Source organism: Sebastes fasciatus, chromosome 15, assembly GCF_043250625.1.
Source record: "Sebastes fasciatus isolate fSebFas1 chromosome 15, fSebFas1.pri, whole genome shotgun sequence".
NCBI lineage: Eukaryota > Metazoa > Chordata > Actinopteri > Perciformes > Sebastidae > Sebastes > Sebastes fasciatus.
In genome coordinates, this window is record NC_133809.1 from 12,554,922 (window position 1) to 12,799,679 (window position 244,758).

Sequence of the window (244,758 nt, forward strand, 5' to 3'; positions counted from 1 at the left end):
TTTCCTAAACCTAAAGAAGTTGTAGTTTTATTGCCTAAACCTAAATAAGTTGTAGTTTTGTTGCCTAATCCTAAAGAAGTTGTAGTTTTATTGCCTAAACCCAAAGAAGTTGTAGTTTTATTGTCCAACCCTATAAAAGTTGTAGTTTTGTTGCCTAAACCTAAATAAATTGTAGTTTTGTCTAAACCTAACTGTTTTTTCTTTGCCTAAACCTAAAGAAGTTGTAGTTTTATTGCCTAAACCTAAAGAAGCCTTTTTGTTTGTATTCAAAACATGACGTTTCTTTCAGTTAAACACCATATTAGAACGTGTTGCTTTTAAATTTCACTTTTACCATGTAGTAGGCATAGTAGGCCCCTAATGACCCACATCTATGGTGCTTATAGTGACTTATAACGCCTATTTAATGGCCTGATAACAGTCGAATCGGGTGGTTTCAGGACCCATCCACCTCCCCTCCCTTCCATCATAAGAAGGCTTTCTATCTTTTTATTCTACGTCACTAGTTCCGAGCGTAGCATGAATGTGTTTACATTGGACTCAGTACAGACCACATGGTGTACAGCATAAAAGGCGTTCTTATTTCATGCTAAATGCCTTGCGCATTATCGTGGCATTCATACGCCTTTTTGTGCGAATGGGGCTGATGCATTAATGCTCCCGTCATCTTCCAAACTGGGGAAATGTCTAGTTCTTTCTGGAGATTCACTGAGGATAAAAACAGATTTTTGATGTAGCGCACACATACTGTACTATAAATACTGGCAGTGTTATTAAGCTGTGAAAATAAGCCCACGCCTTTGAAACCTAAATGTTTGTGAGGCTTCAACGGTTGTCAAAAAGAGTGAGAATAAGACGGACGGAGAGTGAAAAGAAAATGTGATGTAATACGATCTTCAGAAGTTCCTTATTAAAAGGTGTCTTTTACCTACTTTGAATTCTAACATGGCAAATGTGCCATTACACATCACCGGCACCTGCCACGGTCTCATTTCAAGGTGATTAAGATACTTATCAAATTTATTTTGCTGGAAAAACATCAGTAAGAGGAATATGATTTTTTTTTTCTTCGAGGTCCCTGCAGAGACCAAATTTTGACACATTTCCACACTCAGTTTGAAAGCAGGACTGTAAATCACACTACGCCACAGGGGCCATGAAGCAAACTGCACTTCGGTCCAATTTTTAAGCCTGGCTACAACCTCCCCTCCCAAACCCCCCTCCTCCCTCCCTTTGCACCTCAATCCACTAGCCCAATAGAGGGAGGCAGCCTAAATGCACCATCAGCATTGAGGTTTGGCTGAGCTGCTACAAGGGTATTATGTTCCAAATTCTCTCCAGCTGGAGCGAGGAGAGGCTCGCCCATCTCCTTCTTTTAACCCATTCCTGAATCACAAAAAAAATAACCGCTGCTTCTTTTTACACCCTCCATCTTGCCTTCCTTTTCTCTGTCTCCTCACAATTCAATGTTTAAACAATCAGGCACCCGAGAAGTAGCGTCTCAAATTTGGGGGGACATCAGGGAAGGCTTTCTTCCAGTGGTCTGGGGAGTGAAGGAAAGAAAAAGGAGGGTGATAAAAGGGAGGGTGTTGAGAGGAAGAGAGAGAGAGAGAGCTGCTGGGGCAGGTGAAAGCCGTCCGCATACAAGGTGGCGATTAGGGGAAAGTGGCCCTGTGTGAGGCAAGAGGAACATCTGTGCCTATTACCGCAGCACACAAAAGACCAGGAGGGGGGGTGGGGGAGGCAGGGGAAAAGACCACGGTCTCCAACATGAGCAGGGCCTCACCAAACACCACAGGCTGAATTGCATGGCCCAATTTGGGGCTTTCAGCGCTGCTCATCATTAGCATTTGAAAAAAGCGAGGCAGGAGCTAGCTCAGTGAGTAACTCATGGGTCGGAGCAGGAGTGTGACTTAAGAGCTTGGAGGAGGAGGAGGAGGAGGAGGAGGAGGAGGAGGAGGAAGCCCCCACCCACCCAGCCCCTAGCCTTAAGCATCTTTCAGATAGAGGTCTGTTGAATGGAACATGTTGTGGCGTCATATCTATAGTGTCGCTGCTTAAGATTATGGATGATTATGCAAAAGTCAGAGGAGAAAAAAAAGACTAAAAAATTAACTAGAGCTGGCCAATATGGCCAAAATCTTGTATCATGATATAGGTCATTTTTAGGGCTGTCAATCAAATATTTAATCACAATTAATCTCATGATGGTACATGGTTAATCGCAAATTAAATCGCGCTTTTTTTATCTGTTCAAAATGTACCTTAAAAGGAGATTTGTCAAGTATTTAATACTCTTATCAACATGGGAGTGGGCAAATATGCTTGCTTTACGCAAATGTATGTATATGTTTATTATTGGAAATCAATTAACAACACAAAACAATGACAAATATTGTCCAGAAACCCTCACAGGTACTGCATTTAGCATAAAAAAATATACTCAAATCATAACATGACAAACTGAAGCCCAACAGGCAACAACAGCTGTCAGTGTGTCAGTGTGCTGACTTGACTATGACTTGCCTCAAACTGCATGTGATTATCATAAAGTGGGCGTGTCTGTAAAGGGGAGACTCGTGAGTACCCGAACCCATTTTCATTCACATATCTTGAGGTCAGAGGTTATGGGACCCCTTTGAAAATGGCCATGACAGTTTTTCCATGGTTTTTCCAGTTTATCCAATGGATTCCTTAGGTTTTTCTAGTTTCATATGATGCCATATGATGTCATATATCTTCAATTTAGATTAAAACTGAGCCCGCTACAACCTAAAAGTCGCAAGTTGCGTTAAAGAAATGAGTGGCATTAAAATGAATTTGCGTTATTATCGTGTTAACTTTGACAGCCCTAATCATTATATATCTTGATAACAATATGTATCAGGATATAGTATGGTTTTTGGTTATTCAGTAAATAGCCTATATTAAATAACCACATGGTTTTGTATACTCTTGTGTGGATTAAATACTAGACAAATTAAAAGTACTGTATTTTCTCATTTAATTAAGAACTTTAGTGCAAAATGATCAGATTTTCTGAGAAATTTTAGTTAGTATGTGCTTGTTATCAATTTAAGAGATGTGTATTGTGATATCTTGATATGATTCCATTGAAAGATGATAAATTATCATATTGAATTATCGCCCAGCCCTAAATTGAACACAATATGGTAGAGAAATGGAGACCATTTGTGTTGATATAACTGGTTCAGAAGTGGCAGATTTCTCAGAAAAAGTACGACATTCCCTGAGGCTTTTTTTAGACTTGCATGATGCTATCATATGCTTTTCCAAGTAGTTGTCACAACTGCACACTTCCAGCATCGAACCATGAACCAACGCGCTCCGCGGAGAGAAACGCAAAGCCTGTGATGCGCGGCTGCATCCATATGCATCATTGCGCTCCATATCTCAGCATGGCAAATGAATGTTCAATTTGACTCCCACATTTTTGAATTACTGTATTTCAAAGTGTGTCAACCTGCTTCAAAAACACAGCTAATGGATGGCAAAAGCATGAAAAATAAAACACTCATTCGGGTGAGCGGTGCATCAAACTTGTATACTGGATTTTTTTCAGAATTGAGAACACTTGGGAGGGAGATGTATTACTTATTTAAATGCCACAAGGCATATATCTGTTTGCTTAAATATTCCAATTTATTCCAAGACAGTAAGTGCCTTGCTGGAGTGAATTATGGATGGTAAATCAAGACGCTGAGTTATTAGTTATGACACCATAAGGTTCTGTCTATATGTCTAATGTCAATGTGTCTCTCTTTGAGATTGGTATTATTTAAATGTTGAACTGGTAAGCTGATGAGCCATCTTGATATGAGGAACACATCTTTACTTCTACAGGCAACATGACCCACAGCGCAATATTATAAAACAGGAGTCACAAACGTGGCATCAGCATATTAAAAACTAAGTGGAACCAACTTCTGTTGTCAGCTTGTATTGATATAACAGACTGATTTCACAGCAAAGCAAAAAAAAAAAAAGTATTATGATAGGATTTACTGTTAAAGGTCAGGTCCATCTGTGTTCCTTTCTGGGGGGGGTTTTCAAATAGAAACGTCCACTCAGTCGTTAGCAAAAAGCAGTGACGTAGGTTACCCAAGTAAGCTGATCATTAAGCTAATCAATAAGGTTATGAATAATGTGAATGCTAGCACTAGCTGAGTCAAATTCAGCTGTGCAAAGTTTGCAAATAACTGAAAGGGTTAGTTCGGATTTTTTTTAAGTGGGGTTGTATGTATTCTCCCGCGTTCTGCGTGGTAAAATTACTGCTTTTGTGAATGTAGTCTGGTGGCTTTGAAGAGAGCGATATAACGGCTTCAGTTCTCGGTCTGAAAGGGCTGTCTGACGGCGAGGTAAAGTGGCTGTGTATCCTGTGTTTAGAATATTTCCACAGCTTTACCTTGCCATCGGACAGACGTTTCCGCTGGGAAAGTTGTTATATCGCTGTCTTCAAAGCCACCGGACCAGACTCCATTCACAAAAACGGTAATTTTACCATCCAGAACACAGGAGGTGCTCGTCTACTGCTGCATCGATCGGTTAGTTTGTTTGTGTTATTGTGTGACTTTCTGATCCGAACTCACGTTGCTCCTGTCTACTTCTCCAAACAGAGAGTGCCAACCACCATCTGAGTTCCTGTATGTGACGTTAGCACGCGGACTATAAGGATGTATATACAGTATACTGTATATGTAGCAGAAAACTACGTCAGGTCACGTGGGAAAAAGTTTTAGAAGGGCTTGGAAAAATAGTTTTTTGACGCAAAAAAATACAAAATATAAATCCCAAATTTGAATGTTCTGACGTGAATACATAAAGAACAGCACTGTGAAGCTACAGAATGATGTAAAAAACGAAAAATATATATATATTTACCTTTAATTAAGACCACTGCGATTCCATTTGCCACGAGGAAGGTCATCAGAAGCAGTTCAAGCAGACACATACAGGTGGACTTCAGGCTTCCTCACACCTTCTGCTTCTTTTTGAAAAATTACCTTCGTTTTTTGCCACAAGGCCGGTGCCCAATAACTCTCTGTGGGACTCGTCTGTGAGAACAAACATGGTGCCTCTAACAGCCCAGGGCGAAGCAGTCTCTGTTTCAAACGAGAAAAAAAAGTGTTCAATATTTTGAACTATGAAAAAAAAAAGTGTTAAATTAATTTAGCCTTAGGTTTCAATTTAAGCACCTAAACATTAATTTGTGTTCTAGTTCATTGTGCACAAACTATAAGCTTTAATTGACTATTTATAACACTATATTTGTTTAATTTTCAAAGCTGTGATTGTATGCTTGAAGGCCTGATTAACTAAAATCATCTATAATATTTTGTTATTCTGGATGACAACGCAAGCCTTGGAGTCCTTTTCACTTATAGTTGCAGTGCTGGAGTACAGTAGCAAGTTAAAATTCAAAAACACTGCGTGATTACACCCAATTGTAACATTTTAAGTCCTTAAATCACTTCACTATCACAAACAGCTCTGCCTTACGGATGGGAACACAATAGGTTAGAGTCAGCGGGAAATCAGCAGGAAGGCCTGACCCTTTTTCTTTTATACAAGTACATTTCTCTTGATCTTGAGCTAGATGTGTAAAGACATAACAATACATTATGCATGTTAGAGAAGTAATTTGGTCCTATCTGATGAAACTCTGCATTAGCGAACATTAAAGCCGGCAGGTTCAAAGGCAGGTCTTCACGCAACTATGACCACGCATGCTGAAACAGAAAAAAGATCAACAAGGAAGGCATTCCCGTTACTTCGGATTGGCATTACAGCGTTCTTCTAATCATTAGACTGTTTGTGTTATAAGGCCACGAGGTGACAATGGTGAAACATTAAAGCAGAACTGAATATTAAAATCCTTCATCATTTCAGTAACCGCTTTCAAAGGGTTTCAGGATTTCAGGGCATATAAATGTTTGATATGCTGCAGCTGGAGTGATGCATGTGGGCTACATTGTGCTTGAGAAGCACGCAGTCTGAAGGTCATCAGATCTAATTGTCAGATGCGCCGAGTCTTGATTGCTGCAACAAATCCCCACAAGGTTCATAGGAAGCCCGGTATAAGGAAAACTGCAGTGTGGTGTCAGCACATTTTCCTGTTTACTGAAAATAAAGCAAAAAGAAGGGTGTTTAGGTCAAGTATTCTTAAGGAAAGCCAATAGACTCCAACGTGTATATTGACAGAACAGTCACTTTGTCTCTTAAACAACTGTGAAGATGTGTATGCTTTGCTACACAATGCATCCACTGGATCTGTCCACACTTTGTAGAAGGATAATAGTTATTTGCATCCTTGCAAATAGTGATCAATGCATACTAGCAGTCCTCTAACCTCTCCATCAGTGCAGCAAAGCAGACGGCGGCTCAATTCTCTTCCCTACACATGATGTAAATGCTCTGTGGTGCACATTTAATGTGATGTCATTGTACTATTGACATCCAGGGATGGACCGGCGGCCGAGGCTGATTTGTTTAATATCCAGTTGAGAGAATTCTATTGACTTTCCCCTTTTTCCTCATCTGCTTGCAAGATGAAAACATATCTTCCTACTCAGAAGCTCTGACCTAATATGCCTTTCTAATGTTTTTCAGAAGGACATGCTATATTGCATATGTGTGTGTTTGTGTGCACTGTATGTGTGTGTGTGTTTAGCTCCATTCAGGACTTATATCGATATAAGCCAGGCTTAATCCTTTCACTCTGATGGCTTCAATGACAGCGGCACACCATCAGATAAGAGGTCATTGAACTGCAGCAGCCACCTCTTCATTCAGAATAAATGGGGTGCACCAAGAGTGCACCTTACTATGTGCCGCATTGCTCCGGTCATAATGAAAATGTAATGCATTTTGGGTTCCAGCTGCCATCGCTGTACCGCACTAGGCGGAGCCGATACTGTTGATATTACTCGTGTAACTTGCCCAATTTGTCCCTCGAAATGATGCACATACAAAACAGAAATTTCAACATTTGCTATGTATGAACTTACTCTCCAGGTGTCTTAAAAAAAAAAATTCAATTCAACTTATTTGTGGGCTTCTTGGCTCAATCTTAGCTGCATCATGAGTGCACATTTTTATGGCCTGTACATCTTGGTTGTTCAGCCTGAAATTGAAAAAAACAAAACCACCTTCTAGGGCAATACACCTATCTTCCGATTCGATACTATCACGATACTGAGGTGCCAATTTTTACGTATTGCGATTCAATATTACGATTTATTGTGATTTTTGTTAAGTTTTTTAACACTAGACCACAGGGAAAAGGTTGAATCACACACTTCTAGGGACTTTTACTTTGGAAAATATCTAAATTAATACAGTTAGAATGTTTGATTTTCAGCATGTATGTAGTCGGAGATGTCCTGAAGTCAAATATTGTCAGGCAGTATTTATTAAATATTTTCCAGCGACCCAAAAAAATCTAAGAATAAAAGACATTTCCCTCACAAACTAGTGGTATTTTCTATTTAATTTATACGGGACATGTAATGTTTTAAACTACTGGTGAATATAATCCATCAATCTTATTTCCATATATGTATTTTGTTTATACAGTTCCTTTTGTTCACACCTTATTTTGAAAACCAGACATAGTCACACGTGTATACTTCCGCTAACTTCGCCAAGTCCATCACTAGCTCTCCCATCAGCTCCATTCTCTTTATACATCCATGATCCGCTCCATCGGGGCTGTTTGAATGCATCTAACATAAATGTCAGTATATGGGTGCTTTAGCCATCATGTCCAGCTCTGCTCTTCCTGCAATGTGTGAAACCCAAAGTGTTTCCATACTTAACTGTATGTGTAGTGTTTACCACTTTGGATTTAACATGTGAGAGTTCATCTCGCATCCATGCAGACCCTCCGCCGTTTTCTGCTTTCTCGTTTCAGCTCGCTGCGGCCGGCTGCTGTTTGTTTGGGTGACGGATACGGAACAGATATGACGTCACGTTACTCAGACTACAACAATAAAAGCGATAACTTCCTTCTACCTCCGCATAGACTCAAATAAAGCAAATATATAGATTCTGACATTAAAGTTCAAAATCGTACATCGCGATACATAGGTGAATTGTTATTTTTCCCACCCCTACTACCTTCTAACTTCAAAATGTCCACCAACCTTGAGGCCAATATGAGGCATGCATCGATCAAAGCCCATGTCACACTAATGCTCTTTCCTGTATCTTGGCACAGCATGACCATATGGAACTGTAGATGCTTCCTTTTGCTTGGCTAACCAGTCAGGTTGAAAGGAGCACGTAGCACGGGGATAGACTTCTCTCTGAAAACATTTTAATATCCACACAGGCGTTGCTTTTTTTGCTCTGTGTCTGTCTGCAATCCCACTGAGGGACATGAAAACCAGAGACCACAGACAACCTTGATTGAGGCACAGCTGAAACATGCTAATGCCCTGATTTTGTTTTCATTGGGAGGGCTCCCTGGCTGTGGCATATCATTTGATTTTTGCATGCATCGAATCGCTCCGTGTGAGCTGTCACAACATGTGTTTCTGTCTGCTGACGCCTCAACGAGCACCTCTCTTTGAGCAATCATCGGGGGGGGGGGAACGACGACGCTGGAGGTTTATTTTGGCAGAAAGCCTATCATGCATTCATGCCCATTTCCTTTGGTCCGAGTGGTGGCCCTGCATGTCACCGTAAACTAGACTGAAAATAGAAAATGCACACACGAAGGCCTGCACAAACAGGACGATTTGAAGATTCCCCACGAGCTATAAAGTGCTGCAGAACCTGAGCAATTTGCAGTAAACTAATTATAATCCAATTTTCTAATCTCTCTCTCGTTGTCGCTGCTATTTTCCACCTCTCTCCCCGGTTCTCTCCAGTCTTGATAGTTTAAGACCCGGCCCATTAAAACAACCAGCGCTTTTAATGACAGCATGTTAACGCGGCACAAAAAGAACATTCTCCTTTGCCTTTTCTTCATTTAAATTCAATTATCAGCGAGAACAGTTAGACAGCAAGGGAATAATAATAATAATGAGGGGTATGCGCAGGGATGAAGGTGTGCAGTGGCCGCGCTGTGACATCTTTTGTTCTGTTTTTCGGATTGGCAAGATAATGGCGAAGGGCTGCTGCGAGGGGGGCCGGGGAAAAGTGGAGCTCACCGCGCAGGTTATCTTTCATGGTGTACAGGATAATCACGGAGTGGTGAAAGCTGGGGAGCAGCAGAGACGTATCTTCTTGGAGATCAAGGTCAAAACAACTCAAAGGAAGGTGGAAATTCAGTTTCAAAAACACTCACAGCTGCCTGAAACATATTGATCTAGCTCCTCTTCCCTCTACCTCCAAAGTCATTTCTCTGATAGACTCGGGTAGAAATACATTATTTTCTTGTCATAGGCACCACAATGGATCACTGTTAAGAATATACTGCACTTATATAGAGAGAGAGAGAGGAGAGGGAGGAACGCTAAGAGCATGGCGTGCCATATTTGAAATAACAATTCACAGAGTGACCTCTGCTTCCCATCAGTCCTGTAACACTTTCCCATTCCGCAAGCTGAAATTACCATCAATCACAAACACATGACTACAAATTAAGAGCGTCAAGACAACGGCGCTAAGCTAGGTGAGCTCAGAGAACGACAATTTGTCAAGTGTGGAATTGCTATAATTAGGGTATAGACAAATGTTACGTGGACTCCAGCGCGCCTTTAAAAATGCATAGCTGCTTTATACACGAAAATCACTCTGCAGAAACTTTACACAGACAGATCAATAACAACGCCGAGCACTGAGTCCTCCGAGGCATTGCAGTAAGCTCAGCCACTGATGTATCTGAGCCAAGTGGCCTTTGCAACAAAGGAATAGCAACTCCCTCTTATTCCTTTGATTTATGCCCTTGGAAGTTGGCACATATTCCCACCAAAGAGTGTCTAACTATCTGATTGAAGTGCTTGATGTTAAGCAAAATTGTTATCCTTAATTCACAAAGAGATACAGATCAAAGTTTATGAGACAGGCTTTAGTGAATAGATCATTTTGCATTTGATTTTAATTCCTTTAAAACTGATAAAAATAATTTCCGATGCTTAGCAGCGGTGATGGGTGGTGACCATGCTTATGAGGCCCCAAATTGTGCTGCCGGATGTAGCATCAAAAGCAAGGATTTAACTCTATAAGATCATATATCTTCACATATTTAGTTGTCTCAGGCTGACTGACTGCTGCATGTTGTTCAGACGTCGTCACTTCCAAGTCCTCCACCTCTCCTCCTTTGTTCCGAGCACAAATCCTTCTTTTATTATCCAGGCAGCAGCGTAAGGTCCTGACCCCACTTCCCTGTTGCAGTTTCCTCCATGTTTGATGCCCGCCTCCTCCCCCCTCTCTTGGATTATTGTAATACTCTATGCACTGCGCTTTGATGTAATGACTATGTGCAACTTGTAGTCAGTCGGTGTGGAATTTGATGGAGCAATGACCTGACAGATGAGAAACAGACAGCATGTGTCAAATGTATCCGTGTTTTGGATTTGTCATACGAGCATCCGTTCAGGGATTTGTGGACTTTTTGTTTTTCTTCTTTTTATTTCTTGTCAAATTTATGGGGTACAAAAATACTTTCATTGTTGTATTTTTGGCAGGGCTGTCAATCGATTAAAATATTTAATCACGATTAATCGCATGATTTTTCATAGTTAATCGCACATTTTTTTATCTGTTCAAAATGTACCTTTAAAGGGAGATTTGTCAAGTATTTAATATAAATATGATTGCTTTATGCAAATGTATGTATATATTTATTATTGAAAATCAATTAACGACACAGACAATGACAGATATTGTCCAGAAACCCTCACAGGTACTGCATTTAGCATAAAAAATATGCTCAAATCATAACATGGCAAACTCAAGCCCAACAGGCAACAACAGCTGTCAGTGTGCTGACTTGACTATGACTTGCCCCAAACTGCATGTGATTATCATAAAGTTTTTTCATTCACATATCTTGAGGTCAGAGGTCAAGGTACCCCTTCCAAAATGGCCATGCCAGTTTTATCTCGCCAAAATTTAGCGTAAGTTTGGAGCGTTATTTAACTTCCTTCGTGACAAGCTACTATGACATGGTTGGTACCAATGGATTCCTTAGATTTTTCTAGTTTCACTTTAGCTTTAAAACTGAGCCTGCTACCTAAAAACTGCAAGTTGCATTAATTTGCGTGAACACGTTATTATCGTTAACTTTGACAGCCCTCAGTTTTGGACAAAGTCACTTCTTCTTACAGCATGCCAAGTAACTGCTTTCACAGTAATCACATTGAGCTGGGAGTTGTAAATACCACAAATGATCCATTGCTGCTGCTAATAACCTTGAATATATTGAATGAGGAGCAACTTAGAAACAAACAACACAAATAAACCTCACAGCCTTGTATGCCGTCATCTGTTTAAATGTATGGATTTAATCATTCAATCAATTTGTCAAAGTCAAATTCAAGAGTAGGTGGTGCCACTACTGTATATCCAGTACCTCTTATTATCTTCTGCCAGTTTAATTTATTGACTGAGGACTTAATTGATTTACTGACACTATTCTCAAAGTCACCTCATCTGAAATGCTCCAGAAGAACAACATCGGTGCCGCAGATGAGCAGCTTATCCTGCTAATTGACTGTTGTTAATCAGATGAAGATGAATCTATTAATGAGATAATCCGAAAAAATACAATGTAAATGGCTGATATCAAGCAAAGCACAACAAAACATACATTCTGGTGACTCAGCTAGGTCAGTGGGCAACCTCCGGGTCTGAAAAGTGAAGCCAATGCTGAAGTGACTTAATCTTTCATTCTTTCTAACAGCCAGCAGGGTGCTACTCCTCTGGTGGCAAAAAGAAGTCTGATTGTATAGAGGTCTATGAGAAAATGAGCCTACTTCTCACTTGATTTATTACTTCAGTAAACATTGTAAACATGAGTTTATGGTCTCAATCGCTAGTTTCAGGTCTTCTTCAATACAGCATGATCATTTAGTAAACTTATGGTCTCATTTAGAGTCAAATAGACCATAAAGCAGGGGATGCTTTATGGCGTGGCTACCTCGTGATTGACAGGTCGCTACCACGGCGTTGTCCGGTCTGGGTACGTGCACATGTTTTCGTCTTACAAATTTAACTCTTTCATGGTGTGTTTTCATTTCATGAGAATAACTAATAAATAAACTTTTTTCATGGGTTATTTTGGGATTTATAAATTATTATTACATACTTGTAAAAAAAAAAATTAAAAAGGAAGCATTTGAATAGTGATTTGGAGGTTGAATACCATGGCAACGGTCGAAGCGTCGAAGCATTCGGGTCAGCCCTAATAGTGATACTGTCATGTGACATCATGGAATAACCGTTCACACTAAATCTGAGCATCGACGTGGATACAGTGAGCCCATCATTCTCTTCAAGGTTGGGGCTTTTTTCAATAGTGTGGAGGAAGAAAAAAAGTAAATTGCTTATGACCAAAAGCCTGACTTCAAACAGCACAGCTGACAATGAAGTCAATAAATGGGTCACATCAGGCAATCCAGAGAGCAGACACGGCCAGGCTATTCTGAGATCAGAACTGCTACCCGAACGCAAGGCATTCTAGGTGACTGAGTTCATGTTGATGAAACTCACCTGTGTTGGGATCTGACAGGGCAGTTCTGCCGAGATTTGGACACATCAATCATTAATAAGAACAATGCAGCTCCGTTGACTACATGGGGACCCGGGAGGAGACGGTGACACGACTGTGCACTCTTTGAGTCTTTCTCCCTGGCTTCACAAACACACATACCTCACTTACACACACGCGCCAACAAGCAGTTTTCTCCGGTAGAATAATTGCGTGCCACCCTTGGCTGTCAAGCTATGTCACCGTCTCGTTAGCGCTGGTATTGGCTCCGTCGTACCTGGTAGCATCAGGAAAGGTCAGAGTGGCAGTGTCTGCTCTGTCACACTGAGCGCAGGCTGGACGGACACAGCGGGCTCTGCCCTGTCTGTCTCAGCAGGCCTGATCCATGGAGGTTTCTACACAAACACCTCAGAGAGGTTACAACTTGTCATCTGTAGACATATTATAATGTAAGAAAAATAAAATAAAAGACCTTTTTTAACCTTTTGCAACAGAAATGGCAAGAGAAATAGTCTGCCAGTGCCTACATTGGTATTTTTGCTTATTGTGATGTCATTTTTTGGAGTATCTTCAAATGCTTCATATCTCTAAAACCTGTACAACCTAAGCTACAAGGTTGTCAACAAACTATAATAATTGATAAAAGTATTGAAATTGTGTCATAAATTAAAAAATATATAAAAAATTCGTACATGTTTTTTCATAATATGTTACTAAATAAACACAACATATTGATCCAAAAGATTTCTAAATGTAGAAATAACAAAATAATTCTTAACACTCCAGATGTTATTTGAACTCTGCACATTTTTTAGCTTTTGAGATATGGTTAATTTTTATGAGCAGATCAAGTGCAAAGAAGTTTTTGTTACATTACACATGCAACGTAATGACGTCATCACAAGTGTAAATTGTGATAACACGAAAGACATAAGCCTTAGCTTTCTGCTGCAAAAAGAATTACTGCTTTAACTATTATGTTTTTTATTTTAGACCAATTTAAACTGGATCATGCAAACAACGATCTCCTGTGGCCATTACAAGGTAATACTCTGGCGCCACCGCCTGTTGTCACAGGTATTGTACCGCACATAACGTAACGTAATGACATCATCACAATCGTACAACGTGATGATGTGAAAGACAGAAGCCTTAGCTTTACGCTGCAAAAAGAATGAATGCTGTAGCTATTATGGTGTTTATTTTAGATAGGTTTAAAACAGGATCATGCTAACAACTATCTCCATTTTTAAAGGGTTAACATGGCAAATGTATGGGATTTTGACTATTGACATAATTTGTGTGTATATATATATTCACAAATCTTTTCTACATTTCACAAACTTGAATTTCTCATGCAGATTTTTTTTCACAGGTTTACAAATGAGTAATATACAACCTTTGAAATTATATCAGAACATCATTTCACAAGCTCAGAATCCTACTAACCCTTATTTGAGCAAGCCCATAAAATTTAAAATGTAAACTGTGACATGCATGTTAATTAAGCCGGCGTTTAAAAGGAGTGTCGCTCACGTACATTACATACAGTACAGTGTTGCCATATTGTCAACAGCCGCTGCATGTTTCACACCGCTGTGCTCCCACTGTCTTGTTTCCCTCCTTCACAGATCTGAGTTGGACTCGCATAAGCAGCCCCCGAATGTGTTTGGAGTTTTTTGAAACAGCAATAATAACAGTATTCAGATTGGGGAGTGGATGAAGGCTGACAGGTGGAGAGACACAAACAGGAAACCTTGCTGATGCCCTGTCTGCCAAACCCCCTCTGATACACGTCCAAACTCTGACGGGGAGTGAGACAAAAAAAAAAAAGCTAGACCCAATTTATTTCACTCTGTAACGAGCCTTTCATTTTTGTGACTGGCGCCGGTGTGCTTATCAACTGCAGAACTATTAGCCGCATCAAATCAATGTGTTCATTGCTCTCTCCTGCCTCCATTGCTCTCCCTCTTTTTTTCCTCTCTCCTCTCTCACTCCCTCTCTCTTTCTGCCAGACAGGTCAGATATTAGAAACCTGTATTATCAGGTCTTCCCAGGATGCTGGTGGAAAAGTTGATTTGCAACGCCCGATTGAATCTACTTATCCTTCATCCCTTTCCAACCCCCAGCCAGCTGCCCCAGCAGACAGGAGCCCAATGGCCTATCTACACTGAGGTGCCAAGGAATAAAAATATCTATCTAGAGAGAGAGAGAGAGGGGGGAGGGAAGGAGACAGAGGGAAGGAGACAGAGGGAGGGAGACGATGAGAGGGACAGAGTGTCGGCCCACATGTCACAGCTTTGGACAGCTTGGGGGAAGCAGGGAGGGGGCGATGTACTCCTCGCCTCTTCCCATCCCAACCCCAGCCCCGTCCCCTTTTGCAAACCTTTATCTACTTGCATTATACATCCATTTATCAGTCAGCAAACAAAACATGTCACGCCCCCCATCCTGAATCCCACCAGCTCACGCCACACACACACACACACACACACATCCACAGTGCAAAGTTAAATTAGTCAAATCCCTGAAAAGGAGGCGAGCGGAGCAAAGGTCGCAGAGGGAAATTCATTAAATGACTGTAACTTGTGCTAATTGAAGCTAGCTCGCGGGTAAAGGAAAAAACGGGAGAGAAGAAATATTTATCTGTTGACTGGGGCTGCCACAGCTGAGTGGCCGTCAGTGGCACAAAGAGAGCCATTATGGCTTTATCTTCGTAAATAGGGGGGTGGGGGGGGGGGGGAGTGAGGCCTGGCTGCAGACGGGAGGGGATGAAGGGATGACGAAGGAAGGAGGAGGAAGTGGGTGAGGTGACTGATGAGGAGTGTGCGGAGCTGTGGCTGGTGGAGAAAAAAAGGGGAAGAATACACAGAGTGGCAGCGGAGGGGGAATAGCTCCAGAAAATGCCGCCTTCGTCAGGAGGCGATGGCAGGGCGTGAGGGAGGGGGGGCTCAATTTGTGAGCGCAATTACTGCAGACCTCCCAAGTCTGACTAGTGAATCGAATCAACACTGTGGTGGCAACTCGAGTGCCTAATTTCATTCTGTGTGCCCTTCATTCACGAGACAAAACGGACAATTAGAGTAATGACTATGGCAGGTGTCCTCGCATAAAGAGGTGTCACCAGAAAAAAACTTGTCTGCAAGTGCGTCGGCGATGACAAGTAAAACACGGAGTCGCAGAGAGCCCGAGTGGCTCGGAGCTTTGTGCTCTGCTGCGGCGACACGGCCACAGATCTAAGAGGACAGCTGTCAATGGTGACGCAGATGTCACCAGGCCAGAAATCTGCGGTTTGGACAGGGCTTAGTGAAGTTCAGTCCTTTGACTTTAGTCTCAGACACAGTTGCTCCCTTTAACAAATCCTCCTCTGTGCAGAACACTTTGAGTTATTGGCACACCTGCAATTAAAGCCCCCCAAAACAAACTCCATTACCGCCGGCGTGTCTTTTTGTTTTCCCGCAGACGCTTTCTGACGTCTGAGCCAAATGATGTTTGACTTTCGGGCCTTGGAAACTTTTAATGGAGTTCATTCTGCAATCAACCTGGCCGGGGGAGCCGGGTGAACTCTGACTTTGTCGTATTGATCTCCTCCAATGTGTTTACTGGCTGAGGTCACCAGAATCCCTTCTGCTGTCGAGGGGTCAATAATGTCAATACAGTAAATTAGGTAATTCTGCTGTAAAACATCCCTGGATGGTCAATTTCCATTTTAGTAAACTTTATATGCATGACACGCAATTACGTCCGCGCGTCAACATGTCAAGTTGTCGCGTACTTTCAGCGGACAGAGAGAGATTGAATGTGGAGCAGGCGGCAGGATGTATATCTAAAGGGGCGGATCTATGAGTAAACAAATCACCTTTTGTCAAGTCCAATGATAAATCACTCCTCTATAGAAGATGGAGGATTAGTGGCGTTTAACCCTTTACTGGCTTTCCTCAAAAGACACACGGGTCAATAGGACACTATATTTGGTGTAGCTTGGCAGACACAGTGAATTTCTGCTCTTTGGTCAAATGAACTTAGTCTAGGCAGAGTAACACTGAAATTAGGGGCTTATGATTGATATAAATTTTGTTCTTTGGTTGTTTAAAACAATTTGATTTAATCAAACAGTTTTTAACCCATGTTTTGTTTTTTTTTGGTTCCACAGATATTTGTTTTAAATGAACAGGGCCTATGCATGAACACATACTACTGTATATGTATTCTTTTTGTTTGTCAAAAAATAATTTTTCATTCATGAAAAAAAAAAGTGTGGTAAAGTGATATTCCTGTAATTTAGTAGCGGGGGACTTGTGAAAGACAGATTAAAAGAAGAGAAGTCAAAATTGGAGCAGCAGAGGCCTACATGTCCTGACATTTAGTCTGTCAAGCTCCAAAAACACTGGATCTTTCAAATTCCATACTGCAACTCAATAGTGTCTTTTATCAGCCTTCAAAGTGCCCACTTTTTTCTAACTCCACATCTCCAGTTTCTATTGCATCCTTTTTGTTTAATAGTTTGAGTCTCAAGCCCAAGCCGAGCTGATAACATGGGTTATTTTTTTCTAAGATTTTAGACCAGTGTTTCCTAAACTTTTTTCTGGGGACTTGCTTCTTAAAAATGACAAACCATCGTGACCCAATTCACAATAGGCCTTATCTTATTTTCTTGAATAGAGAAACCAGCTATTTCAAAGAGATATACGATAGATAGCTTTTATAGATAAATCGATTTTATGCCAACCAATTGAACCGGCATTTGTCATTATGACATGTTCTGGAAAATTAAAAAAGTAGCCGACACCGGTAACAGGTGCCGACGGCGTCACAGCGCTACATACAGCTTGTATTGCATCAGTAATAAGCAATATGACAACGTGATTAACATAATATTGTGTTTGTTTATAAAACGGACTAATAGAGCCACTAGTGTCTGACAGGCCGTGCGCATTGGCTGAGCCAAAGTCGGTGACTTTGACATAACACCGGCAACGTGAAGGTTAGCATTTCATATTAGATTCAATGTTATAAGTAGACTAAAATTATCAGAACAATACGAACATTCAGGCTCCCTCATGTGGCACAAAGGTGTACTGCAGACATAAATGTTAAATAAAAGACGATGGAAGAAATTCTGCAGATTTATTTAGCGACCCTAATAAAATCTCCTGCGACCAACCTGTGGGTCCCGACCCAGACTTTGGGAATCAATGCTTTAGAAAGCTCCCTCCAGAGACGTTTTCACAGTACTGTAGTAGCACTTAGTAGTCCTCCTCAACTGACAAGTTTAGTCTTTTGTGTGTAAAATCGGTGGAGTGCCTCTTTCACAACTAGGCCACTGGACACTCCTAATCAAACAAATATAGTTTAGTTGGTGTAACTGATAGTGCTGAGAACTTACAATATATTCCATGCTGTACTGTAACTACCACATACAGGTAACCAAACACTGCAATCAGCAATCAGTTATTTCTTTTTCAAGCACTCAAAAAGTCTCCCTTTTTTTACTTGTAGAGAAAGAAGGTTGATTGAACCATCAATCCTGCACTCTGGGGTCAATTTATAGAGTCAGGAATAAAGAGAAGCATCAATGGCAAATAGCCTGCACGCTCCTGGGAACGCATAATGTCGGTGCCAGAGGAATAACAAAGAGGTACAGTAAGTGTCGTAAATATGAAAGAGCACCAAAAGAGAAATATTACTTGAAGTGCTATAAACTTGCTGAATGTAATAATGGTAATACAGATCCAAGACACAACTTCTGTTCCACTTTTTTTGAAAAATAAGGCTATTTATCAGGAGACTTTTTTTGTAGGTGAATGAATCATGGCACCATTCCTGTGATAGAGACTAGATATTTGTGCAATTCCTCTCTGCAAGATAGCTCTACAATTCAGATCTGTAAGATAAACAAAACCAAAAAAAGTGCCACAATTTTCTGAAAGCACTGCCCATTTCGTTCTGCCCAGGGTGGACACAAAAGGTTGAGCCAGCGGTGAAAATTGGAAAAGCTAACGGTGGGGCTTGTATAATCATTGGGAATGGTCGGGGGGCGGACAGAAGCATCAAGCTCCTGTAAAGCGCTCCAGACAGACACACATCACGCCGGGCCTTCTGAGAAGGCGAGTCCTGTGTCGGGCCTATTGCTTGATACCACAGGGGAAATAAACTGCCTAAAATAGGCACGAGGGCAGGAAATGGATTTTATTGGAGAACTAATCAAGGGGGCCGTTTTAGTGGGGCACAATTTAGATTTTGATTGGATTCCTACTGACATCGGGGTTATCAATGTGTCTCATACTGGGAGGTGTAATTTGATCTTTGATGTCCACACTGTGGTCTTGATGTATGTCCTGCTGCATGGGCAATGACTGCTGTGTACGTGTTTGTTGGAGCAGCATGTGTGCACGCGTGTGTGTGGGTGGATGCCAGTGTGTACGGGGTGTGTGAACGGGTAGATGTCAGGCAGATAATGGCTGTGATCGTGGCTAAAGCTGCCCTCTTTGACTCGAGTGCCCCTCTAGTCCAGAATGAGTAAATAGTAATAATATTACTAATTATTATTAATAGTAGGTTGAGCTCAGCAAGTAAAATAGAAAGTTTTTTTCTCTTTTAAAAAAAGAGAAAAGACATTTTACTCGAGTAGTCTACAAGTAAAAATGTGAAAAATGCACTTGTAGGCCTACTAAAATGTAGGTCAGTTAAAATGTAGACTGCTCTGAGTAAACTAAAGAAAACATATATGTGTTTATGATGTTATATAGAAGTATTAAAGGTCCCATATTGTAAAAAGTGACATTTTCATGTCTTTTATATTATAAAACAGGTTTAAGTGATATATAAATACTGTGAAAGTATCAAATCACTCAATCCATGGAGAAATGCACAAAGCCCGTATTCAGAAACTGTGCGTTTGAAACAAGCCGTCAGGATTTCTGTCCATTTGTGATGTCACAAATCTACAATATTCAGACCATTTCACAGTTTTTAAACGTAAACATACTAAATGTGTCCCAGTTTATTTCCTGTTGCAGTGTATGTGAATGACATCAGCTGACAGGAAGTAAACATGGACCCAAGCTGTTTCCTAGCAACGCAATTCCTTTGCCATTCCATTGAAACGCGCTAAAACAGAGCGTTTCAGACAGAGCATGAATACAGGTATATTCAGAGAGACAGTATGAGAAAAATAATGTGTTTTTTGAACATTAAAACATGTAAACATGTTCTATTAGAAACACAAAATACAAGTATGAACCTGAAAATGAGCACGATATGTCCCCTTTAAATTAAAGAACAGATTTAGGCTACAAAATGAAGTGCATTAACAAGTCAACAGATACACATCACCCCAGAGAGGCCAATATGTCCAAACAAAGATATATTCCTTTTCAATAGACACTAGCACTTTGCAGCCTACACATGCAAATGCTTATCAATTACACAACCGTCTTCCTCAGTACTCGAATGAACCAGAAAACAGACAAAACTCAGATAATTAAACAAACATGACCAACAATAAATAAAACCAGCTGACACCACGGCGGGTGTAACAAGCAGTATTAGGGTGCATAAATCAAATAGCTTGACACAGCAGAATAAAACATCAGCACAGCAGACAACAGGCACATGTATAAACAAACTCTTATGTGTAAAAATGGAGTTGTAGGCCTTCAAATAACAGTTAAAATGAAGGCTATTCTGAGTCACATTTTACAAGTGAAAAAGGGAGTATAGGGAGGGTAAAGAAAAACATGTATGTGTTTATGATGTCATATAGAAGTATTAAATTAAAGAACATATTTTAGGCTACAAAATGAAGTGCATTAACATGTCAACAGCTACACATCACACCGCAGAGGCCAATATGTCCAAACCAAGATCCTTTTCAATAGACACTAGCACTTTGCAGCCTACGCATACAACTGCTTATCAATTACACAACTAGAAAGAACAAGAAAACAGGACAAAACTCAGACAATTGCAGAAATCAAACAGCTTGACACATCTGAAAAAAGCATTGCCAAAGCAGACAACAGGCATGTATAATACACATTAAACTCCACAGCTGCTGAAGCCACAGTCACACACAGAGAGTACCTGTAGTGCATATATGCACACTGCATGACATTACAATCATCAGTTTGTTGCTTCACTCACCTGTATGAAGGTATTCTGGGAATCTTGTGCACAACCTGTCTTCCTCAGGCTGCTCCAGGTTCAAGTTCTCAGCTCGTCCATCCTCAGTGTATATAATATATATATAATATTAATAGAACCAGTCCAACTCAGACTCTCTGGTCCCACTGGGCTATAGCTCCTCAAAGTTTTCAAACCTTTTGAGCATTTTAGCATTTAGCACCTCCATCCTTTTATTCCAGTGAGAGCTAATTTGACAAGATGAAAGTGGCTGAGAGCTCCTCATAGCACCGAGTTGCACATCACCAATAGCAGACATAATTTCTGTCTTACTGTTATGGTCCTTTTAATAACGTTTCAGTCTCTGTTTTTTTGGTTTCATCAGGATGTGCACCATTAAATGAAGCCTCTGTTTGTGCGTTGGTCTTCTTCCTCAGTTTAGTAAACAGCGACAGGTTTTTTTCAGCTCTTTTAACTTCTCTGTTCGTAGACTGCTGTCAATCTGAAGTCCCATGAAATGTTGCTGATGACTTTGACGCAAATGAGACACACATGTGTCATTCGCATTCCTCAATAAACAACTCTGTCACCCAGTCTTCATGAAAAAAGTATATTTTTGCCTTAATTGGCCTTGTTAATCAAACTTTTTTTTACATTTATCATTTCATATTGCAACATATTATTAATTTTTTTTTTTATCTGTTTGTTTGTTTTACTGACACAACAAACATGAATTATTTCTGTTTTGTTTTCTTCCATTTACATGCATGTTCTTTGTAAATATCTATATATTGTAATCTGCTTAATGAATTGTATATATATATATATATAAATGTTTTTGTTTTTATTTTGTTCTTTTTTTTATTTATTATTGAATTGACTCTTTGGAAATATTGCATATAAGCATATTGAATTGAATTGAAACAGGTTTACAAAGGGTTTGTGTCATCAAGCCCACTTGTGTTGGAGACCCTTGATTTAGCATGGTAACCAGGCACAGTGCTGCACCTGTTGATCACGTGACATCCTGAGTGCGTTTGATTTGCGTTAGCGTGCTGGCCAGATAGTGGCTAGAAGGGAGCCCGCAAACTGGGGAAACTCTCGCGAGATTGTTAAGGTGACCTCGAATAGATTAGTTAGGGTAGGTTGTTGGGCAGCAAGTCTGGCGAGAGTTTCCCTTCTATACAGGCTCCCTTCTTCCCTTCACACTGCCAGGTCGTATATTAATAATATTAATATTAGTATTAATGATATTAATACTAATATTAAATAAATAAATAAGCCAATGAAATAAATCCTGAAATATACAAATGATGCAATAAATGTATAAATACATGTAAATGTTAACATATAAATGAATCACTATAGTTCAATAAATAAATAGATTTACTTCATAATACCACATTATTTCACAGCTATGTTTATTTCCATCTGTTATGTTTCCCCTTTCCTATGGGATGAGAAGCCTGACATGAACAAAAGCACTGCATTTATAATAAAATGTTAAGTATTCATGCGCTCAGAATGACATGTTTACAGATCAGTAAACACTTTGCTTTCCCTGATAATTATATCAGAAAGATCAGATTTATCCACTCTGGCTTAAAAACAGAACTTCTCAAACACAGCAGGAAGCTAGTTGATCTTAGTTATCAATAATGAAGCACATTAATTGTTGCATACATAAACTAGGGGTTGCATATTAATTGCGATGAAATCGTTTCAACACTGATTGGCCTATTTGCACTCTTATTCCATTACTGCAGCTCAGAGAAAGACTCAATGACGCTTGTAAAAACACACACAAACAGGAGCCTCTTATTTATTAAAAAAACACAAACAAATGCACACTGAAAATGTTTTCTTTATAAATTATAAAAGAGGCATTCTTTTCTTGAAGCCTTTTTAATTGTGCAGTTAGAGGATCTGTCATTTTTATCTCTAGCTTGTGCTGCAGAAGCATCATTACTGTTAACAGATCTGTATTTCTTTTATGTATTCATTAATATGTCAAGCATAACAATACAGTTACTAATAACAATGGTATTATCATAGAGCAAAAACATATATATATAAAAAAAAATAACAAGTGAATAAAAATAAAGTGATTTTGGACATTTGTTATAATAATAATAATAATAATCTTTATTTATATAGCATTTTTCTTAACAATGTTACAAAGTGATATACAAAAGAAATAAAACCAAACAAGACAGATAAAAAGAGATCAAGGTAGAGACAATAAAATTAATACGATCAGATAAATAGAAATAAAAACTGTACAAATAAAACAAACATTTCCAAAAGCTTTCACAAATAGAAAAGTTCGAAGACGAAATTGTTAGGAGACTAGAAATGCCTCTCCAATAGGATGCTCAGGTTGCTCTCTGTCTCTTGGATGTGTGGCGCTCATGTTGCATCATTTGTGCTGTCCCAGCCTTATCGCGGATCAATACGAAGCCACGAGTTGATGAGCCAATGTTACATGAAGCTGCGTTTCTGAGAGTTTCCTTTGTGGTCTTGCTATGTAGTGATCTAGTGGATAGAAATGACCAAATACAGCTTTAAAACATGTGTTTTAGTCATGGAGGTAGCCACCGTTATAGTAAAGTTCATGCTGCCTCTGTTTCAGCCTCACCATGGATCAATATTACAGCCTAAAGTATCCCAGCTTGGCAGTAATTAAGAACAGAATAAGCCGTGAACTGGCTGTTAGCAAACAATGTGAATGCACATCTGTGAACAGTGTGTACTGAATTCACTTGCATTTGAACACTGGCTTCTCCCCTTCACTTGTCTGCAAGTTCTGCCCATCAGGGGTCATGAAAAGTGTTTTTTTATTGAATTTATTTGACATCTGGTTTGCTGACTAGCAATATCTGAACCAAATTTAGCTTGTGATAATGCAGCACAGTCTCACGGCAGTCTGTGAAATTATCACAAAATGTAATCTAATTTATTTGATTCATGTACATAGACACGAATTTCCCTTTTTTTCGTGACGCTCAGCACGACTTTCAACAACGTATTTTTGGGGCTTTTTTTTACGAATGTCCAGCAACACATGACGCATGTGTCAATTTCTGCTCCAGTCTTTTCAAAATAAAATTGCTTAGGTTTAGGGATAAATCGACTTGGTTGGGTTTAGGCAACAAACTAATTAGTTAGGTTTAGGAAAAGATCGACTTGGTTAGGTTTAGGCAACAAACTAATTAGTTAGGTTTAGGAAAATATTAACTTGGTTAGGTTTAGGCAACAAAACGAGTTAGTTAGGCTTTAGAAAAGATCAACTTGGTTAGGTTTAGGCAATAAACTACATAGTTAGGTTTAGGAAAATATTAACTTGGTTAGGTTTAGGCAACAAAACGAGTTAGTTAGGCTTCAGAAAAGATCAACTTGGTTAGGTTTAGGCAATAAACTACTTAGTTAGGTTTAGGAAAAGATCGACTTGGTTAGGTTTAGGCAACAAACTAATTAGTTAGGTTTAGGAAAATATTAACTTGGTTAGGATTAGGCAACAAAACGAGTTAGTTAGGCTTTAGAAAAGATCAACTTGGTTAGGTTAGGCAACAAACTACTTAGTTAGGCTTTTAGAAAAGATCGACTTGGTTAGGTTTAGGCAACAAACTACTTAGTTAGGCTTTTAGAAAAGATCGACTTGGTTAGGTTTAGGCAACAAACTACTAAGTTAAGCTTAGGAAAAGATCGACTTGGTAAGGTTTAGGTAACAAAACTACTTAGTTAGGTTTAGGAAAAGATCACGGTTTGGGTCAAAATAACACTGGAAGTGCCGTAACTTAAATACAGAAGTTACGTGACACATGAATCAACTTTGACTTCTGGTTTCACACGGGACACAAACACTGGTTTCCTGGGCGAAAGTCTTGTGGTTTTTTTGGACCCACCTATCCACCCCGACCTCCTCTCTACACGGCATTGACCGCTGTTTATACTTCCCGGTTCACAATTACCTGGATTACATACAAATTGATTTTGTCCTGATCATCACAAAAAAAGTGAAATTAGTGTCTATGTACACGAATCAATACATTACATTTTATAACTATTTCACAAACTGCTGTGCCACTGGGCTGGATAATGTTGGCATGTTCAAAGAGTGTGCACTTGGACACTGGACACTTACTGGACTTAAAGGGTGTGTGCTAAATCCAGTCTGGTACATCTGTCTGTAATATTGCTGCAGTAGAATAGCTGAGGATGAAGGAATTGATGATGATACACTGTGACCTTTTCTGTTTCGCAGTTTCCTTCAATTTGTGAGAATTTTTCCGATAAGTTTTGACATTGAAAAGTACTTATAATATCCTGTTCTGCTGAGATGAAGAGCAGCGGCCTTTTTTTTTTGTAACATGCAACACTCTAATCCCATTTAAGTTGCAGCCAACACGGAGCAGTGCCAAAATATCATCAAAACCAGGCGGCTTTGATGCCCGGGCCAAGACTTTAAAGACAGAGGAATGTGGTAGTGAGGGCCAGTGCCAGGTGTATACCGCACTGTAATTAGGCCTGAATCGCATTATAAAGCAGCGTATAAAACACAATGTCACTTATTAGCAACATATTTTAAGTGTGTTACTGTTATAAAATTTCAGACTCTAAAGGACTGATACAGAGAGAAAGCTAACAATGAAGCACAAAGGTTCAAACAGCTCCTCTGCACATAAAAAAGCATGGCGACCCATGTGAGCGAGGAAAAACCAAAGAAGGCGTCAACGATTCAGACCAAGTGAGACGGGCGGAGAAGGTATCAAGCCTTCAAAAAGCACAGACTGACCCAAACTGCTTTTCATGGCTTGACAGCTCATTCAGCGTCCACACACTCCCGTGCAACCGTTTTCATGCGTGGGGTGTTTGCGAGATTAAAAGCACTTCAACGCAACATGCGCTGTTTGCATGTGAATGGAAGCCATACAGGGAATGTCACATCACTTATCTTTTGTATAAAAACTGCGGTGCTCCTCTTGTCAGCCGCAAATAAGCCCATTGTATCCTGCTGATAAAAGGCAATCAAACAAAGTATATAATTGTGAAGTCAAGCATTAATTGCCTGTATAACTACCGCCTAATGCTGAAATAATTAAGAATGTCTCTTACTGGGGACTGGCAATGCAATTATCACCTTGATGATTGCGCTGTACAAAGACATTCAGAGGAGGGAGACAGAAAGCGAGGGAGAAGCAAATAACTAAAATGACGGGGATAATACAATTAGAACATGGCTGAGAGGGGAAGGGAACAAAGAGGAGACAGCCTCAAGGCTTTTTCCAACAGGGTTGCCATGTCTACACACTTCATTTGCATCCTTATAATGTCACACAATTATACTAGATAAGCATCCAAAGCTGCGCGGGGAGCTGTGAAGCCCTTAGATAACTATTTTAGTGTATTTATGCCTTATATCTGCAAAGAATCTGCTTTTCAACGGCCACCCAGCTAATTCAAAGTAATTCAAAGTGAGCAGGTGTCAAAAGCAATGCGTCACTTTAGACATTTACTTAAACCTTCATCATTCTGATTCACTATATTTCAATGACAGCCAAAAATGCCCTAAGCTGTGGCGTAATATCCATTGCAGAAGGTGCCGTTTTTAACTATTAAAGACACTATAATATGTGATATATACAATATTGGACAAAGTCATCGTCTATAGGAAAAAAAGGGGCGAATGTTCTACTCCCCATTTTGCGTTATTAAAGGTGGAGATCAAATGAAATATTCAACAGATGATATGCTGCTTTAATATTCATAGAAATGAACTTTATATTAGAGAACACATTTTTATGGGAAGAGGACTGGAGGCCACTGATTAAATTTCATTGTTTGATCACTATGCAGGGACATTATGGGGTATTACGAAGGGCCAGCCGGTGCCCCCCCCCCTTTAGCAAACATTTAGGGGCGGTCTCCGAGGCCACGCCACCTTGGCAGGGCACATGACGAGTTTACGATACTTAGATGTGTTTCAAAAATGGAAATGCGGCGCCTGAAACGTTTTTTTTTTTGCATGAATATGAAAGGGTGGCATGCGGGGAAAATGTGTAAGTCATAGCATGTCTCAAAAAGCAGCAATACATATTCATGTATTTACTGGCAAAGATATCACCTGAGGCGATCATGATTCTGTAAATATGAATAAATCAGATTGGTCCCCGTAGTGCACTTTCTGTACTTTTATATGCCGGAGTTGTTTTGTTTTATTTTTGTTTTGTTGTGTTTACATAAGAGTATTAAAGAGTTAATTAAGTTTAAACTAAAAGCAAACAGAAGCGGCATTAACACAACTATCAGGAGAGCCCCTTCAGATACTGATTTATTTCAGACTTGGCTGAGATGTAGACTAGCTGCTCTATGAGCCCCATTCATCGCTCTGTTTCTCAAACACACACACACACAAAACACACACCCTCTGGTCAGAGAGATCAAGAGCCGGGGATCGGGGTCCCCGCTGCGACTCTTAACAAGATGGCATTCTCCGAGGTCGCAGAGGTCGCCGGAGTTCGTGTCTACTTTTAAGGGACGTTAAACTCTACTCACGGTTTCCTAACAGTTATCTAATTGGATTAGGTCTCAAAGAGAGGCCCCTTTTTCATCCCTGGCTTTTGTCCATTCGCCTCAGCGCCGAACGGAGCTTAGAGGGCTCCAGACACCGAGGAGGACAGGCGATGGATTAGGTGAGGTATCCTGACCAATTAAGATGAGGCCAGGTGTCGTGCTGATTGCGGGAAAATTGAGACCTCGGCCCCGACATGTGTCTAATTCCCCGCTCACTGCTCCGCAACCACTCATTTGCCTGCCTGCCACACACTGCTTTCCTCTTCTCCCTCCCACCTCTCTCTCCTCTCTTTCTCTCCGACTCGGCGAAGGTAACCCGAGCTGCCTTCCCTTGACCCTTTCTCTTCCGTGGAGAGCTAATCAGACCCACCTGGAGCTCCCCAGGGCTCTGTTAGCCGCTGGCTCAGCTAGCAACAGCTGATCCAGGAAGGAATCCCTGGGGCCAACGCTGCAGGCCTGGCACCCAAACACACACTGACTCAGGATCAGCCGGGGAGATTTTCCAACTGATGGTTCATTGAACCTCAGGCGGAATCACCACCATGATGTGGAAGTGTGGAGCCTGTGTGTGTGTGTGTGTGTGTGTGTGTGTGTGTGTGTGTGTGTGTGTGTGTGTGTGTGTGTGTGTGTGTGTGTGTGCGGCATATGCACCTGGAGTCTCTACAAAATTTAGTTAGTTTGGTCCAACACACATGGGATTACAAGACCCCGTTGCATGTCAAACAGCAATAATATAACATCTGGACCTCTTTTGGTAACATATATACATGTATACATCTACACAATGTTGGGTGATTCATTTTTATGTACAACAATTTAAGTAAATTACCCACCAAATAGGCGACGAAGAAAGAAAGAACTCGCTTTTAATACAACCTTAATTTGTATCCTAATAAAAATATTTTTTCCACATCTCCCAGGCTTTCCCCAATTGATTAGCTAACTTAAAGCTATGTTCAACATTCACCAGGTCGCCAGAAACATGATTCTAAATAAATGTTGCTCCACATCTGGATGTGTAAAAACGCAACTGTTTGACATATCAACTTAAAAGGTGATGTCAGTGTTGTGTTCACAGCTTGTTTCCACTGCCACCAAGTGACCAAGAAATCAGTTATTGCAGATTTTAATCTCGCATACTGTTTTTGTGTGAATGTTTCACATAGAATCAGAGGGCTACCTCCGGGTCTGAAAAGTGAAGCCATTGCAGAAGTGCCTTAAACTTGCATTCTCTCTAACAGCCAGCAGGGGGCGACTCCTCTGTTTGCAAAAATAAGTCTGATTGTATAGAAGTCTATGAGAAAATGAGCCTACTTCTCACTTGATTTATTACCTCAGTAAACATTGTAAACATGAGTTTATGGTCTCAATCGCTAGTTTCAAGTCTTCTTCAATACAGCATGATGTTCATTTAGTAAATTATGGTCCAATTTAGAGTCAAATAGACCATAAAGCAGGGTATGCTTTAGGGCGTGGCTACCTTGTGATTGACATGTCGCTACCACGGTCTGGGTGTTGTCCGTGTTTTCGTCTTACAACTTTCACAGTGTGTTTTTCAGTTCATGAAAGTTAATTATAACATTTTTGGATGCCTGAAAATGTCTTATTCAGCGGTTGTTCTTAACTCCAGCATCTCGTGTCACTGCCGGTTGCAAAAAAACAAGATGGGGATGGCTAAAATGCCAAACTCAAGGCTTCAAAACGGTAGTCCACAAACTAATTGGTGATGTCACAGTGACTACGTCCACCTCTCATATACAGTCTATGTGTAAAATATTAACATTAAAAACGCTAATTCGGTGCAGAAAGCCCAGAATATGACATTACTGAAAAACACAGCCGTATGGTCTCCCAACCTGATCTTTTTAATGTGTCATTTTCACGCCACAGGGTTAACACTGTAAAGCAGCTTTTCACGTGTTATTTAACTCCACATTGTTACCGTAAAACCGCCACGATTATGTTTAGGCAACAAAACTACTTGGGTTTAGGAAAAACATTATGGTTGAGCTTAAAATACGTACATAAACAACATACATGCAAGTGCGGAAAAGACGTCACTAACGTCACTCCAAATAACTCAATATCTCGCATATTCACACGGATGTGTTTACATTGCAATCAGTACAGACTACATGGCGCACACATGACACACCAAAAGCAACAAAGGCGTTGTTATTGACTTACAAATCACTGTGTCATTCATACGCCATTTGGTGAGACCAGGCTGTGTCTCCATAGGAGAAACAGTAAACCTCTGACACCTTATTGTTCCATTTTAAATATGCAGCACCATACACAGTTATATATAAATCAAAGAGAATGATTCATATATAGTTTATATATGTGCTTTTCCTTTACACAGCTTTTGTTACTATGCTGTCTCTACAAAGGCACAGGCTCCCTAACATCACAGTCAAACAACTGTCACATGCAAACAAGCTCATATTCTATAATACATGTTACACTGATTCCTTTAACTATTTATCAAAAAAAGCAATAATAACAACAGCTTTTTTTTCATATTATTTGGAGCATTAAATTATTCTAATATAGCCGAAGGCCAACTGAAATGGAAACGGAAACATGCAGATCCAGTCCATTATGCATTGTTAAACGCTGATCTATGGTTTAATATTTGCTTCCCAACAGCACTGACAATGTGTTATTACCTTGACGGAGGGCCATAATGTGCGCTGACACGCCGGTGATTATTTAAATAAGCTGCGACAATAAATACGGCTCCACATGATCTGGAATATGAGCCTTGCCGAGAAATATGTGCAGACAGAGGAGTAAATCCTAAGTTTGGAGCGGAGGTTATCAAATGTTGAGAGTGAAAAATATCAATGAGGTGTATCAGGAAACTAGAGATTTAACTCCAGAACAAAGTATAATGTAACAGGAAATGCTATGAATGATTTAGGAACCTGCATCCTAACATGTTACACCTGCAAGACGGACATGTTACAGCAAGCTAAAAAGTTGATTATCTTTGTTATCAACATGGAAATAACTAACCCTATATGCTTAAGGCCTAAAGAGTTAGTGAAACCAGTCGGGCTGCTCATACACTGTTTAATCCCCACAGCTGTGCTGCAGTGCCTCCGTCTCTTTCTCCATGTGCAGAAGTTTTCTTGTAAATAATTACAGAAAGACACTAAATCAACATCAGATTGTTGCTAGAAGTTTCAAAAATGTGGCCGCGTTACTGTAATGTGTCTCGGAGGCAGTTGGCATCCCCGTTCCACGAGGGACGCGCGCGTTTTTCAATTCAACTAAGGATGCAGAAGAATCCCTTTGACAGAGATACACAATAAGTAGCAAAGCATCAGCTAAAACAAACATAAAAAGCCTCTTGCCAAACACCAACTGTTATGAAAGGCAGCGGAGAGCGAGAGCATACTGGCATCCACAGCAATTAGAGGAGAAGGGTTAGCGAGGACTCCGCCTGTCCCAGACTCGCACGCCCGCTCCCACACCTGTTTCTGCTCCCGGTCCAAACCAAAGAGAGAGAGAGAGAGAGAGAGAGAGAGAGAGAGAGAGAGAGAGAGAGAGAGAGAGAGAGAGAGAGAGAGAGAGAGAGAGAGAGAGAGAGAGAGAGGCTGGTTACTGTCGCCGTGCCACCTTAGCCCAGCATCGTCTAATGAGATTAGATGGTCCACTAATGAGCTCTTCAGTGAGGAGAGTCAACTGTGAAGTGAAGGTCAGAAATTTCATCATCCAAATGCGCTGTTGGACTTCAGGAGTCATTAACTAATAACAAACAAATGATTTAAAGGAACCAGCTCTGGTGCTTTTGTTGGCCCCCTGATACGTTCTCTCGCTCCTCTCTCTCGGTTTTAATGAGCATCTAAAGTAGGAAAGTCAAAGCAAAACACTGAGGTGCTCCACTTTATGAATGGGACTGATTTTGGGCGGTCTAATTTTACATTTTCAAATGCTTTCATATAGAAATATTACCTTGCACAGCAGCTGGATTCTCGCGATGTCACGAGATCGGGCGAGAATCGCGGGATCAGATGTCATGCGAAAATCTATCTTGAGATCAAGACCAATCAGCGTCTTGTTAGGAGGTACTGGCAACTACGGGCGTGGTTTATGTGTGTGAGACCGGGTGAGACGACACGGAGAGGAAACTGTTGATTCTAAGCAACGATGGCGGCTCCTGAAGAGGTTAGCGTAGATGCTGCAATAGCATCAGTTATATCAATACTGGAGGGTATTTCTTCTTTGAAAGAAAAGCAAAGTTACGGCACTGATGGCGATGATTTCGCCTTCAGTTAGTTTTGCTTCCATTAGTGTGATTGACAAATGGTTCATCCAATCACCTGCCAAGTATTTTTTGAAAGTTCCTGCCCTTTTTCAAACAGTTTCCAATGACGGCTTCTCAGATGGTTCTGTGAAATAAACCCTTTGACAGGGTCAGGTTAATAGGAAGCCACACATGTACTAACAATTTCTGTAGATATTACGACTGTAAAGGCGATTAATTATCACGTCAATGTATATTTCTGAACTGTTGTTTTTGTCACGAGTAGCTTACTTTCACACAGAATGTGAATATTACATGGCAAAAAAGCAACATACTTTTGTTTTAGAACGAGGTTGATTTTTCTGAGCTTTCGCACAGCGAATAAAAGCATCAACCAATCACGTTGTGTGGAACCGGTTGAGTTGCCCCTATATTTATGAAACAAACAACACGGAGGCTCTGTAGCCCAAACCAAGATGGCAAATTGTATTATTTACATATGTAAAAGTAGCATAATGTAGCATTTTATCATTCTTAAGTGTATATAATTATTGTTATATTATATTAACTTTTTAACTTGACCTTTTTTACTTTAGTGTTTTTTACTGCACTGCATCACCAAGTCAAATTCCTGTGTACATTGTACATTTCACAGATAAAGCGATTCTGATTCTAAATACTCTTTCAACCTTGATAAAGGCAGCGCAGACCAGAGCCACTCCTTCTCTTACCTTTCACAATAAAAGCCCTAGACATATAATATTCGCAGGCGAGTATTTTGCATTTTCTCGCGTTTATTTGTCACACCTGGAAATTAACAATGCACAAGTCATTTATATATTTTCTGCAGATCCAATCACAAATGTAAGCAGATTGCATTCATTATGGCCCTTTTAGAGAGTCTACAATCACCTGAGAAAGACTGCAAGCTTTTCCAATAACTTGTTTTTTTTTTCTAGCTGTGATCTTTGCTGGACGGCCCAGTGGTGAGGTAAGCATCAGGGCAGCCTTTTTCGCTGGCACCTTTAATAATGTGCTGACATAAAGTCATACATGTTTAACCAGGTAATAGAAGGCTGTAAAATAATGATCCATATTGGCTCTCAAGACAAGGTATTAATCTCCGGCATCCTTTTGCCCCTTTTCTCTGCCACTTCATTCAGCTGAGGTTAAACCAGATTGACCTTCCCTTCAAATAAAATTAATTGTTTTTGGTATTCATTTTATTTGCCACAGAGAAAAGCTGCAATGCTGGTGAAATGTTTACCCATATGTCAGCGTTTCACGTTATTGGCACACATCTAAAATGTTTGCTTTTTTTTTTTTTCTTTATCCCGGAAGGATTTGTTATCACGTGTAATACCCTGTTAACCGATGATAAAATACATTTTGTTTTAGCAGTATCAGGAAGATGTAATCAACGTGCAATTTGCTTAAGTGCACAAAACTATCATTTTTGTTAGCACTGCATATTTGCCGAAGAAATATTGCATGCCAGAGTGTATTAACACAAGGAGGGTGCCATGCATCTTCGCATCAGACCTGAGAGATCTTGTCACCACTATCTCCTGTAATCTGGTTAATACTGTTTATGTCTGTCCAAATTGAACATGTGGTATGGAATGACTAATGTCAGTCTCATAATTTAGTCATAATACTCTATAGGGGCCATCTATGGATGCTCCAGTCCATGAGTGCACTGCATGAATAGTGATCCATTCACCCCTCACCTTTAAAAGCCCTGATGGCAAGCCCCATTCTGCTGCAACCGCTCTGTCAAGCCCGAACCATCCTTCAGATGAAACAATAAAGATCCAATGTGTGTGTGCGTGTGTTTAGAGCTAGTTCCTGTGCGAGGATGATCTCACTGACCCACGTGCTGAAGGAGAAAGAAAAAGAGAGCGCTCGAGGTGATGACTTCGCCACTCACTTAGGGAACTTTGACTTATGAGGTGCACTGCATTTAGCCAAGCTAATGCAAGTGAGGGCTGTGCCATTAACCTCGGGAAGAGAGGCAGGCCTCGGCAGTATGATGCATTCAGATTGGCAGAGGACAATATTTCACCATGACAGGCATTACCAATGAATAATTAAGTGTTTAATATAATGATCTTGAGAGAGAGAGAGAAAGGAAAGAAAGAGGGAGACAGAGACAGAGAGAGGAGAAAATGGTAATTCCACAATTCATTGCCCTTAAAACCTATCTGGCATTATTACCCAGCAGCATTGCATGGGGGAGAGGGCTTTTGTTGAAACAAATAGGTTTTTGATGGCTCCGCCAGAGTAGTAACGGTTATTAGGTTTGAGAACTCTTTCATGATGGAAGTGGTATCCTGCAGAGCGGAGATCATGAAATTTTAAGTGGGGAATTTACAGCAGAGAGACTGCGGGACAGTGAGGCCGTCTGGGCCATGCCTGGGGACACATGTGTTATGGTGAGGCATAATGCTGCTCTAATGTCACCTCGAATAAATAGTTAACAAGCTGGAGATAGTTGTGCTTGTTGGAACTGCAGCCTAGCTCACAGAGAAATATCTTCTATCTTTATTTATTTCTTTTTTACTAGAAGAATTTGGGTTTAGAAATAAAGTGACAAGCCAGCTGGGAGAGATGAGAAGCATCTACAATAGGGCCAAATCTCACTCCAACAAAAGCATGTCAAGTAGCAGAGCCTGGGAAGGAAGTTGTTCAATCAAATGGCAATAACAGAAAACCAAAAAAGATGCTGAGATAAAGCAAAACTGCTCAGGCTCCTTCAGTGTGACTGGCATCGTGTCGATACAGTGTTTGTGCACATTTGTTTTAAAAGAAAAGTTGTAAAAGTTGTGCATTTTTACATTTATCAGGTATCTCAGAAGAGTGACTGAGATCAGTGACCTTCAATCATCCTTTTCATAAAGCATTACTTTACAGTGGAGTACGACCAATACTGGATTTTTTAGTGTGTTGCCGATACTTCAACATGTTCTCATCCCAACTCGTCACATACTGATGCCTTGTCAGGACCCCTTTGCGTCACTTTCTAACGCCCAGCACGTCAAACTATGAAGCTCCACTACAGTCGCAGTAAACTGGTGGTTAACATTGTGATTTCAAACAAAAACACTTGCTTAGGTTTAGGCAACAAAACCACTTAGTTAGGTTTAGGTAAAACATAAAGTTTGCCTTAAAATGACCACGTTTGTAAAGTGAAAGTGGAACTTAACATTGTGGACACAAAGACAAACAACATGCTTCACATAGGACGTGAACAGCGGATGAAAGCCCTGTTTATTTTTTGTTAAAAGGTTTTAACCCAGAATGTTTAAGCAGAGGGAATTTAGGTGAGTCAAACTGACTAAAAAAAGATGCTAAATGCATCATTGTGTTTATTAAAACAGTATTCAACTAAGATTAAAAAATGTATATTGTCTTCACATTTAAATTCCTAGCTTTGCAAATCAGATGGGAATTGTAAATGTCTGGCTCATTGGCACAACGCTGTTTTTCAAATCTGGTCCGTCTAAAAAAGTAATTGAATAGGCCGGCGCTCAAGGGTGCCTTGTGTATTTGACGCCCTGGGAATGAGAACGGGCTGGATACTTAGGAGAAGAAAAAAAAAAGCAGATAATGATAAATGGAGCAGTAATATAGTTTTTTAATATGAACACAAATGTAAAATAAACATTTCTGATAAGGATCCCTCATATTTGGACATCTTGGCAGGCCTTGATACCGTGTTACAAGCAAATAGACGGTCACCTTAACAGATCTACCTGTGACCTTGGGAACTCTGGTGTAGTTCACCCTAAAATTACAAATAGCTTACGTTCATGTGTGGTTTTCATGCAACAGATACTTTTCCAGTTTAAGCTCCTGTTTTAATTCAACATAAATATTCTACGTACAGCATCACCTTGGCTTTTAAAAATGCTAATAAGGCTGCACCAACAATTGTGCCAGGAAGACAAAAACACGTGGCCTTGGTGTGTTTTGCAACATGCACCAATGGACTTCCACATTTTCCCTCTACCTTTTTAATAAAAACGGATAACACTAAGTGGCCAAACTTCTCAATCAATGTTGTCCTCTAAAAGTGAGCCAAGGACTGCATTCACACATTAGCATGATTCACAGTCCGCCCACGGCTTCCAAACACAGTCTTACATGTCTCCAAATGCCCAGCAGAGAGCTAATTTCACTTCTCACACTGGCGACCTTTGGCATCATATATATGTAGTGCTTGTTGCCTGTATGACAGATTCCCATGCATATTCATACCTACATATGGCCCGCCAGAATGAAGCCTGTCTACTTCCTGCAGACTCTGTAGAACGCATGAAGCAGATCATTACTGAGCGTTCTCAATCGGGTCCAGTCGAACCCTGAGGATTTGATTGTGAGGGGGTGACGGCGGAGGGCTCATTTTTGACTGTGTGTGCATGAGTGTGTGTGTGGGAGGGGGGATGCATCCATGTGTGTTTTGTTGTGGGTTACAGGGGAGAGTGGGATTGTGTTGAAAAAGGGGGGATGAGTGTGTGTGTTCTGTGTGTGGTGGACGTGATGGAGGCGGTGGGAAGTGTGCATGTAAATGGTGGGGGTGGTACATGTCTGCGTTAGTGCATGTGCTCGTGTCTTTGAGCGCTTGTGTGGGAGTGTGTTTGTGTGTGTTGTGGCACACGCTCACAGGCTTCTCTTGTTTGTGAGGTGAGAAGAGAGAAAAGTGGAGTCCCTCAGCATGCCTCCACCTCCTCTTGCTCCATCTGCCCATTTCGCTCAGTTCTCCATAAATTAAAAACGCTCTACATCTGCTTTGGGGTACATTGTTAGTTGTGTGCATTCGGTGGTTCCTCTGTTTATGAAAAATTAAACAGTTTTTTCTGCATTCGATTATTCCCCCACTCCCGAAAGCCCCTCTGCTGCAAACATGACAAGAGGCCCATGTTTCACCCCACCATGCTGAGAAGAAGACCCCACCTACGGGAGTGAGGAACATCTCAAGTAAAGTGGGTGAAAAAAGAAGAAGAAGTAATTAACATCTGTTCATGGTAATAGTGAAAACACATGTGTGAAGGCTGGAAATGCCGCTCAGCATTGGCATGATGATCTGCTTTCACAGCAGTTATCTACCACAGCAAAAAACTGTTTGATAAACACTGACGACAAAATCAAGTGCGCTACATGTGTTGGTATATCTCTCCGAGCTGCGGTTTCACATGCATGTTTGAAAGCAAGATGGCAAAAGAGCAAACAAATGTTCGTATTAACTCAATATAGAAAGGAACGGGGGGGTCTGCAAAACAGCAAATGAAAGAACTGCCGCCACTATTTCACTTCAACTGTCAATTATACAGTCCTCATGTGCTGCCAAATTCCCAAATGTGCACTTGTTTCCTTCCCTAACTGGATTCACTGACGAAAGGACTGGCCTGGTGAAATATGCTTTTTTGTAGAAAGTCAGCGCATCTGCATGCAAGAAGACGTGTAGCAGCAGATGAATGGACGTTTTAAGGGACAGTGTAGATAATTGGGACAAAAGGGACCGTGGGATGGGCCCTTAGAGCAGCCAGCTCTGAGTGAAATAATGAGCGTAATCAGAGGTTGTGGTCACAATGTTGCCCTATACAGAACACCCAGGCCACTGGGGAGGACCTGTGTTTGTCTTTGACATCAACACGCGTGGCTCCGGGGCACTCATATTTGGCCATGGTTTGGTAACTGTGAGCCTCGTGGCGGAACAGGTGTAGCAGGCCGACGAGGCCATCAATCTCTCACCGGCCTGTCTCTGTAGGATTCAGGGTTAATTATCGTCAAATAAGCCATTAAGGAGAAGGATGGACGCGTACAGGATGAGGGGATGCTAACCTTGGCAAGAGGGGAACAGCTGGGTGGCTGAGTTAGGTTAAGTTGATTGTGTTGCTAAGGTGATTCTAACTTGGTCATGTGTAAAACGCTAATGACTGGAAAGACTACCTTTTGTGACAAAAAAACATAATTGTACCACTTTTACGAGACCGAACAGGATAATAACAGTTATAATTCACATGTTTACATTATCTTGCAATATATTCTTATACTACATTGTACACCCGACTTATTCTTTACTGCACCTTTAAAACTTGATAACATTTTTATGTAGACGAATATTTAAAAATAAATAATGCATCCACAGAGCTTTTAGAAAGGTGCCAAATAAAAGTATGGCTTTTCCAGAAAAAAATATTATGATTGTGAATTCATTATTTTGATAATTTTGGAGGGTCCAACATTAATGTTTTGTTTATCTCTGTGGAAGATATCTGACATTTGGTTACCATTTCTAATAAGGCTTGTGCCAATAGTAAAATGACATTGGTATAATGTGGTATCTCTGGAATCTCAGAAAGAGATCAACACAAAACTAATAAATGGCTGAGATTGACAGTAAAAGCCCGGCAACGACTTGTTGTAAAGTAAATGCAATGGGTGGAACGGGGGAGTGAGAACGCGACATCTAGTGGCTGAATGTTATCAATGTTAGCAATACCACCTTTAAAGGAACAGTATGTAACATTTTGGGGGGGATCTATTAGCAGAAATGGAATATAATATTCATAACTATGTTCATTCGTGTATAATCACCTGAAATTAAGAATTGTTGTGTTTTTGTTAGCTTAGAATGAGCCCTTCATATCTACATAGGGAGCGGGTCCTCTTCACGGAGTCTGCCATGTTTCCACAGTAGCCCAGAACGGACAAACCATCACTGGCTCTAGTGAGAGCCTTTCTTCTGAGACTCGCTTCTGAAACTGCGGTAACGTGAGCCGCAGAGTGCAAAACCGTGGTACCGCCAGCCACCGTCTGACTTCCGTTGCTTCTAAAGTAGTGTTATTATGGTAGAGATGGCCTCTGAGCAAGGTGAACGGCGTTACCACGGGTTTGCACTCGGCAGTTCACATTACCACAGTCTTGGAAAGGGAGGAGTGAGCAGAGTGGTAATCAGTTGGTTGCAATCTGCAACCACACCACTAAATGTTGCCAAATCCCACACACTGTACCCTTTAAGACATGTCTTAGTGACTTTAGTAAATTGGTGGCAAGGAAACATTTGTCGTGACTATCAATCAGAAGCAATCAACTACGTAAAAAGAAAATGCATAATCACAAGCAGTAACATAACTGCCAGAAATGACCGCTTGTAAATGTAGGTATAACTTTGTTGTATTAATACATACATGGAAAAATAGGTGCGTTTCAGAGTTAGTAGTATTCATGCAGTTTGGAATGAGTAGGGAATATCTGGTTATGCTAACCTAAGTCGTCAATAGCATAATGTTTTGTAATTTGAGGTATATCTTCTTATTTTTGTGAAATGTAATTTAAAATATTCCCAGTTTACGTCATTATTTAATAGCACTTTGATCTAGTGTTGGTCCAATATGTCGACTATATTCTATATAACGGGTCAAATATTTAGATTATAACTATTATAAGCCAATGTTTTGTTTGCTACATAACGGTTACACTTGGCAGTTGCTGGTGTACCACACATATTCTCTGTGGCGCAACTGGTTATAATTTAGTGATTGGACTAACTGGACTAAGTTTGAACTTACAAAGAGCTGGAGCAACTGGCTCCTGGTGAGCCTGCAGTACAGCTTTGATCACTTTTGTCCAAGAGTACAATGATAAACTGTAAAATAATTTGACCACTGGGCTCGGGTTATCAAGAGGGAACACATGCTCAGGTAAAAAGTAATGACTGAAAGAATCAAAGGTTTGAGTCTATGTTAGAATTATATAGATTCATACCTATATAAAACACTCTCATAAAGCACTCCTTTTTATTGCGCTGCACCTTTAGTCTTAACGGTATCCATCTCATTGTGGATTACTTCATAATGCATAAATGGAAAATGCCATTAGGGTTTCTTTTCATGCTCTTAACATATTAATTGGCATTGCGGCGAATGTCGGATCATACAGTAAATTGTATCCGGTGAAGTCAGTGACACCTGACCTATTGAAAATTTTACAGTGTGCTTATACCTTCATTTATCTACTCAATGTGCCCATGAATATTTAAGGTTGACAATTAAACCCCAGCTGACCTGCAGGATGGAGCCAGACCAGCGCTGTCAAAGTGAGGCAGCATAAACGCGCCCACACAATCACACTCATCAAAAACACAAAAATGCAAAACCCCCCCATACTCCCACCTCACCTACACAAAATAGACACATAGGCCTACAATACGAGCTCCGTCACAATGTCACACGGTCACAGTGACATGGCCCGTGTGTGACAGGCACATCACATATGTGTCATGTTTATGGGGACATCAACAGACGCGGTTTGTGTTTTGTGTATGTAAATGTTTGGGCAGGGTCAAAGTTAATGCATGTCAGTATCCTGCTTCACCTTGGTTTGGTGATGCAGAGCAGAATGTATATGGGGGGTAGTAACACTAAAACTGAATATAGAACACTGTAATAGCATGTTGCATAAAGAAAACACCATAAACGCTAAATTGGTTTGCAGTAACAACTTACTCTTTTGCAAAAAAAATACATATATGCATGTTAAGGTATAACGATAGGAATGTGGGTATAAATGCCTTAAAGCAGCTATAATCAATATTTCTTGATTAAAGCTGCAGTCTGTAACTTTGAGCAAATATGACAAAGTCATGTGATCATGACTACTTAAAGGATCAGTGGGCAACTCAGGGGTCTGAGAAGTGAAGCCAATGCGGAAGTGCCTTAAACTTGCATTCTTTCTAATAGCCAGCAGGGGGCGACTCCTCTGGTTGCAAAAAGAAGTCTGATTGTATAGAAGTCTATGAGAAAATGAGCCTACTTCTCACTTGATGTATTACCTCAGTAAACATTGTAAACATGAGTTTATGGTCTCAATCGCTAGTTTCAAGTCTTCTTCCATACAGCATGATGTTCATTTAGTAAATTACGGTCCCATTTAGAGTCAAATAAACCATAAAGCAGGGGATGCTTTAGGGCGTGGCTACCTTGTGATTGACAGGTCGCTACCACGGTGTTGTCCCGTCTGGGAGTTGTCCGCGTTTTCGTCTTAGAACTTTAACCCTTTCACAGTGTGTTTTCAGTTCATGAAAGTTAATTATAAACTTTTTGGTCGCCTAAAAGTGTCTTGTCTCACAATATGGCAACAGCCAGAAACCAAGATGTCGACAACCAAAAATGCCGAACTCAAGGCTTCAAAACGGCAGTTCACAAACCAATGGGTGACGTCACGGTGACTACGTCCACTTCTTATATCCAGTATATGGAAAGGGTCGCTTCAAGTGACAAACCCACACAGAATTATCTCCAGACTTTCTTTCAGCTTTACGGAGCATTTAAGCATCTTTCAGCTAATTTTTGGGGTTTTCCAGCCCACAACTTTACAGTTGTGGTTTACTCTCGCGGCTCTCATCATCAATTTTAGAAAAAAAGCTCAAAAACCCAATGTGTACAACATATCCAAACGGCAGACAAACAAAGCTAGCAACTAGCTGATGAACACAGTGGAGCATTTAGCCACTAAAAGGCCAGATATTTCCCTCAGGTGGTGGAGACCAAAAACAGAGCAAAAAGGTGATAATATGTCATTGTTCATATTTACAGCTTGTTTCCCCCCAGTGGCCAAAAGTCAGTTAATGAAGGGTGACGACATGATAATTGTTGGGTGAAGATACTGACTCTTTCATAATTGAAAGGAAAAAAAGTGTTGGCAAAACATCTAATTATAAACCACAAGGGCAATGCAGTGCAAATTGAAACTGACACATCCCAACACTATTAATGTACGGAGTTCAACCAGCGTCTCTCTGATGTCAAACTCTCAAGCTATATGTGATGTGATCTCACACTAACAGCATGCCATATTCCCTGACAGATATCCATATATGCAGCCTCAATGTAATAACCATCACATTATGCTAGACTGATCAGGCTGATTTCAGATATCTCTTCCCCCTCAAAGTGCCCATGCTGTCACCTTATTTTCATCTCCAACCTGCATTTGTCCTCTGAATATGGGTTCTACAGTAGTCTTGGTTTTTAATGACGTAAATAATGCAGTAATTCCACTGAAATTAAGCAGTCTTATACAGATGTCGGCGTCCTTACTTCCATATCCAGTATGAGCCACAGCGTCTATAGGTCAGATTACTTTTTAAAATGGTATGAAATATAAATGAACCAAAGCTTTTTCTTCCTCCCTAATCACTTCCTTATATTTATATCACAGTGGCCATGAGGATGGAGGGGGAATGACTTCCCATTCTAATCATACTGTCATACCCTCAGGTTAGACCTTCCATTTTACATACTGGAAGAAAATGGCATTGAAGGAGAGCCTTGATATAACCACTAAATATATGTAGAAGAGGTCCATTTATTCACGCTTCAGTGGTGCATTATGTCAAATGTAAACCCATCAATCAAAAAGATCATTTAAGACAAGCCAGATGAAAAAACTTGCTCAAACTTCTTCTAGTCTGTCAACAAGAGTCGTTTCAAACTTTCATGGATCGACTGATTCTACCCAGACGTGAACTCTATTACCTTAAAGCATCCCGAGCATCCACGATGCAGCAATTTAGTGCGAAAACATTTTCTCCAAATTGTCTCACACTTTGACATACCCATTCTTGATTCTTTTCAGGCCCAAACCCTAGTTTCCATTTATGAAAAATGTCTGGTTAGGGATCTATCATTACGGCAATCGCTCCCTCACTGTTGTATCATTTCTTCTCAAACGCACATCTCGTCTGAATGCCTGCAGACTGTCCCTGGACCAGTATTTCCAGATACACTATTATTTTTGCACAAACGGTGATCTCCACAGGCAATCTGCATCTAGCTGCGGCGTGCGTTTGCCGTGGGAATAGAAATCAGACACCTGTCGGTGCGGTGAGAGCTACCAAGCAGCCAGGCATATCAAAGCGGCGTAGTGAAAATGTCTCCTTGTGGAGTAAGAGAAAGTTAGGTTGTAAAATAGGAGAGGTATTAATGGTTGTCAGGCATTGGGGACTAATATAACGCTCCTCCTTGTTGCCTCCATCATCACTGACATCTGGGACAGTAATCATACCCTAAATGGAACCACCACCATGATGATGACAGCTTTTTAGGATTCATCATTTTCTCTAAATACCCCTATAGTATATTACTTTGTCAGATTTCTGTCAGGTACAGAGGATCTGTGTAATAGTGAAAAAACAATAAAAACACACTTAGGACCTTTGTGATGACCTTAAGGTCTTGGATATACATACACATCATTGTGACGTATCTAAATTGTATTATTCTTGTTCCTATTTTTACATGTTTTTGTGAAACAAATACAATCCCAGATTGTGGCAGCTGATATGGTCTACACATCTATTGACGTATTTCTCTTTTTACGGTTTTAAAGTGTGTTAAAAGGCAGCGGTGTGACAGCGAGATTTGAGTTACCAGCAGTTCGGATCGGTCTGTTGTCTAAATATCTCCCCGGAGGATTGTTTCAAATGTGTGATTCCACGTCCTGGGGGAAATAACAGCGGTTGTGAATGCCATATTGACGATGTTCTTTGCCCCGGTGTTTTCACCGTGAGATCCGGATCCACTGTAAAGCACAAGGAAAAAAATGAAGTCGTAGGGTCACAGAATTGAATCCATGGAAACTGAGCACATGGATCATGTGAAGACCATGTGGAGGAAAACAGCTTTGTGGCTTAAACAGCATGAACGCTCCGAAAAACACAAGACAGTGAAATGAAAAATACATTTTTACAAGTTTGAATCCTGTGTTCAATTATTCATTCATCTCTTTTTTACGTGCTGAATAAAAATTGTTCCTTCGCTTTTCTCTTCCTGTAAAACCGATTTTTGATGACTCATCTTGAACAGCACTTGACCGCTCGTTTTGCAGTTTGCAGACCAAAAATATCATTATATGTTGTTTACATTTCCAAAGAATGTGGTCGAGGTCTCATCTATTCATTTAACCCTCACCCTCCTCCTCCACAGGTGAGGGAGGTGTGGGTGGAGTTGAACAATCCTACCGCTCCATTTTTCTCTCCACAGCTCGCCTTTTTTTCCACAATCCAATCAAATTTCAAGGATTTCATTTATCAAATCCCTCTGGTAACTAAACCCCGCCCACAGGGTGAGGCTCATGAAGATAAATATGTCTTAACTGTTGTTTCACCGTGACCTTAATTTGACAACTACTGTATATATTAAATAAAAAGAAAAATTCAATGTATTTTTGTTCATTAAGTTCATACGGTTACAATTGAGGGTTGCAGTCAGTGGGGGAATGTAACAAAGTACATTTACTCAAGTACTGGACTACAATTTTGTCATACTGTACTTGTACTTTACTTGAGTATTTTCCATTTTATGCTACATTATACTTATTTTTCACATTTCAGAGGCAAATAAAGTACTTCATTACATTTATTTGACACTTAATGTAGTTACTTTTTACATTAAAACATGTGAAAAGATGCAGTACTATACTACTAGTAGTATACAAAGTATTTAATATTGGCTCCACATTGACGAACCAAAATAACATACATGTCTTCGATAAAAACAGAATAATATAATATTCCATAATAATACTTTTACTACTTTTATACTTTACAATCTGCTGATAACATTTATGTACTTTACTTAAGTAACATTTTGAATACAGGACTTTTACTTGGAATAGAATGTGAATAGACTGGTATTTCTACTTTTACTTTACTTGAAGGTCCAGTGTGTAACATCTGGAGGCATCTAGCGGTGAGCTTACAGTTTGCAACCTCTCCCGTGTGCCAAGTGTGTAGGACTACGGTGGCCGATGTGAGAACGCATATTGCCGTTTCTAGAGCCAGTTGTTGTAAGAGTAGTGTAGGTCATTTAGAGAATAGCAGAGTCAGTGCGTAGAGTGTGTGTGTACTGTACATAGGAAGTGAGTGTTGAAGCGAGAGAGAGAGAGAGCGGCGAATGTGTCTAATGGAGCAGAAGACGAGGTGGTTTATCTTTGTGAATATCAAGTGAACGTACAGTGGAAGGTACAATTTGTGAAGGAATAAATGCTGCAGCTCCTCAAGACCAACAGAGGTTTCCCGTGTTTTGTTTCCCGGCGGCTGAGTGGCGTAACGGGGGGGTTAACTCCGGAGCGAGTAACGTTATCGACTCTGGCCCAAGCAGGAAAAGTTAACACAGTGTTTGGTTTGTCCGTTCTGGGCTACTGTAGAAACATGGCGGCCGGCTCCGTGAAGAGGACCCGCGCCGTACGTAGACATAAACTGCTCATTCTAAGGTAACGAAAACACAACAATTCTAGGTGATTATACATTAAAGAAAACATACAACACTTATCAATATCATATTCCATTTCTGCCAATTGATCCCCCAACTTGTTACACACTGGTCGTTTAAGTAAAGGATCTAGTGGAGTACTTCTTCCACCACCGGTTGCAGTATTGCATCTCGCTGTATACACTCTACAGGTAAGACCTCCATTTATTCTGCAGCATTTACACTGCCTATATTACATACATAATGCTATTAATTCTTGTTGAGCGTCTTATGCAAATTCAAACCCGCTCTTATCTCCGCGACTTCATTAATCTGCGGCTGCATCCATCCTGGCCTACTTCTTGATCAGGCTGCGGCTCAATACTCTTCATTAACTGAACCTTTTTTTTCCAGGGAATATTCCATCTTAACGTGAGTCAGGTCAAGAAGGACCACACAGACGCAGATCCCGATTCTAATCATGTAGAGGAGGACAACATACACCCCGACTTGTTTAATTGGCTCATATACCCATGTTGAGCAGGTGCTGATAACATCCCACATGTGCTGTTTTTCATAAGTGCGTGGCTCCTCCACCGCCGCCTTACCCCCCCCCCACCCCGCCGTGCCCAAGAGAAGCGAAGAGGGCAAGTAAATGGATAGTCTGCTTGAGATATCCTCGGAGCAATTTCACCCTGTGCGTTTGAGGCTTTTTAGTTGCTTCATTTGGAGGACCCCCCCCCCCTCCCCTCCCCACTCCACACATACACTATTATATAAAAAACATTATTAATATTCACCAGAAATTACTAAGGAGAGCGGGAGAGGGTTGCCATATCCAGATGGATGACCCTTAAATCTGTCTTCAATTAGTCTCCACTAACTTACATCTTCCAGTTGAATTCTGATTAGCTGATCTGGCAATTTACTCAGCCTGGCTGGAGAGCACTTGGTCCCCCCCTCCTGAGTGCAACCTAGCTGCTTTTGAGTATTGTGAACCTTTGATCAGTGCCCCCTTATTACGTATAAAAGCCAATACCATTAAATCCTGCATCTCCTTGTCCATAGTACTTCCCTCTCTCTTCTGTATCAAAGATCATAGGCTCATGTAATGAAGAAAAAAAAAAGAAAAGCCAGTGATCTGTAAAAGTAAAGCAGATGATAATACCTTTTAGTTAATATATCTCACATCTCTCCAGTGCCATTATGAACCTGTGGCCTGTGTCTGTAGCTAGCTACTTCCCTCTTGTGGCCAACCAGGACACAGAGACGCCTGAGACACTTACTGAGGTCAACATGTTCGCTTTCCTCCTTCTTGCATTTTTTAAAGCAGGAAGAAGAAGATTAGAAATGTGTATAACACAACAACTACTGACATTCATCTTCAGTACCGGCTACATCCTTTACCCCCCCCACACTCCCACCCTGTCTGTGTAGAAAGTGGATCACCAGGGGAGGCTAAACCATGCCCATTAACATATAGAGTCTTTATTTAAATCCCATTCACTTTTCCATCCATTTAGAAGAGTGATGCCAGCGGGTTACAGCGATGGCACCGCGTGAGGCCCTGATTGAGCTTCAATTTGATCATTTTATCTGATTGTGAGGTAAACAGTATCATGATGGATACCAACTCATTACAATGGGAAAGTGAGAGTTTAATTTCCTGTACATGTTCCATCTTTATTAATGTCAGAGGCAGCAGGTCGTCAATTGCATTACGGGCCTTGATACTCTGGTCCTGCCTGACACAAACGAGGCCAGCGAGCCGGTTTAGAGGGATTACATTTGGCACGATCCTGCAGCCAATTTTAGATTGATTGGCGTTAATGCTGCATCTCACGGCGTAAAGTTCTTTACAACTTCGGGTGTAAAAATAGACGGCGAAGACATTAAACCTGCTGTAGGCAGAATGTTTTTGGCATCATTGGACATTGACCTTTCAGCATATTGTAATTCAAGTGTTCTGAGAGATAACTAGACTTCTGCATCACCTCATGGCTCTGTTTTCAGGCTTTAAAATATCTAGCCTGTGACAGGAGTCTCACAGGTCATTTCAGAGAGAGCGTTCCTATTGGCTGTGCTCCGGCTGGTGGGCGGTGCTTGGTATATCCTCAACTGATCTCAACATGACTGCCGAGTCAAAAACGTTCTCATTTTACAGCTAAACAGTAAACTACAAGATGTTTCTGAAAACATTTGAGGCGAGAAATAGGCATAACAGTAACAGAATATTGATTCATATTTGATCAGAGGTGCCTAGTTTGACCGTTTGATCGGAGTTTGCGAGTGATTGACAGCTGCTCAGAGACAGCAAGACTCTGATTGGTTGATTTCCTCCGGTCTGTGAAATCTTGCTGATGCGATTAGGAGCACCGGATGACACAGAGGCACATGATGTTTTTCAGAATACCTGTCTCGTGCACTACTGTCAGGATATAGTGACCGTTTTATAAAAATAACTTTTAAAAAAAAAATCATATTTGCTCCAACTCTACCCACTGCAGCTTTAACGCTACATCTCACGGCGTAAACTTCTTTACAACTTTGAGTGTAAAAATAGACGGCGAAGACATTAAGCGTTTAATTAATCGACACTATTGTTGTCTTGAGATGGCTGCCAGAGTGGCGAGAGACCAACTGGTGTGGAAACAGCCCACTTGTTGTCTGTCAAGAAGGAAACTACAGAAGAAGACAGCGACTATCACGCCCTGACACCACCCATCCAGTGATAGAAAGAAAAAAAAAACTTCAATAATAAACCTGTCAACACTCCAATCTGAATACCCAGGAGCCACAACTGTCTCGACTCTCCTCCCCTGGCGATAGTCATCATCGTGGACACTCTCCTGAGAGACACACACACACACACACACACACACACACACACACACACACACACACAGGCCCCTCATCACATCATCTCTATTTGTCCCATTATGTCCTTAACACAGTGTAAAATACCTCTGCTGCTCCAGGAAGGGGACTGTGGAGGGTTGAGGGCTGTTGAGCTGTGTGTGTGTGTGTGTGTGTGTGTGTGTGTGTGTGTGTGTGTGTGTGTGTGTGTGTGTGTGTGTGTGTGTGTGTGTGTGTGTGTGTGTGTGTGTGTGTGCCATCAGTGGCTTCATTACTAGCGCCGGCTATTGCCTGCGCCTGTCGCTAAGACTCTCAGACAGCCTTGTTTGTTTGTTTCCCCCCGCTGTAATCCGCAGTTGAGGCTTGACGTGCCGCGCGGAGCCTTAGCCGCGTTACCCACAGGCCTCTGGGAGCCGGAGCGCCGTGGCGTGTGTACCAGGAAAAGAGAGAGAGAGAGAGAGAGAGAGGGAGGCACGGGAGACTTACACCCTCCCCTGCACCTGATCATTACCATGCTAAATTTATATTGATTGCTGTAGCTTAAGAGCTAAATGTGAGTTATTCCCCCGACGCGGCCCCTGTGTAGGATCTGTGGTGGTGGGCTGCTGGTAATCCGGAGAAACCACAACATGTGCGCGCTGTGTTTCGCCGTAGATATGGCAGCACACATTATACAGTGCCAGGGAGCGTTTATGTAAACCCTGACCAGCCCCCTTCCAGCTTTTTAAATGACGGGTTGGATTTCACATTACATCCAACCCTGAGACTTCTACGGGGGAAGGGGGCTGTCCTGAAGGGGCGAGCAGCGGGAGGGTTTCTTCAAGACGTTCCCGGCTCTTCTGCCTGCCCTTGCTCTGCTGGGTAAAGTTGTATGTTTGTGGCGTCTCTCCTCCTGCAGGCAGCTTTCATCACACATATGCATATGTGCTTGCCCTTGACATTATCATCAGCAGATTTGCGCTAGGGGCCCCGAGGTAAGGTTGAAATACTGCTGAGGCTTCTGAGAGAGTGGCCTGCTTTAGAGAGAGTGTCCAAGGGCTAAATACGCACCCGGAGACAGAGGCAGAGGAAAGGGAAAAAAGCTCAGTAACTGAACCTAACAGAGCGCCCCTCAGGGGACAGCAGTAATTAAACAGTGATTAAATTAAGGGGCAATGCGGGCAAAAACGCAGACTGATTGACACTCCGCTGGCTCCTCTCTCTCTCTCCCCGTCTCCCTATCTCGCTCGCTCTCTCTCTCTGTGGGTTCAGCTCTGTCGTGGAGCATTGCTTTCTATTGACCTCCAATTACTCACCCACTCTGAATTCTTCAAGGTCCAATTTTCAAAAACTATTTTCTTAACTGTGTTAAGAGCACGGATCACTGCACATTTGTTTCTGAAAAAGGGCTGAGCTGCAGCACTGGAACAGAGAAGTTGAGTAAAAGGGGGTGTCGGGGGGGGGGGGTGAGAAAAGGCACTTAAATGCATAGTGTCTTCCAATACTATCAATGTTTACTTCAGATAAACTCACAATCACTCTAGCGTCGCGCCCAGATCAGTCTTTACTACAGATGGACTCACAAAAAGTACAATCACAAGCTGCCAGTGATTTAGAAAGCATGCGGAATCCAAAGCGTGTCTCCCCTTTTGCGAGCCGCAGCTTTAGAAGTGCCTTATCAAATACTCTCCTAGGGGGGGGAAATACTATAAATTACCTTTGGCGACTCCTTAAACCCAAAGCAAATAGACAGACAGAAGAGCTGAGCAACAGCAATAAAACCAGCTTTAACAAAACAATCAGAAAAACCAAGACACTGAAATTGCCTTCCTCCGGATCTGAAATTCTCCACACGTTCCTGGCTTACCCTGCTTGCCACGGTGCCCCCGGTCCTCAGGCCCTTGTATAGATTTTTATAAACCGGGTCTTGCGCTTATGAAAATACGTACTGAGGGCCCTTAAACAATCTGTTAAGTCTTCTGATAGCGAAGACGCTCCTCTTAGAGTGTAATACAAATTCAAATAGCTGTATGGAGATGGATTACGGGGCAAGGCAAAAGAACAGGGGCCTGCTTTAGAGGATGAGTTCAAGATGACAGGTATTGATTAAGTGCTCAATGAGAGCACGCCTATGAAAGGCCAGCCACCACGCAGCTCATGAAAGAATCATATAGCTCACACGCAAGGCGCCTCGGCAAACATGCAGGCGTGGCGTGTAGGCGTGAGCACATTCGAGCTTGTCATAGCGTGCGCCAAATAGTTGACAACCTGCTTGCTTTTCTGCGGTCCAAAGTCATAAAAAAATGATATCAAACTTTTTCTGATGTCTTTTGAAAGCCTATATATCTGGTTAACTATTGAAGGAAGCAGACATCAACAGCGAGCGTCGGTGGATGTGGCTTTCGCCCAGAAAGACAGAAATGATTCCTTATGCCAGAATCCATTATTCTTCGCGCAGTTTGACACCGCACATTCCTTTACTCCTGACACTGGTATTGGAGGGAAAAAAGGAGGAAGGATGTTCTCAAAGATAACATGTGAATTTAATTTCTCGGCGAAACAGCGGAACTGGAAGACTTAGCCCTCCCGAGCATAAATTGTGCAGTCGATGCGCGGTTGTCAAGGTTTGTGATGATGCCGCGCGAAGACAGCCGTAATCGCAGCAGCACTGCCAGCCTGACCCACCTCATCATCCCTGACATTTAGCACAGCGCTGCTTCTCTCTCTCTCTCTTCCTTTCCTCACAGTAAACAAATGTTTTAACCCTGATTTGTATCGGTGTTACCAGAGGACATGTAGCGACACAGAGTGTGGAAAACTTCTGAGGGATGGGTGGGAGAAAGAGGCAGGGAAATACGACGAAAGAGGGGGGGGAGAGATAAAGACAGGGGGAAAGAAAAACAGAGAAAGCGAAGTGGAGATCTGGCCAGACTGCCACCTAACAGGGGGTATCTGAGACTAATCTCTAAGGAAAGCTGTCAGGTCTCTGCAGACAACGTTCTGATGAAAACGAGGCAATAAAAGCGTCTTAAAGCCGTCATAAATATGCAGCTTCCTGCCTAACAGCCACTGCTCAGACCCGGGTCCGAGCTCATTATCCTGCGTCTGTACTGGCAGGTGTGCATGCCAAGTTACAGGCAGGATCACTAAAAGCCCCTTAGCATTAGCCTCAGTGGGATATGTGGCTCACTTGTGGGACTAGAAAGCAGGCTCATCAAATCTCTTTTTTCAAAAACGTAAGCGGTGTTGGTTAAATTTCGAAATGCACTCAAACAAACCATAATTGTTCAACGAGCAGTAAGACTTTCAGAGTGAAAAAAGCCAAACATTAAGTATGTATGGTTTCTATTTTTTCCATTACTCTATGGTACTGTATGTGGTTTTAAAGGTGGATCATATGAATAATCAAACAGTATGGAAACATCTCCAGTTAAATCAAATATGTCAGAAAGACGCATTTTTACAGAGCCATCACCTAAATATTTTCATTTGAGATCCATGAATAGCATTGACAAAAAAGGCACATTTGACTTGATTACCTCTTGACATTTCCCTCAGTGGATGAAGGCAGCAGTAGATAAGGCAATCACCGCGCTGACATAGTGTAAATAAATAAATATGCTCATTTATCCTGGCCTCCAGATAAAGACATAAGGGCACATAAACGCATGAATGGACAACGTTTCTCAGCAGCCGGCAGGTCCCTTGCCTGCCTGTCTGTCTGTACGGGCTGACAGTACAGCGGCGTGCCCTTCATTATCACCGGGTAATGCTCATCACAACGGCCGTGGCTTTTCTCCATAAAAACCCCAAGTCTCACTCACAATGAGAAATAGGGGAGATAAGGTGCAGGAGACCATTTCTCTTGACATTCACGACGGCAAACTCATCAGTCATGCTGTCAAAGGCACTGGTCTTGGCTAGTTTGGGATTTATGAGAAATAATGATGGGTCGAAAATAGCGGGTGAGGGCTTTGCTTCTACCTTTGGTTCGGGGAGTGTTGTGTATTGAGGCACGCTCTGCATAAAACCCAATTTCTTTTGTCAGTGACCCTTGCACTGATATCACATCCAATCTCGCCATGTTCGGGAGCTTTGGCAGGGCGTGTTTGAGTCGGCGCTGACATTTCCGCCTCGCATGATAAAAGAGTGTGGCGGCAATAAGTTTATTTAAAAGAGAGTGCATCGGCGTGAGCATTAAAGAACGGGCGACACTCCCTTTGATTCGCTAGAAGTGAGGGGTCGAGGCTTCTGTGCTGTTAATCACACTTTAATTCATCTTAAGAAAAACCACTGGCTAAAGAGCGTCAACATTGGAGCTGTCCTCTCTCTGGATGTGAAAACAGGGCGACAACAATAATAGCATGTGTCAAACACTCCCATTTTCTCTTCAAGCTAGTGACAGGCTGTGACAGACGCTCCCTGTGCAATTCTCTTGTAAACATTTCGGGGACACACTACCATCAACGTCGGAGCAGCTATTGTGATGTACCACAAGGTCTATAAATTTAACGTAAATTATTAATTCCAAAGTCATTTGAAAGTGGATTTCAATATTGTTGCAAGGGCAACACGGCTGAACCATATAGCACAACTGCACAGCTATAGATTATAGTCAGTGCTTTTAATGGGATCCCTATGGGACCACACTGCGGGGATGTCCTCAAGCACCAAATTATTAGTCAATTTCAGATTATCAAGTTTATTAATTACTATTCTTAATATATCTTATGAGAGTGCCAGGAGATATTATAGCCTAACTACCTAAAAAGCTGCGAACGAAATGCTCGACATACATTTACATTAACTAAATTAATGAAATACCAGATCGGCTGGGTGTGAAGCTCGCCTTTTTACGTGAAAGTTCACGAACCAAAGTGAAGGCTCACCTGCTAAAATTCAAAGTGCAACATTGCTTATAACCAAAGTGTTGAGAAATTACTGGACGAGAGAGTTTGGGGGGCAATTTTGATTCAAGTATGTGAATGAGACCTCTTGAAGCTCAAGGGTACTCGGAACTGTGTGGAAATTAAGCCGTGAGATTGTAGCTGAGGGGACGGCGGATTGACAGCGACATTAGCCCCTCAGCACCTCGGCTGTATCGCACTATGGCTCTGTAAGATAGATGGACAGGAGTAGCAAATTAAATCTTCTTAATAGTAGCAAGGGATGTACAGTCAGGTTGGCTTGAACCTGCAGGACTGTACAAGTGCAGGACGTGAAGGGTGGTGTTTTTAGTGGAATCAAATGAAGTGGCTGTGAAGTGTTTTGGTTAATGGGTCTACTCCAACCAACTTCATACAAAAGGCACGGACATATTTATATCAATTTGAAACAAGCTCCTTCACAATGCCCTCTGGCCTATTCTTGAAACAAGGTCATAGGTCATGTTCCATTCTTTGCTGTTAATAAGGATTTATTAAAGTCCGGGTAAAACAAAAATAAATGTATTTGTCACACCGTAGACAAATGTTTATATTAAAATTAAAAATTAAATAATTCTCTAGACTTTCCAAATGTTATCGGACCGAATTGATCAAATTTTAAGAGGGAAACGAGTCATTTTGCGGGGGTTGTGACACTGAAAACAATTCATCCACCATTTTCCAGCCTCAACAGTAGCAACGGAGTAGGCTACAGCTGAGCCTATGACGTAAGCACAAGTTTAAATAACTTGGTTGTGATCAGTGCGCTACCTCCGGCTCTGAAAAGTGAAGCCAATGCTGAAGTGCCTAAAACTTGCATTCTTTCTAATAGCCAGCAGGGGGCGACTCCTCTGGTTGCAAAAATAAGTCTGATTGTATAGAAGTCTATGAGAAAATGAGCCTACTTCTCACTTGATTTATTACCTCAGTAAACATTGTAAATCGCTAGTTTCAAGTCTTCTTCAATACAGCATGATGTTCATTTAGTAAATCATGTTCTCATTTAGAGTCAAATAGACCATAAAGCAGGGGATGCTTTAGGGCGTGGCTAACTTGTGATTGACAGGTCGCTACCACGGCGTTGTCCGTGTTTTCATCTTACAACTTGAACCCTTTCACAGTGTGTTTTTAGTTCATGGAAGTTAGTTATAACATTTTGGTCACTTAAAAATGTCTTATTCAGCTTTCGGTTGTATTTAGCTCAACCCTCTCGTGTCACTTCTGGTTGCAAAAAAACAAGATGGTGACAGACAAAAACCAAGACGGCGACGGCCAAAATGCCGAACTCGAGGCTTCAAAACCAATGGATGACGTCAAAGTGAATACGTCCACTTCTTATATACAGTCTATGATTGTGATTGGCCCGTGAGCCCAGTCCTGCAACACGCACACAGCATGCTCTCATGCGCTCCCCGACTGACAGGCACCCAGAGAGGGCCGAAGAGACAGACGGGGCTGGACGGCCGGTAAAAACGACCACTGATGCGACGACCCACCGGTATTTGTCCCAATATGTCAGATGTCCACTCCACCACTGTAAGTAAGTGTTGTAACTCGTGATTGAGCTAGAGCACTCTAGTTTTTATATGTTGTGTTGAGGGAGGGGTTATGTTAATGATGGCTCCAGTGGACATCGAGCCATGATTTCAGGCCTGCCCCAAAAAAAAAACTTAAAAACAAAAATGGTGAAAAACCTTTTAAAAACCATAATGTGGTCTTTAAATGCATTACATTACAGACTGACTCAGTACAGAAAACACTGTGGCTCTGAGAAGCACTCGGAGCAGCTGGCTTCTGTTGTGGCTTTGTTGATGGTTTTCTCTCTGGCTGTTTTCTTCTCTCCAGGTTCAGCGACACCACACTGCTTTGCCACAAAGACTAACCTTAATGTAGACAAAGCCAAGTCGGCAAATCTTTGCACAAGCAACATGCATGCACGCACACAGTTTTAAAGGAAGGAGGTACACAGAGGGAGCAAGGCGTTTTTCAATGCATTTAGATGAGACCTTTAACAAAGGTCCCTAATGCAGATATCAATGAACCAAGGGACTGGGCTATCGGAGCGAAATTGGCTGACGGAGGGATGTCACCCCTGTGCATGAAAAATGATGGATCCCATTTGTAAACTTCTCCCCACCTCTCCTCCTCTACCCCCGCACACGGACACATGCATCCCCCCCTCCATCACCTTCTCCTCCACTGGTTATTAAACAAGTAAGCGAACCTATGACTTTGCTGACAAATAACAAGTGGTCTGGTAAAATTGGCACTTTACTGGCCATTTCATCCGACTGTCAGCGAACCCACAGAGGACCTGCGAGATCTCAGTGATGACAGAATAGATTAACATCACGGACTTTGTTTTTCATCTTCCTTTCATTTTTCATACTATTCTCCGAGGACATCAACAAAATGAAACCAATATCTATGAACCCGCAAACAAACAACTGGAGCTTTCAAAATATTAGATTTTGTGTGTTGGATTGGACAATCTACTGGTTTTTTTTCCACTCGCTCCGTGGTTGTGAGGCAACACCTAAATCCATCTAATTCAGATGAACAGACTGCTGCATTACAACATGCAATTTTTATACCCCCTGAAATAAAAACAGATTTATGTTTCATATATAAAACCTTTCACTTTTTGAAAGTGCGGGGGCCAAGGTCTGAATGCAAACATCAACACAGGCCATGCATAATACAACAATTTACAGAGCTTGCAGAAATCGCGGTAAGCATATAAAGTGTGATAAGCAACATAATATGCATACCGAGCATTTCTAAGGAAACAATGATATATTGCTAATCATCCTGGAATGAATTGCTGCCGCTTTAAAAGTGGTGTGTTGAGTCAAAGGTGCTGAGGTTAATATAGGCAAACAGGCATCTCTGCCGGAAAATGAAAACTTCCCAGCGGAACGCGATGGCCGGCCTAAACGCTGACATCGTGCTTTCGGTGATGGAGTGACTTTGGGAGGGTTTGTGGTCTGCCAGTGTTCAAAGCTGTGCCTTGAGGGTAAGGGGTAAATTTGCTAAGTTAATCACATAATGAGGCCAATTAAACACGGGAGAGCCCAGGTGAAATGGGAGCTGCCACAGAGCCTCCGACAAACGAGGCCCTGCTGATTCCCTCTCTGGACGGAGGCTGGACAGCCCATATTCAGCTCCTATAATCCTCTACTAAGTATTCACTTCAACACTTATACAGTGTAACTTATTAATGTATGTTCAGTATACTGGATTATGTGTCTGTATTGGTGAATTCATTTAGCAGGAATGTGTGCATTAACATCCAGGGCAGCCAGGATTAGGGCTGCAGCTAACGATTATTTTCATTATCCATTAATGTGTAGATTACTTTTTGTTAATTGAGCACACGTTTACTCTATAAAAAATGTCAGAAATTAAGAAAAATCCCCGCTGCCATCCTGAGTCCACGGTGAATTGTTTTGTCCGACCAACAGTCCAAACAAAACACAAAGATTTTCAATGATATAAAACATAGAAAAGTAGGAGATCCATCATTTGAAGAGGTTAAAAATGTGCTTGATAAATAACTAAATAAACGTATTTACTCAATCAGCTTCTTACTATGAGTAATGGGGTCCTATAAATAAACACAAAATAATCTGCCAAAGTCAGAGCAGTTGTTATTTGAAAGAGATTTCTGTATTTGTGTTTTTGTTTTTGGTGCTTCTATGAAGTGGGCATTATCTGGTAGGGAATAATAATGTCACATACTTCTGTACACCAATCAGAATTTCAATTGAATTCTGATGAAGTAGATTAGCATCATCTGGACTGAGTTTTTGAGTGTTAAACTCTAACAAATAATACCAAAACATTTTACTTTGAGTGTTGCCTATTAGTCATGAATATTTAAAGGTGCAGCGTGTAGGATTTGGCGGCATCTTGCGGTGAGGTTGCACATTGCAACCAACTGTAACTTCTCCCGTGTGCCATGTGGGTAGAAGAACTATGGTGGCCGACGCAAAAATGCGTATGGCCCTCTCTAGAGCCGGTATTTGGTTTGTCCGTTCTGGGCTACCGTAGTAACATGGCAACCAGCTCTGTGAAGAAGAAGTTTACACTAAAGACAGCATACTTATTAATAATATATTCCATTTCTGCCAATATATCCCTCTAAAATGCTACACACTGTTCCTTTAATGTTATTGAAAACAAACATTTTCAGGACTAGTCTGGATTTATCCCGACAATGTTCAGGAGTAGAGTTACGCAGTCTAACTCTCAAACCTTGAACGACCCATTTCACCTGAACTTCTGTTAAAATGTATCAAATATTTCCTGACATTGAACCTCTCCATCACATGATGGCTAGCCTGCCCTCAGTTCCCTTGATTACAACTGCTGGGAAGTGTTGTTGACGAGAGTATCGGAGCATTCGAGTGCTCCTGGAGGGTCTACGGGAGGATAAATCACTCCGGCAGCAATTAGACTTCCCTGAGTGCTTCCTACATACCTGTAACTTCACAGGCACAGCAGGCCCGATGTCAAAGATCGTGAGGGTTATGCACCGAACAAGATGAATGGTAGTGCAACAGTATATTCATGTGCCATCCTCTTACACATAAGAGCTCTATAATCTTGAAGTGTTGCACCCTTCTAAACCAGTTCTACTTCATGTACAGATCTAAAGGTTGGGGCATTATCACTCCTTGCTTAATGATACAGAAATGTCTGCTTTACCTGTTCATCGACTGAGAGCTAAGGCCTGCGGGTGTTAAATGCAGAACAGAACTAGCCAAGGATAGAATATCTTAGGGCTGTGTACTGGCAAGAATACGATACGTATCATAATACAGGGGTAACGAATCAATATATTGCGATTAGGGCTGTCAAAGTTAACGCGATAATAACGCGTTAACGCAAATTTGTTTTAACGCCACTAATTTCTCTAACGCATTAACGCAAATTGGGATTTTTAGGTTTTAGTGGGCTCAGTTTTAAAGCTAGAGTGAAGGTTGGTGAAAGGTGAGGGTTTCTGGACAATATTTGTCATTGATTTGTATTGTGAATTGACTTCCAGTGATAAATATATATATTTATATATACAGTATATATACTTGCATAAAGCAAGCATATGTGCCCACTCCCATGTTGAGAAGAGTATAAAATACTTGACAAATCTCGCTTTAAGGTACATTTTAAACAGATAAAAAATGATAAACTATGGAGAATCATGCGATTAATCGCGATTAAATGGTTTAATTGATTGACAGCCCTAACTGCAATATATTGCGATACTGTAAGCAAGGTGATATATTACGATTTTTTTTAATCTAATCTCAGGAAAACTGTCATAGTAGAAATAACACAACAGCAATACACCATTTTTAGAAAAGTCAACAACAACACATTTATACTGCATGCAAATAACTGCATGTGATTATCATAAAGTAGGCATGTCTGTAAAGGGGAGACTCGTTGGTACCCATAGAACCCATTTTCATTCAAATATCTAGAGGTCAGAGGTCAAGGGACCCCTTTGAAAATGGCCTTGCCAGTTTTTCCTCGACAAAATTTAGCGTAACTTTGGAGCGTAATTTAGTCTCCTTCACGACGAGCTAGTATAACATGGTTGGTACCAATGGATTCCTTAAGATTTTTAGTTTAATATGATGCCAGTATCTTCACTTCAAATCTCATTAGCTTTAAAACTGAGCCCGCTACAACCTCTGAAAGATCGAATAGCGGCGAGGCCAAATGGCGGGCCGTCGGATTTTTAAGAGGTTAATCAAAAATCGGTAGTGCTTTGGAGAATGGATTCAGCATCACAAAACATAATATCGCGATACTCATGTGTATCGATATGTTTCTTTCACCCCTAGAATATCTGGCTCGCCAGCTGTAGGGCTGCCATAAATGAAAAGCTGTATCACTGTCACGGACACAACACAAAGCAATAAGAAACTGCCGACAGAGCAGTGCATTGAAACATGAATACATGGGGAGATATATGGACACTAATGAAAGAATATTTCATCGCCATCAAGGGTTTATAAAAAGGCCCACCACTCTGCCCACCACGATCCACTAATCTGGATGTAGAGGATTTGCCCAGAGTAAGATGGACAAGGGAAATTAAGGCAGGCACATTTTCACCAGATCATATTGCGATGATTTGTTAATAAAATGCAAAGCGACAGGCTAGATGTGAGACAGCGACTAAAGCGCGCCCGTGATTTAGACTTAATCCGTCATTATCCCGCCTTTGAAGTGACCTCGCTGTGCATGTTCCCACTGTGACCCAGAAGCACACTCACACAGCGTCTTCATTAGCCGGGATGAAACAGAGACACAGCACACCCGACTTTGATGCCCCGTCCTGTCCGCGCACACATACAGGACACCTCCTCACACATCACAGATATCCTTATCACTGACTACAGCGAGGCATGGAAAAACATTATGGTTTTTAATCAATTATGGCTCTCACCTTTGGGGCAGCACATTCATTACATATGATAGGAGCAGCTAAGGGACAATATTCCAATTGCGTGCTGAGATTGAAATGAAAGAAATTGTATGGTTAGAGGGGAGACAAAGACTGCAATTTCGCACAGCCGAACATCCCCGGCTGGATTTACATATGTCCACAGAAAAGGGCCTACATCGCATGTGATTTCACTGATATAATTTATGTGTAACCAGTGATTTATCATCCTTAGATCACTGTGTAGAAATCAAGCGCACATCTCCTAAAGAGGTCCGTGCATGCTGCCAGTAAATGATAGCTGTTATAAAAGTTTATCATGGCAATGAAATGGAACAAATCCATCAAAGAGGCACAGGTCGCCGTCATGCAAAACGGTGCCCAATCAGAGGTAGTTATTTGGTAGGAGGTTGAAAAACATGCAGCACCTGCACGCAACAACACCGGCCTTTGTTAAAAAAACAATCACAATACCTTCAGTGTATACTGTAATTGAAAAAGGCATGTTTCATTCAGATAATCTGACTGTTCAAAGAAGCAATCCCAGATGTGCTGATAATTAATTATAATGTACTGGCATCAAAAGATGTCCGTACACAGCTCTCCAGTCAGCTATACAGCAGACTAAACAACAATAGAGATCAGTCGATGTTGCTGCAGCTGCAACCCAATATCACGCCAAAGCGTGTAATAGACCCGTCTCATGTCCACCAGAGGATAGCGTGACGGTGTCAAGTTTTGCCTCGCCGACTATGAATATTAGTTAAACCAACAGCCATAGTCCTTACAACCTTAACTAATGTGTTGACAGTTGTGTCCAGTTATCTAACACACCTAATGTAGGCCTATAGCTACATGTTGCAAAATCACTTCATTACTCTACCACAAAGTCTCACTGCATTTGACCATAATATATGCAGGTTGTGCAACAAACTGGCAACCACTTGTTGTGAAGTGAATGCAATGGAACGGAGGAGGGAGAATGTGACATTTAGTGGCTGAATATTATCAATATTGTCAATTGCACCTTTAAGATACGGTTGTCTGGGCTGAAGTTCTTCTTTTCTAGCAGGAAATTACATTAAAAAAAAAGCATCCACTTTGGAAAAAAATACATTGAAAATTTCCCAACGTACTCATAAATAAATGTCCACAAAATAAATGACTCACTATGTAAATTAATGTATGTATATTGAAGCGTTCCTACGACAAAATGTGTGAACCTTAAAGAAAGAACCCATCTGTGTATTTGGCACACAGTGTACTCCCTTACACAAAAAGGTGTGAGCACCCATGCGGTTAGCTGCACAACACACATGTTTGCTGCTACGGTGTAGGAGTAGATGCCTTTCCCCAGGCAATGGCCCGTCAGGCCAGACAAGCAGGCCGAGTGTTAAAGTGTGAGCCGGGTACACGGAGGAACAACAGGGCCATCTGCCCTGGGAATGCACACATCCATCTTACTAAGGACAAGCCAGTCTGGGAGCAGATAAAGGAAAACAAGGGGGTGCAGAGAGAAACAGGGGGAACAAGAGGAAGCAGTAGTGAGGAAACAGAGAAAAAAAAAAATGTGTACACGTGTGTGTGTGTGTGTGCACAGTGTTTGTGGTGGACGGGAGCTGCAAAGGAGCAAAGACAAGGTGACAGAAGGCAGAAGCGAGTGGTTGGTAAGTTATCTAGACTTGTGGCACCATCTGCAGACAGAGAAGGCTGAACAAATTACATAAGTACAACATGAACGTTTTTTTCTCTCATGATACTGTGATTATTAGCAGGTGTACAAAAGCCTTAAAGGTCCCATATTATGCTCATTTTCAGGTTCAAATTTGTATTATATGTTTCTATTTGAACATGTTTACATGCTGTAATGCTCAAAAGAACTCTTTATTTTCCTCATGCTATCTGCATGAATATGCCTGTATTTACCCTCTTACTGAAATGCTCTGTTTTAGCACATTTCAACAGAATTGCAATGGAATTGTGTTGCTAGGCAACAGCTTGGGTCTATGTTTTCTTCCTGTCTGCTGATGTCATTCACATGGGCTGCTTCTGAAATCACATACTATGCACTAAATACTCAATATGTGTACTATCGTTTTTAACATACTTTTGCGTTAAGAAACAGTAGTATGGATCTTTTCGGACGCGCAAGCCGTAATTTACGTTATCACTTCCTGAGAGCCTCTTTGCCGGTTGGAGACGTGTAACCATGGTAACCTGTGCCAACCTCATGTGACCAAAACGATGAATTGTGAGAATCAAAGTCTGAAATAATTTAAACCTATATTACGCCTAACAAAGTGAAATCTTACACTTAAATTGAAGCATTGTTGATGTTACAGAGCTGTCCATCAACATCTGTTATGAACGTGTCGTTACTACCGCATTGAATTGTGGGATATTTATGTCGCCGTATTGTCCAGCGTTGCATACTGAAATATTTCAGTACGTAGAATTACGGACGCAACCATACACTGCAACAGGAAATAAACTGGGACACATTTGGAATATTACGTTTAAAACTGTGAAACGGTCTATATATTGTATGTTTGTGACATCACAAAATTACAGAAATCCTGACGGCTTGTTTAAAGGCACAGTTTCTGAATACGAGCTGTGTGTATTTCTCCATGGATTGAGCATTTCAATACTTTCACAGTATTTATATAGCACTTAAACCTGCTTTATAATAAAAAAAGACATGAAAGTCTCACTTTTTATAATGTGGGACCTTTAACACCTACAATATAAAAGAATAGTAAGCTGAAACATTACTGAATAAAAGAGCCAAATTTCCTTTAAAACGTATTTTTGCAAAGTAGTACAGATAAAAGGACCCTTATGAGAATCCTGTTTTCAATTTAATATTCACACTTCTGTTCATAATTCATTATGTATTTTCAAAAGCAGACTGCAACCCTCTGTTATTTTATCAAGCATGACATCAGGAAGGTCAGACGAGAGGACAGCAGTAAGTCCCTGCTCCCACCGTCATCCCCGCTTCATAACCATCTGGATACGACTGCAAACACTGCAGTCAGCAATCTGGGTGCACTGATATCATGTAGCATTCTCCATTTGTTTTTATTTTTAGACCATTTCCTCATCACTGTATAATCAGTATATATGGTCTCACTGATATAGCACTCGTATTCACTCACTCTCTCTCTCTCTGACTCCACATTACCTTATCACACTGAGAGCTTTTAGCTGAGCTTCCAGCCATTAGCTTCAGACAGTGGGCAGCTACCAGGCTGGAACAGAAAGAGAGAGAGAGAGAGAGAGACAGAGAGAGAGAGAGAGACAGACAGAGAGAGAGAGAGAGAGAGAGAGAGAGAGAGAGGGAGGGAGAGAAAAGTGGCCTCCTGGTGGCTCTGGATGATGTCAGTGGCGCAAAAGTCTTTTTATAACACCACCTGTCCATCTTGCCTGCGAGGAGGCTCAATGCAGGTCTCAAGGCATGCAGAGACCTCTGTATAAAATGACCTTCCACAATTTTCATTTCACTTACACAGCATACAAAAGTTCATAGGCACTTTTGTCCAATTCAGGCTGTGACTGTGAGTGCCCTATAAAGGTTCCATAACAGCCACTATGTGCCATTGAGCAAGGCACCGAACCGGAAACCGCTCAACTTTACAAAAGCTGCCCAATAAAGGTTGAGGGAAAAAAATTCAATTCACCTATGTATCGAGTTTTTATGATTTTGAAATAGATTTTTTAATGCCAGAATCGATTTGCTTCATTTGAGTCTATGTGGAGGTCGAAGGAAGTTCTCGCTTTAATTGTTGTAGTCTGAGTAACGTGACGTCATATCCGTTCCATATCCGTCAAAAAACAAAACAAGAAGCCGAAACAAGAACATAGAAAACGGCGGAGGGTCCGCGTGGATACAAGCTGTACCCTCACATTTTAAATCCAAAGTGGTAAACACTACACATACAGTAAAGTATGGAAACACTTTGGGGTTTCACACATTACCAGAAAAAGCATCATGGCTAAAGCTGCATGCTAACTCTGTCATCGACAGGAAACGTTATCGTATAGCAGTAACGTGTGGTGACGTCCGACGCTACAACTGTAGAACACCCATACACTGAACATTCATGTTCAATGCATTCAAACGGCCCCGATGGAGCTGACCATGGATGTTAAAAGAGAAAAGGAGCTAGTGGATTTGGTGAAGTTAGCGGAAGTACACACGTGTGACTACGTCCAGTTTTCAAAATAAGGTGTTAAAAAAGGGTATATACAAAATACATACATGGAACTAAGATTGATTGGATTATATTAACCAGAAGTATAAAATATTACACGTCCCTTATAAATTAAAAGGAAAATAACACTAATTTGTGAGGATTTTTTCTTTGATTTTTGGGTTGCTGGAAAAAAAATTAATAAATAATTCCTGACAATGACTGAAATATTTGACTTCAGGACATATCTGACTACATACATGCTGAAAATCAAACATTTTTACTGTATCAATTTCGATATTTTCCAAAGTAAAAGTCCCTAGAAGTGTATGATTCAACTTTTTCCCATGGTCTAGTGTTAAAAAAGTTACCAAAAATTGCAATAAATCGTAATATTGAATCGCAATACATATTGAATCGGCACCCAAATATCGTGATAGTAGCGAATTGGGAGATAGGTGTATCGTCCCAGCCCTACTGCCCAATAGCTTCCATATATAAAGAGGTGTTTGTGGTTAATTTACCTGGATAAAGACTAAAAAGGAAATGTGTTCTGTACTATACATCAACTGTTATATTGAGTGCTATAAAGTAAAGCTGCCCACTATAATCCATCATTTATAATCACTGCAATCATATCACAGCAAGAGCGCAGAATTAGTATGTGCCCATTATTTCCAGACAGGTTTGTGGACCCCCTGACTGAAACGGACCTGAAACACTTTAGCTTCAAGCCTCCTCTCGGAGCAGAATAGCTGATTTGACATCACGTTGAGAACAATTGCTCGGCTGCTTACTGAAGCGTTTGAGCCGGTCAGAGTGCCCGCCGCCGCCGTGTGAGACGACTGACGTGTTATTGACAGATGGCCGGGCTCCTGCCCTCCACAGGAGACCTCGAAACCAAACAACTACTGGTGATCCTCCTCACATCGATCCCAATCAATTATTCACATATTTTGTGCCGGCTTGCGGAAAAGCAGCCTCGACGCAGCGCTAGACCGTCATGCATTTTGTAGGAGGGAGCCCAGCTATTACCCTGCGTTTGATCCTACAGTTGCGGTGAACTAACTTTCGCACTGTCACAGCGTGACACAGAGCTGCGATTAAGTGGGTCAACGATTCTTATTGTCTGCATTACAGCCATTAGCTTTTATGGAAGAATACATCACGTGCGGCAGTTTTATATTTGAAGTAACATGCAGAGAGGCCTATTTTATTCATTTGCAAATTTCCTTTCGACACCAAACCGAGGTCAAGCCTTAAACTTTTCTGCATACTAAGTGCACTTGAACTGAATACATAACTAGGGAGGGAATATATTTTGTGTGGGCGCCTCAGTTATGGTACATGCTGGAGAGGAAGAAGCGGCAGTAGCAATAGTACTGTAGTTACACAAGCAGCTGTGGCTTTGGCAGTACTTGAGGGAGATCTAGTTTATTATTCCTTGTTTAGTTAGCCTCTCTGGACTTTTTTCCTTGAAGTGTTTCATATGAAGTATAAAGTAAAGCACCACTACACTGTGTTTAATACGAGGTGCTTTGGTTTGCTTTAGTACATACCATCACACGCTCTCCTCCTCTCGCTCATGTTGCACAGAAAATATTAAAGCTGTGCCCCGAGGTCAACGGCAACAGCCCTCATTCCACCCATCGCTGTGCCCTTGTGTTCTTCGCAGCCACCACTACGAGAGGCGATGATTCATTCTTTTGATCCACTCCAATATCATTAAGTTATTAGTTGATTTCAGTGGATTTAATCAGCATAGTAATTCCTCTCCGTGGGAAGATAAGTCTCTCTCAAGAGCAGTTACGCCGCTCACTATGCCTGCTGATTAGACACAAGCCCCCCCCCCAAAATAATTCATCAGAAAACTGCAAAAAATAATTTATCAAAAGTGCTTCTCACAAAACCCGCTCAGGACCTTTGCTTCTTAATAATTAAACTCCGCAATTAGGCATCTTACCATGCACTCAGTGTGAGGCTCCATGTAATATTCATAACCATACATAATTATGCAATATATTCACTGAAATAAGAGGCCATATATTCACGGTGGGGCTGTCAAGAGGCAAGACATTTTTATTTGGTTTATAACACTGTTTCATCTTATACATGAGCAGCTGGCTTCTGGAGACAGAAGAGAACGAGGACGTCTGGTCCTTAGCAGTCTGATACTGTATTCTGCCTCGTAGAGGAAGGAGAAAGAGAGAGATAAGCACTGATGCTCTCACCATGGGAACCAGCAATATCAAAGTCTATCTGCTGGACACAATAAAGATATACCTTAGTGGTATAATACATTGACCACAGTCAACACAACACGCAGGGAGAAAAAGAAGAGGCATTAAATTAAAATGGAGTCGAGACGGGGTGCTGTCTCGGGATGTATTGTATGATAAATTATACATAATGCTCATCCCAGCATGGCGAAGAACTATAGAAAAATAGTCCCGAAGCCCTTGATGGTGCCTGAAGCAAATAAGCAACAGCAGCGGTCTACAGTGGACACACTGTGGACAGGGTTTCGCTTTCATCTCGAGACGCGGTTCAAAGCCGCGGGCTGCTCGCAGAACAAACTGGCAATCAAAGCTAATGTGTAACTGGGCAGTGGTGCACTTCACAGAGCCCGTCGCGTCGAGTGCGGCCGAGATCACACACATACACAGACGGACGCCTCCTCTCACATCACAATGCCTGATTTTCGACGTCTTTGGAACTTATTATTTTTCATCATGTAAATGTGGAACTTATTGCTGTTGGGGAGCCGCTGTCTTTTCTGAAGGCCCTTTCATGACACGTGTATGATGAATGAGAAGAAAAGCATACAACTTCACCGCCGTTAACAAAGGCTCTCATTCTTCCCTCAGCGAGAGCCATCCCCCAAGGATACCACCCGCTTTACAAGGATGGGCGACTGAAGCGGAGGATAAATATGTTTTCTGTATCATAAGATGCATTGTAGTGGACTAACATCCATAGATGTCGTAAATACCATGAAGCTCTTTGTGGAGGGATTTCATAAGCACTTAATATCCGCACCAAGCATCTGTAATGCTCAAAAGTAGCTACACTAATAACATGCAACATGCTATATCCCCATATGGTTGATGTATATGGAGCACTACTACAGTCCGTATTGTGTTCTTTGTAAGAGATTACAAGTTAAATCAATGAGATTTCTACTTATATTAGTTGTATAGTACATACCTTTTGAGTTAATGTCACGCAGATCAAAGCAATGAATGTTAATGTTTCACTTTCTCTGCAAAAAAGACAAGATAAAAAGACAAATTTTATATATATGTATAGACATTCAAGAGTCAAAACCATCCTCTAAAGACTTCTTACACAAATCCAGTGTGTTTTTCTGTCCCCGTCGCACGCCGCACTGCAAAACAATGACCTTTTAGGGTATGACACAATTTTACTGTCGGTATAATACAGATGTGATTAACATAAATAAGACTTAAAGTCAAATAGGCGTAAAGGTCGTCACTCAGGACTAGTCCCGGGTCCGCGAGGTGATTTACAACAACTTAATTTGACTGTGCGGAGTAATTTATCTGTGACAGAGCAAGCCATGCAACTCTCCGCATGTCTCGCCGCACGTGTCGGCGACAATACGCCATGACTACACACATCTCATATCTACCCAATCAGTCAAGATGCTTTACAACTTCTGTCAGGGGCCCTAACAGTTCTCGTAAATTACAAGGCCATTGTACGTGGTTGCCAATAACTTCTGAAGGAGAATCTCAGCCAAACTGAACCCGAGTGGTATCTCTCGCTTTTATACGTGGAAGTCAAGATGGAATACCCCTGGTAAAGTATATGAAGGAGGCAAGGGGAAGCGACTTTGATGGTAGATTTGCTTTTGGAAAAAGAGGCCTCCTATTTTCCTTTCAAGGATAAAAACTGGCCCAGATATTGACATTTTGATGCAAAGCAGGTGGCAGGCGGGTTTGATTCTGTTAGAGATCACTTGCATTTCCTTTCACATCCCACTTCCCTCCACTACGGCTCCTGTTAAAGCTTTGCATCTGTGTCATCTGCAGATCCAATGTGACAGCTCGGGAATGTGAGGCATGAATGATGCAGAACCATTCATAAACAGCGACAACAATATCGTGTGATAGGGACAGAAAAACGAGTAGGTCTGGAAGTCTGCGAGCAATAATGTGCTGTGATTTATTTCAAATGCCCCCTGTAGTGTCCATTGATATTCTGCGGGGAAATCATAGCCAGCGGTAGATTGTATGAGGCTGCATCTCAACCTCTAGTGCCATCAATATGAGGATAATTGAAAGAGAATGCATGTACATACGTAAAAATCATGCACACGTGTGTGTGAGGGAAAACACCTGCTGTGAGGTGCTGTCTGTTAGGTAACTCTGTGCATATGTGCCTGTACAGTACATGTGTGCGTGCACGGATGACAACGTGAGTGAGGTGGGGAGGCCTGCTGTTAGCGCAGGATGCAGTGATTTTCCTGGTGTCACACTGACAGGGCGAAGCTCAGATTGAAGGGCAGACGGTGATAACCACGTGCAGGGATTCGCATCCCGCTCCATTTAGTCACCTTTGGAATTTTCCCAAGGAACAATTGAGGATGCCTCACTGCCAAAGCCTATGTTTTGTAAGCAATTACAATGAAATTGCCTGAACCATCTGAAAGGCATATTCCCCCCCCAACAAAGGAGAATGTCAAGTTCACATCATTGCTTTGGTTTGTATTTTAACACCGTTATCTTTTCCCCCCATAATCAAACGTGTATAGCACTTATTTTGTGTTTTGTCAGATGTGTTCGTCTCTAGATCAATCGAATAAAAGTCACACCATGCAATTCTACTTAGAATAAGAAGTCGTGGAGGGAGGGGGGTAAAAATGGATTTTCATAGTAACAAGGTACATATACCTCTCATTCTGTCTGAGTGGTTCCAAATTACAAACGACATGGGAAATATAAAGAGCGGTGAATAATCCCAGGCTCTCAGCGTGGCACACCTTGATGTGCAGGTGCCTTTAATACAAGAATAAGTCATCTGAGATTGGGGAGGCAAAAGAACGCACTCAACCAGATGGTCTCCATAAACCATGGCGTAAAGCTCTCCCAGATGTTGAGAGGTGGTTGCAGATCCGGTGACATGCAATGTGAGGGAGGAACTGGTAATGCAGAGTGTATTAGTGGTCTCTTTATGGGTGCATTAGGTGCTGCGGAGGGGAACGCGGGGGCCGCCGCCGCCGCTGCCGGTGAGCTACTACCAGGCTTTATGCTTTGATGAACCTACCCTTGAGAAAGCGGGACACCCGTGACCGTATTCTGCCGAGCCTGGAAGACACCTCCCTCTCTTTAGCCTCCTGGAAAACATAAATCAGTTTCTCATATCATCATCTAGTCATATTCAATGCATATGCAGCTCTAATCGGTAAATCTGTCAGCTTTCTCCCCTTTTAGTGATATATCAGATTCGTAATACTCTCCCACATATGCAGTAAATCTCTGACAAAGCCTATGTTTCTTAAAAATTCAAAGACAAGGCTGCATGAAGCGGAGAACTTCACTTGAAAGCGGATACGGAAAGTGGAGTAGCAGCAGCTCGGTTTAGGATGTCTCTGTACTGGAAGCTTCAGTGCATTCCAAAGTGTCATCTCTCTCTCTTTACCACTAAACAGCGGCCCAGACAGGAAACCAGAATAAATTTCCCCAGTTCATTGTCCCCGCTGAGGACTAGCAGAACATCTCAGTCTGATTAATGGCTGTACACTGTCTAATGAACAGTAATTGAATGGTATAATGCAGTAGGTCCTTAAAAGCCCAGAGGAGTCGTCTTCCTCTGCCTTGCTCTTTGGAAATGCAAGGCGGTGACATTGTCTAGAGTTGATTATAGTTGACCTTGCATGGAGAGAATAAGGCCTTTGAAATGGCTAGCCTAAGCTTGGGGGAATAGGAGCACGAAAAAACAGCTGAAAGACAAATGAAATGGACTCGCATTGGAAAAGGAAAGGAATGGATCAATGCAGCGCTCAATAACCATTCGATTTTTTATCACAAAATTCTTAAGAAGAGGAAGACAATTGATCAAACATCCCTAGTCGTATTGGCATTTCTAACAATATTAATTAAGAAAAAATGCTTAGCTCACTGGTTGATAAATCAGCCAATATTGTTAAATCAAAACAAATGATAGTTGTAAACACAATGCCGCACCAGTGAGTACAAATCTACCCTTGTCCACATTTCCTCAAAGTGTATGACATCCACAACATAGACGGAGTCCCCCCCTCATGAAATCAATCAACTCCTTAACAGAGTGCACTCTAAAGGAAAAGCCAACCTTCAGAAAGCCCAACAAAAGTCAGTCAAGTGATTATAAGAAAAGCTTTGATAAATGTGCATCAGGCTCCGGCCCGCCATCCTTCGCTCTCTTCCACTGAGATAGCCTGCCTTCACTCCCAGCGGACATCTCCACTTGGCAGAGATGCTGAATCTCGTTATTCTTTATTTGGCCCGGACCACACAGGTCAATATCGCGCGCACACAACTGCCTCACCGGTGTACTGTCTGTAAATGTATTCACTATTTAAATTCAATGCAATAAATCATTTAAAGCTCGGGCTGAAAATGTAATCATGTAATTGAATTTGGTCATCAATATCCACTATATACATGCACATATATGCGGAGTGTACACGAGGCATTTCGCGAGCACGTTTGAGCGCCGGAGTGGGAGGAAATCTGTCCGGACTCGGCTCGAAGTATGAGTCATAGGCGGTGCGGTTATCCCTCATTATTATTCACAGCCCTCTAAATGATGAGGTTGCCGACAAACGAGACAGCGACAGTCTGTTTGGCCTCAAAGGGGAAATAGGAGAGTATGCATCAATGATGGTGAGACTTTAAGTTTGGTAAGTCGCACCTGCAGCATCATTATTTCTGGTCTGATGACAACTTTTATGAATATGCTGGAAACATGAATGAACATAAAACTAAATTGCAGCAAAGCAAAATTTAAAGGGACTATTTGTAACTTTCAGAAATGCTTGTTAACAGCGACACCTGTGGCCGTGAAATCAACGAAAGTCAGCGTCGGGCTCGTGCTTGTGCTCGCTCTAAATGGACATGAACGAGCATCGCTCAAAACAGTGAGGCGACACACGTCAGCTAAAACCACAATATCACTCTATATTTCAGCTGCTTGGCAGTAATGTTAGCTGACCAGACGAAGGTCTCTCCATGAATCAATGCTGATACTGTGTTTGCTTCTCCTGCCTCAGCGCAGGCTTCAGCAGCGGGGCTCCCCAGCGAGAAACTCGTCGCCCTCCGCCTGCAGCCGGAGAGAGCAGGAAGACACCGGCAACCGGTTGGTAACGAGACGGCAACGTTTCTCTCTGCGGAGCCCCGTTACTTCCCAAGACACGGGAAACCTCTGTTGGTCTGGAGGAGCTGCAGCATTTATTTTTGCACAAACGTCCACTGTACATTTACTAGATATTCTCAGAGCTAAACTAACTCTTCTACAGTGTGGCGTGAGCGTGCGTTCACGTGTAGAGGTGGAGCGAGTACGCGAGAACGCGCGCGCTGTCTGAGTGAAGGCGAGCAGGCAGAGGAGACGAGACAGTGGCCACACGCGAGCGCGCATGTGTGCCGACCCGCTACATTTATACGCTTAGAAAGTTACAAACAGTCCCTTTAAGTAAAAAAAAAAGGTAGTATTCTGATGAAACAAAAGTTTCCTTTACGAGGTCTAGTGTAACTTTCCATAGTTCAGGGTTAAAAGACTTCCTCAAACTGATACAATTTGAACGATAACTGGATTTAACACAAGGCAAATTCACACAAGGCAGCGGCGAAGTGCGGCTCGCCACAATAACAAAGAACCCGGAGGCGTATTCATGTGTTTCAGGCGAGAAGACAATTTTTCTCTGGCCGCACTTCGCGTTAAAAGTTTAACTTTTCCCAACTTTTATTTTAATCAAACAGCCGCAGCTCGCTGAGCTCAGGAGCAGCCGCCTATAGACAAAGTATGGCAGGTCGCCGCAGGCCGCACTTCGACACTGCTCTGGTGTGAATTCGGCGTAAGATGCGTCCTGGTATGAGGTTTTCAACATTCGAGCCTGCAACAAATATCCTACCTTCTCCTTATGTCAGTCTGCGTTAGCTGACAAATCAAAAACTGCTTGGAGGAGATGATTATTGCAAAAAGTAGCTGAGTCTGTACCAGGGATTATTATTATTATTTTCCATTATCTAATGGTCTTCCCCTGCAATCCATAGCCAATCTGAATCAGCAACATTCCTGTATGACTAAAAGTGATAAGTAATGAATTAGGCTATTGATGAGGTCTTTAGCCAGGGTCATAACTGGCCCCCAGAAGTCAATAATTACCCCGATAAGAATATCTTTATTGCAAAAGTGCATGCGGCAGCAAAACCATCACCACACCAAAACATTCCCCCATGGTGTAATTGCCACTGCTTGAAATTATAGTTTTCATTAAAACAAAATGTTCAAGGTTATTGATTGCTTAAATAAGACTCAATATCTTCTCATTCCAAAGCCGAAAGAAATTGCTTGGAATAGTAATATCACCCAACTATTGTGTGCATTCATCACAGTTATGCCGCTTCATACTGCTGTCCCTTGAGGATTATTAGAGCAAAATAAGTGTATTTAAATGAGTGTAATTTCTGGGAACCACAGATCCGTGCAAAAACATCTGTATACACAGCTCAGCCCTACTTCATCACTGTGAAAGTACACAATCACCATAGCAGAGGGCGGACATCAAATACAACCACATACTGTTATGGGGCTCTAGTCTAATCACAAATGCACACTTATATGTATTTTTTAAGCTGCTGTGATACATGGAGTATCTGTGGCTACAGCTAAGCTCTATAAACTCTCTAATACTACATAAAGATGTACCTTAGGCCCAGGTGTCTTTAATCCTGTGTCTCCAGTTCTGTGCCCTGTGCCTGTGTCTCCTTGGCCTGAAGAAAGGCTGTGCTGGTAAATTCACACAATACACAGAGAGAACCATGGAAACAGAAACACAGGTTACACACAAATAAGACAAAAGTATAGTTGCTGGAAGCAGGTCTATGTGACGCTCTTGTAATTATGGAAATGCTGATCACCATAATTGCTGGTTAGACCATTTTATGTGACCTAATCCTGAAGTAAATGAAAAACAAAGTAAAAATGAGCTAAACGTGAAATAGTAACTGCATGAAACTCATAATAAGTGGGTACTTACATCCTTCCTGGAACCTGCAGACAAAGACCTCTGCAGACACAAGCTGTCTGAATCATGGAGCGAGTCCTTGCAGGGACTCGCAAAACAACTCCCGTCCTCGTACTCCTCGTCTACTATCTTGGCCTCAACCTGCAGCGAGGGAGAAAACAAGATCCCCCTTGGCTTTCACTGTTCTGTACTGCTGTATTGATTTTTGCTAAATATTTATATATTTATGCAACTTGTTCTGAGTGTTTGTGAGTCTTATTCTGAGCTGAGAATGATGTACTCGAAGTGTATTCTCAATTCTTTTCGAAGCTGAAAAACACAGAAAGGTGAAGCTGTCTTCACAGACAAGAAGCTCTAAAATTATGACTACAATTAGGAGCATATATCTAACTTAAAGGGATAGTTTGGGTGTTTTGAAGTGGGGTTGTATAAGGTACTTATCCATAGTAGGTGTATTACCTACAGTAGATGATGGTCGGCGTGCCCCCAGCATCGAGAAACAGACAGGAGCAATGGAGCAGAGCAAAGCAGTGCTGTGGACGGGGACAGCAGAAAAACGGATTTTGGCCACCAGAGAGAGCATAGATAAGTTTCATTTTCAGTTTAGTTCCCCGTCGGAAAGGAGAAGGAAAGGGCTGTCTGACGGCAAGATAAAGGGATAAAATATTCGAAATATAACATACAGTTAAACAGATGTCGATATTTTTATGTCTGCCTCTCTTTTAGGTGGCTAAAACGCGTCTTTCTGCCGTCCCCGTCCACTGCTTTGTTCCAGTGCTGGTGCTCCTGTCTGTTTCTCCAAACTGGGGGCACACCAACCGTCACCTACTGTAAGTAATACACCTACTGTGGATAAGTACGTCATACAACTCTGCTTCAAAACACCCAAACTATCCCTTTAAATGGATTCAGCACATGGCCAGATGGCCTATGTTGATCTATGGTGATGTTGATAATAGTGATTTTAGACTGGAATCAATCCTAACTTCCTGTCAGATAAATAGCTAGTTCAAGCTATTCAAAGATTCTATGCTAAAGACCTCATCGGGTTGCAGTGCTGTATGGGGTTGTGCTGTACCTGATCAATGGGCAGGTCCACCTTCAACTGGCGGTCGTCCTGCACCTCCGCCGCTCCTGCCATCTCGCTTCTTTTGTTTCGTGCATTGAACACGCTGCCCTCTGAGGAAAAAGTGATTAATCACAATTACCTCATCGGCTGGCAGTCGCCGTCTCATTCTTCTGCACACTCATTCTCTCCCCCTCTATGCCCCTCCATCCCTCACTGCCCCTCTCCCTTCGCCTCTCCTGTTCAACTTCACAAGAGATCAATGTTGCTGTCAAGCCATTTATTTATTCAGAGTGGTCCCACAGACGGAAAGGGCCACAGAAAGCCACAGCTGCCCTGCCACAAATATGGCCAGCCAGCGTGAACTTTTGGTCCAGGGTTAGTTCCTGGCAGTGACAGGTTGCTCTTGATGCATATGGGGAATATACGGCAACATCACACTATTTTTTCCTTGTAAACAAACTCCTTTTTGTCTGTGGCTGCTGGACGGGGTAGAATGTGAATAATTAAACACACTATTGAGCTCGAATCTACTTCAATAGCCTTAAGTAATTTCATTTAAATAATAAATAACAAAGCGTGGTAGATTAATCCATGATAAGACAAAGGAACAACGTATAGGAAAATGTATGTGGTTAAGAGGCAATTACACAGCTACAAAACACAAACTTCATAATGTTTTTCAGGCATTCCACTTTTGGATTTCTTTCTAAACTCGCTCCAGTTAGGAAAAGGCAAAATGATGGAAGAAAGCTGGTGCCAAAAGCTCTGATCCTGTACCAGATGATGCTTGTGAACACTATTCACAGCTTTATGCCTGTATGAAGGGTTATAAGAGGTGATTTGAAGACTCGTGAATTTCATCTTTTTAACTCTTGGGCCTTTAGTAATGTGTTCTGTGGGAGGAAACCGTTACTGTAGGTGTGATCACGTGTCCAAATTGTGGCCAGGGAGCTGCACTCTGGCTTAGAAACAAACAACAGCATCATTATGAGCGCACAACGTATCCTCATACGGTTCGTATGATATCTTACGAAAAGTTATTCCTCATTCCACAGCAACACATGACGCACACACGTGTCAATTTCCGCTCCAGTCTTTTCAAAATAAACTTCCGTCTTCACGGGAAACAACTTGGTTAAGTTTAGGCATCAAAACTACTTATAGCTTGTTCACACTACGCAACTTGCTGTCTTGTGATCGGGAGTCTTGAAGTCATTGTGGTTTTCACACTACATGGCTGACCGGCGACAGGGGGTCACACACACTATAAGATCTTTCACCAGGAGGAATTCAAGATGAGGTCTCTGAGTCCAAACTACATTTTGTCACAAATACAAACAAGAAATACACGGTAAATAATGTGATACCATATGCAAGACATATTGCTGATGCTGTCGTTGGCACATGTTCACACAATAGCCTGTTTCTACCGGTTTCCACACTCTTTTACTATTTATTCCTCTAGGTGCAACAACAACTTTGCTCCTTGTTGCAAATGCAACACATACAGTAAGTTCCTATTGTTACAGGCGACCCCTCCTCCCCCAGGTTTACCCTCAACCCGTGCTCTCATTGGCTGTAGCTAGTGGCCGGAGTCTCCGACAGGTCCAGATATTTAGCACGCTAGATATCTGGAATGTGTCTGCGAGGCGCCTTTGAGAAGTTCATATATGACGCTTGAACGCTGACGTGCAAGCGGCGAGCCAACGCCGATTTGCCTCCAATCTGGGGCTTTTGTACGGGAGCTCCAAAAACTGTCGAGGAGCGGAAAATCAGGGCAAAAGTTGTGTAGTGCGAACTAGGTATTAGCTAGGTTTATGAAAAGATTGACTTGGTTAAGTTTAGACAACACAACTACTAAGTTAGGTTTAGGAAAAGACTGAGGTTTGGGTTAAAATAACTCTGGAAATGGCATAACTAACAACAAATAAATCAATGCTGACTTCTGTCTTCACACGGGGTACGAACACCAGTCTGCTAGGCGACCCGACCTCCTCCCCACATGCCCCATTTGTTCGTCACTCTCTATACTCCTGGTTCACGATTACGTGGATTATAAACAAACTGATTTTGTGGGATATACACGAATTACAGTGCATTACTTTTCGTAGGTATAGCTACAAACAGTGTATGAGAACAGCCTGGAGCACAACAGGATCATCAAACAAACATATGACAGGATGGCAGGTTTCAAATTATGACAGTTATTAGCCCATCTACGCCACCATATCATGTCATGTTATATGCAGTACAGTACAGGATGAGCTACTGTATCACTGTGCACAGATGGTAAAACAAACCCCCATGAAAACATCAACTTCTGAATAATTGGATAGAGGAAAGCAAACACACATTTACAGTATATTAATGATAAACACAGTATCACTTTTATGTTCAAACCCATCAATCCAAAGGACTATTTTGTCACTTTTATGATCTTTCGTCAGCGTTATGTGTGATTAATAACTTATTACCATGTTGATCCCCACATCAGGAGAAAATTAGAGCATTTTGTTTTCCCCCCACATAGTTAACAAGGCTTTCTGGATACATATTCAACAAAATGGCCTGATTGAATTCATCTATGATTTAAGCCCCCTTGACGGTGTTTGAAGTCTTGTTCTGTTTAATATTCACAGGAAAGACTGGTGTTTCTTTCAAAGAGCAGGGAGCTGGGCTCTGTTTGGACTTAAAAAGAACAGGTTGAGAATCCAAAGAAAGCTCTTTCACTTGCCAAAATGTTTTCTCTCTGTGCTCCCAACACACACATATCTCCTCACATGGTGCAAACGCCTACATGTGTGGCCAAATGTAGTCCTACACACACACACATACTGTACCCAAACACACGCATATACATAAACATTTGTCTTTAAAAGCCAACAGGATTCTTCATATCGTCGATGTGAGAAAGGAGGTGTTGGAGGGAAAAACACACTATGAGGAGGACGGGGGGGGCGGGTGGAGAGAGATATTTCTATAGAATTGCTCTGCTTACCCCCCGTCGAGAAGAGAACTGGGTTTCTGGACACCTGCCTCTGTTGTTTGGTTCTCTCCGGTTTGGCTTGTTTCTTCATCTGGCCCCTGGCTGTGTGCTCAAGGTCCTCTCCAAAGCCTGTGTGAGCAAACTACATGAAGAGACGAAAGAGAGGACAAAACAGGGGCACAGATTAACGTGTATTCCCTCAGATTTATCTGTGATTTATCGACTTTTTTTTGCTGTTGTTTTGTAAAGAGGAGTAAGAAGAAAAAAGACAAAACACATCGGGGGCGAAACTTGTTTCTCCTTCTCTTTTCCAACGCTTTTTTTTTTACATTTTCCATTGACCTCAATTTTTCATGAGCTGATATGCTTTGTAGCTCCCCCGTGACTCCTACTGTATTGAATTCATCTGGTTCCAATACATCCCGTGCACAACCTATCAATCACTGGGGAGCGTGGCAAACTAATCATTTATTGATGAAATGGGGCAGCCATGAATTTCTAACTGCATTTGTCTTATTTATCAAGCCAGATCAAACAATGAAAATCCAAACAAGCTTAAAGGGAAAGGGAGGGAGTCGTAGGGAATAACTTATTCTTCAGCAGTAGACAGCAGAAGGTTATTGATGGAGAGGAGAGGGAAAAAAAAAAAAAGAGGCTTGGGACTTAGTTGCATGGTGGGAGAGTGAAGGAGCGAGAGAGGAAGAGAGAGAGGGAGCAGTGGGGAGAGTTCAGAGTGATGTTCAGACAGCAGGGTACACATCTGAATTAATGCTTCCACAAAAGGCAATTTTCTCCTCACAGGCTCCTCATCCCCTCTGTAGGTAGCAAGGTGAGGTATGTCTCCCTTACAGAGACACCGACACAGAGAGCAGGATAGAGCAGACTTAATGTTTCTTTTCAGCTACAGTGCTCTTTACTGCAGCTGCCTGGCTGGATCCCTGGGCTGGCTCGGGGGATAGTGTAGTGATCTCAGGCTTCCACCAGAATACACTTCTGGCAATGGTGTTTGCAAGCTCACTAACATGGCCTCTGGGGAGTAGCAGCGTTGTTTCTTCACTTGTTTGCTTTCTTTAATGCAGACAGAGGCAAAGTCTGTTGATATTCTTTTGAATTTCTGCAGCCCGTTGGTGGGCCGAGGGAGAAAAATAAAACAACAAAAGAGAGAGTGAAGTTTGCCTGGTATATTCAGCGAAAGGAGAGTTGAAACAGAGTTCACACTCCGTCGCCGCAGTGTCCACGTAACCGCACGAGATCAAAGACAGAGGAGCAGCGGTACTGTCGCAGTGGTGAGCTGCTAATTCGGTTTCGTAACCTCAATTCGTCTGCGAGTGATGTGAGACGACTTCCAAGTTCAAAATACATCTGGGCAATCAAAAATTGAATGGCTTGTTTTTTCCGTGTTTACAGCCCGGTGGTGAGATGTAAATAGATTTTATTTAAATCAACAAAGTTAAATCAAGACTGTCTCACTCGGGGAGGGGAAAGCAGAGGACGAGGGGCGCCGCATGCGTAGCCGGGAGAGTACAGTACAAGCAGCAGCAGCGCAACTGGAAACGCGGCGGTGGAAAAGCTGAGGTCATCTCGCCGCTCGTTCTGCATTACATATCTACAGTACCGTGTCCTGTGGGAGCAGAGTGTGTATCAGGAGGCCCCAGAGAAAGAGAGAGAGAGACCAAGAGAGAGTGCTAGAGTTAGTGTGAAGGGGGCTCAGGGGGGCCGAGCAGCAAATATAATCTGTGGCCCTCTCAAGTGGCAGAGAACAGGAGTCAACGAGAGGACATGGTGATATGATAGCCAGGGGAAAACGGGGGTCCCAACCAATTGGACCGACCAGCCTCCAGCCATACTGGCTGTGATATCAGTAGGAGCCACTCCCAGGGCCGGTTCCTCAATGAGCAGACATGCTGGCAGCAGCGAGAGGGTATAGTTTTCCACGGGGCATTGCTACTTCCCCTCACCAATGACATCATCCAGAAACAGCGGAGAAATGGAGAGCAGCAGCAAGTCATCGCTGATGTCAGGGAGTGCAGCTATTAAAAGGTTTAGTCAGCCGTTTTCACAGGATGCTTTGTGTGAAGTACATGTGAAGCGCAATTGCACTGCTCATTATTATCACTGTAATATGAAAAGCACTTTGCTTTGATGCACATCATTATTCTCTTTTTTCCCTTTGCATTCCTCTCCCCCCCCCCTATTAATCTTCTCTTTATGCGACGTCTACTTCAAAAGTTTCTACCTCATCATGTCTGCGAACACCTAACTCAGCATATATGCTCCGCTCCCGATGGGGAACACGGTGTGCTGGAGAGTTTCAATATTACACTCTGCAGAGCCGTCAGTTTAGACTTCAGCAGTTGCTCCGGACCAGATGTCCCATTCAGCGGCGCAGAAACGCACCGCCGCCGGTGCAGACAGGTTAGGACAGACGCCGTTCCCCTGTGCAGCGAGGTTGCGAGAAGCAAGGTTACATTTTACACAGCTTCAGTGGGCATGTTTAAAAGGATCTTTTTTTACAGGGCGTTTCAAACCAGACTGCTGTTGTTTTGTGAGGTCAAACTGAAATTAATGACGGACATGACCCTATAAATGTATGTGTAATCATCAGTAAGCTAAACAGCCGACAGATCAAGACAGAGTGGGCAATTTTTGTCACATGTATCTTCCCCCATCTGAAAGGTCCTTATTAACTGGTCAAATCATGTTTACAAATTCATGAGGGTTCAGAGACGTGGAGGCAAAGGGAGTAAAATGCGGCAGCATCATGTCCATTGAATAACTAATACTACAATGAGCTGTTGGATGCAAAACACAGCCATAGCTCTGTCTCTGTCTCCACCTCATGGTGCTGTGTGAAATTGCAACGGCTATAATGGTCTTAGCAGTCAGATTTTCCTACCTGAACCTCGAGTTAAGCAAAGTTTGATAACATATGATATCCATATATTGTTTCAGGATTGAATAGATTTTAAAAAGATGAAGAAATTTAACAATTTTCTTAACATATTCTAATATATTACTAGTAAATATTCATGGTATTGCTGAATATAATGTAGTCTACAACAGACACAGCTAGAGATGAGGCATTTTTCTCCATCTGAAAAAAAATTGGCATCTGCCACAGTATTGTCATCTTTCATGCTTAGAAAAATCAGATGTCAGACACATCTCTCACAGGAGGCCCTCCCCACCCCCCCATCTCTACCTCAACTTGCTGAGTGGGCATGTTCTCATCTTCACCATGTGATTCCGGTGTTCATCTCGGGCCCACAGCAGCGCAATCCTCATATGGATTCAAAGCACTTCACTGTCTACTTAATCACAATACAAATTGTCCCGGTTCTGGTTTGAATAAGAGATTTTTTTTTTTTGTTTTCAGTCAGTGAAGTCCCCCTGGTGCATATGATCTGTCTATGAGGCTCACTGCACTTGATCAAGTGGGCCAGCCTTTCTCTGTGGGGATTACCCATCAAAGTGGAAAGCAAAGGTAACTCAATGCCTCCTGCAGACAGTGATTGATGATAGCGCGGTTTCATAACGAATTGCACCCCCACAACAAGTCTCACACACGTGGGAAATGTTAATTGAAATGCTGTGTGTGCAAAGATACGCTTTTCAACTGTGATACAACCAAGGTGTTGCCGCAATAAACCAGAGGGAATTTAGGAGAAAAAATATAACAACTGAGCATGTCGCCAGAAAGTGAACAAGCAGATGGCAAACTGCACCCAACTCTGAAGCAATAGCACTCACCACGTCCTTTGGATGTCTTGTCTTTCTAATAGCAGGCAGGATGTCTTGGCTGCAGGGGAAAAGAGGGAAACCAAAATTGACACACATTTTCTCACATCAAAATAGGGATCCAGTGTATATTCAAAATATGTAGTTACAAATTTTGACCACAAATCATAGGTGTCATACCCTTCGATCGTGTTGTTTTCCCTGATTACATCCCTGCAGGGGTCGCAGTGATCATACGGGAGAGCTTTAAACTTTTCTGCACCAACTGCGACATAGTACTGGTTGTTCTCCAGTTCAGTGGGACCGCAGACGGGACGTCCATCTAATGTACAAAGCCTGGGATCACAGATAAAGAAAAAACACAAATCAGAGCAATGTTTTGTGATTGTTTCAACTATAAATAAATGTCGGTGTTTGGGATATTAAAAGTGACATAGATGTCTCAAGTATTGTTTGTTAGAGTGGTTAAACTTGATGTTAGCATATTTTTAGAATTCCATCAAAGCAGTGTTTGCCCAAAAGCAGTTTTGGATAAAGTCCTGTGAGCACATCACAACCAGACATGGTTCCAATCACTAATTAATTAGAAAAATCCTTACGCTCTGCTAAATTTTGCTGCATTTAAACTGACTGGAAAGCCTCCACTAATCATATTTCCCCAATCTATATTATAGCAGCTGACACTCTACAGAGAAACAAGACTCAGTACTGTGACTGGTTAACTGTTCAACTCCAAATTCTTGCAATGTACACCAACAAAAAATAGTTTGATTGATTTCATTTCAAAACATGATGAAGGACATGTCATGATTCATATATTTGACCTATTTTCTTAATAGAGAAAAACTACAGGTTGTACCTTCGCTTTGCCCTCACTGGTAAATGACTAATTTAAAACTATAAGGGTTCATAATGTACTGATGTCAGACATCACCTGTACACAGCACCAGTGCGAAGACGCACTTTCCCCGTCACCATGGCTAAAACATTTTCCCAGCTTCTAAGAGTATACTTTGGGATCCGTATTTGAGCTGGAGCAACCAAGACATCTCCGTTGGTAAAGACACTATGACACACAGAAAAAAAAGGAGGAAAAAACATTATTTCTTTACTAAATAACACAGAAAAGAACCTGTTTTACATTCAGGATAACTTTGCATCCACTTTAAAAATCAACACTCACTTGATCGTGCAAGACTCATCGTTGGTTCTCCTCCAGCGAGCAGAAACTACTATTCTGCTGTGAACAACAGGTCGGATCTGAAAAATTCAGAGCTAGGGGTCAGAAAATGAATATGGCCCAGTGGTGAATAGGGAATGAGGTGGGGGGGGTTTTTTTAAGTGTCTGACTCAAACTCTGATATTGTGTGTGATAATAACAGGGCTTTTGAGTTTATTATCACTGTTTGGCTCCAATTATCATACCACTGTAAGGAGCCAGTGTTTAGGCTTCAGCTACCTGCAACCTCCCACTAAAGAAACCTTTATATCATAGTATGGTCACTGACATTATATAGCACCTGAACATAAAGATTTAGTCGTATCATTTTCAGTATAATTGATCAAAGTTTTTAAAAAAAAGTGGTCTTACCTGTTCTTTTTTCTTTTTCTGTGGCTTCTTGGTTGTTATCTCACAATAGCTGGAAGACATCAAATAATAAATAATGTTAATGAATCTAACCCAGGCTTCAGGTGCTAACTTACATCTCTAGATCTGATAATGCAATTTCAAATAAAACACTGGTTTTGCAGCTGAAGATCGCATAAAAATACCTCTAGACTTTATGCTAGCTAACTAGACTGAAGAATGCTAAAGCTATCACATTAAACCACAGCAGTAGACTGTACGTTAACCCTAAATCAGGGGTCAGCAACCTGCGGCTCTGGAGCCTCATGAGGCTCTTTAGCCCCTCTCCAGTGGCTCCCTGTGGATTTTTAAAAATGGTAATGACTAACGTCCGGTTCCTCTCCGGGAACCATCACCTTAACGTGGTGGAGAGGTTTGTGTGTCCCTATGACCCTGAGGGCTGTGTTGTCTGGAGCCTCGTGCTCCTGGTAGGGTCTCCCATGGCAAATTGGTCTTAGGTGAGGGGCCGGACTAAGAATGGTTCACAAAAAACCCAATGACGACACGAGGCAGAGGAGGAGTTACCCGGCCCGGAGGAAGCCCGGGGCCCACGTCTGGAGCCAGGCCCAGACGGAGGGCCCGTCAACGAGCGTCTGGTGGCCGGGCTTGCCACGGAGCCCGGCCGGGGATACCCCGAAAAAGGAACGTGGCACCCCCCTCCTCTCCATCCTGTGGGCTCACCACCTGCGGGAAGAACCGCTTGGGTCGGGTGCGCTGCGACACGGGTGGCAGTGAAGGCCAGGGACCTCGACGGACTGGACCCGGGCGGCAGAGGCTGGCTCTGGGGACGTGGAACGTCACCTCTCTGTGGGGGAAGGAGCCGGAGCTTGTGCGGGAGGTGGAGCGCTACCAGTTGGATCTGGTAGGGCTTACCTCTACGCACAGCCTCGGTTCTGGAACCGTACTCTTGGATAGGGGTTGGACTCTATTCTTCTCTGGAGTTGCCCATGGTGTGAGGCGCCGGGCGGGTGTGGGGATACTCACAAATCCCCGGCTGAGTGCCGCTACGTTGGAGTTTACCCCGGTGGACGAGAGGGTCGCCTCCCTACGCCTTCGGGTTATGGGGGGGAAAACTCTGACTGTTGTTTGTGCGTATGCACCAAACAGCAGTTCGGAGTATTCGGCCTTCTTGGAGACCCTGAATGGAGTCCTGTATGGGGCTCCAGTAGGGGACTCCATAGTTCTCCTGGGAGACTTCAACGCGCACGTGGGCAACGATGGAGACACCTGGAGTGGCGTGATTGGGAGGAACGGCCTCCCTGATCTAAACCCGAGTGGTCGTTTGTTGTTGGACTTCTGTGCTAGTCATGGATTGTCCATAACGAACACCATGTTCGAACATAAGGATGCTCATAAGTGTACGTGGTACCAGAGCACCCTAGGCCGAAGGTCGATGATCGATTTTGTAATCGTATCATCTGATCTGAGGCCGCATGTTTTGGACACTCGGGTGAAGAGAGGGGCGGAGCTGTCAACTGATCACCATCTGGTGGTGAGTTGGGTCAGAGGGTGGGGGAAGACTCTGGACAGACCTGGTAAGCCCAAACGCGTAGTGAGGGTGAACTGGGAACGTCTGGAGGAGGCCCCCGTCCGAGAGATCTTCAACTCACACCTCCGGCGGAGCTTTTCTGGCATCCCTGTGGAGGTTGGGGGCATTGAACCCGAGTGGACGATGTTCAAAGCTTCCATTGCTGAAGCTGCGGCGGTGAGCTGTGGTTTTAAGGTCTTAGGTGCCTCAAGGGGCAGCAACCCTCGAACACCGTGGTGGACACCGGTGGTCAGGGAAGCCGTCCGACTGAAGAAGGAGGCCTTCCGGGATATGTTATCTCGGAGGTCTCCGGAGGCAGTTGCAGGGTACCGACGGGCCCGAAGAGCAGCAGCCACCGCCGTGACGGAGGCAAAGCAGCGGGTGTGGGAGGAGTTCGGAGCAGCCATGGAGAAGGACTTTCGGTCGGCACCAAAGTGCTTCTGGAAAACCATCCGGCACCTTAGGAGGGGGAAACGGGGAACCATCCAAGCTGTGTACAGTAAGGATGGGACACTGTTGACCTCAACTGAGGAGGTAATCGGGCGGTGGAAGGAGCACTTTGAGGAACTTCTGAATCCGACCAATACGCCCTCTATGGTAGAGGCAGAGCTGGAAGCTGATGGGGGACCATCATCAATTACCCTGGTGGAAGTCACTGAGGTAGTCAAACAACTCCACAGTGGCAAAGCCCCGGGGGTTGATGAGATCCGCCCAGAAATGCTGAAGGCTCTGGGTGGGGAGGGGCTGTCTTGGATGACACGTCTCTTCAACACCACGTGGAAGTCGGTGACAGTGCCTAAGGAGTGGCAGACCGGGGTGGTGGTTCCCCTTTTCAAAAAGGGGGACCAGCGAGTGTGTGCCAATTACAGGGGTATCACACTGCTCAGCCTCCCTGGTAAAGTCTACTCCAAGGTGCTGGAAAGGAGGGTTCGGCCGATAGTCGAACCTCAGATCGAAGAGGAACAATGCGGATTCTGTCCTGGCCGTGGAACAACGGACCAGCTTTTCACTCTCGCAAGGATCCTGGAGGGGGGTCTGGGAGTATGCCCATCCAGTCTACATGTGTTTTGTGGACTTGGAGAAGGCATATGACCGGGTCCCCCGGGAGATACTGTGGGGGGTGCTGCGGGAGTATGGGGTGAGGGGGGCACTTCTCAGGGCCATCCAATCCCTGTACGCCCAAAGCGAGAGCTGTGTTCGGATCCTCGGCAATAAGTCGGACTCGTTTCCGGTGGGGGTTGGCCTCCGCCAGGGCTGCGCTTTGTCACCAATCCTGTTCGTGATATTCATGGACAGGATATCGAGGCGTAGTCGGGTGGAGGAGGGTTTGCAGATCGGTGTGCTGAGGATCTCATCGCTGCTTTTTGCAGATGATGTGGTCCTGTTGGCATCATCGGTCTGCGACCTCCAGCACTCACTGGATCGGTTCGCAGCCGAGTGTGACGCAGTCGGGATGAGAATCAGCACCTCTAAATCTGAGGCCATGGTTCTCAGCAGGAAACCGGTGGTTTGCCTACTCCGGGTAGGGAATGAGTCCTTACCCCAGGTGAAGGAGTTTAAGTATCTCGGGGTCTTGTTCGCGAGTGAGGGGACGATGGAACGTGAGATTGGTCGGAGAATCGGAGCAGCAGGGGCGGTATTGCATTCGCTTTACCGCACCGTTGTGACGAAAAGAGAGCTGAGCCGGAAGGCAAAGCTCTCGATCTACCGTTCAATCTTCGTTCCTACTCTCACCTATGGTCATGAGGGTTGGGTCATGACCGAAAGAACGAGGTCGCGGGTGCAAGCGGCCGAAATGGGTTTCCTCAGGAGGGTGGCTGGCGTCTCCCTTAGAGATAGGGTAAGAAGCTCAGTCATAGGGTAAGAAGCTCAGTCATCCGTGAGGGACTCGGAGTAGAGTCCTTGCTCCTTTGCGTCGAAAGGAGCCAGTTGAGGTGGTTCGGGCATCTAGCACGGATGCCTCCTGGGCGCCTCCCTTGGGAGGTGTTCCAGGCACGACCAGCTGGGAGGAGACCACGGGGAAGACCCAGGACTAGATGGAGAGATTATATCTCTACTCTGGCCTGGGAACGCCTCGGGATCCCCCAGTCAGAGCTGGTTAATGTGGCCCGGGAAAGGGAAGTTTGGGGTCCCCTGCTGGAGCTGTTGCCCCCGCGACCCGATCCCGGATAAGCGGTTGAAGATGGATGGATGGTAATGACTAACTGTTTTTTTTTTATATTTTCATTTTTATTTATCATTGTTGTAGGTCTATGGTACGACAGTACGATGAGTATTAGGGCCACATTGAGGAAAAACAAATAAATCTGAGATTTCGAGAATAAAGTCATAATATTACGAGAAAAAAGTCAAAAGATCATGAGAAACAAAGTTGTAATATTATGAGAATAAAGTCACAAGTTTATGAGAAAAAAGTTTTAATATTACAAGAATAAAGTCACAAGTTTATGAGGAAAAAAAGTTGTAATATTATGAGAATAAAGTCACAAGTTTATGAGAAAAAAGGTTGTAATATTATGAGAATAAAGTCACAAGTTTATGAGAAAAAAGTAGTAATATTATGAGAATAAAATCATAATATTACGAGAAAAAAAAGTCAAAAGTTCATGAGAAAAAAAGTTGTAATATTATGAGAATAAAGTCACAAGTTTATGAGAATAAAGTCATGATATTGTAAGAATAAAGTCAGAAGTTTAAGAGAAAAAAGCTGTAATATTATGAGAATAAAGTCATTATATTATAAAGTAGTAATTTTACGAGTTATTTTTTTTTTCTCTTCAAATTATGACTTTATTCTGTAAATCTCAGATGTTTTTTTTCCCTCAATGTGGCCCTAATACTCTGTTGCACATTTGTTCTTTGGCCCTCACTGCATTAGACTTATATACTATATACTTAGACTATAAACTGTGTTACTTTCATCACAATGTTTAAATGTTTTGCTGCTCCAGACAGAATTGTTTTATTTTTTTGCCTAAAATGTCTCTTTTGATAGTAAAGGTTGCTGACCCCTGCCCTAAATTTAGACTTCATTTAAGATATGTATGTGTAAATGTAGGCTATTCTAACCCTTAAGCACTAGGTTAGTGATATGGAGACATGTTTTAAGGACTATGGAGTACCAACCATAACAGAAAACCCCACTGGCTGACCATGTAGCTAACGTTAGCTATCTAGCTTACTGGCCGCAGTACATGCACTGTTTCTCGGCCCAGGATGGAGCTCGTCCTCGGTTACAGCGACCCTGACCTCCACCCAGACAGACACACCTTTACAGTGTGGTACCTACTCCAGCTTTTTGAAGCGCTCACATCCGGCTGCAACATAGACACCGCCATGCTTCAGGTCGTCCAGCTGCTGGACTTTGTGTCCGTCTCTGGGGGTGTAGAGCTTCCTCACGGCGCCGAACGGAGCCTCCACCCCTCTGCTCAGAGAGGTCAGGAAGCTGTCAAAGGTCGACAGGTGCCGCGGATTCATCACTATCTTCCTTCCGGGAAAGAAAGCGTCTCCGTTCTTGTAGACAACTATTGTTTTGGTCGGTGGCAGATCACCTCTCCCTGCTGCTGCTGCTGCTGCTGCTGGGCCCGGCATTACTTAGGCAGTTTTAAAACAAACAAACAAACAATAATGGCGTTTAAAGTAAATGTGTCACACAGGCAGGTGTGTTGTTGTTGAGAGACTCAAAGAGAGAGAGACGTAACTGGAGATAGCATCTGATATGGAAACCAATTCTTCCTCATGAGGGGTGTAGCTGTAGCATGAAGAAAACCTATCCACCGTCTGTGTTGTTGTTGTTTGCTATAGTGTCTTCTTTAACGTTCATTTGGTGTTTCACTCTAAAAGTGTCTCCATGGCAACCAGCATTTATCAGTAGTCAGATTAGATAGATAGATAGTAACTTTATTGATCCTGAGGGAAATTCAATGAGTTTTTTTTTTTTTTTTTTTTTAAGTGTCTGACTCAAACTCTGATATTGTGTGTGATAATAACAGGACTTTTGAGTTTATTATCACTGTTTGGTTCCAATTATCATACCACTGTAAGGGGCCAGTGTTTAGGCTTCAGCTACCTGCAACCTCCCACTTAAAGAAACCTTCATATCATAGTATGGTCACTGACATAATAAAACACCTGAGAATTAAGATTCAGTCTTATCATTTTAAGTATAACTGATCAAAGTTTTTAAAAAGTGGTTTTACCTGTTCTTTTTCTTTTTCTGTGGCTTCTTGGTTGTTATCTCACAATAGCTGGAAAACATCAAATAATAAATCATGTAATTGAATCTAATCCAGGCTTCAGGTGCTAATTTACATAAATAGATAGATAGATAGATAGATAGATAGTAACTTTATTGATCCCGAGGGAAATTCAAGTTTCCAGCATCACAGTTCCATAGTGCAAAACATGTTAGTAAAAAGGCAGTAAAAAAGTTAGTAGTACAAAGTACAAAGTACAAAAAAATATACCAGATACAAAAATACAAGGAGATGAAGAAAACTGTTAAAAGTGAATATAGTGCAGGTTAACAGCTGTGATACAGGACTATTAAAAAAGTGAATATAGTGCAGAAGAGACTGTTAAAACTGAATATAGTGCATTATTATCTGTCCTGCAGACCGTCCTCCAACTCCTTTTCATCATACTGTAGAATATCAACTTCATTATTTTGTATTTGTGCTGTGTATGTTCAGGAGGCTGTCCACTAATATGTGGATGTTGATGAGAGCCAATGAAACCCACACATATGGATTAACAAAGTTTATTCAGTTGCCATACCTTTCACCTCTTTACCACTCCACTTTTCTTTGCATATTTACAATTTTTTCTACCAGACTAGTCCACTGTTAGACAGAGCTGTCCAAATTGTTTACCACAAAGGTAACCCGAGCTTGCACCAACAACAATGCCACCTAATTGGTTTATGCCAGACAACTCCTGGTCAATTAAATGCATAATTCATCTCAGCGTTAATTATTCATTTCTTAAGGGACTGGTCCTGTGCGTTATTAGGAGAACTGCATCATGCATATTCAAATTCCTCTTCTTAGTGGGACTCAATAGGATATCATCTCAGCTGGGATGCCCATCCTAAAAAACAATAGCAGCCAGGGCTGTAAGACAACTTCTATTAATCACACAACTAAACCGCAGAGGATTTTCTAAGATGAAAATGCCATATTAACCTGAGGCGTATAATGTCTTCGTTTTGTCATTCAGCAAACATTGTGCTGTCATATTGTTACCAAGTGTAATTAATTTATTATTATTATAAACTCTCTTGTGTTTTGAGAATACATTGTTTTTAAATAATATACATGTCACAGCAAAACTGTCAGTGTTCATTTAACTCAGTATAATGTGTTTAGTCCACATCATCAGATTTAATTCATTGAAAAATCTCCAACAATTACTCCAAATTAATATCCCTTAACAAAGTTAAATTAAAAAGCTGCAGTGTGTAGACATCTTTTAAACAGGTGCATTTTATACCGTATGTATTTTATAGGAAAAGCACACATGTAAATAATAAAATGAATGATGGCTGAATCTTTTGATGCTTCAGTTTCAGGGTCCTGGTACTGTGCATACTGGCACACTGTCATGGCTTACTGGGAAACTTGAATAGAACTGAGCCATTGTTAATGTTACATCCTAGTGTGAGAAATTATTGTTACTATGCAGTACAATGTTCATCCACTAGGTGGAGGCTGTCTTACACTGCTGCACTAGATAAATGTAGTCAGCTCAGGGCAGAAAATAATGCACAGACACGGTCTTTCAACAACCGCCGCATAACTTACAATATGAATATGAATATAGAGTGCATATTGTATTTCATTTTCATGATTAAAGCCACACAACTGGAAACAAAATCTTTTAATTTCATATTTTATGCACAAACTACAGCCTTTTACATTTGCTTATTCGTCTTGTTTGTTGATGGCCCTGTTGCAGATATTGCTCGGTGGATAGTTTGCATAACATAAAAACTCAATACATTGCCCGGCATGCTGTTCGAAACACTAATGAATCACAGAGTAGGAGATTAAGGGTGTACTTAAAATGAGTACAATTCTCACAAAAGAATGGATGTTTTGTGAGTTCAGACAATAAATAGCTTATAAGGAGAAGAAAGTAGGAAATATGCTAGATTGCACAACTTGCATGTCATTTTGTCATTCTATTTACACTTTTCTAACTTTAGCTCCATTATCCATCCTTTCAGCAGTCTCTTTAAAGGTCCGGTGTGTAGGATTTGGCGGCATAGTAGTGTGGTTGCAGATCCGCTCACACCTCCCTTTCCAAGACTGGTGATGGTAACGCCGTGCGCCTTGCTGAGAGGCCATCCTTACCATGCACTCTTCAGCTCATGTTACCCACAAGTGTGTCTGAGAACTATGATAAATCTTCAGGTAACATAAAAACGCAAGTATGTCCGAAACATTCGTATGAAACCAATAGTACGCGGATACTATTTCCAGAAAAATATTATAATGCAACGCTGGACACTAAGGCGGCATAAATATCCCACAATGCAATGCGGTAGTGACGACAACGTTCATAACAGACGTTGACGGACAGCTCTGTAACATCAATAACGCTTCAATTTAACTGTATGTATAAGATATCACTTTGCTAGGCATAATATATATTTGAAATGAATTCAGACTTTGATTCTCACAATCCATCATTTTGGTTACATGAGATTGGCACAGGTTACTATGGTTACACGTCTCCAACGTCTCTCTGAAAGTGACGACGTAAATTACTGCTCATTGCGTCTGAAAAGATACATGCTTCTGTTTATTCACACAAAAGTATGTTGAACGATAGTACACATATTGGGTATGTAGTGCATAGTATGCGATTTTGGACGAAGCCCAAGTGTTTGGTTTGTCCGTTCTGGGCTACTGTAGAAACATGGCGGAGCAAATATGGCGGACTCCGTGAAGAGGACCCACTCCCTATGTGTGAAGGGCTCACTCTAAGCTAATGAAAGCATGATTCTTAGTTTCAGGTGATTATACACTAAAGAAAACATACTTATTAATATTATATTCCATTTCTGCTTATCCCCCGAAATGTTACACACCTCTCCTTTAACACAGACTGAACTCAGAGACTGTCCTTGTCAAATTCACAAACGAAATACATGGTAGGGTGGCACGCCACATCAGTCCACTCCCCAGAGGCCACCATCTCGGCACAGTCCTCATCGTCATAGGCATTGTTGGGCTCTCCCTTTTTCCATTTGCTGAATGTTGTCATGGCAGAGAGATCCACGTAGGTGAAAACGCCCTCGCGGTGCAGGTCGTTAATGCCAATATAGACTCTGCTGAGGCCGGCTTCGGTTATGTAGCTTGCGATGGCCACGTTGGCTCCCTCATCCTTGGGCATGGCCAGGTGCCCTCCCCTCGTCTGGCAGTAGGCCTCGGCGTCAGAGTAGCGTTTCTCCTCCTTCACCAACAGATAGACCTTACTGTCTGTTTCTTTTATGCCAGCAACAGCTGCAGGGGAGGGCAGTGCTGAAAAATGAGCACTTGTATTTCTATAAATTTCACATTGACATGCCCAGCATTTGCAGTTCTATGAGGATAAAAACAACAAGTGAAGTAATAGCATGGATACACGTACTTTTCTTTAAAAAGAATGCTAAGATCATACCATTTTTAATGAATTTCAGCTCAGAGGAGAGCTGTGCCACAAGGATGTCCATTTCTCCAATCATCTTTCTCATTGGTGTGCACTCACATGGAACACCTGATAAGGCAAAAATGTGGGGGATTACCGCACGGTCGTCTTAATTAGCTCTCAAATTTCACCAAATGTGTCCGTCTAATCCGGCAATAATCTGTTTGACAAACTGAATAACATGGTATAATACCTCACCTGGATCTCCATTAGCGCCCGTTGGACCTGGATCCCCCATGTCTCCCTTTACCCCTGAGATATGAAATGCAATTGTTATTCATTCATTCCCAAACATCTACATGTGAAATACATTTATGCATTTTCTGATTACCTTTCATGCCACTTGGGCCCACTTTTCCATAACGTCCCATTATGCCTTTTTGACCTTTGAGCCCAGTTTGACCTGAAAAGATTGACAGGAATATTTTGTTACAAAGCAATCTATTTAAAGAGGACCTATTGTGCTGTTGTGCTTTTACCCTTTCCTTCAGTGTGTTCTATAGTTTTTTTGTGTATGTAAAATGTCTGCAAAGTTACAAAGCCCAAAGTCCACGCCAAAGGAAGTTACTCTCCCCCACAGAAACACTGCTCCTTAACTGTCTGAAACGCCTTGCTTGAAGTCCCGCCTTTACTTCCGTAACATTGTGATGTCACCAAGTAATACATTTGCATAATACTCGCCTAGTGGCTAGTTTCACCCTCAAGAAAAGCTAGTTAGAGTGGAGCTGGAGCAGAGTCCAAAGAGTTTGGTTCGGTTGACCAATCAAAACAGAGTGGGCCAACTGACCAAGCAGACTTGGTGGTGCAGCACAGCCGGTATGAGAAAACAAAAGCGTTTTTTGAACATTAAAGCACGTAAACATGTTCTAGTGGAAACCCAAAATACAAGTATGCACCTGAAAATGAGCATGAAAGGTCCTCTTTAAAAATCTGTACAGCATGTCTCTCAGTTCTGCACCTTAAAAGACTAAAAAATGTGAATGAAAATAATAACTGAAATTCTCAAACCACTATTTACTTCCGCTATAGGTACATTAATTAAAATGCCGCATCTGCTTAATCTCTTTAAAAAGTATGTGAAGAGCCTCCACTCCTCATTAAGGTCTTCAGTAAACACTTGTCCATTTCTCCTCCGACCTCTCACCCAAATATAAACACTTGGCCATCTCTGGATGGCCTGGCAGTGATGTAACAGCACATTATCAGCCCGAGCAATGTGATCTTTACTCCAGCTCTTTTTTGTTGTTGTTTCAGCTTAAAAATGAGGAGATGCATGAGTTTGATTGCATGGCTAATGTTTTCCCTTCACTGAGAAACAGAAATATTCTATACCAATCTCTCCATGAGGGCCAACTCGTCCTGGTCTCCCTGGTACTCCTTTTTGTCCTTTCTCTCCTGGTTCTCCTTTTGCAGAAGAAGACAAAATAAGAAGAAAATATGAAGACAGATTACATTTTTTTGTTTTCTATGTATGGTGTTTAAATGTAGAATGGCATGCCTTTGAGTCCAGGGACAAGGATCTGAACAGTGCAGGACTCCTCTGCCGTGTGCTGTCCATACGATGTCTGCAGTGTCAGTAAACTCAGCACAGACATTAGCATTATGGGCAAGATCAGCTTCTCTCCTATCATTGTTTACATGGGCTGGTTGGTGGGCTATACTGAAGAACAAAAGACAAATCATTTCACAAAACAGCTAAAGAGTAACTGTAGATATTTCCGAGACAATACCATATATCAGAACTGAAACAGGGGAATCCGAAGTAAAAGTGTTTTTCAGCAGCAAAACAGTAATGCCATAATTTTATTCCATAATATATCACCATAGATTCCCGAGAAAACACGCGCTACTACTCCAAGTGAACATCCCATTTTAATACTTTTAATAAATCACATATATGTACACATAAAAAGAGCTTTGCAAAAAGCATGAATTATTTATCCTGAGATATATTTAGTTGCAAAAAAATACCGCACATTTGAAGCCATAGATACAAGTTTAAGAACGAAAATAATTGTTTTAAACCAATCCATATATATCTTTTAGATAAATGAATGCTTGATAGAAATAGCTACGGATGGAAGCAACATCCAGAATCACATCTTAAACCAAAGAGCAGCTTTTTTGTTATAAAACTTGGCAACATCTATATCAGAAACATAACCCCTGAGAAAAAACAAAACAGTGATGGGTTTAATACTGCGTTTCAAAATGTGCATGGCCTACCTGCAGCGGTGTTTCCAGACAGAAGAAGAGAAGTAGAGCCAGCTTGCAAAGACTTGCAGGAGCTTTGAACACTGGTGGTCCTACAGAAACATTTCATGTTCTTCACACAGACACCACAGAATGTGTGTGATAGGACATTCGTAAACAGTTCACAGATAAAGTCCGAAGCAGCTGCTGGGGCCCCACAGATAATTGGCTGGGAAAGTAGTGAAGTGATTGACAGTGGAGGGGCCCGATAAATACACTCACTCAACTTCAAACTCTATCACATATTTAGAAAAGCATTTTTTTTTTTTTTGGTAAAGTACATGCCATGTCTACCATGTCATGCAATTTATTTTAAATTACAAATATAGTTGTTTTTTCTATAATATGCCACTGGAGTTGAATCTATCACGTTCATAGTTTCTAAGGCAAGTTTAGTGTAATTTTGTGTCCAAGAGTCAATCCAACTCCTGGGATTTAACATGAATACTTTGCTTGTATTATTTCCCCAGAGTGCGCTGGTGCCTTGTGATCAACTCTCCAGTGCATCCTCTCTCTTCTCTTTACTCTTCTCTGCCTTGCTGTAAGCAAGTTAATTGGTTTGGGATTTGGCTTCAGATACAGATCTGCTTTCCCCCTTTGTGGCCACCTGAGGGAGCCATCGTCCATGCAAGTACAGAAGTGGACCTCCACTGGCCTGGATTCTTACAGAAATGTACAATTACTCATCCTTTTTGTGCAGTCAGTTAGAATAACAGTGACTAAAATGACAAATAACATATATATATATATATTCAGACTTTGAATCCCAATGTTTGCCTGTGTTTATTAGTCTTGACCAGAATAAATAAATAAACCAAATGGTGGATGGTGAATACCAAAATAATACCTCACAATTTGATATGGTCAAGTGGTTTTAGTCGTGCATTATTTAGGATGTCATTCAAATACTAAGTTGGACTTTTAACTTGCGAACAAAAAAAAAGTAATGTTAGTGTTTACATGCTGTCATCTTGTGTCAGTAATCAGATATGGTCCAATGCCGGAGTATCAGATATCCTAATTAGATTTACAAACCCAGTGGCGGCTTTCAATGGTGGATTGAATGTCTCCTTCAAAAATCCCCCTCAAAAGTTTTAGATTACCTGCCTCTCAAATATTCATGACTCTCAAGGCAACATTTGCTGCCTTTTCATTGCAGCCAGTGAATTAGGTGAGTTGGGTGAGTTGGCTCAATTCATCCTCTTACTCCAGTTTTATGATTAAACAAAAAATACTGTATATGACAACGAGTACTAAAATTTAAATATTCCTCACATTGACGTACTAAAAAAAAAATGCATGTATTATATGGGTACAAGCACACAGTTACCAGAGACGTGGTTAAAGGTCTTATTGATAACATTTTTATGTAGACAAATATTAACAAAAAAAAAACATGTCCAAAATGAATGTTTTGTTTATCGCTGTGGAAGATAACATTCGGTTACGACTACTAATAAGGCTTGTGAGCCAATATTAAAACGACGTTGGTATCTCATGGTATCTCTGTGTCGTGAGTTAGTCTGGAAAAAAGGGATAAAAGGCTGAGTTTGATGATGCCTGGCAACCACTTATTGTGTAGTGAATGCAATGGAACGGGAGAGGGAGAAGGCAACATCTGGTGGCTGAATGTTAAAGGTCCTATATCATGCTCATTTTTAGGTTCATATTTGTGTTTTGTGTTTCTAGAACATGTTTACATGCTGTAATGTTAAAAAAAAACTTTATTTTCCTCATACTGTCAGCCTGAATATGCCTGTATTTACCCTCTGTCGGAAACGCTCCGTTTTAGTGCATTTTGACGGAATTGCAACAGAATTGCGTTGCTAGGCAACAGCTTGGATCCATGTGTACTTCCTGTCAGCTGATGACATTCACATACACTGAAACCAGGAACAAACTGGGACACATTTAGAATGTTTACGTTTAAAATTGTGTCAAGGGTCTAAATATTGCATATTCGTGACATCACGAATGGGCAGAAATCCTGACAGCTTGTTTCAAATGCAGAGTTTCTGAATACGGGCTGTGTGTATTTCCCTGTGGATTGAGTGTTTCGATACTTTCACAGTATTTATATAGGACTTAAGCCTGCTTTATAATAAAAAAAAACATGAAAATCTCACTTTTTTATAATATGGGACCTTTAACAATGTTATGAATAGCACCTTTAATATGTTTGGTATATATTTATTTTTTTTACTCTATCTCACTAGTTTTAAAAAAAAAAAAAATGGATCTTACAACAAAGTGCATTCTGGTTAAGGCGTTTAAACACATCACTATGTTTTCTTTTGCTGTGAGAGGGGGGAATGTTGGAAATATGTTGGTGATATTAAATGATAAGATGATGGCGAAGTTAGTCTACCTTCCCAATGCTTATTTTCTCTTCTGCTTCACGACGAGGTTCAATGTTACAAACAATCCCTTTAAAAAATTTTGACAGGTCCAAAATAAATGTTTTGTTTATCTCTGTGGAAGATAACATTCGGTTCCGACTACTAATAAGACTTGTGAGCTTCATGGTATCTCTGTGTCGTCAGTTAGTCTGGAAAAAAAATGGATAAATGGCTGAGTTTGATGATGCCAGGCAACCACTTGTTGTGAAGTGAATGTAATTCAATGGGAGAGGGAGAATGCAACATCTAGTGGCTGAATGTTAACAATGTTATGAATAGCACCTTTAATATGTTTGATTTTTTTTTTTTTTTTTTTACTCTATCTCACTAGTATAAGATGATGACCAAGTTAGTCTACCTTCCCAATGCTTATTTTCTCTTCTGCTGCTCAACGGGGTTCAATGTCGCTGTTTGTTTTATAGACTTAAAAAACGACCTGACACAGGATCTTACGAGCAGCACTTAAACGCACCTTCAGCAGTGGACAGTGGGAGTGACGTCACCCACCTTGAGCTCAGCCTGTCACCCAGACAACCGTTATCCTGTAGACAGACTGAGAGCTGGACTACTGCTACCACCACCACGTATGAGGGACTTTAAACTCAATCCTGTCGCCCTGATCGTACATTTAACATCCTGAACGTAAGTGTTTGTGTAACTTTGACATTTTTAAGCGAGTAGCCAGCGTCAGAAACCTCCTGTAGTACTTTGTATTATCTTTACAGGTAGGCTAACGTTACATGGATGGAGTGAGTAATGTTGTCTCCTGCTCAGTGGTGCAAGAAGAAGAAGTACTCAGATCCTTTACTTCAGTAAAAGTACCATTACACAATGTGAAAATACTCTTTTACATTCAAGTCCTGCATTTAAAATCTTACTGAAGTAAAAGTACACAAGTATTATTAACAAAATGTACTAAAAGCAAGCCTATCACAAGTTAAAGTAGTCATATAATCAGGCTATATATTACACAACAAATGAATACAGATTCATCATTTTAAAGTACTTGAGGTAGTAAAATCCAATGCAACCTACTATATAGAGTATAAAAGTACAATATTTCCCTCTGAGATGTAGTTTAAAGTAGCAGAAAAATGGAAATACTCCAATAAAATACTCAAAATTGTATTGAAGTACAGTACTTAAGTAAATGTACTTTCCACCACTGCTCCTGCCTATGCTAACTACCTATACTTTTTGTTAGGCTAATGTTAATGTTGTCTCCTGTGCATTGGTGCAAGAAGAAGTACTCAAATCCTTTACTTCAGTAAAAGTACCAATACAACAATGTGAAAATACTCTGTTACATTAAAGTCCTGCATTTAAAATCCTACTGAAGTAAAAGTACACAAGTATTATTAGCAAAATGTACTTAAAGTAAGCCTATAACAAGTAAAAGTAGTCGTTCTGCATATAATTAGGCTATATATTACACAACAAATGAATACAGATTCATCATTTTAAAGTACTCTAGGTAGTAAAATCCAATGCAACCTACTATATAGAGTATAAAAGTACAATATTTCCCTCTGAGATGTAGCATAAAGTAGCAAGAAAAATGGAAATATTCAAGTAAAATACTCAAAATTGTACTGAAATTTGAGTAAATGAACTTTCCACCACTGCTCCTGCCTATGCTAACTACCTATACTTTTGTAATAACTTTATTATTATTATTTATAATAATATTTATTAACAAGCCTTTCCTGCATAGTATTAGTTTGCACACAAACTCTTGCAGTAGTCATAATGGTGTATTTATAAGGGGCTCATTATGTGCAGATGATGTTGATATGTTTTAAATCCATTTCATTATGAGATTGTCTTTCATTTGATTTTCTAATCTCCTCTGTGTGCTTCATTCTACAACTTCTGACATGTTGCCAACCCTTTAAGCCAATTTAAACCCTGTTTAAACCACAAATCTATCTTGTCCATGTTGTTTTTAAAGATGTAGCTTTGAGCTGTCTGTACATCTCTCTCTAGTCTTCATCCTGTTGGCCTGTTGCATTTCCCCATGTCCCGTTCGCCTGCTGGTAGAGAACAGGAAACAAGTGGCAGGAAACAAGAGGCGTGTTTGTGTGTCCTGCTTTTAGCTCTGAGCCAGTGTCCATTCATTTGTGTGTGTACATTTATGTTTCCTTCACTGTACTGCATGGGTATCTGTGTTTCATGGGACACCCTACTGATCTGCATTGTATCGCTGCTGATCTCCGCTCACCCACCTCAGTGTCTGGATTAGGGTCAAACACTAAGAGGATTTAGGGCTGCAGAGTCAAAGTTACTCAGGAGGGACTGCTCTCTGTTTTGTTGAGGAGAGGAGTCAGAGATGTTGACTTTTAGGCTTTCCCTAAGTGATATACCAGATTGTTTGGAGGTTTGCTTTGAAAGTAGCATGAAAATCCCAACGTGATCACATATCACCAGTTTTGGCCTCCCTCCACTGGCTTCCTGTCTGTTTCTGGCTTGATTTTAAGATTTTATTGCTTGTTTTTAAATCTTAGATACAGATAAATGACCTGTACTATTGTACCTTCATACTCCAGTTAGAGCACTGAGGTCGACCAATCAGATGCTCCTGGATGTCCCCAGAACTAGACTCAAAAACAGAGGCGACCCAGCCTTTGCGGTGGCCGCCCCTAATCTGTGGAACAGTTTAGCTTTTCACATTAAACTTGCTCAGACCATAGAATCATTTAAGTCGCTTGCTGAAGACTCTTCTCACTGGCGTATGATTACGTTTATCTTCTGTAGTGCTGCCTGCAACTCTTTTACTGCTATTATGTGCACATTATGTTGATAAGTTTTTGTTATTGCTTGCTTTGTATTCATGTTCAGCACTTTGGTCAACTTAAACGTGCTATATAAATAAAGTTTGACTTGACTCTTGGTACATTGAGCGTCACATTACGAAGACAGATGTGTTGTGTATGAAACTGAGTTTGCAGCAACGTAGACTGATATATGACAAATATTGTAAGCTTGAATTGTGTCTTCAGTATTTGGGATATTTCAATCATAGCAAGATGTGTGTAGTCATTTAGGCTCCTGGTGGTCATGTCGTTTTGAACTAAGCATTATTTCCTGGTTGGACATACTATAATTGGACTTGGACTGAAGTAGGGAACTGTGGGAAAGCTCTGTGGTTATTATCAGTCATCTAACAAAGACGGTCTTGAAAATCCCCCACCGTAGCCTTGATCTCACACTTGAAGGTTGAAGATAACAGTCTGCCAAAGTAATCTTTATCCTCCCTCCTGCTGGTGCATTTTTGAAACTCCTGAATGTGGTTTGATATTCAAATGATTACCACTGCAAATGCGTACATGGCGTTCTTGTAGTTTACGTTACAGATGGGGCCTTTTCACTTGTTGCAGCCAGCTCCAGTAAATGTTGTAGACTCAGCTTTGTGTATTTGCATCCTGTCAGCGTGAAGACAATGCCTTGGCTCTGCTTTCTACAACCAAGGTTGAAGAAGCTTCTAGTATCATATAGAATACAATGCTGCTATTTATGGATCCAACAGATTGCATTTCTAAGTTTGTCGCTCAGAGACTTGTTTGGGTTTTTCGTTGTAGTTTTGGCCCTGACGGTGAGTCGGCCCTTTTGAAGTGTGAAATCATCCTCTCTGCATGCTGGCCTGCCCTGGGCAAAGACATCTATGGTGAAGAAAGATTATTGCTATAATAATAAATGGGCCATATAAACCATATAACAATAAGAATATGAGATAACAGCATGCCATGTGTCTTACCTATATTCTCTATCAGTGGAAGCAGTGATAACATTCAGCCTTGCTTTGCTCCATTGAGGAACATTTACTTTAGATGCAAACCATTTTCATTCATTTATACTTACATAAATTATATTTAATGCATTCTTATATTTGGCTGTTTGCATTAGCACAGGTACACAGGCGTTCTCCAAATCACCCCGTTTTTGTTAAAACTTGTAACATACCTGTATTCTCCTCTCCAGAAATAACTCATTTGATGAAATGTTATTTAGAACGTACAGCCTGAGTCTCGTGGTTTTGCTTTGGCAATAGCTTTCCAACAACTGTAGCTTATATCTCTGTTTTAATGGGTTTACTGAGCCTTGTGTTACAAAGTCCTCAAAGTAAGTGAGTGACTGGAAGTTGCTGTAGCGTGTTGAGGAAAGCCAAATGTAGGTGTACTGACCAGACATGACGTGCTTGATAACAACGCAGTAAAAGTCTCTCAGTGTCTAGTCACCTGAGCTGTAGAAGTACAATATCAGAAATATTATTTAACAGAAAATGCTGAATAATGCAAGATCATTGTGGTCCAGCCTCATCTTGGTCCCAAAAGAAAGACAGAAAAGCAACTATCTCCCGTCTGTCCCTTGGTGGGATCCGTCATTATGCTGAGTTGATGTACATGTTGAACTTTGAGTCCTTGCATCAGCACTTTCCAGCACCTATCCTCTCTGACATTTGACCTCAATCCCTCCGAAGCTAATGGGATACTCAAGCACAACGTCAGCACTTTTGCTCTGAAGAACTCCGTGATTGTAGGATTAACTGTCAAGAACCGGCAACGGCATGTATGCGAAAACACAGCTTTCGCATTCGACTGAAGATGCTCTGATATTGTCGGCACAAGATCGGGACAGAAATGATCCACTTGGTTGTACTCTGCATCTGCCAGGGTCCAACTGCTGCTGTCAATTACATAATGAAGTTGTAAAATGTTAATTAGGATTGTCCCGAATACTTTTTTTTGGGCTTTGAATCTTTGGTATAGAAATATTCAAAGGTATTAAAGTAGGATAATAGTCAGTATGCAGAAAGTTCTATACAAATAGTGCACCCCAAAATGTCATAGTTTGATAGCATTGTCTCAGGATAACCTGCTTTAGCTTGGACACTACACGGTTGAAACATACACCTGAGATGCTCCAAACAGGAATGTTTGGCTGGGAAGTTTATGTCAGGTCACTTGGGATAGTGTTGTCCTCGGGACTCCCTCCGGTTGTGTTCCAGCAGAAAATCCTCTCTTACAAGATCAGTAGGAGGAATAACAGGTTAATGGAAAGCAAAGCTGACAGCCTCAGTGGGTCAGCTCTTTAACTTTGATATTAGTCTCCATGTAAAGTAAAAGATCATGTTGACAGACAAGATATTATTGTGTTAATTAAAAGGGTTTTTATTGCTTACTTTTGTTGCCAGTTAAGAGTCTGTGGGGTATGATGGGATGTAGGAAAATGCTGCCATGCAAATCAGGATCAGGTGATCAACAATAAAACAGAAGTGTTTTCTCAGTTGTTAAATTAGCATCAACTTTTGTTTGTCAGCTGTGAAGAAGGGGTGAAATACATATTGTGTATAGCTATACATGCCTCTGGGAGCAGGCAATGGGACCGGCATAGAAGCAAATTCAGTGTGTTTGAAGTACTTCAGTAGAAATGCAAAACTGTGTACTGTTCTTTGCATATCTATTTTGAGCCACACATGTTCTTCCCTTTGCTCATGTTGCCTCTCTTCCCCCTTTCTGCCTCTCCCAGTTGTGTGGTCGTGCTGGACTGGAGGTGAGCCATGGAGGATGATGGGAAGCCAGTGTGGGCGCCCCACTCGGCCGACGGGTTCCAGCTGGGGATGATCGTTGACATAGGAGCCGACGCGCTCACCATAGAACCGCTGAACCAGAAGGGCAAGGTGGGTCATGACGGACAAACACACCCCGGCTTACCATTTACATGTCCAACTGGGGAAATGGTTGAGGGGCTGGTGCTTGTTTTCCTTTCATGTTGCTTATTTGTCGAGTGGTTCACATAAATTGGGTGTTGTTTGCCTTAATCCCAGGAGGGTGCTCGCAACATACACAAATACATACATCCATAAGCTCATGTACAAGACTTTCACGGAGAATCGCAAAGCAGTGTGTAAGAAATGAGAACTCGTTGTTTCCGTAATTGTGTCAGTCTGTCTAAAGTGCGATTTTTAGGCAGAAAGGCGTTAGCACAACAATGTGTAAAATGGGAGAAACACGAGAGACCACACGTACAGAGGCATGAATAAATAAGAGAGCAGCAGCAGGTGCGCCGATAGTGTTGCCCAGAGGGAGAGCTGCTCATTAGGAGGTAAAGGCCACCTGTTACACCTGAGCCGTCACGTGTCCCCAGCAAGCAGGCCTCCGATGTTTACAACAGACGTGTACTCTAGCAGTTGACTGTGCAATTGTTTTGTTTCAAGTGTTCTCACTGCAGCTAATAATGTATAGACCTTTTATCACCTAAGTAAGCGATGCCAGTGAGCCAGTATGCACAATACCAGGACGCTGTTACTGGAGCAGATACAGGGAATGCTACCATTAATGTCCACTTGAAGAACGGTGCATTACTAAGTTTGCTTCTGCTTCTCTGGCAAAAAAGTCATGTTCATAAGTAAGAATTCCTTGCACTGCAAAAATGTCTACCCTTGTTGAAGTATCTACCAATAGTGATGGGACGATATAGGATTTTATCGCAGATCACGATAAAAACACACTCACAATAAGTTGATCGTGGTGAATTTCCATTATTGGGATTATCGCGAATATCGTCAAGAGTGACTTGAAGCTGTCTAGCTCGCTATCATGCTAGAGAGGTGAAAAATAGAGCCTGATTTAAAAAAAATACATGTAAATTATCATGTAAGAAAGAACAGACTCACACTCACACACGATGTTGTATTTTTTTTTAATTTGTCTTTATTTATGCAGAGGGGCCTTATGACCTTATATTTCTAACAAAATGTTAGGTAAAGTGATTCCAGTGTGTTTTAGGACGATTTTAAGAGTTTTAAGCATATTTTGATGATAACCGGGATAACATTGTGAATTGCCTCTATTTTGGCCAGGATAATCGAGACAGAAAATTGTCATATCGTTACATGCCTATCTACCAATGTAGTCAGAAAACCTTGTGTTTTCACTGCAAAACAGGCTTTTTTTGAGAATTATTTTGAAACTTTTCTAAAGGTACAATATTTTGAAGTTTTTTAAATTGCTACTTCATTCTGATCTCATGATGTCACCAGTTACAAGAAACCTGCTGAATCAAAGTTGCATCGGAAATGAGCAATTATCTCACCCAACTGACAGATAGCTGCATAATATTAAAGAGGACCTATTATGCAAAGCTAGTTAGAGTCTGAAGAGTTTGGTTTGGTTGACCAATCAGAGCAGATTGGACTTTTCGAGAGGGCGGGGCAGGAGCTCAAACAGAGCGTTTCAGACAGAGGGTGAAAAGAGGTGCTCCAGCACATCCGGTATGAGAAAAGTAAAGCGTTTTTGAACATTAAAGCAATGTAATGATATTCTAATATAAACCCGAAATACAAGTATGCACCTGAAAATGAGCATGATGTGTCCCCTTTAAGACTCTGCACAAAGGCATACATATTTACTACGTGAAACGTGAATGGGTCTGAAGTGGATCTCGTTTGGAATAGCTGTGAACTTTGAATCATCGTAATCCGTTTATTACAAAGCATAAACTCTGTCCCGCTCACGGAGGGAATGAAAGGCCCATTGAGTCTTTTTTTACTGCAGTGTGTGGAGCTCATTAGTGCCTCAGCTTGGCTGCCTCCTCTTCTTCTTCTTTGTCAATTTTATCGGTTAGACATTTCTCACATGGTTATTATTGTAGACAGGCATGTCCGGATTGAGCCAAGGTACTGTACCAGGCACACAAAGCAGATCCTGTTTATGCTTACAGCCTGTTTGTAGCAATAAAGCATGGGTCACAGCACAGACTGGGCCACATTCACACACACACACACACACAAGTATTGATATAGGGAGTGTAATGAACATGTAAAGGGCGCAAAAGAGACACAGTCATTGTTCAGTACATTCCCTAGGCCTGTTTAAATGCTGAGGGCTGTTTTTTTAATAATAAAGTGACTTGATTGGTTCCTAAAAGATCAGCACAGCCAGAGCACCACCGTCGTCTCTTTTCAACCACACACACACACACACCACACACACACTCACTTACTCAGTCAGGTGTTCAGATCTGGTTCCTCTGCCACCAAATTATTCATTATCCTGCCATGTCTCCCCTTGTTTCTCTCACAGCCGGCTTGTTCCATTGACTTTATTTCCATTAACTCAGACTGTTAAACAATAGAGCGAGAATATCAGTAACTAATTCAGCCCGAGAACATGTCGCACCAAACATCATCACTGTGATCTTTAACCATGATGAATGATTCATGTTTATGCGTTCTTGCTTAGCTTTTTATTATGCCTGATATGTCGTTTGGATGCTAATAAACATTTGTTTTGTGTCATAAGCTTTTCAAAGAACAATGAATACGTTGGCAGGGATAAATAGAGACACTTGTAGCATGTCTATCTATCCTGGAAGTGACATCACGTGAATGTTATAATGAGGAAAACTGTTTGTGCTGCAGACCTTTCTTGCTCCGATGAGCCAAGTCTTCCCAGCAGAGGATGATGTCAACAAGCATGTAGAGGACAACTGTAAGTCTACACACAGTTTCCATGATTTTATTCTCAACAAAGCCTTTTTTTCAAGAAAAAAATTTAATTTTATCGGTCTTGTTTCCTCTGTTTTCAGGTTCCCTTATGTACTTGAATGAAGCCACTCTTCTCAACAACGTCAGAGTGCGGTACAATAAAGACCACATCTACGTATGTTTCCTTCTCCTTCTGTATTAGTCAGCATCAGCACATGTTTAAATTAGAGCGGTCAATCGATTAAAGTATTTAATCGCGATTAAAAACATGATTGTTCATAGTTATCATAGTTATCGCATATAATCGCAAAGTCATTTTTATCTGTTCATAATGTACCTGAAAGGGAGATTTGTTAAGTATGTAATACTCTTATCAACATGTGAGTGGGCAAATATGCTTGCTTCATGCAAATGTATGTATATATTTATTACTGGAAATCAATTAACAACACAAAACAATGACAAATATTCTCCAGAAACCCTCACATGTACTACATTTAGCATAACAAATATGCTCAAATGATAACATGGCAAACTGAAGCCCAACAGGCAACAACAGCTGTCAGTGTGTCAGTGTGCTGACTTGACTATGACTTGCCCCAAAACTGCATGTGATTATCATAAAGTGGGCATGTCTGTAAAGGGGAGACTCGTTGGTACCGATAGAAGCCATTTTCATTCACATATCTTGAGGTCAGAGGTCAAGGGACCCCTTTGAAAATGGCCTTGCCAGTTTTTCCTCGCCAAAATTTAGCGTAAGTTTGGAGCGTTATTTAGCCTCCTTTGTGACAAGCTACTATGACATGGTTGGTACCAGTGGATTTCTTAGGTTTTGTAGTTTCATATGATGCCAGTATCTTTGCTCTGAGCCCACTACAGCCTCCAAAAGTTCAATTGTGTTAATGTGTTAAAGAAATAAGTGGCGTTAAAATGAATTTAACACATTAGTATTGACAGCCCTAGTTTAAATCCTTTATATATGTGCTCTTGCAATGTCACTACTATCCAGTTGCATCATGAGGAGATACAGTAACAGGTTGGAGGACAGCAGGAGAGAGGATCCCTGTCCTTGTTTCCCTGGGGGGGGGGAGTACCAGGTGGCAAAGAGGGAAGGGAGGCTAGAGAAGGGTCACAAAGTCAGACTGGCAAACCCAATCCTGATCCCACTCACTCACTTAGGAAATGAGGGAACAGCTGGTAGACAGGGAAACAAGTTAAGGTGTGTCTCAGCAGCCTTCACGGGGCTCGTTTTCACCTCTGTTGTCTCTCATTATTCAATAATTCATATGTGTTTTTGCTATTTATTAACTTTCTCTAAATGCAGCGACTCTAATCTTATTTATATCTCTTACAGACTTATGTGGCCAATATCTTGATAGCTGTGAATCCTTACTATGACATCCCCAAACTGTATGGCCCCGACGCCATCAAGTCGTACCGGGGGAAGTCACTGGGAACACTGCCACCTCACGTCTACGCTATAGGTAAGAGCTCACTCCTTTGAATCACTGTTAAGTAACGGGGTAACGTGTGACAGAGTCATATTTGAAACATTTTTGTTGTTGTTTTAGCTGACAAAACCTACAGGGACATGAAGGTTCTCAAGTTGAGCCAGTCCATCATAGTTTCCGGTGAATCTGGGGCTGGAAAGACTGAAAACACCAAGTTTGTTCTCAGGTACGAGCCCACATGAATCATCCTGCATCTTCATCATATTCCCCCTTCTGAATGCAAATATTTGGCTTCTTTTGCAAGGAAAAGCTATTGTAGTAATCTCTAAACTCTGTAAACTGTGGGTTGAGTGTCTTTTAAATTGTTTTATATCCTCCTGGTGATACATATTCATCATCCTAATTTCATCCCAATCCTGTAGATATCTCACCACGACATATGGAAGTGGTCAAGATATTGATGAGAGAATCGTAGAAGGTAATGCAATAACAAACTATCAACTGCTAGTAACTATCAATACTTTATGTACCATATAGGGGCAGTCAATGTGATCCTGATTCTGTTATTTCTCATTTCAAATCTCAGCTAATCCCCTTCTCGAGGCCTTTGGAAATGCAAAGACAGTCCGGAATAATAACAGCAGTCGCTTTGGGAAGTTTGTGGAAATCCACTTCAATGAGAAGGTACTTGATCATCACTGATTATAGTGCACTCTAGGCTGGTCTATAAGTTGCTGTGTGTGGACCATGGATTTTAAGACCTGATTCTTCTCTTGTGTTGCCAGAATGCAGTTGTGGGCGGATTCGTCTCCCATTACTTGCTGGAGAAGTCGAGGATTTGCATGCAAAGCAACGACGAGAGGAACTATCACATCTTCTACAGGCTGTGTGCCGGAGCCTCCGAGGACATCAAGAAGAAACTGCACCTGGACTCTCCGGACAGCTTCAGGGTCAGTGGGCTCAGACAGACACCAGAGTCTGCAGCGTACATAAGCATATTATACTTATGCCAGTCCAAAGTGAAATTAAACCGACAAGTCTTAGATTAGATTTGGAGTAGATATTGGTTAGCAGTTCAATGGAAGCCCACTAGATGTCACAGTAGCTCATTTTTAGTGAAGTCAAGAGGTCCTCCCAAGTGAAATCAAAACCTCCTCAGTGACAAAATACTTCTCAATTGAATTCTTTTCCCTTTTGAATACAATCATCAACTCAAAGTCAGAGAGCATAAAGGTGTTTACCCCGGCCTTTGTTTTCCTCAACACGCTCGACAAAACCACGCTTAACGGAACAACAAGCAGCTCAAGCTGTTCCTTTAGATGTTTATCATCGTGTCGTTATACCAGGTCCCCGAGGTGACACCCACATCAACAGAGGCAATTACTTGATGCGATTCACTACTAGTCAGCTGTGGAGCAATATCGAAAGACGGCAAAGTGAATCTTTTAGATGATGAAAATCAATACAAATATCCCCACGAGTGAAATGCGTTTATACTGCGTCTGAATTTAATTTATCAAGATGTTGATTATGTTTGAATGTTTTTGAAGATGATTTGTCTCCGTTGCAGTACCTGAACCGAGGATGCACCAGATACTTTGCCAGTAAGGACTCTGATAAACAAATCATGCAGAACCGCAAGAGTCCTGAGGTAATGTCACGTCCTGTTCTGTCTTAATCACTCTAACCCAATACATGATTATGTTTTTGTGACATTAGCCTACTGTATGTCAAGGAGCAAAGGCAAAAAAATGTATTGCAATGCAACACTTATGTGCAATCCATCCTTTAGATAGATGTACATTATTCCCAATAACGATGAGTAAGCACCGCCTGAAAGCGAATCCCACACACATATTCAAGGAAATCAGCCGCAGGAGTGAAATGATATGCAGGATCTGGTCAATAAGAATATTTCATACCAAGAAATGAGTTCAGGTCTGTGTATTTGATGAATTATGTATGACATGAAAAAGAAGCAGTGCCATGCAACGCCTGCAGGAGATGTGTAATTAATATCATGAAACAATTAGAAGAAGGAGTGTGACACGATGCCTCTCTCAGGGACTAATTATACATGTTCATTTCACTTCTTGTTTTCGAAGATGGAATAATATCTTCTTATGTGGCAATCAAAGTTTCAGGAAAATCGGGTGAGATAGTGTTAAACAAAGGCAACGCTTAATGGATTTACTCATGGGTTTACTCAATTTAGCCTAGTACATTAGAAGAAATGCAAAGATTGAAACTTTTCTTTTTACCTTAGAGGCCAATCATTACCTCTATAACTCGATTGTTTTATATGTAATTAGGGGTATCGCAATATACCGGCGATAACTGTGATAATTCATTAATTCAGTATTGATATTGTGTTACACACGATAATATCGTGTAAATAATCCAGTGCCTCTTAGTGATTTTTTTTTAACAATAGCATTGTATTGATGGCAGATGTTAGGCCTTATTGATTTTTTGTTTATCAGTTCATCTGGTTGCCTTTTCACTACCAATTAGTGTAGTGTAATTGTTCTTTTTGTACATTTGTGTACAATTATGTTTACAGACTCTCTCTCCACCTCCCTAAAGTCATATTTTGAGTGTAATTCATTTGCCAAAAAAGAGACAAAATGCACAATAAACAAAGTTAAAGATGAATTTGACAGATAGCATTATTATTGCTATACATATTTTTATTACTGTCTATAGATATCGCGATAATAACGCTATCGTGAATTCTTTTGGCCACAATAATCTTGTAGTGAAAATCTGATATTGTGATAGCGTTATATATTTATTATCGATATTATTTTTACTAGGGATATACATATAATCCATTCTTACTCTTGCATTTCCTCTGAAATATAGTAATCACACTGATATAATGTTTATTCAGAGGCAGCTGGTGTTTCTCATGTTACATTTCCTCTTTTTATATTTGTAAGAGGCATTATTTTAGACTAAAATGTCAATGAAATAAAGGGCTTTTATTATACATGTCAAGTATATATTAAATGTGAAAGAGTATTAATTAAATAAACATGCTAACTATGTGCTTACAAAATATAACAATAACAGTAGTAATTAAGCTGTGCGGTTGTAAGCACAATGTGTGTTATTAATATGTTGCTAACTAAGTCATTGTACATCTGTCTATCCTCCCACGTGTCTGTGATATATAGGACCATAAGGTGATGTTTCCTTTGTGCTCGCTGGTCTCTATCCTGTATTGTCCCTAAAGTAAACACTGAGTCTCTCAGTATTTACATGCTGTTTGTGGTTTGAAGTGCAAACAGGAAATGAGGGTGCATGCTTCCTCTCTCTCTGCATGTGTCTGCCAGGTTTGGGTGTGGTTGGAGTTTGGATGGTGCCTAGATATAAAGGATGTTTGCTTACTCAGCTTTTTTTTTTCAGCCAAACAACAGAGGGCTGTACAATTATTGTATATATTCCATAGTTTGCAGATTGTTAAAGACTGATGTTTTGTTTTTGAAAATAGGAAACACATAAATAAAGCATGAAAAAAGGTGCAATTAAAGTGTTTTGTTCCCCCTTAATACAAAAACTGAATAGTCTCTTATCTTACAGTATAATCAGGAGTGTACATTCAGTCATAATTGTGCAGCCCTTGTTAATTATCATAAATTAAGTGTCCTGTTCCAGTGACATTTCACAATGCATGCCTGTTTTTTGTGCTTTCATCATCCCTGAGATATTGCTAGATATTACATATTACATATATACACACTGTCAAGACATTTGGAGACAAAGCTACTGTAGCAGAGCAGCTTTAGTTCATAGTGCTTGCTGTGTGCTGCTGGTGGAGGCTCTTTCAACACATTCATGTCAGATATTTTGGTTTGCTAAAAGTCCGTGTGAACATGTAGCTTTTATTCAGTTCAATTTAAAATCAAGTTTACTCAATATTTATGGACAATTTAATGAACTTGCTAAAATATGGAACATAGATTTCCATTAGTGAATTGCATCTTCTTTGAGTAAATCATGATTTGAATTGAATTCTCACACATTCGTGTCTGTTTCTCTTCTGATCTTCTGACCCACTCGTGTGTTTTATAGCATCTAAAGGTCGGTGCTCTGAAGGACCCTCTTCTTGACGACCAGGGCGACTTCAATAGGATGTGCGTGGCCATGAAGAAGATCGGTCTGGACGACACCGAGAAGCTGGACCTGTTCAGGGTGGTCGCTGGCGTTCTGCATCTGGGCAACATTGACTTTGAAGAAACAGGGAGCTCCTCAGGTCAGACAGAAGCTCTAATTACAATATTTACAACATTTTTAGAATAATCAGTGAGATACTCAATGTTTTGGTTCTGTATTGTTTTGTGAACTAGTCCTAGCTATATATTTTATTAAATAACAAAAAAATATTTCCTCTATGCCAGAGGATTTCCCCTTACTCTGCAGCAGGGGTTAATACATTTTAAAATATTTTATGAATTGAATATGCAGGAAAAATAAGAGAAAAAGAAAAGTTGGCATCATCTATTTTTTTCAATAAATGCGAGTTCATACAATTCCACAGATGTGTGTCACAGATATTAGATCAATGTAAAATATTGAAGGACAGATGCTGTCCTTGGATGTCGCCTCCATTTATTCTCAAATGGTGATGAAGAGAAGCTCAGTTAACCTGGTAACCGTGATCCGCCTCTCATTCTTTCTCTCTACAATCAAAGTCTCTGTGGATTAAATTAAAGTAGACTTTGAAACTTTTCCTGAGGGCGGTTATCAGAAGTTTCTCCCTCTCTTCTCATTCTCATAATCTGTCCCTTACAACCACTGAACCGGAATACCAGCTCTGTATCAGGCTGTCAATACCACCCATTCACAGCTAAAAGATCAGACGTGTTTCTGATCATTCTTGGTTGGTACCAATAATCTTTTTGTAGCTTTGTAGCTGTGTCTCCATTGTGGGGAGGGATTCAGAACCACAGATCATAGTAGGATCTTGTGTGTTTTACTGTGTGTTTCAGGTGGTTGTGTCCTGAAGAACCAGTCGGGCCAGACTCTGGAGTACTGTGCCGATCTGCTGGGTCTGGACCAGGATGATCTGCGCGTCAGCCTCACGACCAGGGTCATGCTCACTACAGCAGGGGGCGCCAAAGGAACAGTTATCAAGTAAGAACAGCAGCACTAGTCAAAGCTTCTCAAAAGATCTGTGACTCTTTGTAACTTCTTTTGCTTTTTTTGAGAAAGGTTCCCTCAAGAAAAGTCATAGTTGATGACATCTGAACTCTCTGTGTGAAGGCAATAAATCCATGATAGGTCTGAAAATCGATAATAATCCCAGCAATAATCCCCATTCTGCATAGTATTAAGGTGATCTTTATTGTGCAACACACCGATTTAACTCTTTTATTATAAAGAGTACAGCAAACTGTACAGCAAACTGTACTTTTACATAATCGTGTGGTGATTTCTTGCCGGTTCAGAAGAGACTGTTGTGCAGTATTATTGCCACCGTTCCTGTGTACTTTGGTGATGATGTGGTGTTTGAGTGATGGGGCCAGGTTTGATCGATTAATATTTCAGGAGGGCCAGATGCTGGCCTGGCCTGAAAGTGTTTTCTCCACATAAATAATGCAGCGTGTATCTGAGGAGGCAGGCGAGCATGGCTGCAGTACAGTAAAGGCCCGGCGTCTGGGGAGCAGGTGGAGCGGAGGGAGGCCTGGCTTTGTCATTAAGCCCCAGACAGATCCACCCTACCCCCGGGAGGTGGAGGGTTACAGAGGGGAAGGGGGGGGGCGGTGGATGTGATGGCAGCAGGGATGACTGAGTCTCTAACTAGTGTGTATATGAAACATTGCAGTGGATAAAAATGCATGTCAGTGAGATGAATTTTAAGGATCTCATGTGCATAATGTCATAGAAAAAGATGGAGAAAAGATGGCCTTCTCTGCTAGCCTTAGTCTTAGCATAGGTGGACTATTCCTGAATGAGGGTTTTATTTTTTTTCGTATGAGGACTGGGTGGGTGGAATATCAAAAGAAAAAGTGGTAATCATAGCAAAAGACAACCTTTTCATTTTTAAATTCACCTTCTTCCCAGCTGGGACAGGTGAGTTGAACTCTGGTTCAGCGTGGATCTGCACTTTGACCATACCCCAATAAATAATTTAAAAATAAATTGTGTTAAAGCGCCATTAGAGAGCCTGGCAGAGTTCAAGGTTCATATTTTAGCTTTAATATCTCATCTTTGGCTCAGAAACCCCTCATTTAAAAAACAATCGCCTGGCTCGACAGTAGAGATCAAAAGGGGAACTATGCGGCAAAAAAAAAAGTGTCACATCAACACAGCTGAACTTTTGCTGCCACGTGAAAATTGGGTTGATTAGGGGGGGGGGGAATAAAAGAGAGAGGTTTTAATAAGACACCAGCTTGTCCCAGTTTTGGACGGTCTCTCACTGCCCCACTTTGTGTGTGTGTGTGTGTGTCCCTCCAGGGTGCCTCTGAAGGTGGAACAAGCAAACAATGCCCGCGACGCCCTGGCCAAGGCTGTGTACAGCCGCCTCTTCGATCACGTGGTCAAGCGAGTAAACCAGTGTTTCCCCTTCGAGACTTCCTCCAACTTCATCGGGGTGTTGGACATCGCCGGGTTTGGTAATAAGATGCAGTTAGTGTTCGATGAAATGTGGAAGTCACAATTAAACTTAGTACAACGTGTAGATTTAGCCCAACATAACTGATAACGTAGCAGAACTGAAAATATGCAACTTCCCAGATTGACTGCACATTAGTTTGTTTAGTATTCAGTCTACTAAACAGACACATGTCTGTGCAGCATGTTTCTTAATATAAGTACCCTAATGCATACACACACACTTCATTACCAGGCTCTTGCTTGAGAATTAATTTCCCCCGACTGCATTAATTAAAACAGGCTTTGCAAAAATTAATTGAAATATGACTTTTCTGCTTTTTTTTCTCTCCTCTTAGAGTATTTTGAACACAACAGCTTTGAGCAGTTCTGTATCAATTACTGCAACGAGAAGCTGCAGCAGTTCTTCAACGAGCGTATTCTCAAAGAGGTGGGTGAGCAGCGACGTGTGGATTAACGTGATTCTGGTGTGGTTTACTTTCTGTATCCCGGGAAAGCTGCCATGTCATGTCACCCACAAGCCAAACTCACTGACTCTTTCGCGAGCCAGGAGGAAGCGGCTGGCACACTAAAGATGCTCTGTCTTTCTCGTCTCTATATTTTCCATCCGTCTCTCCTGCGCTCTCTCATTAGAATGCTAATTTCTCAAGGGACATGATGAGGCGTGTTTCTCTCCTGTGATCTCTTAACGTTATTCTCTTCCAAGGTCTCCAATTAATGCGCCACAATTCTGTTTTTTAAGCCTCTTTCTCATTATCTGAATTGTCAGTTTGATGTTTTTTTTGTTTGCTTTTTGAGGTGAATGATGTTCTGAAGCCACTCAATTTTATATCAGGACGTTTTCAGAATCTGTTTTTAGTTTTGGTATTTGATGTCTGTGCAGGAGCAAGAGCTGTATCAGAGGGAAGGCCTTGGAGTGAATGAGGTGCATTATGTTGACAACCAGGACTGCATAGGTGAGTTCTGTGTCAACTTCCCTCCTACAGTAGCACCCTGTTGATCCTCAAACTTTGCAGCATCACTACTTCCCTGTGTGCAGTCACTTCTCAAAAAGTTTGCTACTCCCCTGAAAAGTGTCACTGTTAAAAATAAAAAAAAAGATATCTCAGCCTTGCACACTACAAAATAAAAGTGAAAATATATATAATGCAGAACTGATGCAAGCTGATAACATGTCTGATTTAAGCAGGTTTCAAATGACCAAAATCAAAAGTACACCAACGCGTTCTCATCCCAACTCGTCATATAGTGACGCTTTGTCACGGCTGTCGTCGCCACATTTTTGGTCGCAGTAAACACGTGCTTAAAGGTATAATATGTAACAGTTTTCAGTTGCTGTTTGTAAACACACCACATTGTTGGCCACACCTCCACAGCTCAATGAGCCAATAGGGAGAGCGAGAGAAGCGATGGTCGAGGGAGTTATAGAGTGAACGGAGAGAGAGAGCTCCGTCAGTGAGAACAAAGCAGCGAATCAGAGAAATAAAATGTTATTTTGTGATAGTTTCACGGCAGTTACAATCTAATACACAAATAAACATCTATAATAATACTATATTATATATAATCTATACATTATTTGTTAGGAAATTGTTCCATATTATACCTTTAATGTTATGAATTAAACAAAAAAACACTTGCTTAGGTTTAGGCAACAAAATCACTTAGTTAGGTTTAGGAAAAAAACAACATGGTTGGGCTTAAAATTACTATTTTTTTTTTACACTGCAAATATCACTTGACGTTGTGAACACGGGACACGAACAGCTGAGTTTTTTGGACCCATCCACTTCCCCTCCCGCTCGCCCAATGTGTTTCTTTTGCTCTTTAAACTACGTCATCACAGCACTTTCTCTGAGCGTTTACCGTTGTCGCGGATGGGTGTAGTTAATGGAAAGCCCGGTGCGTCTCATACCAGCGCTAAAGGGTGCCTTGTGCGGCAGTATCGAACGCCGACGGCTGTGGCAAAGCGACCGTATTTGACACCCTGGGAATGAGAACGGGCCGAGCATACGTGTGTATATTGATACAGTATCTACATGTATCTGTACCTTGGGTGAAGTGAAAGCAGGACCATGGAGTGACACCCGGGGACATCATTAAGTGTGGCCTTTGAAGGCTTGTGCTGCAAAACACAAAATAGTGGCTGTCCGCTGTCGGTTTAGCCCACACACCGTACCGTACATGTGTACGGAGGTTGGCTCAAGTGTAACATCAGCTCATTTGGGCCATTCCTTGTGCTCTCGGCTGTACGTCACAGCAGCGAAAATACACCTGTCAGGAGGACAAAAATACAGACTTCTCATTATCCAAGGAGATGGCATATCCTGTGTCTGAAGGGAGCAGGCGTGATGAGTATTTGTGGGTTTACTGGCCTCTTTTGTGCGACGGAAAGCCAGCGAAATAACACCCACTTGTTTTCGTTGTGTCCGTCCTCGAGCGAATCCTCGAATTAATGGCACGAAGTAGTCAGTGTATCAAGGTGAAGCAGTTTTGATTTGTATTTCAAAGGCTGCGATTATTCAGGTGCGAGGTTAACTGACAGCCGTGAATAACATTTATGACTTGCAAATGACCGTTTGGGGTTGGCCATTAATTCACTCATCAATCTTCGGGATTTATGCACAGGTGCTTGTTCATGCAAATTTTATTTTTTCAGAGGTCCTTGGCTGTTAGATTATATTCCAAACAGCACGCTGCATGAATAATTCAAACGTATGGCTAAATGAGCATCCTGATGAACATGTTTTGTGCCTTGAATATTCACATCCAGAAAACAGTAAACAGTGGAAATTTCCAACAAACGGCATATTCACAAACTGAGTGTTTATAACTTCTGTATAATAATGAGCACTGTGGTTCCCTTCCTCAATACCTTAGTAGGGATTTATGTGTTTTGTTGTTGTCCATAAAAATGTCTGTAAGCATTTTTGATGCTTGGGAAGTTTGGACATGTTAAGAAGAAGGTTTTGTCAACTCATATGTGGCATCTTAAGTATTTCATACTTGGGCCTCCCTGTACATTATAGAGCGGGACTTAAGAAGAGACACTACAGCTGAATAGGGTAAAAATTCTAACTAATAGATATCACCATGGAACTTCCCCTGTATATTACTTACATTAAGACAGTTAGTTTTTATATTACAAGTTTTCTGAAATGTTATGTTTAAATATGCAACTGAGGCATTATCTTATGACAAATGTGCTAATTTACGTACATTTCCAGAACAGAAATCTGAACATTGGATGAAGCGAGATTTAAAATGAAAACATGAATAATAATAACGTTGCTAATACATAATTGTTGTTTCCAGACCTAGTGGAAGCAAAGCTGGTGGGAGTCCTGGATATCTTGGATGAAGAGAACCGCCTCCCTCAGCCCAGCGACCAACACTTTGCTCTGGCTGTTCACAACAAGCATAAAGACCACTTCAGACTGACGGTCAGACCTCTCCCTCCCTCTCTCGTCTTTTCACTGTGTTTCTTATTCTCTCTCTCTCCTTCTGTTTTTCCTTTGTCTCCAGTATTCTGCTATTATTCTCTTTCTTTGTGCACGGCATTCTTTTGTGAGACCAGACAGCGACGTATAACTGCACACTGGTTTTGTCATTGTGATAATTTTTACTATTTCTAACAGCAGTTTTTCTGAATGACGCACAGTCCCAATCCCTCCCTCTCCCTCTCTCTCTCTGTCATTGTCGCTATTGTTCGTCACTCTGCCTGTTTCTCTGCAAGCATGAAATCCTTTTAGAAATGCAGCCTTGACACCAGTTCAAGTTTAAGATTACAGTTGGCTGGTTGCTGCAGCGGCCACCCTCTACTGCAGGGAGTTATTACTCTAACACTATTCTATACATTTAACACGGTGAAAGACATTAATCTTGATCTAAAGTGCTTGAATATGCTGTGAGCTAATATTTCTGCTGTATAGTTTTCACACTTTAAGGATAATTTAGCATGATTCCCCTCACTGATGAAGCTAATGGAGCTTAAACATTTTTTTTTTTCTTATCCTGAAGTTTTGGTAATGGATTTTTGGGGTCCTTTATAATACTTGAACCGGATAAGATGAATGTGGCATTTAAAAAATCTATCTCGTCTGCATGCAGTTATTATTTCCTCGCAAGAAAACATGTTAATAACTACACATTACCCTGCCCGCACAGAGTCTGTGAGAATATTTATTACATCATTTCTGGCTTTTTTGCTGGATATCACTGCCCTCCTCATTTCATAGTGCTGTGGATAAACAAGATTCTGCTGTGATGGATTCGAGTGAAATCAATTTACGTGTGTTTTAGCTCTGTTATTAAATATGATTTGCTTTCTTCCTCTCCCACTTAGGTTCCCAGGAAGTCGAAGTTGACCATTCACAGGAATCTGCGGGATGACGAGGGCTTCATCATCAGGCACTTTGCTGGAGCAGTCTGCTATGAAACGGTAATTCTTCACACGGATCGTATTATGTTGGGGCTGGGTGGTACTGTATTCACAAAACCCAGTATTACAATATTCTTATAACACCTCTATTTATAATGCGTCCTACATAGTTACCAGTTATATAAGACTGTGGAATTACTAGCAGTTAAAGCTGAATGTTTAAAGCTCAATGAATGAAAGAAATTGGATTCAATAAGTTAATCAACTAATCATTCCAGCTCTAACACGTTTGTTGCCCCGGTACAGACATCACAATACATCATTTACAGCTAGAAAAAGTTGCTTTGGTGATGTGCGTTGTCTGCTGCAGGGATTGAGGCAGGGATCTTCATTTGTTTTCGCTAGGGCTGTCAATCGATTGAAATATTGAATCGCACATTAATCACACATTTTTTATTTGTTCAAAATGTAACTTAAAGGGAGATTTGCCTTATGCAAATGTATGTATATATTTATTATTGGAAATCAATTAACAACACAAAACTATGACAAATATTGTCCATAAACCCTCACAGGTACTGCATTTAGCATAAAAAATGTGCTGAAATCATAACATGGCAAACTCAAGCCCAACAGGCAACAACAGCTGTCAGTGTGTCAGTGTGCTGACTTGACTATGATTTTCCCAAACTGCATGTGATTATCATAAAGTGGGTAAGTCTGTAAAGGGGAGACTCGTGGGTACCCATAGAACCCATTTTCATTCACATATCTTGATGTCAGAGGTCAAGGGACCCCTTTGAAAATGGCCATGCCAGTTTTTCCTCGCCAAAAATGTTGCGCAACTTTGTAGCACTATTTAGCTTCCTTCATGACAAACTAGTATGACATGCTTGGCACTAATGGATTCCTTAGGTTTTTTAGTTTCATATGAAGCCAGTATCGTCACTCTTGCTTTAAAACTGAACCCGCTAAAACCTCCGAAAGATCAATTGCGTTAATGCCTTAAAGAAATTGGTTAAAACAGTTTTACGTTAACGTGTTAATATCGTGTTAACATTGACAGCCCTAGTTCTTGCACATCTGTATAAAAGTCTGCCACCACATAAAGGTATGCATTTGTGTGTGTGTGTGTCCACAGACTCGGTTTGTGGAGAAGAATAATGACGCCCTGCACATGTCCCTGGAGAGCTTAGTGTCTGAATCGAAAGACGGATTTGTTCGAGAGCTGTTTGAGAACCCAATCACCAACAAGGACTCCAAACAGAAGGCGGGAAAACTCGGCTTCATCAGCGTCGGCAACAAGTTCAAGGTCAGAGTTATTGTCAAAGTCTGTCTTTTTGGATTGTTAGACAAGCCCATGAACCTAAATACAGTTGAATAAAACCTGCTCTCTTTTAGTTTATGATAATACTTTTCAATTGCACTATCACAAATATTATTATTTTTTAATTCTAAAGATTAATCCACTGAATTTAATCACTTAGATGCTACAGTATTTTGTTTTATTGCAGATTGTAAGACATGTATATTATATTTTGAATAGCTTTTTTTATTATTTTGCCCAACTGTATAATACGTAGTTCCAATTAAAGATGAAACACATTAAAACAAATTAATTTGATATTTGATTGTCCAGGAATTTTGCAAAAATTATGTATTATGTGAAATACCCTCATTTGCTGCTTCCCGATACTGTTTTCCGAATTAAAAGTGTAAATTTTGTAAAATAGTTCACAATACTCTTCTATCTTTTAAGCTTCTTCTCAGACTTTTCTAACTCTAATCTCTAGACCTGTTCTGTAACTTTTCACCTTTCCGCTCTTCTCCCTTCATCCCCTTTTTTCCTCCCTATTCCGGGTTCCCCTCTCTTAGATTTGCTCCAGTCTCCCACCTCTTTCCTCTGAGAAAACCTTCCTTGGTGGATAAAGCTGGATAAAGTCAGCTTGAGGTATAATAGAGAGGAGTTAGAAAACGGGGGAAGCGAAAAGAAATAAGAGAAAGAAAGGAAACACTCAAACCTTCTCACAAAAGTGTGTTGAGAGAGCCAGAAGAACACAACTTTCAGCTGTATGTCTTTTGTTTCAGCAGCAACCAAAATAACTTGAGGTTCCTTTATCACTAATGTAGCTTCTATGCTTTCATCACTAATGCACCAGACATGGACTCAAGTACAAAGATGACGTGTGTGTTTCAAAAAGCCTCTAATAGCTGGAATGAGTTATATGGAAAGGAAATGTGGGACGAGTTGTCTTCGTTTTCTACAGCTGGAAACATGTTTAGATAAATATAACCTGTCAAAATGAGCAGTGTGTAAGGTGTGACGTAAAATATAAGAACCGTGTTAAGGTCCTGAATGACATCCACTTGAACACGAGCAGCGGAAAAGTTTCAGTCTTAGTATTATTCGGTCTCAGTCGGTGGGCAACTCTAGGGTCTGAAAAGTGAACCCAACGTGGAAGTGCTTTAAACTTGCATTCTTTCTAATAGCCAGCAGGGGGCGACTCCTCTGGTTGCAACAAGAAGTCTGATTGTATAGAAGTCTATGAGAAAATGACCCTACTTCTCACTTGATTTATCAGTAAACATTGTAAGCATGAATTTGTTGTCCACGTTTTCATCGTACAGCTTTAACCCTTTCACAGTGTGTTTTTAGTTCATGAAAGTTAATGGTAACATTTTGGTCGCCTAAAAATGTCTTATTCAGCGTTCGGTTGTACTTAGCTCCACCCTCTCGTGTCACTTCTGGTTGCAAAAAAACGAGATGGTGACGGCCAAAATGCAGAACTCAAGGCTTCAAAACGGCAGTCCACAAACCAACGGGTGACGTCACGGTGACTAAGTCCACTTCTTATATACAGTCTATGATCTCAGTGCTGCTTTCGACACGGTTGACCACAACATGTTACTAGACAGACTGGAAAATTGGATAGGACTTTTTGGCACAGAACTAAACTGGTTCGAATTCTATTTGAAGGGTGGGGAGTATTTTGTGTCGATCGGTAAGTACATATCTGAGCCTGCAAAAATGGCATGTGGAGTCCCCCAAGGCTCCATTCTCGGGCCTCTTCTATTCAGCTTCTACATGTTCCCACGAGAGTGGATCATGGAAAACAACATATCTTACCATAATTATGCACATTGATTTATATAACGATATCACCAGGTGACTATGGCCCAATACAAGCAGATCAAATCAATGACACAAATCTGATTTTAATCTTCTATTTTACTTTGTTTTAATCCTTTTAAATCCTATGCATGTGTATTTTTATATTTTCTTTTGCCTCTTGTTTCCTTTATATCGTGTCTTAATGCCTTTTATGTCTTATGTAAAGCACTTGTTGTTGAAAGTTGCTATACAAATAAATGTGTCTTGCCTTTGTCCTTGCATGACTGTTAACTCTGGTTCTTCCCTTCCCTTACTTGTGACAAGAATGTGTGTCACTACTATCTCATTTGAAATGTCTGTCTGAACTACCTTCATCACAAACAAACCACTAAACAATTCCTTTTGTCTGCTTGCACGCACAGACTCAGCTGAACCTGCTGCTGGAAAAGCTCCGCAGCACTGTGAGTAATATGTCACTTTCATTTCATATTTTCTAGAAAACTTTTTTCCAACTTCCTGCTCAGAATCAATAAGCACTTATTAATGTTTGTGTGCATAGGGCTCCAGTTTCATCCGCTGTGTAAAACCCAACCTGAAGATGGTCAGCCACAAGTTTGAAGGAGCTCTGATTCTCTCACAGCTGCAGTGCTCAGGTAGGACCAGAAACTATATGTACAAAATGTACTGTAGAGTTTTTAAAAAGTTATTCACTTCAATTCATATTTTTTAGGATAAATATACTTACAGTGTATTCATTGAATGCAGGAGCTGGACAACGATACTGAAACATCCTGTGATATATTTCTAATATATGAATATAATATACCCAAGAACCTCAGAATTTAAACTAAATATTGGATCATTCTTCAAAAAAGGAAAGCCTGAGGTCTTTAAGGAATGCAGGATGTGTAAATTTACATTTCTTCCCACTGCTCCCCACAAAGGTTGAATTATGTTAAACTGTAGAGACTGGAAAACCTCAGGAGGCTTTCGACTTATACTACTGTATATTTCAGTCCAGGTTGTCCGTGTTTGGCATACTGCACTCAACACTGTCATGATGGTTTTTTTTTGTAAAGATTTGTTTAATTGAAAAACAGATGGTGTTTAATTTACAGTGCAATTGCAATATGTTAGATATATATAAAGTTTTCCATTTTTTCATGAAAAAAACCCAACATAAAACGGTGCTAAATTATGTGTTTTGACGTCAGTGCATACTGCTACTGTACTGCTACAGCCTTTGTTATTGTGATTACATTAATGTTCTTTCATGCAGTGCCCCTCTCCTGTAGATATGGAACTACTCTCACTTGCACGCACACACAAACACACATTAAACATTGATAAAGTACTTGTGTGGGATCAAACCGGATAGTGTATGCTGTATGTAAACGAACAGATTTCATCAAGCTCATAATGTTCCTTTGATAGACTGTCAGTAGTGCACATTTTACTGTGTGTAACTTTACTGTAGTTCCACAGGAAATCCTGTTTCTACTTAATAGACCTGCTTTTTTCTTTGTTTTTCTTGGTTAGGAATGGTGTCGGTGTTGGACCTGATGCAGGGGGGTTTCCCCTCCAGAGCCCCCTTCCATGAGCTCTACAACATGTATCAACAGTACATGCCCGACAAGCTCACACGCCTCAATCCACGACTCTTCTGCAAGGTGGGATGACATAAATTGAATAGTTTTTTCTAAGTGTACTGTTGTTTTAAGATACGTATTGTTATTATCTGTTTAAAATAAAGCCTAATTAGTTTTGTAAAAAAAAAAAAAAAAAAGCTTATAGCCACACTGACCCATTTGGGAATGAAAAACTAACATAAACAGTTTAGTGCCCTACATTCTTTCTACAATGTTGCTGTGTGACTGAATGTGATTTTGTTCCTCTGTAGGCCTTGTTCAAAGCTCTTGGACTAAATGACAACGACTTCAAGTTTGGATTGACCAGAGTGTTCTTCCGCCCTGGAAAGGTACAGAGAAGTCATCAGAATTGATTAATGTTACAGGTCATTGGGCCTCATGCAGCTCCATTTTCTTAAATTTATGTTCAGAGAAAAAATAAGAGAACTCCAATTGCACCAAACATTCTTAACCATCCAAATCGGCTCTTACCGAGGTGTGCTGAATGATGAATCCCACTTGATCATAAATTGGAGGCGTGTGACCGTTTATTATTAGCATAGGTAACGCCCCCTAAACACTATATAAGTGCAGGTGTTGTGCCATCTGCAAATACTCTGGCACATGCCCAAGAATTGGAAAGATGCCACCAAAAAATGCTGTAAGAAGAAGAACAACAACAATATCATCCGAGGGTTTTTATACTCTTAATTAGGGTCACTGGACCAATAGTATTTCTTTAATAATCCAATCATTATAATTACTCTAAAACATATAATAATCTAAATTTGATTACATGATATTCATGCATTTTTTTGATGTCCCTTAAATTTAAAATGTATGTTTCCTTGCGTTGGACAAACAATTTGTGGACTTTGAAAACAAGATGTTTTTTCTTATCTTGGTAAAAGTGCTCTCGACCATTTGTACAATTTTCTTTTACCGAAGAGAAGAGCAAAAATACTGTAAGAAAACACTGGTGAATCCCAGAAATAAGATAAGATAAGATAAGATAAGATGAACCTTTATTAATCCCCGGAGGGAAATTCAGGTGTCAAAGCAGCAACATCAGCAAACAGAGTGAATCACAGGAGAGGTAAAGGTGTACAAAAATTCTAAAGACAATAATAGAGATATAAAAGATACAGAGTGAATGGGTGAACATAGTGTATACAGTCCGTCAATAAATAAATGTAGTATGTACAATAAATAAATAAATGTAATATGTACATATGTGCAGTCAGCAATAAAGTGGTATATAGGATGTATAGTGTAAAGTGAGTGTAAAGTGCGCCAGATAGTGCATGTTTAAATTTCTTAAAAGTCCTAATAGTTGTCATATGGGGGTCAGCCTTGGTTGTGGAGCCTGATGGCTACCAGCATGAAGGACTGACCCAGGCGCTTTGTGTTGTGCCGAGGAGGGATGAGTCTGTGGCTGAAGGTGCTCCTCATCTTGACTAGCTCATCATGGAGGGGGTGGAAGGGGTTTTCCAGGATAGCGTCCAGCTTCCTCCTCATCCTGCCCTCTGCCACCACCTCCAGACCGTCCAGCTCAGATCCAACCACAGAGCCAGCCCTCCTCACCAGCCTGTTCAGTCTGTTGGCATCCCTTGTGTTCATGTCATGTCATGTTCAAATCAGTGGGTACTAACAAAATAAGAACAAAAAATAACAAATATAAGAGAAAATGTGTTCATATATCACTTCCTGCATGAGGCCCATTGTGCAGAACTTTAGAACTATTTTCTTAAACTAGCAAGCTAAGCATCATAGCTTAATTTGTGTCTGTGTCTGTGTGCATCAGTTTAAAGAATTTGACCAGATCATGAAGTCTGACCCGGAACACCTCGCAGAGCTGCTGAAGAAAGTCAACCAGTGGTTGTTGTGCAGCTGCTGGAAGAAGGTCCAGTGGTGCAGCCTGTCTGTCATCAAACGTGGGTTGAATCCGCTGAATAACAACAGAGCTTGTGATGTCTAACGGGAGCAGCCTCAATACGAGTATCTGCAGTGTTGATTAGGAATGATCTAGATTGTCTTTCTGTTTTCTTGATGGTCAAACTTTAGTGTATTTTAGTTTGTTTTTAGGATTGAGATCATTTGCCACACACAGTCTGGACATCATTTTGATTTATCAAATGTCAGGCCTTTCTTTAATAGAGAGGTGACCCTAGTAATAAAACCATCTCCAATATGCCCCCATGTCCACATCACTTGAGTCTCCTACACAAAACTGCAAATGAATCAAGAACTGAATAATTGAAAGAGATGCCAGTAGCATAAGTTATTTTTGTTAGTTAAGCTATTTCACTTCCCGGTCGATGGTGTATAAGATGCTTTGTCATTTCCTCTCAGTATATTATATAGCTCTGATGGCTATACTAAATCACATTTCACGCTTTTCCCATTCATTGTGAAATATTGAAAGCAGCAGCCTCTAGCAATATGGAATAGTACTCTAAAAGCAGTTCCTTGAACCATTACACTCTCTGCCAAGTTATTGATTTCCACCATTTAACAAAGTGCCGGCTGGCTCCTGCTTATTTGTGTAAAAAGCATCAAATGAAATTACATTCGAGCTATAACAGAACACTGCCTCCGCTTGACCACACATTTCTTTGCATAAATGACCTGAGGAAATTTATGTCCCTGGTTCCGGCCATTTATTTCCTTCAACACCTCATCTCATTATCGCAGTTTCATTCATGTGAGAGAGAGAGAGAGAGAGAGAGAGAGAGAGAGAGAGAGAGAGAGAGAGAGAGAGAGAGAGAGAGAGAGAGAGAGAGAGAGAGATCTATAGTGTAAGAACAATACTCTGCACTATTTGTTTTTGTGCCTGATAAATCTCACCCATGAAATCCATTATTATACATAGCTGTATCATTAGCTTAGAGCTTGAACTTGAACTACATTTTTCTCATCCCCTTTATGATATTTATCTTTAAAAATAAACTTCTTACTAGGGATGTGAGAAAATACCGATACACTTGAGTATCACAATATTATGTTTCATGATTGATTCTCAAAAACACTTTATTGATTTTGAATTAATAGTTTACATGCAAAGATTCGTGGCAGACACTGGTTCATTTTGTGTTGTGTTTAAAACCAAATCAGCCATTTGAGGCTTCTGGTCCAACGTAACAACACAAACTGAGACAGGAAGTAACGCAAGGGCACACCGCTTACATTTTTTTACTCATATTTTATGCATTTGGCGATGTGTTCTTTATACTCTGACAGTTTCCGTGAAATTAGATTAAAAAAAAAAAAAAAAAATCACAATAGATCGCCTTGCTTCCATTATCACAATATATCGCAATTAGGGCTGTCAACGTTTTTAATGCAAAATCGCTTTAACGCCACTAATTTCTTAACGCATTAATGCAATCGATCTTACGGAGGTTGTAGCGGGCTCCATTGGTACCAACCATGTCATACTAGCTTGTTGTGAAGGAGGCTAAATAACGCTACAAAGTTATTCTAAATTTTGCCAAGGAAAAACTGTCATGGCCATTTTCAAAGGGGTCCCTTGACCTCTGACCTCAAGATATATATGAATGAAAATGGGTTCTATTTCTCATCGTCAAGTCAGCACACTGACACACTGACAGCTGTTGTTGCCTGTTAGGCTTTAGTTTGTCATGTTATGATTTGAGCATATTTTTATGCTAAATGCAGTACCTGTGAGGGTTTCTGGACAATATTTGTCATTATTTTGTGTTGTTAATTAATATTTACCCACTTCCATGTTGATAAGAGTATTAAATACTTGACAAATCTCCCTTTAAGGTACATTTTGTGCTATTAATTTGCGATTAATCTCGATTAGCTATGGAAAATCTCTGGATTAATTGCGATTAAATATTTTAATCGATTGACAGCCCTAATTTTAATCTAAGGAGGGCATTGCTGCACTATCTCCATGGAATACCTTTGATCTTTGTAGATGAGCATCTTGATGCACTGAACAACATGTACAAGTATATAAATGATGTAAGAGTTGTATGTCTCGTTTAGGTATTTTCTTGGCTTTTTTGCCTTTATTAGAGACACATAGTAGAGAGATGACAGGCCACCACTATAAGTACTTTTATACATCTTAGTTTAAATCCTCTTCCTTTTTTCTCTCCTCTCTTCAACAGTTCGTAACAAGATGAACTACAGAGCTCAGGCCTGCATTAAGATTCAGAAGACTGTCCGCATGTGGTTGTGTAAGAGAAAGCATAAGCCTCGGTGAGTCTCTCCTCCTGGTTCTGGTGCCTAACACACACATTCATCATTCATCGTCTCTCCGTCTGTCCGTGGCCTTTGCTCTCTTATTTTTTCATCTCGCCCTGTACTCTCTTGTGCTTTTTTATTTGAACTCATTCACGCTTGGTGGGTTTTGATGGCTTTCCCGTATTGTGCATTTAGGAGTTCAAATCAATCTGGAAAGTCATCTGTGGAGAAATGATGTCTCACTGTACTGCTTTTGGACAAGCCGCATGTCTCGCTGTATTGGGTTGCATGTATTTGGGGGAAATGGCTCCTGTGGAAGCAGCCATCCAGATGATGGGTTTTCAGAGAGTTTTTTAGAATCAGATTGTGATTGGCAGTATGTGTGTGGATGCATGAGGAAATGTTGGCTGTGATCCAAACACAAACCTCTGACCCATGATATTGCTATAGTCAAGTGTGATTTAGGGGTTAGCTTAGGCATGTTTTTGTCTAAACTAATGCCTCAGTTGCACTTTATCACTTCTTTTATAGGTTTGCCATCTCTTTTAAGGCAAAAACATCGTTTTTCATGCATTGATCAATTTTGAGATTTTGGGCTTCCATAACATGTCTTCTTTCAGACTAGTGGAAAGAAAACATCCAAAATACACATTTAGAGTTTTTATTTTACTACTATGTCTATTTTTGTCCTCCTAAATTCACCAAAAGTTAGCATTACATAATGACTCAATTGCATATTTAAACATAATTGTATTAATGTAAGTATTTTTTTAAGTTGTTATGACTGTTGACTGTATTTTCTGATTATGGAGTGATACAAATATATTATCCAAAATTTCCTATGTGAAAACCTTTGACTCTAGTATATCAACAAAATGAAACAAGAATTTTGAACCTGGCTTTATCCAATGTTCAGATTCCTGTTCTGGAAATAGCACATATTTAATAAGAGAATGCCTCATTTGCATATTTTTATACATCAAATTTCAGAAAACTTGTAATCCAAAAAATAATAACCTTCATGCAAGTAATCAACTGGGGAAGTTTCATGCTGATGTCTATTATAGTTGTTACCCTATTCACCTGTAGTGTCTCCCCTTTAAGAAGTGGCCATTTGTATGGAACACTCCATTATGCTCTACTTTGCTTACGACATATTCACGTGTAAGTTTGTATTTTTCACTTCTCGTAGCATTGACGGTATGGTGAAGGTTGGAAACCTGAAGAAGCACATGGAGCGGTTCAACGAGGTGGTGAACGGGCTGAAGGAGGGCAAGCAGGAGATGGCCAAACAGGTCCAGGAACTGGCTGCCTCCGTAGACGCTCTGTTAGCAAAGATAAAGGTGAGTCTGGGTTCAACTCATTCATAGAAACCCAAGGGTTATTGCTCTATTGTGATTGTAAAGCTGCTCATGTCAACAGTTTTACAGCACAATACAGTGTGAGCAATGCAACATGTTGCTGTTCTTCTTTATGGTTCTCTACATAGTAGATGTTCCCGGCACAACCAGCCCTCTCCTGTTCTACATTATGCCCTTTCCTAAGTGTGCTGTGCCCTTTTCTCATTCTTTCTCTCAGAATCAATATTTTCAATCACCTCAGGATAAAAAGAAGAGCTAGGTGGAAGGAGAAATCCTCTCGTCTCCAATAATATAATTTAGAGAGGCTGTTTTGCTAAATTATCAAACTTGGTTAGTGAAATCCCAGCTCTCCCTGTGCAATAACCACCCGTCTTATTGGACCCTGTAGGTGCGGCAAATCATCACACACGCATCCACATGAAAGCCAGACGTCTGGGCACTGACTTTCCAATAGTGTTGATTTCCTGGACTCTGTAGTTACCTTTATGCAAACAGATATGATTAGAGGGCTCATAGGTTCCTCGGGGTGACGCACCTTTCTCTCGCTCTACCCAAACCAGCCTCCGCTATCCTCCTCTGTTAGCACATTAGCAGCCCGACTGTCGACACTCGTGACTTCCTGAGTGCTCAGAAATTGCTCCTGGCGTGGCGTCTCTACATGAATAATGCATGAGATGCCAATGGCTGTCATTCAGACCTCCATACGTTGGGGACAAGACCTTGTCATCTTCCCTCCCTGTGCCACTGTTAGAGACTCACTCTAATGACTCTTCACAATGCGCTGACCTCCTCTCCCCCGCTGATTGTCTGACAAGTATAGTGGGGAATTGAGCATCGTGGCTGCAATGTGCAAGTGACAGTCACAGTGTCAGTTAGTCTTTCCTTGATGGTCGCGCCATGGTAACGGTGGAGTGTGTGCCGAGTCAGGCTGTAAGTGCACTCGGAGTCTCGAAAATGTTCCCTCCCCTGAAAGTAAACTAAATTGTAGTCAAACTAATTCAGATTTAGCACATTAGCCATCCTGAGGTGTTTGATAAACACTTATTAGTAATGGTGTTCAGGGCAACTTATCGCTTTGAACTCCACTGAGGAAGAAATAAAAAAGTATTTCTTCATTTTGCGACCTGTCATTTTGATTTTTCTCTTGACCCCTAGGCCACAGCGATGACCCGAAAGGAGATCGACACGGAGTACCAGGGGCTGGTGAAGCGCTCCGAGCAGCTGCTCTCCTCGATGCAGAAGAAGAAGCAGCAGGAGGAAGAGAGCGAGAGGCTGAAACACATCGAGGAGGAGATGGACAAAGAGAAGAAGAGGAGGGAGAAGGAAGAGCAGAGGCGCAAACAGGAGGAAGATGAGAGAAAACTGTAAATGATGTAGACGTTTGAGTAAATGCAATGATAAAACTATAAGTTGTCTGTCGGTCTTAGTAAAGATTTCTTTTCTCCAAACATTTCAGGAAATCGGAGATGGAGCTGAAGAGGAAGCAGGAGGAAGAGGATAGAAAAAAGAGAGACGAGGAAGAGAAAGTAATACAGGTTTGGACCACCCTAAAATATGATATATTTTTATATTATGTCTACTCTCCTGCTAAAAAACTTGTGAAGCCCGGGGCAGACAGATGACCTGGAAAATGAAAACTACCATATATTAGGTTGAATATCAAGTATCATATACTACTGTAGGTAGATGTAATTTATTTTAGGTGCACATGTTTATGAACTCATGGCCCCCTGCAGTCTCTTCTAAGCTTCATGTTTACTTCCGACGAGGTAACTGACCCTTACACCCCTGCAGCGACTGAGTGCTCATACCCAGCCATTATAATCACATTTAAGTAACATGGTTTCCTAGTCTTAATCCTAATCCTAGACTGAGCTGGTCAGTTTCTACAGTATAATGTGCGGTATTGTTTGTGGAGAAATTAATCCCGTCACTGGATTATTATGGTTTCGCCCCCTAATTCCAGGTTAAAATAAACTGAGCGACATACTGGGTTTACCACAGAAACACATTTTACAGGAATAGAGATTGGGTTTTGAAAAACATTTCAGCAGAGTACCATCAATTCATGAAATTAAAGTGTATGATCGTGTACAAAATGGCAATAGAGCTCAATCAACTTGTCAATTAATGGATTAGTAAATCAACAGTTTTGTCTGAATCTCTTTCGACAGTACTGTATCACCTTGAACTCATGAAACTTTTGATGAATGGTAAATGGACTTGCATTTATATAGCGCTTTACACTACAGGTCAGCATTCACCCATTCACACACACATTCATACACTGATGGCAGAGGCTGCCGTTCAAGGTGCCAACTTTGGCCATCAGGATCCAATCTAAATAAATGCCTTACAGCAAAGGAATCGTCATTGGTACCAACCGTGTCATACTATCTTGTCGTGAAAGAGGTTAAATAACGCTCCAAACTTGCACTAAATGTTGTTGAGGAAAAACTGTCATGGCCATTTTCAAAGGGGTCCCTTGACCTCTGACCTCAAGATATGTGAATGAAAATGGGTTCTATGGGTACCCACGAGTCTCCCCTTTACAGACATGCCCACTTTATGATAATCACATGCAGATTGGGGCAAGTCAAAGTCAAGTCAGCACACTGACAGCACACACTGAATCCCATGGCTGCTAAGAATGTAGTATAAAATATGTGTGTTTTGTAGTTATTAATGGGCAGCGGGAAAACAATCACTGCAAAACCACCATTATGGTTCTAATGTTCCCTTCAGACTCTGCCTGCTTCGTTCATTTGGTCTCCCACGGCAACAGCAGGGTCATGACATTGGTCAGATTCCCAGCGGGTTGCCCACATCATTGATGGTTCCAGTTCCTGCCCAGTTTCTCCTAACTAAGCTACTTTACCTGTATCCTGTATTTTATTATAACACCTTCTACTCTCATCTACACTTTGTCACCTCTATCCATCTCTGCCTGTTTCACTCACTCTCACTTTTTTGTGTAATTGCCATTTCGTTCCATTCCTTATCACTACACACACACCTGTTCCTCCTCGATGTTGCCATTATATCTCACCTTACCTAACCATCCATTCATCCATCTGTTACACGTGCATCACGCCTTCTGTATATCTAAAGCCCTTTTTATTCAACCGAGGCCAGTTGGACATTTGCATGCTGTCATTTTTTTTCCTTTCTAGTAGTGAGACAGTTGACACCAGGCTGTCATGAGCCACATGTCTCAGGAGACTCTCTGCAGAGTTTGTTTATCCACTGCTCTAAGGCTCAAAGCTGCAGCAGTAAACTTTCTAAGGGTGTCTGCTGTGACTTTGATGGGACTTTACTCTGTTCTTTGCTATTTTCTGCTGTGTCAAAGGTTAGTCTATCTGGCTCCCTTCAAACTTTGTATCATGATGTCTTTCAACCTAACCTTATATACTGCACACCATCCAGTCATCGGCTCTGCAATATTTGTTTTTGTCTTAAAGGGGAACCTCATCCGATTGAAGACTTCCAATTCGATCAAAGTAGTGTAATTCATATTCATGAACATGAACAACCTCTGGAATTGTTTTTTATGCATTTTTTTCAGTGGGATACCTCTGGGTTTGTAAAGTGAAGCCAATGCGAAGTGCTTTAAACTTGCATTCTTTCTAACAGCCAGCAGGGGGCGACTCCTCTGGTTGCAAAAAGAAGTCTGATTGTATAGAAGTCTATGAGAAAATGACTACTTCTCACTTGATTTATTAACTCAGTAAACATTGTAAACATGAGTTTATGGTCTCAATCGCTCAAACGCAAGTCTATTTCATTACAGCATGATGTTCATTTAGTGAATTATGGTCCAATTTAGAGTCAAATAGACCATAAAGCAGGGAATGCTTTAGGGCGTGGCTACCTTGTGATTGACAGGTCGCTACCACGACGTTGTCCAGTCTAGGAGTTGTTTGCGTTTTTGTCGTAGAACTTAAACTCTTTCACAGTGTGTTTTCAGTTCATGAAAGATAATAATAACCTTTGTGGTGGCTCGAAATAGTCTTGTTCACATTCGGTTGTACTGGCTGCAAAAAAACAAGCTGGCAACGGCCAATATGTCAAACTCGAGGCTTCAAAACCGTAGTCCGCAAACCAATGGGTGACATCACGGTGACTACGTCCACTTCTTATATACAGTCTGACTTTTTTCCAGGATCCTCTAGTAAAATGTGAGTGAACGGGTCATGGGCTTTTGGAGAGTGCCAATGGGAATGTTTGGGATTTAGCATAAAATCTGTGTAATTTTGAGCAGATCATGCAACGGTGTCTATAAAACCTGCTTGCACTAGCTATAAAACAGCTCAACTTTCACACTGAGGCCATCACAATTTTAAGTTTTGGTTCTCTTGCTTCACCCGGGTCATGTATCTAAGCTGCTGATTGGACCATTCTACAGTATGAATAATATATTATTAACTGGTGGAGAGCCATTCATATTTAAAGCTCCTCAGAGAAAAGTATCCATTGTGGACTTCATTAGTGGGTTTCTATATGGAGATAGGAGATGCATATATTTTAGATACACATATAGATAGATATAATATTTTATATAATAGTTTGTTCTATCAAAAGATATTTATGTTCTTTGAAGTGAAAGATAAAAACCTGAAGTTTGCATCTGGGACAAACTTATAAAATATGTCCCTACTGATTGTTGTATAATGTTTGTCTGTATGCCGTGTTGTGTCTAGACAAAGTAAAGCTTCATTAGCAGCTCTACAACCTGCATAAATATGTCTAATCAGGCTTGGGCACACAGCGGAGCTTTAATTGTTATGACGGGTCTGGCACAAAGGGGAAGATTCAGTAGCCTGTTTAGACAGGATCTAGGTTTATGTAGATTTTATAAAGTCACATTAAATGTGTGTGTATGTGTGTGTTTACAGGCGGGGTTGGAGGTTCAGCTGGCTCAGGAGCGCGAGGAGCAGGTCCAGCGCACCACCATACTGGAGCAGGAGAGACGAGACCGAGAGTTAGCCATGAGAATCGCTCAGAGCGAGGCAGAGCTCATCACTGAGGAGGGGCAGCTGGACCCAAGCCTTCGCAGGTATTCAAAATATGTGAATGCAATGTACACCTTTGATATACAGTATACTGCTTTGGTGCAGTGCACAGTAAACAAGCATCAATAACCTCCTGTGTTTTCTCCCAGTGACAACACTTTTTCAGGTCTTCCTATCTCTTCATCCACAGCCAGAGCCATGTAAGATATCGGCACAGGTTTCTAGAACTGCCCCCTGTCCAAATGACCCTATAACACCAACAATAATCACTCACTGCCCCGCTGTCTGTCTTATCCTCTGTGGTAGTCATGCACGTCTCAGCTCTTTAAAGGGGACATATCATGCTCATTTTCAGGTTCATACTTGTATTTTGGGGTTCAAGTAGAACATGTTTACATGCTTTAATGTTAAAAAAAACACATTATTTTTCACATACTGTCTGTCTGAATATACTTTTATTCACCCTCTGCCTCAAACGCTCCGTTTTAGCGACTGTCTCTTTGGGAAACAGGGACAAATGGGCCAACAGTGAAGTCCCGACTTCCAAAGTGAACTCGTTCATGAGCACACGCCTACTTAGCCAAAGAACGAGTGAGTGCCGCTGTTCAGCGAGCTAACCCAGTAGCACAAATCACACCCACTGAGCTGAAGAACTTTAGCCGATTCAAAGTGAAATAGCAAACAGTACTTTCGTGACGGCTATTTTGCTTGAGTTTATATGATTGTGGCATGTAACAGAGTTGTTTATTTATTCTTATATTACTGAAAAAGCAGTGAGCTTTTGAAACGTAGCAAACTAGCCGCTCGCCAATCTCCCAGCTGGAGATGTGTGCATCACTTTAGCGTTTCTATTGGTGGTAAACAGAAAAAAGCCCTTGAAGTAGTTCTCGGAGGAGCTCCCTAGTGGGCAGTTCCTCTCAGGGAGTCACCAGAACTGTTTGGTCCGAATCGCCTACGTATATTCAAATGAGTCTGCATGTGACACAGGAAGGGGAGCCAAATCTGAATGGCTTGTTGAATCACATGTTTTCTGATCTAGGCAGCCCACAAAAAACTGACACGGTTGACTTATTTCAGTTTGTGGGTTGGTAGACACTCCAGATACCCAAATGGATGTACACAAGCACTGAAAAAGTGAGTTTTTCATGATATGTCCCCTTTAAAATAGATGCTGGATAATACCAGTAATGCAAAGCCAACAAAAAAATTCCTTTGATTTTAAGAAATCAGTCAAATTGAATGTCTTGTCTGTGTTATTTCATGTGGCATGAATCATAAGATATGCCATTTAGAGGATGATTATATGTGACAGTTGCACAAATGAAGATGGCGCACCGGATCATTAATGAGAGGTGGATCAGAATGTGCAGCATGTGATCTTTTTTTGCTTCTATCATCTTAATTGGCTCTGCATGAGTCTGCAGTGGATAAAGCTCGTCTGTGTCCTTTGCAGTGCTGCTGGTGCACAGAACGAGCTCATGAGATTGACTGTCTATGTGCTTCCCCTGATTCACACATTGAGTTGGTATAAATCTGTTAGGTGTTCATGTCCTCGGGATACATGTGTAGTTTATATCTGGTTTCCCTGATTCAGGTAACCTTCAATATTCACCCAAACTAGTTTTCAAAACGCTCAAAATCACCCTCAACCAGAAAAGGTAAGACAGCAATGAAGTCTGAAAAGGGCCTGAGGACCAGAGTTTCTGGCTGAATCTGCTAAAATGAGGATCAGAGTACCCTGAGTGTTCATTTCCTCACCTCTCTTAAGCCCTAGAGAAAGGGCGTCGTCGCACTCTGATTGGCCGAGAGGGTAAACGCCCCAAGCTGCTCTCAACTCTTAATTAGGAGTCATTCCTCACACCCTGCTCAACAGGTGATCTGAATAACCTCCAATCATCTCAGGGGAACTGTGACATTCAGCTAAAACAAATTCAGAAAAGGGAAATGACAGAATGACGGACTGCTACAACTCTACTATACTTCTAACCTAAATCTCATTAATGATATCAGTGGCTTTTAATTGACAAAATTCAGATTTTTCTTACCACTGCTATAAAATATATAATGTACTATATTTACAGTGGTACAAAATGATAGGCTACTATAATAGGCTACTATATTTATTCACTAGGGTTGAGTGAGTTCAGCAGTCGTGTTGACATGCTCTACTGTGTGTATTAAAGCTAGGGTTGGTAATGTTGAGAAACTACCAAGAGTACCCTAGATTTTAACCGAGCCCAGTGTTGCCAACTCTTTTCCAATGAAAGTGACTAGCAGCAGTCCCGGCTTCATGGACGGACCCGCCCACCGAGTCACCTGTGCCCGCCCTGGACACGCCTCCGTCCCCAAAGATGGGCTCGTTAAATGTAGTGGATATTACACAAACACAGGGTTGCCAACTTGGTGACTTTACGCAAGTAGGATTGAGAAGGCTACGGGCATTTGTGTCGCGTAGTCATTTTGTCAGGGCTTATTAACCCTGAACGTTTTGAGTATAGTCCCAAAAGTAATTTTTAATGTAAGCGAATGTGAAGCTCGAATGTGAGATAGGCTACTCCTCGTAACATAACAGCCTGTCAAAAATAATATAAATGCAGGTCTCCAAACTAACTAAGTTACAGTAGAACGAGCGTAATTATTTATATATCACAATTCATTATTAATCTGGAAAGTAAACATCAGTTTTTTAGGTACACATTAATTTGTTTTAATTAGCCTATTAGGACGTGTAGCCTACTTTCAATGTAAATATGGTGCCAGAGTGCATAAAAAGCATCAAAATAGAGCTTGTTTACCAAAAAAAAAAAATCTCCCTATTTAGTAGTCGACACTCACTGATTGACTGATTGATTTTCCATAACCCCACTCTGTGTTTAAAGCCAGGAGAAGTTCTCTCAAAGCACTCCACGGTCTTACCTGCAGGTCAAGTGAGCCCAAAATTACATTTGATCCGATAGCCTGTAATCTTGTCAGTGTTCGCCATGTTGCATGTCTCCTACTATCCCCGTGAGTCAGCTGACCCCTGGAATCCAAAAGGAGATCCGTTGCAAGAAAGAAGCTCTAAAGGTCACGTGTGTTACGTGTGCACACCGCTGAGCTTAAACAAATTAAAGCCTGCGTGCAGCAGAAGGCTGGCATCGCTGGCGTATAGTAGAGAGATATCCGCCTCCTCTCTTTCTACAACCATCCATTTCCTGTTCACCTACTGCCAATAGCAAAGCCCCGGCCATCGCTTCACTTCCACTTCTTCTTCTTCTTCTTCTTCTTCTTCTTCCCTGTCCTCGGCCCTGGTTCATCATCCCCGTCACACGCTGGCACACGTCTCAGCCAGACTGATCCTGAATCATCTTTCCAGTCAGTATGAATTATAAATGGTAATTGTAATCTGGCTGATGATTCGCAGATCAGTAATCCTCTTCTCCGAGACATTAGCAGCTATCCCGACTGTAAATAGAGGAGGTAAATCCTTTGCATTATTGAATTAGCAGCCTCAACTCAGCAGGTAAGCTGGAGACGCCGCGTGGCTGACATGAGCTCACGCTCGCTGCGGCCGTCATTTAAGTAGCTGAAGCTCTGCAGCGCACAGTTTGATTCACATATTATAGACTGCATCATCTCTCATTCCTGTTAAAATAAGCCAGCAGATGTAAGCCGGCATCTGGCAAGTTGTAACATTAGAAGAGCTTTGCATCATTTTAAGTGGAGTTGACACAGTAGGCTGCGATGATATGGACAAACTCTGCTCTTCGGGCTCCAACGCTGACCGGCCTCTAATGTGAATTTAATCAGCTGAGACAATGAGGAGGGCTTGAAAGAAGTGAGGTGTCCGTTTTCATTTCTCACTAAGGGCGATGAATTTAATCAATCCTGTTTTCCCTTTTAATATTCACGCATTTTGTCTGCCACTGAAATTCCACATCACATCACGCTTGAAAGTGATTAGATCCACTATAATTACACATCAGATGTTGCTCTTAGTGCTGTGATTCTGCTGTTCCATTAGAAATTGACACCTCCCTGATTGTAAAATTATATTCAGCGCCGTTACTCCCACCTTGTCTCACTCTTACCTGTCTTCACACTCACCTTCTTTTCCTTTTTTTCCCCCCTCCCTCTAACACACCCACGTTCATCTGTTCCTTGCTTACAGGGGTCCTCTGGTGCAGGCAACCAAAGCTGCTGCCGGCGTGAAAAAGTACGACCTCAGCAAGTGGAAGTATGCTGAGCTGCGAGATGTCATCAATACTTCCTGTGGTGAGAATTCCCGTGCATGATAAACTAAACAGAGTGTGTGTATGCACTGAACCAGACGTTACAAACCAGTGGGCCACTCCGGGGTCTGGAAAGAGAAGCCAATGCAGGAGTAAACTAATTTCTAATGAGTTTATGGTCTCAATCGCTAGTTTCAAGTCTTCTTCAATACAGCATGATGTTCATTTAGTAAATTATGGTCCCATTTAATAATAATAATAATAAATTTTATTTAGTGGCGCCTTTCTGGACACCCAAGAACACCTTACAAAAATCTGTTAAAACATAGACAGATAAAAAACAATATAAAAACAACAGGACATGACAGAGACATATTTGTACAGACACATATGATGGGTGATGATGAGTTCTAGAGAGAGTAGGCCAGTTTAAACAGGTGGGTTTTCAGGAGGGATTTGAAAGATGTGATATTGTTAGACTGCCGGATGTGTGGGGGGAGTGAGTTCCATAACCTGGGAGCAGAGCAGCTGAATGCCCTGGCTCCCATGGTGCTGAGGCGTGAGGTGGGGGTGGTCAGAAGTCCGGCTGATGATGAACGGAGGGAACGGGAGGGAGTGTACTCCTGGAGGAGGTCTGTGAGGTAGGTGGGGGCGAGGTTATGGAGGGCTTTGTAGGTGAGCAGAAGGTTTTTGTAGTCGATCCGGGATTTAACAGGGAGCCAGTGCAGCTGGATGAGGATGGGGGTGATGTGGTCGGAGGATTTGGTGCGGGTGATGATCCGGGCGGCAGAGTTCTGAATGATTTGGAGTCTGTTGAGTAGTTTGATGGGAATGCCAGAGAGGACAGCGTTGCAATAGTCGATCCGGGATGTAACAAAAGCATGAACCAGGATTTCAGTGCTGGAGTGGGATAGTGATGGACGGAGTCTAGAGATGTTGCGGAGGTGGAAGAAGGCAGTCCGGGTGATGTTTTTTATGTGAGATGAAAAAGAGAGTGTGCTGTCCAGGGTGACCCCAAGACTCTTGTCAAATAGACCATAAAGCAGGGGATGCTTTAGGGCATGGCTACCTTGTGATTGACAGGTCGCTACCACGCGTTGTCCGGCCTGGGAGTTGTCTGTGTTTTCGTCTTACAACTTAAACCTTTTCACAGTGTGTTTTCAGTTCATGAGTAAGTAAACTATGACCTTTTTGGTCGCCTAAAATTTTTTATTCTGCGTTTGGTTGTACTTCGCTCCACCCTCTCGTGTCGCTTCTGGTTCCAAAAAACGAAGATGGTGTCGGCCATAAACCAAGATAGCGATGGCCAAAACAAAGAATGTATATTGCCAAGAAATGAAAGTCAATTGTTTGTTCAAAAGCGCCTACCGGACGGCAGTAAAACGTCCTCCAAAAGAGTGCCGTACAAAAGTAAAACTAAATTATTTCTATTATATCGTCATATTCTACCAAAAATGGCCTGTGTTGAATAATAAAATATTATATATATAATAAGTGTTTTCAGTCCAAAATGGCGGCAGCAGCTGTTCTAAAAAAAAGTTTTGTCTCTTTGCTTCTATACTCTTTGGCCAAAATGCCGAACTCGAGGCTTCAAAACGGCAGTCACCAAACCAATGGGTGACGTCACGTTCACTACGTCCACTTCTTATATACAGTCTATGATACAAACAGATCAAGTTGGTAGTGCTCTTAGTGAAATAAGTGATACTAACTATTTTCCCTCCTTCATTCAAAATGTACTTACAGTTTTCAGCCCCCAGAATTAAATAATTCAGCAGCAGCTCATGTTTTGGCACTTTTGGTCCCCAAAAACGTTTTTCATCTGCACTCTGTGTAATGTTTTGTTGAATAGCCAAAGCGACCGTTAAAAAGCTGAGGCTGCAGCTGTACAGAGTGTGGATACGAGATGTCTTGCCTGAAAAAAATCAAAAGAGCGATCCGAGGATGTTTCCCACAGCTGCTGCGACTCATCAGCATGCGTTTTATTGGTGGAGAGAGGAAATTATCACCATTACTGCTGCCCTTCCTAGTCATTCCCAGCCAACCCTCTCCTCAGTCAGCGTGAAAAGCAGATGCCTTTGTGCCTCCACACTTGTCGATGCCTTTTCTAATTGCCACTGTATACAGTGCTCTGATCAGTGTGTGGGACTCTGATATCCCCTGTGGGATTCCAAGGACATCTGGCTAATTTGTAGAACCCATTTGCTGTAGTGGTGATACCAAAAAGCTGTGTTTGAAATCTAACTGATTATAGCCTTATGTTGACTAAAAGCACTGTACGCTGTGAATGTTTGCTTAGTATTTCATTATAGGAACGAAAACACAGTGCTAAACTCCTCATTATACTGTGTTATAGTTTATCATCAAAATTAAACATGCTGTCGTCTCGCTTTATTCCCTAAATGTAGTGGTATTTGAGGTTGTTTCCAGTTTCTTTATATATGAGTCATCCATGGCTTCAAAATCACAACACCAAATATTACAAACTACTTTATACTTCTACTCCTACTACTACATTTCAGAGGGAAATATTGTACTTTTTACTCCATTGCATTTATTAGATAACTTTAGTACTGGTCCTAGTTACTTTTAAGAGTAATATTTGACATATACACATATGACAAGCTTACATATAAATATAGAAAATACAATATATTGCGTAAGATTAAACCAGTGGTTTCCAACCTTATGAGGTCACACGTAAATTGTACACGCTTTATTTTAAGGGGTCTCAAGCCAAAAAGGTTAAGAACCACGGGACTAAATGATTAACTGAATAATCGAAGAAATAAAGGACATTTTAATCAACAACAATGGTAAGTTGCGATGCATAAACACAGGATTTATAATATGACAAAAAGCAAAAGCTAAAGATATTTCGGCTTCTGATTATTACATTTTTGTAAATTTTTTCTTCTGTAAACTCAAGTTCAAGACCTTTAATTGTCCCCAAGGGGCAATTGGTGTTGCCGTAAACTTGAAAGTTCAATACTGAATCAACCCCTTTAACATTTTAAAATATATAAAATAATATAATTTCTTTGGATGCATCTGGAATTGTTAATTTCAAGCTCTTAAAATCTAATTTGTCCAGGGTTGGATTTTATGTCCAGTGACAGAGACCAGTCAACATGAATACTTGAGATGAAAGTCATACTTGTGTGTTTCATCAGACTTTGCTTGTTGCATTTATTTGAGTACTCACTGTTGTCATGATATTTGGACAGACATCGAGCTGCTGGCGGCCTGCAGGGAGGAGTTCCACCGCCGTCTGAAGGTCTACCACGCGTGGAAGTCCAAGAACAAGAAACGTACCGATGATGGAAGCGATCAAAGGGCTCCGAAATCTGTCACCGACTACGGTTAGCCGAGAGATTATTCCCTGTATCACCCTTTTTGCTCTATCTTTATATTCACAAACACAGCAAAATAAACATACCGTACATTTCACACATGCACACCTCACCTCACCCCAGGCACATTAAGTTACAGGTGACGAGTGTTTAGTTTCTCCACCTTTCACCTCTCGCTGTCATCGGCAGGAAATAATGACCCGCACACAAATAACCTGCCTGTGTTTCCTAACATTCAATTAGCCGACGAGATGCCAAGGCCTGAAAATGCAGCCGCCTTCCGCCTGGCTCTGTCAGAAATATTTGTTCTAATTAGCAGAGTAAGTGCCAGCCATGCCTCGTCGGATTCAGTAGCTGCTGGTGTGACAGCTCGCTGCTCTGCTCGTTTCATTCTCAACTCAACCGAGCATGGGCTGTGCCACAAACACACACACAGAAATGTTATTTAGCTGCTTTAAAACTTACCGGTGCTCTGCATATCCCTTCATCTTAAAAAACAAATATTAAGGTTGATGGGGGGAATGGGAACATTAGATTCACCGTTGCTTTTACTTTCACTATATTTACCCGCCTTTCTCTTTTGATATGATAGCTCCTGAAAGCCGTACTGGATGCACTTTGTTTGCCTACTTGGATCCTGTTCTTGGCCTCTGCTGATGCAGCAGGGGTCTTACCAAGGCCATTTCATAAAAAGGCTAAAAGCTGCTTTTCCATGTGATATTTACAGGACTTCCTGGGTCCTTTTTGATCTTGTATGTTTTGAAAGCTTTATACTTTGTTTTCTGCCACACTCAGCTGGTTCTGTGCTGTAAGCAGAACACGGAAAAACAGTATTATATGGTTATTTAAGACCAGATGCTTTGTTGTGAATGCTACTCTGGAAATAAATAACTTAATGTTCACACTGCAGCTGAACAGAACCCGGCTCCTCCGATGACGGCCCAGCATCAGGAGGTGGCCATGAACCGCCAGCAGCGGTATTTCCGCATCCCTTCCATCCGGCCCGCAGACCAGTACAAAGACCCGCAGAATAAGAAGAAGGGCTGGTGGTACGCCCACTTCGACGGGCCCTGGATCGCCAGACAGATGGAGCTTCACCCAGACAAACAGCCTATCGTGTTGGTCGCAGGTGAGTCGACAGCTATTGCTTTTTATGTTTCTATTGGAACAAAAGGTGTAGTACAACAGCATATATATAAAGGGACTGGTATTTTACATATTTTGCAACAATGTCATCCTAGACCCATATTTCCTAACTCCCTCATTCCCCATTCTTTGAAGCGATTGAGATAGTGTGGTACACATGGAAGATTTGGCAACTTAAACATGGAATTACATTAGGTAATCACGAATAAATAATAATAAAATAAATAAATCAAAAAGAAAAATAAATAAATAAAATCATAATAATAAAATCATAATAATACAGACACTGAAACAAGCATTAAAAAAGAGTAGCTTTTGCTTTTTGTCATATTCTCAGGTCATGGACTGTTGAATTTGAAGGATTTTTGAAGACCTGAATTGTAAAAGTATCTAGTAATTCAAAAGGGAAATGCAAAAATCAAGAAAAGTCAAAGAAATTTACATAAAACATACTTTTGTGTAACAGAAATATTTTCTTTTGTATCTTTGGTTATCTTTTGAGGGTTCCCGATCCTCAGGCACGGACGATTTAGTCTATAAAATGTTAAAAAAGAGTAAAAAAGATACCCTCCAATCACTTTTTTAAAATCTTACAAACAGTCCAAATCCAAATAATTTATAAATACATATAAATGTAGATTTATCATTTACTTATTCCCACTGTTATACAGTATATTGTATGTCTTTCATGCACATATTTTTACGTATTTCTTATATACTAATTTCTTATTCTTCTCTACATATATTGTTATATATTGTAGAATTATGTACATAATTTACATGTTACTTTATTTCTATTTTCTTACATTTCTTTATGTTTATTTAAGAGCGACTGTATCGTCCCAATGTCACCCTGGGGATCAATAAAGTATTTCTGATTCTGAAATCAAAGGAAAGCAGCTAAATTTGAGATTATGTCAATAAAATAATTCTTTTAGCACTATTTGATGTGTTTTCTATCATCATTCGTCCACCACTCAGGCAAAGACGACATGGAGATGTGCGAGCTGAGTCTGGAGGAGACGGGTCTGACCAGGAAGAGGGGTGCGGAGGTCCTGCCCCGGCAGTTTGAAGAAATCTGGGAACGCTGCGACGGAATTCAGTACCTCAAGAAAGCCATTGAGAACAAGCAGGCCCGCCCCACGTACGCCACCGCCATGCTTCAGAGTCTCCTCAAGTGAACCACGGTGGCAAGATAAGCATCCTGAAACATGACACTGATACACAGACTCACAAACACAAACATGCACATTCAAGAAGGGCGACGCGGTGTAGCTGTGGTTTGAGGGATGAAGAGAAGTAACCACAGAGAAAGATGCTCCCTATACAATCTCACAGTAGGCACTCTGTTTCATCTCCTTTTTAAATACCTTGCTTTGTTTTCACTTTTTATATCTTTTATTTTGCAGTGTGGCACCTTATTGGTGTAGCGTTAGCATTTCAGACTTCTTCTCAATCTATGCTTGAATGGAATACCCCACCGTGAGGCCTTAAATTACAAAATCACTGCAGTACAACCAGGAAGTCTTAATATTGGTGCGTAGCTATTAACCTGAAATCTTAATGGTCTGAAATAGGGACAATAAATTAGACGTTTAATATAAAAATATGTATATGTAATAGTGTCTAACTATATATATAAGATATGTAAGGGATAATGTACAGAGAGACGGTCATTATTGTGAAGTAAACGAAGATAAACGGAGACAGGCACAATGCGGCACCCTGTGGAGGGGTTTATTTCACAGCAATGACCCGCTAGCTGTGCATTATCCCGCTTATTACACGGCTACTTACTTGAGAGATCAATAATTTCACACAAAAACGGTCCACCAGAGTCTGACATCAGAACTGCGCCCATAGCAACGGTCTGTTATACATAGCAACGACCTGTTATAAAGCAATAACAGACCGTAGAACGTTGTCAGAATTGAATATATACGTATATATACATGATATACATATATATAAGATATATGTACTGTATATATATATATAGATAAACAGATAAATACATATATATATATATACAGTACATACATATACACTCTATTTTAGTGTAAGTATACCAGTTATTATCTTCCGTCATTTATTACAAGTTTACTAAAGAAACTAAGGGACAATCATGTGATGGCTAAACATTCATAACTTTTTCATGACTGCGCAAAACAATTCCATATCGTCATTGAATGTATTTTTCAATAATTATGAATTCATTTAAAGAAGTGCTGGGTTAAATCATAGTAGTTTCGTCTTTTTATCCATCTTTTATTTCCTGCTGCGAATACAACTGTCAACTGTTAAAATCCTTGAAAAGGGAATCTTTTTTTTTGTATTGTTGTTTATTTGTTACGCAAGTTAGTTTTCATGTTTGCAGTTTTGTGGGTCTGGGGTTGTTTTACAGACAATAATGTAATGTGTGTGTGTGTGTGTGTGTGTGTGTGTGTGTTATGTGTTATGTGTTATGTGCGTTTATTCATGTAATATTTTATTAAGCTGATTACTTGACTCCTGTGTTGGTTAGATCAGGAACTTTGCAGTCATCTCATTGGACAACCACCTTTATTTAGGTTCACACTTATTTACTGGAAGATACAGCAGCCGACTGTAACTAATGATTCGAATTTAGATCTGATTGTTTGTTGGCCTTTTCACCTGAGTACTGTAGACAATAAATATATGAACCCATGTTCCTGGTTGCTTCTTCTTGCTAAGTTAACGTAGATAACCGACGAGTGAGAACGGGTTAATTCACTAGTCAGTGCTCAGTGAGTGGATGTGACATCCTGATGGTATCAGCAGCTAACAAGATTAGTGTGTAGATTAATTAAACAACAAAGGCTAATGTGCTGCTGATGTCGTCACTGAGCTGAGGCTTGCTCCCATTAAGTGATCAAGTGGGTTAAAACAGAGTTAAAGTAACAGTGTGTTACATTTCAGGGGATCTATTAGCAGAAATAGAATATAATATTCATAACTACATTTTCACTAGTGTATAATCACCAGTTAGACATCTTTGAGCAGTCAAAAAACAACAATACATTTTTAATGCAAAAAAATATTTTATTCTTTGCTTTAAAATGCAAAATGTGTAAAAAAAAAATCAAAATCTCAGAAAACAGATTAGTTGTTGTAGAGTTGTTGTGAATAAGACAGACTGATACATACAGCTCAGCAGCCAATATTTCTATAAACCAGTGGTTCCCAACCTATTTTCCTCATCACCCCTAAAACAAACAAAATCCTCAATTTGAATAAAGTGATTCAGAGTATTAAATGAGTCCTTTTTTTTTTTTTTTATTAAATCAGCTTTCTTTAATGAATAGAACTCGTCAGTTTCGTCAAAATAAATAAAGGGTCTTGACATGAATGCAGATATACATCAATATGATCTTTATTTTTGTAATGTCTTAATTAATATACTATAATAGCGTAATAGACTTTCTGTTATTGTGGTTAAATAAATGTAATTTATGGTGTTGTTAGATTGCTGCTAGATCGCCCCGTAGGGCTGACCCGAATGCTTCGAAGCTTCGACCGTTGCCGTGGTAATCGACCTCCAACTCAGTTTTTGAATGCTTCGTTTTTTGTTTATGTAATAATAATATATACATCTCAAAATAGCCCATGAAATAATGAATAATCCCACGACATTATACATTATTCATATTCAACATGAATTAACTATTAGTTATTCTCAGACAGCTATCTCTGTTTATTGTGTCTTGCGGTGCACGTGTGTGCAGTAGTGCTTCAGCGGCACTTCACCGAAGCTTTGAATACCTTCGAATATTTCTCACCGAAGCTTCAAAGCCCAAAAATGGTAATCAAGACAGCCCTACTTAGGATCATGCATGTACTTATCCCTGAAAATTGGAGAAATTTTATTTCCCTATTTATTTATAGGCCTCCAAGCAGCTGCAATGTTGTTTTTGAAAGGCTAAACACCGACAAATATGGATTGAAGCTGAATATTTCGTTAGATTTTGTGACTAAGTGGCAAAAAATATATATCTTTTTAAATAGTTTTATATACAGACTTTTGTATAAATTATCCAGTAAGTGTGTTATTATGATTATTTTAGTTATACATGAGCAAATCTAATTTTGACAAACTCAGAGCAGACAAATCCTGGCGCACGAACTGTGATCTTTGGCGCCCGGACCCTAGGTTGGGAACCACTGCTACAAACAACATGTCATGACCCAAGTCAACAGCTTATACATTCATTCTCTTTTTGGGACACAACAACGGTAAAGTATAGCATGTACAGACTAAACGTAAAGATACCACCATAGTGTATCAGTTTGTAAATAATAAATACCTCATTGTGAGGAAAGAACAACCTTTGCCAAGGGTATACAGGAAATGTTCCTACCATTCAATATATAGAATAAATATTAGGTTCCACTTTAACATCCATAGCTCTCCGTCTAACAAGATCACTATGAACAATTAATCTCAACACTTTTAACACCATTTCACTGTGTCTACCATCTGCAGCATAGCATCCCATATACAGTTAAACAGCAACTCAGCTACCTCGTGTCTTGCTGTGTTGGCTTCTCCTCAGACGAACGAGGTGCCATCAAAGAACTGTTACTTCAAAACATTCGTTATCCGAGGCCCTTAAAAGACAGCATGCTCCGTATTCATTCGGCGGTCGCCATGTCTACAAGAGACAAGAGGGAGAATGAAAAATAGGTTATTTCAGGTGGAATTATACAAAAAATGAAGTAAGAAAAACCTTGTTACTTTATCTACAAGATATTCGCTTTGAATGAATCAATGAAATATTTACTTGAACTCAAGAGAGGGACTATCTTTCATTGCAGAAGCACTGATCAACACTGACACTTCACTACATGGAAATCATTTTGAGGTTAATATTTGATCATTTTCCCATGATTTCTTTTTAGATCACGTTGTTTAAATGTTGAAAAAGTCTAAATTGATTTGGTTTGAAAGTGAAATATGAGCAAGGGCTACATCATGCACAGGTGTTTTACCTTTGTACGCATCATAGAGCTGTAAAATATTGATGTAAAGGTTATCAGCAACACTTGAATGTCTAAAGTACGAGGTTTCTGAAGGTACTTTATTGTCCCACTTTCTGAATATGTTTCATCATAACATTAAAAAAAGTCCCCACGTGTTCTCCCTTTTACTTTTCTGGTAGGAGTTTATCTTTTTCATCCTTAAATCTACAAAATGAACAATCAGATTTTACTCTTTGGTCCTCACCTCATTTTGTGGTATACAGTGATGGAAGTCCACCATCTCTGAGACTAACTTTTCTGATCTTGTTGTGTAGAGTCGGCTGGGGATCTGTGGAGACGGAGAGGAAACAGTGTTTACAGTGTGCTTCATTAATATATCATAGAACCAGAGGCAATGTGAACAAAAGCGGGCAACAAAACCAATACAGGGATCTGCCAGAAAGAGATCTACAAGGAGATTTTATCTACAGCTGCTACTGCAGAGCTCAGTGTTAAAACTATACACCTTTGTTGGAGGATAGTGTGTAGCTTAAAAGTTATAAAAATGTGTTTGATTCTGTGAATCAAGGCCTTTAAACAACTACCGAAGGTACCAGAGGACATTGATCTACATTTAATTACCATTAAAGCCACACTGGACAGTGTTAAAGTCAGTGGTTCTCAACCTTTTCGCGACCCCCCCAGAATAATCAGGTTGGATGCACACTTTGACTCTCTTAAATAACACTCAATAAAATCCATCCTAAGGCAAATTATATCACTGGTACAGGCGATGTCATGTAAAAACCATTCCTGAGTCTAAAATATGTTATTTTATTTCTAATATTTTATGATTTTCTCCAAAACCATATGGCGACCCGTTGAAATTATCTCCTGAGGTTGAGAACCACTGGTTTAAGTAACACTAAAAGATGCATCAGACACGTTTGTCAACTTTGATGGTGAATTTAAAGATCTGGATACAAAATGAAGATGAAACGTATGAAGGATGAGAGGAAGGAAAACAAGCCAATTATTTGCTGTGAGTTTGTTAAGAGCGTATTAGTTTATATTACTATAATTTGAGGTTAGTAGTTTAGTCATTTTGTGCACGTACGGCATGGTGTACCTCAATACTCAGATGTATGTTTTCAATTGAGGCAAAATGTTCCTGTTCAGAAGACTGCTGGGATTGGGAAGAAGTAGAACTTGATGGATATGGCAATGTGGCCACTTGAGTTAAGACACCATCATCGTTCTCAAATAAAGGGTTCACCCTCAAAGAATTGTCAAAGGCACAGGGAGCAAGGGATGGCCTACAACGTAAAGGAGACACAATCACTGTAAAAAGCAACACCCTGAAATTAAAAACGGTTCAAAACATGAAGGATAAAAAGGGGTTCGTACTTACACCAACGTTACAGCCTTTCTGGTCTTTATACATTTCTTGTTAATGAATATCAAAATGCCGATGACGGCACAAACAAAGCAGAGGCTTCCCACGAGGCAGGTTATAATTAGCGGAGGGTCTATCGGCATCGACACCAGCTCGTTGCAGCGCTCTCCGTGGTAGTGCCAGTATTTACCTACAGGGCACCTGACAGAGATGAGAAAACATATATAGGTTAGAGAGAAGCAGCCTGTAAACACAAAACTTTTTCCCTTTGATAGCCAGGCGAAGAAGAAATATACATAATTATTACTTTTACCTTCAGGGAAATAGTGTAACTTTAATAAATACATCATGATGTAGTCATACATTAAATTGCCAACCAACTAAATACTCACTGACTTTTTCTTCATAATTCCACAAGCTTTCCAATTCAAATGAAACCACTTTTCTAATTTAATAACTGAATGTTCAGTGCATTAAGTCTTGCGGCAACATTCTGCTTCAACGTGAGTATATCAAACTAGGAAAGTAAGATGACTCTAATTATTGGTGTATTCAAGAAATATCGGACATCTAAGAGCTGGCTGCTGAACAACAATAATAATTGTGAGAAACTAATGGATACATAATCGGACTGAGTAATCTTTTAAGCAAGAAAAGTCAAAATTCTCTGATTCCCGCTTCTTAAATGTGAACATTTTCTGGTTTCTTTACTCCTCTATGACAGTAAACTGAATATCTTTGAGTTGTGGACAAAACATTTGAGGACGTCATCCTGGGCTTTTGGGAAACACTGATTGACATTTTTCATTATTTTCTGACATTTTATAGACCAAACTAATTGATTAATCAAGAAAATAATTGACAACGAAAATAATCATTAGTTGCAGCCCTAATTCAGGCAGTATGAGAAAAAGAAGTGTTGTAACAGGAGAGACTTCAGAGACCAGGTCCAAAGCACACTGGAGCACATGGATTTAAGGCAATCAACTTTATTACAAGACTAATGTGAGTCACAGATCGGTTCAACTGTGATGAAAAACGCAGTTGGCGTCGAAATGTTAGTCTTCTAATAAAGTTGATTGCCTTAAATCCGTGTGCTCCAGTGTGCTTTGGACCTGGTCTCTGAAGTCTCTCCTGTTAGCACAGGACAGGCCTACTATTCCTTGTGAAACGGTCAAAGCGTGTTTAACCTCCTTTCTTTATATTAAAGCATGTAAACATGTTCTCGTAGAAACCCAAAATACAAGTATTAACCTGAAAACGAGCATGATATGTCCCCTTAAACATTCATGAGTGTGCGAATGTAATGTTTTTCAGCAGTCAACTCTTAAATGTGGAATGTCCTTGAATGCACCATCAAGAAAAGTCCATGCTTGTGCTTTCAACAACACTATAAAGATAGTTGCAATAGTGAAATGAATGCAAAGTATTTGGCTGCCAAACAAAAAGGAATTTGTAAAGACTTACGGTATGGTCTTTAAATATTTAACAGTAACGTACAGTCTAGTACATTCTCTGGTTTAGAAATGCAAAACCTTTTAAACAAGCCAAGGTCATGCTGTTTGTGTTTTCTTCCATTCGTCAGCTCTTGTGTACCTGCAGGTGGCTCCATGCCCTGGGATTATTTCACACAGGCCTCCATTCAGGCAGTAGTCCGGCTGCAGGACGCAGGTGCTCTGACACGGCAGGCCGTCCACGATGCTGTAGCCCGGATCGCACAGACACTCTGCCTCTTCGGTCCAACTGTTTACGACGCAGCGTGAAAACTCGTTGCAGGCCAGGAACTTACAGGGGTCTGCTTGGTCAGCTGAAACCATCAGAGAGGAGAGAGGGAACGGAGACAAAGAGAGAGGTGGTAGCTCATTAACATTGAATCAGTGAGAGACAGGTGGACACTGCATTAGAGAAATTAAAGGGCATTTAATAAAGGTGTGTTTAATGAGGTCACAGACTGTCATGAACTCTTCCAAGCAAAAACATCTATACTGCGCATCACCTACAGACTGCAGAGTGAAGAGGCGTGTTATGAACTCTGACCTTGTAGCATGAACGAGCATGTCACCGCAAGAACAGATTTTTTTTTTCTGCATGTCTGCATCCTGTAATCACATATAGGACACAACATTGATTCTACTGTATAAGCAAAGACATTTCACCTGGTTCCACTTCCAAGGAGCGACTGTCAATCTCGATGTCGAGCCGTTTAGACGTCGCGCTGCAGAAGTCTTCGAGCACACAGTGGACAGCTTCTGTGACATTATAAGGTACCGGTTTGTCCAGTTTCATCTTGCTGTTCACCACGACGCTGCCGTTCCTGAAGTTGAGGATTTCCAGCTGCTTAAATCCGGTCAAATTGGATTGCAGATATGGCAGAAGCTGTGAGGAAGGAAGAGGAAATTAGATTAATTTGTTTTATTTTATAGTTTATTCCACTATTTTCTTTAAATATTTCAGAGGATGTAGTGAATTTCCTCATTTTTAAATGTTAGTTTTCTCTGCAGTTAGTGATCAGTGAGTGTTCCTGGAAAGCACACAAGCAAGATTGATTTCATCTTACAGTGTAAAAAGGGAATCACTCTCAATCCTAGGAGGACAAAGATTCCCACTTGGACATTTAGGTTAATGAAATGATGTCAGATTCCTGCCGGTGTCAAGTGTCAAGTAAAGATCTGTGTCCTCCCGAGAAGAAGACCGGGGCAGCAGAGACCACATTTACCTGCTGTTTTACTTCCACAACGACAGGACTGAGGTTGTCGTAGCACGGCTAGATTTTGAATTATTCAGGTCACATTTTACAGTGTGAATGCTATGAATAGTTCATAATTAAATTTTGATGCAAGCATGAAATCCTGCCATTACTGCGCTGACTGTGTAATTAGATCTAGGGTTAGGTTTATAAGCATTAGTATAAGAACACAGAATGTGCTATTTCTAGTCGATGAGGAGCCTGAGAACACATCATGAAGAGATCAGACACTTGCATGACATCAAAGCTATTGCAAGTCCAAAATAAATCTATAATACATCATGTTTAGTGAGGGCTTTTATCTCAAGTGCCTCACAGCAACATATGCATGCTACATTGTCAGTCAAGTATCTCTGCATTATCCCATCTACACTGCCCTACAAAGATAAAATGCACTAGCTAAAGGCTAGCTGGTGAGATAAATCCACACCAGAGCAGTGGCAAAGTGTTTATACCATGCAATGTCTATGGAAAGCTGTGATGGCCGCTCTGAGCTCAGCGAGCTGCAGACGTTTTGATTCTGCAGTAAAGTGCAGCCAAACTAAAAGTTGGGGATAGTTTAACTTTTAGCAGCAAAGTGCAGCCAGAGTACCCGCAGCCGATCAGTAATCAGAGTAAACAGTAAACATGATGACCTATGTTACAAAGAATTTCTTCCCGCCTGAAACACATGAACGCAGAAAAATGTACTTATTGCGGCAAGCTGCACCTCGCCGCGGCCTCGATTGTTTTCCAGCCGATTAGACTGTTATCAAGTCATTAAATGTGTGTTATCAGTGTTTATAAGTCTCATAAACTGTGATTCCACCAAATGTTCCCGGGACTTTTAGTCCTTGGAACTACTTCTCAAGGAACTAAAAGGTTCCTTCAGCCCACTGTTGTCTACATTTCCAGCGCGGTCTAAAGACTGGCGAAGATTCAGCAAATTAGTCCACTGACGTATGAAAAAGCAACATGACATGGGACGAGGGCAGCTAGTGGTCACAGCGGTGAAAAAAAACGTCCTAAAATGGTCCTAAATCGTAACTAGAGTACTTCCTTGTTTATGAATGAAGCGCTACACAAGTTGAAGCCGTTGAAGCAGCGGTGCTGTGTGTGTTTCACCAATCAGCGACAGTCATCCCTGCAAACTCCAACCAAAAAGCTACGGTACTTTCAGAAAGTACTACTCCACGACCAGGACCTTTTTTGGGGGGGTAAAAAGGCCCCATAAAATGTCCCCAGAACTTAATTTAGACCCTGGTCCCTGCGATTGAAACGCAATGAGTTCCTCAAAAGGTTCTTAGTTCCAGGGGAAAGTTCCTGCTGTGGAAACGGGGCTTTAGGTGTGGGTCAGTAGGGCCCTGCTACACCCAATAGTAGGTTTTGTCATCTATCACATGGTCGATCACCAAAAAAGAGGGAATAAAAGAGGACAACAACTACCTCTAGCGACCGTGTGCAAAAGCGGAAGTGAGGCGCTGTAGTATAGACAGCATGAAACTCCGTATGGGGTGGTGGTTTGGGGTGATTTAAGTTTACAACATAGTAGGCATAGTAGGCCTCTACTGACCTACAGCTATGATGCTTATAGTGAGCTGATAACACACATTTAATGGCCTGATAACAGTCAAATCAGGTGTGCTTTCAGCATAAGCTAGTTGCCCTCTAGTACACAGCATCACCAACTCCTGGTTTTAAAAAAAACATCTGTGCAGTATAATCAAATCTATGCAGCCACATTTTAACTGATATTTTAAATTTGTCCACATTGTTGCATTGAAAAACATTCCCACTGCAGACTCAGAGTTGCAGCTCAGATAACCGAGAAACCAATCTTTTAAGACTATGGACTCGGACTGACGACGGTGGTGATATTGAGGCGGAGAGGAAGTCAACCAGCTGAAGTAATGGACCCTTATTAATGTTCATCGATCTGAACCGCTCTCCTTGCAGCCACTCCACGTTCACTACAGGCGAGGCGAACATCAAACAGCCGCAGTGTGAGAGGGAGAGATTACGATGCTCTAGCTGGCCTGGCTGCCGAGCGGGAGATAAGAGGCCTTAAGGAGCTCTGCTCTGATCGGGTTACTTCACTTATCACTGGCAGACAGTTTACCGGGGGCTAGTTCCCTACAGCTAATAGTCTCTGAGAAAGTACGAGGGTCCAACATCCCCAACAAATGGGCAACAGCCGGCAGAACAACTTGACACACAGCTTGCTGTTTGGTCATCCATTTGTCTCAATGCAAAGTGTCAAGTACATTAGATTAGATACCAATCTGTAGCTCTGTTAACCTCCACATAAGGTCAAAGCCGAGTTCTTTCACAACAACAAACCTCAGTGCAGTCTGAATTGTGGACTAAGGAACAATAGACAACAGCATGACTGAAACACAACCATATTTTCAGTCTTTGACACAATCACATTTGCGTCTCTGAGGTTACACATGTATCTACTGGTTCTTGATTTGGAAAACCTGATGTAACATCCCTTCTCTGATGTCGGAAAAATAAAAAAAAAAGGTCAGAAAGAATATTATGCCGCCATGAAAATGTTTTTTTTTATGATTTACTATAGCAAATTAAGTCATTCCAACCTCCATGTCCAATTTTATTGGTTGCTTCACAAACCAGTAGGTACAGGGGTAATGGAGGCAAAGGCAAACAGGGGGAATTGCAAGCCACTGCAGGCTAATGGTTCATATATATGTATACATATGCGACAGTGAATGTACAGTATCACAAATGGGGTCCAATATCCAGCACATTATGTCCATTTAAATGGGCTGCAGAATATGTGACAAGTGTCCCTTCTCTGCCTAAATAGCCCATTTAAAGGAAGATATGTTGACTATTCCTAATAGGATAATAAGATATACGGTAAATACTTACCAGCTCAAACGTCTGACCACAATAGTTTTGCCAGGAAGCTAAATGCATTGATTAAGGAGGAAAGCTGCAGTAACCACGGTTTGGGCAACCATTAAAGGACTGGAGATGGAGTGTTATTTTTAATGTTGTTTGGGATTTTTGCCTGTAATTGTAATTTCTGCCTATGTATCCCTACTACTTTATATTGTATTCTCTGATCCAGTGCAGATATTGTTTATTTCTAGTTATGCAATGAAAACAAATTGGAAACTTAAAGGTGCTAAATACGGCATTGGGAAGCATTTCTATTTCCTCTCAACGGTTCTCATCATGGCGACGGCAAGCCAGCGGCTCGCAGCTACCGGTGCTAACAGTTCTAAACGTGGAACCCAGGCGAACGTACTAACAGTGTTAACCTGAGGGGAGACCGGAGGGTGGATGCTACGCAACGACTCCGTTGGTTGGGATGGCGTTATCAGCTGTAATCGCCATATGAGCGCAGTGCAGACCGGCGTCCGCGAGCTAGCCAGTGGGGCAAACTCACGTGCACTAAAAGGCACGCGATGTCAACAAAGCACAGAGAGGCTCGGATTACAACACACGCAGAGGGAGAGTGATTCGTTCTCTGCTCAGGTAGACATTCCTCCTCTATATCTTTACTTAGCTAATAGTTGTTTGATGCTATATTAATGCTCTGAATATCGTATAAAGCACCTTTAAAAATAATTAGGAATATTAATGCATTCGGTTTCAGAATATAAAATCAAAACAAATACAATTTATAACATGAATTGTGAACTTTTCACGTAACAAATCAGTGAAAATGATTGAGAAAATGATCTAACACATTATTAAGTATTTATCTTAACCCAGAAGGCTATATCATCAAAGAAACCCGAGCCCATCTGTAGTAGCTCGCATTCCCTCTGCTCCTTGGCATTGCAGCAAACACACAATCCAATTTGTATCGATGCACCTCCTCAGTTTGAGGCCGAGGCCTTTTACGTAACACAGAGCGCAGCTAGGGCACAAGCCTAAAAATATGTCCCCTCCGTCAACCTCGGGGTAAGCCTTGAAACTAAACAGGGATGTCAAGTGATGCTTCTCGCTTTGATGTACGCTAATAAGGTACGTGTTTTAAGGGACACAGTCCCCACCTGCTCGCCAGCAGCTAATGCAAATTAAAACTATTATTTAGAGAAACAAGAGCAACGTTACCTATTCGCCTTAACAAATAAAACATTCCTGCATTGATTAAAAATGTGCATTTACACACAAAATGCTCCAAAACGATGATCTGTTTTATTTCATTGTCTTGTTTCCTACAATAGCACACATACACATAGTGTGTCTACAACACCAGATAACCAACACAGTAAAACTACCGCAACATGCATACAGATGTAACCTGACTGATGTCGCACTAAGCAGATTGGAACCATTAATAGCACAATGTGTGTGGTGCTGGAACTGACCAGCATTACTTAAAGCTTCTTACCACAAGTCACAAACCTCTGAGTCCTACAATGACTAAGGCAGACGCGGGTCTCATGATTCAGACTACCCTTGGCTACTTTGCTCTCTACCATGTACACAGTTTTAGCAACACAGAATGCATGAAGCAGCATAACTTTCCTTAGTAAGCCTATTATCACCTCATTCTGCACCACATCAATTAATTCATTCACTCTGTAAATGTATCTTTAAGGCTTCAAAACATGCACAAATACAGCGGTCAACGTCGTAACACACACGTGAGCAACAAAAGTACAAAAATAATTTTTGGATTTTGTTGGTGAGAAACTAACTAGACACATAAACACAAACATATAGTCCCATAACTGATAGATAATAATGAGTGTACAGTATGCTACATTATATGATACACGGCATCTCTATAGTATATCACACCAGAGAGCTCGTCTCTTGCTAAGAGTAAGAATAGAAGATTTATACTACCTAATGTAAGGCCACAGCCAGCAGCCAGTTACCTTAGCTTAGCATAAAAACTGGAAACAGCTAGCCTGGCAAATTTTCGTGCTGGCCAAACCATGGAATTACAATTTCTGGGTCCATCACGTGACGCCATTGGGCCGAAAAAGAATGATGAAAAGATACTTTTTTCCACTTAAATAGCCCTTATACAAATCATTAGGGCGTAAAGTTTTAAAAAAGCACTAAAGCCGAATCCAGAGTTATTTTTGTGCTGCCGTTTATGTGAATGAGCCCGAGACCGAGGCTGGGCCGAGGTTGTGTCTAGAAGGGAGCCCGCAAACCGTGAAATCTGATCTGAGATCTGCAAAAACTTGCAAAAACTCTGGCGAGAGTCGCTGCCTGATGACCCATTCTAACCTTAACCATTCATTATCACTCGGCAGTTGAGCCATTTAGGCTTCATGCGTCACTGAGCAACTTTCATAGGCATGAACGGGGCCCCGCCTCTAAGGCTGTATCCAGTTCTCTTTATACATCCATGGTTCGGACTACAGAGCCTCCATGTTGTTGTTTCATAAACTCAACCTATTCCACGCACTTGCAGTGCAAAAGCTCAGAAAAATTTACCTCGTTGGAGGACAATTGATAATCCAATCAATAAACCAATCAATCTTATTTCCATATATGTATTTTGTATATACAGTTCCCTTTGTTAACATCTTATTTTGAAAACCGGACGTAGTCACACGGACGTTGGTTTTTCGTGAAAGTACTCATGATAAAAACAACAGTTCGAAAAAATATATTGACAAAAAAACAAAACACTGCCGGTGTGTAAAGGCCTTTAGAGGTGCTGGTTGGCACATTTTGTTACGTTTGGACTGAGCTATGCTAGCTGTTTCCAGTCTTTATGCTCAGCTAATCTAACTGACTGCTGGCTGCAGCTACATGTTGAATGGACAGAAATGAGAGCGATATCAATACTCTCATCTGTTGTACTATTCTTTTAGACCATTTTTGCATGTTTACCTCCTTACATTTCCACTTAATAGCAGAAGCCTCTTTTGATTCTATAGTTCAGAGCTTTGGACAAATCCCTTACAGACACAAATTGAGCAAAATGACAAACAGAATCTGAACAGTCCTTGAAAAAGCCAAAACGTTAGCACAGTTCAAAAGGCACAACACACACAAGAACAAGCTCCCCAACATTAGAACTCACAGATAAAACCAACAGACATGAGCAGCTGCAGCAGGAAGGTCTAACGTCTAATATGAGGACAAAAGCAAAGCTGCAAACTAAAGCTGAGTACTTCAGAAATGTTAGGTGCTTTCAGATTGTTAGATACTGCATTTCGAAAAGGTTAGTTAAGAAAATAGAAAGGTCATGCTCTCTCTGAGGCATTGGAGATGTAGTTCCAATATGGAAAAAAAAATACCGGTATGGAGGCTAAAGTCTTCTGTCTCCCAGGCCCAGATTTACTGGAAGCTCCAGGGTTTGGCGAGTTTCTGGACCCAGAGTGCTGTGTCTGAGTGAAACAGAATAATTTCTTTATACTGTTATTATACACAATGGCTCAAATTAAAGCAATAGCATACTGCAGATTTGATCAAGAATTTGACGTCACTTTTATAAAAAAATTTATTTGCTGAAGAAAAAAAAAAAATTATTATAATTTACTGCTCATTTTAGGATTTAAAAAAATGTGAGGATAAGGCTTGCTGCAAAGTGCATCCTCACTTGCGCAGAACAACAAGATTAAGCACCAACTTGGGACTATTGTAAAATACTTCTACTCTTACTAAAATATCATCTAAAACCAAAGTTTAACAGTATATATTGCACAAATGTACTTTTATCACACATTTCAGCTTGGGCTACGAAAGCAAATATGAGAATGAAGCATGCAAAAGCATGATATCCAGCACAAAAGCTTGTGTACCTACCAGCTCAAGAAAGGTATTCTCCAGTGATTTATACTCTGAGGAGCTCTTGTTGAACAGGCCATCAGAAAACATCATGTTAGTGACCCTCAAGCTAAAGAAAACCACTAACTCTTTGCCCTTATCCACGGCGGTTATCAGAGGGGTGCTGACTTGTCTCATGGCCGGTGCAGCCGTGGATTCGTACGGGCGTTCGTCCGACTCGGAGGGGAATCCACTACCGCTCTCTACTTCCAGAATTTCGGTCACTTCCGGCTCCGTCTCCATCCCGTTCTGACTTGATCCTACATCGTTTTCAACGTTTGAGCTCTCAGAAGGCGGGTCTGTTGAGACCGGGGTCGCTCCACTCTGCCCTCCGCTAGACTCATCTCTCTCCTCTGGGGCTTCGCCGCTCTCTGCAGGGGATGGTAAAGACTCCACATCTGTTTCTGGTTCAATGCCTTGGAGATCCTGCCCATGAGATGATAGTGTAGAGACTGGGACTGCTGCTTCTATGACGGGTATCTCAGTAACTGGGGTATCTGTAGACTCTGGCAGGTCCAGATTAACTTCAACAGGTGGATTAGGTGTATCCGTGATTACTTCTTCTGGTTGGAAGTCTGGAGTTGCTAAGGGAAGGTCCTCATTCTGATGCTCTGGATGTTCCCCACTGACCACATCAGCTGGTTCAGGTTCTTGTAAGAGAAAACATATCAGAAAATAAGTTTTATGACCAGAAGGAGTTATTTTGTGTTTGAAAGAAATATACAGGTACTGTACACTAATTGTTACATACACTCATGCATCGTGTTACTAGGGCTGTGCCAAGTAGTTTGAAGTGTCATTCATAACTTTGACATTCAAATTCTAACTCAACATTTCAATGCTGCGGAGCTATTACTTTTTCTTTCTGGCTACAAGTCTCCCCTTTACAGACATGCCCACTTTATGATAATCACATGTAGTTTGGGGAAAGTCATAGTCAAGTCAGCACACTGACACACTGACAGCTGTTGTTGCCTGTTGGGCTGCAGTTTGCCATGTTATGATTTGAGCATATTTTTTAATGCTAAATGCAGTACCTGTGAGGGTTTCTGGACAATATTTTTCATTGTTTTGTGTTGTTAATTGATTTACAATAATAAATATATACATACATTTGCATAAAGCAAGCATATTTGTCCACTCCCATGTTGATAGTATTGTTATAGCATTAAATACTTAAAAAATCTCCCTTTAAGGTACATTTTGAACAGTTAAAAAATCGCAATTAACTATGGACAATCATGCGATTAATAGCAATTAAATATTCAAGCGATTAACAGCCCTAATTAAACTATTTGTAGAACTACATTACAGTGGGGGCTGCGTAGGATTGCTTCCGACTTCTGTGATCCAAACATTTATAATAACTCCAGAGAGTTGTAAAGTCCAAAGTCGACGAAATATTCTGCTTCAATTCATATTTGTTGGCGTTTAGCCTTTCAAGAACAAGATTTTCACCACGGCCAAAAAACTGTTTGCTCTCCCGCTTGCTGCAGAGGGAGACTGGAAGCAGAGGGAAACAGCTAGCCTGTCATCACAGATGTTGCTAGGCGACATGCGTCTCTGCTAGTTACACATTTACCCCCAAACTCAGGTTGACAAACCTGATACATTTGGTATCTTTGGAAACGCCACTCGAGTTTAAGATGAAGTTCTGCAGGTTCGAACAAAGTTTGGCTGCACAGCGTGAGTTTGTAATGACTCAACCACCAGCAGGCCGCTGCTTGTTAATGGGTTTTAATATGATGTCTTGCCTCAGCAGGGAGCGTCTCCATGCGCAAAACCAAACCATTGAGTCTAATTGAACTGCCATTTCCATTTCCTATGAGAGGTGAGTTTTTTGTGCAGATATGAGTTAGCAAAAGAAAAAATATATAGGTCACTCTTTATTTGGACAGTCCAGTGCTGATATTTACTATCAAGTGAATTTAACGTGTCACTAGAAAGTCTGTGGAGTGTCATGTGACACTCTGCAATAGTGTAAAATTGAAAAGGTTGAACATGTATTGCCCAGTTAAAGTTACTCTCTGTTGGGGATATTTTTAGAAGTGTGGCTGGTGTTACATAATATGAAGATGTACAGAAAAAAAGGATAAAGAAACGTCTTCACAACCCAGTAAGCGTGGATCAATACTAGACTAATCAAATAAAGTGTTGTTAAATGGTAAATAAAATAAAATGAAGCACTCTTTAAGTTCAATCAGTTAGATTAATTTAATCCTTAATTGTTTTTCATCCAATCCCAATAAGCAACTTTCTGGCTCTTTTCTATTTTCCTACTTTTATCCAATTACTTTTAGATATTTAGTCATGTCTTTAGCATCATCCACTCAAATAACATTAACTTCTCCTTCTAATTTTTCTAGCCTGGGGATGTGCTCTTTTTATAAACCCCTATCAGCTGTTCCTGTATCTTGTGTCTCTAGACCATAACAGCATCCTCCCACTGCTTTCCCACCATCAGCAGAGTCAAGACTCGATAGCAAAGTGTGGGTTAAGTTGTGGTTCGATCCAGAGGTTCTTCCTGTTTTCTGTCAATACCTCTAAGTGGAGTCCAAACCTCAATCTAATGTTTTGCTACTCGATAAAGCGTCTCTCCTGATTGAACTTCAACATCCTGCTTTAAAAACAACATTTAACCTGAGGTAGCCTTACCGTCAGTCACCTGTTCTTCGGGTTCAGCCTCACCTCCGTCGTCATGCTCAGTCGGTGGTATCTCCTCCACCTCTGGCTCTGCTTCCTCCTCCTGCTCTGTGATAGTTTCCAGTGTTGTGTCTGATGATGTAATGTCACCGGTCCCCTCAGCAGCATCTTCTGATGATTCCTCCCCTACTCCTGATATTAAAGGAGTCTCATCAGTGACGGCAGAAATGCTTTCTGGGACGATGTTTGGGATAAAAGGCACAAAGGTGTGTGTTTCTGGTTTGATTGTAGAAGCTTCCAAATAGTTTTCTATCACTGCCACAGTGGGGAAGAAACTTTGGGTGGGAGCATTGTCCGCTGCGGGCGCCTGTGTGGCGTCGTCCCCGGATACGGCGCTGTCCCCGGATACGGCGCTGTCCCCGGATACGGCGTTGTCCCCGGATACAACGCCGTCCCCTGATAAAACGCCATCCCCTGATACAACGCCCTCAATGGGGTTTATGCCGAGCTCCGCAACTGGATACACTGTGGTTACTGAAAAGGAAGAGTTAAAACATTTATAAGGCTTTAAAATCACTAACATATTGTTTTATTCAGTTAAATGTGATATTGTGCTTACCAGCCTCAAAGTTGAGCGTCTGTATATCCAGCGGTTTTAAGGCCTTTGTGATGATGTGCTTCAGCTTAGGACCATTCACATCCTGGTCCGTCTCAGGCTCCTCAAGACCCTCAGGGTCATCGTTGAGCTGCGTTTCTCCATTAAAGACCACAGCGTAACGCACGGACACATCCTCTGAGCTGATCGACACAACACATCATGTTAGAAACCCTCATAGCAGACAGGCCACACTGGTAATGGATGTCTGCTAAGGCAGACATTTCTGAGTCATATCCCAAAAGAGGATATTTTGGGGGGACGTTAAAGTTCCTCTTGAGACTTGAGCGCTTCAATAAAAGTCACTTCAGGGGATAAGTAGTCTCAGAGTCTCTTATCTTATTTACTGTGTTGTTTTTGTCAAAATCATTCATTATTACAAAGTATAATTACAGTGCCAAACCTTTAAAGAAAACCTTTAATATAACTATACCTACCGAAATCCCACAACACGAATCTCTTTGAATCCTGGAACTTTTTGGAACACACGACGCATCTGAAGAAAAGAAAAGCAAGAGAGTGTGAAAGAAACATGAGCGTTTTCTCTCATTCGGTTTGGCATTATTGGGCTTTGCCATCCAGTAAAAAACATGTATGTCTATATTTATTGATTTTATAGCTGAAGGATCAAAAAGTTGACATTTTGAAGATATGTTCATTGGACATTAAGAAATCAGCCAATAAAACAACATAGTACATTCGCTGCAATGTACACTCAAGCTGCAACGATTGGTCAACTTTTCTTTGTCATACACGATAGTTAATATCTTTGAATTTGGACAGTTTGGTTGGACAAAAGAAAACATTTTAAAACATCACCTTGGACCGTGGTAAAATTGTAACCGATGTTTTTCACTATTTGCTCATATTTGTTAGAAAAAAAAGGATTAAATGATTATTTGAGAAAGTAATCTGCAGGTTAATTGACTATATAAATAACTGTTAGTTGCTGCACATGTGTTACTGTCAGTATTACAGTTAATGGACACAAAGGCATGACTTAGACAGGTTATATTAAACAAGGGTTTGTCAATAGGCGGTTAATCCAAATGGCAAAAGTAACCACAAGGGGAAAGGCATGCGCCCGAGGAAATCCAAAAATGCACACATGTGGTCATAAGAAGCAGAATGTGAAGAGAAGCAGCCTGTTTATTATGTGCTAGCGAGCTGATTAGGGGATTGGGAACAGGTGTACATCTAGGTATGGAGGTCAAGTGATGGCTAAAGGTAGAAACACTGAAGACTACTGCAGGGCAGGGCAGGGGAAAGCAGGCTTTGAAATTACGGGAAGAATTAGAGGTTGGCAAACTGACAACAGATAAAACGTGTAGGTAGCATTAAGAGTTGGTAGTAGCCATGACAGCTAATGAAGATACTGATGTTTCTTAATCCAGCAAGGATGAGCAACAATTAAAACGTGTTGTTAAATAGAGCAATAATGTCCATTATCGTTGCAGACTTGACATTAAAGTTTCAAGAATGAACCTGATTAGTATTAGTGCACACTGTTCTCATTTCTTTGTGACCATATTGAGAAAAAAAACATCAAAGCATGGTGGAATATTTTGCTTTTCTGTGGTCGCACTGTTCAATTTGTAAAGCCAACATTCAGTCCTTTAAAAAAAGAGCTGTGTTAAGAGCCTCTGTCAACGCCTTCTTACTCAGAGATAATCTATATGATTAGATCTTACTATTTCAGGCTTGTGGTCATTTGGAAGTATTACTTAAAGTCCCTTGGTTGCAACCTTAAAGCTGTTAAATCAATCAGGGTGAGATTTACACTTAACAATACAATGCCGTAGAAGCTGGCGATCAAATTGATCTCATTGTAAGACACTTTGCATAATGATACAACACTGCTGTGAAAGAAGGGAAGAATAAGGGGAGATTGATTTAGGCCAAGACTGGTTGCACCCACCGAAAAGGTTGAGCAACCACGGGAAAGGCTGATCAAAAAATATATGAATACATAAATAAATAAATAAAACTGCATCTTTAAAAACAATGCAACTATTTGCAACCAGGAGCATTTCCTCCGCCGCAACCGGCTCTAGGTCGGCTTGGAAAGGTGCAAGTGTAAAGGTGGTTTGCGGCTCCGTATTGCTCCTGACCACAACAAAAAGCAAGCGCAATAAAAAGTGATTTTGTGACAATTATCACCTCGGTGAGTTTCGCAAAATTATAAAAAAAACATAAATTACCGCCCATGCAGGTAACAAAATAAAATACATACATCTCACTTGCTTTTTTTCCTGTACAATATCAGGGTTCCTTCACCCTCACTAAGATCTTAACAAGCTTTTAAAACACAGCTCTGCTATCAAGGGGGTTCCTGTGTTTGTAGAAGGGCAAAGAAGCAGACAGCTAACATTTATTATGGGTCTGTAAACTCTCACTTGGCTCTCACCCTGTCTGTGAGCTCTCGTGTGATGTCATGGTACTGCGGTTCTGGGTCACTGAACAGCTTGCCATACTCCGGGTCCATGATGGTGACGCTGAACTCCACTACATACTCCTCATAGTTCTCCTTGATCATGTTGGGGTCTTCTAGGATCTGGCAAAGAAAAGCCAAATGGCAGTGTTGTTAAGAATAGTGCAACCTGATATCAGTGGTTGGTTCTCAAAGTGTGACAGGTGGGGCGTGCGTGACCAGGGGGTAAAATGTGACGCGGAATTAATGTTTTGACGTTGGAAAAGAAAACAAATTGGCCATAGCAATAGTGTTCATTCAGACAGGTAGCCTGTACTGTAGGTTTACAGAATTGACAGATATTTGACAGGGACAAAAAGAAAAACAGACAATGCTTCGGAGACAAACAAGACAGAGATCGAGCGACGCTGTAATCTGTAATTGCCTCAGTCCAAATGTCAAAATGTATTGAAAAAAGAGAGATGTAATAATTTCAAAACATTTTTAAATGTTTTTATCAAACAAAATATCCTGCTTCAGTCCATATTTGTTGGCATATAGCCTTTAAAATGTTTTTTTTTAAAAACTGTTTACTCTGCACGTATTAACAGGGCGGTGCAGCAACAATCCAACAGCACCATAAATTACATTTATTGAACGACAATAACACTAAATCAGATTTATAAAATATGACGACAACCATTCAAGGTGAGGCAATGGGTTAACTTACCTCATTAGCCTCCGTTGGTAGCAGAAACAGTGGGGGTGTCCAGGTGCCTGAGACAAAACAACAACACTGGTTAATTTATGATGCTGTTATGAAAATGTATTGTGTAATGCTGGATAAATTAAGTAATTAGATTCCTTTCAGTATTGGTGCATTAGTGTTCAACTCACAATCCCTTCCTGACTCTGTGGTTACAGCGATAACTCTGGAAACAAAAAGATATTTTTTTGATGAATTTAATTCGACGATAATGAACATTTTCTGTACAAAATTCATGAGTTAGTCAAGAATCCTTATGCTTAAAACCACTATTTATTTTGGCCTAATATCCCTTTTTCTGGTTGGGGTGGCAAAGCTTTAGTTGGTCCGAACATCCTTTTGAACATTTTTAAGCAGAGGTGCTAATAGCTCCTCTGATGCTTTCATTGCCTCCGGAAATAAAAACACTGCTCATTATTTTCAAATTATTTATCACTTTGCACTGTTAAAGTGGTAAATAATTGGTAAATAATTTACCACTTTGCATGGTAAAAAACAGAAAAAAGATTTTCCTATGAACATGTTTCGGTTTAAAAGCGTATTCTAAAACAGGTAACCCACATTGGACACAAAATTTAAGAAAGAAGTTTGCACATACCCTTCAATTTCGCCATACTCAGCTACTCTCTGGAAATAATAAACAAGATATTAACTGTCACAGATTTACTTGACTTGTCAGTGAAGGTATTTCAGCTGTGTTCTGGTGTTGGACTCACTCTGGCCACCATGTCCAGATGCTCCTGAGAGCTGCTGAAGTTCTGGGCCAGGTCGTCCATGCAGAGGTTTTCATGCTGGCAGGTGTAAAGCCAGGCGCTGTACTCCTCTGAGTTTGGGACTCTGTCCAAGAAGATCCGAAACGCTTCCCAAATCGCTTCCTGGCAAACTGAAGACAAGTTATATCATTTTGTGGACTTTTTATTTTGACTTTCTCAGATAATATGAGACAATACATCAACATAAAGGATGACTAGACTTGACGTTACATATATTTGCAACAACAGGAAGGAAATTGCTGTATGGAGAAATCAAATGATGGATAAAGAGGATTGTTGGTATTGATCTTGGCATCTCTGCATGTGGGGAGTTTGCTTTGATTTAGCGATTAATCTATAAGATTATTGTTCCCCTCAGAGAAATATTTACATATGAATACAAAGCACATAACAGTCTACAATGGCACAGCGCTACAATAAATCACAAAATATATTTAACGCGATATAATTGGGACAGCACAAAAAGGTATGAAATGCCTGTTTCAGTAAATGTCAAACTGTATATTTAAGTCTTTGCATGTCCGTGACATTTTTGTGAATATTAAAATCATGAGCACAAAGCGCCCCTGAAGCTACAATATGTTTTATCTGCCTCTGTGGGGGGAACCACGCTCCACATTGTCCAATATATTGATGCCTGTGGGAAATTTATTCTCTGACAAACTCATTTCTGCAGCGACGCGATTACCTCCAATACACCAAATTAATCTGCCTCATTTTAAAATCATACGCCACAGCAGCTGTTGTGGAACAATTTGTATTACTTTGCCATTGTAACAGCCAAGGTGGCAATCTTTGCCTCTTGAATCATCCACGATTCATCGCTCATGGACAAAGGATATTTGCATATAACTTCATTATATCAAGTGCTTCAGTATGTGTATCCCTAAAACAATTTCAACGCATCATTCAGTGGCGTCATGTAAATGTCACCAGGCTCTAAACAAGATAAATAAACATCTATATTAAGCTTCATGTGATAAGATTTTGTGAATAATACACTTTTGACATTCATATATAAATGCATGTTTTAGGAAAGGCTTATTTGTTTCACTGTAAGATGTCATAATTATGCATAAAGTTAAACTTCAAAAAGTTAATTCACATCAAAGAGCTTACCTCTGAGCTTGTAATAGGCCCGATGGCTGCCGATGACTGCTTTAATCGTCTCCTGGGGACACACTTGGACCCCCGTGCTGTGGATCGCCGACCTCTTCGTCCGGTGTCCGTCCTGCTCCGCTCTGACATCTGTGGTGTGTCTGATCGGTCTGGAGGCTTCTAGAAAGTGTCGGTACTTCACATCCCTGAGTCCAGAAAAACCGTGGTCATGTAGGTCTGCAAGAGCAGTCAGTGAAGAAACAATCATTTTTTACAGTATTTAGCTTGTGAAGTAAACATAACACAAGTGAGCACTTTATGATGGGTAGCTGAAACTTTGTTGACTATCAAGTAAGTGTGAGATTTCTCACTCAGAAGTGTTTCCATGGATGATTGTTATAATTAACAACTGATGGTTGACAACACAAAGCCGAAGCACTCATTGCACTGATTGCTCTGTAGTTGGAGACGTACTTCACTATACTTAACTTAAGGTGAATGGTTTGTATTAGTTTGGAATTTGTTTCTTTGGTAATTGCAATATTAACAGCTTCACAATTCAATTACTTGTTACATAAATGTTGCAGACAAACAAATCAAATTTTTCTACCATAAAGGTATATTTGATTTTTGTTGAAGTAGACCGTATCTATAGTAAGAAGTGGACGTAGTCACCGTGACGTCACCCATTGGTTTGTAGACTGTCGTTTTAAAGCCGCAAGTTTGGCACTTTGGCCATCGTAATCTTGGTTTTTGTCCGTTGCCATGTTGGTTATTTTGCAACCAGAAGTCACATGAGAGGGTGGAGCAACCGAGCGCTGACTAAGACATTTTTAAGCGACCAAAACTTTACAATTAACTTACATGAACTGAAAACACACTGTGAAAGGGTTAAAGTTTTAAGACGACGAAAACACGGACAACTCCCAGACCACACAACGCCGTGGTAGCAACCTGTCAATGACAGGGTAGCCACGCCCTAAAGCATTCCCTACTTTATTGTCTAATTTACTCAAAGTGGGACCTGTGAAGTAGCCATTCATTTAAAATTTGTTGTCTTTGTCCTTATGAATGAAAGCAAAACCACAATTGCAAATATTATTTGCTGCACCAAAACCCTACATTTGCATTATCACAATCAAAGCAAAGGGTCATTATAAAAGGGGCACTCCACCAATTTCACACATAAATATCAGTTTAATTGTCACAGAGCTTTATACTCAGCCTGAGAATACAACAACAACCCTGAAGATGTCACAGTGATGTCATCGGGGTTATCTCATATTGGGCTTGAGACTATTAATTAGACTAAATATTGACAGAAAGCTTGTGTTATGAACTCTGTCATGGAGACATGGGTATGGTGGGTATAATGAAACACGCTATTGAGTTGCCCAGTCAAGCCCAGTGACCCATTGCTACAGCGCTTCACTGTAAAACTGATGCGGTCGCCGCTGCATCAACTTTTACCACATTTCCCCTAGATTTATGGCGGTGCAATACTACATCTACAGTAAATGGAGTTCCCTTTAAATATCTAACTCTGTTAGTCCTCTAGGGTGTATCCGGGATTCACGCAGTTAACACCAACTATACTAAGCAGTATTCAATTTGACACACACTTAATCCAACAAGTTACCTAATGGCATCTGTCCAGCCCTCTTGCTGTAAGTGAACTACTGCTTGCTGCCTATAAACAGCATTACATACACAGAGGGTCTCTGAGTGTCTATTTTAGGACAATTTAGCAGAAACAAATCCTCTGTATGTGTGATGTTGAATCCCTTTAAGGTGCAATGAGTTACTTGAGCTTTTGAACTCACTGTAGTGTACAAATGTCTGGGGCCTGAAGCTTTGAGGAGCTGGTTTGTGACTGGAAGGTTGTCATTTTGAATGCTTGGTAAGTGCACAGATGTGTAGAGAAAGCGAATGAGTAACACTCTCTTCTCCCTAAGGAGCAGTTGCTGAGATGCCCTTGGGCGACTTGACCCAGGTTGCATCACTGAAGCTGCTCAGTTGTCAACAATGTAAGGATGAAGTTGTGCTGGGCAGCGTCCAGGTGTGGCTGTGCAGAGATGCACGCATGAGGATTACAGCTGGAAAAAGGATGAGTGTGCACAGCAACCCTTCAAGAGATTAAAATGAGGTACAGCTGGATCCAGCTGATTTTAGTGGTAAACAAAAACAATCACGCCACACGAAAGCATTCAAGCAATAACAGACAGAGACAGGACTATTTCCATAAATGATAGCACTGAGATGCAGCACAAATTATGATGAAAACTGCCTTAATCTTCTGATCATCTTAGTAAAGAAAACAAGCTCAGCCACCGTGTTGACGCATTACGGGAAGGTAATTCCACAACACAAGCCGGTGTGCCAGTCAATACTCTCTTACACAGTCACCACATTGAACAAGGCTGTTTTAGAAGAAAGGGACTCATTGTGATGCCAGGTGGCAAACCTCAGAGGACTTTCTAAGCCAGGATTTATGAGTCCCAAAACACAGACTTGAGGTTATCGGACCCAAATAATAGACTGTGCCTCCTCTGGATTAGGGAACAGAAAAATAAAAGGAGCAAGTGAGTGTAAATAATATAATCACAGTTATATTGGCATCTTTTATGCTGCATTTTTATGAAGATAAACAAGACAAGAGGGTAATCTTTGTGCATTAATACTGCATCTCCTCGATAGCTATTAAGTCGTGCTAAATGAACCTATGTCCAGCATGGTGATCACTGGACCACAAGCAGAAGAACAAGACAGTCCAGAGACGGTCAAGCAAGAACGTGCTGCAAACGCCAAGTGTGTATTTGCATTTTCTATGAGAAGACACAATATCATAAATACATGTACAAGCTGATGCAATGTAACACAAGAGCCCTGCAACATTAACTAATATACAGTATATAGTAGGGCTGTCAATCAATTTAAATATATAATTGAGATTAATGTCATGATTATCCATAGTTAATCGCAATTAATCACACATTTTTTATCTGTTTAAAATGTACCTTAATGGGACATTTGTCAAGTATTTAATACTCTAATCAACATGGGAGTGGCCAAATATGTTTGCTTTATGCAAATTTATGTATATATCTATTATTGGAAATCAATTAACAACACAAAACAATGACAAGTATTGTCCAGAAACCCTCACAGGTACTGCATTTAGCATAAAAAAATATATGCTCAAATCATAACATGGCAACAGCTGTCAGTGTGTCAGTGTGATGACTTGACTATGACTTGCCCCAAACTGCATGTGATTATCATAAAGTGGGCATGTCCGTAAATGGGAGACTCGTGGGTACTCATAGAACCCATTTTCATTCACATATCTTGAGGTCAGAGGTCAAGGGACTCCTTTGAATATGGCCATGCCAGTTATTCCTTGTAAAAACATGAATGAAAATATAATGTTTGCATTAACCCTAACCCTACCGTTTCGATTTTCAACTGTAAAACTGTCCCAAAAAAAATGTGGGCTATGGGAAATTGTGATGGGTTTCTTATACTATTTTTTTAATCAAACATAAAAAATAATTGAGATATATACCAATAATAAAAGTAATCATTACTTATAATAAAATAACAGTAATTATGTAATAGATAAGTTGGAATTTTAATGATTAGCCTACATTTATTCTCTCAGAGTTTGTTTGTGTCATATTTATTTTGTTAAACGTGTGATGTTACATGTCCTTGTACAGTACTGTGTTATATTATTAACCAACTCAATGCTGAAAAATGAAACATCATTGTACCTCTCTCACATGTGTTGTGATGGAGTAACTGGGGATGCTTAAAATTAGTTTTGTTGAGACTGATAGAGATGTGTGTTCAACACTATAAAATATTATAAGTTTGCGGCGGTTGTTGCATTGCATTATACCTATAGGTATGTGTTGTTGACATTGTGTCCACCTCCTACAGTATATGTTGTCTAGTATAACTGTAGTAGTACTGCGCATGCCTGCTGTGCTACTAATCATTATTCAGGAATTACAATTAAACTTCAAAACACAGGCGTTCATTGATATTTTGAGTTACATAAATGGCAGAGGAAGAAAAGAAAAAAACTGAGTTAATCACTGTATTACACGTAAATAACAACCTCCACAATGAACAATATTGTTTTCCTCAAATCCAAATTTGGCCCGACACCAAGAACATGCAAAGAATGTGTGGGCATTGACATTACAGCCAGTAGCTTTGTGGGAGAATATCCCCCCGTTTAGTGTCCGTCAGGCAGACCCATTCACCCGACAATGCTTCCATTCCAGCAGGTCAGAAGGTGGCCTGAAATTTAGCCAAATCATGTGTGTCTACATTAAAAGTCACGCCAGCGAGACAGCATTTAAATGGGTTTTAGGAAATCGGTAAGTTTGAAGCCTGACTTGCACATGCAGAGACACGAGGGCCTGAGCGAGAGGAGGGAGTGTATGAGTGGACTTTAATGCCCAGTGCAGCCGCAAAAAGGCCTCACAGCAGAATTACAAGCCAGAAAAGATTAGCGTCCTGCGACACTGGGAACAGAATGGCTTTTGTTTCCTTCAGGATAATGAGCTCACCCGGGCACATCACACTGAACAAGACAACCAGTGCGGATGCGGACGCAAATGCTATCACTGGTGAAATGATGCTATCTTCCTCAGTGAGCATCTATTATATGTCTCGGCCCGTTTAATTCATAGTGAATATTCATGACCTTAAGAGTGGCTCGCTGGCTGCTTGACATTTTTCTAAAAAATCAAAGATCTATTTGAGGACGAGCTAACATTTTGTAATTTGCAGAGAGAGATATAAAAATACCAAAGTCACACAATTTTAAAACCCTGTTGCCCTTGGAGCGGCTCACCGCCTATTTAAATCTCCTGTGATGCAGTATAACCTTCACAGGTCTTCACAGAAAAGAATAATTTGTCAATAACTAAACATAAAGTGATGTGGACTTTTTCATTTTCCAGGTTTTTAAGTTCAGTCCGTCTTGAGGCTTACTACTTTGATATAATTACATCTGCACTTGCTAAATGTGCAGCCTTAAAGAGTTGGCTTGTTGAAACTTGCAAACATGCAACTACTAGAACCTTCTGTGTGAAAACAAACAGCATCTCTTTCTACAATAACACAAAGGCAATTACTGAAAGAAAACTAAGTGAACAGGAGTACCAGCCTCCCAACAGGATTCTTACCTTTGATTCGACTTGCTTGGAGGGTAAACAGACACAAAGTGAGGAATAGTCCTGATTTCAAAAGCATGATGGGCTAATTTATGTGGTTTTCAAACCCAAAGTTGTCATTTGTAAAGAGACTGTTGCAAACAACAGTAAAAAAAATCCTCTTTATCTTGAGTCCATTAGCAGAGTGTGCAACAGTCTCCTCATCTGTGCCGACGAGGTCTTGTTAGCGCGCACCAAAGGAGGGTGTCCAGTCCACTCCTATCTGTGCTCTGGCTCAGTTCTTCAGCAGCAATAAGTTCCTGGATGCCGCTAGGTCCCTGTAGACAACCGAGGTGGCTGCATGGGTGGACGAGCAGAGGGATCGAGGAGACGGTGGACGGCGAACGGATGACGTTTTGGCTCAGGAGTTTCCTTCAGTGTGACAACAGTGACGAGGTTAAAAATGCAGGCTCCGTTTTGAGTCTAATCCCTTTACCTTCTTCTTGCTGCTTGTAATCCCTGCGGGGCCACGTGGCCTCATCCTGTTAACCACCTTCTGGACCCTCATCTGTCAGCCGAGCAAACTTCGGGATCTGCCAACCAGCCAAGACCAGATAACTACTCCGCACATTCGCCCCAGACACCCAGACTCTTTGCGTGTTCTTATCCACCTCTACATGCCACTGTATGACTGCCTAGCTCTTCCTCTTCTCTCTCTCTCAGTTTAGATTCCTCCTTCCTGGGCGCTCACAACAGCACCAACAAATCCCTGCCTCTCAGGCCAGCAATTTTGGGTGCCAAGTGAGGTCAGGGCTTGTTCATCCAGCTTCCAGTCAAACAATGTGCCTCATTCCTACTCTAGCTGCACAGCCAAGTTCAGGCCTCTCCTCTTACTGTAGAGAGCAGTCAACATCTAACCCTGCACCTTCCTTTCCCCTGTTTGTTGGTTGTTGGAGATGCACCTGATCTTTTCCCTCTTCCGTTATCACTGTTACCTGTGAGATGTAGGAACCAATGAACTCCACTTCCTGAGGTGTCTTTTTGGTGCTAACTTATTCCATATTTGTCCCATCCAAAGATATTTTTGCTTCACAGGAAAAAAAGCCGGATCACGGTTGCCTCTGTTCCTCTCTCTGCAGGTTTGGGTGCTGAAGGTGATGTCTGTGCTGATAGAAGCGAGTAGAGACAGTGGAGGCTTGTGTGGCCTCTCTTGTTATGGTGTATCAGGGTGGGAAGGCCCCATGTTGTTAGTCTCCACCCTCGCCTCCTCCTGTGAAGAGGATTAGCTGCCCTTGGTGGTTACTAACAATTAGCTGCAGTAAATAAGCCTCTTCAATAGCAACATAATCCATCCAGGCTGTTTTCTGACATAGTAATCTGAACCTTTAACTAATGATTGACACATGTTGAAGCAGTATTATTCAGTTGTTTGACCACTTTGAGACAGAAGTTGTCATGGCTAATATGTTCGCAAACAACTCCTTTTTTCTGCACGTTCCAGCTGAACTATTTGGGAAACTGTAATTTTATTATTACAGTTCATTTCCTCTTTTAGAAAAAAATCTCAATTCCCTGCAATTTAGAAACCAGACAGCCAACACATGCACTGAATTCAAGATTATATTTCACATAGTCATATTCAATATGTATTTGTGATACCGTGTTGATTACTTAGGGATACATTTTGCTTACCTCTCTCCAATGGCTGGTCAGAGGTCAGGGTAATTACTGTCTTCTGAAGTTGGTAAAATATGCGACATCAATGAGGCTCAACTCGGGGTCAAATCTCCACATTGTTCTTCTAACTTGGCATTGATGAAGCAACATGGCTGTCAGCAAAAAACAAAAGAGAGAACATTTAATTTGGACATTAATTTCATTTGAAATGGAAAGAGGTGATCACAATATAATCTTTTGTTGCATGCAAGACCTTGACATTTTACAAAAGCCGTCAGAAGAACTTCCTTCATTTCTTCTTCACTAGCGTGGACTTCAACACTTTAACAAGTTAATATCAGGTACAGCAGCCCGGTCCGCACGAAAAGGCGTGTAAATGACACGATAATGCGCAAGGCAAAAGCGTGTAATAAGAACGCCGTTCTTGCTTTTAGGTGTGTCATTTGTACACCGCGTCTTTGAGATCTTTAAAAGCGCTATATAAGTTGAATTTATTATTATTATTATTATTATTATTATGACACCATGTAGTCTGTATGGACTGCAAAATACATGCATCCGTATGAATATGCCACGCTCAGAGCTAGCGACGTAGAATAAAAGGTGTGAAAAACTGCTTATGACGGGCAGGAAGAGAGGTGGATGAGACTTTCAACCAGGAGACCTGTGTTCGAGACCAGTGTTTTGTTTTGTAAGATACGTTAGTGACGTTTGTGACGTGTTTTTTGTACCTATGTTACGTTGTGTGGTTATTTTAAGGCTGACCATGACGTTTTTCCTAAACCTAACTAAGTGGTTTTGTTGCCCTCCTGCTGGTACTGCACCAGCATACATGCGTGTATGAATTCCCACCTCGTTGAACCAAACCATCGTCATACTAAAAGAGGCCACAATACACTCACACTGACATTTGTGACATACAAGACTTCACCCACCTAATTAAATTAAACTGCAAACGTACATTTAACTATACGTGTGTCAACAACATTTAGAATGCCGAGTCCTCTCTTGCACACTTTGCATAAGTTGTATAATCACACCTGACCCCTCCAGTATGTGACCCTGACCCAAATCCTTCAGCATAAGCTTAAGTCAAAGATTTCTGGTTCAGGGTGAGGATTAAAATAACTTTGACATTATTATCATGTATAAGTCTAAAATAAGCTGACACTAATGTAACATCATTGTTGAATTTTAGCATCATTTATGCATAAAAGCAGCCTGATCTTGTAGCTGAGTCTTGTAGATTAATAGTGTATTCTTAGATTCACTGTATATTCATGAGTCATTTTAGATATTTTTACCAAGATAAACAAATACTTGTCAGTCTTGACCAGGATTTTGCTCAGACAAGCCTGACCTTCTCCCACCGGCTGATGACTTGAATCAGTGTCCAATTAGAGAGGTCAGTTTAAATTATGCAACAGAGGGAAAGTGGTACTTGCCATCTGTCAGAAGAGGTTATTTCATTAGGGACGGAGACTGGGTGTCTCTGGCTGACAGAGTCTGTCACAGCAAGAGACACCTCTTCTGTTACATCCATGATCTGTAGCGTAGCTATTATAGCACGTAGGTGTCCAGTGGCGTTTTAAGGTGGGGCACCAACTACTTTGGACGGATGCAAAACCAGAAAATTACACAATTTTACTAATTCATATAGTATGCTATTTCACATTTCCCACACGGTTAAATATGACCAGGACCAGGTACCATCCACCATCCGCTCCGACCACACAGGAAGCAAAAAAAGTGTCTTCTGGTGGACACCAACGTGTTTAATCTCAAGTTTTTCTTCAAAAAGCAGACTTTCACATGTGTGCTGTAGAAGATCATCCACATCGTTCATAGTGATCACAATTACATATTTCCAATTAAACAGATACATAGGTGAATATATGTAAAAGTAAATGAAGGGATACAAAAAAAACATAAAATAAAATAAAACATGAAACATGCCAGTGGTCAACATAAATAATGACTTAAGTAAAAAACATTAAATTGTGAGCACAGTGTCACCGTTTTAATAGTTTTTTTTTGCTGAAGTTATTGTCTTAACATATTTAATTTCTTGAAAACATGAAATTGAGGTTCAAACCTATATTTATGCATGTAAAACTTTGCAATATATAGGCTATAATGACTAAAGATTGAATAGGAAATACTCTCTCATATATTGTGTTGAACCTTAAAAAAAAGTTTTCCAGTAGAAGTTCAAAAGGTAATATGGGTCGTCACTTACATCATTGCCAATTCTAAGTTGCTGAATAGAGTTAACTTTCGTGTGAAATCTTTCTAATTTTAAAATAATTTTCAGAATTTCGTTCCCCCTCTTCAATCCATTTTTATCTCGATCTAATAAAGGCGTCCTCTGCTTTAAGCCTGTACAGTACATGTTATCAGGTTTATTTGTTGAAAGACTCTCAGGGGGCTTAGAGAGGTGATCCTTCTTTACTTTGCTAGTTCAGAATTATGTTTACTCAGGTACTTGGGAATTTAAAATGTCATAAGTTCATTTGATACAATACTTTTTTCAGTTTGAGCTTTATTTCAGTACTGATGAATCAGTCTCTTTATTTCAACTTTTACAGCTTTGTGTTTAATTTCCAGTAAGACGTATGGTATGATGAGAGGAGGGGAATAAAGGAATATGAATATAAATAGCTTTGTGATCTATTCAAGGAGTGGTCAAAATTTGTGTTGTTGTATTCTCTTTAAGGTTTTTGGAAACGAGTCAATATAATACAATTACACAAAATGACAAACTCTTGTATTGTTAGACCAGGTGTATACTTTATCAATGGGGAACTAGATATCTATCAAATTAAATCTTTGCATGGAGAGTTTTAAGTAAGAACTTAAGTTGGTATTTTGCTTTGATGGCCATCTGTCAATCACATTATCATGAACAATGTTAAAGTCACCACCATCAAATTCATATTTTAATCAATTGACAGCCCTAATTGCTAGCCAACTTTGCTACGTTGCATGTGATATTAATCTTTTCACGACATTTTTTTCCTCTTGTCAGAGCCTGAACTCAACATTTTGGAACGGGAGTCACATTATTTCACATTATAAAGTTCAAGTTAATATCCGCAGTCTGTTTAGAGGCAAGCTACCTGTAATTACGTTTTCACAAATAATGCTAAAATTGGTAACAGAGCCATCTTGGATCCAACCATATTATATCATGAGCAAATGACGACAACAAATAACGGCAAATAACCAATCAAATTGCTGCAGTGTAACAGGCAATCAGCCGCATGTGGCATCAAATTTATGCCATCCACTTTCATTGCCAAAAGCTTTGGGCATGCGCATTGTTGTTTTTCCACACTGGAGGCACTTGACATCGCGAGCATGGCTCTCGGACCAATCGATTTAAAATACCATTTTAAAACAAACTATTATCCATGCACTAACTGAATTGTATGATAATGATAATTACCAGCAACAAACCAGGATCTTTAATGTCACGCATTAACCCAGAATTATATTAATGTCTAAATTACTCAGTACCACTATGACACACTTTATTCTGTTGCCAGCAGGTGCGGACTTTACTGCTTATGCAATCAAAGGTGTATATAAAAAATAAAAAGCATCTTTGAATGTCAGCAATTACCACTTCTGTGGTAACCTTTAAATCACATATTTAGATGTATTCAATTATTTCAATATACTCTATATAGACAGACAGACAGTACAGAGCTAATTACCAATAAAACCAAAATAGTTTTTCTTTAAAAAATGTGAAATAACACATTTTGTTTGTAGATACTGTGTTTTCCCCTGAAGATTGCATAAAATGAAGTTAACTATATATATGCCTACCTAAAAAAAAAATCAAAATAACATAAAAAAACCCTCTGATATTCATTTACAGTGAGGTCCCAGCTTTTAACCTTCCCTTGGAGAGCTGAGAAAGACGAGTGCCTCAGGGCTACAGTCTAATATTAATCATGTTTGTCGTAGCATTCCTCTTTGTGAATATCCACTCTGGGCTGATTATCTGTGTGATCCACTCTAGTAGACCTGCAGCAGTGAACATGCCAATGCCAATGTGTATAAGTATACAGTAAGGACCGGTGCCAACGTTAACTCTGTGACCTCGTAATGGAGTTTATACGTGCAGGATGTTCTTAAGTCGTCCATAATCTGTGACGAAGACCTGCTCATACAGTAAGTGTAGTAGCCTTAAGATTAATGCCGCTTTGAACCTGTTAACACTCATGTAACCACACATGGATACTGTGTGGACATGTGAAACATATCTGAGATGTGGAGGCTGAGATACTCTTTTTTTTCTGCATTCAAGGGAGTAAAAATTAAAATAATGTGTTTGAGGTTGGTAGGAAAAAATTTCACTATCTTGCCCTGTCCTCCAGGAAGGTCAAGGTCATGCAGAGCAAGTGGATTGGAGGGATTCAATGCCTTTCTCAAGGAAACTTCACAACTGCACAACGTCTTATATCATAGTATTCAGATCCTCATGTTCAGGGCTGTAGTTACCATTACTGACACTGTGTTTTTTGCTGGAAATTTTGGGGGGTTTAGTGACCTAGGGGGAGTTTACATTTTAAATACGTACACATGTGCAACAGGCTGACTCCAGTACGTCTATGTTCAGACTCAATATACCTAAATTTGCCTACTGTTGCAACATCAAAATAAATAAAGGACCATTAATATTAGTTCCTATATGATACTTTGGGGAATAGAAACATGTTTTGACGCTTTCTTTTCCGATCAAAAAGTGGCTCAATGCATCAGTGTTAAATAAAAAGCCTGAAAAAAATAAAGTCTAAAGTTATGTTTCCAGGTTAATCATGTATTTGATCAAAGAATAAGTAAACAAGCATTTGACACAAACCTGTGATATCTGACGCTTTTGATACTCGATGCTACGGACGCATTTCAGCCAGTACTAAAAAAATATTGAGGTTCAAAATCCAGCCCATAAAGGAATTGTATTTCTGGCTATTAAGAGTAGAGTTTGAAACAGCATTTAGACAGTTAAGTGAATAAATGTAATATAAAATAATTAATTAAGGGGGTGAGGGTAAACTGGGGTGACTATGGGGTGATTCATGACCTCAGTGTTTCTAAAATCCTGGCTACAGCCCTGCTCATGCTAAGAGATTGCTGCTGTAACTACACGTCTGCCAAGTTGGTAGTACTCTACAGATAACCAGTATTAAAGTGTAGCACAGAGGGTTTAATTCCCATTCATGATTTTGTGCACCAGCGTGTCCCAGTTTGCAAAAAAACACCAACAGAGGGCAGCACGTCGAACAGTCCCGGCAGGAGGCAAAACCCCCCAACTGTTTGAAGCCAGTGAGGAGGAAAAGTATGTTCAGGCTCTGCAGATATACAAATAACTCATTCAGAAATAAACCTCTTATTTCCCAAGCTACTTTTGACTAAAACTCATGACCCACTCTCTTTTATAAACACTCGATAAAGGACATATTTTATGGAAAATGTGGAAATCAATTATTTCTGTTGAGTAAATGAATTTCAGTGGATAGATTATGGGAAGTGAAAATCTGAAAGCACATGCGGGAAGGATGAAGTTGTCAGGAATCTGAAGCAGTGCATTTCAGTATTTCCTTCTCACTATACAGTAGATTGATTATGGAAATCTGGTGGTTAATGATGCACATAAGAGTGTGTGTGCAATATGATATGCATCAGTCCTTTCATTCTGCATTTTTGCTTTTCTCAGAGAGTTGGTAATAGAGAGAAAATGAGATCCATTTCTGAACTCAAACTCGGGATGTTACATGTTAGGGCGCTTTCACAAGCCAACATTTAACCCGTTTTATCAAACTCTGGTGTTTCAACCCCTGGTGTGGTTCGTTTGGGCGGTTGTGAACGCAGTAATCGTACTCTGGTGCGGACCAAAACACCCGGAACAAGACCGCTTGCGAAAGGTGATCTCAGACTGTTTCGAAGTGAACCAAAACACAGGCTGCCTGTACAGGTATTTGTTGAGATGGACACAGGTAAACAATAGGTTAACATGAGTGGGAATGGATGGACCTGGACTTCTGCAGAAGTACGATGTTTGCTTGACATCCGTGCCGAAAAGAACATTCAGAATATGATAAATAAAGTCCACAAATATAGTTATGTTTACGAGTCATAAACTGGAGGAGAAGGAATTCGTGCGCAGTCGATCGGTGCAGAGCGAAAGTGAAAAAACTTCAACAACAGCTCTTTAGGTGAAAAAGATAAATTCACTCCGTACACAGTCACAGTCCACTTGGATTTGTGCACTGTGAAACCTAACCAGACTAAATAGAAAACAACAAAAACATTTTACTGTGATTCGGACTAGCCAAACGGACTATGGCTTGTGAAAGCGGCTTAAAGCCCTTAGCCACCAGGATGCCCAAAAATGCATCCATTCTGATGGCCTGATGATGGTCATACTGTAGGTGTTGGTAAAAGCCATTTGTGGATGTTTGATGATTCAGCCTGATTCAACCTTTTCCTTTTCACAAGGCACACTGTAGCATCTAAAATTCAAAATGTCTTTCCCCCCACCTTCCACTTATTTCACTGAGGTGCTAAAAACCAACTGTTCAAAACATGCTAAAGGCTCAAGTGAATATGTTGTCAGTGTTACATTATTATTGTGAAGCACTGCAGTATGAAGTCAAACTGCACTTACAGCACAATTACGAAAAAAATGCTGACATGATGGTGATTGTGAAGGATTACCAAGTGTGCAACTTTGAAGTCTAATAGCTGATTTTCATATCATACATAAATTAAAGGGGCAGTAGGCATTATATTTTTGGCATCATTGGGCAAAAATTCCATAATAACCTTTCAGCATATTGTAATTCAAGTGTTCTGAGAGATAACTAGACTTCTGCAGCTCATCATGGCTCTGTTTTCACGCTTTAGAAAATCAAAATGACCAATCACGGGTCATTTCATTGAGAGAGCATTCCTATTGGCTGTGCTCTGGTCATATGACCGGAATTTGGCGTTCCTTCACCAGGCGGCGTCACAAACGTTCTCATTTTACAGCTAAACAGTGCACTACAATATGAATCTGAAAACATTTGAGGTGAGAAATAGGCATTACAGTAACAGAATATTGATTCATATTTGATCAGCGCGGCCTAGTTTGACCGTTTGGTTGGAGTTCGCGAGTGATTGACAGCCGGCTCTCATAGACAGCAGCTGGACAGCAGACCTCAGATCAGCTCTTACTGCCCCTTTTCCTCCGGTATGGGAAATATTGCAGATGCCATTAGGAGCACCGGAGGACACAGAGGCACATGATTTTTTTTCAGGTTACCTGTTTCATGTACTACCGACTCTTTTTTAAAATCATATTTGCTTCAATATCGCCTACTTCAGCTTTAATGGAAACCAAATGTTCTCTGGAATGTGTAATTAACACCTGTTTTGATTTGGAAAATGATCAGCACTAACATAAGAGTATTTAGTAAACACTCTTAAACATGCACTTTAAATGACTGCCTGACTCAGTAAATAGTCAATTCCCTCCTAAAATGCACTCTAGCTGCTCAGACTTAAATGGGAAGTGGCTGAAAATGACTCTTCACGCAGGTAGCATCAGTGTAAATAACGAACACAATATATTCTGTCCTGTGGAGAGCTAACAACCTCAAACTGTGACAACTATGAGGGTCCTGCCACTCACACCACCTCCTCTCAATCACTTGTTTTGCACATTTTGTTCACAGGTCCACACATGATTATATTTACGGAGGAATAGAACAGAACAGAATAGGACTAGTGGACTAAGATGCAATGTGACTGCAATGTCCCCAGTTCGATATCAGCTAGGGGACCTTTGTTACATTTGTAATAACTTCGCTAATGCTTTCATAACGAATATAACCAATGGCCGAAAGCTACAAAGATAAAACCCAAGTTGTAGTAAAGTGTGTTTTTTTCATTAAAGCCGATGATTCATAACAAAACACAAATCACAGTAAGCCATTCTCCTAGGGAAGAACATGCACTTAACATTCAAATAGCAGGGTTCAATAAATATCAATATCAGTTTTGTAGTTGTCCACAGAGAGATCTGCAACACAGTGAATACAAACTAATGACAAATAAACAAAATTAGGAGAAGAACAATTGTCTTCATTTAGGGAGCAGCAAAAGGCAGGTAGGAGGAGAAAAAAGAGAGTTAAACGAAATAATTAATTTTATTGGCCAAATGCCAATGTCAGTTTGGATTAGTCTCACTAAACACTAATTTCTTCCAATTGCATCCATGTGCAGGTTACATAACATATGACAAGTTGACCCTAAACTCACTTATAGGCCTCAAAATCACATCAGACTTTTATGAGGAGACAAACAGTATCAGCCTGTTCAAAACAACAGGGAACACCAAACCTCCAAACAGCCAGGATGTCGAGATAAACGCTCATATGATAATGTTGCACGAGGAAAAATCATATAGGAGGACACTTCAACCTTGCTGGTAGAGAATACAAATCACTGATTAGATTAAATATTGAAAGATGCTGCCGTTCTGAAAAGACACTGATGACATCAAGTCGTACATCAGGGACGTCTCTTCTGTAGAGATATCTGCATGTGATACATGTGATGAAAGATTAGATTGAGATCAGTTTTAAATGACCTATTAAAGACGTCACATGCAATCAGAGTTTAAAAAAAAAAAAAAGGCCCGTGGTCTTGTGGGGAATTATATCAAAGCTCGCTATAGTTGACAGGTGGAAGTCTAAAGATTTATCGCTCATGTCTTTGTTCTGCGTAAGATGGAGAGGTGAAGATGCCCAGGAGGGTTTTCTCCAGCTGTCCAAGCTGAAGAGGAGTTAAAAGGCGGCGTTCCCATGCTGGAAGAAGGAAGATGGAACAGTGACTCCTGGTAACCAGTGAAATGGAGCTTGTTTATCATGTTCCCCGTGGACAGGCTTCATTTTATCTGGTAGGAATGGAGTAAAGCAGCAGGAGAGACAGAGCGGGAGTGGGAGGGAGGCTGAGGAGGAAAAGAGTAAGGCATGATGATGGAGGAGAGGCAGAGTGAGAGGCAGACCTAGGCCCAATCCCAAACCAACCCCTACACCCATTTCCACTCTGTTCGTGTGTAGGGTTCGCCATATTAAGTGCCATCCCAAACCAATTAGCGGGGAGTGGAAGTGGGTTATAAAACCCTCCAACAGCGAGCCTGCATAACCAACTGCCCTTACTGACGACGTGCAATGCCGTTTTGTGTTTCTCATGGAACACCAGCTCCAGTGTAAGTTACATGCGACTACCAGTACAAACATGCACAAACTAAGATAGACATTAAATTTATTCCACTTTATTGTCATACAGACGTTATCAGTTTAAAGTTAATAGATTGTATTTAGGATCAAATATACCCTTGTCTAGTCTAGAAAACAGTAGACATGTTCATTTGATTGTAAAGTGTTGCATATATATAATTTGTTTACCCCTATCAGCAGCTGTAACCCGAAAATTTATTATTTCTTCAACTGTGCAATAATCTGGTTTACTCTGGCATTAACACTGCATTTATTTATACAGCACATTTAAACTAATATTCTTATTTATTTACATTATTTTTACATTTTTACACATTTAATGATAGATCCTATTTTTCAGCATTATTATTTGCACTGTTGTAATACATATTTATTATTTATATTTTCTTATAATTTCTCTATGTTTATTTCCATTCTAGAATGGGAGCAAAACGTAACTCAATTTGCCTCCGGGGATCAATTAAGTATTTCTCGTTCTGATATGTATTTATAGTTTCCTTGCCGGAGAGAGGGGAAGTTCGTCCCGAAGTGGCCGCCGTTTTTTTTTTTATACCCTTACACCCTAGGTTGCTTTATTGAGCTGTGACTGTGACCACAAACGGAGTTCACTCCCGTCACGGAGTGGGAGGGTGTAGGGGACGAGATTGGAATTGGGCCCTGGAGGGAGGAGAAGATGGAAAAACAGGGTGATGAACCTGGAGATACAGCGCTGCATGGCAGGGGAACAAAGAGGTTGAGAAGCGGAGAAGGAGGTCAGGTCCATTGACAGCCCACCAGGGATGCATTTGTGTCCCGGCATATTAATCCACACCTGCTTACAGCCCACGGCAGCATGACAGAGGCAGCGCGGAAACCATGACTAAACCCACTGCAGAATATAGACCTGTCAAAACTACACAAGCCGACACATGTATCACTGTAGTGTTGTGATTCTTGACTGATGTGATGCCCTCATATTTTTACACCAGTCATAGCAGACAATGTAAAAGCATATACCAGATCTAAGAATGCCACGAAGGCTATCTGCGCTCTGGTTCATGTGTGCATTTGCCTGTTTGTGTGTTTACTTAGAGATTAAGTGGATCAGACATTTTTAATCATGTCAGCGTGGCTTTACTGAGAGTAGAGAGCTCTCGCTTTGTCTGAAGATGCTCAGCTTTCTCCCTGCATTTAAATTCTGAATGGTGAAACGGCCAATGTGGTATTCCTCATTTATGGGAATGATCAGATAAGTAAGAAAACACGTGTACATGTCAGAATACAAAAATAAGGATGCCCTACATCGTAACCTCTCACTGAACATTTACATCACATCAGAGCATGCTGATTATCCACAGAAAGCCTCGAGCTTTGTGACAAAAAGAGACCTTTTTAAATTTAGCTTTGGACTAAGGTCTTGATCCTGGCTGTGTAGTCAAAGATCTTGTTTTTACAGGTCGATCTACGCAACAACCCTGATCTGACAGTCAGACGTTTGGATAATGACCGGAAACATTCAATCAGGCATCACATGTTAACCTCAAACTGTTACAGGATATGCAACACCATACTTGTCAACCTTGAGACCTCAAAAATAAGGAGGATTTCAAAACCATAGCGGAGGTGTGGGGGTCCACTTTTGGAGTTTCAGAGACTTTGTTTCCTGCTTTGTTTCCTGCTTTGTTTCCTGACTTTTAAAGAATGAAAATAACACAATAATTAGTAAACTGCAACAGCATTTTTACGTTAAATAGGCCTACTTTTAATTTTACTTTTAATTCTCAGGAAAGAAAACTGACTGACTGCTTGAGTATTTCTTTCTCCTATTGTCCATTTCTCTCTCCGTCTCTCACTCACTGAAGGCCCTTTCAGACACAACGCGACCATGGCACCACTGCGCACTGCAACCCATTATTTCCACAGCTTGCGCCACGCCGCGACAGCTTTTCGCTGCGTCGAACAAAGCCCAACTTTGGCCACTGTGTCACGAACAATAGTCGCAACAAGCTCTCTTCCAACCGGGGAACGACATTACGTGTAGCTGTATTGTCGTTCGGGTGGAAACAGTAGGGCTTATCCACGCTGTACAGTCTCTGAAATCAGGAGAAAAACGGGAGAATTATGACCCCGGGAGGAAACCGGGGTGAGGGCAATGAAAAACTGGAGACTCCCGGGAAAATTGTTGGCAAGTGTGTGCAACACTGCTTCTATTCAAGCCCCAAGGAAGAGCGTTGGGCTTTGAAGCCAATTTTTGTACCGGTCAAACTGTGGAATTACAACTTCCGGGTATGTCAGATGATGCCATTGGGCCCAGAAATTTTCCATAGACTTGCATTGGGAAAGAGATGACTGTTACTAATATTTTTTAGGTAAATCCACTTCCCAATACGAACATTTGAATAATAACTCTTATTTAAATCATTAGGTCCTAAAAGTTGTAAAATGCAGTAACAGCTGAATCCAGAGTTATTGTCATGCTGCCGTTCATGTGAATGAGCCTCAGACCAAGTGGCTGGGAGGCGAGGTTAAAGGAAACGTTAGTGCACTTACTATTTGGGCCCACAGTAGGGGTGGGAAAATAAATTGATTCACCGATTATTATTTTTTACAATTTTGGAATCGATTTTTTTATGCCAGAATCGATATATTTGCTTCACTTTAGTCTATGCGGAGGTAGAAGGAAGTTACCGCTTTTATTGTTGTAGTCAGAGTAACATGACGTCATATCCATTTCATTATCCGTCACTCAAAACAAGCAGTGAGCAGAAACCGGCAGATACGACAGAGCAGAAAACGGCGGAGGGTCGGCGTGGATGCAAATGACTGATATATTTGACTTCAGGACATCTCTGACTACATACATGCTGAAAATCAAACGTTTTTACTGTATTAACTTAGATATTTTCCAAAGTAAAAGTCCCTAAAAGTGTATGATTCAACTTTTTCCCATGGTCTAGTATTAAAAAAGTTAACAAATATCGCAATAAATCGTAATATCGAATGGCAATACTTGTAGAATCGCAATACATATCGAATCGGCACCTAAGTATCTTGATAGTATAGAATCGGGAGATAGATGTATCATCCCATCCTTAGCCCATAGATGCAGAAGATCGCCGGAAGATCCATGTAATTTTATCAGTAGGCAGTCGAGCCATTTTTGCTTCCTGCGCCACTGACCAACTTTTATAGGAATGAACGGGAGCCCGCCTACAACGCTGTATCCAGTTCTCTTTATACATCTATGCTTCTACTCCATTTTAGGTAATTTCTCATCGATCAGCTTGTTCATCCTTCTTTCTTTAGTAATGACAAATTGATTACCTATTTACCAATCATAGTCAGAGAGTGTGTTATGGAGGAGCGGCAGTCAAGATTGGCCTGTTAAGATTGCAGAGCAGCTGGTAACACCTCCGACCCCCCAGGACACCTCCCCTGCAGGTAAATTGGGCTGAAATGAGTTCTCTCTGCAAGGTGAGCTCGTCTCATTCTAATATAGGGTGACCTGCACCTCTAAAGTGAGACATGCAATTTAAGATGGTGTGGCATCTGGTAGGGATGAACTTGTGGACCTCGGGAATGAGAGGAAGTTGACCTGAATACGGCGGCTGCAGATGGATGGTAAATAAACCAGGTTGATTTTATGCACACCGTCCAAAGCTTGGAGGTGGAACTTGGAGATGGACGTACGGTTGCCTGGGTGTGTAGTGGAAGTGGGTTTAGGATTCTCTGGTTCAGTCACAGTCATCACAATTTGAACTCCAGATTTAATGGGGCTGTGAGTCTATGCAGCTGCACTTGCCTCAATAGATGCACTATTTTCCATATGATTTCACACTGACCGATTTAATTCATGTTTCATTTAATTATTTCCCAAGAGTTCGTTCAGTTTTTATGGCATAGCTGCAAGAAAACAGTTAAACTTAATTCGCATGATTTAATTCAGGGCGAAAGAAATGGTCTATATCACTCAGAAGTGTCAATATTACAATTTCCTATCACAGCTGCATCTACAGTAATGTCATTAGTTATTTTTTCCTTGACAGAGACGTGTATAACTTACATTTCATTATGTTATTATATTACATTAAATGTCAATATTTAATAGTGAATTTCAAATAAATACCATTGTTGACTTACAAAGGGGAATCAAATGCAAAACATTTTTGTATTTTCATTTTGCATTTGCACAATTATTCATAGATCTCTTTCGACAAAAAAAGTTTGCCACCAAGCAATTTATTTCAATAACAATAGAACTATTACTGTAAGTGGAAACTGTGTCATTAAATCCATCATTTTAGAGTAATTGATTAGAGGTACAGTTTATAACTAATGAATTAACACTTAAATAAATAAATTATTGAAGTCGAAACATCTGGATCGCCCCGTGGTGGCTGGCTGTTAGTTTAGGAAGTGCTTGATTTTATATGCAGCAGAGTTATTTATGAGCGGAGCATTTTAAACGTCAATATTGCAGTCGATCATGTTCGTTTAATTGTGGGGAGCCCAAATCATGATCGCGATTAATATTTGATTAATTGTGTAGCCCTAGTTTGAGGGAAAAAGTGAGTAAATTCAGCTTTAGTCAAGGCTAACTTACTAGATTTGTCTCTGTTGCTTTAGTTGTGATTAGTTTGGGTTTTAGCTGCCTTTTGTTGCAGCTACACGTCAACTTCTTCTTGTACTGAGAACTAGAATTACCTCCTTGCAGTTGTATGACCTGAATAAATTGTCATAGTTAGCATATGAATTCTTGAGTTATGGCCAAAAATGTGTTTCGTGAGGTCACACTGACCTTGACCTTTAACCACCAAAATCTTAACAGGTCATCCTTGCTACCGAGTGGACGTTTGTGCCAAATTTGAAAAAATTCGCTCAAGGTGTTCCCAAGATATCACAAGAATGGGACGAAAGAAAGGTCACAGTGACCTTGACATTTGACCACCAAAATCTAATCAGTTCACCCTTGAGTCCAAGTGGATGTTTGTGCCAAATTTGAGGAAACTCCCTCCAATCGTTCCTGAGATATCACTTTCACAAGAATGGACCGGGACGGACGGACGGACAACGTAATGCCTCCGGCCACGGCTGTCACCGGCATGGAGGCATGAAAATAAATGTCGCTCTTCCCCTTCCATCCAAGATACCGTGTGACGGCTATAGAGCCTCTCTGTCCCACCCTGTCCTGTTAGGAGAACTGATAAAGAAACAGAACATTTGGTGGTGTTTAAGGTTAACATTAGCATATTCAAAGTAAATGACTCTTGATTCTGAACTTAAAAACCAAACCTGTGTTAAACTGTGTGTCGTGAGCAGGAAGCTTGTTTAAAAGCGAGGTCGTGGACGTAGCGGGAGGGGGGTATGTGAAGAGAAAGTTGCTTATTAGAGTGACAGGAAGCTTGGGGGTTTGTAGATGAGGGAAAAAAGGCTGAATTAGGTGATGTCAGGCAAATTTCATGCTAATAGCTTCAGTGACATTTTGTGTTGTTATTGCTTGTGAAAATGGGAAATTACAAACATGCTCGTGTTTCCATCTCAATGCACCTTCTCATGCTTAATATCAAAAGGTTAATGGACAATATGTAAATTATCTCCGAGGTGAGGGGAAAGAAAAGCCTCATTTATATTCTTCAAGGCTCTCGATACAGAAATCCATCTATTTGTGATGTATTCATTAATATGTTGCTTTATTATTGCAGGAATTGTTCATCTGAGAAAATGGCCTATTGGTGCAGCCAAAGTACTTGTGTGTGACTGTATGCCCAACGATCACTTAGAAAACTCCTGTCATACCAAACTAATGTATCACCAGATGCAAATATATTTGAGACATCGTGCTAGAGAAGGAGAAGGTGAGACATACGGAGAAATAAAATGAAATGAAATGCCATCTCCTCTGTTGTAGCGGTCTCTGCACTCTTCCTTTTAACGAGGACTGAATAAAGTTTAGTGAGCTTGACCTCTGAGCAGGGGCATCTCAAGTTCAGCACAAATGTCAGCCAAGAACAAGACAACCAACTCCCACCAGCTCCTTATTAGACAACAGTTTTCTCTCTTACCTTTAACTTTGTGTGCCTTGAAAGTCTGAGTAAAGGAACGCTAAAGTAGTGGCAGGATATTTGTTAAAGTTAGCAAATTAAAGCTCAATAAAGCGGTGCATCAGACCTCATTTTGGGATGCTTTGCTGAGGAATTTATTTGATTAGCCGGCAAGCTGCCCCAAAAGTCGATCTCCATGCAGTAAGGCATAATAGCTAGCCAAATCAAGAGGGCTAATTTCTGTATTCTGTCTCAGAGATGAGTATTTGAAATCATTAATGTAAAACTGAAGCTTATTTGGAAAGATTTAGAAGCCTTGCGCCGATGCCCCTCTATACGTTGTTGAGTTACATGTCCTGAATCTCTACAACGATGACCCCCTTTACACCTAGCATTAAAATGCATTTTGGTTGATCGGATTGCGATCAGATAGTGGTGGACCACATGAAAGTACAGGTGTAAATGCACCCAAAACGCACTGAGGACAGATTGTGATCTGCAGCGCTGGAACGCCGTGACCAGAGGGTTCACCGCCATCTCTGTCTGCAATCAACGTCTCATCTCCTCATTCCTCTGTGTGTGCCGTGTAGACATACCTCAAAGTCATATTTGCGGGCCCTCTCCCCCTAAACGACAGCATTTTGAGGCTGATGTGTCTGCGCATTACGCACCGCCTCTTTGGCAGAGCCGGCTGCAAGCCCATGTGTAGTGCAGCCTTAGATCGGATCTCACTGGAGACACATCTTAATACCAGGTGTGAATGCAATCAGGTTGAATCATATCTAAATACAATCTGGATATGAGACGCATTTTAATGCCAGGAGTAAAGGGGGGTCAATACTAATGAATGCAAAGTGAGCCGGCCATCAAGTCAATTACTATAGTAAGCTTTAGAGGAGTTGTTAGGTGTATTCTTGAACTTTGAAGAGGGTCAGACTAGTTGTTTCCTTCTGGTTCTAGTCTTTATGCTAAGCAAGGCTAATCACCTTCCACCTCCATGCACATTGACCTTTTCATCTAACGCTCTGAACGAGAGTGTTTAGGCGTATTTCACAAAATGTCAAACTGTTCCTTTGAATATGTTCACTGAAAGCACTCAATACATGCATTTTGATTTCAAACATTTATATTTGTAGCACCTCAACACTCAATATAATGCCCAAGTTGCTGTAACTAACTTTCGACTGAAATGAGGGATTTCGGTTTCCTAAAGTAGCTACCACGAAGGTTTACCTGATGGGTGAAACTCATAATACCCTACAACTAAACAAAGAAACTTAGTAGTGGATTTATTCAAGCTGACTATGCTCTATTTTAAATAACTGACCTCAAACAAGTGTTTGGAATGAAAGGGAGTAACAGTTTACTGACTGCTTTTCGAAATGAGCAAATATTTACCCCTTCAGTTGAAAGAAAACCAAAACACAAACAACACAAATTAAGCTACTTTAAAATAACAAATAGTGACCATTAAAGGGACGTTTTGTAAGAATCAGAAATTGCTTGTAACAGCGACACCTGTGGCCGTTAAGTCAACGAAAGTCAGTGTCCTGTTGCTCGCGCTCGCCTTTGTGCACGCGCTACCTGAATGTGAGCGAGGCCGGAGGGAGACACTGGCACCCGGTCGGAGACGATAAAGTAACTCGCTTCGAAGCCCCGTCACTTCACAAGACACGGAAAAAAACTCTGTTGGTCTGGAGGAGCTGCAGCAGTTATTTCCGTACAAACGTAGATATTCTCAGAGCTAAACTAACTCTTCTGCAGTGTGTAGTGTGCGCGCATGCACTTCAGAGGTGGAGCGAGCTCAGTGAGAATGAGTGCGCTGTGTGAAGGCAGGCAGGCAGAGGAGCAAAGTACAGCAGAGACTCCGGCTCTGGAGACCAAAGCTACGGTCTCCCTCGCGTCCTCCGACCGCGGCCAACACTGTTTTGCAAGACGGGCAGTTTTGGTGCTTCCGTGTAGTTTGGGTTGGAGTTTCGTCTGAACAGCGTAGCCACACGCGAGCGCCCATGGGACACCGACCCGGATTGATTTATACGTGTAAGAAGTTACAAACAGTCCCTTTAACAACTTTCCCTTCTTTATTAAACTAAATCACTTTCAGTTTAATTGCCTTACTGAATTATTTTCATCCAACTTTATTAGAAGCTTACTTGTTTTATTACCTTACTTTTAGACCGGGGCTACGTATTTATCTCTCACTGGAAGGGCATATAGAATACTAAGATACAGTATGTGTGTGTATATAGTGCCAGTTATACAATATATCTGGCACTATATGTGTCAGCATTTCCACCATCACCATCAAAGGAAGGTATATTTCCTGCAGCTGATAGGATTTATGATTATTTCATGAGTGAAAATGTATGATACTGCATGCTAAAACCCAACCACACTTCATCTCTGCCAGGTGAACACACTGTACCTCCAAAATGTTTTAGGAAATACTGTAAGAGACTCAGTTGACCAGATCGCTTTTTTTATGGGGCTTAACAGATCCAGTTTTCTCTGGAGATTCATGATTAAACTAGGGCTGTCAATCGATTACAATATTAATCGCGATTAATCATGATTGTCCATAGTTAATCGGGATTAATCGCAAATTAATCACACATTTTTTTTTTTATCTGTTCATAATGTACCTTAAAGGAACTTGTGGGTACCCATAGCACCCATTTTCATTCATATATCTTGAGGTCAGAGGTCAAGGGACCCCTTTGAAAATAGCCATGACAGTTTTTCCTCGCCAAAATTTGGCATAAGTTTGTAGCGTTATCATTTTCCCGTCATGCTAGCATGACTCGGTTGGTACCAATGGATTCATTAGGTTTTCTAGTTTCATATGATGGCAGTGGTTCACTCTAGCTTTAAAACTGAGCCCGCAACAACCTAAAAATCGCAAGTTGCGTTTATGCGTTAAAGAACTTACAAAAAAAGACAACATAATATGAGTTATGAGGTTTTTGTCTGACCAGGTAAACAGAGAGACACCCTTCTTTCTGTCACTGATAATTAATTGAGGGCCCATTACCAGTGATGTACATGCAGTAGTGATGGATGGATCACATAGAGACCGACTCCTCAGCAGCATGCACACCTCTTCTACCACCTCTATATATAACTGTCTAATTTGGTGATATATTGCTTGTCAGGCCAGAGAAGATGTTAAGTGAGATAGATTCACCAAGCTCCACTAACTGACGGTCCCACAGGTGGAAACACAGTCAGTCAGTCGGATCACCAGTAGATTATTTTACTCAATTATTAGGATTTTCTAGCTAAAGGCAGACAAATACTTCAATTTTGGACTGCACGGGAATCCCATTTAATGATTCAGAGAATCATGTTATAGGTGAGCTGGAGGAGAAGCTAATTCAAAGTGCTGTGAGCGTTTAAACTAACCCACATTGTTGAAACTGCTTGTGGCAATGGATCTATTGCGGGGCACGGTAAGAACACGCATGACTGCAACACACACACACATCCACAATAACATATAATGTGCACTCCTCAGTGAAACCCTCATTCACACCGGTGTGTTTAGTGTTTGTGGGTATAAACAAATATAGATCATTGCTCCACCTTTGACTCCAGTGTCTAATTTTAGCTCCACATCATCTTATTATCACCAGGTATCGATGGAAGTAGAACATAGATGGATGGCTCTGCCAATAGGAATTGATTATGATTGTTTTTATATGATGGATTCCCACACTGTATATAGGCTGTTGTGTCTGCGCAATTAACCTACCTACAATGCAAGTGGATGGGATTAACTATAGAGGGCTATTCCTGAGAGACCGGAGCTGTAATTCAGTGGCCAGCATTTGAAAAACACACATAATGTGCAAAACTATTAGCGAATAAATTGCAAAAGGTACGTTTTTACAAGTAAACGACACTGGCTGATAGGTTCAAACCAACAAGATATCTAATTGTTATTCACCCTCAATCTCCTTACCCCCCGTGTTGCCTAATAGACGACTTGCTGACTCGTTTTTCTTCCTGTCAAAGGCCAATTGTTATCACCTCGGTAAGGTAATTTATTAATGGCAGATGGGCCCTTGAATGCTGCGGACCTTCTTAGACCGGAAAGGGTGAAACAATAAAGCTGCTAACCAAAACTACATTCAGCGAAAGAATATTTTATAGCTTCATTATCCATGTGTTCCGCCTCACTAGCTGTTACATCAGCAACGTCCTTCACTCCACAGCAGACCTGTGGAAAACCAGTAATGCAGCACATTCAGCAAGTAGAAAAGGTTGTATAATTAATGTATTTGCTTGCACAATGCAATCATCCCGTGTCAACAGAAGGATAACGTGTACTGTACTGTTCTGCAGCTGGAGGTAAAGCAGTGTTACCATACATGAGCCATGCAATACTTCTTTGGATACACAGAATCATAAAGACTGTTTGTTAAACGTCAACAATCTCTCAGCGTGAGAGATTTATCTGATCCATAATGGATCAACTCTGCTCTAGATCTATCTCTGCATGCATTCAAAAGGACTGTGTGACATCTATGAACACCTGTGCTGTCCTGTATGTGTAATGACGTGGAATAAAATATTCAAGCGCTCAAAATTTTAAAGGGGAACTCCACCGATCAAAGTCTGTTTACTGGAGTTCACGGGTACAAAGGTGCATAAAGCCATTTGTGGCTCCAGAGGTCAACCCTGTCTCCCACAAAATTATGTTTCCATACAACTAAACTGCATAACCAAAATACATTTTGAGTGAAACCTATTAACTGATTTGTATCTTCTCATGTATAATCTGTTCTATTTTGAAATTTTCAAATTGTCTTGCTGCTGTTCATCACATATGACCTGTATGGGCTAATGTTTGTTATCATGTTACATTATATATTGTGAGCCTCAGATGGATGTTTGCCCAACAGAGACCTTGTGGGTCAAAACATTGCATTAAAATTTTGGGAGCTTGAAAGATTCAGTGTGCAGACAGACAACCTCTACTTTTCTTTTGTTTGCTGGGTTTTGTTGTCCTGCACCCGGATGTGCAAGCTACTATCCACCTTCTTTACACAGAAAAAACTACATTAACTTCTTATGAATAACATCAACCACAGCTGTAAATTCAATGTACCAGTGTTGTTCAGAGACTCTGTTAATTCACCTTTGTCTTTTGAGTTTCAGGTGACTCTAATTTGAAGGGTTTTTATTAGGGCTGTCAAAGTTAATGAGATATTAAATGCTAATTTGTTTTAACGCCACTAATTTCTTTAATGAATTAACGCAACTTTTAGGTTGTAGCAGTTTTAAAGCTAGAGTGAAGATACTGGCATCATATGAAACTAGAAAACCTCCATTGGTTCCAACCATGTCATACTAGCTTGTCACAAAGGAGGCTAAATAACGCTCCAATCTTCCACTAAATTTTGGCGAGGAAAAACTGGCATGGCCATTTTCAAAGGGGTCCCTTGACCTCTGACCTCCAGATATGTGAATGAAAATGGGTTCTATGGGTACCCAGGAGTCTCCCCTTTACAGACATGCCCACTTTATGATAATCACATGCAGTTTTGGGGCAAGTCATAGTCAAGTCAGCACACTGACACACTGACAGCTGTTGCTGTCTGTTGGGCTTCTTGTTATGATTTGAGCATATTTTTTATGCTAAATGCAGTACCTGTGAGGGTTTCTGGAGAATATTTGTCATTGTTTTGTGTTGTTAATTAATTTCCAATAATATATATATACATACATTTGCATAAAGCAAACCTACTTGCCCACTCCCATGTAGATAAGAGTATTAAATACTTGACAAATCTCCCTTTAAGGTACATTTTGAACAGACAAAAATTGTGTGATTAATTTGCGATTAATCGCGATTAACTATTTTATTTGATTGACAGCCTTAGTTTTTATATTGTCTACTTATCAGTGTGATTGAGAAAAAATGTGTTTCTAATGAGTCTTAACAAATACCTTTTCAATAATAAGGCTGATAATTAAACATAACCTTTATAATCCTGCTCCTGTTTATATACCTACAGTATAAACAGTATACGTGGATGATATGTTTGAACCTGTAACTCAAAATGTTTATTTTCCAACAGAGGTTTCTTGGTTTATGCCAAATACTCCTGAGGAAAGATATGTATCATATATCATAAGATGCACTTTTGTCCTTCAACATACTGCTGAAGAGAATCCAGGACATGCTTTGAATGTCTGCCTACTCAGGTGCACTCATCTTTCATGCATGACGAGCCATATGAAAATTCATATATGGAAAACGTGTGTGTGTGTTTGCATGTGTGTTGACAACATGAGTGGCCCCTTCTGTCGGCACCAGAAGAGCATGACTCTCATGACTTCCCACACAGTTCGTGTCCTCTTCTGCCTGCAGGAAGGAGGCAAAGAGACAGAAAGGGCAGGAAGAAGATGGTGGAGAGTTCAAACCTTAGCGGGAATAAACAAAACTCTCATCGTGACATTGGAGAGAAACGTCAAGAGGAACTGATGTGAAATGACGCACGTTCATCCAAATTAATCTGTATTATTTAATGCTCTGCCACGTTCTGTGAGTGCCTCAAGAGGTTTCGTTTTGACATCTTCGTGACCTCTCATTTTAATTTCAAGGTAACACAAGTATCTGTGCTGCTTTCGACATGCCAACAATAATGAAAGAAAAGTTTTTACTGCTGATTTGGAAGAAAGTTTTAACCTTTATTGCACAGCATCTCAGATAAATTCCAAGAACAACATTTTTCACATAATGCTGACAAATCCTCAGCATTATTTCTGTATAGCTCTGCAGGCCAGACTCTATAGCCGGGAGATGGCAAACCATTTCACATATGAACATAACATACTGTAGATACAGATTTAATGTAGCAGCAAACAGACCCACCCCACACACGGTAAAAAACAAGGTGGTGTTTGTTCAGCAAAATTGAACATATGATCAGCTTTCAGCTCTGCCGGGTAAATATCAGCTACAGTTTCTTTTGTTTGACACTGATATGAATCTTTTCTCTTTTTTTCCAACTGCATGGGCCTTTCTGAATAACAAAAGACAACCATACAGGGCAGCAGCCCATGACCATAATAAAAATATAGCATTTCTCTGAATACATAAACATATTGTTGATGTAGTTTTCAAAATAAAACTACTATATGCGTACACATAAGGTTCCTTTTTTAAACATATATTTTAACATATGCCAGAAGTTCATGATCTCTGCTGCGTATTAGCATTAATGGGTCAGCCAGGGAATAATGCTCTGTGCATTGATTTCATGTAGTGTACCATCCAAACAGGAATCCATACAACCCATCACTGAATTTATCCTACAACACAGCAAATGTGCTCATCAAGAGGAGCCTGTACTGTATATGGCACATTTTAGTGAATTTATGAGGATGTCTCTCTCAAAATTAAATCTTGTTTTTTAATTAAAATAAGCTTTTTAAAGAATTTTGCCTTGCCTTGATTTGGACTTCAAATCACAATGGGAATTATGTGGAACATTTTTCTTAATTTCTTTAATAAAAACTGGCATTTTAAATCTGGACCAAATGACTAAAGATGGATTTATTTATTTTTTAATTTTGCGTGCACATTTTATAATCTCTGAGTCCCAGAAATTATATTCTTTATTATAATTTATAATATATAAATTACAATATAATCATAATTAATAATAAATAATAAATAATATATTTTATTTATATTTTATAATATATAAAATAATATATTATATAATTTCTTGCTAATCTCTTTTCTCGTAGATTTTTAGAACTTCATATCCCAAAAAATAAATAATATTGGAGACTGAAGGAACAATCGTATCACGACCTGCAGCATCTGAAGCGCACAAGTTTATGGAAAGCTTTCTTAAAGTCTTCATTGGACATGGTGTAAATGATGGGGTTGATGAGAGAGTTCAGGTATCCCAAACAGGTGAAGAAGTCAAACAACTCTGGGTTAAAACACGACTCATACTTGGCCACCACCAGGGTGTAAGCAAGGAAATAATGTTCTGTGCATTGATTTCATGTATAGTGTACTATCCAAACAGGAATCCATCACTGAATTTATCCTACAACACATCAAATTTGCTCATCAAGAGGAGCTTGTATACTGTATATGGCACATTTTAGTGAATTTATGAGGATGTCTCTCTCAAAATTAAATCTTGTTTTAATCTTTTTAAAGAATTTTGCTTTGCTTTGATTTAGGCTTCAAATATATGGGAATTATGTGGAACATTTTTATTAATTTCTTTAGTAAAAACTGGCATTTTAAATCTGGACCAAATGACTAAAGATGGATGTTTCTTTTTTTAATTTTGCATGCACATTTTATAATCTCTGAGTCCCAGAAATTATATTCCTTATGGCATTCTTTACTATTCTCTATATTCTCGTACATTTTTAGAACTTCATATCCCAAAAAAATAAATACATAAATAAATAAATAAATCATATTAGAGACTGAAGTCAGACTGAATCGTATCACCTCCTGCAGCATCTGAAGCGCACAAGTTTATGGAAAGCCTTCTTAAAGTCTTCATTGGACATGGTGTAAATGATGGGGTTGATGAGAGAGTTCAGGTATCCCAACCAGGTGAAAAAGTCAAACAACTCTGGGTTAAAACACGACTCGCACGTTGCCACCACCAGCGTGTAAATGAAAAACGGCAGCCAGCAAACGATATAAGCGCCCAGGATTATCCCCAAAGTCTTGGTGGCTTTTCTCTCTCTGGCTGCTGAGATGCGCTTCTTCTCCAAAAGCGCGTCGGACACCGTCACCTTCACCTGATTCTCGCTTGTCGAAGACCCGGTGTCGCTGGACGGAGTGTCGTGTCTTCCACACTGCAAAGAGGTCACGGATCCAGGTGAGTTTGTCACCAGGTGTGCAGAGGTTAATCTCTTCCCACCAACCTTTTTTGGTGACTGCTTCAAGATGCGTTTACGCGCCTCCACGTAAATCCGCCCGTAGAGCACAATGAGCAGCAAAGTGGGGATGTAGAAAGCTCCAAAAGTGGAGTAGATGGTGTAGAAGATATGATCCGTGTTCACGCTGCAGCTGGTCAACTCTTCTGCTTTCACCTGCCTCCAGAAGAGAGGTGGCAAGGAAATGGAGATGGCGATCACCCAAGCTGTGCTCACCATGCCTGCTGCGCGTCCAGGTGTGCGCTTCTTGGAGTACTCCACCGCATCTGTAATGGCCCAGTATCTATCCAACGCGATTACGCACAGGTGCAGTATGGACGCGGTGCAACACGTGATGTCCGAGGAGAGCCAGATGTCGCACACTACTTGCCCCAGCGTCCAGGTGTGGATGACCGTGTACAGGACGCAGATGGGCATCACCAGGATGGATACAAGCATGTCAGTGACTGCTAAGGAGGCGATGAGGAAGTTTGCAGGAGTTTGCAGCTTCTTCGACTGGGAGATGGTTGCAATGACGAAGGCGTTGGATAAAGTGGTGGCGAGGGTGATGATAGAGAGAAGAGATGCAAGACTGATCTGATAGGCGAGACTCTCTGGTGCATCCACAGTGATGGATGATGCATCTGTAAGAATAAAACTGTCGTTTGTGGTGTTCACTGGCTGAGTTGGCTCGGAGCGCTCCATAACTTTTTTTTTAGTCACTTTTTTTTCTCATATTTTTTATGGTCGTCCTCTGAGATGTCTAAGGTGCCATCCTTATCCGTGCCATCCGGTCAGATAAATAGAATCAAGTCTGAAAACATAAACAAAAAATGGATTCCTCATGGTTTTAATGTGCAGATGCCAAACTGCGGAAGAAGCAAATATCCAATCCATTTTGCAGCCATAAAAGAAAACTTCTCTGCACACAACATATAGGAGAGAAAAAGAAAAAAGGGGCTTCTGCGTAAATGTGAATGATGATGATGATGAGCAGTGCGTCCTGATGTTCCAACCCCAACATCTGGGAGGATGTCACAAATAATAATCCGCATATAGGGCAGAAGTTTTCTCTCCAGAGCTGTGTGTCTCCTCTTGGCCCCCCTGTGTGTTGAATGGGTGAGCCAACCCCAAAGTCTCAGTTTTATACAGACTCTGACATCAAACAAGCACCACTGATCACAGCCTTGTTTTCTCTCTCTCTCTCTCTCTCTCTCTCTCTCTCTCTCTCTCTCTCTCTCTCATTCTCTCTATGAAGAGTGGGGCTATCTGCTGGGTCATAGTGCCCAGTCTGTCTCATTTGTCACATGTTCTGCACCATAAACATTTTTTTTCTTTTTAATATCACAGAATGCAAAACCTGTATCACTTTCCACTAAATCACCACTTATAAAGGGTCTTTAAAGGTCGCATATCATGCTCATTTTCAGGTTCATACTTGTATTTTGTTTCTACTAGAACATGTTTACATGCTGTAATGTTCAAAAAAAACTTTATTTTCCTCATACTATTGGTCTGAATATGTCTGTATTTACCGTCTGTCTGAAACGCTCCGTTTTAGCGCATTTTGACGGAATTGCAACGGAATTGCGTTGCTAGGCAACAGCTTGGGTCCATGTGTACTTCCTGTCAGCTGATGTCATTAACATACACTGCAACCAGGAAATAAACCGGGACACATTTAGAATGTTTACATTTAAAACTGTGTAAAGGGTCTAAATATTGTATATTTGTGACATCACAAATGGACAGAAATCCTGGCAGCTTGTTTCAAATCCAGAGTTTCTGAATACGGGCTGTGTGTATTTCCCTGTGGATTGAGCGTTTCAATACTTTCACAGTATTTATATAGGACTCAAGCCTGTTTTATAATAAAAAAAACATGAAAATTGCACTTTTTTTATAATATGGGACCTTTAAGTTTTAACTAATGGCTTTATTAATGGTATCAATACAGATCAATTATAACTCATTGGGGAGAACAGCTTTTGTTGCAGGCTGTGGAATCATTAACAGTCAAGTTATTAATAAAGCATCATAACATTCTACCTTTTTAATAAGCCATCAAGTCTTTGGTTATTCATGTTAATAAGGTATGAATAAAGGATAATAACGTGTGGTAATAGCATTTATAAACAGTATATTAATACATTTTTTAATTACATTTTTACACACATTTCTATATGGCTATTTGTTATTTAAAGATATAGAGGAGTAATGTCTACCTGAGCAGAGAATGAAGTCGCTCTCCCTCTGTGTGTGTTTTAATCCGAACTTCTCCTTCGCTTTGTTGACATAGCTGTGCCAGCCGTGCGTGCTTTTAATGCATGTGAGCGTGGCTGTCCACTGGCTACCTCTTGACCGCCGCGCTACATTGCGCTCATACAGTGATTAAGCTCCCAATATCGAATTTAGCACCTTTAAGTGTTTATTAATGTGCAGTATTTGTCAAACATGGCAACTTCTCTTATGTGGACACATTTTATACAATTACTATTACTATTATTATAATCTGTTTGTGTTGTTTATTTACTGATAATAAATGCTAAATAGGACGACTAAAGTTGTGTTGCCATATTTTTATTGGAGCTCACACAGCTGGTCTACAGTTGTATGCTTCAGAATGTCAGAACATGATAAAGCATTTATAAATTATGAATGAAGACATAAATTACAACTTTTTAAACCCTCTATAATGAATGCCTTTTTAGGAAGTGGTGCTTCATGTATTACATGTTAACATCATTCTAAATAGAGATGTTATAACATAATGATGCTTCTTTTGACATGTCATGAATAGACGTTTCAGTATGAGACGTTCACACTCGTTGAATCCTGCCATTTCTGGCACTTCTGATGTGTGAAAACGGCTGTCATAGATATTGACACTGGGTCACTGCCAGTCACACATGAACCTGTGAACCTCTCACTCTCATTCACTGTTTGATGCCAGTTCTCAAGTTCACTCCCTGCCTTCACTGAGGCTGCAATGGGCCAATAATCTATTCAGGAGCACACACACACACACACACACACACACACACACACACACACACACACTAGGACAATGTCCATTTTCCAAACTGAACTAAAATGACTCCGAGTAATGAATCTGCTGTAATATATTCTTTTCTCATCACCAGCAGCTGCAGCAATCATATCTCCCCTTCTACTTTTATTCATTTCCTCATCAGAAACTTTTAATTGAAATTGACTTGTCAGTTACATTGCACCCGATATTCTTCAGAATCACACTTAAACTACATCTGTGGTGCTCAGCCTAAAAGCCTACACATGTGTGTCACATTTCGGGGATCTATTAGTAAAAATGGAATATAATATAATTATGATGATCACTTTGTACAAATTATGAAGATATTGCATGATAATGGACAAGGTGGAGGTGAAGTCGGTTATTTTCTATGAAAGGATGGGTCAGTGTAGATGTCTGCATGAGTCTGTTTTAATCCCATTTCCACTTAGAGGTTGTGGTTGTGATCTCTGGTGCAACACTACAGTTGACACAAATACTACAATTACTGAATTGTCACCTGTCAAAGACATGAATTGAAAACATACAGGATCTAAGACAGCCTCGCCGGGAATATGACTGAATTGATTTCAGTCATTACCTCTTCCTTCCTGGCAGGGCCAAACTGAGGTCATGAGTTGTAGGTCACCATTACACCCCCAAAAAAACTTTGGTCGGACACCAAAGATTAATGCTCTAACACAAATTAATTATTTAGTTTTTGCTATTTTATTTATTTGGTTCATTGGCCAAAGCTTTAAAGTCTTCTAAACCCTCTGCCAGGAATAACATTCTGTTGGGGGAAATACTGAAACGTCGTCAAATATAAAAAATACTAGTGCAGTGCCCATTTGGAGTGCACGCCCGTCCAATTGCTTGGCCCACAGAAGTTCTACTTGCAGCGTTGTCAATAACCACGGTATGGCTGCTTGTACCCGCCAAGTGTGAATGGTTCTTGAGATTTGCGAAGGACAGTCATATATACATTCACAGACAGACAAACTCCTTCATTTATAGTTAGATGATGCTGCTACAGTGCTACCCATTGGCCAAATGCCACCAAATTTGCCATGGTCACTTAGACATCACATCTACACACGTCCACCAAATGTGGTCCCAATAGCACAACGGGTTCAGGAGATATGACTTTTTTTGTAATATAAGCCCTGCCTACAGCATCTGAGCTAACTTTGAGGGCCATCTATAGCACAACTGTATGGAACAGCAAAAATCCAAAAAAGTAACTTTTTCTCGGCTTGGTACAGAGATGTTTCGCACCAAATTTGGTGACAATTGCTGAGAATTTGTAGGAAGAGTAGCAAAAAAAACTAATTTGGATGAAATTCAAAAGAAAAAAATCAGTCTAGATGCAAATCGTTTTTTGGGGGAATTTTGTTTCTGAGACCAAAACGTAAAGTTAATTGTTGTAGCGCCACCATCTGGCCAAATTGCACCTCATTCGACACTGCACTCCATGGGGTCCCCAGTAATACACCCGCCAAGTGTGAAGAAGATCGGATGAGCGGTTGTCGAGATATGTGAAGGACATACGGACAGACAGACAAAGATTCTTTGCTTTGTAGTTAGATTAGATAAGAGTCTAAAAATACTGAAATAAGAGCCAATAAAGTACGCACTAAACCAACCTTGGCTATGGCTCTGCATGCTGACATTCTCAGCAGTTACATTAACCTTTGTCGTGATCTTCAGACAAGCCCAATAAAAAAAAAATGGCAAGAGCATTTGTGTCAAACAGTTGAGCGTCATTTAGAGTTTGATGTAGCATGAAGGTATCTCAAAGAGGTGCAAATTAACGACGCGTTCATCTGGATTCGTTGGGAGTTTTAACGAATAATCTATGGCAGGAAAAACTCTTTAAACAACACATGCTACTGGGTTAGATGTAGTTAATGTCCTATAACTGTATCAAAGTTTTTTTTTTATTGAATACACATGCATGTACGCTATTAAAAAGCCTTTCACATCTTAATGAGCAAGAGATGTCAGGTTGGTGACACTTATCTGGGGAGAGTGAACACTACAGAGTATGGTTATATATCTCTTATTGACTTGAACACTAGAATAATCCATAAAGCAAACACACATACATTCCTTTGACACCTTTGAAAATCACATTAGCATTGTGTTTTGTCTCCGATCCCAGATAATTGCTTTTGGTGTTTATGAATCCTCTCTGCATCTGTTGCAAAAAGCTGTCACTAACTTTGTTGCAAAACTTGATTATATTTTGCTCCCCAATTGTTTACCGACATATGCATTGGTAAAGTTATTCTATGTCCTCAGTGATTTCTATGACTTTTGCACTGAATTCCCCTGCAGGCAGTGACAAACAACAGCTATTCCTCTGTATCCGAGCTCAGCAGAGAGAATCTGTACCCAGTGAAACAGACCCTCCTGTGAGTCCATGATTGTACCCCTTGACTGACCATGATCGCCTGGCACCGCTAATGCACGAGAACTGGGCACAACACAGCCATCATTACCACCATTTACACAAAAACACATGCTCTTTTCTGTCACCCTACTTTGTTTTGTTTCCTAGTTGTAGTTTCCTGTAGTGTGAAAAGGGTTGCAGTGTGAGTGACCCAGTTCAACGGCAATTTCTGTGACTCTCTGTTTCCGTTATCTCCCCTCATCTGACAACACATTGCAGCACTGCTCAGTCGCTGGCTACATCCAATCTCACGCTGGCCCTGAAAGTCCTATTTTTAGTCCGGTAATAAGGTATCCAGCAAGCCTTAAAGTCGATACATTACACCACATACAAGCACAGGACGATGTGGATCTTTTAAAGGTATAGTGTGTAGGATTTGGTGGCATCTAGTGGTCTGGTTGCAGATTGCAACCAACTGAGTACCCCTCCACTCACATTTCCCCTTTCCAAGACTGCGGTAGCGTGAGATGCCGAGTGCAAAACCGTGGTAATGCCGTTCGCCTAGCTCAGAGGCCATCCTTACCAAAATAACTCTACTTCAGAAGCAACAGAAGTCAGACAGCGGCTGGCGGTGCCACGGTTTTACAAGCATGTCAGAGAACTACAGTGGCCTTCAGGTAATGTAGAAACGCAAAAGTCTCTCTCTAGAGCCAGTGTTTGGTCTGTCCGTTCTGGGCTACTGTAGAAACTTGGCAGAGCAACATAGCTGCTTAATGTTCCTCTATGTTCACCAGCTAGTTGCTAACTTTGTCTGTCTGCTGTTTGGTTTTGAGCACGTAGCGTACAGTGGGTTTAACCAAAGGTACATTTGTGGCCCGTTTAACCAAAATGCTAAAACTCACCAAAGAGCTGAGACGAGCTGCAGAGTGATAGGTTATAATTCTCTGTGTGTTTGTCACTCTGAATGAAATATTTCATATTACACTTGATCATTTTATCCTTTGTTCATTTTACCCTTTGTTCATAAGAAAATTGATTAGGGCAGCTTTAAAGTGACAGTAACAAATCACAAAGGTAAAGCAAGAAATTAAGAGTAGACTGTGTTTCTACAAACACTTCTTTACACTTTTACACTGTTACACTTTCTCCGGCTGAAGTTTAATCAAGAGCACTTTTAACAGATTTTTAGGGGTGACTTTTAGTTATTGTGGTCATCTATTTCCATCCCTAACTGACAGCTGTAGAGATTGTGACCAAATAGGGCAAACCAAAATCAGGGCAGATCCCTTGTTGTTATGAGATTCAACTCTCTCTCTTCACCTCCCCAAAACCATCGCTGTAGGGAATGGCTCCCTCTTATCCGACTGTTTATGAGATGAGACGTGGGAGAAATGACCAAGCTGAGTAGCTAGGTCAGCCATGTTTTGGAACCTGGATCCTAAAAGTATCTCATGTGTACGGCTGTGTCGCAGTAGGAAGTCTACATATAAAAAGCATCGAGTCTGTATATGAAGAATCAGTTTCATGTTTGTCGCATTACGAGCTGAAGTGCGTCTGAAGGCTGCGTGGAATGAAAAAGACGACATCACTGGTTTTACAGCATCAATTTTGATCCTTTTTTTAACTGTCCATCTTGAGTCAAACTACTGCTAAGTCAGTGGAGCAATCTTTTAAAGGCAGGGTCGGTGATCTTGAGAAACTAGAAAGAGTTAACTAGATTTGTAAAACTGATACAACCAAAAAACAGAGCCCAGTGTTGCCAACTCTTTTCCAATTAAAGTAGCTAGCAGCACTAAAAGCGCTCCAAAAGTCCCGAAATCTAGCGAGAAAGTTGGCAAGTCGACAACACTTACAGTCTGTCTGTTCAGGCCTCCCTCCAAAGCCCCCCCCCCCCAAAATTACCATTACGAACTAGGGCTGTCAATCAATTAAAATATGTAATCGTGATTAATCGCAAATTAATCGCACATTTTTTTATCTGTTCAAAATGTACCTTAAAGGGAGATTTGTCAAGTATTTAATACTCTTATCAACATGGGATTAGACAAATATTCTTTCTTTATACAAACGTATGTATATATTTATTATTGGAAATCAATTAACAACACAAAACAGTGACAAATATTGTCCAGAAACCCTCACAGGTACTTCATTTAGCATAAAAAAAAATGCTCAAATCAAAACATGGCAAACTGCAGCCCAACAGGGAACAACAGCTGTCAGTGTGTCAGTGTGCTGACTTGACTACAACTTGCCCCAAACTACATGTGATTATCATAAAGTGGGGAGAGTGTCTGTAAAGTGGAGACTCATGGGTACCCGTAGGACCTATTTTGGTGGGTTGAGGTCAGAGGTCAAGGGACCCCTTCGAAAATTGGCCATGCCAGTTTTTCCTAGACAAAGTTTAGCGCAAGTTTGGAGCGTTATTTAACCTCTTTCGCACCAAGCTAGTATGACATGGTTGGAACCAATGGATTCCTTAAGTCTTCTAGTTTCATATGATGCCAGTATCTTCACTCTCGAATGAATTTCTCTTAATGCGTTATCATGTTAACTTTACAGCCCTATTACAAACATAAACATATCATAATGAACGTAAACAACAAACATGGCTGTCGTTAGTACTCACAGCTGTCAAGCGCAGGCAGGCAGGTAGACAGACAGACAGACAGTGCAAACGACAGCCACAGATACTGGATTTCTTTCTCCTTTTTTTGTAATGAGAATTTCAACTAACATAACAACAAATGTTTCTAAAATCTTTACCAACACTACCTTTAAAATGCTGCTTACAAATTAATGCCATTAAGGCCCCGGTTGTGCCCCTTGTCTTTCCATCTACCTCTGTGTCCGTGGGCGTGGCGCCCTTCCCGGCACTCTCTCCTGATTACATCTCATTCACCTCACTTGCCCAGCCTGCACAGCTGCCTTCCATCTACTCATCAACTCCACACTATAGCCTATAGACCATTTCACAGTAAATGTAAACATTCCCAATGTGTCCCAGTTTATTTCCTGTTGCAGTGATATGTGAATGACAATAAACTGACAGGAAGTAAACATGGACCCCAAGCTGTTGCCTAGCAACGCAGTCTATATCTACTCCGATTCTCCATGCACTCATCGCCATATCGTTGTTTCAAGTGTTAGATACTTGCATTCTTAGTTATATTTCCTAGTGTAACTTATCCTTGCCATGCATTCACCTCCTGTGCCTACTGCATCCCACACTACTTTTACTTTCTATACTTAAATACATTTTGCTGTTAATACGTTTGTACTACCTGAGTGAAATTTTAATGCAGGGCTTTTTATTTGTAATGGAGTATTTTTTTTTACTTCAGGATCTGAATACTTCTTCCACTTCCTCTGTGTCTAATCTGAAGGCTGAGCACAATGAGAGAGTCAAATATAGGCCACATGTTGTGCTGCAGTGTGCCCCAGCCTGGTCTGATGGCATATGGCGCCTTCTTGCTCCGCCAATCAGCCCTCAACGGCCCCCTGCTAAAAATGTTTCGGGCGAGATGTGGGCTTCTATTTACAACTGGAGGCTTTTTCCAAAAATGTGATGATCATATGAAGGAGCCAGTGCCACCAATAACAGGAGGGGGATTGTGCCACTTTTTGGAGGGCTTCTGCCCCATTTTTGCGAGACAATATCACTGTGATATATTGTCCGGGTCACTCAAATAAAAGGCTGCTTGCCTGTAGAGCATACACAGCTATACTGTACCAGGGGAGAGGAAGAAAGTGTATACTTTTAATGCACCATATAGGGCAGAATTATATTCCCTGGAGGAAAACATGTGACAGGAAATGAGCTAAGTAGCTGATTGATAACGGGCCCGTTTCACTGCGGTCGGACTCATTTTTGCTTGACTGGAAGTGGCCGAGTCCATTTGTGAGAGGCTGCATGGTCAGACGGGAGACTGGCTGCAGGCAGTTATGAGTTTTATCAGCACTTTTAAGAGCTCCACACTTTGAGGAGGGTAAAAAAAAAAAAGGGAGCGTAGAATTGATTTAATAAGCCCTGGCAATGATGCTGCAGTGATACCATTGTGTCAGTCACTGAGGTTTTTGTTGCATAATGCATTCTCTCTATAAACATTCACAGCATGCAGCTACAGTATCACAGATGGCCTCATTTTAACAATTAAAGGAAGATTACCCGGCGGTATAGATCGCAAACATTGTAATTGAAATGCTGCTCTGTGATATGAGGGGGACTAGGACTTGATTATGTGAGCATGAGATTGATTTACTGCCTCCTGGAGGTATAAGCTGTCTGATGTTTACTTATATACTATAGAGGGTGATGGCGAGAGGAAGCGACCGGCCTATTCCTGAGTGGGCAGACAAGTGCTAATAGCACACATCAGTGCTGGTGTGGGTGATGGCTTGTGGAGTGTGAAAAGGAAAGGTTATCGAGCGGGACGGGCATGGGGTGGAAGTTAGGAATCACTGAAATTCATCACCCTGTCAGCAATAGGGTGAAAATCAAGGCTGCGGATAATCCTGGAGAAACATTATATATCGTTATGTATGTAATGCACATGTAAATGTTAGAAATGCAGGCTTGTAGTCGCAGCTGCTGCTTCATTTAAAGAACAGCGTGCGAGACCGGATGATTTATTGGGTAAACACTTCTCACCTCGCTGCCCATGAAGACTTCTATCAAGGATATAAGAAGGTTAACCCACTTTATCACAGCTGCATTTACTCAAAGTTTACCCGACATAAAAAAGATTGTCTTGGCCGGGGCGATGAAGTGAGCCCCCCCCCCCTCTAAAGAAGCAGGAGAAAGACGAGGATTCAGTGTTCCTCAAAGGCTGAAGAAACCCAATATCACTGTGTATGTGTGTGGGTTTACGCTTTAGCTTCACAAGTACGACGCCATCTGTGTAACTGTGTCAACTCCTGTGTCAAACTGCACCAGATGCAACCTTTAGCAGTTTCGTGGACTGATATACACCAACTACTGTGAGCTGTTGCACCACAAGGCTACCCACTTAGTGAGCTAAACAAGCCAATCTACACTTAGAACTGAGGTTTCCTGTCTGTGTTCATATGAAAGACTGTAAAAGGTGATTTGGTGTGCTGTTTGATCTAGTTCACTTGGTGGTGGAATGTCACATTTACTCAAGTACTGTGTAGTGGTATTTCCATTTTATGCAACTTTAAACTGGTAACATTTCATTTTACAGGTCCGCAAATTTCATGGTAATTAGGTGATATTTAGCAAGTAACCTATTTGAAATTTCTTTGGAGTTTCTGCCAAATTACCACAATATTTACCGCAGAAATTGATAAAAAAATGAATTTATTATTATCAAGTTAATTTAAAAGAGGTTTGTCTCTGCTGCTGTGAAGTTTCAACACATATAAACCTGGTAATATTCTTGATCTGCAGCCTCTCAGTGAACTCTGGAGGATGCTTTTACTTAAGAGCAGCTCAGCGTTCCTGCAAAGGTTATTGAGATTTGTTAATGAATTAAAGCACAAACCTTGGTGCAATGATGCACGCCACTTTCGATCATGCCTGGGTGTTTCTATTATTGAGTTATTTTCAGTTTTCATCGCTTTCTGGGTTCTTTCATATTGTTGTTTTATTGATGTTCATTTTGCTCCCTGATCTCAGAGAACTGTCTCATTTTGTTTCTCACATTTTCAGCAGCATCTCCTTTACCGGAAACGTCTGTAAACAGATGCTCACGGGCCCAAATAGTCTGCATTTGTACAGCTCAGTTCAAGGGAAACTGAAATGAAACGCAAAAAGTGACAGAAATTATTATTGTTATTCCCACTGTTACAAGGGAAATTGTGTTTTAGTTACTTTGTTCGTTTTATAAAGGCTGACACAAATACAAAAGAGTCTTCAAAGGCCAATCTCACCTTTATTTTTCGCCAAAAATACAACATTAAATCAAAAATAATGATTAAATCCTTGTAGTCTGTGAGGCTTCCTTACCATTCATTATGGTGTTGAGCTCACAGTGATGAAGATATTTCAACCATTACTGAATTAGTGCCCAACACTGTAAGATTATATGTCTTTTAAAGTATTTAATTTATGAGGAAAGACATATTTGGGATCCACAATGTTTTTCTTGGAGTAACCTTTGATTACCTTTACAGTGTTTTAGTCACAGTTTCTCCACTAAGGGGAGCTGCTGGGTGACGGTCACCACAGACAGATCAGAGCAGCCACTTTAACTCCAAACAGATTGTAGAGTGGTGATTCATTCATTCATTCATGAAAAAAAGGAAACTCGTCACCGGTAGAAGTCCCATGATAAATGAAAGATATTTTGTATGTGACGATTTCATGGAAAATTTTTCACTTTTCCTCTGGAAAGGAGAGGTCTTCCGCATATGTGACCATATTCCAGGAAAAACACAAAACGAAACACATGAGAAATTAGGCATGATAGAAAAATGTAATAATACTGAAAGTAAAAGTCTAAATTATGAGCTGCTAAATTAGAATGATCACATACTAAATCAAAATTGAGATAGAAATTATGAGATACTAAATACAAATTTGGACTTTCTTATTTGATGTTATTCTTTTATTACTTTTTTTTGACAGGGACCACTTAAAAAAGCATTCATCTCAAGCAAAAAGAAGAGATGCTGTTGTACCACATTTATCTACTGGCTACTAAATAACCTACTATATTTCATTCACATGTTTTCTTTCCAATATACCCGGAAGAGATTCTCAATGTGTCTTATGCGTGTGTATAAAAATAGAGATGAAATCTCAAATTAATACTGAAATGTGAAACTTAGAGTCCACTTTTCAACATCACCGAAAAGGTTAGAAGCAAGTAAGTCAAAACTGTGACTAATCTCTCATAAAGTGAAATGTGTCAAAATGATGACTTACCATTAGTATCTAATTTTAGCACCTTATTCACTTTTAATAATGATGTTATACTCTCTTATATAAGAGCTTGTCTCTTTCTGCCTTCCGTGGAATACAGCTCGAGGAGTTCAGCTATTTATTCCCATCAGACAGAGGCAGAAAAAGACACCTCATATGTGTATATATATATATATGTATATATATATATATATACATATATATATATATACCAGATATAGGCCATTAAGGGACTGTATGACAATTATAAGTGGGGAGGAGGTGGGGTCAACATTTTTCATTTCATCCAGATGTATTTTTTCTTTCACCCTCTTTTTGTCAAATTTGCCTGGGAAATAATTACATTATGTGGAATAGTTTCGTGAAAAACATGCAATATACACGGGACGACAATCACGTCTCTTTATCAGGGCTTAACTTTTTAGTAGCTCGTAAGACCAATATGTCAACTTTAGGAAACAGTAGATGTGGATGTTTATAGTTAGTTTATTATCTCTCTAAAGAGTGCGTCATGTTTTCCAAGTTATAGGGAGGGTCCAAATAATAATAACGTGCTGGGGAGTCCCCCTCCCCAGCACACAGGAGAAGTTTGCCTTCAGGGCTTTCTGCCAGAAAGACTTTATTTTAGGTTTGTTGCCTAAACTTAAGGAGATTTCTGGCAGAATGGCAAACTTCTCCCATGTGCCCCTCCCCACCCCAATAATTTTCATACAGTCCCTAATACTTTCAAATCTAGACTCAAGACCAAACTGTTCTCAGACGCTTTTCTTAATTGACCAAATGCTGCACTTTACTGTCTTTTGATTGTTTTTTATTATCCTTTTAATTTTTTTCTTTTAACTTGTACTTTTATATTCTTTTATTCGTTTTTAACTTATGCATTTTGTGCTCCTTTATCTTGCTTTTATATATGTTAAGCACTTTGAATCGCCTTTGTGTATGAAATGTGCTGTATAAATAAACTTGCCTTGCTTTGCCTTGCCTAATAGAGACACATTTGGCGTGTTGTGGTATTCATTTGTAATCATTAGTAAATGCTTCATATTTGATTTACAACCTGGCAACCCAAAAGCTGACCTTTAAAACATTAGAAGGAAAATTATTTTATTTACCATTTATATATATATTAGTTATAGCTTATGACCTCTTTATAACAGGTGCTCTAACTTTCCCTTTCTTTTTTTTCTAATTTTCTAGGCGGGAATCATGTAACATACTGAGACCCCTTTATGTCCCCATTGTGTTTTACCACATCCCTCTTCAGAGGAAAAGCCCCCGCCTCCTTCTTGGTGCTCTACTGTAAATCACATTCTTGGTCTCTCGAGCGCTTTTACGCACAACGACACGATGCGCGTCTGGACGTCTCTGCGCGCTCTGCTGACCTCGCTCTGCTGCCTCTTTCTGCTGCTCTGTTCGGCATCGACTCTCGAGGTGACACTTCTTCACACCAACGACAACCATGCCCGGATCGAGGAGACCAGCGTGGACTCTGGGAAGTGTCTGGAAGGGCAGCCTTGCTTCGCCGGCGTCGCCAGGAGGTTCACCAAAGTGTCCGAGATCCGCAAAAAGGAGAAGAACGTGTTGTTTCTGGATGCTGGAGACCAGTTTCAAGGAAGTGTCTGGTTCAACTTCTACAAAGGCGCGGAAGCAGCGCACTTCATGAACAAACTCGGTTATGATGCTATGGTAAATACTCTGTATTTTATTTTTGTTTTTGTATTTATTTGATAAAACTGCACAAAATCCAGTCAATGAAAAAAAAAAAAAAAAGTGTCAGGAGAGGTCAAGTAAAATAAAATATCTACCAAAATGTTTTTGTTTTTCTAATATATTATTCTAATGGGCCAAATTTCAGAGGAAATTATTGCACTTTTTAACCACGCTGCATTTATTTGACAGCCACTTAAATTATTTTTTTAAACATGAGCTTATTTAGAACATGATTTATTGTTTTGGGCTATATTTATTTATTTTATTTATTTATTTTATTTATTTGCACATATATAAAAAACTGCACAAAATCCAGTCAATGAAAAAAAAACAAGAAAATGTGTCAGGAGAGGTCAAGAAGCCACAGGCTTATACAAAATGACCTCCAACCAACCCCAGGAGGAGTAAAATAAACACTAACAAAAAAAAGGAACTAAACTAACATGATTTTAAAAATACAACAAAAGTTAAACAACAACAAGAAGTACACAAAATGTGCAGAAAAACCTAACCAAACAGTGGGAAACAATCTAATAAAAACATTGAAATACATACAAAAGAAACAGCACAGAAAAAAAAGAAAATATATCTAAACATATTTATTTATTTATTTGCATATATATAAAACTGCACAAAATCAACGAAAAAAAGAATATATATATATATACCAGACATAGGCCATTAAGGGACTGTATGAAAATTATTAGTGGGGAGAAGGTGGGGTCAACATTTTTCATTTCATCCAGATGTATTTTTTCTTTCACCCTTTTATTTGCCACATTTGCCTGGGAAATAATTACATTATGTGGAATAGTTTCATGAAAAACATGCAATATACAGAGGACGACAATCGTGTCTCTTTAATAGGGCTTAACTTTTTAGTAGCTCGTAAGACCAATATGTCAACTTTAGGAAACAGTAAATGTGGATGTTTATAGTTAGTTTATTATCTCTATAAAGAGTGCGTCATGTTTTCAGTATTTTTTAGCAGCAGCTATGGTAAAGTTAAGTGGTTAAGTTAAATGTATCATATCAAGTTAGAGATGTAAAAATGATTGTGCCATTAACATATTTGGCTTGAAATCAGGGTTGAGTTGAGATACTGAAAACAAGAAATGTGTCAGGAAAGGTCAAGAAGCTCAAAAGTTAAACAACAACAAGAAGTACACAAAATGTGCAGAAAAACCGAACCAAACAGTGGGAAACAATCCAATAAAAACATTGAAATACATACAAAAGAAACAGTACAGAAAAAAAGAAAATATATCTAAACATATCAAAAGATCATTCATTAAATGTGATGATAATTTCCTTTTAAAATGTTCTAAGGATAACAAGCTCTTGATAACATGTATTTTGGTGTTCCATATTTGTACACCACGTTATCTGATTGTCCTTTTTAAGCTGAATATGTTTTGAGTAAGTTTTTAATTAGATAAAATCACTGGAGTTTATTATAATTAATAAAATGTTTTTTTGTATTTAAGGCTTTTGGAAACCATGAGTTTGACAATGGGGTGGAGGGTCTGATCAAGCCCTTCCTCCAAAATGTAAATTGCTCTGTGGTGAGTGCCAACATAAAACCTGACCAGATTCTGGCTGCGAACCTCAGCGGCTACTACCAGCCCTACACAATCCTACATGTGGGCTCAGAGAAAGTGGCTGTGGTCGGCTACACAACTGCAGAGACCCCATTCCTATCCATGCCAGGTAAATTACATATATTATAATCATATTTTGTTTAAATGATTGTCACCTTGTTGCATGCAGCAGTTCATGTGTACAGCGAGTTAAAGCTTGGATGAAGCTCAGACCAATAACATCTGGAGCTTTTTTTTCCAGTGTAGTTTATAGTGTGTCTGATTTTTTTTTTCTGTTTCTCTAATGCACTACAGATGTTTCATTTTGAGCCCTATAGTTGCCATTTCTCCCCCTGTGTGTTAGGTCAACACCTGACATTTGAGGATGAGGTGGAGGCGCTTCAGATTCAGGTTGATAAACTGGAAACGCTGGGCTATAATAAGATCATCGCCCTGGGCCACTCTGGCTTTGACGTGGATAAAGACATCGCCAAGCGCGTGAGAGGGGTGGACGTAGTTATTGGAGGACACACCAACACATTCCTCTATACTGGTATTTCCTTTTTCTCCTATCTTATCTTATTCCATTCAGCTCTAAAGGTATTTTTAACTGGGTTTTTATTTCTGTTTGTATATCAACTCAGCTGCAGAAGTCTGTACCCATTTCCTCAAATACTTAAACTGTGCAAATAAGATCAAAACTGAAAGAGCAAAACGTCTGGTTTGACCTTCACTGTGGAAGTGAGACACTGTAAACTCTCTTATCAGGAACCCCCCCATCCACTGAAGTGCCAGCAGGTCCGTATCCTTTCATGGTGAGGTCTGACGATGGGAGGAACGTGCCGGTGGTCCAGGCCTTTGCTTTTGGGAAGTACCTCGGATACTTGCAAGTCACGTTTGACGAGGCTGGGAATGTGGTCAAAGCTGTTGGAAACCCTATCCTAATGGACAGCAGCATACCTCAAGGTAGCCTGCATGACAGCATGATTGTCAGCAATTACAAATAAGATTGTATCATGTTAAAATGACTTGATGTGGCATGAAGTGACATTAAATTGCCATGTCTGTCTATCTGTGTACAAGTAAATCAAATTCGGTAATAACTGTGATATTTACACAGCTGTTGAAACAAAAACGTGGACTAATAGTTGTAAATCATTCCTAAAAAAAAAAAATCCAAATACATCTGGATTACTGCTGTCTGCTGTCTCATGCTTTGATAAATCTTTACTTGTTTCGTAACTCTCTCAGACCCAGGTGTCCTGGCTGACATTGAGGAGTGGAAGAAAGACTTGGCTCACTATTCATCTCAGTATGTAGGACAGACTCTGGTCTACCTCAATGGGACGTTTGAAGAGTGTCGATTTCGGGAGTGTAACCTTGGAAACCTGATCTGTGATGCTATGGTAACAATTACAGTTCATTTGGCCATTCATTTACATCAGAAAGCCTTAGTTGTTGTTCAGTTTATAACCACTGAGAGAAACATTTTCTTCAACAGTGAACCCCAACTTTAACATCACAATGGTTGTAATCTCAGATCCTGCCTGTGCATGTATAGTATCGGGTGGGAATTCAGGGAATTAAAAGAGCTGCAGAGGCTTATAGTGGGCTTACATAAACACCACTTAGCCAGTCTTTTTGGCACAGTGACAAACTGTACAAGACGTAGAGTTTGACTTATACAATTTCCCCCCCTTTGTGTTGCCAGATTTATCACAATACAAGGTATTCAAGTGATCTGCGGTGGAATCATGTGGGCATATGTATGCTGAACAGTGGATCTATACGAACAGCTATAGACGAGCGCTACAAAAATGGTACTTTTTGCTACAGATTTACTGAGTGCTTCATAACAAAGACTGTAGTTTCTTTTTAAAAATGTACCAGTATTTGCCTTCACTTTTAGGCTCCATAACTATGGAGGAGATCCTCACCGTCTTACCATTTGGAGGAACCATGGACTTGGTCCAGATGAAGGGATCGACAGTGAAAAAGGCATTTGAACACTCCATTCACAGATATGGAGGCATGTCTGGAGAGTTTCTTCAAGTCTCAGGTCTGTGCTCCTCCACCAATACTGTTTAATCCACAGTCGAAGGATAATATTAACTGTTACTTTCACTGGTCAGATTTTGTGTTTAGACTGTTATCAGGTCATTAAATAGGTATTATCAGTCACTATAAGCCCCATAGATGTGGGTCAATAGGGGCCTACTACACCCACTATTGGGTTTTATCATCTATTCACATGGTAGATCACCGAAAGAAGGTATAAAAGAACACGATAGTGACCTCTAGTGACCGTAGTAATTATGACCGGAGCAAAAGCGGAAGTCTTGCCCTGTAGTATAGACAAAACTCCATATGGGGTGGAGGTTGGGGGACGATGGATGAGACACAAAAGCTTCGCAACCCATGTGAAACCAACAACGCGCGGTTGTCTTTGTGTTCACAAGTTTCGCTTACACTTTTGAAACATAGTTATTTTAAGCCAAAACACATGTTTTTCCCTAAACTTAACTAATTGGTTTTGTTGCCTAAAAAGCCTTTTTGTTTGTGTTCAAAACATAACATTTCATTCAGTTTTACAACGTGTTACTTACATAGTAGGTGCAGTAGGCCCCTAATGACCCACATCTATGGGGCTCATAGTGACCGATAACGCCTATTCAATGGCCTGATAACAGTTGAATCGGGTGGATTTTATATTAAAGTAATAATACTGGTAATACCAGATACTGGCAGGAACATTTTGTTAGCTTTGGACAGAGCCAAGCTAGCTGTTTCCCTGTTTCCAAATTATGCTAAGCTATCTGACTGCTGGCGGTAGCTTTATTTTCAACTGAAAGACACGTGCGGTATCAATCTCCTCACCTGACTTGTGACAAGAAAACTTTCCCAAAATGTCACACTGTTCCTTTAAAGGGGACATATCATGCTCATTTCCAGGTCCATACCTGTATATTGGGTTTTTACTCAAACAAGTTTAAATGCTTTAATGTTCAAAAACAGATTACTTTCTCATACTGTCTGTCTGAATATACTTGTATTCACCCTCTGTCTGAAACAGAGCTCTGTTTTAGCGCCTGTCTCTTTAAGACCCCCTCCTGAAAAAGCTCCCTCTGCTCTGATTGGATTGCTTGAAAAATATGGTGCACCTTTGCAAAGGTAGTTCTGCATGTGACATAAAAAGGGGAGCCAAATCTGAACGGTTTGTTGAATCACATTTTTTCTGATGTAGGCAGCCCACAAAACAATTTACTAGTTGTCTTATTTCACAGTTTGTGTGATAGGTAGGCACTCCAGATACTCAAATGTATGAACACAATCAATGAAGAAGTGAGTTTTTCATATGTTCCCTTGCAAACGTAACATTTCCTCATTTTCTCTTGGACATTTCTAGGCATTCGCATTCAGTATGACCTCTCCAAACCAGCGTACCAGCGTGTGGCGTCTGTGTCCATGCTCTGCACTGAGTGCCGTGTGCCCAAGTATGAACCGTTAGACCCGGAGAAGAAGTACACTGTGGTCATGAATTCGTACATGGTGGGCGGAGGAGATGGCTTTACCATGATCAAGGAGGAGTTACTGAAGCATAACACAGGTGGGCCGCATGTACTTTAAATTAAATGTTGTTAATACGGGAAATTTGTTTAGTTTGATGTGTGAAGACATCAAGAAACTAGAGTTAGTTTCACTCGCTTGTAAGTTTCACTGCTTAATACTCAAAAGAAGAAATCTATTAGCGAAGCAAAGAGACGGAAATAACCGACCAGTTTCTGATAAGAAATAATTGTTGACTATTGTTGTGCTCAAAAGTCCACTCCAAGTCCCTAATGTCTATTTCCTTCCTTACTTTTCCTTCCTGTTGGACTGGATCCTAAGTAATCCCTGCTGGGCTTTAATGTTTCTTTTATGTCAAATCATTTGAAGGGGCTGGACAGCGTTTTTCCACCTTTTACATGTCTCTGAATGGATTCTCTGGAAGAATATCTGGAGCATAAAGTCAAATTCAAACATCAGTGTGTGTTATAGATTATGTATATGTATTAGGGATCGAGGCATGAGTTCCAGATGTGGATCTAGAAAGAATTCTTTCCACTTTCGGTTACCAGTGAAACATCTTGATAACATATGAAAAAACAAGACTCTAGCAGCGTTAGAATAAGACCCGTCAGACCTATTTGACTATTTGATTTGATCTTTCTCTGTTTCACTGCAATAAGCTGATTCTCTGGCTCAGATTGCATAAACTTGGCACCTCATGTCTCATTCAAATGTCTATGCAAAAACAGTGGAAAAGGCTATTTCGAAAAACAGATCATCAAGAGCACAGAAGAAAGAGGGGAAGCCGCTCAGTGCAAAAAGTTATGAAAAGCAGGATGTTGCCTTTGGAGGAGCGCCGTGCTTGAAATGTTTTGCTCTATCATAGACATAATATAAGAAGTACACGTAGTCACCGTGACTTCACCCATTGGTTTGTGGACTGCCGTTTTGAAGCCTCGAGTTTGGCATTTTTGGAGCTAAATACAATCAAACACTGGATAAGATGTTTTCAGGCGACCAAAAAGGTTATAATAAACTTTCATGATCTGAAAACATACTGTGAAAGGGTTAAAGTTGTAAGACGAAAACACAGACAACTCCCAGACCCCGGACAACCTATCAATCACAAGGTAGCCACGCCCTAAAGCATACTGCTTTATGGTCTATTTGACTCTAAATGGGACCATAATTTACCAAATGAACATCATGCTGTATTGAAGAAGACTTGAAACTAGTGACTGAGACCATAAACTCATGTCTACAATGTTTACTGAAGTAATAAATCAAGTGAGAAGTAGGATCATTTTCTCATAGACTTCTATACAATCAGACTTCTTTTTGCAACCAGAGGAGTCGCCCCCTGCTGGCTATTAGAAAGAATGCAACTTTAAGGCACTTCCACATTGGCATCACTTCTCAGACCTTGAGGTAGCCCTCTGGTCGCACCCAAGCACGGCTCAACGGATTGCTATGACGATTTGTTGGTTGGTCAGTCGGTCGGTCTACCACTCTGCTCTAGATGGAAAAGTCTCAACAACTATTGGATGTATTACCAAACATTTTAATTTGCCCAAAACTTTGGTTTAAATACCTGCAAAACTAATGACATTCCCATCAGCCTTACTTTATCTGTACTTGGTGTTTAGTGCTATTTACCAAAGATGGTGAGCATGGTCAACACCTGCTTAATGTTGTCATTGTAGTGTGTTAGCATGCTGATGTTAACATTAGCTCAAATACATGCCTAAATACAGCCTCAGAGAGCCGTTAACATGGCTTTACACTCTTAGTCTTGTTTTTGTGGGGTTTTTTTCTGTGCAATAAGTAAGGGATAATGTACAGCAAGCGGGTCATTGTTGTGAAATAAACACCGACAGGGTGATGTTGTGGTGGGGTGGACCCTGACATGAAGCTGAATGGGTTTATTTCGCAACAATGACCGGCTCGCTGTACATTATCCTGCTTATTACACGGCTACTTACTTAAGAAATCAATAATTTGACACAAAAATGGTGCTCCAGAGTCCGACATCAGAACTGCGCCCATAGCAACGGTCTGTTATACATAGCAACGGTGTGTTATACATAGCAACGGTCTATTAAACATAGCAACGGTCTGTTATACATAGCAACGGTCTGTTATACATAGCAACGGTCTATTAAACGTAGCAACGGTCTGTTATACATAGCAACGGTGTGTTATACATAGCAACGGTCTATTAAACATAGCAACGGTCTGTTATACATAGCAACGGTCTGTTATACATAGCAACGGTCTATTAAACGTAGCAACGATCTGTTATAAAGAAATAACAGACCGTAAAATGCCGTAATTGACCGATCAGAATCAAGTATTCAACAAAGCCATTTAATAATAAATGAATTCATAATATTATAATTTTGCATTGGCTTCCCCTCAATCATCTATGCATTTAAATGTCTCATTTTATTTCACTCAATTGAAATTAATGCAAGGACATTATGCAAGGACTGCAGCTGTTCTATAAGCGAGACACAGCAGGGTGCAGTTCATCCATCAGTGATCTCATGTCTTAGGAAAGAGTCCCTGTCCACTCATTTTAAGACGTCACCTCTTGGTGAACTTCACTCTGGTGGGAATGTTTTATCAAAAGCAGATGGATATTGCACAATATCTGTCTCTCACAGATATTATAGCACTGTCGAAATAGAGAACAGGTGGTTTTAAGCACGGGCAGCAAGGAGATAAAATGTTATCATCAAATACTAACCGAGTCGTCATTTTCCCGTCTCTTCCAGGTGACATGGACATTTCAGTTTTTTCCAAATACGTCTCGGACATGAAGCGCGTGTACCCTGCAGTGGAGGGTCGGATCACGTTCAGGAACTCGGCTGTCTTTACAGCCCACAGCGTTGGTTTGTTGCTGCTGGGTTTATGTCTGTCCCTGACACTCTGATGGGCTTTCTGTAAACTGTGATAAACTGAAGGGCAGCTTGTAAACTCCTCTGGGACACTTGGTTGACTGCCTTTCCATCTCGCTGCCTTCAAGGATAACTAGAAGACAACAGGATTGCAGGTTCAGGCTCAGGGTAGATTCAGTCAGTCAGTGATTATAAGGACTGGGGACAACGGGAGTCCTGTATTGTATACATTGTTCGCACGTGTGCACACAACTTAAAGAACTTTAAAATGGTAAATATGTATTGGATGTTACTAATATGGACTCAAAAGTGCATGTAAGTAATTTTTAGTATGAATGTATTTTTTCTTGCCACTTTAAAGGAACTGAAGTGTTCTGAATGTCTAAAAGACGATGCTTAAAAGCATGAAAGAGCCCAAAGACTGCCAGGCAGCGTCCGACTTCTTATAGTGAGATAATGCACAGAGGGAAAGCTGCTTTATCTCTGCCTTCCCTCACTGAATAGAAATGGATGGAAAGAAGCCAAAGCTTCAAAGTATTTATGCACCTGAATGTGCCTGTAAGTATTGTTTGATGTATTCTCCAGTTTTGTAGACTGTCTTCCCTCTTAAACTTGGGTCCATTTTAGTGACTGCTCATCAAATCTAATTTTTATAAAGAATTATTTGAATATGTCCATCATCATATACAAAAAATTTTATTGCTACAGCAGATATATTGTAGATATGATCTACATACAAGTCAGTTTTTTGTTTGTTCTCATGACAATTATCATTTTGAGCCTCTCTGCACTGGTTGACATATTCAGAGTAAAAACACAAAGCTGATGGAACCAAATACTTTTGTCCAAAATCTATTGAACAGTTCTTCTGTTTTTGTCATCGCGTCCGATTGCATCCTTTGTTTACTCCAACGTTATCTTTTTAAAAGTACTTTTATAAACTTGTTAGAATAAATTGAAAATGGAAATGAAGGCACTTTCTCAGGTATTTCTTCTTTTTATTTTTACGCATAAAAAAAAACGTGAAAATAATTCATCAAAATTAGTCATGAATTTTATATATAACTATTATTCCTGCTGTTAATGATTGTTTCTATTATTCATTAAATCTTAGTTGACAAAGAGTATAAAATTAGTTTTAATTATTATGTATTAAATTATGTTTTTTAATTATTTTAAGTAACAATTTAAAAAAAGGTCCCTCAGGAATATGATTCAGTTGTTCTTTTTAGTTTATAAAACTTCAAGTTACCAAGCCTGAAGTGTTGTTCATTTAACAAATTGTTGATCTTGCATTGCAATTTTAAATGAAAAATAGTATATTTACTTTACATAAAATTCCTACTGCTTGCATCGCTCGACAACACGTAGCTGCTCACCAAACAGCCACTAGGAGGAAGGGGTACGTTTTCGGCTATCAATATTAAAATACTGATAAAAACGGAGCAGTTTGATTGGATGTCCACATCTTGCAGATATCACTCATCAACCCCAATCACTCAAAAAAGTAACATAATCAATAGGAGGCTTAATAGATTATCGACTACATGTGCAGCATATGATTTGTTCCTTCTTTTCAAACTTAAAATCAGTAACAATTAAAAAACATTTTGACTGGACTTGTCTGCATTTAAAATGAGTTTTCCCATTTCGATTCTGTAAAACTGATTCTAGAGTGACTTTTCAAGCTAGAGGTGTTACAGGATATAATGTTTGGTGATAGTTTTATAGCAGTTCACATCTGTGGCAATACCACAGTGTGAGTAGTGCAGTATCACAGTGTGACATAGTATTAACAATAAAGTTTTACTACAATCAACTGCAGCTGTCGAACAGATGCACACCTTTACACTGTTGGCATTTATAGTTAAGACTAAATACACTTCTATCATTTAGTCATATAATTTATTTTGTAATGTAAATGACACATACAGCAGGAGGGGCCACGTGTTTCCTCTTCTTGTTGGGGCATGTATCCAGGTCAGATACTGTACATGTGATCAACATGTTTCAGGTAACTGAACCAACATGAGTCTCTGCAGGTGTTTCGGCTTAGTTTAATGCCTAGAAAGCATGTCAGCTCATGTCCATCGAAGTGTTCATTTTACATCCACGGAGCCATCATAGAGGTCTCCTTCTGTACCTGCTGAGGAAACAGAAACACAGCGTTAGCACTAAAATAGACGTTCTTTGTGGTCAAATACAGCGATTTAAAGATTTAACTTTATGCCATGATACGGTATCTCTGCATTTACTTTTAGTGATTTGTCATTTGTCAGACATCATCATACAGTCAAAGATTTCCCTTAATACCAGGTGTAAAAATGACCTTTACAGATATGATATAGACTAATAAATAAATATGTTCAGATTCCCCCACAACCCTGCAAAGAATAAGCCGGTATAGAAAATGGATGGATCGATGTCCACACTCTATCTTTCTTTAGAAACCAATGCTAGCATCTGTTTACCTTGTTTAGTTCAGGGAAAAGTTCTTGAATGGCGATGTCCAACAGCACATATGTCAGCTGAGGAAGGCAAAAAGGAGGAAGAGGATGAAAAGGATTAAAGCCACACAGTGATCTTTAAATACAAACAGCAAACCAGGCGACTAAGAATTTACATAGTTCGATCTGATTGGTCAAGTCTTGCCTATCGTCAACTGATCGTCGAATCATGTTTTGTTTTTGCTCATTGATCCCCCTTCACTGTTTAGGTTTTATCTGTCCATAGAAAAATAGTAAAAACAACAAAACTATTGGCTGAGATACATGTGACCATAGCTTCGCTGTTTTTTTTCAGAATAATGGACAGCGCTGTTTGTTGTGTGAGTGTGTGTCTTGGTGTGGCGCTGTCCAAAGTACTGAAATGGAGCAGAGATTGATAGGTATACAGACGGGCACAATCTCTTAGCCTGCTTGCTTTTTGTGGTTGTAAATACAACTTTCGTCCCTATTTCCATTTTCCCCCATTGTAGCATCTGTAGACAGAAGGGAAACGACATGGGACAGTCAATGGGAGAGAGACGCAAGCCGCCAATAGCTGTTTCTACGCGCCTCCCTCTACTGATTTAAAAGAATCGTTTGCTCTGATAGTGCCACGCTCCTAGTGCTCTGATTAATCAATGCATTCTTTTGATTTTGAAACAGTAGCCTTATGTTGTTGTTATTTAGCCTTTCTGAGGCTATCACCAAGATGCTGCTCTTCCGATGGTCCCGCAAATTTGGATAACGCAACTTAGTCTACATGGTGATTTATTCACACAAACTAAGGAGATTGATTGAAAGCACATGAGATATTTTCAATGTTATTACAGTATTGCTGATATTTATACCAAAATAGGCAATATATCATGATTTATACGGAGAAACCAAGCAATTCTATGTAAAATCAGACATTCAGCACCACCATATAGCCCGGATTGAATGATCCATTGTTTCTACTAACTACATTTTTCTGCCACTGCGACAATTCGACTGTGAGATTGGAAGTCAAATCAAGCACCTTAGACCAAATCGTTGAATAGTCAACTATTAGAGATCAGCAAACACATTTTAAAACGATATGCAAATACTGAACGGTAGGAAATATGCTGGGAAAACAATGAATGTGTTTTACACGCTGTGTGTGTGTGTGTGTACCTGTTTGTTGAGAACAGGCTGTTGCAGTCCATCGAAGAGGAGACGTACTCCCTCATACCTGGCCTCTTCTCCGATGCATTTCCCCAGAAACTCTAAAGACAAGCGGCTTGTGAATTTCTTGTGAATCCACATGTTCACACGTGCACATTTGTCATGTAAGTGGAAATTTCGTCAGTAAATTAGTCTACATCACTGCGTGGGAGAGCTGAATGAATACCTGGAATGTATTTCATCATCTGCTCAAATGTCTTCTTGGCCCTCCACTGCTTGTCTTGAGCTGAGCGGGGCAGACTGCTCTCACAGAAAACGGTGTCTAGAAGGGCAAAGATTATGTACATCATTTCATTTCATTAAATTAGCATGTTTTAAAAATAATAATAAATACACTTAGGCTGTGTCCGAAATCACTCACTCATTCTACTCCCTACTCACTATCCAGGGAGTTCTTTATAGAAAACTATGCAGTGAGTTCATCGGCAAAATTAAAAAACACTTTCGGACACTAAACGTCTGCTGGTAGACCATCCATAATAAATATTTTTTTTTTGTATTTTTGTAATAAATACATATTGTAAATTATTTGGTTGAGTTGCCTCTTAGCGAAATGCTCTGAGTGTATTTTAGTTCCCCATCGTTAGGCAGTGATGCAGCGTATACGTCTAAGGATTTTATTGTGAAAGGTAAGAACGGAAGGAGTGAAGTGGTGATGCGCTGCCGTCTACCGTTGTGGAAATAAGTGTATTTTCCCAAATTAATAAATACAAAGTACTTTGAGGCAGTTTGTGTTGTGATGCGCTGCTCATGGATTTTTCTCAATTGTGCTGCCCTCTCTCCTCTCCTCCATTTTTTCCATGCATGATGGTATATAGTGCTCGGTTAGTGACCATTACTTTTCACAATGCATTATGGGATACTTTGAGCCCACTACATAGGGTACAATAATTCCCACTAAACATTCGGACAGCACTACATAATGGCGAACTCACTGTATAGTCCACTATCTAGTGAGTAGTGAGTGATTTCGGACACAGCCTTGTCCCTTTTCCCCCGCCAATTTACCTCTAAGCAGGGTGATGAGCGAGACTAGCCGGTGCTCCTGGACCACTAGGTTCAGTTTGTGCTGAAGGTAGTAATCTGTGTAGGCTTCCAGTGTGTTCTTGAACAGGATCCTGCCAGTCATTAGCAGGTGGTGCAGCCAGTCGGGGATGTGGAAGACAACTCGGCCTGACAACCATAAAGAAGAAGGAGAGAGAGAGAGTGTATGAGTGAATAATGGGGCTTTACGTCAGGGGTCCAGGGGTGTACATGTCATGGTGGTGATTCATGAGGGAACACCAACTCCCTACTTCTAGTACAATTCTGCAGCAATGCCTTGTTACAGGTCTGAATACTATTTCAATACAATAAGTGTATTTGTTTAATAATTACAATGCAACAGCACCTTTCAAACAAACACATTATCATAATCACAATGCAGATGTCACGTTAAGTTCATGGTGTTAGTTTTACTTGCTGCCAGCTACTGTTACATAACATTGTGTATGTGACATCTGCTTTTGTTTTTGCTGTAATGGTGTCAAGCTGCTCGTAAAAAACTCCAGGAGAAAGCACTCACTTACCCAAATACATCAAGTAGTCGTACAGCCCTTCAACAGTGATCATTTCCAGGAAGTAATTCTGATTGTGTCTCTTCTCACTCATCTCTGATCGGTTGGCGTTGTTTTTGAAGAGGTCGTTGAAGAGCTAGGAGATTTAAGGATTTACATCAGACTGAAGACTAATCAAAACCTTAAGACCACTATCCTGCTATTCTGTTTCAACAACCCTTTCCAATCTGAGTGGCTGACAGAAATCTGTTGAGGCAAACATGCAATTTCTATTTCGTTTTTTAACAAAATGTGAACAATGACAATATTGCAACAAAAGTCTTTCTTCATTTTAAACTGTACGACAGGAGGTTAATTGCATCCATCCCTGGATTTTGAGGCAATGACACATTTGTTCTGGAGCTTTAATTATATAAACATGTATAAGAAATCAGCCAGAAATGGGATTAATCATGTAAATAGGTCCAAACTTGATGATGATCTCATCGATTCAGCATCTGGAAAGTTTTCACATTATATGCTCGTAGTCTTTTTCGGCCAAAATAGGTGTGAGTATTCAACACATTCTCATCCCAACATCGCTTCGCTTCGTCAGAACCCTTCGATCTTTAAACTACGTCACCGCAGCATTTTCTCTGAGCGTTTATGTTGCCACGGATGGGTTTACATTGTAGTGAATGGAAAGCCCTGCTCGTCTCATACCGCCGCATAAGGCGCCCTTGAGCTATTTTGAATACAAACTGCATGCATTGATTTTTCCCAACATAGTGTAAATACAATAGAAGACAACATGCATTAAGCTCAAGTGGCAAGACGTCTAAAAATATAAAACAACCACTGGCTGTGAAGATGAAATGTCTCTCTTTACTTCTTCAAGGTCCAAAACAAAGTAACAATTGCTACAGTGATGTACAGTGGCAGATGCAAACCATAACTTTGCTCTGAAAACTATCTCTAAAACATTTAATTGTAAAGCTTCATTGGATTGTGTTTTTTCAACCAGAAAGTGATGACTGGCAACGCTTCAGTATAAACAGCTATTAAACTAAATTTGAGCATCTGGGAGAACTCCATCTGTAGTCTAAGTAGTACAGATAGAGTCATTCCTTGGCTTGCAGAAAGAAAGAGAGAGAGTATGGACTTTGGAAGTTGTGAAACTTTAATCTCTAACCTTTTTATCATTTTCCGAGGTGGGGCTCAGGATAGTGAGCTCAGGGCGGCTGGGTTTGGGTTTGGGAGATTCACAGGAGTTGAAGAAGGACTGGATGAAAGGCTCCAGATGCTGCCCTTTCTGACAGAGAAAGCACAGGACACCATCTGTATAAGTTACAATGGCAGTATTATTTCTCTTACAGGTGTATGTGCCATAGAAAAATGTTAATGGACTGTTACAGATCTAACAAACACACAAGTGACTGCTTAAATTGGTTGTGAAGTGATGGGAACCATTTGTATTGTAGAAAGATGAGACAGAGAGAAATAAACTAAACCACACACACACACAAATACACACACCACTAGGAATGCATTTCTTACCTCTTTTATCAGTTTGCTGGGAACTGACTTAATGATTTTCCCTGTGAAACATAAATACTTTATCTCAGTGATGCATGGTCACATTCCTCCTCCGTCTGAAACTCAAATATCTTTTCACTGCAACCCGAGGTCAGGCTGTTCAAACATTTTCACAGTGTGTTTGACATGCTCTGCTGTTCAAACATAATCCATCTCATTGGTCTTTGTCACAGTCATACTGTACCCAGGTTCACGTCAGGTAACATCTTGTCCAGGAACTGAGACTCCATGCTATGAGGGGACAGAAAGTCGGCGAGGAGTTGACTGTTACTCAGCTCCGGGTGCTGCAGAAGTTTCTGCCAAGAAAACACATGTAATATAAGTTGAGTTCTTCTATAGTGGAACAACACAGGACCTTAAATCAGAGCTGTGGCTTGTGCAACAGTATATTACTCGGGTTGCCGTGGGGACACATTCAATCCCAGATGTTTTACTCGTTTTGAAAAGAAACAGACTGTAGTTTTTCAAGGACCATACATGTGGTTTTGTATGTTTTATAGCCTTATCAACAGAGTTTATGTTATTGCTGACTATTTTCCACAGAATATAATAGTTTTTTAATTAAGCCACGCTAGCGGCATGGCTCTAGGGTTGGCAATGTCTGTCAGTCTCAACAATTACTGGATGGATTGCCATTCAATTTTGTACTAACATTCCCGTCCCCCTCAGGATGAATTGTAATTACTTTGGCAATCCACTTTCTTTTCGCCCAGGGCCACCATGAGGTCAACAATTTAATTTGTCCAATACTTTGGTTTATGATCAAAACTAATGACATTCCCATCAGCCTCAGCTGTACTTTGTGTTTTGTGCATATTCACATGTTAACACACTAAGCTAAGTCTCACAGATCTGCTTGCATGGCTATAGACTCTTTGTCTTGTTATTGTGGCAATTATCATCTTGTTGTGATGATGCACCTCCAAAGCAGAGTGGGAGTTTCTGGCACAACTTTACATACTTCCAAGATGCATGGAGAAGGGAAAAAGTCTGAGGAGGTCAAAACCCCAGCAACACTTCTAGTATGTAGATCAACTAAGATGATTCACCTCCAAGCAGGGACCATTTCAAAATCTTTCCTTGTTGCGCTCAAGGATTCTCCAGTAAAAACACATCTGGGATTTGTGAGTAAACTGCTGAAAACTCCATGAAAAACATGATCGATGTTTCAAAACATAAATCTCAGAAGACAAATAATCTGCAGCTGCATAAATGATTGACAGCAAGTCTCAAATCTTGTCACAGGGTCCTTGAATGCAATGCTTAAAAAAGTGGACCTTGATCACAACTAAGAGTCAGAACTGTTTTTGAAAAGCTGCAGCTGCCCTTGTGACGCCAAATGAGACAGAAAGATAATTGCTTCTCCATTTAGAACAGTGATTTAACCTGTCTACGGTCCTGACATACAGCTCCATACAACTCTTTGTTCTTCACAACCTCATAATGATAACCTTTAAATGGTTATTTTCTGAAACTTGGACGTGGTGGTGTTGCTGGAACAGCCCTGTGTGTGTTTGTGGGTGTGAGTACGTGCTGAGAAAAAGGGGAATTGAGAAAAACTACAGATGTGAATCCGCATTTAACCTTCACTGTGATATTTCAGACACCAAGTACTGTAATAGCAAAATGTCAAGCTTGGGTTAGGGTGCTACTTTCGAGAAGACAACAGCTGGTTTGTGGTCATCTTATTCCACTTATATATATGCAGATGTGAAACTTGTTTCACACTTGAATTGACCTGTGTTTAGTGGGAAGTTGGCACATGTTCAAATGTGACTCATGCTTTTGCTTGACAATTATATGAGCTCACTTTTATTGCGCAGAGATTACAGTCACAGCTGTGTGTTTAAGTAATCTTCATCTCTCTGCACAGTAACATTAAATAATCTGAGGTACGTTGTTAAATTCTGGCTCATCTCCGGACCCATCAATCTGCATGTCTAATACAATTCAGTAAGACTGAAGTGTCCGATCTTCTCAGACATCTACCTGAAGGTACTCCTGGAACTCCTCCCGTTTCGATGTGAGGAACTCGTAATTCTTGGGACCGAGGATTCTCTTCGAAGGCAACTGCGCATCTGGAAATGAGCCTACAGAAATATAAAATAGATAAAAGAACAAGCATCCTTTTACTTTGACAGGGAAATAACAGTTTCCCTGAATTATGCAACAGGGCCATTAAACTTACTTGGCACCTAAAACTAAAGTTCACATGGAAGTAATGTTCTGTGAATCCTATGGAATCTGCAAGACCATTTTGGTGGGAAATTCTTTCCATATGACAATAAATGAAAAAAACGTTTAGTGCACAGGCCCTCTACTGTAAACACAAACCTTACCATGAAATTCAGTGAGCTTTGATTCAAGGACATAGAACTCCAGATATCTTCTGTACACGGACCAGTGCTCAGTCTCATGTCCCACTGCAGACAAACACAAACAGGGAAAGTACCAGTAACATTAATAATTTAGACTGGCAATAACAGTCACTTATATATATTTTGGGCAGCATACCATGTTAACAGATGGGACATGGGCCAAACTAAAAAGTTAAAGTACATGTCAAATAAATGTTTCCCAATGATGGTTTCTGTCATTTTAGGTAGTTCTTATCACGCTGATGTATGTTCAAGTGTTCACTTTTCTGATTAGTTTGATTTTAATTAGTTATTGATGCTATAAAAAGGGTGTGAGACGTGATGTCTGTCCAGGATTTTCCCGGTTTGAAGCTGGGTGTCCTGAGTCACGACAACTATCTGTAAAATACTAAAACGTCCCGGTTTTCAACAGTCACTTCCAAATTGTCCCGGTTTTCACCACAATTAAAATAATAATAATAATATTCTACTTGTTTTCTGTTCTTACATAGATGTTTATCATGTTCTGTCCCACTCATTAATACCTAACCAGATATAAAAACATAAACAATGCATCATGCTTCTGAATTCAACACTGATTTGCCTGTATGTGTTTTCAATCAATGTGTCGTTGTCAAGGCCGTTGCTATGACGCTTGCTGCTCTTTGCAACAGAATCTGTCAGTACACTAACGGGTAGCTGTCATGTGAGTACATTTTCAGTCGTACATGGTGGAAATGCCGATATAAAAGATCATATTAAGGCCAGATAGCAATATACAATAGCATGCTTATGGTGCATGCATAAATGCATACATGTGCGCGTGTATGAAAGTGCGGTACACTTATGGGTCCCGGTTTGGAGGTTTGAAAATAGAAAACAAAATGCCTACCAGCACATCTAAAGCTCACTGATAAGCAAATGTAAAAAGTGTAACAACAAACAAAAAGTTGTGGATATATTCTCCTTATATTATTAATAAAAAGAACCTAAAGAGTTTTGTATCCAAACTTTACTTTTGTTTGGTGCTTACACCACAAATATTTAAGGGGAACAAGAACTTACAGTATTATCACACATTATTGTTCAAATTCTTACTCTGAATGCAAAACTATACCCTACAGAAAAGGACACCGCAGCTCATTCTAAACCATCCCTGCACAGAGCCGAATGACCCCTCTCAGATGACAGTAAGTGAGACAGAAGGACGGGCCTGCTAAGTCTCACCTGCCTTCCGGTCATTGCGCTCTACATCGATACAGAACACGGGAATCCTCTCCCTCTTCACATCGTCGTCATAGAAATCAATGTACGGGATGGTGATGTTCCAGGCTGAGAGGTTTCGGGGGGTGCTGGGGGTGGAGGCGGCCTCCATGGGGGAGTCATCCTCCAGCACCATCATGGCTTCCTCCACCTTGAATGGAAGGAAGTGAAAGAGGTTAAGGTCAAGTAGAGTAGAAGAAGAAATAGATCATGGTCAAAACTGCTACTATTAAGGTACAAAACACTGTGTGCAATCTTGAGAGCACTACTGACTGGAGAGCTGACTTTTCAATTTCTTGGATTTCTTTTGTTCTTTGAGTTTATTTTGTACTGAACTCATTTAACTTATAGTGTACAGCTATCGAATTTACCAAGAAGGAAACAAGTATTTTAAGAAAAGAAAACAAAGGTCGGCTGAGACTCAGCCATAAATTGTTATGGTTCCAGCCATAAGTCCAGTTTCTTTTCCCTTTTCCCTGTTTTCCAGTTCCATTGTCTGTCTTGTGTGGGCGTGCCTGTAAGGGTGTGTGTGTGCTCTCCTCCCATCTGCAGGTTCCCCGCGCTCACTCCAAACACGCAGCCGGCAGTAATCAGTTCATCAACCACAGTATTTATACCCGGGCTCTTCAGACACTCGTCACCAGTTCGTTGAAGTGGTAGGCTACTTCGGCCTCTCGTGTTCTTAAGTCTAATGACTAATTCTGCTTGTGTTTTTGATCCTGTTCTAACGTGTGTGTTTTCTTCTTTTGTATCCTAGGTGCCCTGCCTGCCTGCCTGTTGCTATTTCTGCCTGCCTGTCTGCCTGCCTGCGGGGCTCAAACCCCCAGCTCCATTTTGCCTTGAACAATTCCTCTGCACATTCTGGCAATAAAGCCTTTTGTTAATTTGTCATCTGCCTCCTGTGTCTGCATCTGGGTCCGCTTCAACTGGTCATAACACAAGTAAGGGAACTACAAAAGAAAACACCTCATATCCCCTTGCTTACACTAAATACAGGAAGGGCAATTATAGAAACATTTCCGGACATTAAGCTGTTTTACTGCACCAGCTATGGAAAACAGATCATTATGCATATATGATGGTTGATTTTCCTATACATAGTAATTGTATTCTATCTTGGGAAAAAAAAAAGACATTGGGTCAGAACTGTGATAACAAAACACACCAGTTATTTTCTCTCAATCAAAGCAGATGTTTAGTCATTTTCATGAGTGTCATATGTGTTTTCATGGGGAAATACTTGCTCCTTGAACCCCACACAACCTTCTGTCAATTGAGCATGTAATCTCACGCTGTGCAGACAAGGATTGCTAAAACAGAACTTTTTTTTAATTCGTTCTCCATTTGATGGAATTGAGCAGACATAAAAAAAAAAGGACTTTAACATCGGACCAAAGATGATAAAAAAGCTTCAGTGTAGCTTTGGACAACTAAATATACTTCATGTAATTGTGCAGAAAGTGGCTTGTCAAAGTAGGCCACAAAGGTAATACAATTCTGGGAAGCACTGGGAACATTAAAGTTCAACTGGTTGTTGAGAACAGCACAATCAGTCTTGGGAATCCAGACAGCAGTGATCCAAGACTAAAACCTCTGATATCATCAAAACGGAAAACTCTGGATTTAACACATGGGAGACAGAGTTGGTGAGCAGTTTCACTTTCCTTGTTTTACTCAACAACGCCGCCATGTGGTAACTACAGTGATGGTGTAGAGGAGTGCTTTATTTTGTTTAATTTTACTTTTTGTAATTACTCTGAATCACAGACATCTGTAAGAATGAGGAACGCACACAGGGCAATTTGATTTCACGAGGGGTTGTGAGGCCTTTATCTCAACATTTCATTCATATCTGTGAAGAAAATTAAATGAAATTGTTATTTTAAAGTTTGGATTATTATTTAAGATATAAAGAGGACAAGGGCACAGTGAACACCTGAACACCTGAACACAAATTATATTCACAGAGCCTTCCCTCTCTGCTGAACAGTCTCGTCCTGCATTAGAAAAGTGTGAAGTTAAAACAACCAAGGAGCTAATAGAGCAATGGGCAAGCATCTGGGAGAAGAAAACACTGAATTTGTCAAAAAAGAAAAAGAAACAAATTAAGTTGTATGATTATTAAAAATTAAAAAAATACAGAGAATTGTATTAAAAGTTCCGAAAAATAACAGGAAAACTCATCTAGGACGCAATATTCACTGGAAATAATCTGCTCAAAATTCATCCAAAATCGCTTGTTTTACACAAACGTCCTTTAGTTATTGTGTTCACTATTTGGGTTAATTGTACAGTTCATCAGTTGTTTTGTTCTGTTATTGTTATGCATTGACTATAATATGAAATATCCATATAATATGTCACTTAGTCAGGGGTCGTCAGTTTACTCAATGATAGAAAGGGGGTTGGCAATCGCTGCTCTAAAGGAAACTATCATCCTATTATCATTATAACAAACACTTCGATCAGCCTCACCATATCGTCCTCCCCCTCCACCAGCCCATAGGATGGCAGCATGGCTCCCTCCATGGTTGTGCTCTTGAACACTCCTTTGATCTTACTGCCAATGCGGCTGATCCCAAAGGACTCGCCCCTCTTTGACGTGTTCCTGCAGGCCAAACGGGGAGGTTATTAAACAAACACGTAATGGAGGAGATGCACATGGCTTCAGCAAAGCGTATGCAGCTTGAGAGAAGTGACGGGGAAGGAACCGTAGAGCACAGGAGGGGGAAGCAAGAAGCGACGTACTGCGCCGGTATCATGACTGGGGAATGAATGGGGAGAAGAAAAGCTAAAAGTAGCCAAACCCAAAGCCAAAATGTCACTTCACAGCCATCTCACAGAGAAATGCCTGGTTTGTTGTTAAAGGGGGCCAAAAGCAAACACAGCAGACAGCAGTGATTTCATGAACAGATGTCTAGTTTGAAGGGGATCGCAAATTTATATTCTATGATCAGTTAACCAGTCAACCAGAAAAGGCACATAACATCACAGGTGCTCTGTGTGAGTGAAACTATGTGAAGTAATAATCCCCATGTGATGCATGGTGATATACCCAATGCACAAGAAACTGAACATTGAAAAGTCACTGCATTGTCAAAAACAAGAGGCGAGTCTTCAGCCTAAACAACACAACAAAGTTGGAGGAAGGACACATGACAAAAAAAAAACAGGATTCCATGCATCGGTCCCACCATGCAGGCGTCTGGGGTGACGTAGGGGGAAGGTGGACAGCATGACATCACACTGAGCGACCTGGGACACACAGATGGACCCTGACTTACTTGGGTGATGAGTGGCGGTGGGATAGCGAGCCGTATGGGAAAGTTGTGAACGTGGACTGGGCATGGAGGGAGTTAAAAGATGCAGGTGAAGAGCTGCCAGAGGCGGTGAACAGTGAGGACGGGGACTCGGGGCTCCAGTCCCAGGAACTATAAGCAGAACAGGGTCACGTCCCCCACGGGCGAGAGGAGGGAGAGGACCGTGGATCATACCGGAGCAGGCAGTATGGTGGTTACAGAATCAGAGTGGACATACAGTCACAGACACAGCATGGTGGTGGCAATACATATGTGGAGTAACAGGCGGACAGACAGGCAGAGTGGAAGGGGGGGTTACTGAATTGCAGACATGGAGGGAACTGATGCTCATAGTTCAGCGCTTACGAATGGAGTGGCAGTGAGAACTGTTAAATCTCCTATCTCATCTGTCTCCTTTGAGTGGTGTGACTCATGCTGCTTTGAAAACTGCCTTCATAACAAGATTGCTTTCTTAACCACGTGAAAAAACTGAAACATAAAATCAACCAACATCCCTCCTAAAGTTCCCCTAATTCTTAATTCTGTAATTTTGGAAGCAAGCAAACCTAATTTTGTAAGAAAATGATCCAAAATAAAGCCTAAACCTCCCAAAACTAAGATGTTATACTGCATGTATTCACTCTTGATTAACATGATTAATGATGACTCACGCTATGATTAACATGATTAGCTGATTAAGGTCACTTTTCTCAATCTTCTCCTCATTTGCATTTATAGCACAGGCACCAAATAAAACACATATTTACGGGTTTAATTAGATTAGCAATGAAATTATACATCATTATCATATTATCGACTAGTGCTCTTTGAACTGAAGCCATGATTGCAGCGGGCCCAGAGTACAGTGAATTTGTAAAACAAAAGGCAGCACGTGTTTCTCTGTAGACCAGTCAGGCAAGAATGAAGTGTATCTTGCGTGCAGCAGCACCGCTCAGCCAGCCACTGTTTTGATCAGCACACTGATGCCTTATACTCACCGAATGTCATCCAAACTGAGGCTATTTCTGGAACAATATGCACAAGGAGTTAGTGGCAGGGCCCCGTGGCCACATACACACCTCACCCCGTGATAGAAACATGACAGTCGATCCCTGGACTCAGGTCACTTTACTTCTTACTTCAAGGTACTTCAAAGTAAAAACTATTTTTTATTGCTGATTTACAGTTTCTTTTAGGCTGCATTAAAGGAACAGTGTGTAGGATCTGGCGGTATCTAGCGGTGAGGTTGAGATTGCGACCAACTGAAGCCTCTCCTGTGTGCCAAGTGTGTAGGAGAGCTAAGGTGGCCGAAGCGAAAACATGAAACCAGTTGTTGTAAGAGTAGTGTAGGTCATCTGGAGCAGAGTCAGTGCGTAGAATGTGTGTATACGAGGGAAGTGAGTGGTGAAGCAAGAGAGAGAGCGGCAGCGACAGGAGCGAGTAACGTTATTGACTCCGACCTAAGCCGTTCTGGGCTACTGTTGAAACGTGGCGTTGTAACACTCCGCGAACAGGACCTGCTCCCTATGTAGATATAAATGGCTCATTCTAAGGTAACAAAACCACAACGATTCTTATTTTCAGGTGATTATGCACTAAAGCAAACATAGTTATTTATATTATATTCCATTTCTGCCAATAAAACCGCCTAATTGTTACACACTGGTCCTTTAAGACAGAACTTTAAGTGAATTCATATTTATATTTGATGCAGCTGGCACATACTATATTCTGCCTTCACACTGCAGTGTCTACTGGGATACAGCGAGTGTTTTTAAAAACAAAAGTTTGATAACTTATTAGTGAAATTCAGACAGATTAAAGGAACTTGGGTTGCACACAAAGCAATACATTTTCTGCCTAAAAACTACCAGTGAAACACACTGTGTTTTAACTTATCAAACGTTACCTTCTGTCAAATGCTAACTCATGAATCAATATATTGGTAAACATTATGGTTAACACAAAAACACAAATATTGGTAAAGTAAAACGTACCTGCTCATCCTGGAATTCCTGGCAGGGGACTCTGCCCCTCTCAGAAGCTGGCGGAAGTACTGGAGAATGACATGGAAAGATAATAAAAGGTGTGTCAATTTCAGGACAATCAAACACAATACTGCTGTATGAATAACCTCTTCATGACTTAATAATAATCATGACTGCACTGTTTATTTTGGAGCAGGAACGGGAGTGGCAACAAAATATCAAATAATATTATTACTCTCCAGACACACTATTCATGCAGGGCAGTGGCCTGCTGTGGACAATGTCTGAGCACTGGTCCACCCAGCTGTATTCAATGAAACAGCCTCTGAGGGGTGTAATTTGGCTTGGCAGCTTGGCATAATGCCAGCGTCGACTCATTGGCCAGTTGCGCGTCTGGTACTGATGACGCGGCCGATAGCGGTTGGTGGCTGAGAGATCGGAAGAGGACAGCGAAAGAGAGACGGTGAATTCCAAATCAACTCTAATTCCAGCATTTGGTAGATATAGTTAGATAAATCTGACACAAAAACAAAATTCAAATGGTAGAGGATATTAACATTCAGTCTGTGCGAAAAACAACCTAGACTGTATTTAGATATCAGAGCATGACAGACAGATGCAATACAGATGTGAAAGAGGGGATTCATTAATTGGGTTGAGCCTCAGGCATGTGTTGTCAAGCTGGGTGACGGTGAGCTGAGTGATTTATTTCGTGGTGTAGACGCTAACCTCATCACTGTGACAGAACATGGGGGTGAAAACGTTCTCCAGGAGGGACAGGACGTGCTCGTAGGCTTCAAACAAGCACCTCATGGTCTGCAGTTTCACCACCTCTGCATATGGGCCCTCTGCAACTGGGCAGTTCAACAAAAGACACGTTAACAAGCATAAACACTCATCCGAGTAGGTAATTATATGCCCTTCTTTGAGAAATTGTGATTTCAGTGACTGACATACTGTTGCGTATTTCTTCCACTATGAAGGGGTCGAAGCGGATCTTGTCGACGCTCTCGTCCAAACAGTATGTCTCATAGATCTTCTTCACCTCCTCGTGAAGCTTCATCTTCTCCGTGTCAGACAGCTCCGGGCAAAGTATCCTGTCGTTGAATTCCTCTGAGAAGTTAAAAGAGTTGGACATCTTGGTCTCACCATGTAAAGACCTTTAAGAATGCATCACTGTGGTATCCATGAGTGTCAAGATTATGTACGGTCTTTAGTGAGTTTTTCCTGATGCTTTCAGACATGACTGTGTGTGGCTGGAGAGGTGAGAGAAGGGCTGCAGTAGGTTTGCTTCCATTACATTTCTCCACTATAGAGTTAATGGTTGACATTATAGCTACTACAAATTACAAGTAATGAAACCAAACAGGAGAAACAGGATATTTACTGTACCAAAGAGCGCTTTCACAAGCCAACATTTAGTGTGTTTTAATCAAACTCTGGTGCAGTTCAACCCCTGGTGCGGTTTGTTCGGGCAGTTGTGAACGCAGTAATCGTAGACTGGTGCGGACCAAAACAACCGTTCCGAGACTGCTTGCGAGAAGTGGTCAGACCGTTTTAAAGCTGCCTGTACACGCATTTGGTGAGATGGACACAGGTAAATGACGGGTTAACATGAGTGGGAGAGGACTGACCTGGACTTCTGATCGATGTTTGCTTTACATCTGGGCCGAAGAGAACATACAAAATATGCTAAATATAGTCCATTAAAATAGTGAAGTTTATGTCATTCGAGACAAACTGGAGTGAAAACACTTCGACATCAAAGTCTGCAATTCCTTGCCTAGAGGTGGCAGCTCTCGAGATGAAAAAGATAAATTTGCTCCCATGTACATTCCCCTAAGCATCTTAATTTTTATATTTGGTCCGCTTCAATTTGTGCACCGTGAAACTGAACCAGACTAAATAGAAAACAAACTAAAAGTTTCATTCTGATTCAGACAAGCCAAACGGACTATGGCTTGCGAAAGCGCCCTAAATCGTATAACTTATTTTGAAAGAGCATTTAGAATTTAAACCTGAATTTCAGGTGATGTTTGATTGGTTCCTCTATGCATGTAAGAGCAGCCAGTGTATCTTTTGAAACCATCGGAGAGGTTCGGGACATGCTTACCGACTGCAAGGCAGAACTGGAGCACATGAACAGCCCCCTCTTGCTTCAGGAAGTTCATAAAACGGAAGAGAAGGTCCTGCTGTTCTCGGATTTCCTTCAACTCCAGCTTCAGCACCTGATGAGAGAAAACAGTAGTGAAAGAGAGAACAGAAATCACAGTTAACAAAGGCAGCGCTCTTATAAACAGCCCTTCCAACTTCTTGTTAAGCTCCGAGACCTGATGTAGCGGGCTAAACCACACTGAGTCTGCATATTGTGGTCCAGTGGCTTGTTGGGGAGGTGGTACTTTGATCGAACACTCACAGAAGTCTTTTTGCTTCGAATATCAGAGTACTTTTGCAGGAAAGGAACCAACGGGGAAGCGGGCTCTGTGGCTTCTTCAGGCTGGAGGGACAAAAAGTAGATCGTAAACATGTTGATCTTATTCACCCATGAATTACATACACACTCTGCAGCAATAACTGCCTGTGCTCATAAGGTCACAGTTCAACATATACTTACGGGGGAATTGTCGATGAATATCAAAAGTAAATGATTCACTGTGTCCTGAAATAACAAAACAGCAGCCAGTAAGTTCACAAAACTCACGTACAACACTAAAAGTACTTTTGATGTTCTGAAAAAGACACATCTTTGTCCTCCATTTGCGTGCTTATGGTAAATAACGTGAACTGACATGTGACAAGGTACCTCACACATGTGACAAGTGACAACAGTTTTGGATTCAGAAAATTGGCCCTTAAAGGGGAACTACGCCCATTTTCAAAGTTCATACATGTTATTCTTATGGTCTAAGACAAAAAATATTATTAAACATGAACAAATATATCCCAAATCCCAAAACTAGAGTGCTAAAACTCAAATTTGTGATGTCATAGGGTATGAAGTGTTGAATTCCTCCATAGAAAATGAATGGGGAGAAATGTTATATATGACTCTGAGAGCAACCAGGGGAATGATTTGAGTATATGGGTACATTTTCTGTTTTACAACTGAGAACACTACAATAGAATAAAGTTCATTTGAAAAGAACAAACGTGGACCCACAGACCAAATATTATGTGGGTCCACAAAATCAGTCTCCCATTAATTGTCTATGGAGCAGCTCCAGACTTTATACCCTACAACATAACAAGTTTGAGTTTTAACACTCTAGTTTTGGGATTTGAGAAAGAGTTGTTCATGTTTATTCATATTTTTTGGACTGTGTTAGACCATAAGAATAACATGTATGAATTTTGTAAATGGGCGTTGTTCCCCTTTAATGTGTCTACACTCACAGGATCAGCCAAGTAGTCCATTGAAGGAAGGAAGACAGAACCAGCCAAGACTTCTCTTATCAGGAGAGTAAGAGATCTGAGAGGAGCAAAGAGATAAGGCAGCAGGAAATAAGAAAATGGGAGAGTAAAGAATGATTCTTATCTATTGTTGTATAGTTAGTGTCAATGCTGTCAGACTTTCTCCTCGGGGTACACTGATGCCGTGATGTTTTGTGCCGCACTTTGATAAACATATGGTAGCACTGCCTTTATTGTCACAGCGCTGAGTTACCTGCAGTCTGTAGCCTTGGGCGGCAGAATGTAGGGGAAGAGCATCTCAGTGAGCTTCCTGAGGTAGAGGAGCTCATCTCTGCGACTGCGAAGGGCCACATGGAGGTCAGGACCGTATTCCTCCAGGGCAGCTTGTTGAAGATACTCTGCGTTCTTTACTACAGAGGAGAGAGAGGTTTGTTGTTTTGCTTTTCATGGTGAAGACTCAGTAGGTGATGCATATCAGCAATACCTTTCTGTCTTGCTTTGCTTATTATTTCAATGTGCTTCATGGAGACTTTAAGAAGCTTTTGTGTGATGAGGGATGCCACATCCACCTGAAGCGGGGGAAAAAAAGGATTCAAAATAATTCATGTTCAGTTAATCAGCATCCCAAGATTTGAACTCCACACGGTCTAATTTGTCACCTTCTGGGTTCGGCGGACCAACACGGCTGCAAAGAAGCGCAAAGTCACTCTGAGCTCGTCGACAAACGCCTCATCATCCGTGATGTCTCTGAAAAGAAACACTCACATCTGTCACTACATACTGTATAACACATTTTACCACCTCACTTTGTATTACGACATGCAAACAAATAATACAGGAAAATGGCTTACCTATACCAAGGATACACAAAGTTTTCCAGGACCAGCTCCAGAATCTTGAAAATAATAAAAACAGAACTGGACTATGAGATCATTTGGTCTATTTATTTAATAATAACTTTAAAAATATGTTTAATCCATGCAAGCATTACCTCTGAAAGAGAAGCATCCACCTTAGAGGGAACTTTCAGGTCAAGCCATGGTTGATAGTTTTCCAGTAATAAAGTTGGTCTACCAGGGAATTGAAAAAACAAAATCAAAGTATTATACAGAGAGAAAATCATAGGAATCCTTTCTTACCACTAGTGGGCAGTGTAACATCATCCATAACTTGATGATAAACAAGTGTATTATTGAGCACATTTAATGCATGTTGACAAACCCAATAGAATAAAGGCAGAATTATATCAATTCAATTAATCCAGATTACTCTTTTCTCCAGTTTAATTTACTGTTTGCTTCTAAATTGATCACTTTGTTTGATTTTTTTATCGTGTCCTTCACTGGCACAAGATATGCAGTACAGCATGGTAATGTACATAATCACAGGGAATATCCAGGTCTATGGAGTGCCCTCTTGTGTCTGTCTGCATAAAGAGTTTACCTTATCAGCATAGCTACTGTTGACACACATGACAAGGTCATAATACAACACACTACAGCCACTTCCTCAGCTCCCACTGCACCACAACATAACCAGGTATCTCACCTGTGCCTTTTGCATTTGATTTTTCCACACACGGCACAGCTGTGGCCCAGAGGAAACAGCTCCTGTTGGTATGACTGCAAGAGAAAGTTAACATACTGTGGATGAATAGCTTTTACGGGGATCCAACCCATCATTCACTCGAACCGCAGAAATGACACAATCATAGGGAATTTTGTGTCCAATCAATAAAATGTCAATTCATATCCAAATTTTCATCAGAAATCACTATAAACCTTAGATGTATTATTTAAAACGCATCAAAAGACACACAAAGATATTGTTAAATTATTAAGATCAAGGCAAATACTCAGACATCTCTATTCAGCAATTCTTGCTCTCTGATGTACCTTGATTTTTGGTTTGATGGAGGCCAAGACGTTGGGCAGCAGAGACTCAGGCCCCAAAGAGCAGTAGAAAGTGACGACTCCGGCCAGGAAGGACCAAAACACCATCATAATGTGAATATATCTGTCAGAAGAAGAACAGAAGAAATATATGGCCATTAACATTTTAGCATATAGAGGGAAATAAATGTCAGGGATGCCATATAAAGTAAAGATAAGATAAGATATACTTTTATTGTCCCTGTGGGGAAATTTTTCCTGGACTCCGTCCAACTGCAGTTACATACACTAGATTAAAACAACTTTAAACAACAATAGTAAACGATTCCACACAAGACAGGGAAACAGTTTCATAAAAAACAGATGTTTCAACACATACACAGTCCACGTACATAATGGCACATACTATCACACACACCATGGCAGGTATTGCACCCAGGTAGTGCACTGCACCGTCTACCGTCTTGCCCATATTACCCAGACAATAGTCCAATATTACACAGATGCAACATATTGCACTGTCCCAATTCAACATATTGCACTGTCCCTATTTAACATAAACATATTGCAGTGTCCCAATTCAACATATTGCACTGTCCCTATTTAACATAAACATATTGCACTGTCCTTATGATAGCTTTATGTTACGAGTTGTTGAGAAGTTTAATAGACATCAGCAAGAATGAATGTTTGTAACGGTTCAATCTGCACCGTGGGGGACTCTATATCTCCTGCTGAAGGTAAAAGTTGGTACTCCTGATGTAAGATGTGAGTTGGGTCTGACACAATTTTCTGTGCCTGTCTGATGACAGACTGTAACACTGATGGGAGTACTGTTTAGCTCAGGGGTCTGCAACCTGCAGCTCTGGAGCCACATGCGGCTCTTTAGCTCCTCTCCAGTGGCTCCCTGTGGATTTTTAAAAATGGAAATTAATAACTGTTCTTTGTTTACATTTTCATTTTTATTTATCATTGTTGTAGGTCTATGGTACAACGGTATGACAGAGTATTAGGGCCACATTGACAAAAAAAATAATCAGAGATTTCGAGATTAAAAGGCATAATATTATGAGAATAAAGTCATAATATTATGAAAATAAAGTCATAAATTTGAGAGAAAAAAGTCGTAGTATTATGAGAATAAAGTCATAATATTATAAAGTAGTAATTTTACGTGTTATTTTCTATTTTCTCGTAAAGTTATGACTTTATTCTCGTAATATTACAACTTTTTTTCTCGTAAAGTTATGACTTTATTCTCGTAATATTACGACTTTTTTCTCGTAAAGTTATGACTTTATTCTCGTAATATTACAACTTTTTTTCTCGTAAAGTTATGACTTTATTCTCGTAATATTACAACTTTTTTTCTCGTAAAGTTATGACTTTATTCTCGTAATATTACGACTTTTTTCTTGTAAAGTTATGGCTTTATTCTCGTAATATTACAACTTTTTTTCTTGTAAAGTTATGACTTTATTCTCGTAATATTACGACTTTTTTCTTGTAAAGTTATGGCTTTATTCTCGTAATATTACAACTTTTTTTCTCGTAAAGTTATGACTTTATTCTCGTAATATTACGACTTTTTTCTTGTAAAGTTATGGCTTTATTCTCGTAATATTACAACTTTTTTTCTCGTAAAGTTATGACTTTATTCTCGTAATATTACGACTTTTTTTCTCGTAAACTTATGACTTTATTCTCGTAATATTACGACTTTTTTTCTCGTAAAGTTATGACTTTATTCTCGTAATATTACAACTTTTTTCTCGTAAAGTTATGACTTTATTCTCGTAATATTACAACTTTTTTTCTCGTAAAGTTATGACTTTATTCTCGTAATATTACAACTTTTTTTCTCGTAAAGTTATGACTTTATTCTCGTAATATTACAACTTTTTTTCTCGTAAAGTTATGACTTTATTCTCGTAATATTACAACTTTTTTTCTCGTAAAGTTATGGCTTTATTCTCGTAATATTACAACTTTTTTTTCTCGTAAAGTTATGACTTTATTCTCGTAATATTTTTTCTCGTACAGTTATGACTGTTTGCTGATGTTGCTGCTTTGACACCTGAATTTCCCTCCGGAGATTAATAAAGGTTCATCTAATCTTATCTTATCTTAATACTCTGTAGTACCTTTGCACTTTGGCCCTCACTGCATTAGACTTATATACGTTATACTTAGACTATAAACTGTGTTACCTTTATCACAATACTCAAATGTTTTGCAGCTCCAGACAGACTTTTTATGTATTTTTTTGCCTAAAATGTCTCTTTTGATAGTAAAGGTTGCTGACCCCTCGTTTAAGCCTAAACTTACCTGTTTAAAAGCACAGTGGACAGCAGCAGAAGCAGCAGCAGAAAGCAGAAGACTGGATACTGTCGTCCCAGCTCTCTGAACCTCTCCAGCTTCACCCTGCGTCTCATCCTCTGCAGACAAGCCCTGATGCATCCCATCTTGGTCGCTTTGGAGTCTCTTCACCTATTGCATATTACTGTAAACATAAAGACATCCCTGCATCAGCAACACATAAACAGCGTCACAGTTAAAAACAAATCATGCATATCGACTGCAGCACTTACTGTAAGTGTACGGTGGATGTTAAGGGCCATTTCTCATTGTAGTCCAGCAGCGACACCATCATGAATGTGCAGAATAAAATGACCAGGTTGCCTGTTGTTTATATCGGATCGGATCAGCGTTGGAGAGGTGGAGAGGTAGAGGAGAGCTGCTCAGTAAACAGCTGTAAGCCACAGCAAGGATTAGCGGTAATTACAACAGCAGCAGCAGCAGCATCTGTGTGTAGTCTTGTCCTATAACTGCGGTGTTGTTTAGCTTAATGGCTGCTGGAGCTCTCTAGCTGTCATTTCTTGTCCATTGAGAGGCAACAACGGTTGCTGTTGCTGCCTGGTTGTCAGCACGCTGGAGACGGAGTGATGTCATCACCTCCGCTACGCTCACTGCAGCAGCCAGCAGCCTGTGACGTACTGACCACTAGTAACGTTAGTTTACAGTTAAACAGGTATATCAAATACACATTACCTTAAAATAAATAACAATACATGACAAGTTGTCCTAATTTATTTAACAGACGACGCCGAGGTGGGAGTGGCGACAGCTGAGTAGCTAATTACGGCCCTATTTGCCATGTTTATACCATATATACTGTTAACAGTGCAGTATACACATCATTTAAAGGGGACATATCATGCTCATTTTCAAGTTCATGCTTGTATTTTGGGTTTCTACTAGAACATGTTTACATGCTTTAATGTTTAAAAAACATTATTTTTTTTTCATACTGTCTGTCTGAATATACATGTATTCACCCGCTGTCTGAAATGCTCCGTTTTAGTGCATTTCAACGGAATTGCAACCTGCTGCAACCAAATTGGTTAAACCTGCTTTATAATATAAAATACATGAAAATCTCACTTTTTACAATATGGGACCTTTAAGACTTGAATGCGACTACAGACCTGTTAAAATTACACCAAACCTCAAAATCATGGTCTGATAGGTAACCTAATCTGCTGTGCTAACAGCTCAACAGTTTATTAGCATACTGTATATTAATGAAATGAAAGAAACTAAAGTCTTTGAAGGCCCATGTTGCTCTCCAATAATATATTTATTGAAGGTCCAAACTGCATTATTTAGGGCTCATTGTTTATGGAAGTGAAATTGGAAGCAAAACCCTTTTCACTGTATTATTTTAGAAATGGCATGGCAGGAAAAGCACAAGTGTAATTGGTCGCAATATTAAATTTAGTTTTGCTGATAAGTTCAGCTGTAGCCACATCAGTTGCCGTGGTTACCTGCAGATTACGTCAGTGTTGAGCGGAAATACAATTTTTTGCGAGAGCTGAGTAGCAAATTCAATTTTTAAGTTCAAGTTCAAGTTCAATTTCAAGTTTAGTTTATTAATCACATACACATTGAGATGGCAGTGAGATTCTTTGTTCCTGTTTGTTACTCTCTCATCCTTGTATAATAAACAATCGATCTCTCAATCAATTGAATAACAATAATGAATTAAATACAATCATCCTTATAAACATATAAATATAACAGCAACAATAGCAAATTGGTCGATAAATATGAGATAGGGAATACATACACAATTATAAAATAAATAACAGAGAATATACACAGAGTATTTACACCCAGCCGCACACCCGTAAGTTTGTGGTGCAATAAGTGCAGTGTAACCAAGTGTGAGGAGGTGGGTACGAATGGATGAATGGATAGAGACAGAGACAGGGCTCTAGTGGGCCAGGGTCAGTTGTGAGACTCAGCTCAGCATCCGGATGGCCTGGGGGATAGAAGCTGTTTCTGAGGCGGTTGGTTTTAGCTCTGATGCTGATGTAGCCAGGCTTCCTCTTGGACTGCTTCCTGATGAAGAGGGCGTGGCTCGGGTGACTGGGATCAGCAATGATCTTGTTTGCCTTGGTTACACATCTCTTGGTGTATATGTCCTCCAAGTTATAGGCAGCACTCCACCTGTAAGCCGCTGGGCCGACCGCACCACTCTCTGAAGCCGCCGTCGATCCTGCTCGGAGCAGTTGCCATACCAGGTGGTGATGCAGCCGGTCATGATGCTCTCAATAGTGCACCTGTAGAAGTTCCTCAGTACAGGTGAGGACATTCCAAATTTCTACAGCCTTCTTAGGTTGTAAAGGCGCTGCTGGGATTTCTTCACCAGTGTGTCCACATGCCGAGACCACTTCATGTCCTCCGAGATGTGGACACCAAGTACGGCCCTATTTGCCATGTTTATACCATAAATACTGTTTACAGTGCAGTATACACATCATTTAAAGGGGACATATGCTCATTTTAAGGTTCATGCTTGTATTTTGGGTTTCTACTAGAACAGGGGTCAGCAACCTCTACTATCAAAAGAGCCATTTTAGGCAAAGAAAAAATCTGTCTGGAGCCGCAAAAGTAATCTGAGCATTGTGATGAAGGTAACACAGTTTATAGTCTAAGTATATAGTATATAAGTCTAATGCAGTGAGGGCCAAAGAGCAAATGTACTACGGAGTATTAGGGCTGCAGGTTGCTGACCCCTGAGCTAAACATTACTCCCATCAGTGTTACAGTCTGTCTGCTCCTATTTTTTTATACTTCCTTCTATTTAAATGGTTCATACTTTGTTTAGCTCTTTTTTTTCTCCTGTGTCAGCAGATGCATCTTGTTTTTTGCACTATCCCCTTTGCTGCTGTATGCAAATTTCCCCACTGCGGGACTAATAAAGGAATATCTTATCTTATCTTACTGTAAATGAATGAAACTAAAGTCTTTGAAGGCCTAAGTTGCTCTCCAATAATATATTTATTGAAGGTCTAAACTGCCTTATTTACAGCTCATTGTTCATGGAAGTGAAATTGAAAGCCAAACCCTTTTCGCTGAATTATTTTATTAATGTCATGGCATGAAAAGCACAAATGTAATTGGTCGCAATATTAAATTTAGTTTTGCCAATTTCAGGGCTCCAGTATTGTGCATGATGGCTCATTTTATGGCTTCCTGTGACACTTAAAATGGAAC

The 244,758-nt window shown here is 40.6% G+C and overlaps 7 protein-coding genes across 33 annotated transcripts; 2 read left to right on the forward strand and 5 right to left on the reverse strand.

Moving 5' to 3' along the window:
* Nucleotides 1-22,611: 22,611 nt before the first annotated feature.
* On the reverse strand, nt 22,612-87,566 carry dcdc2c (doublecortin domain containing 2C). Of its 20 annotated transcripts, none has more exons than XM_074661684.1 (13): nt 86,788-87,562; nt 81,935-81,983; nt 81,527-81,603; nt 81,278-81,409; nt 80,524-80,679; nt 80,356-80,404; nt 76,618-76,747; nt 73,629-73,729; nt 72,563-72,691; nt 72,232-72,312; nt 68,590-68,659; nt 66,508-66,562; nt 22,612-23,338 (listed from the first exon to the last, which is right to left on the reverse strand). In XM_074661684.1, the coding sequence occupies exons 1-12, from the start codon at nt 87,087-87,089 to the stop codon at nt 66,546-66,548; spliced, it is 1,293 nt and encodes a 430-aa protein (XP_074517785.1). In that variant the 5' UTR covers nt 87,090-87,562; the 3' UTR covers nt 22,612-23,338; nt 66,508-66,545. The 20 variants fall into 20 exon arrangements, 12 of the variants coding, with proteins under 12 accessions (XP_074517785.1, XP_074517779.1, XP_074517792.1 ...); XM_074661682.1 differs by lacking the exon at nt 22,612-23,338 and adding an exon at nt 65,353-65,485; XM_074661680.1 differs by lacking the exon at nt 22,612-23,338 and adding an exon at nt 65,353-65,559.
* A 2,715-nt stretch (nt 87,567-90,281) lies between these two features.
* colec11 (collectin sub-family member 11) lies at nt 90,282-93,575 on the reverse strand. Of its 2 annotated transcripts, none has more exons than XM_074661694.1 (7): nt 93,417-93,575; nt 92,689-92,850; nt 92,523-92,594; nt 91,522-91,593; nt 91,389-91,442; nt 91,164-91,259; nt 90,282-91,006 (listed from the first exon to the last, which is right to left on the reverse strand). In XM_074661694.1, exons 2-7 carry the CDS (start codon nt 92,819-92,821, stop codon nt 90,615-90,617), a joined length of 819 nt encoding a protein of 272 aa, XP_074517795.1. In that variant the 5' UTR covers nt 92,822-92,850; nt 93,417-93,575; the 3' UTR covers nt 90,282-90,614. The 2 variants fall into 2 exon arrangements, with proteins under 2 accessions (XP_074517795.1, XP_074517793.1); XM_074661692.1 differs by having other exon boundaries at nt 90,282-91,024.
* A 2,099-nt stretch (nt 93,576-95,674) lies between these two features.
* On the forward strand, nt 95,675-143,509 carry myo6b (myosin VIb). 2 transcript variants are annotated; one of them, XM_074661674.1, is made up of 33 exons: nt 95,675-96,484; nt 101,369-101,519; nt 104,262-104,331; nt 104,429-104,502; nt 105,682-105,811; nt 105,899-106,004; nt 106,201-106,256; nt 106,365-106,462; nt 106,564-106,728; nt 107,349-107,429; nt 109,856-110,036; nt 110,773-110,917; nt 112,241-112,398; nt 112,735-112,826; nt 113,280-113,352; nt 115,712-115,839; nt 116,742-116,837; nt 117,919-118,089; nt 120,312-120,350; nt 120,449-120,542; nt 121,429-121,559; nt 121,790-121,867; nt 123,322-123,451; nt 125,660-125,750; nt 126,928-127,078; nt 128,252-128,460; nt 128,553-128,631; nt 131,992-132,152; nt 132,258-132,308; nt 136,259-136,362; nt 139,547-139,681; nt 140,583-140,801; nt 141,800-143,509. In XM_074661674.1, exons 2-33 carry the CDS (start codon nt 101,400-101,402, stop codon nt 141,997-141,999), a joined length of 3,816 nt encoding a protein of 1,271 aa, XP_074517775.1. In that variant the 5' UTR covers nt 95,675-96,484; nt 101,369-101,399; the 3' UTR covers nt 142,000-143,509. The 2 variants fall into 2 exon arrangements, with proteins under 2 accessions (XP_074517775.1, XP_074517776.1); XM_074661675.1 differs by lacking the exon at nt 132,258-132,308 and having other exon boundaries at nt 95,676-96,484.
* A 55-nt stretch (nt 143,510-143,564) lies between these two features.
* On the reverse strand, nt 143,565-171,331 carry impg1b (interphotoreceptor matrix proteoglycan 1b). 2 transcript variants are annotated; one of them, XM_074661676.1, is made up of 18 exons: nt 170,243-171,331; nt 165,063-165,278; nt 163,887-164,053; nt 163,769-163,797; nt 163,302-163,336; nt 163,135-163,181; nt 162,402-162,548; nt 160,432-160,490; nt 159,959-160,137; nt 159,352-159,873; nt 156,676-157,346; nt 156,168-156,257; nt 149,351-149,570; nt 148,791-149,001; nt 147,210-147,395; nt 146,928-147,114; nt 146,064-146,147; nt 143,565-145,491 (listed from the first exon to the last, which is right to left on the reverse strand). In XM_074661676.1, the coding sequence occupies exons 1-18, from the start codon at nt 170,307-170,309 to the stop codon at nt 145,408-145,410; spliced, it is 3,201 nt and encodes a 1,066-aa protein (XP_074517777.1). In that variant the 5' UTR covers nt 170,310-171,331; the 3' UTR covers nt 143,565-145,407. The 2 variants fall into 2 exon arrangements, with proteins under 2 accessions (XP_074517777.1, XP_074517778.1); XM_074661677.1 differs by lacking the exon at nt 146,928-147,114.
* A 23,781-nt stretch (nt 171,332-195,112) lies between these two features.
* Nucleotides 195,113-197,300, reverse strand: htr1b (5-hydroxytryptamine (serotonin) receptor 1B). Its single transcript, XM_074661081.1, has one exon. The coding sequence runs from the start codon at nt 196,815-196,817 to the stop codon at nt 195,693-195,695; it is 1,125 nt and encodes a 374-aa protein (XP_074517182.1). The 5' UTR covers nt 196,818-197,300; the 3' UTR covers nt 195,113-195,692.
* A 12,428-nt stretch (nt 197,301-209,728) lies between these two features.
* On the forward strand, nt 209,729-219,135 carry LOC141783128 (snake venom 5'-nucleotidase-like). The gene is made up of 9 exons (XM_074660161.1): nt 209,729-210,110; nt 211,622-211,844; nt 212,079-212,267; nt 212,483-212,680; nt 212,966-213,120; nt 213,426-213,534; nt 213,624-213,773; nt 215,121-215,321; nt 218,041-219,135. The coding sequence occupies exons 1-9, from the start codon at nt 209,772-209,774 to the stop codon at nt 218,196-218,198; spliced, it is 1,722 nt and encodes a 573-aa protein (XP_074516262.1). The 5' UTR covers nt 209,729-209,771; the 3' UTR covers nt 218,199-219,135.
* Nucleotides 219,136-220,200: 1,065 nt separating this feature from the next.
* Nucleotides 220,201-242,140, reverse strand: LOC141783127 (sorting nexin-14-like). 5 transcript variants are annotated; one of them, XM_074660157.1, is made up of 31 exons: nt 241,788-242,140; nt 241,525-241,699; nt 239,200-239,320; nt 238,853-238,926; nt 238,296-238,374; nt 238,156-238,199; nt 237,964-238,051; nt 237,789-237,873; nt 237,558-237,714; nt 237,287-237,362; nt 236,508-236,552; nt 236,310-236,390; nt 236,007-236,121; nt 234,851-235,006; nt 234,623-234,747; nt 233,903-233,961; nt 232,904-232,930; nt 231,891-232,037; nt 231,082-231,214; nt 228,571-228,757; nt 227,326-227,409; nt 226,976-227,076; nt 225,171-225,282; nt 224,948-224,988; nt 224,583-224,702; nt 223,424-223,547; nt 222,864-223,028; nt 222,022-222,117; nt 221,805-221,896; nt 220,635-220,691; nt 220,201-220,309 (listed from the first exon to the last, which is right to left on the reverse strand). In XM_074660157.1, exons 2-31 carry the CDS (start codon nt 241,659-241,661, stop codon nt 220,268-220,270), a joined length of 2,970 nt encoding a protein of 989 aa, XP_074516258.1. In that variant the 5' UTR covers nt 241,662-241,699; nt 241,788-242,140; the 3' UTR covers nt 220,201-220,267. The 5 variants fall into 5 exon arrangements, 4 of the variants coding, with proteins under 4 accessions (XP_074516258.1, XP_074516259.1, XP_074516260.1 ...); XR_012597217.1 differs by lacking the exon at nt 224,948-224,988 and having other exon boundaries at nt 241,788-242,098; XM_074660158.1 differs by lacking the exon at nt 232,904-232,930 and having other exon boundaries at nt 241,788-242,098.
* Nucleotides 242,141-244,758: the final 2,618 nt, after the last annotated feature.

Bases quoted from the DNA above. Each gene is read 5' to 3' on its own strand.
- dcdc2c (XM_074661678.1), bottom strand. From the start codon at position 87,089: ATGCCGGGCCCAGCAGCAGCAGCAGCAGCAGCAGGGAGAGGTGATCTG. The intron at 68,660-72,231 runs GTACATCTTTAT...TATGTTTTCCAG, and splicing joins TAAAGACACCTGGGCCTAAG to GAGGCTAAAGAGAGGGAGGT. The intron at 23,339-68,589 runs GTAGGTTCATCA...TCTATCCACTAG, and splicing joins GGTGTCCCGCTTTCTCAAGG to ATCACTACATAGCAAGACCA.
- colec11 (XM_074661692.1), bottom strand. From the start codon at position 92,821: ATGATAGGAGAGAAGCTGATCTTGCCCATAATGCTAATGTCTGTGCTG. The intron at 92,595-92,688 runs GCATGCCATTCT...CTTCTGCAAAAG, and splicing joins CCTTGTCCCTGGACTCAAAG to GAGAACCAGGAGAGAAAGGA. The intron at 91,025-91,163 runs GTATGATCTTAG...CTCATTTTTCAG, and splicing joins GCTGAAATTCATTAAAAATG to CACTGCCCTCCCCTGCAGCT.
- myo6b (XM_074661674.1), top strand. From the start codon at position 101,400: ATGGAGGATGATGGGAAGCCAGTGTGGGCGCCCCACTCGGCCGACGGG. The intron at 106,005-106,200 runs GTACGAGCCCAC...CCAATCCTGTAG, and splicing joins AACACCAAGTTTGTTCTCAG to ATATCTCACCACGACATATG. The intron at 112,827-113,279 runs GTGGGTGAGCAG...ATGTCTGTGCAG, and splicing joins ACGAGCGTATTCTCAAAGAG to GAGCAAGAGCTGTATCAGAG.
- impg1b (XM_074661676.1), bottom strand. From the start codon at position 170,309: ATGCTTTTGAAATCAGGACTATTCCTCACTTTGTGTCTGTTTACCCTC. The intron at 149,571-156,167 runs GTATTTTTTTTT...CCTTCCTCACAG, and splicing joins AGACTTTAGCCTCCATACCG to CTTCTGCCATATCTGCAATC. The intron at 147,396-148,790 runs GTACACAAGAGC...CATCTCTGTCAG, and splicing joins GGGCATGGAGCCACCTGCAG to GTGCCCTGTAGGTAAATACT.
- htr1b (XM_074661081.1), bottom strand. From the start codon at position 196,817: ATGGAGCGCTCCGAGCCAACTCAGCCAGTGAACACCACAAACGACAGT.
- LOC141783128 (XM_074660161.1), top strand. From the start codon at position 209,772: ATGCGCGTCTGGACGTCTCTGCGCGCTCTGCTGACCTCGCTCTGCTGC. The intron at 212,268-212,482 runs GTATTTCCTTTT...CTCTCTTATCAG, and splicing joins CAACACATTCCTCTATACTG to GAACCCCCCCATCCACTGAA. The intron at 215,322-218,040 runs GTGGGCCGCATG...CGTCTCTTCCAG, and splicing joins GTTACTGAAGCATAACACAG to GTGACATGGACATTTCAGTT.
- LOC141783127 (XM_074660157.1), bottom strand. From the start codon at position 241,661: ATGGGATGCATCAGGGCTTGTCTGCAGAGGATGAGACGCAGGGTGAAG. The intron at 236,122-236,309 runs GTGAGTGTTCGA...TTCTCTCATCAG, and splicing joins TTCGAAGCAAAAAGACTTCT to GTGCTGAAGCTGGAGTTGAA. The intron at 224,703-224,947 runs GTAAGAAATGCA...TTTCTCTGTCAG, and splicing joins CCAGCAAACTGATAAAAGAG to AAAGGGCAGCATCTGGAGCC.